General features: G+C 37.1%; 2 protein-coding genes, 1 long non-coding RNA gene, 1 other non-coding gene and 2 pseudogenes across 7 annotated transcripts; 4 read left to right on the top strand and 2 right to left on the bottom strand.

Annotated features, from left to right (window-relative positions):
• Positions 1–49,596: 49,596 nt before the first annotated feature.
• LOC109700799 (ribosomal biogenesis factor-like) lies at positions 49,597–49,914 on the top strand (annotated as a pseudogene).
• Positions 49,915–58,839: 8,925 nt separating this feature from the next.
• Positions 58,840–64,420, top strand: Cxcl13 (C-X-C motif chemokine ligand 13). Its single transcript, XM_074041933.1, has 4 exons — positions 58,840–58,979; positions 60,530–60,662; positions 63,247–63,327; positions 63,609–64,420. Exons 1-4 carry the CDS (start codon positions 58,916–58,918, stop codon positions 63,661–63,663), a joined length of 333 nt encoding a protein of 110 aa, XP_073898034.1. The 5' UTR covers positions 58,840–58,915; the 3' UTR covers positions 63,664–64,420.
• An 89,500-nt stretch (positions 64,421–153,920) lies between these two features.
• Positions 153,921–264,993, bottom strand: Cnot6l (CCR4-NOT transcription complex subunit 6 like). 4 transcript variants are annotated; one of them, XM_074041932.1, is made up of 12 exons: positions 264,898–264,993; positions 218,663–218,784; positions 216,918–217,104; positions 214,911–214,996; positions 196,851–196,940; positions 181,420–181,488; positions 179,079–179,236; positions 176,355–176,509; positions 167,818–167,969; positions 164,651–164,878; positions 161,749–161,951; positions 153,921–156,562 (listed from the first exon to the last, which is right to left on the bottom strand). In XM_074041932.1, the coding sequence occupies exons 2-12, from the start codon at positions 218,772–218,774 to the stop codon at positions 156,350–156,352; spliced, it is 1,653 nt and encodes a 550-aa protein (XP_073898033.1). In that variant the 5' UTR covers positions 218,775–218,784; positions 264,898–264,993; the 3' UTR covers positions 153,921–156,349. The 4 variants fall into 4 exon arrangements, with proteins under 4 accessions (XP_073898033.1, XP_073898030.1, XP_073898031.1 ...); XM_074041929.1 differs by lacking the exon at positions 264,898–264,993 and adding an exon at positions 264,631–264,787; XM_074041930.1 differs by lacking the exon at positions 264,898–264,993 and adding an exon at positions 263,893–264,061.
• Trnaf-aaa (transfer RNA phenylalanine (anticodon AAA)) lies at positions 171,869–171,941 on the top strand. Its single transcript has one exon. It is a non-coding gene; the product is annotated as a tRNA-Phe (tRNA).
• LOC141411089 (U2 spliceosomal RNA) lies at positions 247,817–247,993 on the bottom strand (annotated as a pseudogene).
• A 2,006-nt stretch (positions 264,994–266,999) lies between the features above and the next one.
• On the top strand, positions 267,000–271,130 carry LOC141410758 (uncharacterized). Its single transcript, XR_012435544.1, has 3 exons — positions 267,000–267,398; positions 268,935–269,064; positions 270,209–271,130. It is a non-coding gene; the product is annotated as an uncharacterized lncRNA (long non-coding RNA).
• Positions 271,131–288,358: the final 17,228 nt, after the last annotated feature.

Here is a 288,358-nt window from a genome sequence, read left to right as displayed (position 1 = left end):
CTTGTCACTCCTCCATTTGTAACTTTTGGCTACAGCCTTACCAAACTATTTTCTCCAATGTGCATTTCTTCTGCCTAAAACACTGTCCTTCCTCCAGTTCCTATATTGGAATATTTCACGATACTCTGATAAAAGTTTTATTTTTTTCAGTAAATCAAGCTTTTCTAAGAAGCTCTTCCCCATTGCATCATTCTCAGCTGTAGATGCCCCTTCTTCTTGGATCTGTTCAAGGGATATGCCTACTTCCCTTATTAGTTTCCTGAGCAGAAACTGTCTTGTCGTATCCTCAGTCCCTATCATATGGCCTGGCATTTAGAAGATGCTCTTACTGAATGAGAGAAAACAACTTAATGCTAGCCCAATATTTAAGTTGTTTCACTTATATCAACATAGGTATTAAGCAACAAATTTTAAAAGGACGATTGCAAATAAGTGCATGGCTGTACTCTTCCTCATTATTTCTATCCTCTTTCCTGAAGTGACAAATTCAGGAATTGGTTCCATTGAGTCTTTGGAGTATCCATGCTGTTTCAAATCAACAGCCTTCTCTGCTGGCAATTTAATACCAGCCTTGTTTATGTAAGCAGAGGACTGTGATTTGATATGTTTCTGATGGTGTGTTTGGGTCATAGCATCTTTTTCAAACCTGTGGCTTAAAATCCAAGTTATTTCTAGGACAGAAATACTAAGTTAACTTTACCCACTTATTTACACAATTCAATTTAATCTCTTCAGTAAAAAAACAACCTTCATACAGAGATAGAAGTTTCCTAAAATGTGAGATTTTTTTCCCCAGTGATAAAGCTGGTACCATAAAGGGAAATGTGGTATGACGGGGCACTCCTGTAGAAAATCTTTGGTCATCTAGACCTTCATGGATTGTCAGTCTGCAGAGAGCCACCTGATACAATGTTATGTTCCTTCCTTTGGGACAGCAGTTGGTCAGATAATGTGACATGCAGAGACTGACTCAAGCTGATTTCCCTTGGGGTATTTTGTGGGGAAATAGTATGTTTACTCCCCACAAAGAGTCTCAAATGACCAATGCTAATTCCTTTTTCCTTCAAGATTGGTGTTTGCTCTTCTGGCTGATATAATTACCTCAGGTGATAGATTTGTAATATGTGTAACAGTGAACTCCACCTCATGGTCTTTCAACTGCTGCCACCACTATGTACCCCTTTCTCTTGGTAATTTTAGTTCAAATTCCTAAAGAGAACTTGGCCTGTTACACATCCTGGCACAAAAAGTTGAGCTGAATCAAAATGCCTTCCACTTGATGTTCACTTTTGTCTAGTGAGTAGGTCATGTGACATTAAACATGATCACCTAGAGCTCCCCTTCTTCATGGGAAGGTACTAACTGACATATCCAGAGGCAGTGAGCAAATGTGGAACATAGCTTGAGTTTTTTTCCCTAGTCCTAAGTTTAAAAGGCCAACTTGGAACATGGATGGAATTATTAAAGCATACTTCCATTTGACTATATACTATGGGCAAATTAAAGTAGAAGATGCCTATAAATGAGATGTGCAGGATGTTTTAAGATACACCAAGAATTATTCAAATGATGCAGGTACTATGACCCCTCCCCTGGTATAGTGCCAAAATGACTTAGAAAGGGGAAGGAAAAAAACAACATGTTTTTTGGTTTGAATTCACAGAATTCAAGTTTCATAGAAACTTGGGAGCTCAGACTCCTGCCCTCTAAGCCCCACTTTCTTCTTTTCTCTGCTAGTGCCCTTCACTGGCTCATCTCCACTGGAAGCCACAGGTCCAGGAAATAGCACAATAAACCACAGGACAGGATGGAGAAAAGCCAGAATGGTTCAGGAGGTAAATGCAAGATACCTGGCCTCCCCTGTATCAGAGTCACCCATGGAACTTGTTAAAGAAGCAGATGGTTGAGGATTCCCCTGCCTGCTAACAGAATCCATCTTTACTGCATGGATCATTGTCTCTGCTACCTGCGAAGAGCTTTGCTCCACTCTCATAGTATTAAGTAGCTACTGGGAGCTGCCATACTATCAGGGACTACCTTGTATCTAGAAGGAGTCACATAACAAGTCTTTGCTAATGGAAGTTCCCTGGAAGAAAATATGTCATGTTGGACAATAGTTCTAAGAAATGGGTGTGCATTTCAATTTCTCTCCTTCCCCCTGTCCATCTGAATGGGACAACTCAGAGACCCTACAACACATAATACAATACAGTACAGCCATAAGAGGAAAGGATTGGTGTCCCTTTTAGCACTGTGAGGAGGAAACTGTTCCATCAACCAGAATCCTGCACATAAGCAATAAATAAACATTGAAAAAATCATAAAAACATTCAACATTAACAAAATCAGAATAATTAACCTTATTTGTCCATTGAATTCAACAATTATCAAAGATTTCCTGAATTAGCTTAACTGTCCTCTTGTTACTTTCTTTGCTAAGTATTTCAAAGTAAATACCAGGCATCATGTCATACTTTAGGATGCAGCTCTTAAAGGAAAGTATTACTCAACCACAATGCCAGCTTATACTTAATGAAATTAATCTTTCAACATCTATAAAGTCCTACCATTACATTAGATTGTTGTGTCTCTTATATGTAGTACTGTTCCCTTTCCCAACCTTTCCCTCTGACATTGTCATCTTGCAATAAACAACTCAGTTCTTCAGAATGCTCCCCATTCTAGATTGTGCTTACTTCATTGTGTTGGCATCATTTAACTGGCTCCTCTATCACTGTATTTCCTGTAAAAGTTGCTGTGGAGATTCTACTTAGGTTCATATTTTTCTGTCAAGAATACTTCACAGTATCAATTGTTGGTATTTGATTAAAATGCAGAGTATTAAATTCTCTAGCAAATAGCCCCCAAGTGATTCAAATTGACCTTCAATTAAAAGCAAACCAACCTGGAATGTCCTCTTTCCTCTTTTGTTGAATTCTTCTCTTAGAACTCAACTCAAGTGCTAACTTCATGAACAGCTTTTGCTTATACCTCCCCTTCTGTATGGAGTAGTATTATTTGATATGGAAGCTTTTGTAAGTCTCTATCTTAGCATTCATTTGTCATAACAATGATGTATTTACTCATATTAAAAGATAACACTCTGTTAGTTTTTGCTGAGAACCAAACAGCAACCAGTTTCATCATCCAAAGTGAGATGCCAAACACCTATGCAGAACTTGCAAAGGTGAAACCAGCTTTGTCCCTTATTTCATATCCAGGCCATGTAAGTGAAGGTTAAGGATCAAGTCAATAAATTAAAACCTAAGGGAAAAAAAAAGAATTTCTTGGGCTTGGTGTGTGACTCAGTAGTAAAGCAAGTGCTTAGCATATAGGAAGTCCTGGGTTCAATTTCCAGTACAACCATTTTTTTTTAATTTGGGAGAATTATCAGTATGCTGTGGGCCTTCCCTACCACATGGAGGAGGAGGAGGAGAGTGCTCTTTCTTTTTCCCCAAGTCTAGTGATGAGAAATTTGAACTGTATTTGAATTATTTCCCTATTAGAGAGGAGAGAGAGATGAGAAAGAGAGAGAAAGAGGAGGAGTTTGTTCTAATTCAACCCAAAAGAACTACATGGAAGGGTGGTTACTCTGACAGATGAACCATTCACTTGCCAGTGTTCAAGGAAGAGATGCAAGCATCCACCCAGAAAATGCATCACTCATATCAGAAGAGTTCCCTTTAGATTCTCACTGGGGGGCCTACAAACAATCCATGGGACAGTCAGCCAAACCCTTTCCTACCTCTTAACCCCCAATCCTGACCTTTACCTTGACTCTAGCCTTGGAAGAGTCAGAGGCAACCTAGTGAAGGGGAGATGGAGAAGCTACCTATGTCTCTGGGGCAGGCTGAAGTTAGTGGAAAGGGAGTCCTCTGCTTTAAGTGAAATTTGGAGTTTTGACATATGTAAATGATTGAAACAGCCCTTTTTCCACTCCAGAAGTGACCAAAGGATTTTATTTAGGATTTATCAGAAAAGTCATGAGAACTGCCCTAGCTTTCTTTCAAGGAGCAGGAAGTACTAGTTCTTTCTTGAATAAGAACTTGAAGAGCAAGTCATAACAGGTAGTCAAGGAAATAAGAATGCACATTTTCTGTTCACATCTTTGACACCTCTTGTTCAGCACAGTGTCTCATGTATCTGATTCTTTTTCCAGACTTAGTTCCTCTTAAGGGCAAGGACCATCCTACCCAATTTTTTTTTTGTGGTACTAGGATTTGAACTCAGGGCCTTATGCTTGCTATGCAGGTGCTTTACCACTTAAGCCACTCTGTCAGTCCCCCAATTTTATTTCTTAAAAAGTACTTAGTGCATGGATATATGGTTAAGGTGAGAGAGTATAAGTAATAGAAATAAATTATGGATTAGTAGATATTTAATACTGTCGATCTCAGATCAATTTCCTACCTTATAAATTTCAAAGAACTGTAAAACAGTTCTTATATCCATACATGTTGAAAATAGGAAATAATTTATCAAGAGTAATTATTGAACAATATTTACTAGTAAGATTGAGTTACTTTTTATTTACAGCACAGCTTTCTCCAAGTGTTAATCAATCTTTTTATATTTTCCAGATGTAGTACTGACAGGATTTTTAACTTTTAGCCCAACTTTATAAGATAAGCAATTAATTTTGGAACATCTCTTAAATTTATTTCCCTCTGAGATATTAGACAAGGCCTATCAAGAGAATCCAAAGTTCTGTTTATAGCCTGAGAAATTGTAGGCCTTGGTATGTCTCTGAGGATTCTTTATCTCTAATTCCATACTGAGGTAGACTGCTATAAATATCAAGCAGGCCCATGTGTGCATGCACATTTCTCTGAGCGTTGCAAGGTCCCAGTGGTCTCCCTTGTAAAATGAGAGGATGAGACCAGCTGATGAAGGTCCCAGGTCCAATAGATTTGATCTAGTCATCTCTGACTACTCTTGGCCTGTTACGTTTATTCAAGAAACTGAACAGAGAAAATGTATGAACAAGTTGACTCTGCTAATGAGGTGAGAGGTTGAATACGTCAGCCCCACACACTCTCGACTGCCTGGGTAACTTCCATGGCTGATGTCCATCATTCTTTCTGACATGAGGCAACCCTGATCTGGAATTTGTTTTTAAGTAACTGCTAAGGAATGTGTATGGTTGGCTTATTCTCTGAGTTTCAAATCAAGGTTCAGAGTCGCCAAGCATTGTCACTGGAGCAGTGTGCTGTGGAGTACGCTGAAGATCCACTTTCAGGTAACAGATACAGGTTGTCTTCGTGGCTGATCATACCCTACTCAAAAATCTAAACATTCACATTTTCCTTTGGCCAAGACTTTAAAGCTCAATCAACTTCATCTGTGAATCTGAATTTTCTAAATCCTTCAGAGACAAACAGGGGGATTAATTACCCAACTTGTTCCTCCTTTATTATTTTCTTAGTTTAATCTATAAGCCAATTTATCAATTTATCACTTTAATGCAAAACTTGTAGTTAATTTTATAGAAATTAGAAAATTTGAAAATCAAGAAGTAAGTTTCTGTAATTCTACCATTAACATGTTGGTGTTGTTAAATCTTGCAAGGGCTTCCATAACAAAGTACCACATGATGAGTGGCTTTGGAAAACAAAAAAATTTTCTCACAGTGTTAGAGAATAGAAGTTCTAAGCATCAGCAGGATTGGTTTCTTCTGAGACTTTGCTCTTGGCTTGGAAATTACTATCTTCTCCCTATACCTTCACATGGACTTCTTTCTGAATGTGTCTGTGTCTAACTCTAATCTTGTAAGGACTCCAGTCATATTGGATAGGTCATCCTAGTGACCTCATTTTAACATAGTCACTCCCTTAAAAACTCTGCCTTCAAATATGGTCACATTCTGAGGTACTGGGGATTAAGGATTCATCATAGGAATTTGAGAAGCACATAATTCAGTCTTTCCACTACTTTAGTTTACATTCTTAGTGTACCTCAATCACACACAAAAATTGGATCACACATCAGATAATATACATTAATGTGTTAAATTAGAAATTTTCTACACTAAATATTCATCTAATATGATTAGTAGCAAATGCTAACTCATTGTATAAATAGGCCTTCATACTGTAGAGTGTTTCATACTATAAAATATGATGTGTATCTTAGCTTAAGCCCAGAAGTGGATAATTATGTTAAAGGTGAAATAATAGCAAATACATTAAAAGGAAGAAAGTCTATGATAATTTGAAACCTGGTTTTATGGTTTGGATTTTAAATGTCACCCAAAGGGCCATATACTAAAGGCTTGGTCTCCATCCTACAGTGTTGTTATGAGGTGGTGGAGCCTCTAGGAGCTAGGCCAAGTGGAAGGAAGTTAGGTCACTGTGGGACATGTACTTGAAGGGGATATTGCTGTGCCAGCCATATTGCATGGCCAGATACCATGAGGAGAATAGCCTCCTCTGCCATGTGCTCCTGCCATTAGATACTGCCTCACCACAGGCACAAAGGTACAAAGGCAACAGGGCCAAGGAACCTTAGACTAGAATCTCTGAAACCTGAGCCAAAATAAACCTTTCCTTGTTTTAGTTGTTTACATCAGTTATTTCGTCACAGCAATGGAAAGGTGACAATTAGGTCTGGATAAAGTGACCCTGAAATGTATATGTACATTCACCAACTATGAGGATTAGTTACATAATTGGCTCTAAGCCCAGGTGCCAAGGCTTCAAGTGAGAAAAGACACAAGGTCTTGACCTCATGGAGCTTACACATGGTGGTATCAACAAAGACAGTGACAAGTGAACAGATAAAGTAAAATTGCAGCCTGGGTAAACACGAGTGAAGGGAAAAACCAAAGTCATAAAAGAGACTGAGAGAGACACTTGACTTAGGGAGGACAGGGGAGCCCTTTCTAAAGAAGTGGCCTTTAAGCCCATACCCAAAGTTGAGAAAGTTTGGTTATATGGACAGCTAAGCAGATGGTCTAAAAGCTGTTGTGGTTGTTGCTTAAATAAGAGTTTGACATGCCCCATCACGGGAGGAAGGCCAGTGGGGCTAGAACACAGTGAATAATTGGTTTCCTTTCATGAACACCAGGAACTAGAACTATGGCAAACAAGACCTCCTGGTGTGGGCGGCTACATTTTGCTAGTCTTGAACATTAAAAAAAAAAAAAAAAAAACTCTGATCTTTTACCGGAGAACATATGCAGATGGAAAATAAGCACACAAGAGTCTCAACACCATTAATCATTAGGTAAATGCAAATTAAAACCACAAAAGATAGCATTCTATACCTACTAGAATGGCTAAAATTTTTAAAAAGTGATGATACCAATTAATTGCTGGTAGGGACATGGAGAAACAGAGTCATTCATACAATGCTGGTAGGAATGCAAAAATTCTACAACCACTCTGGAAAAATGCTTGGCAGTTTCTGAAAAAGAAAACATATGACTATTATACAACCTAGCAATTGCACTCCTGCTCATTTATCCCAGACAAGTGAACACTCTGTCCACACAAAAACCTGTGCATGGATGTTTACAGCATCTTTATTTGTAGTGGTACAGAACTGGAAGCAACCCAGATATTTTCCAACAGGCAAATGTACATGGTGTCATAGAATACTACTCAACAGTAAAGAGAACAAATTATTGATACACTCAACAACCTATATACAGTATGATTCCACTTATGTAACATCCTTGAAATGACAAAATCATTGAAATGGAAAAGAAATTAGTGGCTATCAAGAGTGGAGCAGGAAGAAGTGAGTATGACTATAAAAAGCAATCTGAAGGATCCTGGTGGTGACAGGAATGTTCTGTGTCTAGACTGTACCACTGTCCATATCCTAGCTATCATACTGATCTAGGGTTTATGTCATCATTGGTGGCAACTGGGTAAAAGGTACACAAAATCTTTCTGCATTATTTCTTACAACTACATGTGAATCTACAATTAACTGAAAATAAAAAGGGTTTAGTTTAAAAATACACATCTGAGAACAGTAGTGATTTAAGTTGAGACCTATTTTGAACAGGCCACAGATAGTGAAGTCAGACAGTGAAGCCCCAAGGTGCCACTTACCCTCCCATGCTGTCTCCATACCTGTAGAATGATGGAGTTGGACCATAAACAGGTTCCAATATCCTTTTGCTTCTACATTTCCATGAACCAGTGTGCTATACTTATTTGTGGGACCATGTCTTTAACTCTATCATATCGATCAAAGACCCTCTGAAAATCTTTATGAAAGATTTATGAAAGCACTAACTGCCTTTTTGGCATTACACCAGAAGAACCATACCCTGTCTTCTACCTCCCTGAACACTGCTTTGCATATTACAGCAAATTACTGAAATTACAAAAAGGGAAATGCTGAGCCCTTTTTTTCCTGACTAAAAAAATACCGCCACCCATGCTGTCCTCATAATGTCCTGTTCCATAGAGAGAAGCAGGGAGGAAAAAAGTTTTTTGAGGACATACATAGTATGGTGAGAAACACACGTTTTCAAAGGAAGAGCTGAGGCCATTAGGAATTCTGCTCTGCCATCTCATATTCTCTATCTATCTATCTATTTATCTAGCTATCATCTTTTAAACCCTAGAGTTTCCTTGAATAACACACTCCTTTCTTTTTCTTTTAACTTCAAGTAGAGGCTACCAAAAATTCTACTACAGAATTGAGAAAAATGCAAGGATATAATGGAAATATATTTTACAATTATATAATTGCATAAAAACATAAATATTTTCTTAGTCTTTTTTAATCAAAGAAATTCTCTGTATAACTCATGATACAGTTTTTTATTGTACTGTGTGGGGGTACATTGAGGCATTTGCAAACATTCTTACAATGTATTAAATATGTCATACTTGAATTCACCCCCTCCACCATTCTTCTTTATTCCCTCCTCCCTCCATTCCTGGAATAGTTCCAACAGATACCATTTTTCCATTTAAATACATGTGTACACAGTATTTGCATCATAGTTACCCTCCTTTTCCATTTCCCCACCTCCTCACCCCTCCCACCAGTACCAACCCCCCAGGTGGGACCTATTCCACTCTGCTGTTCTCCAATTTTAAGAAAGAAATAACATTTTTGGTTGCTTATGATGGCTACACAGGGAGTTTCCTTGTGGCACTTTCATGTATATATGTATTATAGCCTGATTTGGTTCATCCCCTCTATTTTTCTTCTTTCTACCTTAGTCCCTTCTTACGGTGATTTCAACCGGTTTAAAAATTCTATAATCATTCACCTTATTAACTTCCTTCTTTTACCCTCCCCCTACTCATATGTGACCTCCATTTAGCATGACCTGTTTTGCATAGTATTGCTGTATTTGTATTAGGTCTATATTCCACATATGAGAGAAAACATGTGACTTTTGGCCTTCTGAGTCTGGCTAACTTTGCTTAAAATGAAGTTCTCCAGATCTATCCATTCACCTGCAAAGAACAAAATTTCATTCTTTAACATACTCCTTTCTTGACATTTCCATACATTCTACTATATATTCCTTCCCTTCTTAGGCACATCCTCTATAGCTAAGCTATACTCATATATACAAACTCAATCCTTAAATCTATCTGGTGTCACACTGTAGTATTTTCCAAAACAAATGCACAACCTCTTTCATCCCACATTCTAAATCTTTTTGGCAGTACTATGGTTTGAACTTAAGGCTTCACACTTCTCTACCATTGAGCCATACTTCCAGCACTTTTTGCTTTTGTTATTTTGGAGATGGGGTCTCCAGGTTGGTCTGGACTATGATCATCCTATTTTACACCTTCCACCATTGCTGGAATAACAGGCAGGAAACACCATCCCAGCTATTTTCTATTGAGATCAGGGTTCACAAATTTTTTTTTGCCAGGGCTGACCTCTGAATCCCAGCCTACCAAGTAGCCAGATTGACAAGTGCATGCCACCATGACCAGCCATTGGTTTAGATGGGATCTTATGAGCTTTTTGCCCTAGCTGGCCTCCAACTGCAATCTTCCCAATTTCAGCTTCTTAAGTACCTAGGATTATGGGCTTGAGTCACTAGTGCCCAACACCACTTGATCTTACAATGTTACTTTGATATTCTTCTCATGAAGAGGTGGGGGGTTTATGTTCCCTCCCTTTGAATCTGGGCAAAGACGACAGTCTTTGTATATATAGAACATAATTTTATTCAGTCAAAATGCAAGTAATCCTGTCATTTATGACAACATAGGTAAAGCCACTGGACATTATGCTGAGTGAAACAAAACAGAGAAACACAAATACTATATGATATCAATTATATGTGAATCTAAAACCACAGAGCTCAAAGAAGCAGAGAGTAGAATGGGCAGGAGCAGCTGGGGGTTGGTAGAAATGGGGGAATGTTGGCTTACAGAATAAAAACATTCAGTTTGAAGATGATTATGTTCTGGGGGACTAATGTACAGCATTATGACTTTAATTACCTTTATTGCATTATATACTTGAGATCTCTGAGAGAGAGAACAATCTTAAGTATTATCACCCCACATGTACATGCAAAGGGTAACTGTGAGATGATGAATCTGTTAACTAACTCCATTATGTTAATCGTTGCACAGTGCATACTTGTATCAAATCACCATGATATACACCTTAACTGCATACAATTTATATTTGTAGAAAGAATGCACATGTCATGGTAGAAAAAAACAATAAGAGAGAGCGAGGAAAAAGAAAGACAGAAGACACATTCCAAAAGACTGTAAAATTGTATGTATTAATATGAGGGGAACAATTGAATTTTCTTTATGCTAGGTAATGTTCTAAGCTTTCCATGAATATTAGCTTTTTAAAAAAATTTAAAAAGGAGTCTACATGGTAAGTAATGCATTAGACTATTTTATACATGCCAAATTTTAGTATGTAGTTTTCAAATTTCTAATCTTATTTCAGGTTTATATGTAGAGAGATACTTTGTGCTCTGATAGTATTAAGTCTGAATTCTGTTGAATCCTCATTGATACTTCCATGGAAGTGAAAATTAATAAAGCAGAAAGTAGGTGACATATGCCCACAGAATTCCTGAACCATTAGTGGGTTTTTGTGGGTTTTGTTTTTTTTTTTTTTTTTTTGCAGTACTAGATTTAAACTCAGGGATTTGCTCTTTTATCACTTGAGCCATGCTCCCAGACCTTTTCACTTTAGTTTATTTGTCATATAGAGATTTGTGATTTCAACCAGGTACAGCCTTGGACTACAATTCTCTTAACTCCACCTTCTGTGTAACTGGGATTATAGGTATGTGCCATTGTGCCCAGCCTCCATTCATAAATTTCTGACAAAATTATGACAAAAGCATAATTTTAAAAAGACTTAATATAGAAATCCTCAGAAATGTGCACAGATTGTCCTAGGCCCCCAAACCAATGGAAGGGCAGTCAGAATATGCAGGCTGTCCCAGACCACAAAGTGGTCTGTGAATTTGTTGAAAGATCATTGAAGTGGAAGAGAAATCCTCAGATAAGTGGAAGGAAAATCTTCAGATAATACAGAGCATTGGACTGATAATGCCCTCTCCGAGATCAAGAGAAACCTAGGCTTCCCCAAAATCATTTTCACTAAAAAAGATTTTTCTTTTTTTTTTCTTTTATTATTCATATGTGCATACAAGGCTTGGGTCATTTCTCCCCCCTGCCCCCACCCCCTCCCTTACCACCCACTCCGCCCCCTCCCTCTCCCCCCACCCCCTCAATACCCAGCAGAAACTATTTTGCCCTTATTTCTAATTTTGTTGTAGAGAGAGTATAAGCAATAATAGGAAGGAACAAGGGTTTTTGCTGGTTGAGATAAGGATAGCTATACAGGGAGTTGACTCACATTGATTTCCTGTGCGTGTGTGTTACCTTCTAGGTTAATTCTTTTTGATCTCACCTTTTCTCTAGTTCCTGGTCCCCTTTTCCTATTGGCCTCAGTTGCTTTTAAGGTATCTGCTTTAGTTTCTCTGCATTAAGGGCAACAAATGCTAGCTAATTTCTTAGGAGTCTTACCTATCCTCACCCCTCTCTTGTGGGCTAAAGCTTTTATCATGTGCTCAAAGTCCAATCCCCTTGTTGTGTTTGCCCTTGATCTAATGTCCACATATGAGGGAGAACATACGATTTTTGGTCTTTTGGGCCAGGCTAACCTCACTCAGAATGATATTCTCCAATTCTATCCATTTACCTGCGAATGATAACATTTCGCTCTTCTTCATGGCTGCATAAAATTCCATTGTGTATAGATACCACATTTTCTTAATCCATTCGTCAGTGGTGGGGCATCTTGGCTGTTTCCATAACTTGGCTATTGTGAATAGTGCCGCAATAAACATGGGTGTGCAGGTGTCTCTGGAGTAACCTGTGTCACAGTCTTTTGGGTATATCCCCAAGAGTGGTATTGCTGGATCAAATGGTAGATCAATGTTTAGCTTTTTAAGTAGCCTCCAAATTTTTTTCCAGAGTGGTTGTACTAGTTTACATTCCCACCAACAGTGTAAGAGGGTTCCTTTTTCCTCGTATCCTCGCCAACACCTGTTGGTGGTGGTGTTGCTGATGATGGCTATTCTAACAGGGGTGAGGTGGAATCTTAGTGTGGTTTTCATTTGCATTTCCTTTATTGCTAGAGATTGTGAGCATTTTTTCTGTGTTTTTTGGCCATTTGAATTTCTTCTTTTGAGAAAGTTCTGTTTAGTTCACTTGCCCATTTCTTTATTGGTTCATTAGTTTTGGGAGAATTTAGTTTTTTAAGTTCCCTGTATATTCTGGTTATCAGTCATTTGTCTGATGTATAGCTGACAAATATTTTCTCCCACTCTGTGGGTGTTCTCTTCAGTTTAGAGACCATTTCTTTTGATGAACAGAAGCTTTTTAGTTTTATGAGGTCCCATTTATCTATGCTATCTCTTAGTTGCTGTGCTGCTGGGGTTTCGTTGAGAAAGTTCTTACCTATACCTACTAACTCCAGAGTATTTCCTACTCTTTCCTGTATCAACTTTAGAGTTTGTGGTCTGATATTAAGATCCTTGATCCATTTTGAGTTAATCTTGGTATAGGGTGATATACATGGATCTAGTTTCAGTGTTTTGCAGACTGCTAACCAGTTTTCCCAGCAGTTTTTGTTGAAGAGGCTGCTATTTCTCCATCATATATTTTTAGCTCCTTTGTCAAAGACAAGTTGGTTATAGCTGTGTGGTGAAAAAGAGCTTTCTTGATGTACAGCTACTCTCTCCTTTCTGGCTTTTTTTTTCTTTTGGTAGTACTGGAGTTTGAACCCAGGGCCTCATGCTTGCTAGGCAGGCACTCTCACCTCTTGAACCACTCTGCCAACCCCTCTCCTTCCTTTATCTTCCAGGTTTTATCCTTTGCTTCAGAAAAGTGGTGAGTTATGGCTTAGAAACATGACCTATTTTATTAGAAAAGGTTACATGAGTAATGTGATGAGTCCTCAATTTCCACTTTAACATTGTACTGAGTGAAGAGAGAACATTAGAAAAATTCTACAAAATTATTTCCAAAACTATTGTTTCCTGATGATCCTTTAGAATAGTCATGAAGCATTTTAAATTTGCAGATTCTAAACTGCACTTCCAAGTCAGTTTGAATAAGAAATAAGTGGGAGAAATTGGGTTTTTAAGTGGGCAACTATATTTTATGTCACAGAATTTCCAGAATTACCACCAAACTAGAGTAAGAGTGCAGATTACCTGAAGGAAAGGAAATGTTAATATAAAAATATAATATCATGAATATTTTCTTGTCCACTCAACAAAACCCATTTTTTAAAAACAAGAATGTGAAATTCATTCTTATAAACCAGAAGCTCCCAGAAAGATGCATTACATAATAGACAGAAATGAAACCATTGGGTGGATTAGGAATTCTAGAGGGAAGTCACCCTCACACAGGACACCAGATTTCCACACGTGCCTATACAAATTTAACTGAATAGGGTCCATGCATCCTCACTCCGGAGAGAATTCTATGGCCACAGTTGTGAATGTTAATAGTTCTTCAATATATGATGACTGCTCTGTTGTTTCTTCACGCTCTAGGGCTCTTTTCTTTGTTCCATATAGATGGCAAAACCCAGGAATACAAGGCGTCTATAGTTCTCTAACATTACACCTGCATACAAATTCTACTGTGGAGGGTCTAAGCATTCCTACACCTCTTGAAAAAAATCAATGGCAACATCCCCAAATACCAATGTTTCCATTTTGTGGAGTCCAATGTGTTCCAGTGTCCTCCCTGCCAATCCCCCAACATCTGAGGGAACAGAGGCACAGAACTGCAGCAGACCCCCACAGAGCCTGGAGATGGATCCAGATTTCATGTGTACCGAGAGAAACTCCCAAGAGACTCAACAGTCTTGATGAGTGATGTATGATGGAAGTGACATTACGCAATTTCCAAGGTCAGGACATAAAAATGTCATGCATGTTCACTTGCTTTCTTAGAGATACTTTTATTGTTGGAATCCAGCAGCCATGCTATCAGCTCTCCACACTGAGATGTTTTGGTCAAGCACCCAGCTGAGCTCACAGCCAGTAACTACTACCAGCTGATAGGCATTCAGCTTAAGTAATTCTATTTCCTTGCTGTGATGCCATCTCCAGCCTTTGTGTCTCAGATAAGGTGCTAAACATAAGAGTAGAGAAAAACCATCCCCACTATACTCTGTCTGAATTTCTAACCCACAAAATTTGGTTTAGGAATTGATCATAAAAAAAATTACTTTACACCACTAAATTTGGGATAGTTCACTAAACAACAGAGGATTACAAGGCAGCTTTTTAAACTAAATACCCTAACATCCTTCTCTGTCTTCTGCTGGTTCTCCCCATTGACCAAACTCAACAGGAATCCAGAGAGGAAGGAAGGTGGTTGATGTAACACATATAAGTCAGCTTCCTGGGGAAGGGTGAAAGGTGGGGCTGGAGAAACTGGCAGACACCCAGCAGTTAAGAGTCTCATTCACACTCTGCCTTATTTCAGTAACGATGTAAAATAGATGAGATAAAAGTTGAGATACCTAAATTTAGACCAAGTAGTATAAATTATAAGTAGCAATCATTTAACTGTCATTTATTTTAGATAAATCTGTAAAATGAGGGGCTCAAAGTAGTTAAGTTCCCTTTGAGTTCTGGCATTAATCATGAAGTAATAGAGCTTAACTAAAGAGCATGGGCTCTGGAATCGGTCTGCCTGTGTTTGAATCCTGGCTATGCTGTTAACTTGCTGCCAGGGTAATGGGTGACTCCCTTGGCCTCTCTGTGCTTCAGTTTCCTCGCCTTTTGTTTGTGGTGAAGATTAAACGTGCTAATAATAATAATGAAAGCAAGGCACATAACTGCAGTTGGGTGAGAGTAAACACTCTATAAAATGTTAGCCATTATTACAACAGGTAGGAGGAAGTCACAGGTTCAGTCTGGAAAAGCAGCAAAACATCTTTCCTTATGCCTTTACTTTCTTCCATGAAATAGCAATAGCTGCTGCCATGTCTCTGACACTTAGGTGTCTTTAAAAATAATAACATAACCAGGATAGAAAAAGAGCTATGACTGAGGGAAAGAAGGTGTAAAAACTACTTCATTTAATTTTTATAACCTAGAGGTATGGTCTGTTGAGTTCTCATAAACCAGTGACACTATGAGTGCACCCTGGCTTTGGAGTAGGTGTGCTACATTGGTCATTTCCTAGCTTCCACTACGAAACCCAAAATAAAAACCTAAGGTCAATTGTTCTACAAACAAATACTCTCTAGATAAATGCCATTAGTATCATTAAGATTCCCAGCAGGAAATAAATGGCATACTCGAATTGCATTAAGAGTTCACAAAAGGGAATATCTTTATTTTTTATTTGAACATCCCAGCAAAATAGAATTCCAGCTTATTGTTTTACCAGTACATAAAACAAGTGAAAAATAAGGAAGCAGCAACTTCATAGATTAAAAAGGAGAGGGGGAGCCTTTTTGACCACCTCTTACAAAATAACAACTAGGAATATACACAAAAAATTAACTGGAATGCTCAGGATAAGATGGTTTTGTTGCTGCTTTTTCTCCCCCGTCAAGTTCTTTCTCTCTCTCCTTTGAGATTATAATAAGCACAGCCACTTCACAAGTCAGAGTGGGGTGGAAAACCTTCTCAGACTCATGTGGTCCTCTGAGATTATTAAAAATGACTCATCTCTAACAATATGTACAATATAATTTAAAGCAGCATGTCTCTGTCTCTGTGTCTTTGCCTCTTTCTTTCTCTCTCTCTCTCTCTCTCTCTCTCTGTCTGTCTGTCTTGTACTTTTAAGGGGAAAAAAGGACTTTGGAAATTTTAGTTCTTTTTCCCTTCCTTGTTGCAAATTCAAACTGTGATTGGGTCAGGCCTGTGGTGAACTGATCTCTCTACTGGAAGATGATCATGTCTAGCTTCTAAGATGGGAAGTAAAGGGTGAATAGGTCATGGTTGCTTTTTTTATATAAAATTTTACTTTACTTTTTTTGCTCCCTAGTCATTCTCATCAGTTTTCTGCTCCCTTATCTTCATCATCTTCAGCTTCCTGCCACTGCCTCAGCTGTCTCTTCATCTGCATCAGCTTCCTCACCATTGCTCTTCCTTCTTCACCTTTTCCCTCCTCTGTCCATCTCATCGCCTGCCACCTGTTCTTCATTTTGCACATTAGTGTTCCCATTACCTCCATTCTTGCCCCCACCACCACCGCCTTCTTAAGTCCCTCAGAGCTGATGTCCATAGCCTTGTCTGACAAAGTGGGGCACGCTGGTGATGCTGTGCAATAAATCAGGAATAAAAGTGAGAATTTTAGGGTCCTGGCAATATGGCTTGTTAGGAGTCCATTGTGGTGGAAGTACAATGACTAAAGAGGCTCCAGTGAACATGGAGCTGGACCACAATCAATCAAAGATGGGTTTCAGAGATGTCTAAAAAGAATATTCATAATCACATGAGTAAGGCCTAGGACACCACAAATGATAGGTCATTACCCTGAGACCAATGGAAACTCTGGGAAGACACCTAGATTCTTGTGTCCCATGTGGAAGAATCCAGGCAGGACATATGGATATAGTAAGGGATATAATTAAGTTTATTATAGGTGGGGAGGGGAGGTAGAGGGAGGGGAAGGAGATCACAAGGATCACAAGGGCCTCCTGATGTCTGCCAGGTGTGTGGGGAGAAGAAGGGAGTAGGAAATAAAGAGTGGGCTCTGATTCAAAGTGTTTTTAAGACGGCAATACCCTGTAGATAGAGAAAGATCTGAGTGGTCCCTGATACCCAAGTTGTGAGCAGGGAAGGATCTGGGTGGTCACTGGCAGAGTGATAGATTACTTTGTGCATACACTTAGGCTAATTTTCAGTAACTTAATTTCATGTGGTGGAATTTTCCATAGTTTTTTCTGCCTAGCTCCAGCTGCTAGCAGAGGATTTTCAATTGCAAAGAGCCCTGAGGACTGCTAAAATTTTGCAATTGAAAAGAGGCTCAGAGACAGTGAAATAGTGTCTAAACTGAAATGCCCTAGGTTAAGTTGCATAGGTCTAAGAGTCCCTGTTCTCCAACCTGCCTTGTAAGGAAACTACCCCCACCCCTAGACTTGGAGGTGTAAGAGTAGAGAGTTGTTGGCTGGACCTAGAAAGAAAGTTGTGTGCAGAGGACTGCAGAGAGGAGATGTGTGGCCTTGGACGGGGATATAGCCAACTCACAAAACCCTGCAAAAGGAAGCCAGAGGGAAAAAATATCCCAAGCAAATCTCCTCTGAATTACAAACTAATGACAGTTCTCCCTGTTAGCCAAACCTGGCAGAAGCCAGAGAGCAAAAGAGTGATCCTTGAAATCTCTATAGGTCATCCTCCCAGGATCCAGAGCAAAATGGAGAGCAGGTTTGGATGGGAAACAAAAGGAATAGTCAGGAGCATGCTTTTGGGACCTGTAGGGTTATAGGCATCTGTCCCTAGGTAGCAGAAGATTTTACATAAGTACATGGAAAATAAGTTCTAAAATAAGTCCATGTAAGTAAATATTTTTTACTAATTTCTTATTGTAAATTAATATTTCTTATTAAATATCCATAACATAGAGTTTGGGGTTTGTTTTTTTTATAAAATGTTATTAGACTGTATTTATGATATGGGGGGGTTTCATAGTGACAATTCCAATTAGACTTATATTGTACATTATTTACATTGCCCCCATCATCTCTCCCCCTCAGTGTCTTCCCCACCCCACTTAAAGCAATTGCAAAAGGTTTTCTAGTTCTGTTTCATATAGGTAAATGAAGTCCATCAACCATATACCCTCACCTTAATCTCCTTCCTTCACTCTCCCCCCTCTTAGTATACCCCCCAACCACACACATACTGTGTCCTGGTTTTCATAATTAATATTTGAGTTGACATTCAAAGGGGTGTCTCAATGTATGTTCACTGTGGGTGTACTTAACTTTGGTCTGTTCAATCCCTTCAAATACTCTCCCTTACCCCTTTTACCTCCCACCCGAATCCATTTTTCAACACCTTTCAACACACATTCATATATCCTCTACCTTCACATCTTATGATAGGTGATATTACTGTTGCTCTGTCATTCTCTTTTCCTTTCTCTCTTTTCCCAGGTTCCATAGAGTAGTTCCACTGTTACAAACATGTTCTACATCTGAGTTTGTATATGATCACGCTTGTTTTTGTGTATATGTTTATCTTTGGATCTATCTTCCACCTATGAAAGAGAACATGTGGCTTTTGTGTTTGATTCTGGCTAACTTCACTTAACATGATGCATCCAGTTACCTTCAAACTCCAGGTCATTATTCCTGTGGCTGAGTAAATACTCCATTGTGCATATATACCATAATTTTGTGATCCATTCATCAGTTGTAGGGCATCTGGGTTGATTCCAGAGCTTAGCTATTATGAATACTGCTGCGATGAACATCAGTGTACAGGTATCTCTACTGTATCCTGTTTTATGTTCTTTTGGACAGGTGTCTAGGAATGGTATCACTGGATCCATTCCATTGAATGTCAACTCAAATATTAATTATGAAAACCAGGACACAGTATGTGTGTGGTTGGGGGGTACTACTAAGAGGGGGAAGGGTGAAGGAAGGAGATTAAGGTGAGGGTATATGAATATGGCAGTTTTTTGAGGAATCTCCATACTGCTTTCCATAGTGGTTGTACTAATTTGCATTTCCACCAGCAGTGTATAAGGGTTCCTGTTTTACCACATCCTCACCAGCATGTGTTGTTATTACCCTTGATTCTGGCCGTTCTAACTGGGGTGAGATGAAATCTAAGTGCTGTTTTGATTTGCATCTCTTTTTTAACCAGGGAAGTTGAACACTTCTTCATGTATTTACTGGCCATTTGTACCTCTTCCTTTGAGAATTCCCCGTTTAATGATGTGCCCATTTCTTCACTGGGGTGTTGATTCTTTGGGGGCTGAGTTTTTTGAGTTTCCTGTAAATCCTAGATATTAGACCCTTGTCAGATGAGGAGATGGCAAAGATTTTCTCCCATTTTATAGGCTGTCTCTTGAGTCTGATGACTGTTTCTTTTGCTTTACAGAAGCTCTTTAGTTTGATGAAATCCCATTTGTTCATTGTTTCTCTTAGATGCTGAACCTTTTGAGTTCTATTTAGGATGTCATTCTCTATACCTATCTGTTCTAGTGTATTTCCTACTGCTTCTTGGAGTTGTTTCAAAGTTTCAGACCTTATATTAAGGTCTTTGATACACTTTGAATTGATTTTGGTACAGGGTGAAAGGCAGGGATCTAGTTTGTCTTTTGCATGTGGATATCTAGTTTTCCCAGCAGCATTTGTTGAAGACTGTTTTTCTTCCATCATGTGTTTTGGGATCCTTTGTTGAAAATCAGCTGGCTATAGATGTGTGGGCTTATGACTGGATCCTCTATTCTGATCTGTTCATCTTCCTGTCTATTTTTGTGCCAATACCATGCTGTTTTTATTGTTATAGCTCTGAAGGATAGTTTGAAGTCAGGTATTGTGTTGCCTCCAGCATTGGACTTTTGTTCAGAATTGCTTTGGCTATTTGAGGTCTTTTGTGTTTCCATATGTACTTCACAATTGTTTTTTCTATTTCTGTGCAGAATGTCATTGGAATTTTGATAGGGATTGTGTTGAACATGTAGATTGCTTTTGCTAATATGGCCATTTTCACAATATTGATTCTACTAATCCATGAGCATGGAAGTTCTTTCCATCTTCTGAAGTCATCTTCAATTTCTCTCTTCAGTGGTTTATATTTTTCATTAAAAAGATCTTTGATTTCTTTTGTTAAATTTATTCCAAGGTAGTTTATTGTTTTTGAAGCTGTTGTAAATGGGATTGTTTCCTGATTTCTTTCTCAGTCAACGTTATTGGTATATAGAAAAGCTACTGATTTCTGTATGTTGATTTTGTATCCTGCTACTTTGCTGAAAGATATGATTTCTAGTAGTTTTTTGGTAGACTTTTGGGGTCTCTTAGGTATAGGATCATGTCATCTACGAATAGGGATAGTTTAACTTCTTCCTTCCCTATTTGAATCCCTTTGATTTCTTATTCTTGTCTTATTGCTTTGGCTAGGAATTCCAAAACTATATTGAATAGGAGTGAAGAAAGCAGACATCTCTGTCTCATTCCTGACTTTAAGGGGAACAATTTTGGTTGTTCTCTGTTTAGCATGATGTTGCTCTAGGTTTTATCATATATAGCCTTTATTACGTTGAGGAACATTCTTTCTATTCCTAGTTTCTTCAAAGCCTTTATAGGGTGTTGGTTTTATCAAAGGCTTCTGCTGCATCTCTTGAGAGAATCTTGCAGTTTTTATCCTTGCATCTGTTTATGTACTATATTACATTTATGGATTTACCTAAGTTGAACCATCCTTGCATCCCTGGAATGAAACAACTTGGTCATGGTGTATGATCTTTTTGATGGGTTCTTGAATTCTGTTTGCCGGTATTTTGTTGAGAATCTTTGCATCTATATTCATGAAAGATATCAGTCTATAATTCTCTTTCTGGTTATGTCTTTATTGGGTTTCAGAATGAGTATAATGCTGGCTTCATAGAATGAGTTTGATAGTGTTCTTTCCCTTTCTCTTTCCTGGAAAAGTTTGAGGAGTATTGGTGTTAGTTCTTCTTTAAAGGTTCGGTAAAATTCAGCTGTGAATCCATCAGATCCTGGGCTTTTCTTTGTAGGGAGACTATTACTGTTTAATTTCATTGTATGTAATAGGACTATTTAGGTGGTTAATATTTTCTTGGTTCAATTTTGGTTGGTTGCATGTGCCTAGGAATTTATTGATTTCATCTAGATTTTCCAGTTTACTTGGATATAAGTTTTCAAAATACTCTCTAATTAGTTTATGGATTTCATTGGTATTTGTGGTTATGTCCCCTTTTTCATCTCTGATTTTATTAATTTGGGTCTTCTCCCACCTCTGTTTTGTCATGTTGACTAAAGGTTTGTCAATCTTGTTGATCTTTTCAAAGAACCAACTTTCCATTTCATTATTTCTTTGTAGTTTGTTTGATTTTGATTTCATTAATCTTGGCCCTGATCTTTGTTATTTCTCTCTGTCTGCTGGTTGGGGGTTTGATTTGTTCTTGTTTTTCTAGGAGCTTACAGTATATCATTAGATTGTTTATTTGAGAGGTCTCTGTTTTTTTAATGTAGGCACTTATACCTGTAAACTTTCCCCTTAGCACAGCCTCTGCTGTGTCCCACAGATTCTGGTATGTTTTCTTTTTCATTGGATTCTAGGAATTTTTGAATTCTTCCCTTATGACTTTGGTCATCCACTGTTTTTTCAGCAGTGTGTTGTTCAGTCTCCATATTTTGAATATTTTCTGAGGTTTCTTTTGTTGTTGATATCTAGTTTTATCCCATTGTGGTCTGATATGATGCAGGGGGTTATTCTGATTTTTGTTGAATTTGTTGAGAATTGCTTTGTGTCCTAAAATATCTATTTTGGAGAAAGTTCCATGAGCTGCAGAGAAGAATGTATATTGCCTAGTTGTTGGTTGAGATACTCTGTAGATGTCAACCACTTCTATTTGGTCTAATGTGTGGAGTAGCTCTGAAGTTTCTTGATCTTTTGTCTGGATGACCTATATATGTCTGGATGACAGTGGGGTATTAAGGTCTCCCACTATCACAGTGTTAGTGTCTATCTGTGCTCTTAGGGCCATTAGTTCTTTTTTGTTTTTTAATGTAGATGGGTGCCCTTGTGTTAGGTGCATATATGTTGAGGATTGATATTTCTTCTTGATGAATTGTTCCTTTCATTAATATGAAGTGACCTTCATTGTCTCTTCCAATTGATTTGAGTTTAAAGTCTACTTTGTCAGATATGAGTACAGCTGCTCCTGCTTGTTTATAGAGTCCTTTTGCTTGGAAAACTTTTTTCCACCCTTTGACTCTAAGCCAGTGTTTATTTTTTTCAGTTAGACAAGTCTCTTGTAAGCAATATATGATTGGATCTTGTTTTTCAATCCAATTTGCTATTCTGTGTCTCTTGATAGGGGCATTGAGGCCATTTACATTCAGTGTTAATATTGAAAGGTGCCTGTTGTTTTTGTTTCCTTGTTTAGTTTTACCTATTTCTTGTTTACTGGTCTGCTTGCTCAAAAGGGTTTATTCTTTCTTGAGTCTATCTGTCTCACTCTAATTTCTTCTTCTCTATGTAAAAGACCTTTAAGTATCTTCTTTAGTGCTGTCTTGGTGGTCACAAATTCCTTTAGTTTTTCCTTGTTGTGGAAGGTTTAGTTTCTCCTTCAATTAAGAAGGATAGTTTTGCTGGGTAGACTAGTCTGGGTTGACAGTTTCTTTCTTTCAGGGCCTGGATTACATCTTTCCATGACCTTCTTGTATTTAGAGTTTGAGTTGAGAAAGCTCCTATTACTCTAATGGGCTTTACTTTTATATGTGACTTGTCTTTTCTCTTGCAGCTTTCAGAATTCTTTCTTTGTTCTGTGTGCTGAGTGTTTTGATTATGATATATCTGGGGACGTTTCTCTTTTGGTCCTGTTTGTGTTCTGTGAGCTTCCTGCACCTGGGTGACTCTCTTTTTCTCAAGGTTAGGGAAGTTTTCTGCCATTATTGTATTGAATAGGTTGTCAGTGCCTTTAGTTTACATCTCCTTTCCTTTTACACCCATGATTCATAGGTTTGGTCTTTTCATGGTGCCCCAGATATCTTGCATGTTCCATTCATATTTTCTTAGCATTTTTTCATGGTCTTTTACTATTTGGTCTAATTCCTCTACTCTGTCTTCAGTTCCTGATACTCTATTTTCAGTTCACCAAGCTTTCGATTGTGATATTTATTTGTGATATTGAATTGTTTATTTCTGATTATTTTTCAGGGTATCCACATCTTTATTGATTTCCTCTGTCATATCCTGGATAGTGTTCTTAATTTTATTCATCTGTTTATATTTTCTTTGAGCTCATTTAATTGTTTATTCACATTCTCTTTGAGGTCTAATACTAACTTTTGTGTTTCTTCTTTGTGGTTGTTTATCATTTTTACTATTTTTTTAATTCATTATTTGACAGCTCTTCCTCTACACAGGTGATGGATCATTAGTGGTGGAATTGGCTTTTGATGGAGAACAGTTGTCTTGCTGTTTCATTCTGTATTGAGATTTACACATCTGGACTTGATTTTGGTTATGGTTTTAATCTCTTATGCTCCGGTTGTTGGTTGTTTGAGCTTTTTGTTTTGTTTTTTTTTTTTCCTCCTGGAGCTCCAGCAGTGTTCCTCAGAGAGGAGTATGCTGGATATGTTGCTCCTGACAGGGTTCTTGTTGTGGTGTCAATTGCCTCTTTTCTCCCCTCAGTGAGGGGTCTGGAGTTCCCGCTTTTTGATGGGGGCACAGGGGCTCTCCTGCAGTCTCAGTGGAGAGCACTGGGACTCTGTGCATTGTGGGGCAGGCCTCCTAGAACCACCAGGGTAGCAGAATGCCACTCAGTGGAGGAGCTGGGATTCCAGTTCTAGGACAGAAGAGATGTGACTCTCCTGCAGGGAGGTGCAGTGTGAAGTGCCAGGCTTCTATGTGCCTTGATGGAATAGGGCTTCTAGTGCCACCTGCTCAGGTTTTAGCTTTCCTCAACTCAGTGGGGTATCTGGCATTCTTGCTCCAGGGGAGCAAGGGCTCTCTTGTTGTTAGGGACAGTGGGGAATGCTGCGCCTCCTGGCACCAGCAGATTATCAAGGCCTGGAACTGGGTGTGTGGTGATGGCAGGCTCCTGTCACTGTATAGCAATTTGAGGGCACCCATGGGGCAGCAAGATCGGCAGGCTTGAATTGTCTGGTGCCCACCAGTCAGCAGAGGCCCTGGGGTCTACTTGCATTGGGACAAGGGCTTCCAGGAGCTGCTGCCAGCTTAGGAAAGCAAAGTCTGCAGTCAGTGGGTGTTCCAGAGTCTGATTTCCCACACAGGCCTCGGGGAGCACAGTTCTGTGCAACTGCTGCCCACTCAGGAGTACCAAGCCAGCAGGTGACAGGAGTTTTGGGGACTGACTTCCTGCACAGGCATCTGGAAGCTTAGTCCTGTGGCACTACTGCCGGCTTAGGAAAACAGAGCTTACAGGCAATGGGGGTTCCAGGGCCTGATTTCCCTCATAGGCTTCAGGGAGCTAGGTTCTGTGGCACTGTTGCTGGGGGGGAACAGAGTCTGCTGGCTTGTGCCTTCTGTTACCCATGAAGCAACAGGAGCTGTGTGACCTTATTACACAAGGGCGTTGGTTTCCCTGGAGTTTCAGGGTGAAGGTAGTAGGTTGCATATTGGGGGAGCATGGAGCTCCAAGTTCCTGTGTGTGCCAGCAGCAGGACTTACCACCAAGTAATGGGGCATGGAGCTGTGTGGAGACTTGAGGGGCAGAAGATCAGAAGTGTTGCCCTGAGGGTCATTCTTACCATTCTTCACATGGTTAGTTGTTTCTCTATTTGCAGATTCAGAGAGGGTTTTGCTTCTTGCTGGTTATGGAATCCCATGGGTGCCTTTTGGGGTCCTCTGATCTTCTTTTTTTGGGGTAGTTGGTTGCCAGTAGGCTATAGGAATGTCAACAATCCACCATCTTGCCCCTAGCCACTTAGGGGTGTTTTTCTTTTCCTTTATCTCATGTCCAAACATTCATCCCAGTTTTGTGTGTGTGTATGTGATAATGACACTCTAGTGTTCCTTGGATAATTACCTTGCTTCCTCTTTCTTCCATTTCTCTTTTTTTTTTCCCCAGATACTGTAGATTAAATTTAGGGCCTCATGCTAGCACACTACAACTTGAGCCATTCCCCTAGTCCTTTTATTTTTTAGTTTGTTTTTCAAGATCAAACTCAGATAAGATCTCAGATAAGTTTGCCTGGGCCAGCCTCCAACTGAGGTCCTCCTATCTCTGCCTTCCAAGTAGATGGGATTACAGCATGCCCTATTACATTAGGTCTCTACCCTTCTTCCATTCTTAATCCATGTGGTCCACATGGGCCAGACTCCACACCATGGATTCGAGGTGGCCATGTGATTCAACCAAACAAATCAGAGCATTTTCTGCCCATACATAGGGATAGACTTAACTCAAATTAGCCCATGAATTTCAGTCAGTTCTAAAGTTTTGCTGTAACCATTAGGAAGTGGTCTTTTGCTTTCTGTTGAGTTTGCTAAGCTCATGGAACCTAAGCCCAAAGATGCTGGTGGTCATCTCTGCAGCCAGACAGTGAGAATCTAAGAACTCAGACAACAGAAAAGAAAATGGAGATCAGTGATGATCAGTGATGAAGAAATTGACTTCCAAAGTCCCAGTGGAATTGACCAAACACCTCAACTGCAACATACCTAAAGCCAGAATGCCTCTATGTATTTTCATTATGAGTTGATAAATTCCATACTTCTTGCTAGTTTGCCAATCAGAAGTCTGTTAATGCTATGAGATAGCAAGCAGGAAGGTAGCAGGTCATAGTTTGAAAGGAGTCCTAGAATGGGTCAGGCCATACTGATTGTCAGATATAATGGGGAAAAAAAACAGCCAATTAAATAGAGGCCTAAATGCCTTAAGCTATAATTGGATAGTTTACTTCCTCATTCTGCTTTATATAACCTGGTCCTACAGAGGATGCTAGCTATGCAAAATATTTCTTCACTTTCAGCAAGTGGTTTTTAGCAGCATTCAAAGATTCTATTTTAAGAAAATGATGGGTATTTTTCAGTTTCATCCATGCAACAGTTCTTGTTTCATCTCTTTAAAATAGTTTTGCAAGTAAATGATAATGAAACAGTCTACTATTAAAACAGCCCTAAAATAGTCTCTTATGGTATATCCATTCATAGGGGATGAACATAGTTCCAATGCTGCATGCAGATTCCTGTTCCAAGTTCAAGAGAAGAAAATAAGTTAGTATTTGGAAAAGGGAGAATTTATTTTTCTTTTTCTTTTTTCCCATCACTTCCCTCACTAAGATTAGTTCACAGAAGTTATAATGTAAATAGGAAAGATAGTTGGTCCAAATAAAATTTTTACATCTGCCATTTTCTCAAAGTTTTTAGAATGAGGGTAAAAAGAAAACAATTGAGCTCAGATGCCAATAATATCAGCTAGCAGTATTGAGCTTAACAGTGTCCTCAAACTATATATGCACACTTGTAGTGCATTCCTTTCCACATAGGAGTTAAGCTTTGAATGAAAACTGACAGGCATAAATGGTCATCTTTCCCTGGTTCCTTTTATCTCCTCCTGGTGAGAGAGATCTGAAGGCTGAGTAAGACTTTTTGCAGCTGTTTCCATCCTCTAAGAATGCTGGAGGGTTTTTGTTTGTTTGTTTTTCCATGTTTTCATCTATGTTTAGATTTTAACACATGGGCTCAGTGATGTTGAATAACAATGAGCACAGTTCAGTCCCTCAAGAGGGAAGTAGACAAGGCAGGAAAGTGACTCATTCAGCCTTTTCTTATATGAAAAGGCAAAATCCTCTCTATTCTAGCCCTGTCCTCCTACTTCCTTATCAGCAGCACAGTCATATATGAAGTTGTTGGGAAGGACCCTGTGGTTCAGTGCATGACTGCCATAGGCCACTCTGGAAGTTTTCACAAAAAGGCAGTGCCTCAGGGCTCTGTCCTCTCACTCTTATTAAACATTTCTTACATCAGTGGAGAATGACTCATGGCTTCATCTAATCTGAGAGTGTAATAATGAATTGCTGAGAGATTTGTTTGTTCCCTTGTGCTATTTATTTATTTGCAGCTATGGTCTTTTTCAGGAAGAAAGAAAGAAAATAAATCCCTTTATCCACTCCTGTATTGTTGAAGCCAGAACTGATTAGGTTGGGCTTAACTGAAGAGAAAGGACATTTGGGGCTTTGGCCTTAGAGGTGGAAGATGGTAATCATCTGATTCACTCTGATGCTCACTAGAGATGGTAGAACCACTGATGGAGATGGGTGCCTGAATACTCAAGAAAAGCACTAATCATCTCAGCCTTGAACACCTGTAGAGGACTCGTGTCTGATATCAATACTGGGGGAGGGAATGATCAGGTTTTGCCAAAGCTAGTACCTGTCCATCAGAACATGGACAAGGATCATTGGCAATGGCATCTCAAAGTGACTTAAAGCCAAGAGTCTTTACTATTTTCCTTGACCATCCAGTCAGAAGGGTCATAAAAACAGGAAGATACATTGACATTCTTATCAGCCTTGATGAGAGATGAAACTAATTTGCTACAATTCTTTTTGGAAAAATAGACAACATTGCTTACATTCAATACTATAAATCAATTGTTAGTTCTCTGCTTTGTATCATTAACATGGCAGATAACTAAGTTATCTAAGAACAGAACAATATACAAAACTCTCAATAGAATGAAGGTGTAACTAGATTCAACTACTTGCTGTTTACAAGAAACCTATCATCTTTTTAAAGCAGATAGTTTAAAGTAAAATGATAAAAATTTTATCTTCTTAGCATTACCTTAAGAAAAGTGGTGATATTTCAAGACACAAAATAATACTACAGATAAAGCAAAACATAATATTTGAGTCATTCTATCAAGAAGATATCATAAATGTGCATGTAATTAAATGTGCACCTAATTAAAGAACTACAAAAATATATGGAAGAAAATGAACAGAACTGAGAATAGAAATAAATAAGCTGAAAATATTTGGAAATGTCAACTTTTTTTCTCAGTAATTAGAACAATTGGAGAAAACTTCGTAAAAAAACAGAAGAATGGAACAGCAGTAACAACCAACTTGAGCCAGAATACTAGAATGTCTAGTATACTCAACAATGGAGTGCACATTGAACACTCATCAAAACAGACTATACGAAGGATGACAATCTAAAGAAATTTAAAGTACTGAATGTCTTCTTTGGATACATCAGAGTAAATAAGAAATTACTAACCAAAGAACATTTTAAAATCCACAAATATTTGAAGATTAAAAACATAATTTTAAATAATACATACAGAAAACATCACAAGAAATGTTAAGATATATTTTACCAGGATAATGCAATTTAGACCTTAAATGCTGATATAATGAAAGAATAAAGGTCTTAAATCAATGATGAAAGATTTCAGATTAAGAATCAAGAAGAAGGTAGAGCACATTGGGCCCAAAGTAAGCAGAAACTAGAAAATTAAAAATACAAATGAAGCCAATGAAATTGGTAACAGATAATGTATAGGAGAAGGATCAATGAAACTGCAAGTTGGTTCTTAAATGATCAACTCTTTAATTAGACCAGTCAAGAAAAAGAGATGATACAAATAATCACAATAAGGGATGAAAGAAGACAATCAATTGTACACCTCAGATAAAAGGGACAAATTATTTGAAAGACACAAGTTACCAATATTGACATTAAAATAAATAGGAAGATGAAGCAGTTCTATATCGTCTTGCAGAGAAGACTTCTGCTTTGTCTTCCTTGAGCAAAGGGGGAGGGCCAGCCCTTACTACAGAGGGAAAAACTGCTTCTGCAGGACTCAGTTGAAAAGGGAGATTCAAGATTTGGAGGCATTAGCCACAATTCCCTCATCCCATATTTCAAGGTTTAATTTTTATTTAACCACAGCCTTGACGTTGGCATAGCAGATCTGCCTAGGTTGAGAAGTTAACTTCTTTGGAGTTTGGCTACTCTTACTTTCTGGGCTTGATCTTCAGCTTTCTCAGCCTTCTACTGAGGAGATGAAAGGTGGGGGTTTTGTTGTTGTTTTTATGCTGGACCTCTACATTCCAGCCTTTGCTTATTACTTTTTGAAGATTTACTTGAACTTAGCAAAGCCTCCCAGTTCTGTTTTCTTTACAGCTAGTATTTCCCTTGTATTTCTCTAACAGCAAATACCAACACCAACTGATGCTTTTTCTTCCACCAGTACACCATCCAATACATCACCTGTGATCATCATAACAATTGCATTGCTTTTGGGCCAGGAGATCTATAGGTTCTCTGCCTACCAGCAGCTGTACCTACTGTTGCAGGTTGTATTCTCCAGGAAACAGATTCAAGATGGAGCATATGATGCAGGAGGTTCATTGGGGATGGGGTGTGCCATGGGTTTCACACCTGGGAAAGGGAAGAGGGAGAGGTCAAGATGATATGGGACTAAATGAAACTTCAATCCCATTGAGATTTGGGAAATAGAATGGCCCGTCAGTGCTATTCATAGTTGGGGAGAGAAGAATAAGACTTTACACCCCTTGTCAATAGTCCCTGGATTAGGAATTCCCTGAGAAGGTGGCTCTCTTCCCTTGGCATTCACCATACCTGGGCAATACCTTCTTTATTCCTGGGGGGACTTGGGTGGCACATCACAGCAACCATCCATTCTTTTCTTCTGTGCAAGGACTCAAGTTTGTGGTATGTCCACAAATGGACACACACTGAAAATACAAACTGAATTTCTATGTGCCTCCAGGTATCTTGAAGCTCCAGGGACCCCTTTGCCCCTAGAACTTCTTGGTACTACAATAATAATAGTGTTCATGGTCTCTCTCTCCCCTCCCTCACTCTCTCTCTCCCTCGCTTCCTCTTTACTCCTTTTCTTTCACTGATATATCAATGCTTAGTATTTATCAAACACTTCCAGAATTTTCAGCCCTGTGCTAAGGAATATACATGGGGTTACCATCTATGAAAAATCCCCCATAATTGTCATCTCAGTTCTACTTAACATAAGTGATCTAAGACTTAATTACATTCTACTTAGCATAAGTAAGAAAATAATTACATGGAATAGTGTTTCCAAATCACACAACTACTTCTTATTGAAATCTGTGCATGAACCCAGATCCTACAATAAATTCCATTTAAGTGATGACCCTACTATCAGCCATCTGCTCCTTTACTGCCCCTGCCTCAGCCTCAGGTCAATAAATATATTTCAGGTCACTGTTCCAGTTACCAGCAGGATAAACTTCTGAACATACCTTTTTGAGGTGCATTTTTAAATATACCTTATTGATTTTTAAACATTTTTATTAGTATATATTAGTTATACAATGGGGTTTCACTGTGACATTTCCATATATGCTTACAATGCACCTTAGTTAGGTTCACTCACTCTCATTCTCCCCCCTACTCCCTTCCTAATTTCAATAGGTTTCATTATTTTACCTCAACTATACTCACTCTTTTTCACCCTCCCTGTTCACATACCCCACACACTAGTACCTATCCCTGAACAAGATCTGTTTTACATTCCTGTCCTTCAGTTTTTAAATGTATATTCATTGTTAAAAGGGATTTTACCATTGTATTTCACAAATAAATATAATGTACTTTATTTATTTTTATTTATTTTATTATTCATATGTGCATACAAGGCTTGGTTCATTTCTCCCCCCTGCCCCCACTCCCTCCCTTACCACCCACTCTGCCCCCTCCCTCTCCCCCCCACCCCCTCAATACCCAGCAGAAACTATTTTGCCCCTATTTCTAATTTTGTTGTAGAGAGAGTATAAGCAATAATAGGAAGGGACAAGGGTTTTTGCTGGTTGAGATAAGGATAGCTATACAGGGCATTGACTCACCCCTCTTACACTGTTGGTGGGAATGTAGACTAGTACAACCACTCTGGAAAAAAAATTTGGAGGCTACTTAAAAAGCTAGACATCGATCTACCATTTGATCCAGCAATACCACTCTTGGGGATATACCCAAAAGACTGTGACACAGGTTACTCCAAAGACACCTGCACACCCATGTTTATTGTGGCACTATTCACAATAGCCAAGTTATGGAAACAGCCAAGATGCCCCACCACTGACGAATGGATTAAGAAAATGTGGTATCTATACACAATGGAATTTCATGCAGCAATGAAGAAGAACGAAATGTTATCACTCGCTGGTAAATGGATGGAATTGGAGAACATCATTCTGAGTGAGGTTAGCCTGGCCCAAAAGACCAAAAATCGTATGTTCTCCCTCATATGTGGACATTAGATCAAGGGCAAACACAACAATGGGATTGTACTTTGAGCACATGATAAAAGCAAGAGCACATAAGGGAGGGGTGAGGATAGGTAAGACACCTAAAAAACTAGCTAGCATTTGTTGCCCTTAACACAGAGAAACTAAAGCAGATACCTTAAAAGCAACTGAGGCCAATAGGAAAAGGGGACCAGGAACTAGAGAAAAGGTTAGATCAAAAAGAATTAACCTAGAAGGTAACACCCACGCACAGGAAATCAATATAATGTACTTTAATCAGATCAATCCCCTCTATTACTCTCTCCCTATCCTCCCTATCCCCTGTCCAACAACTGTCAGTACATTTCATTATGTTGAGGCACAGTTTTGACCATTGTGAAATATATGGTTATTCTGATACTAGTTGTGCAACCAATTCATCAGAAATCACAAGATTAATTTTACATTATTTCTAAAGGACTGGGGGTTTTTGATGGTTTCAAATCCAACCCTTCAATTTTGGAGGGTGGAGTCTTCAAATTTGAAGTTAGGGAATGTACTCATGTCTGATTTACCATATATTTATTTCACTTAAAAAGCTCTCTCCAGTCCTTGCTGATGCTTGGAGCCAGTATCAACAAGTCTTCCAGATGCCTGTCACTTAGATTTGTAGTTTAATCCTATCCTTGCAACATTTCTGTATAGATCAAGTCTCTCACTAAATGCCACTGCTGTGACACCCATGTTCCTCTGCAAATGGATCGAGATACCCAACCAACTGAATGAGGAGAGCCTGATTAGCCCCTAAAGAGTCATGATGGGATTAGGGGTGTGGTTCAGTGACAGAGCACTGGCCTAGCATGTATGAGGTCCTGGGTTTGATCCATAGCACAGGGAAGTATGCATGTGTGTGGCAGTGGGGAAGGGGATCATTGCGATTCTTTTGTGGTCAGGAAGCATCTTGGAAACAGGGTTCAACAGGATGGGTTTAGGCATGTTTTACAGAATCATTTTATTAAAGTCACGATCATTATTCTGTAGATATTCCTACTCTTTTCAAACCCAAGACACAGTCATCCTCCCACAGCTCAGCTGGAGTCCCCATTTAACTATATTCCAGACCACAATGACCTCCTTGTTTTACAAAGCTTTCCCACAGGTATGAATTTTTAGTCACATTTTTTTACTGCTTAATATCTTCATGTATCCATCTATTCCCCTCAACAGATTGTAACTATCATGCACCATCGTTTTCATCACTATCCTATATAATGTATTGTGCATAGGAGACATCTCGAAGCATATTACATTAATTTTGTATTAGGGTCATGAATTGCTTAGAGATATGCCTTTGGGCCCTCTTCTATTTCCTCATTCTCTAAAAATGAAGCAATTTTTATCTTTTCTTAGGTTTCCCATGATGCTGACATCCTTATCTATACTATACATTTTTCATTCTGCCCTTCCTCTCTTGTGTAACTCTGCCCTGAGAACCTTAGGCAGTTAACATAAGCTGGTTATGTTCCATATAAGGCTAACAGCTCTCATAGTTATGATCAAACTTTTTTATGCTCTTATTAAACAAACCCAACAGATCTAGGAAAAATATTTATGATTTATTGTATATAGTGGCTAAGGAGAAACTTAGTAATGATTTAAAATCTTGCTGCACAAAGTGTGGTCCATGGGTCAACAATATCTGTGTTACCTGGGAGCCTGTTAGAAATGTAAACCTTTCTCATGCCTCATGTCCTTCCCAGGTATGCCAAATCAGAATCCATAGTCTAGAAAGATCTGCAGGTAATTCATATGGATATTTAAGTCTGAGAAGTACTGGTTTAAAAACCAATTTAATGGCAGTTGAATGTTAAGATGGCTCTCAATTAGTACCTGCCATGAAGCAGGCACTATATTTGATGCTTTATACATTTCTAATCATCCCAATACCATGCAGGTGGTATTTCTATTTTATAGCTGAAAGGCTTTAAGACTTAGATGCTGACTTACCCAAGATCATTCTCACAATCAGTAGTGCTGATCTTGGAATTCAGCACTGCCTGTTTTGAAGATTCAGATTTTTTTTTGCAGATACTTTCTGAATGCCTATGTGTCCCTGACTCCTTGTAATGCTGGAGTGCAAAGGTTAGATTTCTCCTTGCCTCTCCTCAGCAGTTCTGAATCAGTGACTGATGCAAGTTAGTGTCTAGATGTCCTAGCACCTTAATCCTTCAGGAGAGGTAATTCTGTGTGTTGTCTCATTGTCTCACATTGTAGCTCAGACTTTCTTTGCAAGATTAATCTCCAATTGACCCCGGTAGCAGCTCACTTAATAATGAAACGTTTGCTGGCCTGTTCCTTCCCCAACTTACCTGCATCTTTCAATAATCTATAATTAAGTTCTTATTTCAGACTCTGCTTCTAAAGGAGTCAGACTTAGGACAGAAGTAAAGTAAGCTGGGTTCATTTGAGAAATTCCTTATACTACAACAAAAGAAGCACTAAAACGGAACAATTTACCTCCCTCATATATAGTATATAGAACACCATTGGGAAAGGAATACTTTTTATGAGACTGATAACAGTTGAAAGAAGAGTCTATGATTTTTATTAAAATGAAGTGTCATAGGGCAATCCAAGGAAAAAAAAACTTGAGTTAACTCCTTTCCCAGAAGAAAGGTTTTTCTATCTGTCACACATTCGAATTTCTAGTCTTTATGGACCAATAGTCTGAATTTCCTGTCTTTTGTTCAGAACTATTATCTGTGGGAGGAATACACAAGTGTTTTTTGGACACTTTGCATACTTTCTGTCCTTCAAGGTGTCATGGACAATGTAAGAGAAACTTCACTTTGCAAACTGAATATCCATCCTGATTGCAGCACAAATTAAGGCAGTAAATATGCTTTGTACCTGGGGCCACAGAAGGTACCACACATTCTCATTTTGCACTGGGTCCTAGAAATTATGCAGCCAGTTCTGTTTGTACTAATTAAAAGCTGCTTGAAGTATGGATTTTCATGCTACAAACAGAAGTCAAGCTAAAAGAACTATAAGGAATGAAAAATAAAGCATCTTTTGGCAAACTCAACTCAACAAAAGCTGACATTACTTGAAGCTTCTGGGGGTTTTATTGAAGATTGACTGTAGAGAGAACAGAAAAGCCGTGGCACCTGGATGTCCTGCAGTGCATCACAAACTCACATTTGCACAGCAATAGGTACAATTTCTGACATAGTATTGTTGACTTGGAGCCCAAAAGGATTACTCAGGCAACCCAGGAAATTAGGAGCAAAAGGCATAAGCCACTTGAGAAGATAGTTGTTCTGTATCAGGCAGTCAAACAGCCCATGTGCCTAATGATATCTGCCCTTTACCAAACAATTATACTCTACCTGGCTCTGTTATAAGGGACACATGGTCATTATTTCATTCAATCTGACAACTCTATAAAGCAGGTGCTATTATTGTCCCTATACCACTAGTAAGGACATCTGGGACAAAATGAGATTCAGTAATTGCCAAGGTAAGTTGCACCTAGTAAGTGCTGAAACCTAGATTTGAATCCTGGAAGGCAGATTGCAATACATAAACTCTTAATTACAGCATATAGCTTCCCTACCAAGGGACATTACTTTGTTCTTTAAGAGGCCTGATGAGGCATTTACTGGACAGAAAGTGCAGAAGTGAAAGTGGAAAGGCTGTGTCCCCATGATGCAATCCTTTGTGAAGCAAAGTTCTCCTTTCCCCGAGGCATGGGGGTTGGAGTGGGGGCAGCAGAACATAAACATCCACAGACCTTGGGGAGCCCATGAGGGGTTTTCCTGGACACATCTTGCTTTGCAAGCACATTTTCTATGGCTTTTTCACTAGCCTGTGTCAGGTTGTTAAGAGTCTTCAAACTGTTCCACTGTGCCTGTATGGTTCAAGTGTCTTCTAGGATGAGTGGGAACCGACCAAAGGGGCTCAGCTCAGGCTTCTACTGCTCCCAACCTGCACAGCTTCACTTCTGCCTCTCTTCATCTAAATATAGGTAGAAAGGATGAAACTTTTTGCAAAAACAAGATGAGGTTCTGCAGCTAAAACTCCATGTATAAAAACCACTGCTCTTAGCTGTCAATTTACGTGGATCATACTGCTAGTGCAGAGACCTTCCTCCCCTCTCTTCCCTCAAATGCAACTTGCATTCAATCTGGGCCAATGACAATATTGGCATTTTGTATTTGTAAAATCTTGAACAGAAAATATATTTTCTGCACCACTGACTTGTTCACTAATCATGTTAGTGAACAGAGTTAATTGTTTATAGAAGGGGAAAAAAACTTTGGGCTAATTCAGAACCCTTTATAACAAAAGTGGCTTTGAACTTCCTTTCATGCAGCAGCAAGAATTAATTGCTCTTTCCTCTTTCCTAGAGCATTGAACAATTACTTGAATATCTACTAAACATAAAACACAATCGGTCCTGCTCTCCAGGGACACACAATCTAGAAGGTAAAAGTGCCAAAATAATTATCTGTACCTGTCATGGCCATTGTCACTTTCAACTTCTTGTTGCAGGTGTAGCCAGCTGTAGGACAGGGAAAACTTGATGTAAGTGTGGTGGCCAGGCTTGACCTTAACAAAATTGCAGTCCCCTAGGTGGGTATATAACTAGTTTCCAGCAAAAAGCAACTTCTACATAGAGGTACAACTAGCATGAACAAACTGTCCCACAAACTGGGAAAAGACTCCTTTGAGGATAGGAACTTGGTTTTTCAACATTTTCCTAACTCTCCTCTTAACCTCCTCAACATCAGGGCTTATCTCTCAAATGCATTGACTCTCCATTTATTATCCAAATGGACTTCTATATAATTCAGATCAAGTGTGATGATGAAAGCACATCTTCCTATAGGTGTAATTCTAGTAAAAAGATGTGTCCACAATCAGTGTTTATGGAGAGTCAAATGTCTATGGACAATCTAATATTTACTACAAAATATACATTTGAAATTTTTTAAAAACACCCAAGGTTAGAAATGTGTGCCCCTTAGCCAAGTTATGAAAACAGCCAAGATGCCCCACCACTGACGAATGGAGTAAGAAAATGTGGTATCTATACACAATGGAATTTTATGCAGCCATGAAGAAGAACGAAATGTTATCATTCGCTGGTAAATGGATGGAATTGGAGAACATCATTCTGAGTGAGGTTAGCCTGGCCCAACATACCAAAAATCATATGTTCTCCTTCATATGCAGACATTAGATCAAGGGCAAACACAACAAGGGGATTGGACTTTTATCACATGATAAAGTGAGAGCACGCAAGGGAGGTATGGGGATAGGAAAGACACCTAAAACACTAGATAGCATTTGTTGCCCTCAACTCAGAGAAACTAAAGCATATACTTTAAAGCAACTGAGGCCAATAGGAGAAGGGGACCAGGAACTAGAGAAAAGATTAGATAAAGAAGAATTAACCTAGAAGGTAACACACATGCACAGGAAATCAATGTGAGTCAACTCCCTGTATAGCTATCGTTATCTCAACTAGCAAAAAAGCCTTGTTCCTTCCTATTATTGCTTATACTCTCTCTTCAACAAAATTAGAGATAAGGGCAAAATAGTTTCTGCTGGGTACCTAGGGGGTTGTGGGGAGAGGTAGGGGGTGGGGGAAGGGGGGAGAAATGACCCAAACACTGTATGCACATATGAATAAAAAAAAAAGAATTATAACCCAGAAATGGGAACATAGCAAAAAATAAATAAATAAATAAATAAGAAAATAAGTTCTTGGAATGTGAAATGTGAAAAATAAGAAACGTGGGGTTCCTTTTCAATAAGTACCTTTTATTTTTTCCACCAGGTCCTAAAATACCAGGATACTTCAAAGATTCCTGTCCCACAAACTCCTAATTTTAGGATAGGTTTATTTGCTTCCTTTTTTCCTAAATTACTCTCTTGAACAGCAACCAGTAAAACTTACCAACTAATCATCTTTAAGCTCACAAATACAATCTTAAAAATGGTTTTAGCTATTCAACCAGTTGGACCTGTTGAATTAGATTACACACTCAGTTATTTTGGAATTCTAGGCCATGGTCCTGCTATTGTTTGAATATGTCAAACAATATTCAAAAGTTCATGCATTGGAAATTTAAATGGTATTTGGAGATGAGGTTTTGGGAGGTAATCAGGATTAAATGAGGTCATGAGACTGGTGTCCCTATGATGGCATTTAATGAAGAGAAGAGATCCAAGCTAGCTTGCTTGCTCTGTCTCACCATGTGCTACCCTCTGCCATATTATGATGCAATAAGAAGGACCTCACCAGATGCCTGTGCCTTGTCCTCAGACCTCCCAGTATCCAGAACAGTAAGAAATTTATTTTCTTCACAGTCTTGTGCATTTAGTTATATAAAAAAAGAAAAGGACTAAGACAGTCCAAAATCTTGACAGTAAGGATAGTAGCCTCTCTCCCCACGAATAGTTCTTCACATGATTTGTAATCCATTCAGAGACTTCTCAGAGGAAGGAAGATATTTGGTCCTCTGTGTAAGGAAATATGTAACACCTAAAGCAGCATGAAGTGAGACAGTATGAGTGGGCTGTGTCAAAGCAGCACCTCCATTACCATGAGAACTCAAGCAGAGGCAAAATAGCTTGCTGCAAAGGTGTCCAACGGTAGAAGTGTCAGAATTGATACTCCTTTGGCACTTGGCTCAGATGATTAGCACTGGCAAGTGGTTTGATAGTAATAAGCAGAAATTCCTTTCCCTCTATTTTTGTCTCCAGAACTTCCTATCTGAATCTGCCTTCTAGAGTGTGAAGAATCTCTTAGATGAATGTCTTCTGCAGAGTAGAAAAGTATTCCTCACTTGCAGGACCTCTGGCATCCATGATGAAACAGGAGAACACAATGGGTTGGAACTCAGTCCTGAGTTCTATACAGTATAGTCTTGGCAGGTTATACAATTTTAGTAAAGTTACAGCCTTTCTGGGTCTTGTTATTCTCAAATCAAATCAATGGAACAAGATTAGAGACTTCTGCCTGCTCCACTTCTACATGATCATTGTCTCTTTCACTTTCTCACTTCCCTTTCTCTGTTCTTCTTGGTTTTGAGATAACCTGCATTTTCCTTTCACTGAGATTAAAAGCCTTCCAAATTCCTCATATTCTGATCTCTTCACTTAAAAAATATGAAAGACACCAGTTACAAAAAAAACCCCACATACTATGACTCCACTTAAATGTCCAGAATAGGCAAGTCTATCTAAAGTAGATTAGTGGTGCTTAGGTTAGGGGGAGTAGAGGAATAAGGGAAGGAAAACTAAAGGGTCCTAGGATTTTTTTAAGTGATGAAAATGCTTTTAAATTGCCTGTGATCATAGTTAAACATATCTGTGAATTTATTTAAAAAATCAAATTGTACACTTTAAATGAGAGAATTGTACCTGTGAATTACATGTCAATAAAATGTAAGTATCATATCAGCAACTATGATCTAGAGAAATAGGTACTAAAATGCAGGTTACCAAGTGCTTGCCAAATGACTGGACATTAGCTGATTTTTCCTGAATTGACACCTGTTTAAACCAGTTGTCAAATTTTGAAATCAAAAGATCTTCACATAAAAGTCCAGACTCTTGACATCAGACTCTCTAGTATGAATGGCTCCATATTTCTGCCTAGGAATAAGGGCTTGGCAGTTGGTTGCTTGGAACCCCTTGAGATGGTACTTGAGTTCTCCCAGGCACCTCAGCTTGCTGACTTGATTCATTTATTGTATTATTAATCCCAATGGCACTTAAAATCCTCTGAATTAGATCCTTATTAATTCAACAAATATTTATTGAGTATGGATTGGGTGCCATATACCTTGCCTTTTTTCTCCTACTTCAGGACAAAAACCTCACAAATCTCTACAATCTTTTCCTACCACCTTCTTGCATTTCATTCTATGGACCATTTCTGGCCTCTATTATTGTAAAAATTTTCATCCAGCTAAAAACATCTTTTGTTGATTCTGATACCTTCTCAAATCAACCATTTCATCTCTCCTATTCTCCTATTCATTTTCACCCACAACATGTCAAGTGTAATCTGCCTTTGCTGCCATTTCTTTATCTCCTGTTCCTTGAACTGCTTGCAAATTTGAGTTCTATTACTCCACTGAAACACTTCTAAGAAAGGTCACTAAAGAGAGTAGTAAGTCATCCGATCCATTCTTAATTCTCCCTTTCCACAATACTTTGCCATTTTTCTGCTTAGAAAATATAGAAATATTGAAAAAGAAAAAAATCATCACCCAATATACCATTTTTTCAAAATCTGCGGAACATGGTTTTCTTTTTCTTGGACATAACCCTTTGACATTTTGCAGATCTCCCTCAAGGACTCATCCTCCCCCAGTGTATGTTGGAGTTGACCCACTCAATCAATAATCAATAAAAATAGGGTCTATGGACAAAGAAAGGCCCTGGACTCATGGTGTTAATAGTCTGGTGGAGTATTAGGTAGATGTATAATTTCCAGCTGGGAAGAATTTCAAAAGAAAGCATATGGTGCTTAGAGACCACACAACCACAGAGGAGGGTAACCCAGATAAGATGAGTGGTTAGGTGAGGGGAGACATTCCTGGGGAAGTGTTTATTCAATTAGCTTGTACTTATGATTTGCTTCTCCTCTCACAGAAAGTGGGGGAACAAAGAGGGGGAGAGAGAGGAAAGAGAACATTCTACACAGAGAATGACCTAATATATGGGATACATGAGAAAGGGACTGAGGAGTGGGAGACAGTGGCACAAAATGAAGCTACACAGGTTAGGTAGGGTATCCTAGGCCGTGATATAAGAGTTTCATTATTTATCCTAAAAGCAATAGACATTGAAACTTTAAAGCAAGACAAGACAGCATGATCACTATAATACTTAAAAAAAAAAAAAAGCCAGGCACCAGTGGCTCACACCTATAATCCTAGCTACTCTAGAGGCAGAGATCAGGAGGATCATGGTTTGAAGCCAGCTGGGGCAAATAGTTCTCAAGATCCTATCTTCAAAAACCCCATCAAAAAAAATGGCTGGTGGGGTGGCTCAAGTTATAAGCCCTGAGTTTAAGCCCTAATAATGCAAAAAAATAAATAAATAAACTTCCCCTGACCAGGGGAGAATTGGTGCCTGCAGAGAAGAGAAAAGTGTTCCAATTAATGAGCTGTTAGTGTAGGGTAGAAAAGAGTTGATGGTTGTTGACAGATTCCATAATTATACAGTAAAATTAACAGTAAGAAGGTAGATTCTGGGGCTGCCATCCACACATTAGAAAATCTGAAGGCTTTTCCTGTTTCTTCCAAGATTTAGCAGGAAGTACTCTTATCTAGGTCAAGGCCAAGGACACAATTGGTTGTGGTGATATTAAGGTTTTCAGCTTTTGATGTAAGGAACAAAGGCCTAAAATGCTTCCTTCCAGATAAACTCAGTAATTTGACAGTGACAAGATTTTACCTCTCTTCTCTCCCAGGTCATAAGGCCAACCAGAGAGAAATAGGGTAGGGGGAAAAGGGGAATAGGGAAAATGTTCTTGAAGAATATTTTCTTAGACCTGGACTCTAGTAAAACAACTGGCTATGTATGCTTTGCATGCTTCACAATATTTGAGAAGCTGTAATGGACCCCAAAGCAAGTCATGGAAGACCTTTCCACCTCCACAGGGCATGTGGTAGGCAGCTTCATGACAGATGAAATCCACACCTGGTAGCTTTTCTACCACCATGAAGACAATTTATCCCAAGCATTTTTCAGAAGCAGAACCCCCAGTATGTATAGTGTGGAACTGTCAAAACAGAGTCACAAAAATATAGCATATTTAAGTGTTTACATTTAGTAAATTAACATTTATAACACTGTAAACTTAATACAATAAAATTGTGTTGTTCACAAAGTAACTTTTGAATTAATTCAGGCTGTGTAGTTTTATAATGGGACAATCATATAGTTGCACAAAAGAAAGGCTTACTTTTCTTGTCCTGGATCTCTGTGACAATATGTCTAACTTCATTTGAAGATAATATGAGAGTCTAAGTTTGACATATTTCATGAACTCATGGTCTCAGTCAATGCCCTCCTGGATGGGCTATCATGAGTTAGGCCTTGTTCTACCTGCTCTCAAAGGAGCACAATGGAATCACATTAAAAACTTTTAAATAGTAAGTTAATAAAAGTTGGCAAAAGAAGAATTTTCTTAAAACTAAGATGTTGGCAAGGCTATTCTTTACATCTTTGATAGAATTTACTATAACTCAGGTCATGATTTTTTTTTTTTTAGTGTAGCTTACTGTATATGAGCCAGTTGAGCTTGCTATGAATTTAAAAGAATTTAACAAAACAAGCAACTTTTGTCAGTGATTTAGAAATCCCCTGTGCTCACAAAGTAGAACAAGTACCTTGGGTAAGGGCTATGAGCATTAGCTCCATGACATGGTGTGTCAGACTGCACATTCAGGGCAGGCTCTCTGACTTAGGAAATAATGACTTCTGGTGGTTTGTGAGAGTCATATTTTCCTGGCTCATTTTTCCATTTGGAAATAGAGGACAGAGACATCGGTTTTCTGTGAGCTTGGTGTTGGTTAGGGACAAATTGGCGGATTATCTTGCAGTTTAAGAGAAATTTTATGGCAAAAGTTAAAGTCCAGAGAAGAAAATAATCTAGAACACAATTGCAAATTGGGTGAAAATGAAATATAGCCTGACACTCCAGCTCCCACATACAAACTGCACACTCAGCTGCAGGAGATGGTGCTGAAATGTGGGAGGTAGAGGACTCTTCTTCAACAACTGACAGATACTGAGAAACCGCACTGTGTCTTGGCAGGATAGGGCATCGTCTTCTTAGTCACTCCTAACTCAGAAGCCCTGTATTGAAACTCCAACAAGGTTTCCCTGCCTGACTCTCTAAAAGCAAATACATTCAGACTTCCTTTGTTAAGCAAGTCAAATGTGCTTGAATAAAATCCGGTAAGTCTGGTGTCTTACTTCCTGAACCAGTCAAAACAAGAAAAGGGTGCTAAGCTGGAACATTCCTATGGGCTAATGAAGGTCTCTGGTTTCTGTTCTCCCTATCACTGTCTGCTTTGTTCATTCACTTGTCCATTCAATCATCAAAAGGACCATGGCTATGATCAACTCTCACTGAGTACTAGTTACAGTGTTAGGAACAAAGAGCCCTGAGGTTTACTGTTCTCCTACAGGAAGCTCATGGCCTATCTAAGGAAACACATGCATAAAAATGAACAGTTGCAATTCTTAAGGGTGGATGCAATCATCAAGGGGGTACTCGGTATACCAGTTCCTCAAAGGAGGGAAAACACAATCTAATTAATTGGATCCTTCACAAAGGATAGCCAGTATTTATCCAACTCTCACTTGTGTGATAGGCACTTCTGCCAATATTTTACCTATTTAATTTATCTCCTTTAATTTTCCATTGGCTATCATTTTAAAGGTTAGGAAAACAAAGTTCTAAGGAAGCAAATAACATACTTAGGACCATGAAGCTAACAAGAGGCATAGCCAGGGGATAATCCAGTTTGTCTGTCTTTCCAGTTCTCTGATGCTCCACCTGAAGTGATCAATTGCAAGGACAGTGAATGTGAAATTGCCAAGGAGACAATTTCCAAGAGAATAGCAACAGTGTGTGGAATAGCTTCAGTTAGGAACAACTTTAGTTCCTGCTGGTTCAACTCTGACAAGTGTTTGTCATTACCTATCTTTGCCTGCTCTTTTCAAGGGACACTTGTGCCCACCTACTCAACCTTGTCCTCTCTCCTTCAGGATGTTTGGGAAAATGTAAGGCACCAATAACATGGCCAAAATTATTTTTATCTTGATTCCTTTGCATGACCTCAACTTCTTCTCTTTCCTGAACTAACATAGAATAAAAAAAGAAATGTCTTTTCCATTAGACATTGTGACATCGATCTGAATTTTCCAGAAGACCTGTTCCTCCTATTTCTGTTATTTTAGTCTTCAAAGAAAAGGTTCTGGTGAAAAATCAAATGTCATGAATTTGGGCCAAATACTTTATTCTTCTATGTCTTACTCCTACTCCCACCCATGATGTGTAAGACAATCTACAATTGGGAAAAATGGCTCGCTATGATTAGGGTAGGGGAGAAGCAGGTTGAGTCTGGTGCCACACCTGCTGCCCAGCTCTTATAGTTCAGAAGCATTGCTACCTTTGTACTCTAGTCAGCTTAGTTCAGCCTAACATATTATTAACAATGCTAAAACCACCTAAAAGAGTGTGCCAGAATTGTTTTAAATCTATAACCTTCTGCTTTCTGCCTTAGCATGTGTGTATGTCGTCAGTGGAGTTTCTCTCCAAAACCACCTCCGGGACTGGTTCTCTGTCCTATAAAGACTCAGTTCTCTCTAGCTTGTGACATGAGTCTACATTCATCCTCTTGGTGCTCTCTCGTGGATCCTCTTTCTCCTGTTCTTTTCCTGTCTTAATTCCCTACATTCTGCCACCACCAACACCCCCAGCCTTCATGATATAGTTTGGATCTTCACTGTCCCCCAAAGGCCCATATGTTAAAGGTTCCCACGGTGGTACTGTTGAGAGGTGATGGAAACTCTAAGAGATGAGGCCTGGTAGGTCTTTTTGTCGTTGAAGGCATTCCCTTGAGGGGATCATGAGACTCTTGATCCCTCCCCACTCTCTTTGCTCCCTGTCTTGTCACAAGGTTAGTGCTTTTGTCCTACCATAATGCTCCTGCCATAATGTGCTGCCTTGCCACAGGCCCAAAAGCAAAGGTGCCAACTGATCATGGACTGGAGCCTCCAAATCTATGAGTCAAAATAAATCTTTTCTCTTTACAAGTTGACATCTCAGGTATTTGTTATAATAACGAACCAATATCACTCCCTTCTCAAACATAAACAAGAACAAAACTGAATTTTCTGAAAGATATCATTTCTCACTACCATTAAAACCATTAGATGAATTTTTGTAGTAAATCTAACCCAGGAAGACTAGATTGGGAAATTCCCTTTTACAACTACCAGAATTAAAATTAACCTCCATGTTAATGAAATTTTCTCTGAGCTACTTCAATTTTCAATCTGTCTAAGGTTCTATTTTAGGCTGGAATGGCTGGAAAGGCAACAAATATAATTGAGCATATACATTTTGTTATTTACAGAAGTGCTTGTAAAGTTCTGGCTTTGATTATTGGTGAGTGGAGGAAATTGGCCAAAATTATATCAAAGTTCTACTTCTTGACCTCAGGGCTACACACCAACCACTTAGCATAGAGGTGGTATTTGGGAAATGTTTGAAAAGGATTGTGTGCTTCTCTGGAGTCAGAAAGAGACTTTGAAAGATGCTCATCTTTCCAACTGGCACTAGCTGTCTAAGCTTCTTTCCCATCAGTTAGGCATAGGAAGTTACATGTTCCCATTAGAATAGTAGCTCCACTTTTTCCTTTTTCCCACAAACACCTGCATATCACATCTCCCGTGTACTAAAAGTGCATGGTCCATGTAAATAAATGCTGTACAAATATTGGTCAAAGATGAAAGCATATAGAAGACAGTATTCATTAAGTATGACCACAGCCTCTCAGGGTTTGCACAGGAGTTCCAAGATAATCAGAGAATTTTGTATTGAGTAGCTCTAGCAGGAGATAAATACATTTTTAATATGGGAGACCATAACATCCCAAATTTATATAATTGTTAACCAACTATCACACATGTCAGATGTTATTTTAGAGAATGTATCTTCTGTCTTTAGAATCCAACTTCCACAGGAGAGAAAAGCAGCTTACAGTAAAATGATTCTTTCTCTTCCAGCAGAGAGAGGTAGGAGCCAAGGTTGAAAGTGCTTATTCAATTTGCCATCTCACTTCAAAGATGTGGATGGCTGTGGGGAATTCACAGAGGCAATTTATGGTAAGTTTGAACTCTTCAATAATTTCAACCAATGTGAGTATTATTTCTTTTTTACATAAATGATTTAAATAGAATTGCATGGCATAGTAACTCAGCAAAGCAAAAAATATCAAAGTATTGATCATAAGTTTATCTCAAAAAAAAACACAATTAAGTTTTCCACAGATACAATTCATACTGTATTGCTTCCTTTTCTGCTCCTGTATTTACAACTGAACAGCTAAGATAATGTCTGTTAATGTGACCATCACCCATGAATTATCCTCTCTCCTAGAAATTCCACATACTAATTCTATGAGGCAGGATTATGGCAGCAAAATTAATTCAGATGGCCTTGGTACATGTGTAGTTCTTTTCTCTAAGTCTTAGTGCAGGGCAATACTAGCTACCATGAGCAGAAAAGAAATACATTCCAAATTCAGGGTATATAGCCAAAGGAGTTGAAATCAAGAGTTGAAGAGGTGTCTGCACACCCATGTTCACTGCACCATTATTTACAACAGTCAAGTCATGGAATCAACCTAAGTGTCCATCTTGCCCATAAATGGATAAGGAAAATGTTGGTATATGCACACAATGGAATGTCACTCAGCCTTAGATAAACGATAGTCTCTCATTTGCAATAACACAGATGAACCTGGAGGATATTATGCTAAGCAAAATAAGGTAATTGCAGAATGAAAAATATAGTATGCTTTACTTATACTGAAAACACTAGTGAAATGTAAAAGAAATGATCTCATGGAAGCAGAGAGTAGAATGGTAGTTACCAGAAATTATGGAGTAAGAGGATTGGTGATATCTTATCAAAGGGTACAAAGTTTCAGACAGGAAGAATAAATGACATATTTGAAGTGATTGTTATGTCAATTTTATCACTCCACATCATATACATGCATCATAACATCACTGTATATTGACAATTATATATAATTATAATTTGCCAATATGCAATTATAAATAAATAGCTGGAGGATAGTGGAAAGCCATGAGGAGGCTGCAGAACTGGGGGGAAACATGCTAAGGTCATGCCACAGAAGCCGTCAGGGGAAGTCAGACTTTAAGTGACTAAACATTTAGAGTTTGGGGTAAGAACAATAAGTTGGCCATCCTTAGGTCATGTACTTGTGGCCTGGCTGCTAGGGGCTTTTCAACTTCTTTGGTGGAAATGAGGCCTCATTGTTCCTCTAGATCCACACAATGGATTTCTCCAAATCAAGACATTTTGAATGGTGGGCAACTAAATGTCCATTATAGTATTACTAGCTACAACTTAAAGAGGGAGAAATTCCAAGAGCCTATTAACTAACAAACAAGTAGTTATGATTCTCAGACCTTCCTGTTCTCACCCTTGAGGTTCTATGCTTTCAGTATTTCCTTGAGTCTCAGTCACATCAGGCAACTCTTTCCCTCATTCATTCTTCCAAACCAACAGGATAAGAAATTATTACTATTATTATTATTACTACTATTATTAGAAACAGGGTCTTGCTATGGTAGCCCAAGCTAGCCTCAAATTGTTGATGATCCTCCTGCCTCAGTCCCAGGATTACAAATGTGTGCCACCATAACCAAGAATAAGAAATTCTTGACCAGAGAAGATGTATAGAAACTGAAAGCCTGCTCTATTTCCTTGACTGTGGCTGTGATAAATCTCTTGATAATAAAACAAAACTGTATCTAAGCTCAATTTAAACATTTTAAGATCCAAATAAGCTTGAAAAAGTAGAATCAATTTATAGTAAGAAGGAGCAATAATTATTGCCTCACATCATCTATCATATGTACCCTATCATGGGACCATCACAAAGTCTGAAACTTGTCACTGCAGCTGTCATGATGAATAAGTGGGCATCCCCTTGAGACCTAGCCTTCCAGAGCAAAGCTGATTAAGTCTGTGTAGCTGTGGGTAAGTTAATGTCAGGAATAAAAGTTAATGGAAATGCATAAATGAACACTCATGAGACAGAAAACTGCCTTAAGTTTCATGACTGTAATCCAGCTACTTGGAAGGCAAATATCAGGAGGCTTGCAGTTCAAAGCCAAAAAAAAAAAAAAGGTTAATGAGACCCCCATCTCAACCAATGGCAGGCTGTGGTAGAATGCACCTAACATTCCAGTTACAAAGGGAAGCATAAATAGCAAGGTCAAGGTCCAAGTTGGCTCAGGCATAAAGAGAGATGCTATTTCAAAAATAACCAGTAAAAAAGGGCTGGTGGAGTGGTTCAAGTGGTAAAGCCCCAGTCTAGTAAAATACAAGGCCCTTGGTTCAACCCCCAGTACTGCAAACGCAAAAACAAAAACCAACAAAACCTACTTTAGATTTTGAAATCATTTTATATTTCATAAAGCACTTTTGCATACATTACACTTCTTACAGCATCCCTATGTGGACAGGTGTCACTCCCTTTTTATAGATGAGAATATTTGGAACTTTGCATTTAAGAGGAATGATCTCATAAATCTAGGTCTCTTAATTCCTGTGAAAATCTTGGCATATTTAAAGACCAATGTGCTCTTGTGCACATTTAGGAATACATGCTATAGTGGTATCACCAGTCAGACAAAAAGCTCTGTCATCACCAGTAGAGGGGAGAGGGGGCCAGTGCTCTCCCAAACATGGCAGCAGACAGAGAGCTACACACAAGTGAGAGGGCAGTGATCTTTCTGGCCATTTTTAGGAATGGAACACAGAGATTGGACTGTGTTAGATGATAAACCAATGAGGTGCCCCTCTCTGAGTACCAGCACAAGGTCAGCATTGCTGGTGGGTGGGGCAGAATCACATTGAAAGCCATATCACAGCAGGCAAAGCTGTTCTGCCTCCAAAGGCAACACTAATTGCCTGTGAAAATGCTCATGCCTGCAAATCCCAGGACAGTGCAGACAGTACTGGATTTGGACCCAGAAGGGCTGTGTTGGAGTCATGCATATGACCTCTGCAGCCGATCAGAGTTATTCATAAAGAGGAGAAAGGCGAGCTCTTAGACAACTGGCTTCATGTCCACAGAGGCCCAGCTCTGTACTACCAACCTGGGTCTGCATAGCTACTTCAAGTGCTCTGAGTCCAGGACAAGGCTCTGGCAACACCACAAGATCATTGGAACTACTGGTCTCCTCTTCAAACAGGGACAGCAATAAAAATATTGAGACAATGTGTAGGTCAGTGATCCTATGACACTTACAACAAAATAATCCATTTTTATAGCTTTGCTATTACAGATCACGGGCCTCATCCTAGCTCAAAGGCTTCCCTCTGGCCATCCACTTATTGAAAGCAGTCCAGTCCAGCCCAGCTTAGCCTCTGCCCAGATGAATAGCAAGACACAGAACAAAAGCCTTTCTGTCACAAATCCCAGCAGTGCACTGGCACTGGCAAGGGCTGATGGTGACCATCTCTCCCTAGCTCCACATCTGGTGGCCTCACGTGGGCAGTCTGAAGTTGGATGTGATAGGGGTATTCACATCACGGAGAAACGCAAGTGCCATAAATCAGAAGTTTTAATTTTCCAGAAAGCTAGTCGTAAAGTGACTTACTGGCACATCCTTTTATTTTTCTTACAAAACAAAGTCCCTTTGCCTATCATATCAGCAAGGCATCTGGGAGGTTTGTGGACCTGACCCCCTAATTTCTATTCACTTCATGTACCATGAGCAGCTACTCTTTCTGGGTTCTCTTCTTTCATTTTGTAATTAAGAAAACATGCTCTAATTTCTAATTGAAATTAGAAATTTTCAATCCCCTTGAGACATCCTGAGTGGATATAATCCACCAAGTGAAAGTAATCCTATTTTGTGTTTTTAATCTCAGGACCAGGATGTGCTGAATTTAGAAATGTAACCATGTACAATGAAGGTGCTAAATTTTTGCTGACTTTTACAGGCCATGGACCATTATGCATTATACATTGCATAATACCTGACAAGAGAGAGCAACGATCAGAATTTAGTTCATCTGTGGACCCTAAATAGCATTGAACCATGGAGAAAGACTGAATATGTTTTCCTTTGCTCGTGGCTAATTGTCAAATGCAGCATAAAAATATGAACATACATGTAGCCATGTTCCACTTCATAACTTTGACGGTCTCACGTAGCAAAGAGCAAAAGCTTGTGGTACACTTGCAGCAAGACTATTGGAGATTGGAGCTCTAGCCTCCTTATCAAGGGGCATCACTAATTGTGTGGACAGATAGGGTCACCTGGAACTTGAGTAGCTGCACACAAGTATCAAAGACAATGGCCAAGAAAAAATTTAAAAATAAAAACAGAAGTCCAGGAATGTATTCCACATAGCCAGCCCAAAAAAAAAAAAAAAGGTTAAGGCTAAAAACAAGGCAAAACCAGTTACCCCTAATCTTAAGAAGATAAACATTGTGAATAATGAAAAAGTTAACAAAGTGAGTTAACCTTTTTTTAAACAAACAAATGGAACTGGCACACTTCTCATTGACCTGTTTTTTTAAACCTTTGCAGAAAGGGCTCATTCCCCAGCAGCAGCATGGAAATGAATCCATTAATGTTGATGTAGCTACAAGACTAATGGCTTGGTTATAATTGTGATAGTGCATCAGAGTCCCTCCCAAAATTAATAAATGTTTTATATAACTTAAAAAGTCATCACTGTTGTCCTGCTAGGGCTTCTGTGAGGATAAGTGCTGTGTCACCCTGAGTCTTCAGAGTCAGAGCTGTATGTACTATTGTCTGCAGAGAAGTTAGTAGATTGGACTTCTGCCCAGTTTTTCTGTCATATTTCCTATGACAATGTCACCTAGGCTCAAAATACAAAATGGCTATGTGTACAGGTGATAACACACAGATTGTCCTCAATTTCACATTCAAACTCCTCATAGTGGTTCCCAACAGTCTTTCAGCTTAGGAATCAACTACGCTATGCTACCCACTCCGTTGACTTTACCATACTCAGAAGAATGGTGTTTTGGTTTTCGTCAACAAGGCTAAGATCCTTTGCATATCACTAAGTCAGACAGAAGCCAGTGTAACAGAACATGCAGTGGTTTCTTCCTATTGTCCTGCAAAGGTGCTAAGGCCTAAAGCTTATGAACAAAACACCAAGGATATGTGAATATTCCAATGATTCTTAAGTAACCAAAAGTGCCTCTAAAATTGCTTAAACATTAAAGAAATTTTTGTTTCAAATGATAAGACCATATCCATATCTTATCATTTTGATTATCATCAAAAAGACAAAAGATAAGTGTTGGCCAGTGTATGGAGAAAAGAAAACACTTGTATACTGTTTGTGGAAATGTAAATTGGTACAGCAATTATGGAAAATAACAGAGGTCCTTTAAAAATTTTAAAATAGAACTACCATATTATCTAGCAATTGCTCTTCTGGAAAGGAAATAAAATCACCATCTCATAAAAATACCTGCTCTCCCGTATTCGTTAAAGCATTGTTCACAAAGTCCAAGACATGTAAACAACCTAGGAAGTTATCAGCAGATGAGTGAAGAAAGCATGGTATAGATACACAATGGGATATAGTCAGCCTTATGAAAAGGAAATTCTGCCATTGTCAACAACTTGAATGAACCTGAAAGACGTTATGCTATGTGAAGTAAGCCAGGTGGAGAAAGAAAAATGCTATGTGATCTCACTTATATGTGGAGTCTCAAAAAGTTGAACACATAGAAAAAGAGAGCACAACAGTGGTCACAAGGGATGAGGAGGTGAGAAATTGGGAGACTTAAATATGAAATAATGATGGATTATATAAAAGTGTTTGTAAAAATCAATTGAGGCAGAACATTTTATTATTAGGTTAAAGCTTTTCTTACCAATTAATTTCCTAAATCAAATGTATTGATATTTTAAGTTTTTCTATGGGGACAAAGGAAATGCTTATTTTGAAATAGTTTATTTTTCAATCTTTTTTTAGTAAAACAACGTATCAATGAAAAGACTCTTCTGGCAAGGAATTCACCCATGGTTTGGCTTTGCTGGATCGGGATATGACACCTGGAATTGTTTGCAGCCATTTTGTGTCATGGGTGGATTTAGCCTGAGGACAGCATCCAAAAGCAGGAAGAAGCCACCTCTTGTATTTTCTGTTTAAAAGTTAAAATTTTATAAGCTCTCCAGGCCCAAATTCTTTAGAAAAATGGAATTCTTATGATTGACTTCAGATAAGGAAGATTTTCTCCTCAAAAAACCCTCCTTGAGGGTCTTGAAATTACCTTACCTACAGCACATGGTTGTGTGAAACAGGTTGAATATTCAAATTAAATAAGAATCTGTTAGAAAGGTAGAATTGCAGAAATATATGCTGGGTGAGTAACTGCTGGAATCTTCTATCTGACCACATTCTATGTCTAAAGCACCACCAGCAAGCACCAGAGCCAGCCGCCTTCTCATAGGACCACCCAGAGGTGCCTACCCACCGCTACCATCCGAGTCCTCCTAAGGGGAAGACTGGGATTGCTGAGGGAGCTTTGGGAGGTGGCTGGCTAGGTGTGTAAGAAAAGCCCTTCCCTCTTTGTTCTCAACTGTGGCAGCCACTGTGGTGGCAGAATGCTTGATGTCATTGGAGCTTAGGGAAAGGGGAAAGAGAAAAACAAGCTGAGAGAAGTGGCATCATTGAGGCAGCCTGCTTTTCCACTCTCTAGCATGCCAGCAACCCTTCAGTCTTCTGTGGGTGGAGTGAACATTGCAGGAAATCACCAGGCTTGGCTGTCTCACCAGTCTCCGCCTCCAAAGGGGCTGGCATGGGGCAAGGAGCCAGCCACAAGGGACTGCAGAGTTGGGGGAAGAGTTGGCCCTCAGCCAGGCCTGCTACATTAAAGTGCAGGGCCTAAAGTAGGCTCTACAGGGTCTCCCGTGAGAGATCCAGCCCTGCGACATAGCCAGCATCCACAGTGTTAACAGAGGCAGCGGTGTGTGGCAGGGCTGGGGAGGCATTCCATGCCCATCCATCTTCCCTGTCAGTAGCATGTGCCTGAAGAGGGAAGGGGAAAAAATAGAACATCCAGACTATGCTTCTCTCATCTACTCCAAGCCTCTGGAGTTGAACTTTTCACCTACATTGGCTGGAAGAGAGAAGATCTTTGAGTCATGTGGATACTGAAAATCACTCTACAAGCAGAGCTAGGTTTATTTTAATAACAGGAAACATCAAAAAAGATATGGAATCTGGAAGATGCCTCATGGAAGAGAGGAGGGGAGAGAGAATATAGCAGAGTTGGAAGTTACTAGGGGAGGGAGAGTTTTCTTCATTTTACAACAAGTTAAAACTGCATAGTGAACACATTCCATACAGGAAGAAGGTATGGCCCAACTCAAAAGTTCAAAAATATCCTTGTTCTATTTCTGGTCCAGCCTCAACATGCTATTTTTGAGGATAAACAGAAATGAAGTCTTGGAGAGCTAGAGGAAAAAAGAATCTAGGTACTGTGAATAAAGAAGGAAGAATGCATTTGGAACATAAAGTTGGAGTCTTTGTAGAAAACACTCAACCTTTGAACCTCAGATACCTGGTGGAGGACAGGGTGATTACAAAGATTGCTCAAATCCATCTGTACACAACATATATGTTATATATCAACAAATATGGAGTGTAGAGCAAGGGGAAGGCAGGAGATGAAGGTGGAGAGAACACCAAGGATCTACACAGGATTTATACACGAGGACAATGAGAAGCCTTAGAGGCAGATCAATGACATAATCATCTTTGTGTTCTGAAAAGATAGCTCTGGCTGGTGGAAAATAAGATTGGAGGGAATATGGGAGGATAGCAGTTAACAGGCTATTACAGTAGGTCATCAAAAGAGTGTTGTGAATGACTGGGATTTCATCTTTTTTATAGCTGAATAGCATTCCATTGTTTATATTTACCACAAGAAGAACAATCATGTATGCTGATTCCTTATCGTGGCTATTGTGAATAGTACTATAATGATCATGAGGGTGAGATATGTCTTCTTCATATTGCTTTTACTTCCTTTGGATATATGCTCAGAAGTAAGTTTACCAGATCATATGATAGTTCTATTTCTAGGGTTTTTTTTTTTTATTTAAGGAATCTCCATATTGCTTTCCATAATGACTGTATTAACATTCCATGATTATTAATCTTGATTGTGAACTCCACTGGATTGAGACGTGTCTAGGAGATTAGTAAAGCACACCTCTGGGGGTGTCTGTGAGGATGTTTCCAGAGACAATTAGATCATGATGGTTCTAACCTAATCAATAGCTTAATACATTAATGGACTCAAAATGTGAATTTGAGAGGTGGTAAAAATGTTTAAGTGTGTCCTAGTTAGAGGAAATGGTTCACTGGGGGTATGTCTTTGAAGTGTCTATCTTTGAAGACCTGTTCCTGTTAGTCCTTTCTGCTTCCTGGCTGCCATGAGATGAACAGCTTTCCTCCCCCATGCCCCTCCTCCATGAGGCTTCTTCTTTGCTATGGGCCTAGAATCACGGGGACCCTTTTGACCCAAACTAAAATCTCTGAAACTATGAGTCAAAATAAAGCTTTCCTCCTCTAAATTGTTTCTCTTGGGTATTTGTCACAGCAACAAAAAGTCTGACAAATACACATTCCTACCAACAGTGTGTAAGGATTCCTTTGTCTCCACATCCTCACCAGCATTTGTCATCTTTAGTATTTTTATAACAGCCATTCTAATAACTGTGAGATGGTATCCCTTTTGGTGGATTTTGAACATTTCACCACAAAGAAATGATAAATATTTGAAGTGATAGATATTTCAATTACCCTGATCTGACCATTATACAATGTACACATGTAGCAAAAGATCACATTGTACCATGTAAATTTGTACAATTAAGTGTCAATTAAAAATTTTTAAAGGGAAAAAATAGTTGTGGGCTAGAAGAGGAAAGAACAATGAAAGCAGAGAGAAGTGAACAAAGTCAAAATATTTTAAGAAATGTAAGTGTGAGATTTTGGAGACCAAAGAGATTGTGGCTTTAAAAGGAATCAAAAGGTTAAAAGATGACTTCCTGGTTTCTGAGCAACTGGACAAGCAATGACACCTTTTACTAGGATTGGGAATACTAGAGGTTCAGCAGACTTTGAGGAAACAAGGTTCAATTTGGGGATATGATTAGTTGGCGGTATCTAAGAAGCCTCCATGAAGAAATGACCAGTAAATAGGCTATTGGAAAGATACCAGCGTGAGTAGACACACACACACTGAATTTGAAGCTTGCCTAGGCAGAAAGTGCACAGTGAGAGAAGGACCGTAATTGCCTCTTAGATGAAGATGAAAAACTGGTAAAGGAAAGGGAGACAGAAATTACCTGGGGGCACCTGGAGAAGATAAGATTGAGAAGATTAGCAGATTGAAAGGGAATAGAGTGATAGTACAAAAACTTTCTAAATTCCATAGGGGTGCTCCTGCTGGAAAACAAAGCCACTGACTTTCCTTTACTACACCCAGTTCTGTAGTCATTTTTATCATATAAAGATATGCTAAGTGAGAAATGCAGGTGATGGCCTAATGTCTATACAATGCAGTCCCAACAAGAGCAGCAAAGTGACTATTTGCTGATGCTCACTGTGCTCTGCTTTAAAAGCCCAAGCACACTTGCCTGATGATCACTAAGACACTGGTATGTGGTTACCTTGCTGTTCTCAGAAAACTCTAATCACAGAAGGTTCAAAACCAGCCGATGCTGAGGTCTAATGTGATTGCATGCCAAAGAACTGACATGTGATCTGATTTTGCAACCTCAGGGCCAAAGAAATTGGATTCAGCCCAGAATTTGTTGGATTATTTCAGATTTTTAGGGGTTTTTCTCCCCTTTTTGATGAACATGTCAGCCTAATCAAAAACCTCAAACTTCACAATATTTTTTAAGAAGCAATAAACCAAATAAAAGTGCTTTGACTATTGAAATAACATGCACTCAGACCTCTTGTCAGCCCACAGGCAGAGCCTTCTGTACTGACAGAATTTTCTTCCCTGAAAACTGTTTTGTAAGTAATGGTGCCACCTAGTGGTCTCTGGGTGAATCACCACTCTTAATAGCTAAGAGCTTTGGGTAGACACATTTTAGGTTTGTGTGGGATTTAGTGCATTAAGAGGACTTTAAGTGACACTAGAAATAGAGATTTAATTACCTTTTACAAATGATTTTTCCACAAGTAGAGGTCTTGACACCATTGTGTGACAAACAATAGGCTGTTGAAAGCAGCTCAGAGTCAAGTTGAAAATGATGTCCAAAGGTACAGTGTTTGCCTATGTCCAAACTCATCCAATTGCACACATTACCTAGGTGTAGTTCTTTGTATCCATTGTACCTCAATAAAGCTGTTTAAGAATAAATAAAAGTAAGAAAATGATGACAAAAAATAAAGTACTTCCTTTGTAAAGTTTCAGTACATTTGTAACAAATACAAACCTCCATAGGTACTGTCTGGGAAAAGTTAGTAAAAATAGAGTGAGTGATGTGATCTGTCTCAAGGAGGAGCAGCTGTTTGACCAGAGGGCTTCTGAAATTATAAACTCAAGTAACCATGAATGTGTGCGGTGGAAACCTAGGTGACATTTTCATTCACATCAGGAGTTTGACTCATAATCTAAACCAAAGCTGCTGCTTCATGTACTTTAAATGTTTGTGTTTTCACAAAAGTAAAAAGAAATCCATCTATTGAGTATTTGGTATTTGCCCGAAGACTGACTCAAGCACTTTCCAAGCACTGTGATGTAATCTACCAAACTCTCTGAGATGGTGTCACTGATACTTGTCCCACTGTCATTGTCACAAAATGGACAGAAGCCTGGGGACATTAACGAATGTTGAGCCCATACAGGCTGAGTATGGGGCCTTACTCTCAGGTTATAATGCTTTGCTGTAGTGCGGAAAGGTGTGTGGAAGCAAACAGATATCAAAACTTCAGTGGGGAAGACATTTGTTCACAGAATAAAGTCAGTTTGTTTTCTAGCTGAGTTGAGTGGCACGAGAAAAATGTTCTCAATTTTGTCACAGTGACATTTGTCTCCTGTTATGTGAGAAACTACTTTTAAAGTATAAGGAATTTTGTCTTTAATCTGTTCGATGCCTATTGACTACCTAAATTTGCACACACTTTTGCCAGTTAGGCTGCCTCAGTATCTCAGTGACATTTTGTTCTCAATATCTTGAGAGAGCATCCTTCTTGTTACTGCTCTGTATTTCAGTATTAGGGACTACATTCGTCCTGTTCACTTTCACTAAGGTATCTGTGCATCCATTCTGAGGAGACTGCTTGCCCAAACATACATCTGAAGATAATTTGAGCATGCCCATGGATCATACAGGAAAGACATGTCATGCACACCATGCAATTCATGCTTCTTAGACTTGAAGGTACACCCAAGCCACTTGAGCTTCTTGTTAAAAGGCAGAACCTGAAATTCTGCCCTTTAAACCAGCTCTCAGGTGAGGCTGATGATGCCAGTTAATATAGCATGTTTTGAGGTCCAAACTACAAAAGTACCCAGTTTTTAATGAGTCTGGAGAGAAAATCTGGTTTGATTCCAAAGTCAAGGGAAAAATAACCTTCTCATTAATTTACTTACTCTCCCTGAGTTTTTGTGTTAGGTTTGGTATAAATTAAGTTACATGTTTTTTGTTTCTAAACAAAGGAATCTTTAACAGCTATTTTAAAAATAAATTGTTTCCATTTGGTCTTAAACCTATTGATAGAAACATTTTATTTTTCTTTTTGGCAAAGTTTTTGAAATTCATACCTCTCCAGTAGATGATATCATGGAGTGTCTGACTTGAAACTTTAGAGTCATCTGGCTATCCTACCTCATCTTGAGGCAGGAAGGTATTGACTCCTTTCATTAGTATAAATTAAATACAGAACTATAGACATTTAAGAGACTAAAATCAGATTTTAGGATTGGTCTGGAATTAACTTCTAGACCTAGTGGCCCTATTTTAATAAAAACCAATGTAAGAATTTCCTTAATTTCTTCTGAGCTCTCTCTCAGGTCCATTTTCCCTACAATGTCATGGTTCTTGTCAGCATTCTTGCTATAACAAGGGGTAGCAGCATCTGGATCTTTCTGCCCATCATGGGATAGCTGTCTTTACTCTGGAGCTTCCTGCTGTGCTGTCATAGACTTTCTCACATCAGCATTGCTATCCGAGGCTTGCACTGCCTCATTCTGCCTTCCCATCTTTGATCATCTCTGGAGTTATTCTGAGTAAACATCTCAACATCTGTTTCATAGAGAATTTCCCAATACACCCTTATTTCAAATATTTGGAGCACCATAATATGGAAGAACATTTAGAATTGTTTCCTGTAGTGATAACGGGTTGCAGTAGAACCAAATGACTCTAGTAAGAGAAGTGGCTTTCGTGTATACACAAGGTAGAACTTCCAGATAATGGCAGGGCTGCCTCCAGATTAAGTTCCTGTCACTATCGTCATGTAGGCCAACTGGAGAACTCACTTATGAAGGTTGTGTTGCCACACCTTGTACATATAAAGCACCAAGGACACTGAACATCCATAATGCTAACTGGCCAACAAGATCAGAATGCTCAGGAAATCAAACAAGATGAAGTCCCTGCTCTATCAGGGGTTCAATGATCTGCTGTGATAGTTCAATGTTTGTTCACTCCCAAAGCAGCTCAGTGATACTCTAGACAAGACTAGCCATTGTCCACACAATTTTGTAATCAAAGAACCCCTAACAAATGAGTTAAGGCTGTTGACTGATTGTCTCTGTGAACTACTTGATGAATCAAAACCAAACTTTACATATGCTTATGTTAATCTGTAAAACAAGGTTCAACATCTGAGAATTCATATGACTCTTTCCACCAGCACATGGTTCTCAGGTTTGATAACTTGCAAGTATTGCCAGAAAGATGCTCTTCCTTAAAGCTGTTGTCTCTCTTCTTTCATCCTGACACAGGCACACCAAGAAGGGAGATACATACTGCCCCCTTTCAAAATTTTCACAATGCTCAGATTATATAAATAATCATATAGCTCAAATAGTAAAATAAAGAGGTGGGAAAGTTAGGTAGGAAAACCTGTAGCACCATCAGCAAAAGTTGCTCTAAATAAGGAGACATCCATTAGATGTGCAAATATTTACAGAGCACTTCCCACGGGCTCAGTGTTCCTAACGTGATGGAGCTCATATGTAAATGTTATTGAAAGACTTAACCAACCCTTCACTGAGAGAAGCAACCAAGGTCACAATCACCCACAGTGATCCTAAAGGTAGCATCTAGGAGCCTCTAAACTATCATTTTCTTCTTTCCCCACCCTCAAATCTCTGTTGTAGCATCCCTGACATTTTTAGGCTACATTTTCAAGAAATACTTTATTATACGAAAAGTGTTCTGAAGCAAATTCATAAAGTTTGAAGACAATTTTTTTCTTATGAGCTAGCTCAGCAATATTTGGGGGCTTTTAAAACTGATGATACAGCTGACCTACTGGAGACAAAGGCAGTGGGAGGGCCCTCATTTGTATAAATAAATAGAAGTCTCTAGTGCTGTGAACCCACAGCTTGGACTCAGAGCTGAAGTCTGAACTCCACCTCCAGGCAGAATGAGGCTCAGCGTGCCAGCTTCCCTGTTCATACTGCTGGTCTGCAGCCTTCCTCCAGTCCACGGTGAGAACTTTCATTTATGCTTCCACTGCCCTTTGAACAGAAATGATCTGCAGCTATTTTTTAAAATTAAAAATTGTGAGAAAGTCTGACTAAAGAGGGAAAATTGCTCAGTTGCTTCTAGATTTCTAAAAGTAACTCTTAGAAACTGGAAACTTTTAAGATTTTTATTTATAGGAGAGACTAGAAACCCAATGTTCATGTGATTTATGTTTGGTTTATATATTTCTGGCCTTTTTCAGTTCAGCTCCTGCTAAAATAATTCTTTACATGCATTTCTTGTTTGTTCTGCCTCTCAATGCTATCCCCTCTCACCAAACCTTCTCTAAGGTCTAGTTGTTATCAATGTCAACTGGAATCCTGCATCAAACATTCCCAGTACAATTTCATATGGTTAGACCTGATGTTGTAAGTAGACCAGGGATGAGGTACACACATTCTGAAAAGAAGCAGGCTTGCAAGGCTAAGTGGGGCAGCTGTCTTTGTGTAAATAAATACCTGCTTGAAGCGGTAAGTTTCTTGGCAGCTGAAGGAATGGATGCATGTGCAGAAGTAAACAGTGGTTTATGGGGCAAAGTTTTATTCTTTTAAAATGAAGAGTGATTTCCCCCCCACCCACTTTAGTTTTGTTTCGAATGTCATTTTCACTCTTCAAAACCCTCATTTATCTCCTTTTCAATGAAGCTTTCCCATTTACTCCTGGCGAAGTTAGCTGTTGGGAAGTCCTCTGTTCCCAGGATGCAGTAGCGAGCTCAGGAATGCCATCTTCTCAGGCATTTTGGTTTTGCTCATTTGTTCACCCACTAAACTGTGAACACCTTGAGTGTTGGGCCCTTTATTTATAAATACATGCCAAGTATGTTGGTAGATACTGTTGATAAATAGAATTTGATAAAGCTTTTAAAAAATAAAAGTAAGTCTTCATTAAAATTCATAAGATAAGTTACTTATAAGAATATCTAGTACTAGTAACTTTTATGGTTGAGTGAAAATAGTCTTGAAATTTTTTACTGGCTTTTGTTTGGTAATGGTTTGCATCTGAGATGGAGAATAAACATATTAAACAAATACAAAAATGTTTTTTGTGCATTTTTTTCAAAGAGACAGGAAAGGTGGGGAGAATATAAGAGAACTCTCTTACAGCCTGTTTCTGCTTCTGCAACTCCATAATCACATCATTCGTGTCCTCTATTTTTATGTGTTGGGAGTTGATTTTATATCACATCAACTCTAACTGAGTTGCTTGTCCCTAAAGTGGCAGTTCTCAGATTTGATTGTATGAACAATCACCTGAGTACCAATTGAATGCTACCACAAATTTCAGTAAGTGTTGTGTTTTTAAAAAGCTAATTTTATTTTTCAGGCTTTGGTAGAAAATGCTTAAATACTCAAGCCAAGACAAACATAAATACATAACATAAAGGCATCTGTGGATAGAAGCATTGGCTTGACAATTTTAAATCTTCAAATGCACAGTAGGAAAGATTGGTAATTAAGTTCTAGCTATAAATTATGTGCCAAAGGGATTAAAATAGCTGATTCTGTGTTTACAGGTGTTCTGGAGGCCTACAACACAAACTTGAAGTGTAGATGTATCCAAGAGACCTCAGACTTTATCCCTCTATCCCTCATTGAGTGGATTCAAGTTATACGCCCTGGGAATGGTTGTCCAAACAAGGAAATCATGTAAGTTGAAAAAAATATATATATGTATATATATATATATGTATATATGCAATATATATATGCATATGTATATATATATATATATATATATATATATATATATATATATATATATATACTTCTTCCAATGAAAATCAGATCAAATGTTAGTATATAGTATGGAATCAAGAATCTCAAAGAGATTTATTTGAATGTTGCTAAAAATCTTGAAACTAATAACAAGAATTTGTGATATTCAAGTACTTTTCAGTAGCTCTGAACTAATTACTTTGCAAGCACTCACTCATTTCACTCCTTCAACTACCCCATTAAGTAACCATTACTCCTCTATAGATGCAGACAGAGAATGAGGCCTAGAGCAGTTAACTCATGGCCTGAGGCACACCATGAGACAGGAATGGAGCCAGTGCTCCCACCATACCTTCCCTGTTCCAAAGCCTCTTCTTTACAACACCTTGAAGCATGCAGTAGGCATAGCATCTTTTTTTAAGGGCATCCCAGACTCTTTCATTCGTCGTTCTTCCCATGATCTTTTCTCTTTTCTTTTAGTGCTGGGGATGGAACCCAGGGACTCCGACGTACTAGGCAAGCATACTGAGCCACACCCTAGCTCTACATCTTTAGGTTTTACAGTGTTTAAAAGCGGCTACTTTTTCTTCATTCCATCTTGATACCAGTGCTTTGTGCTTTGGAGCAGTTGTATCCAACTTGTAAAACAGAAATATAGGATCTCAAAAGCACATATGGAAATTTCTCATTGACATAAGCATTATACTTTCAGTAATGTCTGCACCAATGAAAGTTCTAACACAACCACAATGGTTGCCCTCAAAGTCAGAGATGTGAAGTCCACACATGGTGTATTTGGGAGCTGCTTCTCCAGCTATCTAGAAAAGTAGGCCTTCTTTCTTTTGACTGTATTTCCTCTGACATGAGTCAAGTCTCTCACCTTTCAACCAAGGGAAATAATGCACCCAATTTTTCTCTGCTTTAATATCAATCATTTTGAAAAATCAAGATATTTAACATCCATCATTTTGAAATAACAAAAGTTTGACTGCATTTATTTTTGTCAAATTCTGCATTTCTGAGTTTTAACTAGATACAGAATAGCTACAAATTATTATGAGAAATTCATACCAGTCAAGGATGAAAATACCAGATTGTACTGGGGGCCAGTGACTCACACCTGTAATCCTAGCTACTCAGGAGGCAGAGATCAGGAGGCTTGCAGTTTGAAGCCAGCCCAGGCAAATAGTTCACAAGAGCCTATCTTGAAAATTGCCCAACACAAAAAAGGGCTGGCAGAGTGACTCAAGTGGTAGATAGAGTACCTGCCTAGCAAGTGTGAGGCCCTGAGTTCAAACCCCAGCACTGTAAAAAAAAAAAAAAAGATTGCTAGAAATTTGTTTTTCCATCATGAATTCAAAAACCAAACTGGAAGAGGCTGCCAGAACCTACCTGTTCTGTGACTTCTGACTTCTCTAAGATTTATCTACAAAGATACAGTTTCAAAATCAGAGGGCTGGAATCTGTTGTTTGTCCACTTATACCTAAGAGAACTGGCACATTAAGAAATTGTGTTTTATTTGGTCACAGCTGTAGAATGTAGAGTCTCCCAGTTTTCTGTCTTCTGAGAGATCTTGATTTTTCCAGTGCAGTTAAAGTCCCTAACATCACATCTGGCACATGGTACCCATTTGATCATGCTGCTGGAATGCAGTGGCTACATGTGTGAGTTCTGGAGTCCAGTGAGCTTCTTTTAATCTTGCCCTGTCATGTACTTGTTCAGTCTTGAACAAGGTATTTGAACCCTCTCAGCCTCAAGTTCATCAGAAGATGAGGAAGTAATAGTTCCTCTCACATAGGATTTTTGTGAGATGAATTGACATAATCCATGTTACCCACTGAGTATGGTGTGTGGCCTGTTAAGAATACAATATGTGATCAACATTAGCCATTAACCATCATTGCTGCTTTTGTGTTTGCTTTATTTCTTAGAGCAGAGAAAACCTTGCTAACTAATGGCTCACCAAAATATCACTCAGATCAATCAGCTTTGCAACCTCTTCCATGTAAAATCTCATTGGCTTTTTTTTTTCAGGTTAAAGGTCCTCAAGAGAGTGTTGTCTATAGTCTATCTTGTTCATCTAAGCTTCAGTGACTAAATCATCTTAAAGATGCTGTGATATAAATTTAGAAGTAACTTAACTTTGGAGTCAGCTTCTCCAACTCAAGTAAAGGTTACCAACAAAACACTAACCTCTGACATGAGAGATTCTGTCAATGCTGGATTGGGCTACAACAGCTCTCACATATCCATCCATCTTATTCTTCATGCCACAAACCACCTATTCCAGCCTTAAAACTGCCGCACTCCAATTTCACTTCATCTAGAAATAATTATTTTTCACACCCAACTCTTTCCTAGGGGGTGGGGCTGGAATTTGAAGCTTTGAGTTTGCATAGCAGGCTTCTACCACTTGAGTCATACCCCCAATCCCCAACTCTTTTCATCATAAAAAATAGTACAGGATTAACTAAAATGTAACACTTTCTTTTTATTTCTGCTTATTTTTCCCAGAATCTGGACAAAGAAGAAGTTCCCTATATGCTTGAATCCTCAAACAAAATGGGTACAAAAAGTAATACAACTTTTACAGAGGTAAGTCAGGCATACTAAGAGTTTTCCAATGTTGAAGGATTCCCTTTCCTAGAGAGTCAAAGTGGGAAGCATTAAAATTTTTAAGAAGCTTCTAAGACAAATGTCTGCATTTTTCTATTACCTCATGAGATAGAGTAGGGCTGACTCATTCCAACAGTTCAGTTAAATAAACTGGAAGCCAGTATGCATAATATTCCTTATTTGATGTCTCCAGTGGAAAGCCGTAGTCTCTTGTGGGTGCTCCTCTAAGCCTGACTTTTGGTTTTGTTTTTATTTCACAGAAGATACATACTTTCAACTCCACCAGCTCCAGTGTATAAGAGAAAGACTTCCTGATGCCAATATTCTTTCTATGAATACCGGCGCCACTACCCCTTATCCCTGCTCTGGATTTTAGTTTTGTTCTTGATTGACTCTTTTCTAAGGAAGATACCTTCCCTATACAAACAAGCTTGAGACCCTATATAAAAATAACCTTGCAGAAGTTGATGGGGCAAACTCAAGCTCCTTCATATAGAACCCTACCTACTTGGAGTGTTCAGTTCAATGAGAAAGAGGGTTTTTGAGGATAGCAACTTAGCCACAAACCACATAGAATTCTCTTGCTAATATACCTGTTGTTTAGTGCTAAACTATCTTAGAAGATGTGGGAAAGAGAACTTAAATCTCAAATCTGAGTATGTAACTTGTGTTAAGAAGAAAATTATGGAGTGTGTCTCAATCTTTGTACACACTAAGTAAAGGAGACTGGAAAAGCTGCCTGGGAAACAGTTGGAGCTCCAGCCTGACAAGATGCAGAAAGCGCCACTTAGATGAAACACTTTCAAAAAGAGTGGAGTCCTTCTTCTACTTTTAAAGAGTCCCTTTTTAAGATTTATTGTTTCAGATTAGAAGCAGTAACATTGAAAAATCTTCAGAATTAAAATTCTAGAATATATGAGAAAAGGATTTGGAGGGTGATGCACAGATGTACTCTTTTTACACAGTGACCTTCATGAACTTTTAAAAATTCACCAACCTTTGGTATCAAATTCTTTAATGCTTCCTATTAATCTAATGTCATTCAATAAACTTGAGCAAACATTCTACTTAATTATGAGCAATTCATTCTTAGCAGAACATTAACTCAAATTGAGACACTCTTCATAACAAAAAGTAAGGTTTTGCCATGTTAGTCGTTTCTTTGCATGTCACAGCCCTTTACAGATGATCTAAATTAATGTCAACAAAGTTATTCAGTGGGAAACACTTGGCTATGAGAGCCTCTTTTCCCTGACATAACAATCGTGATTTCCTCCAGACCTTAAACTCTTACTCAAACCTCTTCTCACTGTCTCATTACATTGATTCTTCCGATGTTTTACTTGTCAAAGTTTTGCATTGAGTTTGACAAGCCAAAGACGATGTTTAATCTTGTTTCCTTCCCACCACTGTGCTGAGCTCATGGCCTTTTGGAGCCTCCCAGACCTCCGCAGCTGCTTTTGGAGCTCAGCAAGCTCAGACTCTAAGCTCTCCCTGGCTTCCTCTTTCGGTTTTCTCCATTTAACTTGTGATTTATTTTGATTAAATAAATCTCTAGGGAAGGAATAAAAAGTAACTATAAATTTTAGACAACTTAATTTAACAATTTAACATTTTTTTATTTCAAATACAAAGAGATAATAAAGTGTCATCAAAATGCCACAATCTAGTCTTTTTCAGACTTCAGTATTTAGAGATCAGGAATCATTGTCATTCTTTAATTTGATTTTGGTTGTCTTGGAGAAGATAGCTAGGCAAATATTGAGGAGCCTCAAATAAGAAATACTTCCATTTCCTATGAGGCCGCTATTGTCATCACCCTCACTTAATTACTGGAGAAGCTCAGACACAGTGTAGTGAACACACACTGGTTCAAGGCCACACAGTGACCAAATGACCAGCTCAAATTAGAAGCCCAGGAATGTGGTACCAGGATCCATGCTTCTTACCACTACACTGTGCTGACTCTATAGGAGGCAGATATCCTCAGTAGAAACTTAGGCAAACAGGCATTTACTTACCCTAATTCATGTAATTCATAAGAGACAAACTAGAATTAGAACCCAGGACCATCCAACTCCTAAGCAAGTGCTTTTCATCATTACACTACACTGCCTGAAGTTTTCTTTCTCTAAAGGTATCTCTTACTGCAGCATCTTTGCCTACCTTCAGAGCCCAAACCAAGGGATATTGCACAGTAGGGTGACTAATAGTTCATGATAATGAACTGTGTGTTTTCTGAAAACTAGAAGAAAGGAGTTTGAATGTTTTCACAAGGAAATGATGATAATGTTTCAGGAGATAGATGTGCTCACCCAGACTTGAATCTTACATAATGTGTACATGCATCAAAACACCATGTGGTCCCCATAAATAGGTGCAACTTTATCTGTCTTTCTCTAAAGGGAAAAGTGCAGACAAGAGAAGGGTGGGAGCCCTGTCTCCACCTTCAAGGGAGGATGGTTAAGACATCTGTTGCGTGTAGGACAGTCCACCGGGATCCGAGCGAGGCTGGAGGTTGTGGGTAAATGTGGAAATGGAAGCAAAACCAGGACACTGAGGGTCTCTAAACTGTTTTCCTCACCATACCAGCACCCATTCCTCAAAAGTCACAGTAGGTTTGAGGGAAGTCAGCTGATTTGGAATGGGGAGCTTAAGCCATGATTAGATGTAGAATAACTTTTTGAACCAGTTAATGGAAGGTCGAGGAAAGGTCTGGAAGGGAAGAACTATGAGAAGAAAGGCAGAATTTAGGTAATCATAACTACCTGATAAACAAATTATCAAATAATTAATGAAAGCTTGAAGCAAATAGAATTGAAGAGAAAATACAAGATAATACTGATCTGCTGACTGAACAGATTGGTTGGCTCTGGGATACTGAAGAAGCCACAAGAGCAAGATGCATAAGGACCTCGTAGGAGCAGAATGCAGGAAATGGAAACAGAGTTGAGCCTCAGTTGTGCTGCTCACAGCCATCCTACAAGCAAGGGCCCCAGTAGGAAAAGATTCTGCTGCCTTACCTTGGAATGACTTGTCCAATTATGTGGGTTCGATCTCTTGCCTTCTTTACTCCATTGCCTTCTTTCAACAGGCTTCCCTCCTACTGACATGTGTGACATCACTGCTCCCAACTCTGGGAGGGCTGGTTGCTCTGGGGTAAAGTCTGGTGGTACTGAGGAACAAAATTACTGTAATACACCATAAAAGGGACTCAGTGGAACTGAAGAGGAGCCCGCAAAGGCAGAAGGGTGGTATTTGAAGGAGAACTCTACCTTTCTGTGACTCGCAAAAGAAAGGTCTCTCCATGTACACTCCTCTTAAGAGAACCACCTGCAGTCCTTGGAAACTGGTGAAAATTTATTCTCAGGACCTTCCCCAGACCAATTGAATCAGAGACTCAGAGATGGAGTTCAGCAATCTGTGTCTAACAAACCACGGTATAATAAAATAAGTATATAAGCCAGTGCAGTGACTCGTTTCTATAATCTGAACTACTGAGGAGGTGGAGATTGGGAGGATTGTAGTTCAAGACCAGCCCAGACAAAGTTAGTGAGGCCTCATCTTAATCAACAAATCGGGTGTGGTGGTGCATATCTGTATCCTAGCTATTTAGGACATATAGGTAGGAGGATCATGATCCAAGGCCAGCCTTAGGCAAAAACTGAAGACCCTACCTGAAAAAAAAAAACTAGAGTAAAAAGGGGATGGAGGCATGGTTCAAGTGTTAGAGCACATGCCTACAAAGTTCAAGGCCCTAAGTTCAAATGCCAGTACCACCAATCAATCAATCATCAATCAATCAATCAATATTTGAGCTTTGTCCTTGGGTCCTGGCCCAGGGCTACTAAAACACTTGGAATTTCCCATGGTAGAAGTGTACTGTTATTCATAACAAGCCTCTTTCTACCATGCCTCAGAGGATATGAATGAGATGATTGGCATGCCCCTCAATAGCTTCAGGATCAGAAGTGGTAGGCAGAAGAACCATCCCTGTTCTTAGAGGGCTAGAACTTTCAGCACCTCCATCCCTGAAACCTCTAGACAAAGGAGCCAGGCTAGAAATGAGTTAGTCACCAATGGCCAATAATTTAATCAATTTGGCCAAAACCAATGTAAAAACCTGAAAGCAATGGAGTTCAGAAAGCCTCAGACCAGTGAAGACACTGGGGTCCTAGGAGGGTGGGGTGCCTAGAAAGGACATGGAAGTTCTGTGCTCCTCTTTTCCTTCTTTGCCCTATGCATCTCTTCAATTCAGTTGTTCCTGGGTTGTTTTCTTTACAATAAACCAACAATAGTAAGTGCAAGGGTTAATTTTGTCAGCTTGATTGGATTGAGAAATGCCTTGGAGATTAGTAAAGCACACTCTGGGTGTATCTGTGAGGGCATTTCCAGAGATCATTATGTCATCTGGCTCTGACCTAATAGATTAATCCCTTGCTGGAGTCATAATGAGATGGCACTGTGAGAGGTGGTAAAAAGTAGGAGGGAGGGCGTAGGGGAGGAAGTAGGGGAGAGGGGACATGTCCTTCAGATATATCTTGCCCTGGTCCTTTTCTGTATTCTCTCCCTCTGCTTCCTGTCTGCCATAAAGTAAATGGCCTCGTCTGCACATACTCCCACAGCAAAGATGTTCTACCCAAGTGCCTGGGGCCAAGCAACCAGTGACTGAACCCACTGAAACCAGGATCTAAAAATCAGTCTATCCTCCTTTAAGTTGTTCTCTCAGGTATTTTGGTAACAGCTGTGCAAGAGCAACTAATAGAGTCAAAGCACTTTTCTGAGTTCTGTGAGTCATTCCAGCAAATTATCAACCCTGAGGTAGTATGGGAACCCCTGAACTGAGAGCTGGGCAGAAATGTGGATAACCTAAGCCACCCCATTTACATCTGACATCAAAACTGTGAACAATCTTGTGAGGCGGAGCATTTTAACCTGTGGAGTCTGTGCTAACTATAGATAGTGTCAGATTTGAACCATTGGATACCCAGGTGATGTCAAAGAACCAGAGGTGGAGAATTGGTTGGTGTGACTGAACACCTAAGAAATATTCTTTCACAAACCATCCAGCTGATCGTGATGGTGATAAAGTTACAAAAGCATTGTTCATCCCGTATAAAACATTAGAGCCATCTGGGGAGGTTGATTCTTTTTTTCCTTATATAAGAGTAATTAAGTTGTAGTTTATGTACAGTAAAAATCACACTCTTTAAGGGTTTGATTTAGTAAGTTGATTGAAACAGTCCAGCCACTGTTCTGTTCCTACAGTTTTGCCTTTTCCAGGATGCCATATAAGTGGAACCATACAATATACAGCCTTTTGTCTTGCTTACTTTTACTTTGTATAATGGTTTTGAGATTCATCATGTTGGTGAATGTGTCCCAGTTTATTCCTTATTACTATTATGCCATTGTATGGATTTACCACTTGCTCCAGTTAATAGATGTTTAGTTGTTTCCAGTTCAGGGATACAATGAATAAAACTAACATTTAATACAAGTTTTTTGCGAACATATGTTTCCATTTCTCTGTGATAAGGGAGAGACACTCTGTGATAAGTACCTACAAGTGGGATTCTTGTGTCATATGGTAGATGTACATTTATAAGAAGCTGTTAAACTGTTTTCCAAGAGATGTGTCATTTTGCATTCCCATCAGTTGCTTCATATCTTTGCCAGCACTTGGTACTGATGGTCTTCTAAATTTTAGATACCTTAATATTTTCATCTTTTATAGTCTTAATTTGCTTCTCCATAATAGTTTCTGTTGTTGAGCACTTTTTTGTATGCATATTTGAGATCTACCTATATACAGAAGAAATCTACCTCATATTAAATTCTTTTTCCATTGAGTTACATCAGCAAAGTTGTCAAAAAGCAATTGACCATATATGAATGGGTCTATTTCTGGACTGTAATTCTAATAACAAATGATTAATGTAAGTTTTAAAATTCTGTATCAGGAATCTTCAGTCTTTCTACTTTTTCAAAAAAATTTTTGGTTCTTCTAAGTCCTTTGCTTTTCCATCTAAATTTTAGAATCATCTTGTCTATTTCTGCCTGCCCCCCCCAAAAAAAGAATTTTCTTGAGGTTGTGCTAAATCTATGGATGGATTTGGACAGAATTGACATCTTAATATTATTGAGTCTCCCAGTTCATGAACATGGTATATTTCTCTATATGAGCCTTCTCTAATTTCTCTTAGCAATGTTTTATATAGGTGTACACACTCAGATCTTGCAGTATCCCCAAACCAAACTACGAAGTGTAGCTTTTGAAGGTTTTGAACTATGAAGGTATATTCATTTATAGGAGCAAGACAAACAACTTGTGGGAGGCAGGAGGGAGAAACTCATATGGACAGAGTCAGTATTACTGGGTCAGAGAATTTATTTCACCTCTAGAGTAACTGAAAGATCGCATGTAAAGGACATGGGTACAGAGAAGGGTGAAGAATTGGATAGTCTAATAAAGAAGCCACAATTGCCAAATATAGTGACCTGTGTTTAGTGCTCGTCTAATGGAACTCAATAGTCTTTTTCAGGAAAGGAAGGCTATCCCACAGTTGAAGTTTCTCCCCTTGGCACTCAATGATACACATCTCCTGGATTTCCTTCTGCCTTTCGGGTCTCCTCACACTTACTTTCAGGCTCTCATCTCTCTCTCTGACCTCTAAATATTAGAGGTCAAGTTTTCTTGATTATTCTTCCAACACTATTTTCTTCTCAAGAAACATCATCCAAGACCATATCTTTCATTATCATATCCCCATACCTTTTTACATTCAGTTAACCTGTGAGCCCCATTCTATTCCATCCAAATGACTGCTATATCTCCACTTTGGATTGTACAAAATTACTTCAAAATCAATGTCAAGGACCAAAATTCATGACCTAATTTCAATCTGGTCCAATTCCAGCATTTCCTATATCAGCGAAAGCTCTGCAACTTATCTAACTATGAAAGATGGAAAACTAAGACTCATTTTCTTCTTTATTCATTTATTCATATGTGCACACATTGTTTGGGCCATTTCTCCCTCCTGTCTCCCACCCCTCCCTCTCATTTTTAAATTTCTTTTCTATCACCACCAGGTCCATATCTAATCCTGGTGATCCTTCCATGGTGTATATTTGATGTTATAGTAAGCTCACATGTTATGTCCTCAGGAAAGCTTTCTGTGATTTTCAGCCTAGATCAGATCTTCTGATGTGCTCTCATGTAACACTTTCTTTGCCTTGAGAGCTTTCATCTCAGTCACTAATAATACAGTTGCTAGTGTGACCATCTACCTACCATCTGTCTCCCCATTAAGCTATTAACTCCATGTGTCTAATTTTGCTCACCCTTATAATCTTAGCATCAATTATGATGGAGTTCAAATATTTATTGAATAGATAAGTGAATAAATTAATGAATACCTTCAACTGTCTCTGTTATTATTTAAAATACTTCTTATTTGTGAACTTTTCATGGGTTTGTCCTATTTTCCTAACTGGATTGCAAACCTATCAGAGATAGTCAGGCTTTTATTTCTTTGCTCCCACACAGAGTCCCAGGTGTTCAGTTAGCAACTCCTGTACAAAATGAAAAAATCTCATACATCATGTAATTTGGTTGAACTATTTAGGAAACAATTTTTTTTACTCTATTACCGAGAACACATGATTAAGAGGCAGCAGGGCCTAACCATCTGTTTATAACCACCATTGTTCAGCTGAGCATGCTGGAAAGTTTGAATTAATAATTGTCATTAAAATGTAATTATATAATATTGAGATCTCCAAGTTAAATTCCCCTAAAATTATGCCCTGATAATAGAACATGAGGCTGTATTACTGGAAAAGGTGAAATGAGTATGAATCAATTCTCATCACAAGATGACTAACACTTATTAAATTCTTAAATTCTAGATCATTTAAGCTTCCAATAGGAAACAGAAAGCATGTTCATCTGGGACTTTGAAGAAAATAAAGTGAAGTAACTATTTCAGAGGCACAGACAGGTTAATGGACCAAGCAAGAATATCGAGGAACCCACTCTCAGGCCTGCAGGAGAAGGGGGAGGGAATGGTGTTATGGAAGGCCTGCAGGAGAAGGGGGAGGGAATGGTGTTATGGAAGGCTGTTTGAAAGCTGGTCTGCCTGACAACCACAGTCACTGAAGGAGCTACCACAACTAGAAGTGACTGTGAACAGAGAATGAAGAAAACCTTTATTTCCTTCCATCTCCCATTTGTTCTCTCTCTCTGCCCCCCATCATTAATTGAATCCATGTAGAAGGTACCAGATGAGGAAAATAAGGCTCAGAGAGGTTAGGGAATTTTCTAAGAGTCACACAGATAATGAATGTCATTTTTGGCATTTGAATCCCAGCAGGCATATCCCAAATACAATAACCTCATTCATCATTTTACATGTCCAATGTACAACTGTTCCAAATACAAATTGTAATCTTTAATAAAAATCAGTGACACCTAAATTTTATCATATTTTTAAACATATCTTCCACTATTTTTTCTATTAGGGAAAAAATCCCTCAAAGATGGATGCTGGAAGGGATGAGGAGCCCATATGATGCCTCTTTAACATGATTCTTTCTGCTTATTTCTTGGTGTTTCCTGCAGGGGCTCCAGCTCTTCCTGACACATCCTTTGGTCTCCAGGCCTTCTGTTCCTCATCAATTCCTGAACAACTGCCTTTCCCACCAACCCAGGAGCCAGCTGCAACCATCCTGCAGGAAGCAGTGTCCAACTTCACAGGGCTTGGCCTAGAAGGAGGTTCTTTAGCACCCTCTGGTGTCTAGATCAGAAAATAGCATATCCAAATTGAAGAAGGAGGCATCTGGGGAGGTGACATTGAGCTGGGTACAGAGTCCCCTCTTCCTTTCCCAGTCTGTCAGACCTCTGAGTGTCTCCCAGGGATTGCAGACAAGTCACTCTCATGACTTCTTCCTGCCAATGCCCAAACTCAGGGCTCAAGTGTCTTGCATCTCAAAGAGCCCCACCAAGAAGCATGTGAGAGGTAGACCTGCACTCCAAGATTCACATGCAGTTGACACTGAGAAACCCTCCCCCCTATATTCCTTTACATTCTCCCATTCTCTTCACTGCAAAGAGACAATACGCAATTCATTCCCAAGGTCAAATCTTAACCCTTCAAGTTAGATCTGCAACCAGTCTTTGGAGAAGGAAAAGATGTGGAAGTCAGAAGGCTGTGGATCAAAACTTGGTCCAGCCATGTATTTAAATTAAAGTCTCTGCATCTCATTTGTCTGTATTTTCAGATGAAAGTAACACCTACCCCTTAGGGAATTAAGAAAACTACTTTTCCAGATCAGCTATTTACATGTAGCCGACATGTATTATGTACATGGACACGACAAGTGGTGTCATTTGCTGAGTCTTGTAAATCCAAGAAAGTTGGTAGTATTCTTTATTTTCTAATGTCATACCACTGGTCTTCTAGAAATGATCAGTTTCAACCCTTTGAGTATAAGTCACAGTACTCTACTGGCATCCAGTGGTGAATGGTATGATGTGAAAATATTCACCAAATGTGCAGTAAACCATAGAAATGACCTAGGAAGATGGAGCCAAAACCCAGCATGTGGCCTCTAAAACAAAGGGAAGAATGAAAGAAATGTGCCTACCCGCCTACTGCCAGCTGATCCCGGCAGAAAAGATTTGTTTCTAACAAGAAGATTTGTACCAGTCCATTTTCAGCTGCAAAGATTAAAAAATAAATAAATAAATAACTGCTTGATGTTCCTTTATGCATCATCTCAAATTAGATGTGAAATAAGTGCCAAGAGTTCAGGTGCACTGAGACCCATTATTCAGTATTAAAATTAACATTTCTAAAGCACTTTATAACAAATGGCAGGTTGATTCACTCAGCTGTCTTGCCGGAGAATCATGGGCCCCAGCTTTGTGTCTTTGCATTAGCTTTATTTGCATGTTCTGCCCTTTCTGCCTCCCACATCCTAAAAAAAAAAGTTAAAAAATGACAGTAAGCAAAGAAAAGCACACCAACTTTCATTTTCAATAACAGAGATATTCCAGGGAGTGGTAACACTCCCCATCAGTCAAGAATAATTGCTGTCTCTGGTAAGTAATCGTGGTATCCACAGGCATTTTTAGTTTTGTTTTACATTTTGCCTAACTTTGGAAATTGTAGCGTGTTTTTATCATTAACTCTAACTTATGGAGTTAATGTGGGAGCAATTTCAAAGAATTCTATTTGTTTAAAAAAAAACTAAAGCACCTTCCCCACATTTGCCACCTACTATAACCTTATACACAGACACACATTTCACTGAAGTTAATAAAAACCTGAAGACCTCAATTGTAATGAGAGTGTAAACAGGTTAACAGGATTCACTTTGCCACAATTAATAACCTAAATTCAAATCAGTGGAGTAATATTTTCCTGCTTATTAAAAGCAAGACAAAATTTTAACTGCTTTATTTATCCAACTACTGCCACAGGATTGATGAAATTTTTTTTTTTTCTAATTATTTCCTAGAGCTCTTGAGTGTGTGACTTGTTAATTCCTTGAGCAGCCCACCTGGCGGTTTGGTAAGGCAGGTCATGTCCATCTCCAGTTGCAGGGGGCTATGTGAAAAGGCAGGAAGCAGAGTTTATACTTTTTATGAAGGTCTGTGACTCCTGGAAACTGTCCAAATCTAAACCCTACAAACTGGTAGGGACCAAATTCTCCTTTTTTCACAATGACAGGAATGAGGAAGATTGTTTTTCTAGCAAAATGTAAAATTCCAAGGAAGATTAAAATTGAGGAAGTCAAACTCTTTCTTGGCCCCTCTATTGTCCGAATGCTCTGTCTTTGCACTCTTAAATTTCTTCAGAACAGAACTGCGACCTCAACATTGGCCTCTGACTAATAAGCTCACCCATACACTTTGAAGAATTTGTGTAATTTTGGGGAAACCTTAGCAAAAATCTGAGGTTGGTGTTTTGGAAATATTAAAGACACCATAAATTCACAACAAAAATATTGCTTTGTATCCTGCCCTAGCGGGACAAACATTTTACTAAACACAAAATGACAACTTGGTTAGGCATACTTTGTACCTGTTTGATTTTTTTTTTTAGTTTATCTTGTATTATTTCAGACTGTGAATTGAAATCTTAGAAATAATTTTTAAACTTATTTTCTGTTTGCTTTTCAGTGTTCCAGTACTAGCTAGACAGGGAAAACAATTTCTAGCAAGATCTTTCTCTACCCTGTCCATTTTTAAGACAAAAATACTAAAAAGAAGTGAATCTAGGAGAAGCATGTGTCACCCTCTAGCAATGTACTGTTGGGAAAGGTTATTTTTTAAAAGTTTCCTAATGAAAAAGAAACCACTCACTTTCTGAGTCTCAGTTCCTTTACCCCAGCTGAGAGGTATGACTTAGAGAACGGCTAAGGTGTCCTGCAGTCCAAACTGCACAGCACTACCTGCTTCATCCCTTCCCCTCTAATACCCTATCCCAGTGAACTTTAGCACGACCATCCATCACATTTTAACTTCAGTGCCATCCCTGACCCCTCTTTAAATAGAAAATAGTATTCACTCAGAACTATTTTCTCCACTTCCTTAATATCTCTGCAATCCATCCACTTTATTTCCACAACCATGTTTTGCCACACATGAGTTCTCCTCATTTGGGGGACAGGACTTTACAAGCCAGGAAAGCTCAGATTTAAGTGTAGAGATGAGGGAATAAAGCAAATTCATGTATTTGTGACATATAAAAGAATCTGGCTTCTCAGGCAAACATAACTTCAGTTTGAAGTACATAGCTAATTTAACTCCAATTTTACACTACAAGTTATTTAATATAAATTCTAAACATATTAGGATTTTGAGGAATATTCAGTATGCAAACTCCATAATTTTATGTATTTAACGAGGTTTCTTAAGCCCTCCCTCATCCCCACAAGTCCTACAGGAACTCAGCAGAGCATGGAAAGTGGTCCTGTTGCTGTTTTTAGCCTTTAAGCTCTCTGTAGGGGCTCAGCTGTTTGTCCTGTCTCTGCTTTAACTGAACATGCAGCCATTTTCAATAAATGAAATAGCAAAGCTAATCTTTACAACCTTTCTTATCCCACCCTTCTTCCAACAGTTCTACAGCCCCAAGAGCAGGTCCTTCTGCTGTGATGTAGCTTTGAGCAGAAATGGAGAAGCAGAACATGCAAGTTGGAAGGTATCCTCATACCTTCATCATTTGTCAAACATCCTCTCTTTAGAGATGAAAATGAGGGTGTGAGTCGTTACCTGTACAATATACCCAAATGTTGCAATCATTTTGATAATTAGTAATTATTACTTTTGCTGTTCTAATACCTGTCTAAAGCCTGCTTAGTCTCCTAGGAAGTGGCTTTAGTTCATCAACCTTGATCCAAGGATGTGAGAGAAAGACTTTATTCTAGAGGTGGTCCAGGCAGCATGGTGAGGATGGGGGAAGTGATACGGTGTGAACAGGGTCGTGCTGGGCCACCAGCTCCACCTTCAAGGATGGAGCTCCACCTTCACTTCTTCCCCAGATGTTACTAGAGGGTCTCTGGAAATTCCCTTCCCAAAGTCATGCCACTTGCTGGGAGCAGCCTGTATCTAGGACTGTTGGATGCAAAGATGTAAATGTTCTACTCCTACCTCACAATTTCAGTCAAATCAGGGCAACTGTCCCAGCTTCAGTGCTCCCAGTGGGGTCACCAAGGCCTTTGCTGTGGCTGCCCTCTCCCTGTCCCTCTTCCTTCCTTCCTTCACCAACATGTACTAATCCTGAAAACACTCCCCAAAACTTTTTGCTTGCCAATCTCCCCATCACTGCACTTACCAGGGATCCAGGCCTGCAAAGGTGGATGCCTGAAGTTGTTCAAGAAGACAAATCAAACAGGGATTCTGAAGATGAATCAACTGTCAGTGAGGACTGGATTGCTGGTCCTATGAGGTATATGCACAGTCTCTGGCACAGGACAACTGTAAATACTTTCACCTGTTAGGAACTGGGATCTATGGTAAACAGGTAAAGGGAAAGGCACTAGCAGGTGCAATGCATCAGGCATTTGAGAAACTGAGGAACAAGTAATTTTAAGAAAAATGGAATTGGATGGCTGCTGCTGGAGATATTAGATGACTTCCAAGAGATGATGGAATGCAAAGGATGATTCATTAGCCATTAAAAATAGGTACACTGTGATTGAATGTTTGTGTACTCACAAAACTCATGTTTGGAAACCTTAATCCCCAAGGTGTTAGGAGGAGGAGACTTTGGGAGGTGATTAGGTCATTAGGGCAGACCCTTGTGTATTGGATTAGGGCCTAACAAGAAACCTCAAAAAATTCATTAGCTCCTTCCACTGTATGAGGTTACAGTGAAAAGATGGTGTCTAAGAGGAAGCCACTCCACACCAGACACCGGATCTGCCAGCGCCTTGATCTTGGACATCAGAGTCTCCAGGACCGTAAGAAATACATTTCTGTTGTTTATAAGACACCTAGGCTATGGTAACTTGCTATTGCACCTTGAACAGACTAAGACATAGGGTGAAATTAGAGACCTTCTTGGAGCATATAAAAAGAATTTCCTCTTCTGTTAGCAAAGAGCAGGGAAATGTGAGGGCAGGTCCAGGATTTAATTATAACCTCAGCAGGATTCCATAGATGTTTGCATTCTTATCCCATCCAGGTCTTTAATCCCAAATCAGGAACCTGATCAGAAAAGAATAGACCGCTGAACATTGGGATGAGGTTTAATTGCATATCTGGGTTTATACACTTGAAAATATTGAATCCTCAAACTTTGCTGGGGCCCCTCACCTGCAGACATGGGTAGCACTGTTGGAGGCTGATCCACAAGCCTTGCAAGAGAGCACGTTCCCTCAGACTCTGCCCATCTCTCCTCTTGGCCACCTCATCACTTAGAAGAGTGGGTTCACCACACAAGTTCTGGGCCTGCCCAGTGAAGAAGGGGACCATGCCCCCAAAGGACCTATAGGACCTAGTTCGCACATGGCAGGGCACATGGGAAAGTGATTTCTAAGAGTGCCAAATCAAGGGGGTGGAGAGATACAAGATGAAAATACAACTTGTTTACCAATATGGGAACTCGTTCTTGGGATATAGGATTTAACAGGAATGGAAAGACACCTTCCTAGGATTTCCTAGGCTCATTGGGCTATCATATTCCCTAAGTTTCTTTTAATTCTATTTTTATTTATAATAATAATTGTATACATTTGTGAGGTACAATATGGTGCTTCAATATATGCATACATTGAGGAATGAACAAATAAAGTTAATTAACATATCCAGTACCTCACATATTTATTTGGGGTGAGAACATTTAAAATCCAGTTTTTTAGCAATTTTGAAATGTTATTAACTTTACTCACTTTGCTGTGAAATAGCACTAGATCTCATTCCTCAGACTGAAACTTTGTAGCCATTGAGCAACATTTCCCTTTTCTCTGTCCACATTCCCACCCCTTCCCTCTGCTGACTACCATTCTACTCCTGCCAGTTTGAGTTTTTAGATTCCACATATAAGTGAGAATGATGTAAAGGTTTTTCTGTGCTTGGCTAATTTCCTTTAGTATAATGTCTTCTAGGTTTATCCATGTTATCACAAATGACAGAATTTCATTCTTCTTTGAAGCAGAATCATATTCCATTGTGTATATATACCATGTTTTAAATTTTCTTTTTAATTGGCATACATTAAAGTACAAGGGGTTTCACTGTGACAATTCCATAGATGCATACATAGTGCCTTTTGAAAAGTTCACCCCTCATATTCTTTTGCCTTCACAACCTCCTCTTCCCTTTTCAAGCAGTGTTCAGTGGTTTCATTGTGCTGTTTGCATATGTATATATGTAACATAGTTTGATCCTTTCACCCCCCAGTATCCTTTCCTTTCATCCCCCTCTCTCCCTGTGGTCCCTCTACTCCCAACAATTCCCCTTTTAATTTTTATTACTTGTACAAAATAATGGGTTCTGGTTTTACATTTTCATACTTACATATTAGGTACTTTGATCATACCCACCCCTATCATCTGCTCTTATTTCCCTTTCTCCTCCCATAGGTCCCTGCTCCCTTCAAATGGACAAACTGACTTCTACTTTCATGTCATTTTTACTGATTTTTATTAGCGAATGTTAATCATGCAATGTGAGGGGTTTCACTGTGATATTTCCATACATGCATAAAATGTACTTTGATCATTTTCACACCCTCTATCTCTTTTATCCCCGCTACCCTCGCCCCCTTTAATCTTTCTTGTATTTAACAAAATCATTATGACCTTTTCATACATACACACAATGTACTTTGATCATATGCTTCCCCACTCTGATCCCTCTTCTGCCTCTCGCTAGTTACCCCTCCCTCATATCTCCCATTTATGTACCTGTCCACTTTTTTATTTGGCTCTAGTTTCTACCTATGAGAGAAAATGTGGTATTTGTCTTCATGAGTCTGGCTTATTTCACTTAATATGATGATCTCCAGTTCCAACAATTTTCTTGTAAATTACATAATTTCATACTTCTTTATGGCTGAATAATATTCCATAATGTATATTACCACATTTTCATTATCCATTCATCTGTTGATAGGCAACTAAGCTGATTTCATAACTTGGCAATTGTGAAAAGCACTGCAGTAAACATGGGTATTCAGGTATTTCTATTGTGTGCTGATTTGCACTTCTTCAAATGTATGCCCAAGAATGATATATAGGATCATATGGTAGTTCTATTTTTAATCTTTTGAGAAACTTCATATTAATTTCCATAGGGGCTTCACTAATTTACATTCCCACCAATACTTGTTGTTATTTCCTTGATGGTAGCCATCCTGATACAGGTGAGGTAGAATCTCAGTGATGTTTTGATTTGCATTTCCTTTATGACTAAGAATGTTGAACGTTTCTTCATGTGTTCGTTGGCCCTTTGTATTTTTATTTTGAGAACTGTCTGCCCAATTCATTTGTTCATTTATTGATGGGATTGTTTGTTCTTCTGGTGTTTAATTTTTTGAGGTCTTTATGTATTCTGGATATGAATCCCTTGCAAAATGAATAGTTTTCAAATTTTTTCTTCCATTCTGTGGGTAGTCTGTTCGTTCTGACAATAATTTCCTTTGATGAAGAAATTTTTTTAATTTCATGCAATCCCATTTGTCAATTCTTTTTTTTTCCCCCATTTGTCAATTCTTGTTCTTATTTTGTGAGCCACTGGGATTGTATTCAGGAAATCATTGCCTATATCTATGTCTTCAAGTTTTTTCCCTGTATTTCCCTCTATAGTTTCAAAGTTTAGGTCTTACATTAAGATATTTTCTCCAAGAAAAAACCCAAATTAGTAGAATCAGGAATGCAAAAGGGGAGATAACAACAAACACCATGGAAGTCCAGGAAATCATCAGAGACTACTTTGAGAACCTATATTCAAATACATTTGAAAATCTTAAAGAAATGGACAGATTTCTAGATACATATGATCATCCAAAACTGAACCAAGAGGAAATTAATCACCTGAATAGATCTATAACACAAAATGAAATTGAAGCAGCAATCAAGAGTCTCCCCAAAAAGAAAAGTCCAGGACCTGATGGATTCTCTGCTGAATTCTATCAGACCTTTAAAGAAGAACTGATACCAACCCTCCTTAAACTGTTACACGAAATAGAAAGGGAAGGAAAACTGCCAAACACATTTTATGAAGCCAGTATTACACTCATCCCAAAACCAGGCAAAGACACCTCCAAAAAGGAGAACTATAGGCCAATCTCCTTAATGAACATTGAGACAAAAATCCTCAACAAAATAATGGCAAACCGAATTCAACAACACATCAAAAAGATTATTCACCACGACCAAGTAGGCTTCATCACAGGGATGCAGGGGTGGTTCAACATACGAAAATCAATAAACGTAATAAACCACATTAACAGAAGCAAAGACAAAAACCACTTGATCATCTCAATAGATGCAGAAAAAGCCTTTGATAAGATCCAACATCATTTCATGATAAAAGCTCTAAGAAAACTAGGAATAGAAGGAAAGTACATCAACATTATAAAAGCTATATATGACAAACCTACAGCCAGCATTATACTTAATGGAGAAAAACTGAAACCATTCCCTCTAAAATCAGGAACCAGACAAGGATTTCCACTGTCTCCACTCCTATTCAACATAGTACTGGAATTCCTAGCCAGAGCAATTAGGCAAGAAGAAGGAATAAAAGGAATACAAATAGGTAAAGAAACTGTCAAAATATCCCTATTTGCACACGACATGATCCTATACCTTAAAGACCCAAAAAACTCTACTCAGAAGCTTCTAGACATCATCAATAGCTATAGCAAGGTAGCAGGATATAAAATCAACAGAGAAAAATTATTAGCATTTCTATACACTAACAATGAGCAAACTGAAAAAGAATGTATGAAAACAATTCCATTTACAATAGCCTCAAAAAAAAATCAAATACCTAGGTGTAAACCTAACAAAAGATGTGAAAGACCTCTACAAGGAAAATTATACACTTCTGAAGAAAGAGATTGAGAAAGACTATAGAAAGTGGAGAGATCTCCCATGCTACCATGTTGATTGGTAGAATCAACATAGTAAAAATGTCGATACTCCCAAAAGTAATCTACATGTTTAATGCAATTCCCATCAAAATTCCAATGACATTCATTAAAGAGATTGAAAAATCTACTGTTAAATTTATATGGAAACACAAGAGGTCACGAATAGCCAAGGCAATACTCAGTCAAAAGAACAATGCAGGAGGTATCACAATACCTGACTTCAAACTATATTACAAAGCAATAACAATAAAAACAGCATGGTGCTGGCACAAAAACAGACATGAAGACCAGTGGAACAGAATAGAGGACCCAGATATGAAGCCACACAACTATAACCAACTTGTCTTTGACAAAGGAGCTAAAAATATACGATGGAGAAATAGCAGCCTCTTCAACAAAAACTGCTGGGAAAACTGGTTAGCAGTCTGCAAAAAACTGAAGCTAGATCCATGTATATCACCCTATACCAAGATTAACTCAAAATGGATCAAGGATCTTAATATCAGACCACAAACTCTAAAGTTGATACAGGAAAGAGTAGGAAATACTCTGGAGTTAGTAGGTATAGGTAAGAACTTTCTCAACGAAACCCCAGCAGCACAGCAACTAAGAGATAGCATAGATAAATGGGACCTCATAAAACTAAAAAGCTTCTGTTCATCAAAAGAAATGGTCTCTAAACTGAAGAGAACACCCACAGAGTGGGAGAAAATATTTGCCAACTATACCTCAGACAAAGGACTGATAACGAGAATATACAGGGAACTTAAAAAACTAAATTCTCCCAAAACTAATGAACCAATAAAGAAATGGGCATGTGAACTAAACAGAACTTTCTCAAAAGAAGAAATTCAAATGGCCAGAAAACACATGAAAAAATGCTCATCATCTCTAGCAATAAAGGAAATGCAAATTAAAACCATGCTAAGATTCCACCTCACCCCTGTTAGAATAGCCATCATCAGCAACACCACCAACAACAGGTGTTGGCGAGGATGCGGGGAAAAAGGAACCCTCTTACACTGTTGGTGGGAATGTAGACTAGTACAACCACTCTGGAAAAAAATTTGGAGGCTACTCAAAAAGCTGGACATCGATCTACCATTAGATCCAGCAATACCACTCTTGGGGATATACCCAAAAGACTGTTACTCCAGAGGCACCTGCACATCCATGTTTATTGCGGCACTATTCACAATAGCCAAGTTATGGAAACAGCCAAGATGCCCAGCACTGACGAATGGATTAAGAAAATGTGGTATCTATACACAATGGAATTTTATGCAGCCATGAAGAAGAATGAAATGTTATCATTCGCTGGTAAATGGATGGAATTGGAGAACATCATTCTGAGTGAGGTTAGCCTGGCTCAAAAGACCAAAAATCGTATGTTCTCCCTCATATGTGGACATTAGATCAAGGGCAAACACAACAAGGGGATTGGACTATGAGCACATGATAAAAGCGAGAGCACACAAGGGAGGGGTGAGGATAGGTAAGACACCTAAAAAATTAGCTAGCATTTGTTGCCCTTAATGCAGAGAAACTAAAGCAGATACCTTAAAGCAACTGAGGCCAATAGGAAAAGGGGACCAGGAACTAGAGAAAAGGTTAGATCAAAAAGAATTAACCTAGAAGGTAACACCCACGCACAGGAAATCAATGTGAGTCAATGCCCTGTATAGCTATCCTTATCTCAACCAGCAAAAACCCTTGTTCCTTCCTATTATTGCTTATACTCTCTCTACAACAAAATTAGAGATAAGGGCAAAATAGTTTCTGCTGGGTATTGAGGGGGGGGAGCGGGAGGGGGTGGAGTGGGTGGTAAGGGAGGGGGTGGGGGCAGGGGGGAGAAATGAACCAAGCCTTGTATGCAGATATGAACAATAAAAGAAAAATGAAAAAAAAAAAGAAAATTAAAAGACAAGCAACATAAAAAAAAAAAAAGAAATGGTCTCTAAACTGAAGAGAACACCCACAGAGTGGGAGAAAATATTTGCCAACTATACCTCAAACAAAGGACTGATAACCAGAATATACAGGGAACTTAAAAAACTAAATTCTCCCAAAACTAATGAACCAATAAAGAAATGGGCATGTGAACTAAATAGAACTTTCTCAAAAGAAGAAATTCAAATGGCCAGAAAACACATGAAAAAATGCTCACCATCTCTAGCAATAAAGGAAATGCAAATTAAAACCACACTAAGATTCCACCTCACCCCTGTTAGAATAGCCATCATCAGCAACACCACCAACAACAGGTGTTGGCGAGGATGCGGGGAAAAAGGAACCCTCTTACACTGTTGGTGGGAATGTAGACTAGTACAACCACTCTGGAAAAAAATTTGGAGGCTACTTAAAAAGCTGGACATCGATCTACCATTTGATCCAGCAATACCACTCTTGGGGATATACCCAAAAGACTGTTACTCCAGAGGCACCTGCACATCCATGTTTATTGTGGCACTATTCACAATAGCCAAGTGATGGAAACAGCCAAGATGCCCCAGCACTGACGAATGGATTAAGAAAATGTGGTATCTATACACAATGGAATTTTATGCAGCCATGAAGAAGAACGAAATGTTATCATTCGCAGGTAAATGGATGGAATTGGAGAACATCATTCTGAGTGAGGTTAGCCTGGCTCAAAAAACCAAAAATCGTATGTTCTCCCTCATATGTGGACATTAGATCAAGGGCAAACACAACAAGGGGATTGGACTATGAGCACATGATAAAAGCGAGAGCACACAAGGGAGGGGTGAGGATAGGTAAGACACCTAAAAAACTAGCTAGCATTTGTTGCCCTTAACGCAGAGAAACTAAAGCAGATACCTTAAAGCAACTGAGGCCAATAGGAAAAGGGGAACAGGTACTAGAGAAAAGGTTAGATCAAAAAGAATTAACCTAGAAGGTAACACACATGCACAGGAAATCAATGTGAGTCAATGCCCTGTATAGCTATCCTTATCTCAACCAGCAAAAACTCTTGTTCCTTCCTATTATTGCTTATACTCTCTCTACAACAAAATTAGAGATAAGGGCAAAATAGTTTCTGCTGGGTATTGAGGGGGGGGAGAGGGAGGGGGTGGAGTGGGTGGTAAGGGAGGGGGTGGGGGCAGTGGGGAGAAATGAACCAATCCTTGTATGCACATATGAATAATAAAAGAAAAATGAAAAAAAAAAGAATAGAACTGGGGAAAGCAGGCATCGCTGTTTCTTCCTGACTTTAGCGGGAATGGTTTCAGTTGTTCTCCACTTAGTATAATATTGGCTATTGGTTTGTCTATTTAACATTTATTATGTTGAGGAAGATTCCTTTTAGTCCTAGTTTATTCAGAGCTCTTGTCGTGAAAGGGTGCTCAATTTTGTCAAAGGCTTTTACTGCATCTGTTGAGAGGATCAGGTGATTATTTTGTCCTTGCTTCTGTTTATATGCTGTATTACATTTAGAGATTTATGTACATAGAACCATCCTTGCATCCCTGGAATGAAACCAACTTGCTCATGGTGTATGATCTTTTTGATGTGCTCTGGAATTCTGTTTGCCATTATTTTGTTGAGAATTTTTGCATCTATATTCATTAACGATATTGGTCTATAATTCTCTTTATTTGGTTGCATCTTTATTGGGTTTCAGAATGAGTGTTATGCTGCTTCATAGAATGAAATGGGTAGTGTTCCTTCCCTTTCTATTGCCTGGAAAAGTTTGAGGAGTATTAGTATTAGTTCTTCTTTAAAGGTCTGGTAAAATTTGGCAGTGACTCCATCAAGTCTGGGGCTCTTCTTTGTGGGGAGGCTCTTTATCACTGCTTCAATTTCACTGTTTGTAATAGGACTTTTAGGTGGTTAATATCTTCCTGATTCAATTTTGGTTAGTTATATGCATCTAGAAATTTACCCATTTTGTCTAGATTTTTCAGTTTACTTCAGTTTTCAAAGTATTCTCTAATGATCCTATGGATTTCATTAGTAGTATTTATGGTTATGTCCACTTTTTATCTTTGATCATATTAATTTGGGTCTTTTCCCTCCATTTTGTCATGTTGGTTAAGTATTTGTCCATCTTGTTAATCTTTTTACAGAACCAACTTTTTGTTTCATTGATTCTTTGTAGTTTTTTGGTCTTGATTTCATTTATCTCAGCCCTGATCTTTATTATTTCTCTCCATCTACTAGTTTGGGGTTTGGTTTGTTCTTGTTTTTCTAGAATCTTAAGGTATATCATTAGAGTTTTTGTATGAGACATCTGTTTTTTTAATGTAGGCACTGAAAGCTATAAACTTTTCCCTTAGCATGGCCTTTGCTTTGTCTCACAGATTCTGGTAGGTTGTATTTTCATTTTCATTAGATTCTAGGAACTTCTTGACTTCTTCACTTATTTCATTGATCATTCAGTAGTATGTTGTTCAGTCTTCATGTGTATGAATATTTTCTATGGCTTCTTTTTTTGCTGAGTTCTAGTTTTATTTCATTGTGATCTGATATGATACAGGGGGTTATTTCAATTTTCTTAAATTTGTTGAGTTGTTTGTGTCCTAAAATATTAACTATTTTGGAGAAAGTTCCATGGAGCTGCAGAAAAAAATGTGTATTGCTTTGAAGCTGGGTGAAATACTCTGTAGATGTCTATTATGTCCATTTGGTCTAATGTGTGGATTCGTTCTGAAATTTCTTTATTTATCTGGATGATCTATCTATTGATCTATCTATTGATGACAGTGGGGTATTCAGGTCTCCCACTATCACTGTGTTGGTGTCTATCTGTGTTTTTAAATACATTAGTGTCTTTTTTTTTTTAATGTACTTAGGTGCCCCTATGTTTGGCATATATATATGTTAAGAATTGATATTTCCTCTTGATGAATTGTTCCTTTAATTAATATGAAATGACCTTCATTGTCTCTTTTGGCTGATTTTAGTCTGAAATCTGCATTGTCAGATATAAGTATAGTTGCTCCCCCCTGCTCATGGGGTCCATTTTCTTGGAAGGTCATTTTCCACACTTTAATTTTAAGCCATTTTTTGTTTCTCTCAGTGAGATGTGTCCTTTGTAAGCAATATACGGTTGAATATTGTTTTTTAACTAATTTGCTGCTCTATGTCTTTTGGTTGGGATATTGAAGCCATTTACATTCAGTGTTAAAATTGAGAGGTATGTAGTATTGCCAGTCATTTTTATTCACTGATGTCTACTGTTCTACTAGTCCTTGTTTTCCAGAAGGGTTTATTCTTTCTTGCATCTTCCTGTCTGATTCTAATTGTTTTTTCTGTGTGTAAGAGTCCTTAAAAAGTGCTGGAGGTGTGGCTCAAGTGGTAGAGTGCCTGCCTAGTAAGCACAAAGCCCTAAGTTCAAACCCCAATTCTGCCCAAAAAAAAGTATTTTCTGCAGTGCTGTTTTGTTACTCATGAATTCCTTTAGTTTTTGCTTGCTATGGAAGACTTTCTTTTCTCCTTCAATTAGGTAGAATAGTTTTACTTGGATATACTAACTAGTCTAGATTGACAGTTGGATTCTTTCAGGGTCTGAAGTATGTCTTTCCATGACCTTGGATTTAGAGTTTGTGTTGAGAAATCTGCTATTATTCTGATGGTTCAACTTTATACATAACCATTTTTTTGTTCTGTATATTAAGCATTTTATTATGATATGTCTGGGAGTGTTTTTATTCTGTCCTGACAGTTTGGTGTTCTGTAAGCCTCCGAAACCTGGATGTCCCTCCCTTTCCCAAGGTTGGGGAAGTTTTCAACTATTATGTTATCAAATAAGTTATCTATGCTGTTAGTTTATATCTCTCTATTTCTTCTATACCAGTGATTCATAGATTTGGTCTTTTGAGTGTGTCCCAGATTTCTTGCATGTTCCATTCATATTTTCTTAGCACTTTTTCATGGTTCTTTACTATTTGATCTAATTCCTCTACTTTGTCTTCTGTTCCTGATACTCTATTTTTGACTTGCTCCACTCTGTTTACCATGCTCTCAATTGAGACTTTTGTAATATTGAACTGTTCATCTCAGATTGGTTATATTTCAGGATTTCTACATCTTTATTGATTTCCTCTTTCATATCCTGCATGGTCTTCTTAATTTAATTCATCTATTTGTTTAAATTCTCTTTGAGCTCTTTTGGTTGTTTATTTATGTCCTCTTTGAGTTCAGATACTAGTTTGTGTGTCTGTTCTTTGAGCTCATTAATCATTCTTACTGTTAGTTTTTGGAATTAAACATGTTATATTTCCTCCCCTTCAATGTCGGTTAGGTCCTTAGCAATTGAGTTGGCTTTTCAGAGAGAGCTGTTGCCTTGCTGCTTCATGTTTCTGTGTTGAGATTTACTCGTCTGGGGTTGTTTTTGGTTCAAGTTTCCAGTACCTTGTGTCCCTTTAGTTGGGATTTTATGGAAGATTGTACAGGACTGGGAGGTGGCTGAGCTCTAGAGGGTTTTCTTGTCTCAAAATGGGGGAGGGAAGTAGTGGCTCAATATTAATCCCTTCAGCTTCTTATTCTCAAGATGTTGAATTCTACCCCCTGTTCCACACAGGGCAAGGAGTTTTAGCTACTAAGGCAGTCACAGTTATTGAACTGCAGCCTTGAAGTTACAGTAATCCCCAATGAAGGTCAGTGATGGCTACTGTTCCAGTATGTTTAGTTTTCTATTAGAACAAAGATGAATCATAGTGCTCCTGGAAGGAGTCTGAAGTTGTGCACAAGCATAGGGTTTTGTCCCAGTGTCATCAGTGGTGGAGGTCCCTGGCAGGGTTGGAGGTACAGCTTGCTGTTGGTAGCCCCTCCACACCATGTCCATTTCCTATGACCTCCATGGGCTGCTGCTGGGTTCCGGTAAGTTTTCTCTCAGGTGGATACCTGTTCCTATCTCACAAGCCTTCATGCTCTCCACCTTTGATCATGCTAGCTCAATTAGGAGTTTCATTGGCAGCAGTGAGAGTTGCGTGGGCTCCAGAATAGAGAGAGTTGCACGACCTCCAGGAAAGTTCTCCGCTAGCCCCAAAGAGGGCTTTTGTTTCCACCTGCAATGTGGTTTGGATCCCAGTCTGCTCACTGGTTCCCCATAGTTTTCCTTAGCACGTTGCCTGCTGGGTGCCTTTGTGTGTTTGGGCACTGACCTTCTTGTGCTGAAGGTTTTGGCTTTCCCAGCCCCTCTGGGGGAGCTGGCACTTGGCTATGGTGCTTGGCTCTGATGCTGTGGGAAGTGCAAACCTGCAAATGTTCCATATATTCTGTTGCTTCACTCAATTTAGGTCCAGACAGAGTTCTGCTTCTCCCTGCCAGTGGGGCCTGGGACCTGTCTTTCCAGGGCTTTCAGTTTCCACATTCTTTCAGGTTTGTGAGAGCTCCGGAGTTTGAAGCTGTCAGCAAACCACCATCTTCTCAATATCTTCCTTTTAAACTCTCATTTTATTTATTTGGATCCTCTCTGTTTTGGTTATTTAGGATTTGTCAATCTGCTTTATCTTTTCAAACCAACACTTTGTTCCATTGATTCTTTGCATTATTCTTTTAGCTAGCATTTCATTAATTTCTGTCTGGATCTTTACTACTTCTCTCCATCTACTCATTTGGAGTTTTGCTTATTTTGTTTTTCTAAGACCTTAAGGTACAACCCTGCAACATTTGGAACTCTCTGATTTTTTTAATATATGGAGTCATAGCTACAAACTTCCTCTTAGAACTGCTTTACTGCACCCTAAAAGTTCTGCTAAGTTGCGTTTTCACTTTCACTTAATTCTAGGAATTTTTTTGTTTCTTCACTGATTTCTTCAATGACCCATTGATCATTCAAAGTGTATTTTGTGATCTCCATGTGTTTGTGTAGCCTCTGTTGCTTCTCTTGCTATTGATCTCTAATTTTATTCCATTATATCTGTTAAGACAGAAGAAAGTACTTAAAATTTTTTTCTATTTGTTTAGATTTGCTTTATGACCTAAAATGTGATCTATTTTGGAGAAGGCTCCATGGGCTGCTGAGAAGAATGCACATTCTGCAGCTGTTGATGGAAGATTCTTAGATGTCTCTTAAGTCCATTTGATATATAGTTCAGTTTAACTCTGAACTTTCTTTGTTGATTTTTGTCTTACACCATCTATTTTTGAGACATAATATTTGTACATCTTTATGGGATGCATTATGGTAGATACATGTATACAATGTGTAATAATCAAATCAGGGGCAAAAGCATATTCATCTCTCAGTAGTCATGTGTTGGAAATTTTGTACTCTTTTAGTCATTTTAAAATAAGTCATAGATTTTAACCAATTATTATTGTGTTATAGAAAATAGGAATTAATTCCTCTTCTGTGTTTTGGTGTGCCTTATCTAACTTCTTTCCATTCCCCTTTTTCCTCCTCTTCCTAGTCTATAGGGAACACTATTTCATCCCACTGACTTTTTAGTTTCCACAAATGAATGAGAAAACATGTGGCATTAGTCTTTCTGTGTCTACCTTGCTTCACTTAACATAACAACCTCCAGTTCGATTCTTATATACCACATTTTTTTTTATTGTTGTGCTGGGTGGGAGTACATTGTAGCATTTACAAAGGTTCTTACAATGTAGCAAATACATCATACTTGAATTCACCCCCTCCACTGCCCTCTCTCATCCCCTCACCCCATCCCCTGACTCCTGGAACAGTTTCAACAGGTATCATTTTTGCATTTACACACACGTATATACATTATTTGCACTATATTCATCCTCCTACCCCTTTCCTCACCACCTCCCACCAACCACCAGTGCTAAATCCCTACCCTCTTCCTGCAGAACCTGTTCTGCCCTCTTGTTCTCTGATTTTGAGGAAGAAAAAAACATAAAAGATGAAAAGAGAAACATGGCATTTTTGCTAGTTTGAGATAAAGATAGCTACACAAGGAGATTCCTTGTGTTGTTTCCATGCATGTGTGTATTACAGTCCCAATTGGTTCATCTCTACCAGTCCTCTTCACTCTTCCCTAGTCCACTTCCCATGGTGGCTCAGGCCAGTTTAAAATTTCTGTATTCATTCCTGTACAATAAGCACATCAATCACATCCAAGTTTTGAGTTTCCTTCCCTTGCCCTATCCCTCCCATGTGTGGCCTCCCCTTAGTGTAACTGATGTCCCATAATATTGCTGCATTTGTAGTGGGTCTATAATCCAATTGCAACCATGTGGCTTTGGCTTTCTGAGCCTAACTTCGCTTAAGATGATGTTCTCCACTTCCTTCCATTTACCTGTGAATGACAAAATTTCGTTCTTATTTGTGGCTGAGTAAAATTCCATTTTATACAAATATCACATTTTCTTAATCATTTGTCTGTAGTGGGGCATCTTGGCTATCTCCATAGCTTAGCTATTGTGAATAGTGCTGCAATAAACATGGACGTGCACGTGCCTTTGTAGTAACCTGACTCATATTCCTTCGGGTGTCCCCAGGAATGGTATTGCTGGATCATATGGCAGATCTATTTTTAGTTTTTTGAGGAGCCTCCATACTGTTTTCCATAGTGGTTATACTAGCTTACATTCCCAGCAGCAGCATATGAGGGTTCATTTTTACCCCCGAATCCTTGCCAACATTTGTTGTTGGTGGTGTTCTAACAGAAGTAAAGGGGAATCTTAGTGTGGTTTTGATTTGCATTTCCTTTATGGCCAGGGATGGTGAGCATTTTTTCATGTGTTTTTTAGCCATTTGGGTTTCTTCCTTTGAAAAACCTCTGTTCGTTTGCCTTTTTCTTCATTGTGTCATTGATTTTGGGGGGAGTTTAGTTTTTTGAGCTTACATTCTGGTTATCAATCCCTTGCCAGATGTTTAGCTGGTAAAGTTTTTCTCCCATTCTGTGGGTGGCCTCTTCAATATAGAGACCATTTCTTTTGTTGTGCAGAAGCATTTTAATTTCATGTAGTCCCATTTGTTGATCCTTTCTCTTAGTTGGGGAGTCATTTGACTGGAAGCCTATTGCTTCCAGTATATTCCCTGTTCTTTCCTGCACTACCTTCAAGGTTTTAGACCTTATATTAAGATCTGCAATCCACTTTAAGTTGAAACTTGTACATGGTGACAAACATGGATCTAGTTTCAGTTTTCTGCAGGCAGCTATCCATTTTTCCCAGCAACATTTGTTGAAGAGGCTGTCTATTTTCCATCGAATGTTTTTGGCACCTTTGTCAAAAATAAGGTGGGCATAGCTGTGTGGATTCATATCCAGGTCCTCTTCTGCTCCACTGGTCTTCATGTCTGTTTTTGTGCAAGTACCATGCTGTTTCTTGAGCTGCTCTACTGGCCTTAATTAGCATCTTTATTACCATTTTTAAAAACCCCTGTTGAGTAAATCATGAACCTCTAATTCATTAAGGTTTCTTTCTGGGGATTTAACTTGCTCTTTTATTTGGAATATGCTTCCTTATTTCTTCATTTTCCCTGAATCTCTGTGTTTGTTTTCATGCATTTAACACACAGTTTTCTCTCCCAGTCTTGTTAGATTGATGTTGTGTAGGAGAAGGATCTCACCAGTCTGGCAAGAGATTTTAAGATGTTTCTCAGATCTTTGTGTTCATCCAAAATGCAGTATCTGCTTTTGGTGGCCCCCAGATTAGAATGTGCCATGTCCTGTCAGCATCCCAAGATAGGTAAGATATAAGCCAAATCCTCTATATGAATCTGGAAAGGTTAGGGTTTTAAATGTGTGTTCTTATTCCTTCTGTCTTTGTGGTAAAACTGAGGGCAGGTGTTTGTCTCCCACTCTCTCTGCACTACAATAGAGTGTATTTATGGAAAGCTACTCTGATCCTGGAGGACAGTCCAAGTCAGCCAATTGTATGTCCACCTTATTGTTTTCTATGGAGTCTCAGAACTGCAGATCTCAAACTGACTCCCAGAGCTTGATAAGTATGCAAGCAGTCTCATGATGTAGCTATGGAAGCTGTAGTACTTAGCATATGGACAAACTCCTTCCAGGAAGAATGAGTAGAACTGAATTTATCACTGAAGCAACCGGGGGGAAGTTTCAGAAAGAACTCAGCTCCTACTCAGGCTGACAGCACTCCACTGTTTGTCCCTGTAACTCATCTATGCTACTTAGAAGTCAGGGTATCAGGTAGCCACAGGAAAAATATGCAAGGATGTCATTTTTTTTCTTTTTTTCTTCTACAAAATCAGAGAACAGGAGGCTGGAACAGGTCCTGCCCAGGGGAGGATTGGTGCCAGTGGGAGGGGAAGAGATGGCAAGGAAATGGTATAGAAAAGTAAACATGGTACAAAAAATGTGTTCACATTTATGTAAATGCTAAAATGGTATCTATTCCAGTGATGGGGAGATAAAGGAGAGTGGTGGAGGGGGGTGAATTCAAGTAAGATATATTTGATACATTGTAAGAACTTTTGTAAATGCCACAATGTACCCCCACTCAGCACAAAAGTAAATTAAAAAAAAGGAAAAAAAATCAGGAAACCTTTCCAAAGAGATTGGCTCTTTTAAACCCATTCTCTACACTGCTCACAGGAGGTCTAGCTCCTAGAAGTAGTTCTGTACCTATTTAAACTTACCCCTTTGTTCTATACTGTATGAAGACTCATGTACACACATTCTCCTCTGATTCTAGAGCTAGGAGGTTTAGAATTCAGTTCCTTGCATGGGGACTGTAAAATTTGGGTGTTCTGTAGTAAATAAACTCCTTTCAGGAAGAGTTGGTAGATAGGGAGTTATCACTATGGAGAGGTGAAATCTCACTCAGGCTGCCAGAAATCTACTGTTTGCTGGCCCAATTATTTCCCTGGTGCAGGCTGGGTAAAAGCTGGACTGTCAAGAGCAGCAGAGGGTCCTGGCAAATCCTTTCCATGGGAAAATGGGACTTTGAACTTTAGCCCCTTCTCTGTTCTATTTCCAGGAGCTGAAGTTTTTGGAAGTGCTTGTATCCTGATATAAAACCACTGTTTTTTCCTGTGATAGGAAGACTTGTGCATGCCTAATCCTTTCCAATCCCATAATTGGCGAATTAAAAAGCAAAACATGGAGAACATTAGAATTAGGTGCAGTGTAGTCCAAAACCTGTCCTCTCAGGAATAACCTGAGTACTGGGGATTCCTTCCTGTGTGCTGCAATGTCTGGGGTGGGGTCTATGCCTGAGTGCACCTCTGCTTTCCCTACCCATGCAATGTGAACATTTTGTCAGTTACCTGGTACATAGTCTCTCAACTTATTTCTGATTTTCTCTCAGAGGGAGTTTGTCCAGAATTGATGTTTATTTGGTACATTAGTTAGAGAGAGAATTAGGAGCCTCCTTTTCTAGTATGTTATTGCCATCACCCTCCAAGCCTTAAAATGAGGTAGAAATTCTAGATCTGCTGTGGAACACAATGTAAGAAGGTATAAAAATAGTTCACCAAATCAAGCAAACTAGAGTGGAAATAAAAGAGTGCAAGAAAATTTGTCACACAGTTATGTTCAGTGAGAAAGTCTAGAGATTTTCGATTTGCCAAAACAGTAGGGAATGCTGCTGAGAAGGCCTCTTGAATCACTGAGATGCTCTCCTCTAGCTGATAGAGAAGGAAAAAATTGTAGTTAGTTCAGAGATGTGCCAACTCAATATGCTCTGCAGTGCATATGATAGGCGAGGTCATTACAGAACTTGGCCCCTAGTTAAAAAATGAATAAAATATTCTTCTAGAAATAAAAGAAATGAGGCAACAGAATTAGCCACCATAAGCAAGGAGAACATAGTTATAATGAGCAGCAAGGACAGCAAAGTACCCAGGGGAAATAGCTGAATTGTAAGAGCTAGGGAAATGGATAGCAAAGCATATCACTGATCAGGGGAGATAGATGGACTACCACCAGAAGTATTGCTCAACCTATTCAACAAAAACATCAAGAACTGAAAGAGTCAGCCATCCAATAAAAAGTTATGATCCCCTGCCCACATTTTAGACCCAAGGCCAATTTTGGTCCCATAAACCACTGACAAAACAGCCAGTTCCAATAATCTACAAAGTCAAAGGAAGTACATTTGAAACTAACTCACACAGAACCTACTCCAATTATATCTAAGGCCATTTACTAAGGAAATTCTATGCCAAGGAAGGAAGAATACCCACATCTTTTGAGAACTGTTGGATGTAGGGACTGAACTAGCACTGATTCCCAGGGATGTGAAACAACATCATAGCCAAGATCAGCTCACAGTGAGTCACTGAGTTCAGTGGTTATTTTCCCAATCACTGAATGTATAATTGAAATGGATGTACCTAAAATTTGGCAAAATCCTCACATTGGTTCTTTGGCCTGTGGGAGAACAACTATGATAGCATAAAAGACCAAGTAGACTTCTCTGAATCTCCTTCCCTTCCCCAAGCCAATAAATCAGAGTCCTACATTGTGGAGGAAATGACACATAACTGTACCATCTTTAAAGACCTGAAGTATGTAGTAGTGTTGGTCCCCATCATATCTCCATTTAATTTGTCCATCTAGCCTATTACCAAATCCAGATGGATCCTGAAAATACCCTACTACAACCAACTATCTGCTCTAATTTCATCTGTTAGGCCAAATGCAGTGTCTTTAATAGAACAGATTAACAAATTCCCACTTACATGATATAAGGCAATTAATTTAACAAGTACATTCTTTTTTCATTTCTATCAAAAAAAGAATATAGGAAACAGTTTGATTTACTTGAAACTGCCTGCAATTTATTATAAATATATTCATAGTGTTGTCCCAGAACTAAGTTTACTTTGTTGGCTTCTGTATTCCACATTGTTGTTTTTTTTTTTAAGATTCCAACATATCTTTTTGGGGGGAAGACACAATTTTATCCATAACACATGATTATTGGCAGAAGACTTACTGGTAGAAAGCCTCAGTTGCTTTCCATGTGTGTCCTGCCATAGGATTGCTTGAATGTTTTCATTTTTTATTATTTATTCATTTATGCATATGTGCATACATTGTTTGGGCCATCTCTCCCCCCTGCCCCCTGCCCCCTCCATATCCCCCATCCCCCTCACTTCCAGGCAGAACCTGTTCTGCCCTCATCTCCAATTTTGTTGAAGAGAAAACATAAATGATAATAAGAAAGACATAGCATTTTTGCTAGCTTGAGATAAAGACAGCTATACAGAGATTCCTAGCATTGCTTCCCTGCACAAGTGTATTACGACCCACATAGGTTCATCTCTACCAGACCTCTTCACTACTTCCTGGTCACCTTCCCATCGTGGCCTGTCAGTTTAAGATAACTTTATTTGCTCCTCTGCAGTGAGTACATCAAACACTTTCAAGTTTTGGTTTTCCTAGCTTTTCCTATTCCTCCTGTACGCACTCTCCCCTTAGTGTGTGACCCATGTCCAATAATATTACTGCATTTGTTTTAGGTCTACAATCCACATATGAGGCAGAACATATGATTTTTGGCCTTCTGAGCCTGGCTAACTTCGCTTAAGATGATGTTCTCCAGTTCCATCCACTTACTTGTGAATGACAAAATTTTATTCTTCTTTGTGGCTGAGTAAAATTCCATTGTGTGTAAATTCCACATTTTCTTAATCCATTCATGGGTAGTGGGGCATCTTGGCTGTTTCCATAGCTTGACTATTGTGAAAGTGCTGCAATAAACATGGGTGTGCAGGTACCTTTGGAATAACCTGAGTCGCATTCCTTTGGGTATATCCCTAGGAGTAGTATTGCTGGATCATATGGCAGATCTATGTTTAGATTTTTAAGAAGCCTCCATATTGTTTTCCAAAGTGATTATACTAGCTTACATTCCCACCAGCAATGTATGAGGTGGTGGTGTTTTTGATGATAGCTATTCTAACAGGAGTGAGGTGGAATCTTAGTGTGGTTTTGATTTGCACTTCCTTTATGGACAGAGATTGTGAGCATTTTTCATGTGTTTTTTGGCTATTTGGACTTCTTCCTTTGAAAAAGTCCTGTTTAGTTCAGTTGCCCACTTCTTTATTGGCTCATTAATTTTGGAAGAGTTTAGTTTTTTAAGTTCCCTGTATATTCTGGTTATCAGTCCTTTGTCTGATGTATAGCCAGCAAATATTTTCTCCCACTTTGTGAGTGGTCTCTTCAGTTTAGAGACCATTTCTTTTTTTTTTTTTTTTTTGGCCTGGGAATTTTTTTTTATTTTATTCATATGTGCATACAATGTTTGGGTCATTTCTCCCCCCTTCCCCCCACCCCCTCCCTTCCCTCCCGTAACCCCTCGCTACCAGGCAGAAACTATTTTGCCCTTATCTCTAGTTTTGTTGAAGAGAGAGTATAAACAATAATAGGAAGGACCAAGGATTTTTGCTAGTTGAGATAAGGATAGCTATACAGGGAGTTGACTCGCATTGCTTTCCTATACATGTGTGTTACCTTCTAAGTTAATTCTTCTCAAACTAACCTTTTCTCTAGTTCCAGGTCCCCTTCTCCTACTGGCCTCTGTTGCTTTAAAGTATCTGCATTAGTTTCTCTGCATTGAGGGCAACAAATGCTATCTAGTTTTTTGGGTGTCTTACCTATCCTCACCCCTCCCTTGTGTGCTCTCACTTTATCTTGTGATCAAAGTCCAATCCCCTTGTGTTTGCCCTTGATCTAATGTCCACATATGAGGGAGAACTTACGATTTTTGGTAGAGACCATTTCTTTTGTTGTGTAGAAGCTTTTTAATTTCATGTAGTCCCATTTGTCCATCCTTTCTCTTAGTTGCTGGGCTGCTGGAGTTCAACTGAGGAAGTCCTTGCCTATACCTATTGCTTCCAGAGTATTCCCTGCTCTTTCTTATACTAACTTCAGAGTTTCAGGTCTGATATTAAGGTCTTTAATCCACTTTGAGTCAATACTAGTAGAGGGTGATAGACATAGATCTAGTTTCAGTTTTCTGCAGGCAGATAACCACTTTTCCCAACAACATTTGTTGAAGAGGCTTTCTATTCTCCATTGTAGGTTTTTGCCACCTTTGTCAAAAATAAGGTGGGCATAGCTGTGTGGATTCATAACCAGGTCCTCTGTTCTGTTCTACTGGTCTTCATATCTGTTTTTGTGCTAGTACCATGCTGTTTTTTTTGCTATGGCTCTGTAATATAGTTTAAAGTCAGGTATTGTGATACCTCCAGCATTGCTCTTTTTGCTGAGTATTGCCTTGGCTATTCATGGTCTCTTGTGTTTCCAAATGAACTTTAGGGTAGATTTTTCAATCTCTGTGATGAATGTCATTGGGATTTTGATAGGAATTGTGTTGAACATGTGTATTGCTTTTGGTAGTATAGCCATTTTTACTATGTTGATTCTACCACTCCATGAGCATGGGAGATCTTTCCATCTTCTATAGTCTCCCCCATTTTCTTTCATTAGAGATTTGTAGTTCTCCTTGTAGAGGTCATTCACATCCTTTTTAAGTTTGCTCCTAAATATTTGATTTTTTTGAGGCTATTATAAATGGAATTGTTTTCATATATTCTTTCTCAGTTTGTTCGTTGTTGGTATATAGAAAAGCTAATGATTTTTGTAAGTTGATTTTGTATCCTGCCACATTGCTGAAGCTGTTTATGGTGTCTAGGAGTTTTAGGGTAGAGGTTTTTGAGTCATTGAGGTATAGGATCGTATCATCTATAAATAGGGATATTTTGACAGTTTCTTTACCTATTTGTATTCCTTCTTCTTGCCTTATTGCTCTGGGTAGGAATTCCAGGACTATGTTGAATAGGAGTGGGGAGAGTGGGCACCCTTGTCTCATTCCTGATTTTATGGGAAATGGTTTCAGTTTTTCTCCATTAAGTATGATGATGCCTATAGGTTTGTCATATATAGCCTTTACAATGTTGAGGTACATTCCTTCTATTCCTAGTTTTCTTAGAGCTTTTATTATGAAGTGGTATTGAATCTTGTCAAAGGCTTTTTTTGTATCTATTGAGATGATCAAGTGGTTTTTGCCTTTGCTTCTATTAATGTGCTGTATTACATTTATAGATTGCATATGTTGAACCACCCCTGTATCCCTGGAATGAAACTGACTTGGTCATGGTGAATGACCAACATATTTTTCTGATATGTTGTTGGATTCAGTTTGCCATTATTTCGTTGAGGATTTTTGCACTGATGTTCGTTAAGGAGATTGGCCTATAGTTCTCCTTTTTGGAGGTGTCTTTGTCTGGTTTTAGGATGAGTGTACTACTGGCTTCATAGAATGAGTTAGGCAGTGTTCCTTCCCTTTCTATTTCATGGAAAAGTTTAAGGAGAGTTGGTTCCACATTCCTTTAGAATGTCATTCTGGTCTACTATATTGATGGTGTCATGCTAATCTGACTATACAAGCAACAAGTAACTAGTATGTTCAAGATATTAGGGAGACACATGTGCTCTGCAGATAGCAAAATAAAATTATAGTCAGCCTATCAATGAAAATTTTTAGAGTGTTTGGATCTGTGAGAAGGGCACAAAGTGTGAATATCTCTGTTGTATGTTAATACCTTGAAGAGCATTTACTATAGAAGAGGCACTAAACATCCAAGTAAGTAGAATAATTTAGTCAGATGATATCCTGCTTCTGTCATTGGCCACCCAAGTGCTGGCACAATGAGTACCTGAATGGAATGGTGATGTCAGTAGGGAAGGATACTATTTGTGAGACTAAAGGCACAGCTTTTCACTTAACAATGCTGATCTAGATATTGCTGCTGGCAAACAACCATCCTGCCAGAGCTCCTGATATAGCACCATCCCTTGAAAAGACCAACCAGCCATGAGGTGTGAAAATTACCATGTTTGACCCCTTCAACATTAAAGGGGGGAAACTCATTTTGATGGGAATCAACCCATAGTTCTGAAAAGGATTTCATGTTTTACTTCCAGGGCCTCAGCCAGGTCTTATGCAGTATCTCATCCATATAACATTGCACTTCTCTCTTTGCAGAAAAAAAAGTATTGCAGCAAATACATGACTCTTAGATACTGTTAATGTCTCACATACCACACTACCCAGATGATGACAGTCTAATACAGTGATGGAGGGTTGTTTTAGGAACCACAACTAAGATGCTAGCTCATAGAAAAATAGAGAATGAGGTACATTCTCAAGGATTTAGCATATAGCATGAATCAATGAACACTGTATTGTGTTATGTCTCCAATAGGTAAAATACATGATTACAGAAACCCAGAAGTAGTAGTAAATGGGGTGCTATTTTACCATCACTCCCATTGATCTTCTTGGGGATTTTTTGCTTCTCAAGAGTCACTGGAACTAATGGTAAGTAGAAGCAACTTCTTGTATTTGTAGGCTCTGTGGTTTAAGTAACCTAGCTCCCAGAATGAAAATGTTCCTACTTGGGTATATAGCCAAAGTCCCAGTAAGTTTTAATTTATGGCAACTCCCTGAGAACTTCAGACTACTCATTCCAAAGGACAAACAATCAAGAAAAGTCACTATCTTAGTATATCATCAAATGGAATTCAGATTGCCTTTACACAGGCGAAACAGTATATAGGAGTTTGTTTGGCACCCAAGTTATTCATTTAGGCATACCTTGGAAATTCCTTGCTCAGTTTTGCTTGTGAATGGACAAGTATAGCAGCCATAGCTTGAGGAAGGGATGATGACCAGGCTAAGATCCCTCAAGAATAAGTTAAGTCACAAAGACCAAAAGTGTTAGCTGAGTATCCATATGGTTTGGATATGACAAGAAAAGAAAACCTAAAACTTGAATGTGGTTGATGTGCTCACTGTATAGGAATGAATATATTAATCTTAAACTGACAGGGTCCACTATGGGAAGGGGACTAGGGAGTAGTGAAGAGGTCTGGTAGAGATGAACCAATGTGGGTTGTAATATAAATATGCATGGAAACAACACAAAGAATCTCCATGTATAGCTATCTTCATCTCAAAGTAGCAAAAATGTCATGTTTTTCTTTTCTTTTATGTTTTTTCTTCTACAAAATCAGAGAACAAGAACTTGTTCTGCCCTGAGACGGAGGAAGAGAGGGAGGAGGTGGCCCAAATAATGTATACACTTGTAAGAAAATGCAAACGTGATTTAAAAAATAAAATAAAGTGTGTGGGAGGATGTGCAAAATGTTATATACAAATTCTTTGCCATTTTATATTGAGCATTCACAGATTTTGGAATCTGAGGGGAGTCCTAGAACCAATCCCCCAAAGGACACGTCTTTTGGGGATCATAAGTGTGTGTGTGTAATCTGAGGATTGGACTTTGTCCTCTCAAATTCAGAATATGAAGGCACCTTCCATGACCATCAGAGTCAAATGATAACTACATCAGTCAAGTAAGAATTGTTGTGTACCATCCAGTGTGTTTCCAAAACAGCAGCAACAATGGATGTGAATACAACAGCAGCATTGGCAGGATACACTTTGAAGTATAAAAGTGGAGTGGAGTGAGCTTCTGAGCCTGGGGTCCTGTAGTTGATGACTGCCATCTGCAAGAACCACATTGTGGATGGTTGCATAGAATGTCGAGGTAACCAGAAACCTTCTGGGGAGCACTGTTGCATGGAAGTCTACAGCTTTGCCTTCCACTGCCACTGCACCTCTCCCTGACTCAAAACACAGCAGGTGTGTCTGTTGGATAAACGAGGGAAAATTTCAAATGTATGAACACTCCGGAAAGAGAATTCTTGCATCAAGAATACATGGTTTTTTTACACATTTAATGACTTACCTTCCAGTTACTTGATTACAAATCAGCTAGAACTGTGTCTTGTCTCCACTGTCTTTTTCAGTTATCTGTTTCTACAGCCATGTTGTGTGCTGTGTCAAAGTCCAGATGGATTCTGAAAAATGTTATTTTTTTTGTGTACCAATCCTGGAGGAAGCAGAGAAAGACTGTTAGTAAGGGGAACGTCTCAGAAGAGAAATATGGTAACAGCTATTCCTGCCCCTTCCTCACTGCAGATTTCCCAACTTATGTCAGGCCTGGGCTAAGTATAAGTTTGGATTACAGACAAAATATCAGTCTAGTCACATACAAAAATTTCAATCACCTAAACAAATTCTTTAATAATAAAGAATTTTATGATAATCACCAGAAAAACTATATATTTGCCCAAGATTTTGTCCCAGTCCTGAGAATGTACAAATGGTAACAAAGAATGAGTTAGTTGCCTTCTGTTCACCTCTAAAAAGTTGTATTCATCCCATAAAGGAGGCACAAAGGCCAATGGTGATATAAGTGGGGTGGGTGTGGTGGCAGAGCCAGATAGACTGGATTGAAGAATGAGAAGGAATGAGAAAATGGAAAACTTGTAAAAATTCTTCTCATTTGCTTTGCTTTTGAGGAGTTTGGTTGCTAAAGTAAGAGGAGAGATTGGGGATCAGCTGGAGAAGGTTGTGAGGCCAAAGGAGAAAGGGGTTTTTTGTGAGGAGATTAAAATGGAAAGAAGTTTAAATATTATCAAAACGATCTCATAGAAAGGCAAAGGTTAAAGACAGATGATAACAGAGACAAGATATGATATAAAGTTCCAAAAAAGAAGGATGGCAGTGGTCCCCAACACAGGGGACAAGGTTGGCTTTGGATGGGAAGGGATGCTCCATTTCAAGAAAATTAGGAAGAAGGAGAAAACAAGTATGAATCTGGCAGAGGAGGAAATGGATCTGAAAATGAGAAAGTTAGCTGGTATTTCTAGAATAACTTGATTTTTATGAAATTAGAAGTAATATAGTACAAAACCTATCATCTCATTGATTCTGTGTTTTACACTACTAGTTGCCAACAAATATTTGAGAACCCAATAGATAAATGAACTCTTGCATTCTCTGCATTTATTGTAGTTGATAATGTTTTAGTAAAAATGCTGAAAACGTTTTAAAATTTCCAAATGATCACTTCCAGATAGCTTTTTGGGCCACCTATAAATAAATCATTTCATAGTTGCTAAAGTGGAGGTTGGAAGTCCCCTACTCAAATGTAAACAGAGCATTCCAATTTACTTTTTTTTTTTTAACCTCAGCCAGCTGGACCCAAAACTTCCTTCATCCTTAGTGCGAAAATTAGAAGGATGCAGTGACTTCGCGTAGTCTCCATGAATGGACACTCTCTTACATTTATGGTCTCTGATTTTGACTGAGCCTATACCACTCATCTCCCTTTTTTGTCTTTTGAAGAAAACAATGTTAATGCATGAGACACAGAGTAAAAAAATAAATTCCTTTGTACCTACCACCAGAACTGACAGATATTACCATTTAGTAATGTTTACTCCAAATCTTTTTTTTTTTTCACCAAAAGGCATAAAACATAACCAGCAAGTTGAAGTTTCCCTGGGCATGAAATAAGCAATAAAAAGAGCAAGAAGATACGGCACAGTGAGGTGATAATCCATTGACCAAGATCCCTAAAATTGATTGGTGGCTCATGGCAGTTTTGAGGGAAAAAAAGGTGAGAACAGGGGGAAAAATTAGACTAGGATCCCAGAATGGTGGTGCTTATAATAACAGTTACTTGAGAAGTGACGATCAAAAGAACTATGGATTAAGGCCAAACAGGGCAAAAAATCACATGGTAGCTTGCTTGCCAAACAAGCCCAAGGCCCTGAGTTCAAGTCCCAATACTACCAGAAAAAAAAAGAAAGAAAAATTAACCTAGGAAAAATAGGAGGCCTCCTCCTTGCTTCAGCAGGAGGGAAGAAGGAAGATTCAGCATTGGCTGCAGAGTTTTTGTCTTACTGCTTCTGTTTTTCTCTGTGAGATATAAACCCATATAAGCCCATCCACTTATTGAGCCTCATAAGGAAATTGGTGTGCTCAGGAGGTTGGAGAAAATGGGGAATAGCTGAAAGAACCCTGGTGCAATAGCCCAAAATGAACTTAATATTGTTGTAGCCTAGTAAACTCCTTCATCTAGGACTTTAGTTAAATCTGAATTTCTTCTGCCTTGGTATCTTCCAGAAAAATGAAGGAATCACAGTCAGTGGTCTCTAAGGTCTTTTCGGGATGCGAATCATAAGGCCTATCCTCATGTTGACCCAAACCACTTGAAAAGGTTCTGATGACTTCCCACAATTCTCATCTCAAGAAGCCTCAACACAGGGTCAGCCATTATAATGCGATTCTATTTCATGGGCTGGGAAGCTTGGCTAGTTGAAAATTTTCAGTGTGGTTTTCCTCCTTGTGAGTTGTGACATAGCCCCTAAGTGTTAAAAATGCATTTTAGCAACATTAACTTCATTGTTCATGGCAGCTTTGAAGAGAAAATGGTGACAGTCAATCATTCAAAAATTGTGAATGTCTTATACCGTGCCAAAATGTCATAAAAGTATCAAATATCATCACTAAAAATGACTGTAGCCATCGTTTCATTCAAATATTCACCCACAACTAGAGGTCACATGGAACACTGCATGAATTACTTTGATCATTTTTTTCATCCTCTGATTTTGTGGCACAGTATTATTTTCTTGTTCTCTACCAAAATGACTATCCCTGTCTCTGTCAGAGTGACAATAGACAGACAGTGTGTACTTGATAGATGCAGCTCAGAACAGTACTTCATTCTCGCGAACTTCCTGTAGCAGCAGTGACGATTACCTGAAATTTGCCCTCCAGTAGGTTTCTCAAGAAGGGCCCTTGGGAATATTAATTCATGAGTTCTTGCATGTCTGACTTGTCCTTTTCCCTTATCCTTAAATGGCATTTTGGCTAGATCCTCCCCAGCGCAGATGACCAGTCATGGGTTCCCTGTCATTTCCTTACTGCATCCTTTCTCACTTTGAAGAACAGTGTCATAGGCAATTTTTCATGAGGATAGTTAACAGTATCACTTGAAGGGCTGCCACTTTAAAATTAACATTAAGTGCTATTACAATTTTACACCATTTCCTTTGAGGAAAGTGGAGTCTGTTCTGAGAACTGGTTATTAAAACAAGAACGAAATGATCTTGGATGAGACTTAACTGGAAATTACATTTCTAACTCATTTGTTTGGGGAATAAAACAAAATAAGCTATCCTGCAAATATTAAAATTTGACCATTACATATTTGGTTAGTGTTCAGCATTAATTATGAAAACTTCTATTTGCCAGTGAGTATTGATTCTAGGTCACCAAAGAGAATAAAAGGAACCTCACAAGTCCCCTCTTTGCCATGAAGGAATCAGCAATACAGTATTATTCTCTATTATTGAGACTACAGTAACTTAGCTCTCTAATTGGCCAGAAGGGAATTTTTCCTTCTGCTAAGGAACTAAGTGAGCTGTTAACTTGTTGGTTCAAGCTAAGATCTTTCTTACTGGAACCCTTGTATAAGGGAGAACAATGAAAGTCAAGAGCACTCAATGTGCTCAGAAATGTATGACATCAAACAAGCTATTGTCTTAGGTCTTGGGAAATGTTTCCTTCCACTTACTAACTTTTTCTATAGAAATCAAAACATGTCTATCTAATCTTAAGTGTTATGAAGAAAACAAGAGGGGATCATGAACTCTAAGAGTTGGAACAGACAGAAGTTATTTAACCAAATTCCCTAACTTACCAGATGAGGAAAAAGTAATCCACCTAGTAGGTATAGTAGTAGCTCCAGGGCCCAAAATGGCTTGTGCTTCCTCATACAGGGTTGTTTTTGTCACCTGATCCTAATCTTAGCATATAAAACAAAGGGGAAGATATACAACTCCAGATCTAGAGCCTTTAACAGGATGATTTTTCAAAGCAAAATGAATTAAAAACAAAACTACATACTAATGAAACAGTTCCCTAAGCAAAGAGATCCTTGGCTCCCTGTAGCCTATTTAAGTGTCACAGTGTACCTGCAGTATAACAATAACATGATTTCAAAAAAAGAAAAAATAAATTAACTTACCTTAAAAAATAAATACAATTAAATCTGCCCCTGATTCTTCACACCATTCCAAAAGGTTGGTGACTGATGATGTCAAGATTTCAAATCTAAAACACAAAATGACAAATCTATTCTAATTTTTCATAGTTAAGAAATTAACGAAGTCTGTGATTTCATATAGCGAAATAATTTCTAAGATGCCCATCATGAAATAAAGGGAGCTTTAAAATCAAGTCTTTATGGCGTCTCTATCATTTTTTTTTGCCACTGAGACTCTTAACTCATTACAAAAGTGTCATCAACACAGAAGTTCAATGTAACTCCCCTGTACAACCATAATTATATGCTACTAGGATATTAAATTAAACTTAAAAATAGAAGTTCTAAGCCAGGCTCCAGTAGCTCACACCTGTAATCCTAGCTACTCAGGAGGCAGAGATCAGGAGGATTGTTGTTCGATGCCAGCCCAGGCAAATCATTCCTAGAGACCTTATCTCAAAAAACCCTTCACAAAAGTAGGGCTGGCAGAGTGGTTCAAGGTGAAGGCCCTGAGTTCAAGCCCCAGTGTCGAAGAAAAAAAATAGAAGTTCTAGAAAGCACAGTTCAAAAAGCAAACATTAGAGACAATACAGAGTAAATTACATACTGCAAACACCACAGGGAATATACCCACTGCTGGGGAAATTGCAGGAAGCCATGTAATTTTGTAGCACCCCATTTCACAGATGAGTATTGACACCTAAAAAAAAGCTAAACCTACAGAATAACTTTGGTACAGTCAAAAGGAAAACTCCAGCACCATGACTCCTTTCAGTTATGCCACTTTAGGCAAGTCCCTTGACCTCTCTGTACCTCAGCTTCCCAGTCTATAAAATGGATGTGATAATAGCACTACCTCAAAGACTAAAAGAGTAAAGATATATCTGTATATCTAGGTAAGTGTTCACAATGTATGGGTTATGTATATTCACCGTAGTGAGTGGTACATAGTGTGACTAAATAGGTGTTTGCTGTTCTTTTTAATGTATCTGAAAGGGTCTCATCCCATTCGTTCACTTGGTGAATGGAAAGCATGAAGGGGAAGTCTGAATACTTATCAGACAGAATCAGGAAAAAAAAATCTCCCCTATGGTACAGAATCACTCAATTGAGTGAATCTGAGAGTAGGAGTTAAAGGGTGTGTTAGTCAGACTTTTTGTCACTGTGGCAAATACCTGCAAGAAACAGCTTAAAGGTGAAAGGATTTATTGTTGGCTCATGGTTTCAGACATTCCAGTCCATGGTCAGCTGGCTCTGTTGTTTTTTGGCCATGGTGAGGCCCATCATGGTGGTGGAGCGTGTGGCAGAGGCTGCTCACCGTATGGCAGCCAGAAAGCAGAGAGAAGGGAAGGGGCAGGAGACAAGGGATATCTTTCCAGGGCATGCCCCCATTGACCTACTTCTGCCAACGAGGCCCTACCGCCTGCTTTTCACTACCTCCCAATAATGTCATATTTTGAATCCATCAAGGGATTAATCCACTGATACCACTGATTACACCAGAGTCTTCAGGATCTGATCACTTCCCAAAAAAACCAATCTGCCAATTCATGTGCCTGTGAGGGACATTTCATACTCAAACCATAACAAGAGAGAAAGACCAGTGTGCAACTGTAGAGAGGTGTGAAGGCACAAACTTTGTCTGCTGGGATGAAACACCTCTGTAACTAATATTACAAGTGACCCTAGCACCATGTGCACAATGCTAGTCAAGATTTAGCTGGAATTCTTGGGGTGCCAGCCTCCTATGGTTAAATGAGTATGTGGAAGAAGTCTGAGAGCTCCTTTTAATGTTATTCTGTGACTTAAACAGAATTGCCTGAAGCCACACAGCTGATTAGTGACAGAACTGGGACTGAAACTGTTTCCTGAGTCTGACTCCATTTTCAAAGCTTCTCCATTCTTGCTTCCATTGTACAATTGTTTTTTGTTTCTTTGTTTATTTCTAATGAGTGACTCTTTGCTGTTTCTAAAGTTAAATTGGGTAATTGCTTTATACCAAACCAAGAAAACACCATGCTTTCAAATGCAGTCATTTATCTCACCAGTATTTAACAGGCATCAGACTGTGTGGAAAAAAACACTAAGTTAAGAATTGCACCTACTTCAAAGTCTAATTCTGTCATTTAAGAACCAGGTGACCTTGGGCCATCTAAGGCCTATCTTTGTAGATTCTTAGTTTCTTTATCTAGAAAATGGCATGACTAATTTCCATTCTGGGAGTTAGCTGAGGACTAAGATGATATTTTTTAGTGGACTTGACTTTCTGCATCTCTTCCTCTGTGCTAGTCAGTACTCTTAGTCATAAGTAATAGTACTTTTAGCCAAATGGTAAAAGGGAATTTCTGAAAGGTGGAAAGCATGAGGTGCTTGGTGAAAATGGAAACAAGTCAGTGTCAGGTGGCTCCCATGTGAGGTCAATACGAGGCCAAGCAGAAGAAGAACCAGAGGCAAGTGAGGTTAAGAGGATCCGAAGTAGTGCTTAAGAGGTGTGTGATCCAGGTGGTTCTCAAGGAGAGATGCTGTGTAAACAACCTGTGTTTGCTCTTCCTCTTCTGTAAACAGGCATTGTGAGTACTGGGCTGACCACCACCACAGGTAGAGTGTTGTTAATGCTTGATTTAATAGCCAAGTTACTCCAGTTTACTAAAGTAGTATGTATTTCCAGTATTCTGCACTTGCTGACTGTTTCCATCCTAAATTTCTACTTGATTAACCATAAACTGTTTCACTCTTCCCATTTCCAACTGTTTTATCCTTTTTCAACATTTTCTGTTTCCTCATTGGTATCACTTTGGTGATATAACCTAACTTATCTTACCTCCAAAGTTCAGTGAACCAGAAAAAAGTAATTTTTTAGAGTTTTCACACCCACTTTAGCTATACTCACACATGAATGTTAAGTAAATAAATGCTCAAAAACACATCTAATCATTTGAATATAGCACATGAGACTAGTTATAAAAATGGTGGTCCTGAGCATTTATTTACTTCAAATTCAGAGTAGGAGACTCATGTTGAATTTTGCCTATGCCAAATATTCTAAGTATAAACTTCTAAAGAGTAAATAAACGGTGGGGTCTGCATAGTGGTCAAACCTTGGGCAGTATACTTGAGTCTTACTCCATCCTCACTCTTGGTCATATGCCTTCAAATATTTGAAGAAACAGAGATGCTGAGTGTTGAAAGAAGTAAGGAAGGAGTAACTAAGGCTGCCTAGACTAACCTATGCAAAACTATAAAAAAAATCCAGCCCCATCATTTGACTCTTTCTAAAAACCATACATCCCTATTACATCAGGTGGCATCTACCCACCCGTGCTGCCATTTTTCCCCATTAAAGTATAGGTAGCAAATCTGACTGATGTAGTTGAGGCAATTGTCCATGGGAGATTGAAAGAAAGAGCAAATCACAGTCCCAGTTATACTCATAGTTTCATCTGAAATTAATGAACTTGGAGATCCTGTCCAAGCATTACGGAGCTCCTACTTAAAGAGTTGTAGGGGAAAACTAAATAATAAAACACGGTCCCTACTCATAAGTTGTTCATCTTCTCACTGGGAAATAACTATAATGCTAGGCAAAATCTAACAAGAGCTGTGACAAACAGGACCAAGAGAGGAGGCTTTGACTCTTATTGGATTGACAAGGAAAGCCCTGCCGGGCTTTGGAGATTAGTATTTATACCTGTAAATATCAGAGGAAATGACATTTCACATAATGAGCTTGAGCAAAAGCATGGAGAAACCATGCTGCATAGAAGTGGATCCAGAGAGTAGAAATGCTTGGAACAGGATTGCATCTCTCAGAGGTAAGAAGTGTGTTGTAGAGACCTGGACTGTGTTCAGTTCCTTCACGACACCTTTCACAATTGTAATTGAACAGCTGTTAATTTGCTCATTATCTATTTCTTTGTAGGTCTATGGATTTCTAATATAACTATGTTCTTATGGAAATGCATATATATATATATGTAATCTGCCACTCACATTGCTTTTTATGTTTACTAAGGCTTCTTATGTTAGAGAAGGAAACAAATCTTTTCATTGTCACTTGTAAATTTTCATTTTCACTTGTATATTACTGTTTCCAATTTTTCCATTTTAATTTTTGAAGCTATACTGTTGAGAATGTCTTTGTTCCTGGTGAGTTGATTCCATCTGGCTCCCATTGAAACATCTTAACTCTTTCAGGGCTTTATAGCCAGTGAGCAGATTCTCTTTCCACTGATTTTTTAAATTATTGTTGTACTGGGGGCACACTGTGGTAATTTACAGAATTTCTTACAATATATTATAGTTGGACTCATCCTCTCCATCATTCTCCTTTATCCCCAACCTCCCCATTCCTGGAATAATTTCAACAGGTCTCATTTTTCCATTTTCATACATAAGTACATAATATTTCCACTGCATTCAAGCATCCCTCACACTTTCCTTATATCTTCCCTGCTCCCACAGTACCAAAGCCCAGACAGGACCTGTTTTACCTACTTATTCTCCACTTTTAGGGGAGAAAAAGACATTTTTGTTTGTTTGAAATAGTTCTACAGGGAGTTTCCTTGTGACATTTCCATGTATATATGTATTATAACTCAAACTGGTTCATGCCCTCTATATTTCTCCTTTCTACCTTAGTCCCCTTCTTATATGATTTCAACAGGTTTAAAAATTCTATGTTCATTCTTATATAGAAAGTACATCACCTATATTCACCTTCTTAATGTCCTTCTCATCCTTCTTCTCCTGTTAGTGACCTCCCTTTAGCATGACCTGTTCTTCATAATATTGCTTATATTTAGTTGCATTATGTCTATCTCCCACAATAAGAGAAAACATGTGGCCCTTGACTTTCTGAGCCTGCCTGATTTCACTTAATGTGATGTCCTTCAGTTGCATCCATTTACCTTTAAACCACGTGGTTTCCACGCAAGGCCAGTATTGAGTCCCTACCTACCTTTGCTCATAAGGGTCAAAAGGAAAGATGTTTTTGCTATACATTCCTTAGAAGTGGCAGCAGCAGTAATAGCTCAATGTGTGAGTGCCTCAAGGAACTTACAACTTCAGTTGAAAAGAAAAATATTTTCAAGTTCTTCTTTTTTAAAAATTCAAGAGAATTTTTTGGCTACCCTCAGAGATTGTATGATTCTGATTTAGTGACTCTACAATACCATTGCATTTGAGCTACTCAACCTTGGCTTAAACCTCCAAAATTGGAGTATTTTACAGATGTAAAATGGGGTCTATAATGCTGAGCTCATGGAAGGATGGTTTAATGACCCGAGTGAAAGAGTGACACAGATAAAGAATTTTTTACTCTCTCACTGAATTGGAGAAATATACTCATTTTAGTAAAATGTTGAATTACCTCTGAAAGAAAAGGTAGAATTATCTCATAAGATACTCAGTACCCACTTTTTTCTGATTCTAATCTGAACTTTTTGGCATTTGAAATCAAACTGTATCTTTACTGAATAACATATGTATATTGGACAAATATGTGATTATGTAACATATTTTAAACCATTTTTTATTATTTGTAAGTATTTCATTAGAAACAAAGTCCTTTAAAGAAACTATTTATTATACCTACATCTATGTAACATTTTGAAGTTGAGTATGGGTATGCAAGACCTGAAAATGCTCACTTTTTTTAAAAAAGAGAGCGAATGAACAAATATATTGTCTTCTAGGAAATGTTTCTACAATGTTAAATGAGAAAGGGGATAGTCATACAGTACAAAGAGAATGTGGTACTCCCTGATTTGAGCAGTAGGAAGCATAGACAACCTGAAAGGAATGAGGATGGAGATGCCAAAGTAGGAGATACCATTAAGCCAAGAAGATGAGAAGACTAAGAGGAAGCTCAAGCAGCGAGGCAAGTCAAGAGAGAAAGCTGAGGCCAGACTTGGGCATCCAGGCTCAGACTCATTATTCCTGTTAAAAGTTGATCCCAGATCTCAGGGTCACACTTACCTCCCACAGTCAATCAGTCATCAGGTCTTACAGAATCTGCCTCCTCAACCACTCATAACTATACCTGTTCTTCCAATTCTACCGAAACCACTTGTATCACTTCTCACCAGGCTAACAAAAAATGCTACCTGTTTGAGATTTATAAATTCCTCTTCCAGATCACAACTAATGATACCAGTAAGGTTGGCTTGGATCTCTGAGTAGAGATTATATTTTAAAATAAATAAAAATAAACCCATTTTAAGTAAGAACACCAAAAACTGGCACCTTTCCACCAAAATGAGAATATAAACTCTGAGAAGAGACAAAATCAATTCCAATGTTGATACTTCCCATAGGACTAGCCCACCAATCCAACCTCTGAACAATCTCCTTCAGGAGACATAGGTATCCCCATCTTAAGTGAATCACCTTTCTCAGAATCTGATCTACAAAGAGCATGTAGACCATTTTGCTTTCACTGATTCTTGATGACTCAAACAGCCATAACCATGTCACTGTCCTGTGTAAGGTCTTTTGGCAGCTCCTTCATCCCTTTCAAGATAAAATCCAAAGTGCTTAACTCTATGGCCCTACATGATGATCTCCTGACTGTCATCTCTTATAAGTCTCCCTGGTATAATCTCCATATAATCCTCCATTCTCTGGAGGGATTAGAATATTTTATGCAAATATCTTCCTTCTGATTGGGATTATCACTAAATAGCTTCTTTTTTCAAAATTAAAAATATAGATGTTTTAGAAAGATGAAATAGTTCTTTAAGATTTAAATACAAAAGAAAGTTTCCTGTCCCATCCTTATCTCTTTCACTTCCCAGGAATAACCAAAATTTTGGTTATTTTTATCGTGTCTTCTTTTATTTAGCTCCATATTTTTAATAACATACTTGAATTGTTATTTCTTAACTTGGGGGGGTGACATTATTTGACTTCCCACTATGTAGGATAAAGATTTAGCTTTCTTACACACACACACACACTCCTCCAGTATCCTGATCCTCCTAATTGGGTGTAACATTGGGTTAGCTCGCTATTTTATTCTGATTGTAAATATCTGTCACTGAAAGTCCATGTAGTTACTTTGATTATAATCCCTGTCTTAGAGTTAATAATTGTGTCCTTTAAAGTTTCCTTTCCTTGTTTTCTAATACTTATTGCCCCCAAACTCTCTTTAAAAAGTGTCACTCAATAATTCCAAACACATCTGATAACCAGTTTCACCTTTTTTCCTGAATATATCTCTCCTGATCCCTCCATCACCATGCTCCAATTTAGATTGGTTCTGTACAGTTCTTCTAGAACACTCCTTTCACTTCTTCCAGTATTGAACCCACTAGCTGCTCCCTCCTTTTGTTAGAGCCTACCTCCCAACAGATTCCTGAAACTGAAGGGACATTGTCCGAGACTTTGATATATGAAATTGACTTAGTTATACTTTTGGTTGATTGTATGGACATCAAATATAGCTTGGAGTTTTCTTTGTTAAAAACATTACTTTTTATCTAGTGTTGGTATGAACAAATGTCATCTGTAATTACTGATAATTTGTTTATGACTCATTGCTTTCTCTCTGGAAAATTTAAAGATCTCCTCTTTGATTCAGAATTCTGATATGTCCTGATGCTATTTTTTTTCATTTTCACATCTATTTTGTGAGGGTGTAAGAAATGAATTACCCTCTTCAGGGTTCCATTCAGTTTCAAAGAGGATTCCGCTTTCTTTGGTCCACTAAGCCAGTGACCCATAGTCCTTTATTAGCTAGCTTCCTTTCCCTTTTGCCTTTGCTTTTTGAGTTTTTTCTGTTTTAAAACATCTTTAATTTCATTTCATGGGATTTGAAGATGGATATTTGATTAAACTATTTATGCTCAGTCTATCATCGATAACTGGAAGTCTTCTGTTTAGAGTACCCCTCACCCACCTATTAGGTTGAACCATATTACATTACTAATAATGAACCATTTTTGAACTACAAAATGGCAATTTCATACAACTCAACCTATACAACGTCTATCTGCCTATAAAGACTTAGCTCAAGTATCCCCTCATCAGGATTCCTTCTCTGGCTTCCTTGATTTAGATACTAAACTTCCTTTCCCATTTTATACTGGGCATATCACTATGTAGTACTTACTTCACTATGACACTATTTTGGGTTTACCTCTCTGTCTTTCCCACCAGACTTAAGGTAAGGAGCAATGTCTTATTTAAGTATGAATATCTTTCATGTAACGTGGTGACTGGTAAACAGTGGGCACTCAACAAGTGCTTAAGGAAATAAAGATATAAAAGAGAACAGCTAGGTAGGCAGTGAGTATAGGTGCCAAAATCCACAATACTTTCTCCTAAATAAGGTCCAGGTATGGATGAGGTTTGGGCGGATTTCTTTAAATACAGTACCATGGGTCCAGTTCCTCTCCATTACTACAGCTGTGAAATTGAAGAGACAGTTACCTGCCCCACATGCATTCAACTTACTATGATGGTATAGGGAGAGGATGATTGCTATAGATATTCATTATCAAAAAGGGGGCAAACGAGATATACAGAGGAGCCACTACTTATTAAAACTATGAAATAAAACAGTATTGCTGGAATGTTGGAAGTTTCTTGATTCGGTTCAAGGCCTAGGAAGAAGTTACTCTAAGCCCTTGGTTCCAAACTCTCTGAGTCATCCTTCCTTTTTCATGAAAGGTAGGACCTATTTGCAGCTGAATAATTTTCTCAGTCTTCTCCTTGCCGGTAAACTTTTGGTAGACGAATGGCCTCTTTTTATTTTGTTCTGTCTCTGTCCCTTTTAAATCAAGCTGGCAGTGTTTGTTGAGATCGTTTTCTCAAAAAACTTTGTGAAGCTCACTGGAGTTTACACCATTAGATAAATCCACACTCATATACCTCTTCTAGAGAAGCTCTTTGCGAGGCTTCTGCTCACAAGGCCCAGAGAACATTCTAAGCTTTCCAGAAGCCTTCACGTTTGGCAAGATATCTGAGATGCCTCCTTAAATCTCTTAAAAGGGCCTTTTCTGGACCCAATGATAACCTAATCCTTTGGTTTTTCTCAGGTCTTAACAAAAGGTTATACAGTCACTTGGCTTCCTCCTTGATCACATATCCCGCACAGTACTCAGAGGCCATTTCTTAATTGTAGCAATTTTTGTTATCTGAAGAACACGAGGATTTTCAAAATCACCAAGTCATGACTCTTTTTTGTTTAAGTTCTTTCCTCAATTTATCTCTTTCCTCTTGAAGTTCTACAAGCAGCTAGAAAAAAACAAGTAGCACCTTCAAAACACTTCCTAGAAATTTCTTTAGCTAGATCATTAAGATCACTAGGCAAGTTCTCTGCTTTCCCTGTAAGTTCAGATAACAACAGTCTGCCAAATATCTAACAAGAATGCTTCTTCTTCCCACTCCCAATAACATAGTTTTCACTTTCCTTTGCAGAAAATTGTGGTAAAATACACATAACATAAAATGTACCATCTTAGCCACTTTCAGTGTGTAATGAGTGGTAATACATTCACAATGTTGTACAATCACCATCTTCATAATACTCTTCATCTTGTAAAACTGAAATTATGTACCCCTTAAACAATAGCTCCTCTTTTACCACTCTATACAGTCCATAGCATCCAGCACCCTCCATTCAGTCTCTATTATTTTGAGTAGTCTAAGTACCTTACATAAGTGCAATCATGTAGTATCTGTCATTTTATGACTGGCATGATACCCTCAAGTTTAATTCATGTTATAGCATATGTCATAATTTCCTTTTTTAGGTTAATATTCCATTGTATGTATATCCCAGATTTTGCCTCTCCATTCAATTGTTGATGCTTCCATGTTTAAGCTATTATGAACATGGGTGTACAAATATCTCTTCATAACTCTTTTGCATATGCATCCTGTCTCACTTTTGAGTTCTCAAAAGCAACATCCTCGAGTTCCATATTTCTACTAATAGTGTGTTCAAGGCAATTTAGGTTTTCTTTACCAGGCTCTCCAAATTTTTTCTATCCTTGTCCGATATCCCAAAGCAGCTCCAACATTTTTAGGTATTTGTTATAACAGCACCCCAATTCTAGTACCAAAATATGTATTTGTTGTGTATTATTGCATAACAATTATTTAAAATGTAGTGGATTAAAATAACAAGCATCCTGTTATGGTTTCTGTGGACCAGGAACCTATGTGCAACTTAGCTAGGCCCTCTGGCTCAGAGTCTTTTGCAGGCTCCCATCAAGATAAAGAGGGGCTGTGATCATCTCAGGCTTGAATGGGGAAGAGTCCTCTTCCAAGCTCACTTACATGGTTTTAGAAGAATTGGGTTTCTTGCAGGCTGTTGGTCTCTGGGAGTCTCAGTTCTTCACTGGCTATTGGCAAAGGGAACTCACAATTTTTGAGTGTATGGCCTTCTCAATGGCAGGTTGTTTTATCAGAATCAAAAAGAGTTCAAGCAAGACAGATGTCACCATTGAGACTCTATTACCTTTTTCATAAGCTATTAATTATAAGCAAGCTTCTTCATCCAACTCACACTAAAGGGACTGGGATTGCACAAAGTATAAATACAAAGAGGCCAGGATCATTGGACTCACTTTGGAAGCTGTTTACCACTGCTGGTAGTCACTAGAATTTCACAAAAATCACAAAAATGCCTACTTGTGCATTTATTATTTTTAAGTTAATTTTCAAAGCTTATTAACTTGCCAGTCACTCTTTTAAATTCTTTGTATACATTAACTCATTTGATTCTCAAAACAGCTCTATGTAGAAAGCACTATTATCACTGCTGTTTTCCATGTGAATAATCTCAGAATTTAAACCTTAAGTAATTAAAAAGTTTAAATAATTTGCTGAGAACTTGCAGCAAGTGAACAATTAAACTAGTATTTAAACCCAGGCAGTCCTACTCTAGAGCCTAAACTCTTAGTCACTACAATACTTACTTTCTTATAAAAAAGATGGGACCCTGGGGAGAATAGATTTGTAGTTGGATCTGGACATCATGAAGTACTCTTTAAGTAAAATACTTTAGAGCAGTTTTCTTCCTTCTGAACTTTTCATGGTGATATAAAAGAGACAGAATGATAAATATCCCTCTACTAACTTTAAATTTTCATAAACATGCTTTTCCTGGGAAAAGTTATGACTATTGAGATTTGAGTGACATGCCTCAAATCACTAGACTGTTGGCTGCTTCTTATGTATTATAAATGTCTCATATAATTAATCACTCTCAAAAACACAATTAATGTCTGGTCTTCTTGAGCTTTAATTCAGTACTTATATGTCATTGCTTCATTGACTCTGATTCTCTAAAGGCAGATTTTTATTTTATTTTGTTGAGAACAGAAGGCCACACAGTCCCTATCCCTGCTATTTTTCCCTCAGTGGGGATTGAAACCAAATAGAGCCCTTTCTGAGTGCTTAAAACATCTGGATTGAATCATTTAAAGTTACAGTTTATTGCCATGTAGAATTAGAAATTCTGGAGGAAAAATAATGTTTTAAAGCACCTTGATAGGGTCAGGCATGGTAATGCATACCTGTAATCCCAGCTATTCAGGAGACAAATGTAGGAGGATCATGGTCCAAGGCCATCCCTGGCAAAAATGCACAACCCTATCTGAAAAAACACTAAAAGCAAAAGGCCTGGCAATGTAGCTCAAGTGGTTGAGTACTTGCCCAGCAAGTGTGAAGTCCTGAGTTCAAGCCTCAGTACTGATAATAATAATAATGATAATACAATAAAGCATCCTGATAGGACACAATAGAGAGTAGCAGGCAATCTGGTGGCTGGCTAAACACTCTTCTCTCCCACTCTCTTTGAAATCCCTGTGGAACTGGATGATCTATTATAAAATAGGGGGTCATACTAGTAATTCTAGAACCACTATCCATATATAAGAATCTTTGAGGAATTTCTATAAGATATAATAGGATTAAATGGATTTTATAGCATCGATTTCCTTTTCTAAATGCTTACATAACATCATTAAAGTTTTGGGAGAAAAAACAAGTGGCTTAACAACACTACCAACAAAATCTGTTGTCTGTAGTGTGTGCTGAAGGCTGCTCACCTCATGGCAGCCAGGAAGCAGAAAGACAGAGACAGGAAGAGGCCAAGGAGAAGACATACCCTTCAAAGCATACCCCCAGTAATGTACTCTCTCCAATCACCCCCCTCCTTCTATAGTTACCACCACCTCTAAGTAGTCCACACAATTAGAAATCCATCAATGGATTAATCCATTGGTTAGGTCAGAGCCCACATGACCCAACCATATCCCAAAAGTCTGTGGACATTGCACTGGAGACCAAGCCTTCAACTCATTAGCATTTGGGGGACATTTCATATGTGTGTTCAAACCACAATACACTTTCTTTCTCTACTTCTCTATGGAGCCCCAACTTTCACTGGATCACCTAACCACTTATCTACAGTTCTGAGATGGCGAGGAAGAAGTTGGAAGGAACCTGAGTCTGTGATGACCACTAAGCTGCTATGTTAGCCTGCACCTACCTCTAGACATCTAAAAAAGTAATTTAATAGTGATTATATGTAGGCTTATCATGCAGTTTATTTATCTTTAAAATAATTTTTAACTATAATATTATGCTGTATTGTATTATATTTATGTTGCTTTACTATACATCTACCATCCACCAGTCCTCCAATTAGACTTCTACTTAACTTTATGCATACTGAAGGGTACTGATCGTTTAAAAATATTTTGGAATCTCTCAAAAAAAGAATAAGACCCTTCCAAAAAAGATGCTCAATGGTCAATTGTAATGTAAAAATTGCTTAATATGATTTGACATGAGACAAAGTTAAACTCTCATTGGGATACCACTGTACCCTTACTAGAACAGCAGAAACGAAGAAGACTGAAAAAGCCAAGTGCTGGTGAGGATTTAGAGCAACTGGAACTTTCAAACACTGCTGGTGGAAATGTAAGTGGTACAACTACTTTGGAAAAACAGTTTGTCAGTTTCCCACCAAGCTAAAATGCACTTGCCATATGACCTAGAAATTCCACTCTTAGGTTTCTGTTTAACCAGAGGTAATGAATGGAAGTTCTTCATAAAACTAAAAACAAATCTAATATATAATTCAAGTATCCCACTTCTGGGTATATATCCAAAGGAAATGAAATCACCATAGCAAAGAAATACCTGTATACCTGTATTTATTGTGGCACTATTCACAACAGGTAAAGTATGGATTCAACTTAGGTGCTCATCAACAGATGAATGGACAAAGAAAATGTGGTATATATACACAGTAAAGTATTGCTCATCCTTAAATAAGAATGAAATCCTATCATTTGCAACAAAATAAATGAAACTAGAGTACATGAAGTTAAGTGAAGTAAGTTAGACACATAAAGATATGTACCTCAGTATATGAGCCTTTGGAGAGGACACTTTATATATGAACCACAACCAATAATTATCAACATTTCGTCACATTTTTCTCATCTATTTTTTACTTTGTGGAAATATTTTCAACCAAATTCCAGCCATGAATTCATTGCGCCTCTCCCCTGCCCCACTCCGATTTCACTCTAAACTTCTGAATGGTGGGGATATCTAACATGACTCCAGTGCTACTATAACTCAATGAGATGAATGATTTCTTGGTATGACAAAACACCTAAGAGGGGCTAGGGTCATGCCTCACCCCAAGAATAAAGCAATGGATTCAGCCAATGTTAGGCTGAAACCATGAGTCAAAATAAATCTTTGTTCCTTTAAGTTGTTTGTCTCGGGTATTTTGAAATTTTTTGGCATAGATTTATAGTTTAGGGCTTTTTTATTGTTGACTGCTATTTAGTTGAACACATAAACCACAATTTGCTTACCTAATTACATGTGTATATCCATGTGTATATCCACGTGTTTCTGTTTCTTGGCTATTAGGAAGACCTCTACATGGTATACAGTGCAACATCTCACAATAAAGATCTGTATTATTCCTCAAGGCACCTGGAGTTCTATTTATGTCTCATTTCCTATGGCTCTGTGCAGAAGCTCAGCCCCCAGGGCCTTGGCTTCTATTCAGAATATTGGTAATAAACACTTTGTGCAGGTGCAAATTAGTTTTACTCTTTGTTTTTCTAAGTCATCAAATCTTTTGTCAAAGTAGGTTTAGGAGTTATAACAAAAGGGGGTTCTATATTTAAGTAAGCTTAGGGTATGCAGGGCTGTACAGTTTCCACATGAGCCCTTTGCTGCAGGGTCTCTTGGAACTTTTAATATGCAAATGTGGACTATGATTCCCCAAGAAGGAGACACGATAAAGCCACATTATTCAAATGTGACCACAGAACCCTTTTTCTCCCGGTATCTCAGATACTACTCTAGAAAGTAGTCTTATGGATTGTCTCACCTTGATTGTCTCAGTTACAACTGGGACTTAATAAACATGGTCAAGGGCAATTTTTTGCAATTGTTACCAAACAGCATCTTGCAAGGTACATTCTTCATTATTTTATGATCTAGAAGCATTGATTGAACCATAAAAGTGTTACCTGTCATATCTATCAATATGCATTATCATATTCAATGAAGTAATTTATTCCAAACCTCTTACATTGTTCACTCTCTGTGACACTTTGTATGGTTAGTCTTGTTTTCCTAAGATCATGTATGTTCCACAAGGGTAGAAATCATGCTGTTCCTTCACTGAATCATACATAGCACTTATGTACAGTGTTAGTTGCAAAATCAAGACACAAAAGTACACCTTAGGGCTGGTGGAGTGGCTCAAGTGGTTAGAGAACCTGCCTAGCAGGAGTGAGACCTGAGTTCAATCCCAAGTACCCCTAAAACAAAACAAAGCAAATATAAAGCTTATTGGGAAAATGCAGCAGAAGCAGAGTTTTATAAACTACCCTTTCTATTTGTATGTGTTTGATACTTGTGTATTTTTTTGTACTTTATCACCCCACCACCACTCATGCACACACCTTTTCCTCTCGCCTTTTTTAGCACTAAATTTTCCCTGAAAGGAAAATGGGGACAACAAATCTAAGCAAAGCAGCCCAGAAGTCTTTTTCTTATTTATGCCAATTTAAAGGACATAGCAGCAGCTAACAACTTAAAGCTGATCTTAACAATTAGTCTTTTTCTTAATTCCTACTTAGGTTATTCATTAACTGACCAAGAATTGTACTCCTACTTTTTCATGACTATATTTTCCTAAATGTAAAATACAGTATCTTTCAGGCTTCTTTGCTCTTACAAGTCAGGAAAAATGTCCCTGCCATCTCACTCTAAAAGTACTTGGAAGGTAAACTTTATAATCATATCCTCGTATATGAAGACCCTTAGCTTAGTCTAATGGCATTGTGCCAAGTAAACAATTTATAGTCTATTATTTCCAGTGGAAAGTCCCTTTTTCAAATTGAAGAATTTCTCAATAAAAATTTTACTGATCATAGAAATCCCAAGTTCTTTCTACATGGTATTTGGGATTTGCAACTTAATAATGGGGTTGTTATTCAGATGATAAGGTCGATGATACCAATACATCAAATTTACAATGCAAATTTTTAGGAAAAAACAATTCTGTCAACAGCTCCACTGTTCCCAGTTCCATGTCTGCCTGCCCCTCTCCTCATCTCCATCATTTCTAAAATCACTGGCCTCTCTGTAGATTTATATAGACTCTGTCATCCCTCCTATCTCCTCAGCTTTATCCATGTCCTTGAACTGGTAGCTTCTCTTTGCTTCTTCTCATCAGTACCCCTTGCTGACTTCTTTTGTTGCTTTTTTCAAACTCCATTAACTGTCCACATACTTCTTTCCTCTCAAGTATCTCAATTAGTGAACTTCCCTTCTCTTACGCCAATTCAAAGCCAAGCCAAGAGATGTGGTTGGCATACGTCTCCCTGAAGCCTCCAGATGATAACTCTGCTCACACAGTGTTCTTCCAACATTCCTATGGTTGCTGTCTATCAGCCTGCAGGGCCACCTCATCTTCCTAGCAGTCAAGTGCATTGTTCTCATTCCTATCACATTCCCTATCACCCTTTTGATTAGAGCATAGTATCAAACTCAACTATGTAGCCAACATCCTGGCTTCCCAACTTCTCAAAACTTTCCTCCTTTGCAACTTCCTAATTTTCTTCCCTTTGGTTCCTCCCTACCACACACACACACACACACACACATCATGTTTATATTATGTGGTGACTAGTCTAAGATCTTGTAATGGCCAGTAAAATGACATTATGAACTGGCTTAGTGCTTATTTTCACACAACTGCCTCTGACTCCATTGAGCTAGTTCAGTCGTCTCTGTCGCTGAATGAAATTTCTATGAAATTCTATGAAAATTCTATGGTTTTTCTATTTACTGCCAGGTGCTAATGAATAGCATTTTGTAAATCATTTTTGACTTATAAAATAATTCAATTAAATCTAAATAAAAGCTTCATTATTTCAATCCATTCAACTTTTTCCTTCCCCCTACTTTGGGCTACTTTTCTCCCTCCTTCTCCAGTTATTGGCTAATTAACCACTCACTCTGGCTCCTAGGGAAGGTTAGGGAATAAAGGAATAATTTAAGAAAAAGTACAAGTCTCATGACACAATCTCTGCATTGTCTGCCCAAACTGTGGCTCTTTTTCTCTTTAGTGCTTTGGTGGGTTTTTAGGAGACCCACCAACATTCCTGTATCAACTGATGTTGCCTCCTGATGACCACACATGACACAACTCTCAGTCCCAGGCTTTTGCTGGTCTCTCACCCTTCCCAGCAGTCAGATACGGAAAAGACTGTTTAAGGCAGATCAAGAACAATTACTATAACATGATAATATAAAGATAAACCAATTACAAATGAACAAAAGAATTTGAACAACTTTCTCCAAAAAAGATGTTCAACACTGATATCAAAGGGTAATGCAAAACAATGAAAATAGCACAATAAATCCCACCAAAATCTGTAAAAAGAGGGGGGAATGGAAGGAGGATGGTTAAGGAAGAATAATATAGATGGGGTGAATTTGATCAAAATATATTATATGCACATTGTAAATATCACAATGAGGTCCATTCATTCAATTAATTTATGCTAGTGAAAATTTAAAAAAATAAAATGTGAAAAAAGCAAACTACAACCAAATACTACTTTATGCTTACTAAGATAGCCATAATAAAAAAGATGGACAGTAAGTGTTGGCAAAGACATAGAGAAATGGGAACTCTCATGTAGTGAGTTCCCATGGCTGGTGGACATGTACAATGGCACAACTCTGGAAATAGTCTGGGAGTTACTCAAAAGGATGGGCATAGAGTTACATATGACATTGTTACACTGACCCCCAGCAATTTTGCTCCCAGGGAGATATGGAAAAGAACCAAAAACAGAAGTCCAAACTAAAACTTGTCAAACAAATGTTCATAGCAGCATTACTTATAATATCCAAAAAGTAGACTCAAAATTTTGGTAAAACATTCGAGGAAACAAAATGTGTTATATCCATACAATGGTACCACCAATATAATGGAATATTATTCAACCATAAAAAGTAATGAAGCACTGACTCATGCTAGAACATGAGTGAATTTTGAAAACATTATGCTAGCGTGGTGTGGTAGCACATTACTGAAATCCCATCTACTTGAGAGGCAGAGGCACGAGGATCACAAGTTGGAGGACAGCCAGGCAAAGTTAACATGATCTTGTCTCAAGGAAAAGAAAAAAAGGGGATAGCGAGACAGGGGTATAGCTCAAATAATAGAGTACTTGCCTGGCATGTACAAAGCCCTGGATTCGGTCCCCAGTACAACCTAAATAAATAAATAAATAGAAATAAAAATTATGGTAAGTAATAAAAGCCAAACCATAAGAAAGGCAATATATTATATGATCCCATTTATGTCAAATGCTCAAAATAGGCAAATGCATAGAGGCAAAAAGTAGATTAGTAGACACTTAGGGCTGGGAGTAAGGAGAAATGGGGGTAACTAATGGACACATGGCCTCTTTTGGGGAAAGTTAAATTGTCGACAATTGTGATAGTTGTACAACTGTGAATATACAAAATCCACTGAAGTGTACACTTTCAAATGGTGAATTTTATGGCATATGAGCTACATCTCAATAACACTGTGAAAAATGAGAAGAAACAAAGGTAAGAAGGAGAACGGTTATGGTATTGGGCCTACAGCATAGATACGGTGGGCCTTTCTCCTTGGTCTAAGTAGTTCCCCTCTAGTAAGACTTTTTACCACCAGGAAGAAGTCACTGTAGTGTCATCCAGATTTCAGGAAGCATGCGTTAAGTTCTAACAGGGATTCAAGTCTCCCTCACCTGGCTTCAGTTTGGGAGCCAGGACGAGGACACATCCACGTTCTTCTCCCATGGAGGTATAGCACACTAATTCTCCAAAGAAATCCTTACTGTGACCGAGAAATCATGGATTCTCAGCCCCCTCTCAAAATGCTGATGGTGGACTAATGGCAGGAGAGTTGGACTGGAGATACTTTATAGATGGTGTAGTGCTTGACTAATCCAAGGATCAACAAACATTTTGTGTAAAGAGGCAAATGGAAAAGATTTCAGCCTCATGGCCTATATGTTCTCTGTGGCAACTACTCTGCCATTGCAGTGTGAGAGCTGTCAAATGTAAAACATAAGTGACTAAGCATGACTGTGTTCCAACCTTAATTACAAAAATAAGTAGTGACTGGATTTGGCCCATGGGCTCTGAGTTGCTTGGAAGAGTTTAGATGATAAAGGGAGCTACTTGGCATTGTCTGTCTCAACTGGAAGAGCCCATTTTAGTGCCCTGATAGAGTATCAGATGATAAAAACCCTCTCTAGAGAACAACTCCTGGGAGCACTCCCAAAGCTCTCCCTAGCCCTGGCATCATTACATCCTTCTATCTTCCCCCTCCCTGCTTACCTGATTGGTTAGATAACTGCCTCATTTCACATCCTGGACCACAATCTTAGCTTTGTCATCTCTTCATCCCAGGTTCACTGACCCTTAGACCTTCTCCGGGTTCCCTGATATCAGAAGATTCAGTGATGTGGGATATTTTTCCTGCTCCTGGAGTTCCAAGAGATGCCAGGGCAATCTCATAGCCACAAGGACAAGTTGTTTCACATACAGTGAACCCTCTGGCTTCATCAGGGCCCTGCCATGAACCAGCAGGCTTTTTCCTTCAGCATTGACTCCTAGTCTACCTTCATCAGTTGAAATCTTTTTTTAGCTATACAAGCCTCTGGTTATTTTCCTCTAACTCTCACCCAGTACTCTTGACCTCTGTTTTGTAGTGATGACATGGACCATCTTTTTGAACTCTACAATGTAAAAGTGCTCTGATCTTAATCTATACATGTTGCACTGATCAATATAGTGTCCACAAGCTACTCATGGTTAATGGAGGACTTGAAAGATGTCTAGTATTGCCCAAGAACTAAATTTTAAAATTGAAATTAACTCTATTTCATTTAAGTGAAAAAGCTGAATTCACATAAAATACTTTCTGCTAAACATGGTTTTGTTTTAGCTTGATGGCTTTGCTTAACCATTGAAAATTTAGCCTCTAAATTAAGATGTGCTATAAAAGTAAAATACACGCTGAATTTCTAAGACTTAGGGAAAAAGCATACAAACGATTTCAATTTTGATTGCCTGTTGCAAGTATATTTTAGACATGTTAACTTAGATGTTATTAAAAATTAGTTTCACCTGTTTCCTTTTTCCCTATTTTTATTTTTGTCAATACTGGGTTTTGAATTCAGGGCTTTGCATTTGCTAGGCAGGTATTCTACTACTTGAGCAATGCCCCCAGCCTTTTTTGATTTTGTTACTTTTGAGATCAGGTCTCGCACTTAAGTCCAAATTGGCCTAGACTTTGATCCTTCTGTTAATACTGGGAAGAGATGACAGGTGTGTATCATCATGCCTAGCTTTTTTTCCATTGAGATGGGGGGGTCTCATTAACTTTTTGCACTAGCTGGCCTCGAACTTTGATCCTCCACAAATAGCTAGAATTACAAGCTTGAGCCACTACACCTGGCCTTTTGCTCTATTTTTAATGTGGCTACTAGAAAATTTCAAATATCATAAATGGCTTATATATTTCACTGGACAGTGCTGCTTTATATCCCTCAATTTTTCTTGTATCAATAGATTTGCATTAGCTCTGTTGTTAATTATATCTAGCTAACTAATAAGGGGCTTGCTCTGAAATTTAATATGGACCAAATTCCTAAAAACAGACTAAGATAGTCTGCTTGATTGGAATTTGGGAATAGGGCTTTGAAATGACATCCCTACCTCCATTTCAGGGAAGAACTGTAACAATGTTTATGGTAGATTTTACTGCTACTTATTGTTTTTAATAGTATTTTTGATTCTGCATATGCTAACAATAAAAGGAAAGAAGACATGATAACTGTGTGTAATTCTTTAAGGAGGTAGGGTGAAAGGAAATTAAGTTTCTTTGTTTCCAGGATTCACTGGGAGCTAAACCCAGCTTCCAAATAGAGGCCAGCAGGTCAAATCCCTGGCTTATGTAGGAGAAAACAACTGCTAACCGTTTCAGGGCCCAGGCTGGGCTTGTGGTGACTGCAGATCTCTTTATTCTTCAATGGAGAATAAGAGCAAAGGACCCATGTTTTACCACCACTTATCTCCATTCTGTCAAAACAAGCACTAAACATGTTTCATCTCCGAGCATTGAGTTTCATCTTAGAATGTATGTAAAAGGGAGGGGATTCGATTTTAATCTGTAGTCCCTGGTTAGCTTCTAATATAGGGAGAAGATCTTATTGGTGACTTAGGTTGTGAATTTGAGACTCTTCTGTGTAGACATTCCTGGATTTCTCTGTGTAGGGATAAGAGGGAGAGAATTTGTATGTGAACATTTATGAATGTATGCATACCTATGGTACAGAAAGTAATGCTGTAATAAAATTAAAATGAAACAGGTATTTCAGAGCAATTCGAGTTGCTCTCAATGTAGGTATCTCTGGCTGACTTCCAAATGTGTAGTATGGGAAGAGAGAAAAAGGGTAACTTTACAGTGGAGAATCCTGACCAATACACCCAAGCAAGTAGTAACGGTCAGCATGAACAATGATAATTCACGTTTCTAGTGTTATAGTTTAGGGTATCTGTAGTCCCCTCCTCCAAACCCATAAACACCATCTAGCTATGTTTATACATTCTGCAAAATACCTAACCAGTACTCCTCAAAGCTGTCAGGGAAATCAAAAACAATGGAAATATGAAAACTGTGATAATATAACATGGTATCTTGAATGAGATCCTGGAACATAAAAAGAGCATTAAGTAAACAAAATAAATAAGAAAATCTGAATATATTACGTACTTAAGATAATAATGCATTAATTTAAAAATGCTCATACTAATGTTAGCAGTTAATAATACAGAATCTAGGTATGGGGTATATGAGAACTTTCTGTCCTTAAATTGGCCTAAAAATTGTTCCACAATTAAAAGTTTATTAAAAATAGAAAGATTGTTTGCTCTAGTGAAGCCTTTAGCATATTATTAAAGAAAATGCATATAAACGACTTATAACAATGTCCTTGAGTTTGTGTCATGGAGCTACTTTCTCAGTAAGCTCATTTTAGGGTAAGTTTCTTTTGATATCTTAGTAATTAAGTGTCACACAAAGTATCCATCCCCTACCCCAAAGCAAAGTGGGTGAATCTATGGGTCACATTGAACTTGAGCTGATAATAACTTTTAATTACTCACTTAATTGCCCATTCTAGTACTTGCCTAAAGCCACTGTGTAGGGTTTTGTTTTGTTTTTTTGCGACAAAACAAATATATATATAGCCCAGGCTGTCCTCAAACTCACGATTTTCGTGCCTCAGACTTCTAAGTGCTGAGATTACATGTATGTACTATCACATCTGGCCTCACTATTATTTAATGGCATTAATATTTAATGGGAAAAAAACTTTCTCCATACAATAAAAATACTACAAGATTCAAACTCTGACACTTAATTATGAGAAACTGTCCCTAGTTACAATGAGAACTAGTTTGAAAAGAACCTTGTGGACATAAAAAAAGAAATGTTCATTTAATACACTGACCACATTTTTTCCTGTTCATTTTCTCTCAATTTAGATAAGTTAAAGCTATAAATTGACTAAGACTAGCTTCCAATAAGAAAATAGGGTCTTTGTAACTTTTGCTTCAGTTATTTCCTTTATTCTAGAACGGAAAGATAGATTCTTCAAAAAAAGTTACAAATTCAATAATATGCCATTATACTTTTACAGATGATTGCCTTCAGAGAGAGTTTAATCAACATTAGGCGTGTGTACAATTTTTTAGTTAGAGTATAAAACTGTAGTGACAAGAAAAGCAGATCAGTCATGCTATTCATACAACAAATATTGAGCCAGTATCTGTGATGTCCCAGGCCCTATGCTGAGCACTCAGAACATAGTGGGGGGCACAACAGATGTGAGCTCCATTCTCTCAGTGCAGAATAACATTAATCAAGTGCATTTGTGTCAGATTATGTAACCAATTTGACTACGCAGTCTCAACAACTTGGGTATAAACATGGAACGGTTTTATTTTTCCAGTAAATGTGTTTAAATGTGCTCTGTTAATCCTCTGTTTTAGTGGGTAGCAGAGCCCCTAATATGTTCTCAGTCCTAGATCACAATTTGCTGTCCTTTTCAGTTATTAAAACACAATGCTTAAAAAAATGAAAAAAACCACAATGCTTCTGCTTATTTTAAAATTTCAATCATTTACTTAATCAAGGCTCCATTTTCCTCCCATGTAACTGACTTACAGCTTAGGGGAATATGGATAGAATGTTGGTGCTTTTACATTATACCTCCTTCTCCGCAGAATTACTCCTCTTTCAACCAACCCAGAACAGTAAGAGACACAGAAGTCTGGTTATGGGGCAGCCCACAAAATGCCAATATTTCCCTTCTCTTGGGAACCCTCCCTTATGAAGCCATGGAGGGTACTAGATATGCAGTGGGGAGCCAGTGCCCCACATGCACTGAAGAGTTTATTCTAAATAAGAAGCATCCCAGCTTTGGTGGTCTCTTGAAAGACTCAGCCACACATCTTCCAGCTGGCAGTCCTTTGCCATGTTCCTCTGATATGCAAACCCCTTTACCCCACACTAAAATAACAAACCTGCAGTCCTCCATCTTGACCATGCTCCATGGTCCTAAGTCTGAAGTACATGGGCAAAGAGCCAGATCTGTCTTCTGTACGCACTTAGAAACACACATCTCCTACCTCGCCTGACATTACACATACTATCTCTTCTGAGACTTCTTTCCTAATCTTTCCCCTTCTCTGGTAGAAGCAAGTCAACAAGCCCAGTGGCAGAAAGTACATCCTACTAGGAAAGAAGATATGAGTCTCCAGCCACATCCATATTTTCCAACAACTGTTTTGCTTACTTCTTGGACTTCAGGAAAAGCTAATCAAGCCTACCACACCCCTCCACTTGGTGTATCAGCTAATTAGGCAGTGGCCAATCTCCTTGTCTGCAAGATGCTTGAAGCTGGCAGGACTCCAGATATGAAAAGTGGGAAAATAAGGGTAAAATGTTTATGAAATACAGGAAGGGTAATTGAGCCTGAGCAGACTAGATGCAGAGTATTTGTTTTACAAAATCTATTAAAGCTAAACATTCAACTACCCTATGGCCCAGCAATTCTATCTTAGGCACATGTGCAACAAAAATGAGTGTCATATACATATACCCCCAAAATGTGTAATAGTGTTTATAATGGTATTTTCATAATATCCCCAAACTGGAAAGAAATAGTACCAATGCAGCAAGTGGCTAAATAAATTGTGGCATTCACGCAAATGAATGTTTAGCAGCCAAGAAAAAAAACCTCCTACTTTTATGTAACATGGATTAATTTCACAAATATTAGAGGAAAGGGACCAAAAGCAAGAAAAAACACATAATATATGATATCATTTTCATGAAACTGATAAGTAGGCAATGCTAAATGATGGTGCCTAGTATCAAGACAATGGTTACTCTTGGGGAGAAGGTGTGTATAATGTTGGGAGAATGAAATGCAAACAATATTCAAATTTTTGGTCTAAGTATTCATTATTCATTACAATCTACACCATTTCCTAAACAGCAGGTAAATTATACTTTATTAGGGTGCTTATTTTAAAAAGACAATGTACTGCCTTCTTTAAAAAAGTTAGTAGTTATTACATAGAGACTGGACCCAAAGAAGGCAATTTAACATGTGTAGCTTCCATAGTCAGTGCTAACATATTCCCCAGTGAAGCATAATTTATGGAGAGCAAACTTCTAAATTATTTTGCCGATTTTCACCTCCAAGTATTATTTGCATGTACAAAACTGAAGTGAGAACTTTTGATGTGTCAGCTCCATTAGCAGAAAAACTTCTCAAAATGTTAAATGATATCAGTTTTATATCAAAGTCTTCAGATGCTTCAAAGAGAAAGTCAGTTAGGTTCAGTCTATTAATAGCTCATTGTTTTCATCTGCAGGGAGTCAAGGTGAGAAGTTCACTTTGATGAAAGTAAAACAGCTCTCATTATTGTGAATGCTATTGTAAATTCAGTTTAAAATGTCAACACTGGAGATAAATTTGCTTGGATTTATTAATGTACATAAGTGCATACTATTTTATTATAGCTTTTTAAGACCTGTTTTATAGGTCTGCCAAAAAAAATCAATGTTATATACTTAACAAATGAAGTTTTAAAAAAATTTTTTAAGGATTTTTAACCCCCTCCTTTCAAAAGTGTCCCAGTTAAGTCATATGTTAAATATGGCAACGTATGTTAAGTTATCTGGTCTCCTCACCTATGACAAAGAGCTGAATTATCCAGCTAACCTTTCTGAAGCAATCCATCTCCAGCTCTGTTCACCTCTACTCTAGAGCAAGGAACCACTCAAAGCTATATTTGTGATACAGTAAGCCTGTCTTCTTCATAGGTTTAGTACATGCAATTTTGACCATAGTTAAAATTGAATTTAAAAATCAAAAGAAATGCCAGAAAAATTTAAATTCCTGCACATGCATTATGCAGCTCACTGATGGAGAGAAGTTCTCCGTCAGTCCCACATTATTGTCACTTGTATTTAAATCATCATGTGATCTGCCTTAATTTTGTGAAAATACTAGAAAACAAGTGGTGCCCAAAAAGCGAGGTAAAAGTGATGGTAATCCTCCCAACCCAAAAAAGGATATGCAATATGCTTCATTTAAATAATAAAGTGAATTTTAGAAAGGCAGCATGTTTTTAGTGAAACTTAATCAGCATTATGGGAAAAATGAATCACACATCTGCAGTACTTGAGATAAAGAGCATGAAATAAGATCTAGCTTTCGGTGAGCAGTATTAATGTGTACAACAGTAATTTTGTGACAGTAAGTTAGTTCACTCCATGTGGTTTCAAGTTGTGGATGCTCAGATCTGCTGTACATATGGTATAGGGAAACTGGAGTGATTGTAGACTACTGACCTCTAGGCATCCTGAGCATTAGTGGCTTTTCTTCAACAGTGGTATCCTTGGAACCATATACCCAAGATACTAAGGGTCTTCAATATATCTGCCGGAGATGAGAGTGGGGATGAACATTCAACCCACCACGGTTTTGCTCAGGGTTTTTCCTAGGGAAAAAAAAACTTTTTCCCTAGGAAAAATTAGGAAAGTACTTGTCCTATTTGGGGAACTACTCCATCTTGGGTAGCTGGTTAATGAAGAGTAGAGGGACCCAAAGGAGGTGAGGGTAGAAAGCTCTATGGCAAAATCTTTCAAAATCTACCTAAACCCAAAAGCTGGAAGTTCATTCTCTAGTCAGTGGAAAATCCCTAAAAAGTTTCCATAGTCAGGAGTAACAAGAACTCATTTATGCTTTTCAGAAATAATTATGACAAATGCTAAACACAGATTGCACTACAAGCAAGGAGTTAGCTTCACTCAGCAGGTGTCATCTGTATTTCTGCAAAAACTTAAGGAAGAGATGAATTTAAGAGATGTTTCTGAGGATGAATTAAGAGGATTTGGTGACTAGGATTAATAATAAAAGTAATAGGTAATAGGATTAATTGAAAAGTAAATGTAATTCACCTACCTTAGGGTTTAACACATAGTAGACCTCCAATAAATATTCTTAAAAGTACATACACTTGGCAAGTAGTGTGTTCTTCTTATGACTTCATTGCTGGAATAACTATGGTTTTTCTGTTCATTTTAATTAAATCATATATTTTATCTGTGAAAAAATTAAGTACAATGGAAATTGAAGCAATCACTTTAGAAAACATTTGGTAATATTTGGCAAAATTTGACAATGTTGAGTAAAGATGAATGTGCTCTTATCCTAAGGCCCTGCAAGTCCATTTGTGGTTATAACCCCTAATAAAGATTGAGACCCAGTAAATAATACTAATTAATAAATAAGAGAAAAGGCTGTAAATGCGAGGTGGTGCACAGGAGGTCTAAGCTATATTTACACCATTTAATTTCTTTGAAAAAAGAATTTAAGCAAGTATGGAATAATGTTAGGATTTGCTAGAAGTACATATATTAGTGTTTATTCCAGTATCATTCTTATAAATTTGAAAAATTTTGCAACAAAAATGCAGTAGAAGAGTCAAATGTCTATTCTAAGCTTCAGAATAATATTGTACTCAGTATTTGCTAAAAGCTGCAGGACAGAGACTAGGTCACATCTTCAACCTTGAATGATCTCCACAGAAGCAGCAACCACCCTGGTGTACAAGATAGGGAGTTCTGAGAAATGGGTTCTTGTTTTAACTTTAAACTTGGGCCTTTAACTCAAAAGTTGTTTTTGTGACCTTGGGCAATTCATTTTATTCTGGGCCTCAATTTCTTTACGTGTACAGAACCCAGTCAATACAGCTAATAGGACAGCCTGAATCTTACAGCAAATCTGAAAAATAATAACAAGGTAGATTTCATCTCACTCCAGTTTAGAATGGCCATATTCAAAGGCAGTACTAAAGACAAATGCTGGCAAGGATGTGGTCAAACAGGAACCCTCATCCACTGTTGGTAGGAATGAAAATTAGCACAACTACTAAGGAAAGCAGTATGGAGGTTCCTCAAAAAGCTAAAGATAAAACTGCCATATGATCCAATGATACTGTTCCTCAGCATCTACCCAAAAATGTAAGTTGGGATACAATAAAGAAATCTATACACCAACGTTCACTGCAGCACTATTCGCAATAGCCAAACTATGGAAACAACCCAGATGCCCTACAACTAATGAATGGATCAAGAAAGTGTGGTATATATACATAATGGAGTTTTACTCAGCCATAAGGAACAATGACATGTGGTTTGAAGGTAAATGGATGCAACTGGAGGACATCATGTTAAGTGAAGCAAGCCAGGCTCAGAGAGATAAAGGCCACAGTTTTCTCTCATCCATGGAAGACAGATCCAAAAGACAAACATATACACAAAAACAAGCATGATCATATACAAACTTAGATGTAGAATATGTTTGTAATAGTGGAACTACTCTATGGAACTCAGGGAAAGAAAGAAAGGAAAAGAGAATGATAAAGCATCGGTAATATCATAAAACATAACATCTGTGAAGGTAGAGGATGTAAGGATGTGTATTGAAAGCTGTTGAAAAATGGGAGGTGGGAGGTAAAGGGATAAGGGAGAGTAATTTACAGAGTTGAATGGACCAAAGTATGGTATACCCACAGCAGGGATACATTGAGAAATGCCTTTGAGCACCAACTTAAATATTAATAATGAAAAACAGGACTATAAAATAGATATAGTGTTGTGGGGGGTACTTGTGGGGGAGTGAATGAAGGAGATTAAGTGAGAGTATATGGTTGATGGACTTCATGTACTTACATGAACTAGAACAAAGAAACCTCTTGCAATTGCTTTAAGTGGGGCAGGGAGGAGACTGAAGGGGAGAGATGACAGGGGTGATGCAACTAATGTACAAAATAAGAAAATCAGAATTGTCACCATGAATCCTCCTTGTATAACAAATATATCCTAATAAAAAATTATTTTAAAAAAACTATAGCAAAACGCAAAAAAATATATATTAACAAGGACTGCAATTACATATCATTACATAAGCACTCTAGTAAGACTAGAGACTCTAGTAAGCACTTTAATTTGGAAGATTAAATGGGACAATGCTTTCAGGTCTTGTTACTATCCCTAGTCTAAACATCAGGAAACTGAGGAGTAAGGAGGTTAAATAGCTTGCCAGTGACATGAAGACAGAGCAGGGATTTTAACCCATATAATCTGTCACTTTCTGACCATGCGTGGTCTTAACCAAACCCAAGGACTTGCCAGGTCAGATTGTTTTTTAACCTTTGGTAAAATGTTTCATTTCATTAATCAACAACATGGGGTCAGAAAAACCCAATGGTAGGGAATGAAGACATAACTAGAACAAGCCCCAAGTAACTTTATATGTCTCTGCTCCATCTCTGCTCCTGGGGATCTCTCAATTGCTCAAGACCTGGGATGCTGATAGGTTGGCAGCTTGGAGATGCTCACCAGTGCCACCCTGTCAACAAAAAGAAGGGGAAGCATGTACCTTGATCCTTTTTTATCAGGATGCCAGTCCCCAGATCCTCTTGTAGAAGGAAACTTCTGAGCCCAGTAGGAACTAGATTTGGGGAGGGAAAAGGAAAGCCAAGACATGGGTCTTGGGGGGCATGCCAAGGAGGATCAAGTCTGGTCACTCCCTCAGAGCATCCATCCTGATATTCTAAGTAGGGTGGCCCCATAACTTATCCTGCATACCTAGACAGTTTGAGAATAAAATAGAGAACTATTAAAAATTATTCCAAATATATATTGGGGGGAACATGCATTACACTCTGCAAAAAAAAAAAAAAATTATTCCAGGACCACAGGCATAAACCAGGACTGTCTCAGACAAACATGAGTCACCTAAGTTCTGATTCTCTAGCAAACACATTCCAGCAGTGTTTTCAGAGATACACAAGGACAGTTTTCTAGTAGTAAACAAGCAGATTCATTTAGATTCCCAATCTAAAAGTCTATGTTTTATCAGCACCAGAAGTCCTCCTAACCCAGCTGCTAGAAATAATAGATGGCTAAAATGGTGCCTTTCAACAGCGTCTTCACACACAGCTGCTCCCTAAGGAACACAGCAGCTGCTCCTAACTCCTTCCAGGGTTTATTCCTTATTGCCCTATTCACCTCTGGAACAGTTTGCTTTTCCTCTCTTGACGAACCTTTCTTGTTTTGTTTAAAACCTTGTCTGCTGTGAACAGGATTCACTCCTGGCAGCTTTTGATAGAAGAACAGGATCATATTGCCCTCTGGTGTTACAAAGGAGGCAGTGAGTAGCTGCACAGACTTGATCAGGACAAGGGTGAAGACAAAAATCAGAGCAATGTATGTCCAATGTATTTAGCACATCTTCCTATTTAGTCCTTACAGAAATTGTGCAAAGTCCATTCCTATATTCCTTGTTTTTATAGATAAGAAAATTTCTTAGAGAAATTGAGTAGTTTTATTCAGGGTCACATACCAAGGTAATGGATTACAATTTTAACCCAAATCTATCTGTCATTAAAAGCTCATGGTCTTTCCTTGTATCATTTTATAGGCCTTGTAGAAATTGGTCATCAATATTCAAAATATATTTGTTGAAAATTCATTTTTGACATAGATTGAACATGAGGATAGCTTGACATTCCATAGAGACCTCAAATGAAGTATTATACCCATGTGGGGGGGGGGGTTGAAGGATAGGGGAAGACCGTCCCTTAGTGTGTTTATGTGATTTCTTTCACTAGTAATGACCTTCATCTTTGATAATATTATACTACACCCTTCATAACAATCCATTGTCTTCACTGATTATCTCTCTCTTGCTTTGGATCTTCCTACCCTATCACTTTGTCTGTACAAGATTTCTTAGTTACCTTGTATTACAATCATGGGTTTATCTAATTCTTCTGTTCACCGTCCCTGTATAATAAATTACCTGAGTGCTGTGATTGTCTGACTTTTTAAAAATGTCAAGCTTGTACAACACTTCTCACAGTGCCCCACTAAGAATAGACCTTTAAGTATCTGCAAAATTTGGGCTGCCATAGATTTCAGCTACTGTCCTTGCTGAGATTTTAATTCCAAGAGGTTCACGATTTCTTCCAACTTGATAATATTCCATTGTATCCTTTTATAGTGTGAACTAGCCATGTGAAACATCTGATAGTCTGGCAGGATCAGAGCTCTTCAACACACATCCACATACTGCTCAAATCATAAAACACCAAACCGTGCAGCTGAGAAGTGGGCTAGAGGTATGGTCTCTGTCCATGGTTAGGAGTGGAGTAGAGGCAATGTTCTGCCATGTTTATTTCTGACTTCTTTCATTTCCCCCATCCCCCTTCTCCATATTTGGAAGTTATTCTGTTCTCCTCTAGCACCACCTACCCTCTTACTCAATTGCTCCCTTAAATAGAACCTTTATGCCTTTTCCTTTCCCTAAATGGCTTTCACAGATCCTGACTCTGGCGTGTCCTCTGTTTTCAGGGAGATGTGGCTAACCTTCTCACCTCTAACTCTGCTACAGCCCAGCTGTCTTCCCACAGGCTATATATTAACCCTGTTTAAGCAACTCTTTAAATTCCTGGCATGTTCAGTCAGCAGCATCATTAGCAGCCCAACCATCTGCTAAGAGTTTAACCCCTGGCTCCCTGGGTTTTATGGGTGGATACGGATTAGAGATGAAAATTTTCACATGCAGCTAGCATAAGTTACTTACCATCTGAATGCTCATTCAAAGCATTTGAAGGCCAAAATTCTAGCATACTTATGATAGTTTTGGTATACAACAGAGAAATATTAAAAGCAGTTTAAATACTCAAATATACAAAATTTAGTCATCTGATAACACTACCAAAACACTTTTAGTGGCATCAGAGTATTGTGTGGCTTTGAAATATACTTATTGCCTGGAAAATACTTACATTAAGCAGGAAAAAAGCAGAGCATAAAAATGAATTTAAAAGTAGTAAATATGTTTTTATCCATTTATTCTACACATATTTTTTAAACATAAAAATCTGCTATTGGTATTAAAAGCATATTTGTATATTCCTAATAGCAATAAATCAATGTCAATATTATAATTGCTATAGGTACAGCTTGTTAACATAAACCCACAGTTAGCAAGAGGGATAAACCATTATATTATTTCCACCACTTCCTAGAACTTTTTCTTCTATTACCAATTCTTTAATAGCATCACCATTTAAAAAAAAAATCAACCTTTTCATTTCTCTCATTTCTGTCCTCTCCTTCTTCCCAAAGTCATCCCAGACTCTCTCCTTGGCACCTCTCTGAGTCACAAGTAAGAAGAGTACGAAAGTAGAAATTTCTCCCCTTTCCTCTCTTCACCAAGATTCTCTTCCTCATGAGCCTGAAAAGAGACATAGGTCATTATCACTAGGCAAAACTGACAGCCCACAAATATATGATTCCATTGGAAGATGATAATCCTATCACTGTGGTTTCAGAACTCTGCTGTAGTTGCCTAATGCTGAAAAAATGGGGAAGATATTATATTTGCTTTAAAAAACCATAATGTAAGGCACTCACCATCCTTTGGCACATATGCTGAAAGGATTTCTTAGTTCTTTCTCTGGCATTTGTTTTCAGGATGTGGTGAGAGTCACTGTGAACCCACATAACAGGTGTCCCTCCAGACAGCTGAGTATTTCCATGGATAGACAATGGCATCCACTTGGAAGAGCTTCTCTAATGTGCATTTAGACAGCAGGTGTTCAAAACACAGTTCAGTCCTATCAGACAAAGAGCCATTTCCAGTCATTACATTCTGAATATAATCAGATCAAAGAACACCCCTAGATAACTAGAGAACATGGTCTAGTGATCATAGACCATGCTAAACACATCACTATGCTTTGGAATTTGAGGAGGAGGTATACAGAGAAGTATAGATTCAATTAATTCCTTGACAAGTTTTCTAATTTTTTGAGTTCCTGTACTTGATTATAAGTTATTTCCCTTATTCTATTATAGTAAACATACATACATACAACCTCCCAACTCTGAATTTAAGTTCCTGAATATTCATAGAGGACGTTGAATTTGAGAAACTTAAAAGCCTAAAGCATAAGCACAGTTGATAGACTGGGTTTAATACCAAACTTATAGAAGTTTCTTATAAATAAATAAATTAACAGTACAGTAAATAGTCTACTAATGACCCTTTGCACAACTTAATTAGCAATAATGGTTCTGTACTTAGAAGAATGGAAAGATAAGCATTATCAAGTCCTACTGGTCAGCCATCCTAATATATCTGACCTCTTTCTTTTCACAGCTTTTTCGAAACTTAGATTAGTGTTAACTGGAATCTTTTACTCACTGTAGCCAAGAAACACTAGAGAAGCAACAAAGCCAATGATGGAAAAATTTATTTGATTTTGAACAGTGTAATTAGGTTTGCCCAGGAATTTCCAAAGAATCAATTAGACACAGAGAACTGAAGACAAAGAGATAAGGGTGGAGACATAGGAACGATGGGTGGAATAGTAAAAAGGAAAGGAAGCAAGTAGGGCTGATGCTTAGAATAATTAAAGAGTAGTGGAGAAAGAAAGAAAAGGAACAGACAAGTAAAGAAGAAAAAATTTTGCCAAATAATTTTCCACTCTTCTGAAGTGTCACTGAAACCATGAGAATGAATATTTTTCAAAAGAAATGAGTGCTTATCAGTTAGATTCTGCAGAATGGTAGAGGAAATCAGGGCAACATCATCAATTTGATGTTTAGGAGTTAACAGACCATCTTTGGTTTCTGGACTCACTTCTCCACTAGCATGCTTCCTTCCAGGTCCAGAAGATTTAAAGAATGTAAAAAAGAAACAAACAAACAACAACAAAAAAAACAAGAGGAGACTCCTCCCTTTCCTTCACTATCAAATTTGCTATCCATTTTCTTTCAAGATGAGAGGGTGATGAAATTTCTACAGAATGAAAGAGGTTTAGTTATGTTAAGAGTTAAGTTTGATTATGTCAAATACATAAATTAGCCATTACATTTCTCCCAGTTACAGTTTATAAATATATACATATGTATTTTATATAATATATACATATATATTTTATATACATATTTGATAAACTTTTGTTACTCCCATATTGTGTCCACCTGTCCGTGTCTATCAACTCATACTTGCGCTGCGCTGGTTTTCCACCATACAGACATACCTTAACCAATAACAAAACCCTGGAGATAGGCCTGTCTCCAAATTCCCCCGACTATATTTTCATTCTTTGTATACTTTGAAAACATTTTTATTAAAATGAACATAAATGTCAATGAAAATGAAAAGATTCTATCATTCTAAATGGCAAAGTTAGAGGCCAATTAGTGTTCATCGAGCCTGATCATTTACAGAAATCACATTTTATCCAATAGTGTATCCAGAAGTAATAGCAAGGAGGTCTTCATGTGGTCAACTTTTAAGCAATTCCATTAATTTAAGACCTCTGCTGTTTGTTCTGTATGACCTTAGAGGAGGAGGAAAACTAAAGGTTACTATTACAGAGGATAATTGATTTCTCTCCCATTTCAAATATTTAAAAGGCTGTCATATTTCTTATTCTTCTTTAATAAATTCATTTGATAAATATTTATTGAGGACACTGTGCAAAGATGAGAAAAAAAACTGCTCCACCCTCCGAAATATGAGTTATAACAAGTATCTAAAATTCAGTATCCATTTACCTCCTTAATTTTTGTTATGCTTTTCCTAATGGCTTTAAGACTCCCCGACTTTTCCCCTAAATCAAATGCTGGGGGCTGGCCTCCACCAGGAAAATAGAAGAAACATTCATCATTTGCCTCCTTCACACTGAATCTACCATTCAATTTCACATAGTTTGTAAGAAGTGAGTCAGATGTTTGAGGTGATTAACCAAAGTATTCCCTTAGTTCTGATGGAAAGAAAGCATTACTGTGTAATGCATATGGATAGCATTCAAGACTCTTGAGAAACAACTGCTTGGCAGTGTTGGGGAGAAACCCAATCTTCGGGGTTAAGAGAAGCAGCACATTCAGGTCAATGCCTGAATCAAACTTCCTGAACTGACCAGAGAATTCACATATTCAGAGCATAAAGTCCTTTTTCTTTTTGTTAAAAAGCTTGATATAGAATACAAAGTATCTAAATCTCAAACTTTCTGAATTTATCTGATTTTTCATTGGTAAATTATTTTGCAAATGATTAAAAGCATAAGCAAAAATTTGGCAAGAGTGTTTTTTGCTTAAAGACTCTAAAAAGGAGATTCCCTTTACACAGACACACATGCACCTCGTAGAATATTTACAAATGAAAGATTAAGATTTTAGCAGATATAATTATCTCAAAGCAGGATTTGTTACACTTGTTCTTCCCCATATGTTTATTACCTCATTTTCACACATTGTTTGTGATCTACTAAATGTAGACAAATCACCTTGACTCTAGAGTTGTACAGTACGAAAGAAAACCAAGCTTGGACTGGAGGTGTGGCTCAAGGGGTAGAGCGCCTGCTTTATAAGTGCCAATCCCTGACTTCAAAGCTTAAAGTAGGGGAAAAACACTAGTTTGGGTATCATAATAGGGAAAGTACTTAGGTAGAGTTTTATTTAAAAGCTTGCTATTGTAAGTAATTTCATGCCTCTTACAAGATATTATCCATAATGATTTCTTCTATGTACAAAAAAATAGGTAGCTTATCAGAAATAATGGTAGGATTACACAAAATCCAATATTCATGCTATTGTGATTAATGACATAAGTACATTTTATAAAAATATATACAACATAGCTGTGGATTTGCAAGCTTCTCTGAAGCAACACCTAAACCATACCTCTGTATGAACGCATCTACAGTATCCAGTGTATACGTAATTACAAGAACTGAATACACTTCCTGTGCTAGTCATTTGCTGGTTTGTTCTCAGAATTATTCCCATCCTTCCCTAGTTCAGCCTATGTTAGGGTCTATGTTTCCTCAACTCCCTTGGCAAGTGACTTCTGAGTGAGTTTGGCAAATGCGCAGCCTTGCTGGATTACATGGGGGTGGGAAAAGAGAACAAAGTATTTCTTTCTTGTTCTGCTTTGATGACCTCTCTGGCAGTGGTCTTGGTTCTTCTGTAACATCAGCTCTCACAGGACAATCCTATGATTTTCCAGTTCTCACACAATAGCTGCTGAGAGGCTTTGACTCCTACTAAATGGCTATTTCTGTGTTCTGGTAACACTATGTCTTCCTCTCTACCCTAGCAACCCAAATGAGGGTAGAAGTTTCCTATTTTTCCTAATATCAGAACTGCCTCAAACTTCTTATTTGGCTTCTCAGCTCTTCCATTATCTACATAATCAATCCTCTGCACTAAATGTCTTTTGTCTGCTCTATCCAGAGTAATTTGTTTTGAATGGTTCCTTACTGATGCAGCTCTCAGTACAAGGAACGGTCCCAGGAAACTGATGGAACCTTTAAGATTCTGTTTCATCTCTTTGAATGCAGAAATGTCCTCACAGACAAGAAATGGGACAGTAATTTGTGGCATGCAACAGTATCAAATTATTTCAACTATAAGCTGTGCCTTCTTAAGACCTAGTACAAGTTGAAGGCAAGCCTTTGGTTAAGTAACTGCTATACTTGACTATTTTGAGAACAGTCATGTTCAACAAGGATTAATGATTATATAAGGAGAATACTTCTGACCAAATAGTGCACCCAAAGAAAATGCTATCAAGCCATATAGCAACATTCTATAGCTCTGTAGCCACAAGGTTGGCATTCAGGCCCAAGGCATGATAACAGAGGTTGCCAAGCTGGAACTTCATGTAAGTGTATAGTCCTATTGGGTATTTTATGCTAATGTAAACACCCTGGTTAAAAAGGGGTTTTACACTGAGAATTTGAACAGTAACATTAGGGGAAAAGAAGAGGGCGCTGTTTCTCGCGCACCCTCTCTTGCTAGAGCGAGGTTTTCTCTTTTACTCCTTGGTTATTACTGGACCTAACCGGGCTTAACTGGGGGCAAAGTGGAGATTTTAGAAAGGACACAGGATAGACAGACAGACAGAAAGTTGGGGTCAGGTGTGTTGGGCATTTGGGTGGAGATGCCCAAACCTAATTGCTTCTTTCCTCTATCTTGATTCTTTAAGGCCTTACCCCTTGCAGTTATTTAAAACCTTGCCTCTAAAGCCTTCTTTAAAACCTTGCTTCAAACCTCTTTCCTTAGACTCACACTGTCCCATGTTTGCTCTCAGCTTAGCTTTAGCTTAATTGCTCTTTAAGTCTTTTGCCTCCAGGCTTGTACTGTCCCATCTCTCTTTATCTCTCTCAAAGCCTCCATGCTCAAACTTGCAAACAGCCACGCCTACAACCTGCACATGCATAACTGTTAAGGTCTTGGTCCTTAGACTTGCACTGTGCACTGTCCCATGTTTTCTTTGGCTTTTTTTTAGCTTTAGCTTCCTAAGACCTATATATGAAGTTCTTTTCAGCTTTGCTTTCTGAAGCCTATATTAAAGTTCTTGGTGCAGACTTTCTATCAACCCCTCTTTAACAATTCTTTTCCTTTCAGCAATTTTTCCCTTTTCCCTTTAGCATTTTCCCTTCAACAATTCTTTTCCCTTCAATAATTCTTTTCCCTTCCAAAAGCTTCCCACACCAAAAGGCCCAAAGTAAAAAGTTTCTTCCCAATATTCAAAGGCAAAAAGCAAAAAGCCAAGCAAAAAGTCCAAAAGCCCAAAGTAAAGCCCCAAAAGGCAAAAAGCCCCTCTTCCTCCTTCAGGGGTCTTTTATAGTAGCAAACAGGGTGGAGCCACGGGGAGGGGTGTGACATTGTAACTGTAGAAACCTGCGTTCCAGATTCTCTGAACACAACTTGGGAGACACAGCTGTTCTGCCTTTCCCTGTTTCGTGGCCGGACGCTGTGCCTATCTCGGCCTACAGGTAAAAGCATTAACTGCATCTCTCCTTGCTTGTGTCCAGTTCTCATAGGCTTTAATATGCTCCCCACAGAGAAATAGTGACGAGACTCTGAACTCCCCAACTCCTTGAATGTTCCTGACCCAAGCAACTTTCCTTTTGCCAATTTAACACCCCACCTAAGGTAACTCACCTTCACATGCATAAAACTCCTTTGTATGATTTCACTGGTGGTGGCTGCTTTAGAAGAGGATGTTGCTTCTCCCAGAATCCATTTAAAACACTCATTATTTTCTCTAGTCTCCTAACTCAAGTTTGATCCCACAGAGCCCAAGTGGAAAGGTTCATGACCTGCTCCAGTAAGAGACAGCAAACACACCAAAGGCGTTGCAGAATTTTGTCAATTTGTATTGGAAGAAATCTGGGGAATGTGCTCTAAGACTACTGACTTCTCAAAGATTGGACTGTGATGGATTTATTGACATAGGGAGCACCAGGTGTAGTACTCATCAGCTGTTTGGTTAAACAAAGTCAAAATGGTCTGAAATACAGAGGGTAGAACTTGCTTGGCACACTGTATTGTCAGGTAGAAAAATGTAAGTCACATATGTAATTTCAGATTTTCTAGTACCCACATTTTAACACAATGCACTTTTATTGAGATACATTAGTACATTTTTATGGGGTGCATTATGGTAATTTGATACATATGTAGAATAATCAAATATGGGAAATAAACATTTCTGTGTCTTCAAACATTAATCACTTAATGTTGGAAATTTCATACTCTTCTAGTCCTTTTAGAATATGTTGTAGATTATTTTAGCCAATAGTTACCATACCATGCTATAGAAAAATCAACGAATTCCTCCTGTTGGTGTTTTGCTACACCTTTCTCTTTATGTCTATAAGTCTCCCCTCCCAGTCTCAGTAATCACTACTCCATTCCATTCTTTTACAAGATTGACTTATTGGTTTCCACAAATGAGAACATGTAATATTTATCTTTCTGTCTCTGCCTTATTTTACTTGACATAATGATCTCCAGTTCCATCCATGTTGCTGCAAATGACAGGATTTTGGTCATATTTATGGCTGAACATTCCTTTGTGCAAATATAACACATTTTCCCATTCATCTACTGACGGGTAATAAGGTTGATCACATATTTTAGATTTTGTGAATAGTACTGTAATAAATATGGAAGTGCAAGTATCTTTTTGGCATAATGATTTCATCTCCCTTTAGATATATAGCCAAGTAGTGGGACTGCAGGATCATTTGGTGGTTTTTGGCTTTTTAAGGAATCTCTATACTGTTTTCTATAATTGTTGTATTAATTTACACTCCCAGCAATGGTGTATAAATATTCCCCTTTCTTGGCATCCTCACTAGCATTTCCTGTTTTGTTTGTTTGGGCTGCACTGGGGTTTGAACTCAGGTCCTCATGATTGCTAGGCAGGTGCTCTTACCGCTTGAGCCACTCCACCAGCCCATTTATTGCCTTTTTGATGATAGCCATTCTAACTGAGGCAAGCTCCCTCATAGTTTTGATTTGTATTTCTGTAATAGTAACTTTCCCTAATGGATTTACTGTGAGACTGCACATTTATTCATATACTGTTGTTTAGCCATGTCTTCTTTTGACAACTGTCTTGTTCTTTAGTTCATTTTAAAAATGTTTTTGGTGTTCAGTTGAGTTCCTTATGTATTCTGGATATTAATCCTTTGTCAGATAGTTTGCAAACATTTTCTACCATTCTATGGTTTGTCACTTAATTCTGTTGATTATTTTCATTGCTGTGCAGAAGCTTCTTAGTTTGATATAATCCCACTTGTCTATTTTTACTTTTGTTGCCTATGCCTTTGGGGCCCTATCTAAAAAACTCATTGCCCGCTTCAATGTCTTGATGTCTTTCCCCTATATAAAAATTATCTCAAGTACACGATAGCCACATGAGCTAATGATTACTGTATCTGGTAGTGCAGCACAAGCAAAGGAACCTGGAGAATCCTGGGTGTGGGAATTTGTAATGGGTTTACTGCAGTAGTACAACAATAACAGTATGTGCTGATCATTTGCTTGCTCCTTCATTCTGAATGAATCAAGGAAGCAACATTTTCCAGGCTTCTTTACCAATACTTCTGGTTAGGTTTAGCCATTGGAGGGAAGAGGGGAGGGAAAACTAGGGAATTTTTCTTCCTCTTATTAATTCAGGTGTCAGTTCCAGTAGACTCTGAGTCTTCTCTGTGATCACAGTCCTATAGACAGTTCCTCTGTCTGTACCGCCACCTATGTGAAACCACTGCCATGCCTCTAGCTCCTGGTAGGGTTGCAAGATCCAAGAAACTGAGTTTACCTATCTCTTTCCAGTGTTCAGTTTGTTGCCTTAAAATGGCTACAATGGCTTTTGTATGTTACTAATCACTTGTTTGCCATACCATTTACTATTTGACTTCATTTTTCCCTCACCCACTTAACTGATTCCCTCATTATATTTATCTTGATTGAAAAAGAGTGGGTTGTTTTTCCAAATAACCCTGGCTAATGCAACTCCCCTCCCCCCTTTTTTTAAAGACACTTCTAATCCACATGAAGAGACCACAAATTCCCATTAACTGGTCTGCATTGACCTTTCATCAGATAGGGCCTATGTGTTTTTTCCTGCTATATTTTGCATATTAGGAATAGCCCAATGCAAATGGCCTGTTGTACTATAGCTGGATAGGCTTCACAGCCTTTTTCTCCTTCTTGCATCAACTTGTGTCCAAGATCACACAGTTATTGAATTGCCAAACTTTCTGGGCCACAGTTTCATCTGGAAAATTGAGAGAATTATAGAAAATATTTTATTGAGTACTTGTTGAGTATTAAATAAGTTAATGTATAAGAAGCATACAGTGTTTGGCACAAAATGAGCACTTTAGCAGTAAATTCTATTTATATATTTGCCATGATCTACAAATGAGGGATACAAATATATATAATATGCTTAGAAAATGCTCGACTATGCTTAAGAACTATGTGTGTACACACAAACATGCACGCAGTATATTATATGCCAAGCATTATAATTTTCTAGCAAGACTTTACATAACCCAGAAGCACTAGTATCATTACCTGCCATATGAAAACTCTTCCTCCTTGCCATAGGATGGATGCCTCAGAAAACATTTTGAGATGGAGATTGGCATTTAGGAAGTTTTCATTACAGTGCTCAGTATTAAATATGTGAAGGAATCAATGCAGTCACAAGAAAGGCCTTATCTATTTCTGCAGGGAGTTGTGGAACTGGCAAGTCCCTTTAGAATTACTCATTGATGTAAGGAACCTAAGTCTTAACCCCACCATAACCACTTATTGGCTGCAGGTCCTCCAAACACACTTCAGATTTTGAGCAAGACAGCTCTTCCTTCTCCGAGCAAGTTATTAGCAAAGAGACCTCAGCTTCCTACATTCCCAGCAGGTAAGAGAATGAGTGAAGAGGCAAATTAAGACACCACACAACAGTATCACTTTGGGCTATTCGGTCACTTAATTTGTGTATCGTCCAGTGCCAAATATAACAGCACCCACTGTATTAAAGCATTGTATAATAGCAGCCAATCCTGAACGCCATAGGTGTGCAAGGTTCCAGGGCCCAAAGGGAATGGTCTCTTGCATTATAGCCTGAACAGTCTTCACGATCCTTTCCTGCATCAATTTGTGTCTAAGAACACACAGCTATTGAATTGCCAACTTTTCTGGGCCACTTTCATGTGGAAAATTAAGAGAATTACAGTAGATATTTTACTGACTTGTTGAGATTAAACAAGTTGATGTATAGGAAGCATACAGTGCCTGACACATACTAAGTACCTTAACAGTAAATTTTGTTTATATTTTCTATGATCTATAAATGAGGGATAGAGGTGTATATATAATATGCTTGGAAAACACAGGGCTATGCCTAACTTTATTTCAATAAGAAACTTATCATTTCCTGTTGTAATTAAGTATATTTCCTTAATTTGCTTCAACAGAAATTCACAATCCCTCTTTGTCAAATTTGAAAAGTTAAACCAAATTTTTGAGAGTTAACACCCAGGTAAGTGACCTTTGACCAATGAGATACAAGGGCTATTCTCCTCTACCCTGGACATGACGTCTCAAAAGGTTCCTGGTAGGATCAAGCCTCAGTTGCCTAGGTGATTAGTTCAATAACTCACCAATGAATTGGCTTTTCTTCCTAAGCTATTTGACTCTTCCCAGTCCCCACTCTTGTTTCTTAAGCTAACAACCCAAAATACATTCAGAAGGGAAGTTCTCTCAGGTTCTGTCTTTTGTGGAAAATTAGCCCAATTCAATACCAGAAATAGGCCAAGAAAGTAAAGGCTCAAGATGGCAGCCTGACCTGAATCATTCTCTAGTCATCCCAGTGCTGACTGATAACCCCTGGTATGCTTTCATACCAGGATTGGAAGTGGAAGCAAAACGGAAACACTGACTTGTTTGGGAAGCAGTAGCATTCAAACGGTACAGGGGAATGGTAAATATAAGGATTATGGGGACATGTGATTTTCAAAACTGGCTTCAGACACTTTGAAAAAATAAAATGACAGGCTCAGATTCACCAACCATAACTCAAGGCATACTGTGAAAGTCACAATGCATCTAATACAGTGTTTAAAGACTATTATCTCAGGGCAAACAACATTAAAGAACAGGCTCAGTATTCATGTTAGAGCTACAGAAAATACAGGTATGGTCTTCAGGGTTGTCTATGAACCCTAAATTCTGGGAGGGTTATGAAAGTTGAGAAGCTTGAATCTCCAAATATCCATAGCCCTCAATGCCTTCTCCATTGCTATAGAAACCATTGCTGGGATAACCTACAGTTCTCACTTATAGCAGACACCTCACAAAATGCTTGCCATCCTTTAGATCCACCCCATTTCTTCTCACTGCCTGGAGACCAACTATAACTGCCTCACAGCACAGCCCGAGCAAAGGAATACAGTGCCTCTCTTAGAAGAAAATGGCTGATTCACCCGAAAAATTCTAAGACCTGGGATAACAGAACTAGAAAGTTGAGGAACATGTAGAGGTAGATCTACCAAGTGTGGACTGGGGAGACCTAAATAAGCCTGCATTAATTGATGTGATGGCACTCTCTGATGACTTACAAGGTTTAGCAAGGAGTCTGGAAGTAGGAACCATTGTTGGCATGGCTCTTTAAAGCTCAGTGTTGCAGGTTGTATCCTGTGAATGCTCTTATAATCAAACCCTACAGACAGGAAGTAGAACTGGACAATAGATTTGAGGGAGAAAAGCAGTGTCTAGCAACAGGCACCACAGGAACTCAGTAGGGTGGCCCAGAGTTTCTAGAGTGGGCTAAGATTGACCTTCATAACCATATACACTGGATACAGGCTGCCCCCAAGAAGGGGTCATTTGGACTTTTAATACTGGTATACAGTAAAAAACTTATCCTATTTATATGAAAAGGCAGGATTGCTACTCCCAATGGAAGGTAGAAAGGAGAATGTCTGGAACCCAGAGGACTCACTGGACATCTGTTGGTTCTTTCATGCTCATGAATGCAACTGTACTCAATAAGTGGAACATTATCTTGGGATGAAAGCCTGGCATCCAACATCAAGGAAGCAATCTAAAGCCACTGATGCTGGTACAAAGCTGAGTAAATTCTAGGATGTCTGATTGAAGAGGAAAAATGACATCAGACTCAAAACCAGTTGTAGCAGTAGACTGCACTGGCTATCTTTAAAATGAGATTAGAGCATGCCACTGCCTACAAGATGATGAAATGGACTTCAGAGTGGGCCCCAAAAGATTTCAGCAGTGAAAGAAGGATATTATCAGGTATCTTATGCTTAGCCCCACACCCTCTCAGCTCTCATCCTTTAATCTCACCATTACCTCAGCAACTAGAAACACACAGGTGTAACTTCTTTGCCTCAGCCATACTGTTTCTTGCTTCCAGCACCTCCAACCCCATTTCATTATCACTATAGGGAACACATGCACAAAAAATGGATGGGAAAAGAATTCATACCCATGGAGTAACATTTGCTTCATGAGATGGTAGTCTACAAATACGTTCCCATTCCTCATGAGCACAACAGTAAGCAGCACAGAGTCCTTGGCAGGTTTATTCCCTGTTGCCCAGAGATGATTTGCTTACTGATGTACCTTTGGCTTTGCTTTCCCCTTTTTCCTAGTCCTCCATTCTTTCTTGGATCACTTCCCCAAATAAACTACCTCTGTGCAAGCCCTTGTCTTGGTCTCTGCTCTTTAAAAGAACTAGTTTCATGAGATTTAGCTTATTAAATCCACTTTACCAATCTTTTACCTAGGGTCACATGGTGGAATGCAAGAACACATGGTGAATGTCTTCAATGTCCTATCTCAGGAGCATCTTAAGAAGGCAGTTTTCTTGAAACTTAGACTTCAAAATCTAAGCAAGTGATTCTATTTACTGAAGACTTCTTAAAGCTGCTGTGAAAACAAGGCCCTCAAGCTGACTGAATCCTTAATTAAAAGACCAAGTCAGTAGGCATCTAGATTTTAGCAGAGATTTCCATCAATGTTGCCAATCTGGTCAAAATAATCTGCATGTCTTCTCAAGCATTTATGCAGATCAGCTCAGTTTTTTGTTTCACTCTTTGTAAGAATGTTCTGAGTCATACATTTTTAAATCATCTTTCATCTGAACATCCCCAAACAGTTCACAGGATTTCTAATTATTGTGAGTGTGGTGGTACCCATTTGTAATCCCAGTACTTAAGAAGCAAAGGCAGAAGAATCACAAATTCGAAGCCAGTGTGAGTTACATATTGAGACTCTGTCTCAAGAAAAACTTTTCTTATTTCAGTGTGTCCACTCCCTCCACCTTTTGAAGATCCTAAGATTTCAGATTATCTTTATTCTAAAGCACTTATCTTCTTGTCTCTTAAATAGAAGAGTGTTAGGAATGTGATTTTTTGGAGGACAGGAAGCCTGTCTTTCATCTTTATATCACCTAGAGGATCTGGTTCATAGAAGTTACCTGAATGTTTGTTCAATGAATTTACTCTAGGTCTTGGCAGATCCACTGTTTGGTCACTGTAGTTAACTCATCTGATGTGTGTGATGGTTATCTATGACTCAGGACATGTTAAATTTATGTCCTATAACAAACCTTTATTATATTAAAGACACTAAGATTCTCTAGTTTTCTTATTCATATTATGTGTCCAAAGGTCAGCAGAGGCCTTCTGTCCACCAAAGTCACTTAAGGATCCAGAATGAGAGGTTCCATCTCAATATATGCTTCCATGATCACCAAGGAAAGAACAGATTCTATAGAAAATGGCAAATTACATATCTGATTCTGTAAATTCTACTCAGAAGTGACACAGGTCCCTTTGTCTGGATTTCTCCAGGTAAAACAAGTCACATAACTTCAAAATCTATTCTAAACAAAGTACTTAAGTCATGTAATTTTCACCAGAAAAAAGTACTATGAATTTGTAATCATTTTTCTTATATAATTTTAGTTTACGGGTTATAACTTTAGTTTGTAAAAGTACTAACCTAAAAGCAGAAACTTGCACTCAAAAATAATCAAAAACCAAGACAAAAATATGCAGTTGCAAAATGGCCATTTATTGCCTACAGGGGAAGGAAAGGGAGGGAGAGAAGGGGAAGTACATAGGTGCAAGGAAACAAGCATATATTTAGCCCTATACATCATGTGTGAGCAGTACCCAATCTCCAAAATGGAAAAAAGTATTTTGTCATCTGACATAGTAGTTAAGGTTCTTAAGCACCTCCCTCCTGAGCTGCCATGAGATTTTAAAGGCAGGACTGCTTTGTTTAGTCAATGTTCACATTCATGAAAAAATACTACCACCCAACTGTGTCCTTCTGCACGCACATTTTGTACAGTGTCTATTGTGAAAAACATCTCAGCTGAGCAGTCTGGTCAAGATTCAGACTTTATCTACTGTTTAATAAATAGAAAAATAAAGCAGCTGGTGATTTTGTCAGAGAATGTGTTTGGTAAGAGTAGAAACACTTTCTCCAGGGATGACAGAGTGGTAAATGTTTAGAACATCACAGAGCCAGTTTATTAAAACATTCAACAATAGCAAGCTACAATTACATGGCACTTCATTATATCTAATTTAAAAAATCTTAGATTTTAAACTAATTGGAACACAATTAATAAACTGATTTAGTGCTAAAATCAAAGTAAATATAGAACCTAAACAGAATTTGTTTTGGAATACTATTACTAGAAATTACCAAGTAGCCAGGGTAAAGTATTATCAAATCACCTTGCTCAGATTTATGTGCTTTGCTTTTAGACAATTTTAATTAGTTACAAAACACTTATAGGCCACAGAATGACTCAAATGTATGCAATGAATTATTCAACCTAATGCCAGGTAATGAAAATAAATGAAACTTTCCCTACTCAAATGGTAAATTGAGTGGAAGAGTAGATAGTCCCATGGACAAATAGTTGGCACTTATATGCTTAGAAGAAATCACAACAGATGATATAAATTAATCCATGGTGAATTTGACCAAACAGCTTGCCCTTTCAAAGAAAAGAGGTACATACACATTCTTTCTCTTAAAAAAAAGAAAGAAAGAAAGAAAACCTCTATGCTACTCCACTTGAGAGACAACAAAGTTGAAACATTCATCTTCCTTGAAATACTCCCAAGTACTCTTACTGAACTCTAAAACTCAGCTTCTCCTAGATAAAAGAATTGTTTTCATTTGGACAACTGTACGAATGCCCATAGTGCACTTCCCAGTGCTGCTGGTGTTTTAAGAAATTTGCCACTCACAACACTGAACAATTCCAGATCCAGTGTGCAGTAACACAGCCATCCATATCCTTCCCCCCAAAAGTTGGCAGAGCACCGCTCAGGAATTTCACAGGTAGGGGAATATATTTTTAGAGTTAAGCACAGAGAAAGCACAGTACAGTTTCTGAATAATATAAACCCAGATACTGCATCACTTACTGCATCAAGACTGAAACACATAGCAGGATACTAAATCTGTTCAGTAAGAAGCAAAGCCATTGTTTTGACACATTAATGCTGAACCAATTTTGTGAGCTCAGGTAACTACAGGCAAATTAACAAATGGGTCACACAGAACAATTGATGGCTAAGAAAATACATCAGTGATTTGAAATTAGCACAAACCTGAAAGGACCACTTTTGAGAGTGCTACCATGATTCTTATGCTTTAGAGTTAGAAGTGACAGAGAAACTACGTAAATTCGGGGAGATTATTATGATAAAAACAACTAGTAACTGATGCCAAATTAGGCCTTCTGAAAGCTAAATATACCACACTAAAGTCTTATCACTTGGCATTTGCATACCCTTATCATAATGTGATTTATTTCCAATGACATACTTCTAATTTCAGTTCAATACTACTCAGTTTGTAGGATATGTCATAAAAAAATTAACATTTAATAAACATATCCTTAATTCATATGCACTGAAACTAAAAGCTATTTACTTAAAAAATACTCATTACTTCCATGTCAGGTTTGTTGAATGAAAACCTGAGCATGCTTATTTTCCTTTGGTTCCAAGAATAACTCAAGTCTAACCAAATTTGTATGAAAAGAAATTACTAAGTTAATAAAGCCTGCTTTTCCTGGCATCTCTCTATTTTTCCTACAGGACTTTCACAGAGAAGTTTACATAAAGCATTTGGTTAAAACAAGAAATATGCATGCTCTTATTTTATCACCTTCAGTGGGGAGGGGATTGTATCCCATCTCCCTTTCTTTCTGTAGTTGTTCAGAAGATCCTACAGTATACAGGTAAGGTAAAGGTTTTCTTTACTTTTCTTTTTTTTAACCCTTAAGTTTTTAGGTGACAATATCATGCTCTGGGGACCCTGTTCTTAAACAGATTACAACTCTTAAAAGCGTATATTTGAATTTGATGATCACGATGCTATTACAAAATTAAAATCACTTAGAGCAACCATAAGCATAAAAGTTCCCATCTGTCTACAAATTCAAAACTTTAGTTGATTCCTGGCTTAGAAAAATAATTCTAACCTCTCCAGTTTGTCTAATTCTAATTCACAAAGTTCTACAAACATGATACAATTCAAAGGGGAAAGGGGTAAACAAAATCTTCAATGTATTAGAAGGTGACTTTTTTCTTAAAAAGGGGGGAAGAGGAAAGAGGGAAGAGAAAAATCTTACAAATGTCAGAATTCACATTTCTGTCAAAACTTAAGTATGTATGAATGTTATTTTGAAAACGTGCTGTAAAGCCTTTGCTTGCTATAAAACCATTACTGTAGTAAAAACTGATGTTTTCTGTGACTGAAGCTACAGTCATCATATGTTACCAAGCTATTAAAATATCTCAAACTCAAAATATAAAAGCTTAAGAGTCAAATCAATAATTATTGGGACACAGTCAATTTTTAACTCTAGAAAATCTAGTCTTATATTAGGAATGACAAACCACAGGCTCTAATTCCTTCAAAGAATGTATGTATTTTAACCTATTTTTTCTTGTGCTTTCTATACTCTTTGCTATTTTCTATTGAGAGTATAGATGACATTAATGATTTTTTAGAAATTCCTGGAAATGCAATAGACTTAAAATTTCACTCACTTAACCATATACTCAAAAGATACAATTTTTAAATGGAACACAATATATTTGTCCATTTTCCAGTTTTATGTGCCACATCCTCAATTCTAACATAATCTACAATAAAATCAAGTGATATGCGTCTTGGTTATCTTTCAACTTTCTCCTTTGCGTCTCTGTAATTTAATATAAAACTTTAAGACACAGAAAATAAAAGGGGGGCAAATAAGAAATGGAGCTTTATATTTCTGCAAACTACAACACTAAAACACAAGTGGTTTTTTAAAAATACATTCACACAGGATGCTTATTAGTAAAATTAAATATCTGCCTATGAATATCAGAGAAGTAATTTGAAAAGAAAAGGCTTGGAACAAGGCAAATGGGAGGGGAAAAAGCTGGTCTCAGAACCCATTGTGCCATACCTGACTTTAACATGTGATATTCAAATGAATGTTCACATGCCTTACATCAAAGAAATGAAACAAAAAATATTCAGCTATGTTGTACAAAATTTTTTTTTACATAAAACATCATAAATCTTGAACAGATTTACTATATCTGAATTCTAAAAAGTTGCCTATAGGATGGTGCTGGGATTCTGTTCTCTGCTTGCTTTTAGGCAGTGCTGTTGCTTAAAAGTTGACACCAGGCACAATATTTTAAAACAAAGTCAACAAGCAAGGAGCAGTAAGTGGATTTGAGCCTTTTCCAAATGTCAGTCCTGAGGATGCTGCAATATTCCCCATCAAACATGTAAAGCTATGAGGCGATACTGATGCCTGAGAGTGGGTGACTTGACATGCACTTGTTATAATGGCAAACAGTGCAGTTTTCCCTTCCTCAAACAACACTGTTTTAATAAATTTAAAGAACACTCCAGTTCTTAGATAAATATCAGAATCATATAGAACAGTTTAAAATAAACCACATCACAATCTAAAAATGCCCAAATTTTCTTTTATCTTCAGATAAAATATGCAACAGTGCAATGGCATAAAGCTTATTAACTTATTCTGAGAACTAGAAAGTATATGAGCATATATATATATTTTACTTTCATTGAACATTATGTCATTCACCTCTTCCTTTTTGGCTTCTTAATGCCAAAGTTCCAAATGGCATGCATTTTAACAAGACAATGCTGAGGAGAGCAGCATTTCTGATCATCTGAATTGGCAGCTCAAAGCAGGTACCACTCCTTTTACAAAGGGAACAAAGGGTGAAGGGTGAAGGGTGTGTGAAATTTGGGCAGTGGGCTAAATAAAGAGAAACCGTGCACATGAATTTGGGTTACCATGCCCCAAGTGTGTGTGCCACCCAAAACATAACACAATTACCTACTTCAACAGAGCTACTACCAACATTTACTAAAACCACATTTAAAATACACAGGATGATGAATAGTTTGAAGGAGTGCATTGGGAAGCAGAGAGAACCCAATTACACATCCTTCTGCAACAGAGTGCCTCAATCATACACAAAATAAACTTAAGCTGTTTACAATGTTTCCCAATTTTTTTTTATTTTTTTCCCTCTACATTTAACTATTAAAAAGTTTTTTATTAATAAATGGGCTCCTCTGTGGTTCATATACAATCATAAGTGAACTTTAAATTCCATTTTATACAAACATCTCAAAAAATATCGGGAGTGAAGTATGGTATGAAATATTGCTCACATTGCTAATTAACATGCGTATATGAAAGGAGGAAAATGTTTTGTTAGTGCATATACCTCCAGAGCAGAAAACCCACCCAAAACAAAAGATCTAAAATAAAACATACAGTAGCTGATTACAAAAAAAGGTAATGTCCACAAAATTAAGTTTTTCATGCTATTCTACTTTCCAGTACTATGCTTCAGGTAATCAATTTGCATGGCTAGATGTTGGATGCTTGAGGTATATAAGAAGGGATACCTGCATGTTGAGGAAAATCTGTCATCTTAAGGGTTGTTTCTTTTTGTTTATATGTTCATTCTGGTACTTAAACATTTTTAAAAGAATATTTTATTTACATCAAACTTCACTGAACTACAATGACATTCCAATTTTAATAGATGACAAACAATGCCTCTATCACTAGGCACTTTAAAAAGAGAGTTTAGGCTTTACAGAACCCTTCTGATGCAATCCTATGTGATAATACATCATCCCACCACCCTCATCCCACTACACTTACCCTTCAGGGGAAATATTTTATATAGCCTGATTAATTTACCATGGAAAAATTAGTATAAAATGACCAAAGGAAATGCATCATTTAAGACTAATAAAACAGCCTAAGATGTCAGGTTTGAAAGAGGAGACAAATTGGTTATATTTAAAACTAATTAAATAATTTAAATTTGACTTGTACTTTATATATTAGTGAGACACAAATATAGGCTATTTTCTTTTAAAATTTCATTCACATATGGAAAATTTCTTGTTTATTAAAAATATCACATTTTGAGACTAGAAACAGTAAAGTGCATGAAAAGTTTAAAATATAAATTTCAGAAAACTCTTATAGCAGCAAAAAAGCAGAATAAAGAAAAACTTAAAAACACAGACACAACCTTTTCCTGTTACTGTGCCATAATTAACATCAAGTAGCCAACGAATTTCCCCCCCCCACAAAATGGTACGCTCACTGCCTCTTGAATCACAGATTTTCAAATGGCTCCTCCTGGGCAAAAAATTCCAAAAAAAAAAAAAAAATCCAGGATTCCAACATATCTAAAGGCATCAACAGTTGGGAATAAACCAGTAGCTTCTTAATTCAACCCTAACAGACAATGGAAACAAAGATTAAAAGCATACGATGGCCATTTGGCAGCTAGAGTCAGGACAAATGATAAAGGTTTTAAACTGGTACATCAAACCTGTCCTCTCTCCTCCTTTCCATTGTTACCTGAAAAAAACAAAACCAAAAGACAACCTACAGACACATAAAATACTTGTATGGCTTTCCCTTTCTGAAACTTTAATCAGGGCCTTTTCATTCAACATTTTTTTTTTAAACTTTGACTATAGTGGTAAAAACGAAACAGAGCAGATCCTTTTTCTGGTACAACCAGTCAGAAAAGAAGGCTAGACAGGAATAATGAGACATACCAGCCATTAATTCTGTGGGCATCCTACACATACCAAATCCTATTTTCAAGATGTATGGCAGTTTACATCTGCTATTTCCCTACAAATAAACTGGAGAGTCAGGCTTACAACACTTTGAAAAAGATTATAACTAATGGGATGGTGTGAGGGGGAGAGAATGATTCCTCAAACAAAATAACATTCGCCAACAAACTATCATGTGCTATTAAATACTTGGTCTTGAAAGCCTATTGTGCAATCATTTTAATTTCTCAAATTTTATTATGGCCAGTGGCTATATCTTATCTATGTACAGATCAAGCAAATTTAAGTGCTTTGTTAATGTGCAAATAAATTGGGGGGGGGGCCAAAATCAGTTTTTTATAAAGGAAAACAAATTCAAGAAAGTTTTCTCTGCAAGCATGCCGTCATTCAATTTAAAACCTTATATTTATAGTTTTTAAAAAATTGCTTTTTACAAAACTGACTGGCTCAATTTGAAACCATTCAGAAGAATATATTTGTTTCCTAAAAACAAATACACTGTTGTTGTGGCTCAAACTAGTGATTTACCAATTATGAATGCTGGCTCCTAATATAATATGAAGAAAGTCCAATTTAAAAACATGTTAAATTAAAATTTTGGGTAGACAGTAATACTTTGGTTCCAGCCCTAGTGCCAAATGATATCAATATGCACAAAAACGTACAAAGTCTTATGGCAAACACATAATGAAAGGAACCTGAAGAAGCAGCTTAAACACAGCCATACTTCACTCCTACATACTTTGATTTACAACTGTACAGGTCCATAGCAACAGATCCCTGCCTTTGCAGGGCAGTACTCCACTACCTCCGATTAGGTAAGTGAACACCATTGACAAGAGGCAGGAGTGCAGGGTGGAGTTCAAGTTGTGTTAACAGTGAGAAGTGGTCTGAAGGGATGTGAGGGTGTGGACACCCAGTGATGTTGTTCTCAACCAGCCATTGAGGATCTAAAGGCCCCAGGACACCAAGCACGTTCATATGAGTCTTGGAATAGAAAATGTAGTCAATCACACCCTGGAGATTGGGGGGAAAAAAGAGAAAAATATGTACTTAGAAAAAAAAGCTATATAAACAACACTCCATAATTTGTAAAAAGCCAAGTAAGTTACCTGTACTTCTGGAACCTGTTAGATTGACTATAGGTTAAATAAGCTCAAATCTTCAATGGGTATTGTATGAAATAAAGGTAGCTCAGTAGGGAAAACATGGCATCCCACTGACACCTTGCATTTGTGCATAAGTCATAAACTGAGAAGCTGAACATCAAATTATGTCTAGGCATCTTTAGGATAGGCCTGCTTGGTTTAGTTAAATCTAACATATGGGTATAAATACTTTGGAAATCATCCTATCAGTTACAATAAGTAGAAGGATATTTATATAAACATATAGTTAAAGAACAGATATGACTCAAAATTTTTAATGAGAACCAGGATTTTTAATTATTCGTACAAGATATTCAAACATACTTGAACAAAGCCATCATAAAGCATGTCTTCAGATTTGCTTATCCTAGCTGTTTTTCCACATTTCCTTTATGTATGTAAGCTACTACACATGATTTAACTGTCCTAACTTGTTCTTTAGTTTAAAATACTCATTTTCACAAATTCTGTTATACTGTAAATTCTGGATTTCCTTGTCACTTAATTAAGGACACTAAGTAGGGACCCAAACAGATCAGTTGTATCTCTCAGAGCTAGATGATCTGTCTGATCAGTAAATCTCAAAACCAGTGCTCCTTGATTGTCCCAGGCTATGTATATATACAAGATAGAAAAGTCAAGTATCTTCCTATGTAGTTCTTGTCTAAGTCAAGAGAACATAAATCCAAGGAGCGAGAACTATTTCTACACGTGGAAGTACTTTCTTTTTTTTTTAAATTAAGACAGGGTTTTACTATGTAGCCCATGCTGGCCTCAAACTCACAATCCTTTGCCTCCTAAGTGCTAGAATAACAGATGAGCATAATCACATGTGGCTGGAAGTACCTACTTACAAATACTATGCAAAATGAATTTATCCGTACTTTAATTGGAATCATGATGAAATGGGCTACTAAGAAAAAAATTAATAAAAATTCTTTTATGTTCTGAAATTTTGGAAAGCATATTTCAGTTTGCCAATTTTCATATGGCCAAGGCCAAAGTACCAAAATCAAGGAACTTACTTGAGTCCAGGGAAGGACTTCTGTCACTAATACTCCAAGTTCAAATAGTTAAGAAATTATATGACTGAAAGGTATTATTCCTTTATTTTGTTTAATGTCTAGTTTTTCAAGGGTATTTAAGGAAAAGAATTTACAAAGGTGAGATGGTTTGACCTCCCCTTTGAGAGTTCCTTTTATATCACCCAAACACAAAAGAAATACTCTCAAAAAAGTAAACAAAGCCAGGCATGGTGGTTCAAGCCTATAATCAAAGCCACATGAGAGGCAAAGGTATGAGGATCTTGAGTTTGAGGCCAGCTCAAGCACAAAGGCAGCAAGACTCTACCTCAACAACAAGTTGTCTTATCTCAGCTACACGGGAGGCAGAGGTAGGAGGATTCTGTTCTGAGGCAGGAGGATTGTGGTCTGAGGCCTGCACTAGGTAAAAAGCATAAGACTCTATCTGAAAAATAAACCAAAACAAAAAAGGCTGGGGGCATGGCTTGAGCGGTAAAATATTCGCCTAACATGCTTGAGGCCCCAGGTTCAATCTCTAGTACTGCCAAAATAAGAAATGGAAAAAATAAATAAATAAATGAAATAATCTCAATTGTGGATATTGAATAAAGCCTCCTATATCACTTTGAGCGCCATCATGCAATCAGCTGCTAGTAATAGAAATCTTTACAAATGTGGGTCCCAAGATAGATGTTAAACACTCCAGAAAGATGTATTTAATTGGAGGCATCACTGGTACTTCTTTTCTTGATTAGAAACATCCAGCATAAAAGTTCTTATCAAAATTCTTGACAAGGCAATGTCTTTGAATTTACCCAACTATTTGTACATATGCCTATGTGGGGAGGATTCTTAGCTTTGATCATATTCACAAAGCATGTCATAGGTTAATGATTCTTAGCCAACTTTTTGTTCAAAGTTTCTTTCTTAAAAGACTGTATTTTCCCACATTATAGTCTGTATGTCTGTATGTTAGTTAAGACTGCACTGTATAAGTCTATAGAACTCGAGGAAAAAGTGAAAATAGTTTATGAGCTAGAATTATGCCAAACTTTGTAATATAGATTGCACAGGAGAAAAACTTTACTTGACATAGTAGGAAAGATGTCCTTCCTTTCTTCATGAAATGATTTAAACCTTTAAACTAAAGGTGGAAGAGGGTGAGGGGCAGAAGCAGATTTGAATTAAGCTGTTTATGCTGAAAACAAACAACACAGGATGGGGGAAAGGGCAAGGAGGTGTAGTGAAGAGGGGTTACATTGACTTAAATGCAATGCATGTACACATATAATACCAAGGCAAAAATCCCACTGAACAACAGACACCAAAAACATGAAGGACAGGAATGAAAAACAGGTCATGCGAAGGGCAGGGCACTAACAGAAAGGGAGAGAGTCAAAAAGGAAGTAAAGAAGGTGAATATAGATGATGTGCTTTCTAAACAAGAATGAACATAGAATTTTTAAACCTGTTGAAATCACCTTAAGAAAGGGCACAAAGGTAGAAAAGAGAAAAACGGAAGAGATGAATCAATTGGGGATATAATACATCTATACATGGAAATGTCGTAATGAAATTCCTTGTATAGCTATCTTAAACAAACAAAACTGTATCTTCTTGAAAAACAGAGGAAGGTAAAACAGGTCCTGTCTAGGGACTGGTACACCAGTGGAAGAGGGAGGGTAAAAGGAAAGGGGTAGAAAGATGAGTGTAGTGGAAATATTATCTACTCCACGTACTCATGCATGAAGATGGAAAAACGAGACCTGCTGAAACTACTCTAAGAATGGGAGAGTGAGGATAAAGGAGAATGACAGAGGAGGTAAGTTTAACTAAGATATATTGTAAGCACTTTTGTAAAAATCAAAATGTACCCCTAGTGCAACAATATAATTTAAAAAATGAATTAAGCTGCTTATTAAATTCACCTGTCTGCAAGTAATGTTGAGAAAGTAGTAATTCTGTTTATCTTTCAATTCACTCCAAACCAGTGCTAGATTAAATAACTCTGAATTGTAAAAATCACTTATCCAATGACCAAGAAAGTAAACAAATGCTAACCCAAGTAAACAAAACTAACAGTATCCCACTGATAAAATGTCAGGATACTGTGTTGAGATCTGTATTTGATGCTGATCACATTGTTACTTTATAGCTGATGTTACCTATCCTTTTTTACGGACTGCCTTCAAATTATTATATAAAATACTGTGTATAAACCTGAAAAGTTTGCTGTTAATTGGTTTAAATGCTCAATCCTCTCTAGTTAGTTCATTCTCTAGTCATCTTTATTGCCCCATTCCATCCAGTCAGCCCATTTATCTTCCCATATATGTTTCTCAATCCACCGATTTCTAACACTGTCCATCTGATCTCATTCAATATATCCAAGCATAGAACACTCCCTGAGCCAGGTATTTCTGGTTAACTGTACTTCTTTGGATAATGTAAATAATCCACTAAGATATTTTACTCAATTATTAACACAAGTAAGATATTCGGAAGAAACATCAACAAAGAACTTTAGACCAATTCAGATGATGAAGGAAGACAGCTTGAGATTAAAGTGCCAAATTTTGTTTTTCTGCTATACCTTGTGTCAAATTAAAGTGCCAAATTTTGTCCATAAGGGACAAGGAAAAAGTAACCTTTTAAAAAGCAAGAAATAATGTCTATTTTCTTTTACCTACTAACATACCAAAATAACAATGGTTGTAGAATTACTGAATACTTATTTAGGGCAACTTTTATTACAGGTTTTCTGAGTTATGTTGCAGGTGTATTACATATCACTATAGTTCAAGGATAGGATTTAGTCCATAGTAATCTGCATACAATTAAGCATAGAGGTGGGTGTTTAAGCTTACACAAAACAATGGTATGCTACAGGCAGACAGTACTAATTTTCAGAGCACCCCTTTCCAACACTGTGCTCAAACTTGTCATGCTGGGAGACTGGAAAAGTACTTAAACCACAAAAGTCAGCAACACTACAAGAGCTTCTTTTTTCCCAGAAAGCTAGTTGTTAAATATGTACCAGCACATCACTGCATACAAGTGATGAACAAAATGAATGGGATAAAATTATCTACTTTAATAGAAAAAATACTAAATTAATTTCAACTTCTAAGTAATTCTGCTTCCCATTTCTGGATGACAAAAGCTGATTGATAGCATCAATACTTGGATCGCCTTTCTTCCTCCTCTTACTTCTTTCTTACAAAGGAACAAACAAACGCTCAAACTGTAAAAAGGTTATCGCAGATGTAAAAGGGCCTATATTTCATAATTTTTCCTTCTCTAGGTGTCTTATACCAGCTTTCTAACATCTGTATTACTTCAGAATAGAATAAGATATTAGTGTAAATGCTTGAAATGAAAGTCAAATAGAGGTAAAATAGAAGAGCTACAGGTAGACAGAGTGATTAAAAAAAAAGGCAATGGGAAAGAAATTTAAAACTGGAATATGGGAAAATTAGAACGATTAAATGAATACACGATAGATATTAAGTACAACCACCTTTTCCCTAAAAGAAAACCAGAAATATCAATGGAAAGGTACTAAGAAAAAATTCACAATAAAAATTCATTCAAGGTGAGTTTATCTACAGTAAGTGCTCGTTACTTGGGATCTTGCCAAAAATTAGGATGAAATGGATTGGCTAGGATACATACCCAAGTGCTTTAAACAATACCTGACACAGAGTAAGCATTTTAGAAGTATTTGTTTTTATCTGTGTTATTTGAAACTTGAACAAATGAAGGCTTAAAAACAATTCTCAAGAAACCAATAAAAATCACAAAATATAACAAAATTCTAATGTTTAGGTATATGGTTAGACTAGATATTTTGAGAATCTCATTTTTTTTTATTGTTGTGCTGGGTGGGGGTACACTGTGACATTTACAAACGTTCTTACAATGTAATTCTTAAAGATTATATAATTAATCATGAGTAAAGAATTTATACTCTTCTTTGTCACATGCTTACATTTGAAATAATTTCTGTGCCAGCCCAGAAACTGTTACTCACTTTGAAATCAAAGGTGTAATTGGTATAAGGCATCAAGTTATTTTCATAGGCGCTCTTAAGTTGGAAGCCATGTGTGATTCTCCCTTCTGAGCTTCCATTCTTTCCATTGCAGCTGAAGTTCATAAGACACTCATTGTACCTTAGTTCCTTGAAGTCTTTATGGTTGTCAGCTACTCCTCCATTGCTTAAATATTCCACAACACCTAGTAGAATAAAGAAAGGAACACTCACATTTAATATTTAATCTAGGTTAAATGGTAGGTTTGACAGCTAACACTCCTCCTGTGACACAGATGCACCAGATTCAGAGTGGTTTTATTAGGTTGAGTCTCATGAAATTGCTTTTTTGTTGTTTAAAAAATCTGCAATATCATATGATTCAACCAAATTGAATGTTATTTGCCTATTTCAGAACAAAGTATCAGGATCACCTAAGAATATCTTCAGTTTCTTGGTGATTCTTTAGGCTTGGATGACTTTAGGACTTAAGAGGTTGCATTCACCAGGAAGGCCTTGACCTTAAGCCTTTTTGGAGTATTATTCTAAACCACTTCCTCTTTAGTATTTACCATTCTATATGATCAGTCAACAACTTTGGGACTATGTAAATATAGCATACAAAATAAAAAATCATTTACAACAAAAAGAGATTTTGGATCTTTAACATTTCAATATCAAATGTCAGACAGTATGTCTTCATTTTGAACTAACAAGAGTTTTCAAAGTTTGACACTACAGAGAACATTATATGCCAAAGGTATACCATTTAGCCAAAAATATTAGAAGTGTCTAGAAAGTTGAAGGGAACAGCAACATTAAAAAAAACAAAAAGTGTAGTTTTGCCGGTGGAGTGACTCAAGTGGTAGAGGCCCTGAGTTCATAAGTTTCCACTAAACTGGGAAACATGAAAAATTATAACAAGCTTTCTTATGATGATATGTGAACACTAATATTAAAGTCATCTCTTTCTGTTTGTGATCTGGAATGGTAACAAGATGTAATGAACACAGTATCAGTAATGTGAGTATCTCAAAAGGAACTATCATTTACAATAAGCAAGGCACTAAGTGCTTTATACATTTATACCTCACAAACAACTCAATGAGGTTATGATGGTGTGATGATTAATTCTGATTGTAACTTGGTTAGAATGAAATGGCTAGAAAATTAGAAAAGCACACCTGCAGGTGTCTGTGATGGCATTTCCAGAGATGATTAGATCATGCGGTCTCTGACCTAATAAATGGATTCATCCCTTGATGGATTTATATGATGACATTACTAGGAGGTGGTGAAAGGTAGGATGTGGTCCTACCTGGAGGAAGTGGGTCATGCCTTGGGCACTATATTTGCTCTGACCTTCCGGATTGCCATCTCTTTGCTCTGCTTCCTGGCATGTATGAACTGTTCTGCTCATGGAAACTTCTGAAACTATGAACCAAAGTAAATCCTTCCTCCCTTAATTTGCTTATCTAGGGTATCTAGGGTAAAAGCAATGCAAAAACCTGACTAATACCCATGGATAAAATGATTATCCTCTTATTAAAAATGAAGAAATTGTTCAAAGACTGCATTGCTGGTAAGAAGCAGAAACAGGATCCAACCCTTTAAGTACAGTTTTAGTGTCAGCTCACTGTGCTGTGCTAACAAGTGACAGCTAATTGGCTTAAAGAACTCAAATGAAATAGAAGAAAAACTTGCAGTTATAGAGTATTCAATTTTAAAAAAAAGGATTACAATGGAGGATGTGGTCAAGGTGCCAGCTGGTCTAGGGGTTAGAAAACAAATTTGCAAACAAGGATTACAGTATTTGTTAAGGAAAGAAAGATGTTTTTAGTTTGGTAACTTTTATGAGTATTCCATGTATAGGCATTTGGCTTATTTTATAACTAATGCTGAGTGATTATTTTAAACAGCCTAATGGAGGCCTGAGCTGCAGTTCAATGACAAGAGTGCTTGCCTTGAATGCACAAGGCCCTGGGTTTGATTCCTAACACTGAATAAAAATAATGATAATATAAAAAATTTAGAATGTGTTTTGATAAAAGCAAAAGAGCAATACTTTCATATTTTAGATTTGAAATTTAGAATCTAAAATGGAGATCTGAGTTAACAGATCTAAATAACAAAGATCTAAATAACAAAAACCTAAATATAACAAAAGATCTAAAACAACAGAAGTTTGGACATAAAGTAGTTTAGTGGAGGTCAAAAGTAAGATGAACTCCTAGGAGAATTTTGGTCATTCTTCTATACCTAATAAGGGTATTCAAATACCATTTAATGAATTCACTGAAAATTTGTCAAAGTTATTAAACTAGATAACTACCTGTGATGAATAACTTCTGGCTTCCCCTTTTCTTCTGTGTTCTGTACCTCAGGAGGCTGATCTTTATTGCAGTAACTACAGAGCCTCCCTCCCCCCAACTTCTAGTTGGATTTGGTCAGTGAGCAGAACTGATAGGAGATCAAAAGACAGGAACAGAGTGAGGAAGGGGTATATTACCCCCTGATTTTGTTCTTGTTAGTTTGGCCAGCACCAATCTTTTCAATCAATTCAAAGCCACCATTGCTTTACTGGGTATCACCTATAACTATAACTACTTTTTCCAAGTTCTGAAGACAGTTCCCACGATTTTTTAAATTCTGTGGTAAAGCAGCCCAACTCCCCTAGTGGCACTATACTGCAGCATTGTTTTGTTTACCTTAAGCCTGACCACACCTTTGAAAATAGTTTCTTTATTAAACTTTCCTCATTTACCCAATGTCCCATTCCTGGAATTCTCATTGATACATTCCCTAATTTAAAAGAGAAATTCTCCATTCAATAGAGTGGAACTAGCTGGCCTTTCATCTGAGACTAAAAGCAAAATCAAAAGCAAGGAGGAAATGTTATAAATACCTGAATCTGGCAATGAGTTAAGATCTGCACATAGCACCAGCGGGATGGAATTAGGATCTGCAGTTGGGCTGCCAGGCCTACTTGAGGCTTTCTCCAGAATGTTTTTAACCTCTGAGACAAACATCATGGTCTGGATAAGTTTCACATCAGAATACTCTGGATCCCAATGCATGTGGGCATTTGCCACTATAAGCAGCTGTTTGTCTGCAGCATGAATAGGCTTCATACCTGAATTTAAACATTATAAAAAAGATATAGAAAGTTATGCTTTTAGTTTCAAGAAAGGTGATATCATGAAAGTTTTCTCAAAGAGATCCACGGCCATTATTTTTTCTTTTCCATTAATATATACCTTTCATTTTAATCTCAAGTAGTCTTAGAAGCCAAAGGGGCCAAGATTCTAGCAATAATAATATGGGGATTACTCTTCTAGAACAAGCTGACAAATGGCAGGCTATGGGCTAAACCTGGGTCACCACATTTCTGTATAGCCTGCATGAGCAAGGCATAGTTTTACATTTTTAAGTGTTCTACAAAATAGGCTGTGGTTAAGGCTGTATGTCTTAAAATATTTACTATCTAGAATAGTATACCTACCTAGCATAAAATGTTTACTATCTGTCTAGACCTTTACAGAAGAACTTTGCAGATCCCTACTCTATATGCCTGTTAGGAATTATATTACTGATGTAATCACTGTTTGGTTTTAGTACCATAAATCTGAAAGCACTTGTAAATACCTCTGCCATTTAAATAACACAGTAACCTAGTGAGACAGGTTTTCAGTTATTTGAAAATCTTAATTTAAATTCTTAATTAAAACCTTAAATTCTTCTCAATGTCAAGTTCTTAATCCTCTTATATTTCATGATCTTAACAGTGACAAGTTAATAATAAAAGTCAGTATCATCATATTAACCCACACAAAATAAAATAAATTTGCTAGTCAAACAAATTGTCACACATCCAAAGAAAGTAAGTGAGAACTGGAAATTAGTGTGTGTTATCAAGGGTCTTTTAGACCTGACTTTATTATTATTTTATTGTAGTCCTGAGCCTATCAGTAACTTACTGTTTTAGTATTAAGATTCATTTGGAAGATGAGATATGTAACTACAAAATCTCTAAGATTATTTTCTTTTAAAAATTCTATTGAAAACAGATATTAACAGTATTTTCCAATTGTTGGACAATATAGCACATTAACACTTTTAAAAATTAAACTTAAGATGTGCTGACAGAAAGATGTCCCTAAAATATTCAAGGTGTAAAGTTCAATATGCATGGTGACCTCACTTAAAACTATATGCATATATTCTATATGTTTGGATCTGTATAGAGAAATAAGCAAGAGTTATCTTACAGAATATGATTTGGATGAGAGGATTCTTTTTATATTTATATGCTTTTGGATTGTTGGAATGTAAGTGAACAAATTTAATTTTTCTGTTAATTTTCTAGAAATGTCTCTTAAATTTTTTCTATTGAAATATAAACTCTAGAAAAAAAGACCTGTTTTTCCCAAGTATGCTATTTTGGTAAAGCTAAGTTTCTTCTAATTTGCCAAACTATAATTATCTTCATGTAGAGAAACAAGTAACTGAAGTAATCTGTCATATGTGACAGGAGTCAAAAGGCCCTTTGATAATAAGGTATTTGCAGCCAAAATCGTCTCAGCTATCTTCTTTTGAATACAAGTTTCATAGTCATTTCTTCTGGTTATAGATCATAAATTCACTATATTATATATAAAAAATTTGCTCCATCATAGGAGTCTTTAGCACTTTCTGTATTACTAAATTTCCCTTCTAGGAGGACAAGAGATACTTATCTTAGAAAGTGGAAATATCCACTGTATAATTTAGAATTATTCTTCTGCAAATTAAAAGGAGAGTAAAATGGTAAGAGAAAAAAATTTTATTATACCAAAAAGAAGAATGGGATTGGGTATGACATAAAATTTAAATGGAGAGGCTAAAAAAGAAGACTATCCAAAGTTTCATATCAAGGATTGACTTTGTGATGTGACAGATACACTGAAGAATGGGGGAAATGGGAAGTATTAAAATATGCATAGCCTGAATAATTCAACCACTAATCAAGGCAAGAATATTTTCTTCTGCAAAAAATTCAAGGGGAAACAGAGCCCCGATGTGGCCTCACCTTCTTCTTGTTTATGCTAAAAATAAACTAATATACAATGAAATGCTCAAGGCAAGCAGAAAGGGTAACAAAAGATCTGGATAGTACAAAGTACATAATGAGTTTCTGACTCTGAAGGAAGTTATAAATAATCTAAAACACAGAAGACAAGTACCACAGAGATAAAAGATCCTGTTCTTACCTTGATAATGACTGAGATATAACAAAGAAATTAAAGAAAACAAGCCATGTATTTAAGCTCAAAGACAAAGGATTTGCATTCAAGAAGCTAAAAATATGGCCAAAGAGGACCAAGTCATTATAATTTCTAAATTTGACTTAACCAAATATTCCCTATTTTAAAGAACATTTAAAAATTAATGGCATATTAAAAAGACTACAGAGATTACCTATTAAGTAAAAGAAGACTGATAGAGACTGTAGAAAATCTCAAGAAATTCCAAAAAGAAAAAGAAAAAAAAATAAAATAAACAGGAAATGCCAAGAAATATCTGATGTGTGTGTGCTTTTGTTTTGTTTTGTTTGGTACTACTAGGATTTGAACTCAGGGCCTCACACTTGTTAGGAAGGTACTCCACCTCTTAAGCCATGCCCCCAGCCCTTTTTTGCTTTAGTTATTTTTCATATAGGGTCTCACATTTTTGCCTGGGCTGACCTGTCCTGTGATCCTCCTATCTATGCCTCATGCATAGCTGGGCTCATAAATGTGCAGCACCATGCCCAGCTTGTTGGTTGAGATAGGGGTCTAACTTTTTACCTCTAACAGTGATCTTCCTGATCTCCACTTCAAAACAGCTGGGGCTAAACTGCATACTGCCTTGTCTAGTCCTTTATGATACTTTATACAATTAGTACTATTTTCCTGTCCACCTCCCTTAAAGTTCCTCAAAAGACAAGAAAATAACTTTGCAATAAACAATAGTAAGATCCTCTTCACGTGCTTTGAGGTAAGAAAACTTGGGATGATGTCTACTTTTAGTAAGAATATTTTAAATTGCACTCACCTGCTCCAAATAGTTCTTTGTGGACCTCTAATACCACAGCAACTCCAATGTTATCTTTTGTCATCACTCTGTTCAACATAGCTTCAGATCCATCTGAATTAGCCATTGCTACTTGATTAAATTCCACTGTATGCTTTTGCACCAACGTAAATCTAAAAGGTACAATATGTTACTTAACAACGATTTAGGTGCTTAGACTGTCATGCTAAAAGACATTTAACATTTAGGGGACATGAAATACAGACACAGCTTGATCATCTGTTATTTTCTAGCTCTAAGTGGCCACATGGCACAGTTCTGATGAATGAGACATAAGAAATTTGTTTCTATAAAAATTTTCTTGGTAGTTTTACCTAGCAAATATGACATACATCTTTGCCACTTCTAGCTAGTGCCTGGAAGAATAACAACCACCTTGTGACCATGCAGTAGAAAGCAAGAAGGGGAAAGAACCACCTAAGGATGGAGAAGCTGCTAAACCAGTTCTGGACTGCCTATTTCTACACTTCTTCATTATACTCCCTTCATTTGCTTAAACTAATGTTTGAATTGTCAGCTATTTGAAGGTACACACAATCTTAACTAAGTCATCAACCTAATCAGTAAGAACAGAATAAAATCTATGCTGTTTACAGTTTTATTCCCATCACATCAAGAAATTTGTCAAGAAAATGAAGGAATGCAACCTTTATCTCAGCTAAGGGGTATCAGATTTTTTCCAACTAGCCTTTACTAGAAAACTACAATTTTGTGTTCATAGAAACACACTGTTAAATGAACAAATGGCTCTGACTGTAATTATAGTTTCTGCACTAATAATACTTCCTTTGGTTAGTGCCAAATTATTAGGGGTTACAGAACTGTAAGATTTAACAGAATTAGTCTAGAGCCAACATGTAATCGCAGTGTGAACTTGGTCAAGCAATTTAGCATCTTTTAGACAATTTTATTAATGTTGTGAAATATTTATAAATGATCAAGATCTATGAAGCACACTAACTTTCACTGGTTATTAAGAGAAGACATCTTTGATCTTATAACAGCCCCTCTCCCCATTTTTCTCCTAGTTTTGCAAATAGAACCACGCACATATCCCTACAAAAATATTAAAAGCTTATTATGGCACAGGATACTAAACTAGATGAAATACTTCACTTCCTGCTCCAATGCTGAATGTCTCAGATGTGCTTTGAAGTGTAAAGGGTCTGGTCATGTGACTACTTCTAAAGAGTCCTTAAAAGGGATAGTTTTAAAGCTCTACTGTCAAGAGGTGGTCTTTAAGCTGAAATAGGAAGAGCAGAGTAATCAAGGCAAAGAATGCAATTAAGAGTATTTCAGGTAGAAGGGAGAAGTGAAAGGTCCTGAAATAGCAAACAGTTTTGTAAGTTCAGGGGTTAGAAAAGAAAGGAAAGAGGTATGAAACAATGTTGAAGATGAGAGGAAGGGGAACAACTAAAAATTCTGAACAAAAACATGGTATTATTTGATTTAGATTTTCTAAAATCACATTAGCTGCTTCGTGGAGAATAGATTACAGGGGCCCAGTGGAAATTAAGAGGCCAATTACAAAGTTTCTGAGCTTCTTTGAATGATAATGACGGCTTGGATGAGCACAGGAGAAAAAAAGATGAGTGGGCAGACTAACAATACATTCCACAAAGAGGAGTGACCATTCTCCACTTCAGAATTCAAATCTCTAGTGATTCCCTATTTTTATAAACACATCAAAGCATTACTATATTAGAAGAAGTCACTTAAAGCAACCTGTTTTATGAATGTAAAAATGTGACAACAGAAGGTATAGATGATAAATCATAATCAGTCTCAGTATCCAACTGATTTCTGTATTTTGTTTTGGTTACAAAGTATTAATAAAAATCCTTATTCATACAGATACACAGATGTAAGTAGTAAATTACTTGTCTTATACACAGAAAAGCCAAATAGGCAAGCAGAAATATGAATCAGAAATTTGCACCAAAGCAAGCTAACTAAGCAGCACACTAGGAACACGTCAGTGATTTCATTACAGTTCAATTATTTGTATTTAAGTTTTGAGATCTCTTCTAAATATTCACAGTATTTCTAAGGTTTATTTATAGGAACCTAGAGTTCTACAAGAGTGTTTAAAAAGTCCTGTTTAATAAAATTATTGTTATTACTGGAATAATTGTACTTCTACAGTGTCAGGTCACTATTTTGGGAGAGGAAGGACTAGAACAAAACTCCAATGATTAGGAATGTCTTCACTAATTAAAATTTGCTTTCCTATATCTTTCTTCTATTTTCACCTTTGAAACCTAGACTTCAATCTTTTCCTTAAAGGAATATGGAATAAATCTAATTTTCTTCCATGTGTCATCGCTTTATATGACAATAGGTGTCAAATACTCTTCTATCCCCAAGTCTTCAAAAACTAAATGGTCAATTCTTTGTATGATATACAATGTTAAAGTAGTGACTGATTTGAGCAGAAGTTTACTTAAAGGTGCATACTCAGTCTGGACGTGATTTGTCCCCAAAGGATTCATGTGCCAGACGCTTTGTTCATGATGATACAAGAGATACTGGAACTTTAAGAGGGGGAGCCTACTGAAGGCTCACTGAATGCACTGTCTCCTCAAGAGGATAAGGTAGGTCAGTTCTTTTGGGACCCTGGTTAGTTTTCACAAAAGGGCTGTCACAGAAGAGCAAACCTGGCCTCTCCCCAAGCCTCTCTTTGACTTCCTATTTCACCATGTGATCTTTTTCTCTTATAGGCTAACATTGATGCTATACACCCTGAGGCCTTCACCAGAGTGCTATACCCCTAAACCTCCAAAACTGCGAGGTAAATAAATATCTTTTCTTTATGAAGTACCCAGCCTCAAGTATTTTGTTATAGTAATGGAAAACAAACTAATACAGTACAATACTTAGAAATAGGCATAAATAAATTACTGTCATTCTGTCTTACTATTTTTGTTAAAGACTAAAGTTGATCTTTGGAAACAGTCATATTAATTATAAGGCACACAGGAACTAATGTATACCTAAAACTTTTTAGGTCTTTTCTCTCTTAAACCAGATCTTCTCAGTCCTCCATTTATAGGTGCATAAAAACAAAAGTGGGAAAAAATGTTTTATTAAGTACAGTAGAGATTTGCAAACAAGGAAAAATATAAAGAAAATTAAAAGTATAGCCAATACATCCATTAATTAATTAATGAACTGATGTATTTCCCCAGTTTCTTTTCTACACCTATGTACACAAATATTTCCATGTAATTAATACTGTTTTGCTTCACTAATGAACATTCTGTCAGAGATATTTCCCTATAACACTATTCTCCAAAATCAATTTTTATGATCATATTATGGTCTACTATATAAATTCACACTAAATTAAGCCAGGTGCAATGCTGCATGCCTGTTGTCCCAGCTACTTAGTGGGCTAAGGCAGGATGACTGCTTGGGTCTAGAAGTTTGAGGGCAGCCTGAAATCATAATAAGACCCCCTCTCTTAAAAAAAAAAAAAAAACTGTGAAAGAGTCACCATAATTTAAGCATTTAATTATGTTACTATTCTGATGGGCGTTTAAGTTACTTCTGCTATCAGCTAATGATGTACTTACACTTAAGAAATTTTGTATTACAAGTTGATTTTCAATCCCAACATATTTTTCTTATTTCTACTCATAATCCAAGAACAGCAGGCTTTACTTCTGTTAAGTATCATTTTAGCTTAGGTTTATTAGTTTACCCATTCAGATATTAACAGCACTTTGAAACATTTTTTCTGACATGTTGAATATCCTTGCCAGCTTTAATTAAATGTAATTTAATTGCATTCTGTATTTTTTCAGTAATAATAAAAGTTATCCATTATTCTGTATTAAATTTATTCTGTATTAGGATCTGTGAGAGACTCCTCAAGTATATTAGGTCTTAATTTGCACATGGAGATGGACAACCCCTTCAGGAAATGTGTCTGCTCTTTGTTTACCCAATGTCACATACTCTGTGAGCACATGCATCCAACTGCAGATCAAAAGCAAAAGATAAAGAAGTTGGAGGTGTGGCTCAAGTGGTAGAGTACCTGCCTAAAAAGCATGAAGCCCTGAGTTCAAACCTCAGTACCACCAAAAGTAATAAAAAACAACAACAAAAAAAGACTGCGGATTTGACCCCACAATGACTTAAACTTAAGTGGTAGAGCACGTACCTAGCAAGCTCAAGGCCCTGATCAATGCCCAAACCACCAGAAACACACACCAAAAACAAAACAACAACAACAACAACAAAAAACCAATTATTTTAAACTGAATCCAAAATGTAATTATTGAGTTTATGAGTGTCTCCAACTTTCTTCACTAGTGTAATTTATGACTATGCTGCTTACTTCTAACTTTTAATCTTCTTAGTGTCTTTGGCTTCAAAAAGTATAGAAAAATAAACTAGTTTTCCTCAACAGGGTACATATTTCATTTTAACTAACACTGCCTTCCTCGACACTTAGAAACCCAAAAGAATTGGTTTATAGTTATTTTTTAGTTGTTAATCCAAGGCACCATGTCTCAGTATTTAAATCTTAAAACTTGTCTTTCTTCCAATACTTAGAATTCATTTAGTATTGTTCTCTATGGCTGGTACACTATGCTATAAGCATTACTCCTGATATTTTATTCTAAGAATTCTCTGTATAATAACCTTTTTGAAAAATCAAATACAAGAAAGGACATATAGTATAGATTGACATGACCAAAACCAAACAAATAAAAAAAAAAACCCTTTACATGATTAAGAAAGATTCTGAGGTTGAATGTTTTAGTACAAAAACATGTCCAAAACTAGCCTTCCAACAAAGAAACAACCAGTCATCTAAAAGTAATTTGATGGGCTGTCATGTGACTACACTAATGCCAGAGAATAGTAAATGCCAACTGTGAGCAACTACAACAATCTATGGGACTTAAGTAATACTTCCTCCCCAAAATTATTTATAAGTGAAAAGGAACAACATAGCACACTGTCAAGGAGATGGTACGACTGCCCAAAAGTTAACTCAGACCTCCCGTTTCTGGATCACATCTCTGCAATCTTAAAACCAAACCGAACAGTTCTTATTGTATAACTAGTATAAAATTTTATAGAATATATCCTTGAGTCCCTTTAATCACAAGGGTGACAGAAGATAACTAGAAAAGACAGATTAGGAAAAATAGGGAAGAAAAGTATATAAGCACTGTCGTATATTGATATAGATCTTTTAACCAATGAAAGTACTTCCACAATCTTTATTGTTTTAGTCCCAGATGAAACTTCTGAAGTTAGATGAAACTGTATTATAATCTGTATTTAAAAGGTAAAGGAACTATGGCGCAAAGCCAGTTTTACAGTCCGTCTTGAAGTAATGGGCAGTCAACATTAGAAGCCAGAAATCAAAACCTAATTTTTAAAAGGATCACACAGACCAATTCTAAATGTAACTACTATCTGTGATGAGAAAATTCATAACTCAGACCAATGAGATGGGAATATAACAACAGTATTTTTGAAAAGATACTATTAACATTGTGGAATGATACTATAACCTTTGAATGCTCTTTTGCCCAACAAAAAACTACCTGTATCAATGTAAGAAGAAAAAACAAGGACTTGGCCTTATCTGGCATCTGAGACTGGAAGCAAGATAGATAGGAAGCAAGGACTAAGTGTCATAACAATTGAAGTTCCCAGTCCTATAATGAAAGGCTGCTTCTTCAAACTGTTATAAATTACTGTTCTCATTTTTCCTCTTCTCCTTGATTTAAAATAAAGCATTATCAGACAATCAGTACCTCATAAACAATAGGTAATTCTAATATCTAGGCATAGTTTCACCTCCACTTTTCCCTATTTTGGATATGTTCAAGTTGCGTATCTGGCTCTGAGACTCCATTTAAACTAAGTTAAGTTCTATAGAACAAATCATGGCAAAAAGGATTTAAATCCAGAGTTGGAAAAAAAAAAGTCTGCCTATAACTCAGTTTTTATACACATAATGTATATAAAAATACATGTATGTAATTTATAAAATGCTTTATACAGCAGATAATACTTGAGATCAAGGACAAAGCAAAAGTTGATTGCTAACATCTTATCAATAACAATTTTCTTTTCTGGTGTCTGTATGCATATAATTATCAAAAAATGATGTTTATAAGGATGTTCAAAAGCTACAGCCAAATTGTAAGTTACCTTCTGAGTTCTTTGAAATTAAACTCGATGAGCGAGAATATAACTCTGTGGTAGAGCATGTGCTCTTCAGAAGGCCCTCAGTCTGATCTTCAGTGCCCCCCCAAAGTAAACTAAAATATTTTATTGTGTTCTACTTCTCTGAATATGGTAGTCTGTGTCCTAGCCTTCACTAAGCAATATTTCCTCTAGCCTTTAATCATGGTGGGTATTTTGCTACAAATAGCAGTTATTATACTTTTTATTTATCATTGCTTACTCTGTAACCAGTTTTTCATGAAGGATGAAACAGTCATCAGTGAGGATTAGAAATTATTAGATACACTTTGTTTAGAGAGCAATGAGACTTTGAGAATGCCTACAAAGAATCAAAGTACTCTTCTATATTTATCTTTTGACTTTGTTCATTTTGTAAACAAAACAAAAAATTATTGTAAAAAGGTAAGAACAGACAAAGAATAGATCCAGAAAGAGTGATTCATTCAAGATAATACAGCTAAGTAAATAGGAGAAACATTGGGATTCATGGTTTTTTTCTCTGTGCTGTTATCTCTCCCATCTGGAGAATTAAGGCAGGATAGTGTGCTTAGTGTTAAATTCCAAATAGTTGGGCATGGGATAGTTAGCTAATGTGACAAGGATAAGTATTTGGTATTGGAACAAGAGAGTAGTTTTATTCTATTACAGGAGTATAGTCCTGCCATTCCAGGAAAGAAGTGCAGAAGATGTGTAATGAAATAATTTATCACATTCAAGTCTTCATCTGCTGGAGAATTCATGTTACTATTTAGGAAAACCTGAGTTAAAGAAAGGAAGAAAAACAGATGGTGCATCTAAATATTTCCTATGTAATCATTTCTTAAATAGTTCACAGCATTTTTAATAATTCAAGAATCATTTTACAAATACCCAGTGTTTAAAGTTTCCTAGATTACAGTTGCTAAAGTTATGGTGTTTCAGAGAAATTTGTATATGAAGATAGGTAACAAATATCAAATTCAAGACAATTTTTCCAAATGAGGTAACCTTACAAGAGGTACAAGTAATACTGGAAGCTCAAACAAAAAGCCTAAATATTGCATTTTTTTATAATGGTTAAGAGCACAGACTATTTAGACAGACTTCTGTGCACACAGAAGCAAGTGACTCAAGAAGTTTGTGCCTTGGTTTCACCTATTTAAAAAACAAAACGAAGAAATAGTTGTATACCTACTTCTTAGGGTTGCTTTTAAAAATAAATAAGGGCCTGATATGTAATATACACTACAGATATAGTAGCAATTCTTATTCTAAAACCCATAAAAAATTACAGGATTTGTTTAGTCTGACCTCAAAACCTATAGGGTTTTACACCAAATATTAATCAAAATTAGATTATCTCTATTAAAAATTCATGGAAAAGAAATTAGGCACAGAAAAATGAGAAGTGGGCCAAATATCTTTCAAAATCACTGAATCTGTTTACTGGTAAGACTGTATCAGAATAATATTCCCTGGCTTCATTATACTGGGGAGTTAAGTAAGGAATACTGGAAAACAGTCATATGATGTAAATACTTACCTATAAGTAGCTGATTTCTTATCAAATGTATCGAGTACAAATTACTAGCCATAGGATTCAATCTCTACCAGACTTTTCACATTTATTTTCCATCTCCCAGTCTTAATCTTTTAACTCCCACTTCCAGAAATTCTGTGCCTCTCTTCTATTTATACATTCTCTCTTATGTATACCATATTATATTGTGCTTGTCCTATATGCCTATCTTTTCCTAATGGACTTGAGTTTTCAGTGAAACCAGGAACTATGCCTTATCTACCATGCCTAGCACAGGACTTGTCACAACACAAATGCTCAGTAAACACACAGTGGATAAATGATTAAATAAATGCATGAAATGTTAATGGAAAATGATGAAAAGGTTGATGAAATGAATGATTCTGAAAAAGGCCAACTACCAAAAAAAAAAAAAAATCACAAATAAACTCCTACTATTTATTATTACAAATGTTAAAAGGTGCCACTTTCACTTCATAGAAAAACTAATATTTTACTTTGTGAAAATATATTTTAGAAAATTAGAAGACCATATACAAGTCTATAGCTCTTAAAATTTGCTAGTATGACAATAAAAAACAATCTACTAAGCATCACTGTTTCTAATACGCAGCCTAATAAATAAACAATTAACAACAGTTTTAGCTTCCATAACACTTGTTTTCTAGCTTTTCATTAATTTTAGGCTCAAACCAAAGACTACTTTTAAATGTGTGATAATTAAAAGAAGTTTACATGATTGTACTTTGTTTCCTTAACTCACTTTTCTGTTTTGAAGAATATTGCACAACCGTCCACATGCTTTCTCTCCTGCTCAGACATAATTTTGGCACGTGACTTTGGAGAAAAAAATCCATCATATCCACGCTCCTTCAATGCTGGCAGAAAGAGAGTGAAGTATTGCTCTGTTTCTACTTCCTGAGATGAAAGAAAACTGGTTATCTATATTGATTAAGGCATAAATAAACTAAGCATTATGAGTACGGTGTGATTAAGTTGAAGCAATTCATGTAACTGATATTATCTACCTTACCTTATTGCTAGCAACTACATTGGACAATGGTAGCATTTAAACATGAAGGAAACAGAAAGGTGACATGATTTTCTCATGTTCATGTAACTAGTTAATAACAGGAGTAGGATTACATCTCCAGTCTCTTGACTCCCAGAATTCATTCCAATTTATTTCACTTCCTCAAGACTAGTAATTAAAGTATGTACAGCATATGATAGGTTAGGTGGTAGGGAATAGTAAACTTTACATAATAGGAAATTTTTTAAATTACTTATTCTTCTGAATCATAGTGGAAAGTAATGATACCCCAGAATGAGAAGCATATAATCTATAAATAAAACAATCTACTTTAACAAAGGTTCAGGTACCTGAATACAGATCATCCAATGGTCTCTGTTACTTTCATAATTAAGTTAGATTGGTTTTTTTTTTGACCAATAACATTTCCAACAAATTTTTCCAAATGAAATAATCGAATATAGAAAAAATGATTTATGTATGAAGATGCTCTAACACCATGATTTTATAATAGCAAAAACCTATAAACAACTAAAGGTCTAACAGCTAAATCAATTACTATATATTCATATCAGTAATTGTTTTTGAAAAATTTTAGTGACATAAGAAAGCATTAAGTGCAATAAAGTATTCTAATAGTATAGCACAACTTTATTTTGAAAATATATTTGTAAGTGAATAAAAATATATATAAAACATATAAATACATAAAAGAAAGTACGCCAGAAATTTTAACAAAAGCAACTATCTTTGTGATATGGGAGTATTTTCCTCCATTTTTTCCAAAATTTTCAACTTTTCTAGAATTAACACTTTAACAGGAAAATGTATCCTTAAATTATGCTTCATCTTTCAAACTATACTTAGGAGGGTGTAAGGCTATTGCTAGACAGATGAAACCAAAAGGCAGACAATTACAACAGCCTAATATACTTCTTCCTCTTTCCAATTCTGTATCAATCCCAATGTTTACAAAATTTAATGTCTGAATATTTTTATTTTTTGTTTTGTCCCAGGCAACAAAAAAATAAATTGCTGCAAAAATATTTTAGTAGATTGGTGCGATGCTCACAGCTATAATTCCAGCTACTTGGGAGACAGACATCAGAATGATCACAATTTGAGGTCAGCTTAGGCAAAAAGTCAGCAAGACCTCAACTTAACAAACAAATAAGGCATTGTGATACGTATTGTAATCCCAGCTATGAGGGAGGCATAAAAAGGAGGATTACAGGCCAGCATAGGCAAAAGCACAAAACTGTATCCAAAAAAATAAGTAAGTAACTTAAGCAAAAAGGTCTGGGGATGTGGTTCAAGTGGTACATGCTTGCCTAGCAAACACAGGACCTGAGTTCAAACCCCAACAGTGCCAAAACAATTTTTTAAGTCATTATTTTCCTTCTTAGAATATGCTGCAAAGAAAATGTGTGTAATGACACATAAAAATTTTAAAGCATCTTTAAGAAATCATAAACATTTGAGGAGATGGATATGTTAGTAAGCCTGATTTAACTAATTTCCACAGAATTTATACATCTATTAAAATATCACTCTGTATCCCATAAATATAATTGTCAAGTGAAAATTTCAAAAACATTTTAAGCATTTAATTTGCTTTGAAAGTTGGTAAGAAAAAATTAATAAAAACTACTCATATTTTTTTGCCTAGTCACTAGCTAAATGTTGTAAAGACGTGATAAAACATATTTCATAGGAACACATTTTTTTTTGGTTAAATACTTTAGCTAAATGAAGCATTATTAAACAGAAGACTCTAAGAGCCCCCTCTCCAATTCAAGGCTATATAACTTCCACTCCTGGGCCCTTTAAGCTGCCTTTTATCAGTAGTTCACCCCCTGGGAGACTTAAGCCCTTAAGAGGTTTTAAAGGAAGACAAGAGGGATTTTTAAGAATTATTCTCATTATTTCAAAAACCTCAAAAGACATTATACATTTCTCAAAATAAAACTGTATGAATTAAATACAGAAAGAAAGGAAAAAGAAGAGTCCAAATTTCAGAGGTGGCTTATAAAACAATGTAAAATGTATGATTTATAGGGCAATATTTAAAAATGTTTATCTTTAATCACTTCTTTTTCCAGACTCTAAGTTAAATTTATATTTCTAAACGACTGGCAATATTTTGCAGTTTCCTCTTTCAACACCACTGATTTAACATGAGGTTAACTGTTAACATGAATAATGAGTAAGATTATTTTAGCTTTAAAATAATAAATGAATGTCAATAAATGGCTGATATACTCAGACAGCAAAAATAGTTCACTGTAGAAGTCTTTTAAATACTTATTAAAATCATCCTCTTTTCTTAAGAGGAGAGAAAATAATTCCTTCTGAGGTTCTCTTTGATAACAGGATCTCATATAAAGGGAAGGATCTTTGATTATTTTTAACTTCACCATTAAGTTAAAGACAATTTAATTTCCATAGTGTTACCTGAAGACTAATGATGTCTGCATCCCAGTTAACAATTTCTTCCATAATTCCCTTTTTTCTGTATTCCCAGTTTAATGCCCAGGATGGGCAATAGCCATATAGCTGCCGGGTAGCGTATTTATCACATAAAACATTATAACACATAACCGTGAATGATGCTAAGAAGTGGGAGAAAAAAATAGACAAAGGGGAGAGAGTTAGGCAACTTTTTCTAGAACAGAATCATGCGTACATCTGCACAAGCACACACATTTACTCCAAATACCATCATTGAAAAAACACCTAGAAAAGGACTAAGGTTTTGCTAAACTATAATCTTTTGAGTTTTGCTCTGAACACAGGCTCTCTCCTAGGATCTTCTATTATTTTTAAGTTCACCTTTAACTTCAAGGCAATTTCATCTCTATAGTGTTATTTAATGACTTTTTAATAGTCTAGGATCCATCATAATGATGTTTAATAGTCTAGAATTTAACTTCATATGTGAATAAATTCAAATTTTAAATCAGAATGCTAATTATTTGCTGATAAAAGCTTCTTTGTATAAGAGAAACAAGTTCAATTTTGGTTTCATTCTTATTAGAGGGCTCTAATTTTGTTACTTATTATCAAAATATTCATACCTAATTCTTTTTTGGGCCTCTTAGTGCTCTTGCTCTTATTACTTAGTCAGACAAGTAGAACAAAATTTAGATTTCTTTGACAATCAAATTTTATTTCTGATGAAAATTTCTCATTTTAAAAGTCTCTGAACTATAAAAGAACTGTAACTAATAGTCTGGAGAAGATGGTTTGCATTCTTGGTACTCAGAAATGTGCTCTAAGGCCCAGTAGTATCACTTGGAAACCTAGAAATGCCAAATCTCTGGATACCCACTGAATAGAAGCTGCAGTTTAAAAACATTCCAGGGGATTTAAATGCACATCTATGCTAATGTCTGAAAAGCTCTAATTTTTACTAGTTAATTCTCCATCTTGCATGCTCACTAGAATCACTTTGTAGAGCTTTGAGAAAAACAGCTGATGACAAGGATGGACTCCATACTAAAGTCAGAATATTAGACTCTGGGCATTTATATTCTTAAAAGGTGTACCAATTGATTACAGTAAGTAGACATGGCTGAGAATCACCTATTTAAAGAAAATGTGAGGAATCCAAGGTGAAGTTAACACCTAATTGAAGGTGGTGCCATTTGACATGAAGAGCTAGAAAATGGTATTTTTAGATCAGAAAGGGAATATTTACACACTAAGAAAAGCTAAGTATAAAATAAATTCACCTAATTCAAGTCTTTGTTGAAAATATTAGCTGTTCTTTTTAACTAGACCATCATTGTATATCTTGATAACAGAAGTATTCACAGTAGCACTGACATATTGACTCCTGTAAAACTGATACTATGGTTCTATGGTTCTACCTCCTCTAGAATACAAAAAAACTGTAGTGTATACTTCTCAGTATTATTAAAATGCAAACAGATAGGTTACACATCCTGCATTTCCTAATACTAAAACAAACATTATATTCTGAATCTAACTTTAAAAAAGAGCCAAAACCTCATAAGCAGAAGGGTATTACCTTGGCCAAAACATACACAATACGTTCTAACTGTAATTTACCCTTTAAAAGTTAATAAACTAGGAATATTCGGTTACTCGTCTAACCTACACTGAAATAATTTGAAGAAAATTTAAAAAAATAAATACCAAGATCCGAAAAACACTTAATGAAATTAAATATAATGAAAATTATTACTTATATGAAAAAGTTATTTAAATAAACAATTTATAACTTATTTTAAGTAAAATTCTGAAAGCTAAAATTTCTAATATGTAGTAAGAAGTCTTATAAATGTCAAACTGGTTTTGGTCCCCATAAAGAAATAAAGGTTAATATTTTCTACATCACTACTGTTCTAGATATACCTGATTAGATCCTTAGATTGCTCAAATACCATTTCTACAATCCTGTTGACAGCTCCATTAAGTTAACTTATCACTAATGTTAAAAGTCTGGGTCTCAAAAAAAAAAAGTACCTTAATAGTTTAGTTTTGTCAGAAGAAAACTCATTACTAATCATTTTTCTTAAATCACCCAAGACATAATGAAAAACTGTATTATAATACTTTTAGCCCAGAGAGGTATATAAATATGAAAGATAAAAGTTACTTGTACATAGGCCTATTTTAATGTAAATCTTATTAAGTTTATCCACAGGCATTTTTATAAATCACTTAACCATGAAGGGTAAAATGAAGGCCTATTAATTATAGACCATGAAGTCCAAATGGTATTTCAAGCATGTCTGAAAAAAACTCAAGGAAGGATGAGAAAAATTACCTGATGGCAGAATTTGGTCTCGTTCTTTTAATGCAATCCATGGCCTCGGAGGAAGCTGCTCTGGATGAACTGAAATACATATGTAAACATATCATAACTTCATGTGTTTCTAAAATCAGTATAACCTATTTACTTATGATGTCAAATCAACCTGCTTCCTATCTAGCTCAGTGGTCGAAAAGTTGACTTAAAAATTCAATGCTGAAATTTAATGACGATTATGAACTTAAAAGGAAATTTAAGAAGATCTATGCAGAACATAAAATCAGTACCAGAAAAAGGACACTAGGGAACTCATTAATGGTATTTCCACTTGTATGCTATTTATGAAAAGTACCTATTAAAACCTTAAGTAAAATCTACAAGTAAATTGTGGTGATTCAGCCTTGTTCCCTGCTGGGAGATTAAAGCTATGTTAAATTCCCACAAAATCATTAAAACACTCAAACATTTAAAATACATATATATATGTATAAAAATGACTGAATTTTTAATGGGGTTTTCATTTTCTGTTCTTACTTTCTGTTTCATACTATCAATGCAACTCAAGAGATCAGAACTACGTTACACAAGAAAAAATGACTTGTTAAATATTAATTATGGTTATCAATACCATGGAACTAAATGCTGCCCAATTATCAGATACAAGAAAACTCACTAAGCTAAGATTTAACTACCTCCTTTTCTCCTTCTTTTTAAAAAATCTTTGTAATTACAGAACAATGTGACTGAAATGTGCAGATTTGCCAATGGTATTAGTGGCTAAGAAATGTATTCCTTTAAAACAAAAACTAGCCCCAAATAGAATCAAGTAAGGAATCAAAATGAAGACAACAGGAAAACTTTAAAATACTTGTAAATTAAATAACACACTTCTAAATAATTAGGTCAAAGACAAAGTCTCAAAGGAAATAAAATTCATTGAAATGAATGAAAATGAAAATTATACTCCAAATTTTGTAGGGTGCAACAAAGGTATCTGTCAGGAAAATTTGTGTTGCATTCTTATATCAAGTAAGAGGAAAGATTTTAAATCAACAATCAAAGTTTCTACCTTAAATAGGCAGAACAAAATAAACTGAAAGCATAAAGAGGAAGAAAACAATTAGATACAGATATAGAAAGGTTAAAAAACAAAGAAAAGACAACAATGCAAAATCAAAGCATAAATAGAACTTGTGGTTATTTTTTTCATGTACTTACAACAGTATCAAAATAAGTTTTAAAAGAGAACAGCACAATGACAAAAAGTTTAAATAACCAGGAATATGAAACAAATGAAAATATACCCATTGTATATGTAATTTAAAAAGCTGAAGAATAGAAACAAACCTATAGTCAAAATGGGAGATTTTATTATACCTCTACCAGTAATGAAACCAAAGCAATTATTAGATATATATAGAACATATTCAAGCAATATAATTAACAAACTTAACTGGTATGTATAGAATTCTGCACCAAACAACTACAGAAGGCATATTCAAATGTACACTTAATATCTATAAAAATTAAGAATGTACTGGGTAATAAACAACATTTAAAATTTTTTAAATTAATCACAGTATGTTCTCTCACCACAATGGAATTAACCTGGAACTCTTTGATGAAACTAGAACTTTCTTGAAAGCAAAGAAACTAATGACAGGTATTAGAAAAGATGCTGAACTAAATGAAGCAATACAAAATAAAACTTGCTGGATACAGCTAATACATGACTATATTAGAGAAAAAAAAACTAGAAAGGTTAAAGATTTTGGTTTTGTGGTACATTAGAAAAAGAGCAAATGAAACCCAAAGAAACCAGAAGGAAGAAATAAAGAGAAATTAATGTATTTAAAACAAACATATAAGAGAACTGCAAATGAAGCCAAAAAGTTAGTTGTTTTCTTTTTCAAAGAAAAATATTCATCTATACCTAAGGAAAAGACTTTCTATGAAGTAAAGAGAACACAAACTAATATCTCCAGTAGAAGAGTCATCACTATACAACCTATGGACATTAGATCATAGGAAGATATTCTCAATCATTTTGTGCCAATAAACATGAAGTACAAATTTCCAGAAGATGCAACTTTCAGAAACTGACAGAATAATGGAAATCATAATAGTACTAGAGTTACTGAAGAAATTAAATCAGAAATGTAAAACTTCAAAAAAATAAAAAAAGAAATGTAAAACTTCTTGTAAAGAAATATCAGGCCCAGATGTACTTACCAAATATTAGGAAAGAAAAAACACTAACCTTAAATAATTCCAAATAACAGCAATCTAAAATTCTAGACAGCCAGTATATAACACTGATATCAAAACTTGACAACAATGAAGAAAGAAAATTACTGGCCAACCTGACACATAAACACTTCTAAGCAAAGCATTAGCAAAGTGAACTTAAAGATATGTAAAAAGGATAACCATATATTACAACCTACTTGAGTTTATTCCAGAAACACAAATGTGACGAAACATACAAAAGTCATCCAACATAATTGTAATAATAGCTTCAGAATAAAGGATAAAAAAAAATCTAGTCATTTTAATAGACAATGAGGATTTGGATAAAATTCACTGTCTACTCAATACCTCTAACAAACCAGAAATAGAAGAAAACTTCCTTAACTGGATAGTTTAACAATATTAAAATAATGAACATCATGTTTAATAAAAGTTAGCAAAATATGAAACTTGACAAGGATGCTCATTGTCAACTTTCAATTGGAATTTTACTATTGGTCCTAGCAAATGCAGGTGCTGTGCAATAAGAAAGAAAAAGAAATAAATTATATAAGGATTTATACAAAGTTATAAAATTGCCATTACTGGCAAATATTATGATTATACAAATTGGGATAAAAATGCATTAGAATTGAAAACAGTATAGCAATGTGGCTGAAAATATATTCTGTCAAGGCATTTAGCAAGTGTTTAGTAGTGTGGCTCAATACCAATAAATATGTAAAACTCAATTCCATAAATCAGTACCAAGATAGTTAAAAAAAAATTTAAAGACCATCCAAAAAGTCAAAGTTAGAATATAAAATGTGCAAAACCACTAAACAGAGACCTAAAACTCCATACTAAGAGAAGTGATATTAGACATAATAAATGCAAACATGTCAATTCCTCCAAAGTCATCTCTGAATTCAATATAACCCCAAATAACATACCTACATTTTGAAGAGGAGAGAGATTTAAAAATCTGATTTTAGGGAGTTCCAAGATAGTGAATGGCTGGATAAACCCTAGAACACTGAGCTCCCACAAGCCTGAAACATAACTTTAGGGTTCCTTGGCAGCAAAGGTAGGTGGTCTGGCTAGTTTACTAAATAAGAGGTTGCCAATACATAGGCAGACCATATCTACAATAACCAACTTCTAAATAAGCCTTTTAAAGTCTAGACCTGCCTTTGGTGCAGGTGCCGCCAGCAGTGCTGCCATGCTGCTGGTGGGAGAGGGTTTTTGTTTTTTTCCTGGACCAGAGAAGCTTCCAGTCACAAAAGACCATCCATCCAAAGTGCTAGAAATCAACATGCAGCACTGTGAGCCCTGCAAGAGCCTGGGGACTCCTGGACTGCTGAGAAAGGGAACAATCACTGCCCATACCAGAGAGAGGTGCTAACTACAAGCCATTCAGGTGAGCTTGTTGCTTACCACATACTCCAGCTCAGTTGGCAAGCATGTGATTGCACACCCTGCCTGATAGGGGAGTGGCACCATGGTGACTGGCTCAACCAGTGCACTTCTCTATACAAAGGCAGTACAGAAGCTGGGTAGCCAAACCTGACCCCAGTCTATGGGAAATAATAACCTCCAAGAAGCCTAGTAGGCAGCTCAAACTAACTGCCTTCCCAAAGAACTTTTGAGCAAACAGCCTGAGCTAAAGGTCCCAGACTTGCCCAGCAGGAAAAAGCGGCCACTACTCTCTGCTCAGCCCACATGCAAAAACCTCAGAGAGAAGTTACTACAAGAAGGAGCAGGAAACACTCTGGAACTAATAGGCATAGGCAAAGACTTCCTCAATAGAACCCCAGCAGCTCAGCAACTATGAGAAAAGATGGACAAATGGGACTTCATAAAATTAAAAGGCTTCTGCACAACAGAAGAAATGCTCTCTAAACTGACGAGACCACCCACAGAGTGGGAGAAAAATATTTACCAGCAATACATCAGACAAAGGACTGATAACCAGAATATACAGGGAACTTAAAAAACTAAACTCTCCCCAAATCAATGAACCAATTAAGAAATGGACAACTGAACTAAACAGAACTTTCTCAAAAGAAGAAATTCAAATGGCCAAAAAACACATGAAAAAATGCTCACCATCTCCAGCCATAAAGGAAATGCAAATCAAAACCACACTAAGATTCCACCTCACCCCTGTTAGAATAGCCATCATCAAAAACACCACCAACATGTGTTGGTGAGGATGTAGGGGAAAAGGAACCCTAGTCTACTGCTGGCGGGAATGCAAGCTGGTGCAACCACTCTAGAAAAAAATTTGGAGGCTTCTTACAAATCTAAACATAGACCTGCCATATGATCCAGCAATCCCACTCCTGGGGATATACCCAAAGGAATGCAACACAGGTTACTCCAGAGGCACCTGCACACCCATGTTTATTGCAGTTCTATTCACAATAGCCAAGTTATGGAAACAACCAAGATGCCCCACTACTGACAAATGGATCAAGAAAATGTGTTATTTATACAGAATGGAACTTTACTAATCCATGAAGAAGAATGAAATCTTATCATTTGTAGGTAAATAGATGGAACTGGAAGAACATCATTCTGATCAAGGTCAGTCAGTCTCAGAAAACCAAAAATCGTATGTTCTTCCTTATATGCTTTAGATCTTTACAGATTTTAGGTCTAGGGCAAATGCAGCAATGTGGTTGGACTTAGATCACATGACAAGGGGAGAGCACATACAGGAGATATAGGAATAGGCAGAAAACTCAAAACATGAAAGTGTTTGATGTCCCCACTCCAGAGGAACTAATACAGAAACCTTAAAGCAACAGAGGTTATCATGAGAAGGGGATCAGGAACCAGTGTAAAGATCAGTTAGAGATGAATCAACATGGGTCGTAACACATGGGTACAAGAAACCAATGTTAGGAATCTCTCAGTATAGTTATCCTTAACTCAACTAGCAAAAACGCTTTGTCTTCCTTGTTATGTTTGTGTCTTTTCTTCAACAAAATCAGTGATATGGGCAGAACGGGACCTGCCTGGAACTGAGGGGGAGGAGGGGCAGGGTGGAGAAATGACCCAAACAATGTATGCACATGTGAATAAGTGAATTAAAAAAAAACCTCAGAGAACCTGCCTAGCCAAGCAAACTGAACCTAACTGCTCCCCACCACAAAGGAGCCTGTGGCTAAATAGCCTGAACAGAGTCCCCCAAATCAGCCTGGTGGGAAGGGGCACTACTGCCTATCTATCTTAAGGAAGGCCAGGGACCCCACTTTCCCTATCTCTTCCTGACAAATCACTCAAGAAGTATTTATTCTACCACCATCTTACTATTATGCCACTGCATTCTATCCTTATGTAGTCCTGACAATAGCACTCTCCTCCACAATGACTTAACTACACCTCTACACACATTAGGGTCTTATTATTCTGTAGTCCCCACATCTCTCATCTCTTCTTCCTATTCCTCTTTTTCCTCATCTCCTCTTCCATTCCCATCATTTTTACTTCCTGAGTTTCAATCTCTATGCAAACAACTTTTATTTCCCCAACACTGCTCTGTTTATTGATAATACTGCCATGGGTTTTATATTTCATGTAACTAACTGGTATAGCATGAATTCATGAATTTGTTATCACTAAGTTATAACCTTAGGTCAGTGAACAGAAATGATACCACAACCTAGCCAACAACCAATCCAACCAGAAAATAAAAATTAAGTCATGGGAAAGCTTTAGATGACAAAAACTCCCAAAGAACCAATAGCAAATCTCAAAATAAAAGCAGGGAAATGACTGCTCAACAGGTCAACAATCACACAATATTCCGATGCATAGTGAAGGAGATGAAGCCTCAGTTTCGGAGTTCAAAAGAATAACGATAAGAATGTTTAAGGAGTTTAAAGAAGACATACAAAAACAAATCAAATTCCAAGAGAATATGGATGAATATGGAAATTAATGTGAGTCAACTCCCTGTATAGCTATCCTTATCTCAACCAGCAAAATCCCTTGTTCCTTCCTATTATTGCTTATACTCTCTCTACAACAAAATTAGAAATAAGGGCAAAATAGTTTCTGCTGGGTATTGGGAGGGGAGAGGGAGGGAGCAGAGTGGGTGGTAAGGGAGGGGGTGGGGGCAGGGGGGAGAAATGAACCAAGCCTTGTATGTACATATGAATAATAAAAGAAAAAGGAAAAAAAAAAAAAGAACAGCATCAACAACAAATGTGGGAGAGAATGCAGGGGTGGGGGGCAGGAAGGAACCCTCATACACTGCTGGTGGGAATGCAAGCTAGTACAACTACTTTGGAAAACACTATGGAGGCTTCTTAAAAAATGAAACGTAGATCTGCCGTATGATCCAGCAATACCACTCCTAGGGATATACCTGAAGGAATGTGACTTAGGTTATTACAAAGGCACCTGCACACCCATGTTTATTGCAGCACTATTCACAATAGCCAAGTTATGGAAACAGCCAGGATGCCCCACTACTGACGAATGGATTAAGAAAATGTGGTATTTATACACAATGGAATCTTTTTTTTTTCATATATGCATACAATGTTTGGGTCATTTCTCTCCCCTTCCTCCACCCCCTCCCTTTACCCCACCCCTGACCCCTCCTTTTCCCCCCCCACCCCCTCGATACCCAGCAGAAACTATTTTGCCCTTATCTCTAATTTTGTTGAAGAAAGAGTATAAGCAATAATAGGAAGGAACAAGGGTTTTTGCTAGTTGAGATAAGGATACAGGGAGTTGACTCCCATTGACTTCCTGTGCATGTGTGTTACCTTCTAGGTTAATTCTTCTTGATCTAACCTTTTCTCTAGTTCCTGGTCCCCTTCTCCTATTGGCCTCAGTTGCTTTAAGGTATCTGCTTTAGTTTCTCTGCGTTGAGGGCAACAAATGCTATCTAGTTTTTTAGGTGTCTTACCTAAAAAAACCTCCCTTGTGTGCTCTCGCTTTATCATTACACAATGGAATCTTATTCAGCCAGAAAGAAGAATGAAATTTTGTCATTCACAGGTAAATGGATAGATCTGGAGAAAATCATCTTAAGCAAAGTTAGCCAGGCTCAGAAGGCCAAAAATTGCATGTTCTCCCTCATATGCAGATTATAGACCTAAAACAAATGCAGTAATATTATTGGACATGGGTCACACACTAAGGAAAAAACATGCACAGAGGAGTAGGAAAAGGGAAGGAAACCTAAAACTTGAAAGTGTTTGATGTGCCCACTGTAGAGGAGCTAATATGGTAATCTTAAACTGGCAGAGGCCACTATGGGAAGGTGACCAGAAAGTAGTGAAGAGTTCTGGCAGAGATGAACCAATATGGGTTGTAATACACTTGTGCATGGAAGCAACACTAGGAATCTCTCTGTATACCCATCTTTATCTCAAGCTAACAAAAACGCTATGTCTTTCTATTATCACTCATGTCTTCTCTTCAGCAAAATCGGAGAAGAGGGCAGAACAGGTTCTGCTTGGAAGCCAGTGGGGGGAGGGGGAACCCAAATAATGTATACACATGTAAGTAATGTAAAAATGATAAAAATAAAAAATATATATATCCAAAAAAAAACCAAAAACAAATCAAATTTCAAGAGAATATGGATAAAAAGCCTGAGGAGGCACAGAAACAACTAAATGAACTCAAAGGGGATACAAATGTTGGAATAAAATCAAGAAAGATAAATAAAAGATAAATGAAATAAAGAAGACAACACAAGATGCAAATAAAGGAGAAACTTAATAAAATCTTAAGGAAAAAAATAAAGGAAGCCCAGGATATACAAACTCTAAGTCAAATAAAAAACTACAGTTGAAAGGCACTCCAGCAGACTGAAACAAGTGGAAGACAGAATTTCAGGACCTGAAGACAAAATAAATATAAATGGAAAGTACAGATGAATACATAAATAAAAGAATGAGGAATTGTAAAAGGAATATGCAAGAACTCTGACTCCATTAAAAGACCAAGTCTATGAATCATGGGCATTGAAGAGGGAGAAGAAAAAAAAAGTCAAAGGCATAAGAAACATATACTACAAAATAGCAAAAAACTACCCAAATCTTGAGAATGAGACACCCATTCAGGTACGGGAGGCCTCTACAACACCAAACACACTACCAAAATAGGACCTTTCCACAGCATATTATAGTAAAAACAGTAAGCACAGAGCACAAGGAAAGAATATTTGAAGGCTATATGGGAGAAACATCAAATAACCTATAAAGGTAAGCCATCAAAATAATAGATTTCTAAACAGAAACCTTATAAAAGCAAGGGCATGGAATGAGGTATTTCAAGCACTGAAAGAAAACAGGCAGGAGTAGGTTTATTTATATCAGATAAAGTGGACTTCAAACCTAAATTAGTCAGAACAGACAAGATCACTTCATATTAATAAAAGGAATGATAAATCAAGAGGAAATAATAATTGTTAACTCATCCAATTTCATTAAACAAACACTACTGGACATAAAAGCACAGATAGATCCCAACATAGTGGCAGTGGGATACTTCAAAACTCCACAGTCACTACAGATAGGTCATCTAGACCAAAAAGAAAGAAAGAAAAGAAAGGGAGGGAGGGAGGGAGGCAGGGAGGGAGGAAGGAAGGAAGTTAGTTCAGAATTAAATGATATCATAAACCATATGAACTTAAGAGACATCTATGGAGTATTTCATCTAACAGAAGCACAATATACATTCTTCTCAGCACCCCATGGAACATTCTCCAAAACAGATACTTAAGGAGACAAAGCAAGTCTTAACAAATATAACAAAAATTGAAATAATCTCCAGTAGCCTATCTAATCACTATGGAAAAAAAAAACAACTAGAACTCAACAACAAAAGAAACAGCATAAAATATTCAAACACCTGCAGACTAAACAACATACTGAGTATGGTCAGTGGGTCATTGAAGAAATAAGGGAGAAAACCCCAAGAAGTTCCTGGAATCTAATGAAAATGAAAAGACAATCTAACCAGAACCTATGGGATACACAAAGGCAGTGGTATGGGGAAAGTTTATAGGTATGAGTGCCTACCCTATATTAAAAATACAAGGAGATCTCAAATAAATGACCTAATGCTGCCTCAAACACCTAGAAAAACAAGAACAAGCTAAACCCAAAACCAGAAGGAGCAAGATAACAAAAAAAAGTGCTAAAATCAAGAAACAGAGACACACACACACACAAAAAAAAACGACAAAGAATCAACAAAACAAAAAGTTGGTTCTTTGAAAAGATAAGACTGATAAACAGAGAACCTGAGTAAAATGAGGAGGGAAAAGACCCAAATTAATAAAATTAGAACAGAAAAAGAGAATATCACAACAAACATCAATGAAGTCCAGAGGATTGTTATAGAATACTTCAAAAACCTATATTTAAATAAACTGGAAAACCTAGAAAAAAATGGACAAATTTCTAGATAATATCAACCAAAATTGAACCAAGAGAATATAAATCACCTAAATAGATCTGTAACAAGGAAATTGAAGCAGCAATAAAGAATCTCCCAAAAAAGAAAAGCCCAGGACCGGACAGATTCATTGCTGAATTCTACCAGACCTTTAAAGAAAAACTAATACCAACATTCCTCAAACTTTTCCATGAAACAGAAAGGGAAGGAACACTGCCACACTCATTACATGAAGTCAGAATTCCACCCATCCCAAAACCAGACAAGGATAGAACAACAACAACAACAAAAGAATTATAGGCCAATCTCAACATAGATACAAACATTTTCAATAAAATACTGGCAAATCAAATTCAACAACATATCCAGAACACCATATAGCGTGATTGGTTTCATTCCAGGGATGCAGGAATGGTAAACATATACAAATTAATAAATGCAATATAGCATATAAACAGAAACAAGGAGAAAACCCACATGACAATCTCAATGAAGAAGAAAAGCTTTTGAAAAAACCTACAACATCCTTTCATTCTTTCCTTCAGGATATACAATACATATATACATGGAAATGTCATAATGAAACTCCCTGTGTAGACAACTTAAAATAAAAACAAAAATGTCTTTTTTCAAAAATAGAGCAAGAAGGTAAAACGGCTCCTATCTGGGGGCTGGTAGTAGTGGGAGTAGGGAGAATACAAGGAAAGAGTGTAGGAGGGTGAATATGGTAGAAATATTATGTACTAATGTATGACAATGGAAAAGTAAGACCTGTTGAAACTATTCTAAGAACGGCTGGAGAGGAGATAAACAATGATGGAGAGGGTGAATTTAACTAAGATATATTGTAAGCACTGTTGTAAATGTCACAATGTACCCCCAATACAACAATAATATAATAAAAAAACAGGTAACTAAAAAAATACAATATCCTTTCCTGATAAAAACGCTGATGAAATTAGGAATAGAAGGAATGCACCTCAACATAATACAGGTTACATATAACAAACCTAAAGCCAACATCATACTAAATGGGGGAAAACTGAAACCATTTCCACTAAAATCAGGACTGAGACAAGGGGGGTCCACTCTCTCCACTCGTATTCAACATAGTTTTGGAATTCCTGGCCAAAGCAATAAGATAAGAAGAAAGAAAGAATTCAAGTAGGAAAGGAAGAAGTCAAATTATCCCTATTTGCAGATGGCATGATCTTATACTTAAAAGACCCCAAAAAACTCCACCAAAAAATTCGTAGGCATCATTAACACCTTCAGCAAAGTAGCAAGATACAAAATCAATATATAAAAACCAGTAGCATTTCTATATACCAATAATGACTAAGACAGAATTTAAGACAAGTTTATTTACAATAGCCTCAAAAACATACATAGGAATATAAACTTAACAAAGGAAATGAAAGACTCCTACAATGAAAACTATAAAATATTAAAGAAACTGAAGAAGACATCAGAAGATACAAAGATCTCCTATGCTCATGGATTGGCATTATTAATATGGTAAAAATGGCTGTATTACCAAAAGTAATCTGTATGTTCAGTGCAATCCATCAAAATTCCAATGATATTCCTCACAGAGACTAAAAAATCAACCAGGACATTCATATAGAAGCATGTAAGACTACAAACAGCCAAGGCAATACTGAGCAAAAAGGGCAATACTGGAGGTATAACAATACCCAGCTTCAAACTATACTAGAGCCATAGCAATAAAAACAGCATAGTACAGGCACAAAAATAAACGTGAAGACAAATGGAATAGAACAGAAGACTCAGACATGAATCCACACCACTACAACCACCTGAGTTTTGACAAAGGCCATTGAGAAAAGACAGCCTCTTCAACAAAAGTTGCTGGGAAAACTGGAGCATGTAGAAGACTAAAAGTAGATCCATGTTTTCACCCTGTATAAATACCAATTCAAAGTGGATCAAATAGCTGGTGGAGTGGCTCAAGTGTAAAACACCTTCCTAGAAAGAGTGAGGCCCCGACTTCAAGCCGCAGCACAGGGGGGAAAAAAAAAGTGGATCAAAGATCTTAACATAAGGCCTGAAACCTTGAAACTAAGGCAAGAAAGAGTAGGGAATACAGTGCAACATAAAGGCCTAGGCAATACTTCCTAAACAGAACTCCAGTGGCTCAGCAACTAAGAGAAAGAATTGACAAATGGGACATGAAACCAAAAAGCTTCTGCACAGAAAGGAAACCATTATCAGACTGAAGGAATAGCCTACAAAACTGGAGAAAACCTTTGCTAGCTATACTTCTAACAAGGGATTAATAACCAGAATTTGCAGGGAGTTCAAAAAACCATAGTCCCAAGAATCAACGAACTAATGAAGAAATGGGCAAATGAACTAAACTTTTTCAAAGGAAAAAGACCAAGTGACCAAAAACCACATGAAGAAATGCTTAAAAGAAATGTGAATCAAAATCACATTAAGATTTCACCTCACTCCTGTTTAGAATGGCTATCATCAAGAACACCACCAGCAACAAATGTTGGCAAGGATACAGGAAAAAGGAACCCTCATACACTGCTGGTGGGAATGTAAGCTAGTACAACCACTATGGAAAACAGTATGAAAGCTCCTCAAAAAAAACTAAAAATAGAACTGCCAGCAGTGATCTGCCAGCAGATCCAGCAATACCACTCCTAGGGATACAACTAAAAGAATGTAAGTCAGTATACAATAAAGATACTTGCACACCCATGTTTATTTCAGTCTTCTTCACAATAACCAGCCTCTGGAAATAAGATAAGATGCCCCACAACTTATGAATGGATTAAGAAAGCATGATATTTATATACAATGGAATTTTATTCAACAGTAAAGAAGAATGAAATTTTGTTGTGTGCAAGTAAGTGGAAGGAACTGGAAAGCATCACCTTAAGTGAAGTTACCTAGGTTCAGAAAGACAATGTTCCATGTTTTCTCTTGTATGTGGAGGATAGATCCAATACAAATACAAGTATTACCATATATACATATAATATATACAGATCATGTTTCTAAAAGTGGGACTGTTAGGAAACTAAGGGAGGAGGAAAGAAAAGACTGAAAGTGAGTAATAATGAAATACATCACATCTATGTAGGATTAAGGCACAACAAAATGCACTGAAAACTGTTGAACACAGAGCAGGAGAAGAGGGAAGAATAACAATAATGAACAATGAACAGACACCTAAACAATGAAGGATAGGAATGTAAAATAGGTCATGTTAAGAAGAGTGTACTAGGGGGAGGGGGAGTGTAAAGGAAGAGAGTAAAACAGGGAGAATATGTTTGCTGTACTTTCTATACATATATGAATATGGAACACTGAGACCTGTTGAAGTTACTTTAAGAAGGGGAATGGGGTGGAGGGAGAATAATGGAAGGGATGAACTAAACCAGGACATAATACACATATATATGGAATTGTCACAACAAAACCCTCTGTGCAACTATAATATACTAATAAAATGTTTTTAAAAAACAAAGTGATTCTAGGATTAGGGATGTAGCTCAAGTGGTAGAGGAAAAGGGAGAAGAGGAAGGGAGGGGAGGGTGAAAAGGAGGGAGGGAGGGAGGAAGGAGAAGAAAAGTAAGAATTTATATATAATAACAAATACATTTATGATTTGTAATAGGAAAAAAAAACTTTTTTTCAGTTGTTGTGGTGATGGTACTGGGAATTGAACCCACAGCATCACACTAGCAAACACACTACCACCTGAGCTATACCCACAGCCCTTTTGCTTTCTTTTGTTCTTTGTTTTTTAAAGAGGGTCTCACTACCTTTTTGTCCAGGATTGCCTGGAACTATCTTCCTGATTGCACATCCGGATTAGTGGGATTACAGGTATGCACCAACACACTCAGATGGGAAAAATTCTTTAGAGAACACAGAAAAATTAAAAATACCAGAAAAAAAAATAATCACAGTATGTAAAAAGTTCTTATATTCATCAAAAGACAAATTAAACACAGCACAGGAAAAAACATATATACCATCAAACAGCTTGTATCTAAAAGACATGAACTCCTTAAAAATTACACACACACACACACACATCCATGGCTGAGCAAAATGGCCACATCTACAGAGACAAGTGAGATAAAAATTTAACTTCAAAGTAAGTTTGAAAAACCCCTGAGTTATAGATACACTTCAAACGTTCACATATTGATAATTCCTACTAAAAAGAACTCTATAATTTACTAATTTCTCATCAGTCAAATTTAAGTTTTTTTAGCCAAAAATATTTTAGATAACATTAATTGGATTTTCCTTATTTTAAGCCTTACCTTTTTTCTGGGTTATAGGAGGGAAGATATTTTTTATGATGAAGCGAATTTTAAAACAGTATAGTCAAAATATTGTGGTAATTGCCTCGATGAAGAAACTTACAATTTCTCAGGCTCTGTTTCAGAACTGTGTGGTTTAGAAAGACATTGTTCCCAGAAAAATACCTAAATTTGGTAGTATCTACATACTACCCATATTTTGAATGTTTAAAACAAATAACAACAAAAATTCTAAGTAAAATACATAATAGCTTTATGAAGGAAACCTGCATTAGTATACACTCATCTTATAGTCCCATTCCTCTGGTCTTCTTAATTTGAAAGCCTGCTTGCAGAATTTCTACAAATGTACAGTGATTCAAACTACAGTGCTTCTGGATTTACAAAGGGGCTCTATACAAATTAAGCGTGTCAAGCTGAAAATATCCTAAATCAATAAAGTGCTTAACACGCTTAACCTAGTGTAGCCCAGTCTACCTTAAAACATGCTTAGAACACTTCGGTAGCCTACAGTTGGGCAAAATATCACAAAGCCTATTTTATAATAAAATGTTAAAGAGTTCGTACAATTTACAAAATACTGTACTGAAAGTGAAAACCAGAATGACTATAAAGGTATGCATTCACAAATAAAGTTGAAAAATATGAAGTTGAATAATTCTAAACCTGGGGATCATTTATAGTCAAATTATTCATAAAAATATGCAAAAATTGTGAGTTCTATGTTCGGGTTACTACCCTAATTTGTGCCAAATTCAAACAACTAATAACTATGGATCTCTGTGATTAAGAGCAAGACAATCTTGGCAAGTTCATAACCCAGTTATTAAGTTTGTACATGACTGTTCTCAATCTCAAAATTTACATCTGTAAAATGTAAGTAAAAGCTCTGACAATATAGGCTCTTAGAAAGATTAAACAAGATAATGTAACTAAAACTCCTAACATATTGAACAGAAAGCACTCGGTATATGAAAAAAAAAAAGAATAGTTCTACTATTATGGGATATACAAAAGGCAGAAACACCAAACCTGTAAGTAGTTATAAAACAACCTGTGGTGGGGAGTGGTGGTGCACACCTGTAACCCAGTTACTTAGGAGGCAGACAGAGAAGGATCAGGATTCAAAGCCAGCACAGAAAAAAAGTTAGCAGGACTCCCATCTCAATAAGCAAGCCATGAAGGGTTGAGCACTTTCATAATCCGCTATGTGAGAAAACTTAGGTAGGTAGATCATGGCCCTAGGCCAGTCCTGGGCAAAAAGTATGAGACCTTATCTGAAAAATAACTAAGATGAAACAAAACAAATTGGGAACGTGGCTCAAGTTGTATAGCACTTGCCTAGCAAGCGCAAAGCACAGCTCAAACCCTGGTACTATGCGTGCACACACGCACAACACACACACAGCAACCTTGTTATATATTAGCTAACAATGACTTCTTTAGAGTTCATGCTTTGTCACTGATAGTTACCTGCAAGATTGTCAAGCATGAAGTTCAGCAGCTTTCGGGTTCCATCTGGGTCCTGGTATAAGTTGGCAATATCCTGTGATAAAGGATTGCCTAAAGGAAACAACACAAATAAAACCTGTAAGATTGACAATGTTGAAACAAGGCAGAAAAGAACAGTGTGAAGCCAAAGACTAATTTTCTAAAATGAATTCTCTTCAGATTTAGTTTGTTACAGATGTTTATATGAACGTAAATACTCTTTTTAAAGATAGTTATAAAGATAACTTCAAGAGTTATTTCCTGAGCTAGGGGCATGGATCAAGTGGCAAAGCACCTGCCTAGCAAATGCAAGGCCCTGAGTTCAAACTGCAGTACCACCAAAAAAATTTTTTTTCTTTCAACTATTTATGTACATGAACATACTAATCATGGATGATCAATGCTGAAGTAGGTTCTACATTTATCTTTGAAGACAGATTTCTGACACAAAGACAAACAGCCCTGCATGAGAAAGAATGAGTGGCTTCATAAACAGGAAGAGGTTTTCTTAGGATATCTGTATTTGATATAGGGAAAAGGAAAATATTTCAAGTGAGAAGAAAATCTGTTACCAAGATGAGTTAGTGAAATGTGGGAGGAAAATAAGAATTCTGTTATGACAGTGATTGGAACTGAATATTAAGAAAACACATTTATCAAATATCAAAACCAAGCTAACATTAACAGACTACAAATTCCCTTAAGAAATAAAGAAGGTATTCAAAAGACAAGAATTCAACAATAGTAGTTCATGCAAATTTGACAAAAAAACAAAAACCATGGAACTTCTAGAAATGAAGTTTCCAACTGCTAACCAAACCAAATGTCCAATATTTCACACATCACCAAAATGAAAATTAAAAACAAATGACCAAATCAGAAAGAATGTGGAATACATGAAACTCTCAAAAATTATTAATAAACTGTAAAATGTCTAACTATATTGTAAGTTTGGTTGGCAGTTTTCAGTTAACTTGAAAATGGAAAAAGAAAACACCTGAAGTGATAGAAATCCTCTACATCTTCTCTCAGATATACAGTCAGTAAAGCTGGATATTTAAATACCTGGGTACTTTACAGTATGTAATTGTAACCTATGTATGGGGAGACCCTTCATAAATGATAGGCATTAGTTTAGACACAGCTGAAAAAAATCAGTGAACAGAAAAAAGTATAGTCAAAGAAATTATCAAAAATGCATCCCTGAGAGTCAGAAAGATGAAAAACATGAAACTGAAAAAGATATGGAATTTAAAATCAGAAAGTTTAAGGTACATGAAATTGTGAGAGTTTTAGAACAGAACTTCAGTTTCTATTCCAACATGGAAAGAACCAGAAAGTTATTACTCTTGTCCTCATAGTATCAGTCACAGAACAAACTAGTACCACAAACCACTGCAAAGTAATGCTCTCCTTAACAAGACCTGCCTTCAAGGGAAACTACATTACCAGAGTCATAGCTTTATCAAACCCAAACAGATACGGCAGAAGAAAAACATCCCACCTAGCCCCTGCAACTCAGGCTCACTAAAACCCTGAAACCTATTTATAGAACTCTCTTTCCCTCCACATGTGCCTGTTACAGTAACAGAGAATTACTGCCAGAAGAACTGCAAGCCTTGGACTTAAGGACTGTTTAGGAAAGCCCAAAGGCAACAGAGGAGATAAAGTAACGACACTGGAGGAAATTTTAGCCTATGGCACAAGTACTGCAAACAGTAAACACACCTGGCTCCTAGTCAGAAAGAATAGAGACAGGACAGAGGAAGAGGCAAAATAAGAGGAAAAAAACTATACATTTTCAAAAGTGCATTCATTTTTTGGTGGTACTGGTATTCAAACTCAAGGCCTCATTCTTGCTAGGCAAGCACTCTGCTACTTGAGCCACACTTCCAAGCCCTCTTTTGCTTTATTTTTTTGGATGGGAATCTCTCAATTTTGCCCAGGAGCTGGTCTTGGACTGTGATTCTCCTTATTATAACTTGAACGTACTTGGGGTTACAAACATGGGCTATCATGTCCAGATTATTTGTTGAGATAGGGGTCTTGATCTTGCTCACTTTTTGCCAGGGCTGGCCTCAAATCACAATCCTCCCAACTCTGCCTCTTGAGTAGCTGGGATTACAGGCATGTACTACTATGCTTAGCCTCGAAACCTAATTTTAAAAAAATGAGTATGTTGATACAAGAAGCACAAAACATATACAAAGAATTTTGTATAATAAAATACCCTGTTGTGTAAACTAGAGAATGGTAATGACAAAACAGAAGACTTTAAAACACATGGGAAAGAAAAAGCATGTGCAAGGCCCTGACTCAATCCACAGCACCACCAAAAACAAATTTAAAACAATAAACAGAGGGAAAAGGGCCACATATCTCAAAAGAGTAAACAAGATGAGAACAGCTTCAAGAGCAATCACAAAAGCTAGAATACAATGAAATAGTATCTCCCAACAGTTGGAGGAGTTTGTATTTGAAATTTAAAACCCTCAATTATTGACAAGAGTGGGCAAAAAAAATTAGTAAATATGCAAAAGACCAGAGCAATTCTGTCAATCAACTTTACTGAAGTAATATTTAGTAACACTGTTCAAAAACAGAAAATCTAAGCTAGGTGATGTAGCTCAGTGGGAGAATGCTTGCCTAGCATGTGTAAGGCCCTTGGAGGGGGAGAGAGGTAGAGGAGAGAGAAGTGGGGGGAGAAGGGGTAGAGGATGGGAAGGGGAGAGGACAGATGGAGGGAGAGGAAAGAAAGGAGGGAAGGAAGGGAGGGAAGGAGAGAGGGAAGAAAGGGACGGAGGAAAAGAAGAGAGGGAGGAAAGGAGGGAGGAAAAATGTATGTTCTTTTCAGGTACACATGAATACTTACCATGAAAGACCATATTCTGGGACAGAAAACAAACCAAAAGATTTATACGTAATGAAATCAAAATAAAACTGAAAATCAACAAGAAATATCCACACAACTTTCAAATATTCTGAAATTATACATCTTAGTTCTAAATAATCCAAGGGTCACAGGAGAATTTTAAGTATCTAAATTAAAATGAAAATACACCAAATTTGGCAGATAGATATAAATGTTTGGTGTGGAATTTATAGCATTCAATGTTACTATTAGAATAAAAATGATCTAAAATCAATTACATAACTTTCACATTAAGAATTTTTAAAAAGAGAGGCAGGTATTGTAACATACAGCTATGATCCCAGCTACTTGAGAGGCAAAGGCAGGTGGATTACAAGTTTGAAGTCAGCCCAGGGAAAGGCAGCTATATAAATAACAACACTAAAACAAAAAGACTAAAGCTAGAACCAGAAAGCAAGCCAGGCAATCCTGGTGACAACAGACTACCAGTCCTAGCCACAGTTCTCCTAAGCCTTAAATCTACTGGGGGAATTTGGTCTGACAGTGAGTGCAGGCTAGCACCAGAAGAGAAATCCATTTTGTCACTTCCTAGTATGTTGGGAGTGCTAGAGCCATGTGCCATCTTGAAATGGAGGCTGAGCTACTCTGGAGACCTCAAAGCAACTAGCAATTGCATGTCAGGGAGACTGCCACAGTGTGTGGGTGGGAGATGGTCATGAGAAGCAGTAGTGGAAAGACAGAAGAATTATTTAAGCAGCAGAGAGCTTGGTATCCAAAAGGCAGTAGTACTGAGCCTGCCCTCTGTAGCCAGGAGTGAGGCCCATCACATGAGGATTCCTGCAGAGACTTGACAGCTCCAAGCCTAAGCCTGTGGCCAGCATGTAGAGGCAGCCTCAACAGTAGCAGAGCTGCCTTTCTGCTGCATGTAGTTTGCTGCCAGTTGGATTGAAAGCTCTGAACCTAGATCACTCTCTTTCCCCAGCCCTCTTCATCCTACAGGGTGGTTTACTACCGGCAGGTTCCAAAAGCACTGAGACCTACAGGCACACTTCTAGGTTCCCTCAGTTCTCCTCCTCCAGTGCAGATCTCAGTGCTCTGTTTGCTTACTCCACTCTCCACTCAGAGAGACACCACTGGGCTTGAACATTTGCTGCCCTTGGGTGCACAAACTGCGGGACTCTGGAGCAAGCAGGAATGTATACAGGCTGTTGAGTCCAAAAGCAGCTCAGTGAAATGCAAAGAAGGGAAATGCAGCCCTGAAGCAGAAAAACTGCCCCTTGACTGATCTGGTTCTCAGTCAGTATATAACGGCAGCCTGAATAGTAGGAACTACAATATACTCCAGCTATGACTCACCACTCCACATGCCTGGCAGATTTCAGAAAGAAGCTTCCCCAATTCTTCATATCTTTTTAAGTTTCAATATTTTGTTTGTACTTTTTAACTATATTTTTATATTCTTCTTACTTCATTTTTAAAAATCTTTATTTCCATTCTTCTTCTTACCTTTCTTTTATAATCAAATTTTTTCTCTTGTTCTTTTCTTTCCCTCTTCCTTATTCTTTTTTAATCTGTTTTCTTTTATTTACCCCTTCGTCCTTTTTTCCCTTCTCTGACCTCTTTTATTTTATCCATTTATTATTATCACTTTTAAGTTATTTGATTTTAACTTCAAATTTAGTCTACATTACTTTTGGATTTTCTTTCTGGTGTTATTGCTGGTATAGTATAGTTGGCTTTAATTGATTTTAATTACATTTCTGTATCTGGTTTGTTTTGGTATTCTCCCTGTGATAGCAAGTTTGTTGGTTTATTTTTCCTCCTCCTCTGAGTGGTACTAGGGATTGAAACTTCAAGGAATACTTAGACGACCCTCAAATAAAACCGTAAGAGATATCCATCCCAAGGGATGAGCAAATTGCAATTTAGAAACACAAGAAATATGAAAAAGCAAGGCAACATAAGTCCTCCAAAAGTTCATGACTCTAAAAACTGAATCCAAAGACACAGAAATGGCTGAAATGCCAAAGAATTCAAAAGCATAGTTTTAAAAATGATCAATAAGTTCAGATGATTGAAAGAAACAGATGAATGAGAAAATATCAATTCAAGAACTAGAAGAGAAATTCAACATCTTGGATGGGAAATTTACCGAAGAAATAGACTGGGTGTGTAGAGGGGGACTGAAATCTTCTAAATGAAAAGTTCAGTAAATCAAAAATCTCAAAGCATCACCAATGACTAGACCAAGCAGAAGAAAGAATATCACAGATTAAAGACAACGTTGAAGAATTACTACATTCACAGAGGAATCCTTGAAACAAAATAACTGCCAACCAAGACTACTATATTCAGCAAAGTTAGTCTTTAAAATCAAAGAACAATTAAAGAACTTCAAGGATAGGCATAAACTAAAGCAAGTCATGATCCTTAAAGCAGAACTGCAGAGGGTAATGTATAGGAATACTACACACAGAAGAGGAAGAAAGATACCATAAGCACAGAACTCAAGGATAAAATGAATCTCATCAGAAGTATGAATAAGAAAATGAAAAGTAGGAAAGAATCAAACATCTAAGATGAAGAAAAGAGAAGATAGTACATACCTCTCAATATATCTTAAATGTAAAGGATGCACACTGGATGTATAAATTAAAAACAAGATCCAAATGTTTGTTGTCTACAGAAACTTACCCTTGGCAGAGACACACATACTGAAAGTGAAAGGATGGAAAACTATAATCCGAGTAAACAGAATCCAAAGCAAGCAGGAGTAACTGGATGCAAATCTCACAAAGCAGACTTCAAGTTAAAATTAGTCCAAAGTGATAAAGGTCACTATGAATATATTAATAAAAGGAATACATCAAGAAGAGATAACATTTATAAATAGTCACTGAGTACACACCCAATTTCATAAAAGGAACATTACTGAGGCTGTAAGCATGGTTCGAGGGGTAACAGGCCTGCCTAGCAAGCACAAGACCCTAGGCTTAAACATTATATATGTGTACATATGTATATAATGTATTTAAAGATACACATACGTAAAATATAACAAACACTACTGAACATAAAGAGACCAACTGGTCCAGATACCTATTGCCTTTAATTCCCACATCAATATATCATCATTCAGCATACACACCCCCCAAAAAAGAGCCTTCAGAATTAAACTGCACAATAGATCAAATGAACTTACAGACATCCGCAGGATATCCTATCCAACAGATGCAGAATACACATTCTTTTGAGCAATACATTCAACTTTCTCCAAAACAGATATTTCAGGACAGAAACCAGGTTTTAACAAATATAAAAATACTGAAACGATTTCTTTTATCTTCTCAAATAGTGGAATAAAATTAGAAATTAATAGCATAACAACATACAGAAACTATACAAAAACAGAGATTTGGACAATGCACTTCTGAATCACCAGTAGGTCACTGAAGAAATCAGGGAGGAAAATTTTAAATTCCTAGAATCAAATGAAAATGACAATACAATTTATCAGAATCTTTGAAATACAGCAAAGGCAGTTCTAATAGGGAAGATTACAGCTATAAGTGTCTAAATTAAAATTTCAGAATAATCTCATATAAATAACCTAATGATACATCTAAAGGTCATAGAAAAACAAGCCAAACACTAAATAAGTAGATGAAAAGAAACGATAAAGATCAGAGAGGAAATTAGTGAAAGGGAGTCTATAAATAAGACTGACCAAACCATTAGCCAAATTAACCAAAAGAGTGAGAAAGAAAACCCAAATTAATAAAACTAGAGGCACTGCCTAGCAAGCATGAGGCCCTAAGTTACACCAGCACTGCAATTAAGCAAACAAAGAGGAAAATGACACAACAACAGATACCACTGGAATGCAGAGGATCATTAGGGAGTATTTTAAAAACTCACATTCAATAAATTGAAAAATATAGAAGAAATTGGTAAATTTCTGGACAAATATGACCTGCCAAAACTGAACCAAGTTTGGTTTTTTTTTTTTTTTTTGCCTTTTGGTGGGACTGGGGTTTGAACTCAAAAACTGAACCAAGAGGATATAAAACAGTAATAGTCTGCCAACAAAGAACCCTATTTCTCACCATGAACAAAAATAAATTCAAAATGGATCAAACACCTTAATGTAAGACCTGAAACTGAAACTACAGAAAAAAATATAGGAAAACGACTTTAAGATATCGGCACAGGGAACAACTTTTTAGTAAGACTCCAATAGCTCAGAAAATAAAAGCAAAAACTGACAAATGGATTGCATCAAATTAAAAAGCATCTGAACTTCAAAGGAAATCATTACAACAGTGAAGAGAAAGCCTATGGAATAGAAAAAAACCTTTGCCAGCTATTCATCAGACATGGGATTAATATATTAGCAGAATATATAATGAACTAAAAAAAATAAACACCAAAAGAACAATCCAATCAACAAATGGGCAAATGCATCAGACAGTTCTCAAAAGAAGAAGCACAACTGACCAATAAATACATGTTAAATTAAATAAGCCAGACTCAGAAAGAAAAATGTTGCATGTTTCTGCTCATAGGTAGACCTAAAAATTCAGAAATCACACACAATGTATCACAATATATTACAATATGAACTTAATGTGAGACTAGGGGAAGACAAGCAGGAAGGAGGGAATGAAAGAGTGATGCAGAGGTGAATTTAATTGAAGTACATTGTATCTATGCTTGAAAATATCATATTGAAACCAACTAAAGACTGTAAAAAAAAATGGGGATAAGAAAAACAGTACTATATTTGTGTGTGTTTACGTGTGTGTGTGTGTGTGTGTGTGTGTGTACGGAAATAGTACAATGAAACCTTTTGTACAATACATGCAAGTTAAAAAATAGTTAACCTATACTCCAGAGGCACCTGCACACCCATGTTTACTGCAGCACTATTCACAATAGCCAAGTTATGAAAACAGCCAAGATGCCCCACTACTGACGAATGGATCAAGAAAATGTGGTATCTATACACAATGGAATTTTATGCAGCCATGAAGAACGAAATGTTATCATTCTCTGGTAAATGGATGGAATTGGAGAACATCATTCTGAGTGAGGTTAGCCTGGCCCAAAAGACCAAAAATCATATGTTCTCCCTCATATGTGGACATTAGATCAAGGGCAAACAGCACATGATAAAAGCGAGAGCACACAAGGGAGGTGTGAGGATAGGTAAGACACCTAAAAAATTAGCTAGCATTTGTTGCCCTCAACGCAGAGAAACTAAAGCAGATACCTTAAAAGCAACTGAGACCAATAGGAAAAGGGGACCAGGAACTAGAGAAAAGGTGAGAGCAAAAAGAATTAACCTAGAAGGTAACACACACGCACAGGAAATTAATGTGAGTCAACTCCCTGTACAGTTATCCTTATCTCAACTAGCAAAAACCCTTGTTCCGTCCTATTGTTGCTTATATTCTCTCTTCAACAAAAATTAGAGATAAGGGCAAAATAGTTTCTGCTGGGTATTGAGGGGGTGGGGGGGAGAGGGAGGGGGCGGAGTGGGTGGTAAGGGAGGGGATGGAGGCAGGGGGGAGAAATGACCCAAGCGTTGTATGCACATATGAGTAATAAAACAATAAAAAAAACATATTCTAAGAATGGGGGTAGGGGAAGAATTCAGCTATAATACATTGTAAGAACTTTTGTAAATGATACAATGTACCCCCAGCACAATAATAAAAAAATTCAAAAGGAAATAAAATAGAAAATAAATAATAGAGAAAAAGTTGAAAAAAATAAGAAAGCTTTCAAGTACATCTGTGAGTATCAACAGCAACAGACAAAATTCACTTGGTAGCATTTCTCATCTGAGTACAGAGACTACATGAGGAAATAATAAAATGAAGTTGCAGTTTTTTCAAAAAAAAAAAAAAAAAAAGTTAACCTAAAAAAAGGAAATATAAAAGAGAAACCTGGCTTTAATTTTAAAATGCACTGAAAGCCTAAGAAAATAGTTTTTAAATGATTTAGTTCATTAACTTTAGACTTGCTCTGATACAAAAAGAAATATTATAATGTCTGGCCCTTGAGCAGTTGAGAGGACATGTACCTGACCCCAAAAACTGAAAAAAATACACAGAACATAAAGTTGGCTTGGATTCCATTCTAAAGCAATAATTAAAATTTCATAAAGGATTTATGCCACTTTCTTATCTTCTTGGAAATGGTAAATCCTGCAAATATTAAGTATACCTATTAAGTGCAGGGAATTCTGGTGGGTACTAAGGAAACAACTGTAAGCAGGATACCTATAAAAACCAGCTCACTATCGGTGTCTTGGAGACTATGGAATTGTGGGGAATTCTTTTAGCATATCTCTATTTCTAAATATTTATGTAATTAGCCTGTACTTGTTTGGAAATAAGAAATTAAAAAATAGTAAGCTGTATAAAATCAGAAAGAAAGCAAACAAGAAATGCTGGTAAGGAGGTGGGGAAAATGAACCCTTATACCCTGCTGGTGGGAATGTAAATTAATGTAGTCACTATCGAAATCAGTATGGAGGTTCAAAAAAGAACCTAAAACTAGTACAACCATATGATCCTGCTATACCAGTCCTGGTTATATACTCCAAAGAATCTAGTTCAGCATACAATAGAGACACTTGCACACAGGTGGACTAAGCTGCAAATCATGTTAAGCCAAATAAACCAGAATAAGAAAGACAAGTATTTGTTTTCTCTTATATGATAGGGAAAAAAAGTCATGAAAGTAGAATGGGGATTATTTGGGAAGAAGGAGACCCGCAGGAGAGGAAGGGGGAATAAGAGTGGGTAATAAGGGAGTGCATATGATCAAAGTATACATGTATGAAAATGTTACAATGAAACCCATTATTTTGTAGAATATATGCAAATTGAGAAACAAAAAAGAAAGAAAATGTATTAAAAACATCAGCAAGAATGATACAGTAAGAACATCAAAATCATTTGCTACACCAAAAAAAAAAAAAACTGGTTAAAATTGTCAAAACCATCCTAGTCATAGTCAGCATTTTAACAACAGATCACATATATAATGGTGTTCCCATGAGATTACAGTCACCTAGTAACATTACTGCCTTCATAACACAGTAGAGCTCAATGCCATGTTCATGTGTCTGTGGTGATGCTGCTGTAAGCTGCTGAAAACTGCATTGAAGTATGGCACACATAGTAAGGGATAGTACAACATTTGAGAAATATAATAAACAACTGTATGGTTCATGTATTTACTGTCTTAACCTTTTATTCTATTAGAACAAGGTACTTCCACTTAAAAAAAAAAAAAGTTTACAGTTGGAAGCCTGGCTCAGGTAGCCTAGCAACTGCAAGGCGCCGAGTTCAAACCCCAGCAAGTTTATTATAAAAATGGCATTCCTTGTTACATCATAGAAGCTTCACACATCCTATGTTTTCCATGTCTCTTGACTGCATCAAGAGGTTAAATCCTGTGAGTGGTCTATACCATGTAAGTACATTCTATGATGTTCACAGGATGATGGAAGTTATCTAACACATTTCTCAGAATGTATCCCCATCTTTAAGCAATGTGTTACTATATTTGAGCTCTGAAAAGTAGCCAAATGACTGCAGCAACCTAAGGAGAATTCATTTAAGAAAAAGTGAAGAATTTAATTAAAAATTACCATTTGTGGAATGCTTTTCCTAACCCAAACTGCCAGGACAGCCGGGCATCCACTGGACTAACCAAAACTAAGCTGGAGCTCTTTCAAAGCCTCATCCAACTATGTGGTGGTCATCTAACTGTGTGGTGGTCCTCTGACTGTTGTCCAATGCTGAAAGACCTCTCCCTGGATTAGGAGGGTAATGGAGTTTTTAAGGGAAAACATTATAGGCAAATGTTTTAACTTTGTGGCTATGTCAGTGATAGTAACTGTTGAGACAAATGGACTAACCAAAAAACTTACAATATAAGTTTGGAAATAAGATGTCCATAGGGGTTCTGAAAAGCTCTGACGTATTTCTGATAATTCAAAAGGGCATACATATGCAGAGGACTATGTGCCTGCTCAGGAAAGACCTATAAATACCCTAAGCTTTCACCTGTATCTGATGTTGGGGCTATGCTCAAGCAGCAAATGAAGGCTAAGGGACAGCTGTAGTGTTTCTGGTTGAGCACTGTCCCACAAACGAATAGCCACTTGACAAAGAATGGGAGATTTATTAGTTCCAGGTATTTAAAAGAAATTTCTGTCTCATTAGAGACTTAAATGACCACAGAAAACAAAGAAAAGAATTAGTCCAGAAACGCTGCTGAAGTAATAAAAACTACAATCAACAACAAACAACCAAGAATGAGATGAAATTCTGATTTCAGAACTGTCACATTTACTTAGCATGTCCAGTTCCAAACAAAAAATTATGAAACACACAAGCACAGGCCATACAGAGGGAAGTGAAAGCAATTCTGAAAAGAGATGTTGAACCTGCCACAAAAGACTATAAATTAGCTATTTAAGATACAAAAACAGTCCTGATTTTGGGTGCTTCAACTTACAATTTTTCAACTTTATGGTGATTCAAAATCAATATACATTCAGTAGAAACCATACTTCAAAGTTTGATCTTTTCTGCTTGCTTTTTGGCAGTAGAGGTTTCAACTCAAAGATTAGCACGTGCTCTACCACTTAAGACACACATTCAGTCCTTTTTGCTTTAGTTAGTTTTCAGATGTGATATCATGCTTTTGTGTGGAGCTAGTCTGGACTGCAAACTTCCACCTCTGCCCCAAGTCACTGGTATTACAGAAATGAGCTACCGTGCCAAGCTTGCTTGTTGAGATGGTGTCTTGTTAACTTTTTTTGCTCTGGTTGGCCTCAAACTGCAATCCAATCTCTGTCTCTCAAGCTGCAGGGATAACAGGCATGCAATACCAGTCCCAAATTTTGACATTTAGCTAAGAGTGGTGACATAAACCTGTAATCCCAGCTACTTGGGAGGCAGGGGCAGGAGGATCATGGTTTGAGGCCATTCTGAGTTAAGAAAATAGCAAGACCGTGTCTCAAACAAACAAAAAAAAAAAAAGCTGAGCACAGGTGGCTCACACCTATAATCCTAACTACTTAGGAGGCACAGATCAGGAGGACTGCGGTTAAAAGCTAGCCCAGGCAAACAGTTCAAGAGACTATACCTTGAAAATATCCAACACAAAAAAAGGCTGGCAGATTGGCTCAAGTGGTAGAGCACCTGCCAAGCAAACAGCAGTATAATCAGTAAATTAGAAAATAAAAAGTATGAGAATAGTTTTCTCAGCACAGGAAGACTATCAAAAAAGAAATTAAAACTACAAAAAAGGAACCAAGTAGAAATTACAAAGTACAAAACTATGACAGGTAGCAATAACTCAAAAATTTCAGTGCTGGTGGAATGGCTCAAGTGGTCAAGTATCTGCCTCACAAATGTGAGGTACTGAGTTCAAATCCCAGTACTGCCAAATACACACACACACACACACACGCGCGCGCGCACACACACACACGTATAGTAACAACAGACCAGAACAAAAACAAAAACAAAAGTGTAGCTATATATTACTCATAAGAGTTAAAACTAAGCATAAGTACAGGAAAGGTTGAAAGTAAACAAATGAGAAAAGATATAGCTAAACAGTAAGTAAAGAAAACTGGGGCAGCTGTATAGACAAAACCTAATAAGATAGAGAGACACTCACTACCTAGCATCAAGCTCCATGCAGCAAAAGTTGTAACAATATTAAGCTGGTACTACCAGATTAAAATAATATCAATATATATAAAAGCAAAAACTGACAGAATTACAGAAAAATAAACAAATGCACCATTTTAATAGAAATTTTAATATAATTATTTTCATTGTCGAAAAAACAAAAATTTCTAAAGATACAGAAAAGCTAAGCAACACTTTACAAATTTGATCTAACAGACCTGTGCCTAACATTATAGACATAACATTCTTTTTAGATGCACACAAAGCACTTACAAAAATTGACCACATACTAAGCCATAAAGAATCAATAAACATCAAAAAACTGGTTCACACTCAATGCCTCATCTGTCAGAAATACAGTTAAGTTTAAAGTTAATAATAAAAAAGCTACTTTTAAAGTCACACATGTATGGAAATTTTAGGTAATATTTTAACTATGTAATGAATCAATGAAGATATAATAACCTATACTAAAAATACAGACCAAAACAGTAATGAAAATACTTCATATCAGATTGGGTGTGGTGGTGCTTCACTGTAGTCATAGCTACCTGTAGGCTGAGGCAAGAGGATCACTTGAGCATAGGTATGTTTGAGGCTAGCCTCGGCAGCATAGAGAGATACTATCTCATAAAAATAAAAAGAAAATACTTTATATCAAATAAAAGTAATAAAACACATCAATTTACAACCGTAAATGCTTAAATTTGAAATTAATTAAATCTAAATGTGTATAATCGCATATTTAACCTAAAGAAGGAAAATACAACAAAAAGGATGAATAATATGAACAAATAGAATAGTTCAAAAGTATGTCAAGAGAATATTATGCTTTTGTAAATTAAACAAGTAAAGCTAAACAATATCAATGGTACAGATATGGCCCAACAAAAGTTACTCATTAACCATCAGAATTTCTTTGTAATTATTGTAACTACAAATACATCAAGATAGTAAATACTTTCCACAAAGAACACACCAGGCAATGATAATTTTACTGAATTGTTCTATCAAAATTTCAAAGAACAAATTCACTCAGTAATATACTAACTCTTTCAGAATCTGGATTACTCAGTTGCCACAAAAACTCATTGTGCACACAGCATGCATTTGGGCCCATTTTGTGCCTTAAATAATGTTCTTTGTTTCGGACCCTTGAGTCTCCTGTCTTCTTTGTCATTATCCATAAAAAAAGTGACTAACTTAATAGCTTATAAGTAGAGTCAAATCTCAGTCTTCACAGTTCTTGACAGACATTATCAAATTAAATCCAGCAGTTTATAAAAGCATTTAACAACATGACCAAGTTGGTTGTGTCATTAGAATGAAATGTTAAATTAGAAAAAAAATGTATACATATACATTTGTTTCTGAAATGAGAAAAAAGTAATTACTGCAACAGGGCATTCAATAAACTATCTGAACAAGGGTCAGCAAAGTAGGAATGAAAGGAAACTTCTAGAATCTAAACTTTTTTATTTTTAAAGCAATCCCGAATGAACTATGAAGGAGCAAAACTTTTTAACTTTCTAAGATAGAACAGGAAATGTATTTCTAACCATGGATAGGGAAGAATTTCCTTAGCAAGACATAAAACACCGCTAATAAAAGATTTTAAAATTCAACTACTAATTTAAAATAGCATATTTGCTCATTAAAAGATACCACAAAGAGGAAAAAAAGCCACAGAGTAAAAAAAAATGTTTCTAACACAAAACAGATAAGAACTACTACAAAAACATTAACAATTTAATCAAAAACAAACAGAACATCAACTTCAAAGAAAAAATATTAGTAGCCAATAAATACATGAAAAGATGCTCAATCTTATTAACAATTAGGAAAACGCAATTTAAGAGTACAATTAGAACCTATTTCATATTCAATAATTAGCAAAACTTAAAAATTATTGACAATACCAAGTAGAGGAAAAAAAGACAAAAACTGGAAGCCATTATTATTTTGGAAGTGTAGTTAAATACAACTACTTTTTAAACATTATGACACCTAATAGAGCTAACAATGCATAGACTTCTACAACCCAACAATTCAATTCCATTCTATGTATGCATTAGGCTACATACACTAGAATTGTGATGGTTGCACTGATTACAGTAACCCCCATCCACACGCAAAAGGAAGCAATCTAAGTATCTATAGCAGAATGAATAAATTACAGCACATTCATCTATTGGAATATAATACAGCAAACATGAAATGCAGTTACATGTATGCATGAACATGGCTGAATCATAAAAACCATGCTGAATGAAATCAAGTCATTGCAAATTATACTGTGGGATTCCATTTACGAAACAGTTAAGACCCCTTTACCAAATACATACATAATCCCAACTTCTAAATTCAGAACAATAGTAACCTCTGGAGAAGGAAGGAAGATATAATCAGGAAAGAGCAGGGAAGAAACTTATGTACAGAGGATCTACATCAATAAGACAGGAACATGCCTATTTTCCTATAATCTCACCACAAAACTTATCAAATTTTTGCAACTCTTCCAATCTGATAAGTGAAAAATGGTAAATGAGTGTAGTTAATACTTTGTATTGTTATTATTGTACCTAAGGCTAATCAATACTCCATATTTTACAATTATTTGTATCATCTTATATGAACTACTTATATTCTTAACTAGAATGTTCACTTACTGATTTCCATCAGCTCATGCATAACACACAAGTCTCTGCTTCCTGAATGAATGATAATTACATTTTCAAGTGCCTTTTTTTAAAAGGTATTGACAGTTGGATAATGACATGACACTATTTATTTAATTATTTTCTTTTTTTGAGTTCTCCAGGGAAGAATCTGCCATGGACATTTTCAAGTGCGGGACTCAAACTTTCCCACCATCTTTATGACTCTGTTTAGAATAATCACACTGATGAAATCGTAATTTATGGTTGAGTTTCAGAAAAAAATATTCAGTGTACATTAACCATTTAGAAGTCATTTAAATAACAAAATATTTAATTATTTTCTTTAAAATGTATGATGCTACTCTGTTACATTTTAAGAATAAAGCAAATTTTGTAGTAAGGGAGACAAACTAGAAATTTTTCTAATTACACATTTTTATGACTTGGGACATCAATGTGTTAAAAGCCTAAGGGCATCTCAGGGGCTCCTGAGACAGAGAAAGTATACTTCATACCTCAGAACATGAATTCTCAATTATCTTTAAATGGCTGGAAATTGTTTTTACTTATGCCTTTTGTTTCATATAATTAATACATTTGGAATTAAGAGCCTTAAGAGAACACTTTTCAACCTGCGAAAATTTAAAATAGGCTTCTTCATCTAAAATTCTTAAAATAACCTACCCTCTAAACACAGTTCTCAGATCTCAAAAGTGAATGGGTAAAAATTATTTTGTTGGGCCAGGATGATACAAATCATTAAATATTCAGTATCTATAATTCTAAAGAAGAAAAGGAAATGAAGAAGAGATACCTTCTTCCAGTTTCAAGACAAAACGGATCTGAGGAAGTTCTTTCTCATTGTCTTTTAACAATATCACAATGCTATCTTAAGTTCCATTCACATTTTTCTTTTTTTCAACATAAAGCACATAATGCAATTATTTAGACTGATTAAGAGATTATTTCGAATTTTATCTTCCTAAGTAGGAAGGGACATTTTATTTATTCAAAAGGGACAATTTATTCCTTCAATTGCTTGATAAAGCCCTTCCTATTTTTTATCATCTTAAACATTTTTAAAAGGCAGGAAGAGCTCTGGTTTTCTTTTCCTTCTAAAAATTACTTGCTCTTTTGTACTGGATCACCTGACTAGAAAATAGTATTGAATGAAAACTAAGCAAATTGTTAAGTACAGGATGAAAATTAGAAATAAAAAACACAGCCAGGTGTGGTGGTGCAACAACTTGTACGTCTAACACTTGGAAGGCTGAAGCAGGAGTATTATGAGTTCTAGCCACCAGTCTGGGCTACACAGACAGACCCTATCTCAAAAAGAAAAAATCAGAAATGGTCCAAAAGCCAAAACTTTCTGAGCACTGATATGATGTTTCACATGGAAAATTCCACTCCTGACCCATGTGACCCATGTCACAGTCAAAATATAAGCACACTAAAAATAGCATATAAAACTACCTTTAAGATATGTGCATAAGGTGTACATAAAACAAATTAATTTTGTGTTCACACTTGGGTCTCATCCCCAAGATACTTCATTATGTATGTACAATTACTCCAAAACCTCAAAAACATCCAAAATTTGAAATACTACTCAATCTAAATTTATCATAGCACAAATAAAAGTCTGACAAAAAAGGATTTGTCCACAGGCACAGTTGTGAAGTAGAGCTGGTACCTAACCTGACAAAGTAGACATCTAAGAATAAAGATTTTAATGAATGTGTGTTGTAAAGAAAAGGCCACTACAATGGACCAGCCAAAAACAGTAGGGTTTTTTGTTTTGTTTTGTTTTGTTTGGTGGGACTGGGGTTTGAACTCAGGGCTTCTCACTTGCAAAGCAGACACTCTAATGCTTAAGCCATGCCTCTAGTTCATTTTGTTCTTTTTATTTGTGTAGATGGAGGTCTCAGGAACTATTCATCCAAGTTGGCTTAGAACCTTGATCCTCCTGATCTCAGTCTCCCAAGTAGCTAGGATTACAGGCATAAGTCACTGGTGCCCAGCCAAAATGAGTAGTTTTAAGACTAATATTTTCTGTAATAAAAGACTGCAGAGATAATGGATATTCATAATAATGCATTCAATTGATTCTTATTGTAAATCTTCTGAGAACATGCCTTGTTCTCAGAACATGTGAGATAACATGGTATAGAGTCATGAAAAAGTAGGAAATATTATCATTTGCCTTTTCAGGAATGTTACTTGGTGCAAAGGGTTCAACTGTAAATTATGAATACATCATTGATATGCTCCTTATTAATATCAGAAGGATGAAAACAGCTATCCTGATTAATCACAATGGGCTGGCAGAGTAGCTCAAGTGGTAGAACTCCTGCCTAGCAAGGGTGAGGCCTTGAGTTCAAACCCCTTAACAGCCAAAACCAAAACAAATCTGATTAATGTTAAAAGAAATAAGGATCATTCTTACTAAAGAGAAAGAATTATAATGTATTATCACCTGTAGGAAAGTATGATGTTCACAGTTCATGAATATTAGATTATTAAAAAATGACAACCATTCCATCATTTTTTAATAAAGAGGAACAGGCTTGCCCTCCTGTATCACTAGCTGGATGAGTATTTCAACTATTTAAGACTGAGCATATAGAAAATAAGAATTGCCCCACTAATTACATTTCAAATGCCTTGGGTCAATCCTTCTCATGTTCTCAAAATCATAGTGTAACCAAAATGGTTTTTAAAGGGTCCTTAACACCTCAATACTGAGTGTCGACACTATCATTTTTGCTAAAAAGTCACTCACCCGTCAAACCTAGAGTTTGTAGCTGGAAGAGCCGACCAAGTTCATAAGGCAAAACCCGTAACTGATTGTGATTTAAAAGCAATTCCCTGTTCAAAAAAAGAAAAGATGGTTTTACTTTAATATACCAACCTTTCCTTCTTTATAATAAACCATGAGTGATGTTCACATTTAAAGCATTTCTCCATACTGATTCCAAAATATTGTGCGATACTTATTTCTTTTGGTGGGACTGCGGTTTAAACTCAGGGGTCCGCACTTGCAAAGCAAGCGCTCTACTGCTTGAGCCACCCCTCTAGTCCATTTTGCAGATGAGGTCTCATAAACTATTTGCCCAGGCTGGCCTCGAACCACGAAGTAGTTAGTATTACAGGCATGAGTCACCAGGGCACAGTTATATTGTACAATACTAAAATGCTATAAACTATAACTGCCACAACTATTGACAGTGTTTCTATAGGATTTACTCATTCTCTAGTACAGACTAAAGTCAGAAGTATAAGAATTACACATCATTCTCAAGCTAAATCCACATATTTTTCTCTCATCCAAAATGCTTATAGATGCAAAACAGGATCTATAAGCAGATATCTTTAGTATCCAAAAACAAGACAACAGATGACCTTGAACCTAGTTTAATACATAGAAAAAAATAAATGTTTAAACTTTAGGATGAAACTACAATTAGTATTCAATTGCCTGCATCATCTTTTATAACTGTTAATAACTTTATGTCAAAATACTATGAAAACATAATATAATGGAATAGAAAATGTGAAAAGAGAAAAGTACTGTGATGTACAATCAGTGACAAGATAAACATTAAAATAAACATAGGCTGGCACAGATAAGAATAGGACAGTGTAAAAGAGGTAAGTTTAGAACTGAAATTTTGAGTAGAGAATAAAAAAATAGATGACCAAAAGTTAAAAAAATGTTCAAATAACCAGGTAGGGGACGAGGAAGAACAACTATTAAGTTTAATTTTAACACATGGAGCAACAATTTAAGTCATTACTCAGTAAGTAAGTTAGAAAACCAATTCTTATTTTTATTGGGAATATTCATATAAGGTCTTAAAGATTATTGCAAATTTTCCTCTTGTAAGAAATCCTTTAAAAAATCTTGAAAAACTAAAAATAAGCTGAGTGCCAGTGAGTCATGCCTATAATCCTAGCTCCTAGGGAGGCTGACATCAGGAGAATTGCAGCTTGAGGCCACCTTGGTCAGAAACTTCAGGAGCTCCTATCCCAACCAACAGCTGGGAAGGGTAATCCATCATCCCAAGGTACATGGGATGCTGAGATTAAGAGGAGCACAGTTCTAGGCCAACCTGGGCAAAAAAATTTATGGCACCCCATCTGAACAGAAAAAAACTGGGCTTGGTTGTGATTGCCTGTCATCCTAGCAATAGCAGGAAGCAAAAAATAGGAAGATCATGGTCCAGGCCAGCCTGAGCAAAAAGTGAGACCACATCTCCAAAATAACCACAGCAAAAAGGGCTGGAGGCTTGGCTCAAGTGGCAGAGCACTTGACTTGCAAACATGAAGTTCTGAGTGCAAACACCAGTGTCACAAAAAAAAAAAAAGAAAGAAAGAAAGAAATTATAAATCCATTTAAGATTTCCTTAAGGAGTTGTGATAAATATAAATATATATCATCTTATATAATAGAAATATGTTTATAAAAGCTTTGCTTATAAGCAAATCATACTTTTCCAAGTATTTCTCTTTAGTATTATCAGACTTGAATCTACAATGAGACTCACAATTTTAAACTCACTTCAGTTCAAGTCTGTCAAAAGAAACTGGAAACTAGAACTCCAAATATAAAGGAAGGTAAAGAAATATTCAGTGGAGGCCAAATCAGGCACTGTGCTTAGATAGTTTATAATATTTGATCTTCACAACCACATAGAAATCCACTGTAAAATGGGTACTATCCCTTAATGTTCTTATTTGGTAAACTTAAAATTTTATATAGTGAATCATGTCTTTAATATTTTCTCACCTGAGAGACACCATGTTTCCTAGTTCTGCTGGTAAACTTCTGAGTTTATTGGATGACAAATCCAGGTAAACCAGATTATGAAGCTTGGCAATATCAGGTGGAATGCGAGTAAGGTTATTGTCATTTAGGTGCAGCGCTGTCAAGTGTGTCAATGACCAAAGTGATGTACTTAAGCTCCGCACTTTACCTAAAAGGCAAAATATTGAAGCATAAAATTTTAGGCTTAAGACAAAAGTTGAACTGCAAGCACTAAAAAGTGGTAGACCAGGCTGCAAGTATACACCGATACTGTATACACTGCAAAATGTATTGACATTTTAATTTTGTATTTAAGGCCATATGATTGCTTCCAAACACACTTGGCCCTATTTAATTTCATACGACAACCATCTAACTACTAGTCTTTTCCAGGAAACGTCCTATATTAAATGAGATGTAGCAAAATACAGAGATCCTCGGAATCAGATCTTAAGGATAAAGTATGAGGCTACATTGAGCTTTTATGGTAGAAAAGTGTTGAATTTTTTTTTTTTATAACATCATCTTAACAAAAGTATTTCTCACCTATTTCATGAAAATTATTGCTGCAAGGTTTATCCATATCCAGTGCCTGGATTAGTTGACAAAGTTAATAGTCAAGAATAAATTACTATGATTTAGAATCAACCTTAGATTAGCCATCAGGAAAATCACTGTATTCCCAAAGCAGACATCTTCCCCTGCTTTCTGATGTTAAAATTAGAGATTAACAACTCTGGTTTAAGGTTTTGCATTTAGTGCAACAAACCAACACAACACAGTGCGACATGACACATCAAGCTCTGGAACCAAGTCAGCAACTGGATAGAATATGTACTATTAGACCTGGCTCAGAGTCCTGATTTTTGCCATTTGTTAATTTGCCAGACTAAGTCTGGACAAATCATCCAGCCTCATCTTCCATAAAACGGGACATTATCTTACCTATAATAAGTGTTAATTATAGAAAATAATTTATATGAAGATCATTTTATGAACTTTACAAAAATAAAGTGGTATTTTAACTATGCATTATTTTCAAAACAGATTTTGATAAGAGGCACAGTGAAAGGTAGAGGGCACAAAAATCTCAAATGCTACTTTTCATATAAGTATTGTGTGGTAGATTCATGATCTTAATTCTGAGGTTTACTAGTTGGGTATTTAGTTAAATGTTCTACAGTTTGTGTTTAATGTTTTTCTCACTATTAGACTGGGGTTACATGTTTTTAGGACTCATATTCTACTTTAACAAATCCTAAACACATACTGTAATAGTTATCACGTATTTTGTTAGGATAGCCAAGAATAAGATGACAGAAGGATGGCAAAGATTTTTAATTTGCAAAAACTACCCTGAGATAGTCAAAACCAAAGCTATTATATCACAAGAACCTAATTTTACTTAGAAAATGAGCTCCCAATAGTCTCAACTTCAGATAGTAACTCTTATTCAAGGCCATTAATCTCAAAAGAAGGGGAGAGGGGACAAAGATACTTAGTAACAGATAAATTAAACACTATTGCCTCGGCATTCATGTATGTTCTCAATCCATTTAATTAAAAATGTACAACAAATGGGCTGGTGGAGTGGCTCAAGTGGTAAGAGTGTCTGCCTAGCAAGCATAAGGCCTTGAGTTCAAACCCCAGGGCCACCAAAAAAAAGTACAACAAAGAAATGTAGCTTTACTACTATTATACCCCAGATAAAATCAGATTTTACTCACCCGAGATTTCTAATTCTGCCCAGTGAGATTTTTTCCCATTGGCTACCTCCTCTGCTGACATGATGGTATAAATTCTGCGAGGATCTGGAGGATCATATTTTTCCTTTGGCATCCCTATTAGTCTGTGGGGAAAAAAAAAAAAACATCAATAATTATTACAGCCTTATTGTAAAAAGAGAGAGAAAATGACATGGATGGTAAGTTTTCTTTTCCTCTCCCATTGCCAAACTGGTAAGTCATTTTATACTACAAATTGTCACTTGAAGGAAAACACTTCATCTGCAGTATTCAGTGAAGTTCTCGCAGAAACTCATTAACAGATCCCTAAGGAAAAATGCAAACAAGCAACCATACAAAACTTGGTAGTGAATACTGAGGTTTCTCTCCCTTCATTAAGCTGCATTCTCCTTGCCCCAGTAGGATTCAGATACCCCATGCCTAAAACAATCAGCACATGACATTTCCCCTTGACAGAGATTAGTTTAGAAGCATAATCACAGCACCTCAATACTCATTTTATGTTTATGTTAATGACAGATGTAAGTTTCTCTCTCCTGCTGATCATAAACAAAGAGTATAGTCTAGATCACTGCAAGCAGTCATGCAACAAATGTAAGAGTAGCAAGGCATAGAAGACAGTCTAGAAAAAAGAAAAACAAAAGCCAGAGTCTTCACTGAATCACACCTGTAGCACTTGCAAACAAGCTAGTATGTTTCCCTTACTAAGTTAATTGAGATGTTTTTTGTTACTTGCCATCAAAAGCATCCTACTTAGGGGACTGTATATCTTTGTTAGCCTGGATCAGTCTTTATTTATAGCTGTTGTTCCAATTATTAATTTCATTCCTTTTTACTCTTCTACCTGTCCAACTGGGTAAGTTACATGGCTACCTAAACAAAACTAGTTATTACGCATTCTTCTTCATAATAATAACACAATCAGTGATGATCGACTTAGACATAAAGCTACTCAAATGCTACTACGTATGAAGTAAATAATAAATGACCCTAAAAATAACCTATTCAAGGATTTATACAAGAATTATGGCTTTGGTAGTAGGCAGAAAATAAAATCCACTTCAGATCTTATAAGGATAAGCGAGTGATACAGTCATGAGCCAAACTAAACTCCTCCATATTATCCATAAATTACTATCCAATATTTACATTTCTTTTGTGTTTTTTTGACTCATGTGTACCAACAAAGTGCTCAACCACCGCACCACATCCTTAAACTTGCAGTTGGTACACATACACACACACCCCCAAAACCAAGTGTCTGAATTCTGGGACTATTTCTAAGTAAAGTACAGAAATAACATTCCAAATGGAAGAGTTACCACCTTCTGGTGGCCTGAAATTTGCTACAATAAAGAAAATTAGTACTCCATGATGAACCAAGAAATCAAAGCTAGTTTACAAGGGTATAACCAAAATTGCCTAAATCATAATTTTCTCCCATGTTGCTTAGAGTCATTCCTTTCTGTCTCTTTAAAGGGGCAAAGAAGGTTTTCCAGATTTGCTCATTTATTAACAGTAATTAGTTCTCAAGTCTCTAGGTAAAACTCTTCGACTCTATTTTTATCATACAATTTGTGTGATACTAAGCCACAGTTTTCTTTTCCATAAATATTGTATAAATCCATACAACTTAACAAATACGATAATTCAGAGGGAAAAACTAAATTTCTACAACATCTGGCCTAGGTAAAATACTTTTTTTAAATGTTTTAAATAACAAAGTTCTTAGAATTACTACTGTACACCAACAGCCCTTTTATTGTTGCATTTTGTTTCTGATATGGGGTTCTTACTAACTTTGCCCAGGCTGGAATGAAGCTTGTGATTCTCTTGTTTCTGATTCCCAAGAAGCTGGGATTATGTGTGCACTACCATGCCCAGCTCCCTGGGCACTTCTGCACACTAAGATTATACCAAAAATAAAGGGCAAGCAAAGCAAACAAACCCAGATTCATGCTACATAATTCTTACCTACAGAGGATGGATGAAACCAAAACTATTAAACTCACAAAAGCATAGGTGTCATTAATTTGGATCATTTTTATAAAACAGAGGGCATAAGATTAGAAGTCAATTTTAGTATGACTATTTTAATCATGGCTCCCACTAAGTCGTATATTCTTTAAGGGGCTACAAGTTATTTCTGTGTGGAGGAATATCTTTTTATACCTCAATTCATGTCATATAGTAAACAATACATATTTGGGATAATCATGTATTTCATAATACTAAAATCTACCATTTTTCTCCTACTGTTCCCATCTCGGCTAATTAATAGCCAATGCTTTTTCTAATATTATCAATCTGCAGAAATGCTAATTAATCCACATTTCAACTTTCCCAAGTACTTAAAAATAAATCTAGATAGTAATAATAGTCACTATCTTTTCTGGCACTACTTTAATCTCTAAAACAGCTACTACATAGAACTCTATTTCTATTTTTTAAATTACTCATGTTTCCATTCTTATAAATCCATTAAAATTTACATAACCTTTTCTGTGAAAAACAGTCCATAAAATGTTTACCAATATCTGTAACACATAAAAATAAAGCAATATTAATACTGCCATACTGAGTCAGAAGTTAGTAGGGTCTGTAATTCTGGTGATCACTGCTGCCTTAAACATTATGTTTTCAATTGTGCTGTTAAAAACATAGAGAATTCAAACTCAAGAAATTAACATTATTTAATCATTCATCTTTATTTTCCCCTCTTAGGTCTTCAGCATCAACATCTCACCTTGGAGGCATATTACAAAACCCTTGTCAAAAGAACTTAAAATTATAAAATAATTGTTCAAATGTAACTTAAATCTCTAAAGGACACCAACAATGTGTTCTCTCATAATATCATATACAGGCCAGTCCAAAGTTTAAATACTGAGCGATGAACACTTTTCATACAAGAAACAAAAGCTTTATTTTGGAAAATCTAACAGCTAATTCTGTTTCTTATCTTCTTTTCCACCTGATGATGAGGAAAAGGATTTTTTTTTTTGAGGGGGGAAGTTGTTGCTTTTTGGTGGGGCTAGGGTTTGAACTCAGGGCTTCAGGATTGCAAAAACAGGCACTCTATCACTTGAACCATGCCTCTAGTCCATTGTGCTCTGGTTATTTTGGAGATGGGGGTCTCTTGAACTATTTTCCTGGGCTGGCCTCAAACCACAATCCTACTAATCTCAGCCTCCCAAGTAGCTAGGATTACAGGTCTGAGCCACTGGTGACTGCTTCGTTTTGTTGTTGTTTTTAAGACAGGGTCTTGCCTTGTAAAGCAGGCTAGCCTAAGGCTGGCTTCAAATTCATGATCTTACTGCTTCAGCCTTTCCAGTGCTGGGATTATAAATCATGTGCCACCATACTTGCATGCAAGTTTTGTTTTGTTTTTAACAGTTCTGGGGTTTGAACTGAGAGACTATGCTTGCTAGGGAGGCACTCTATCACTTGAGCCCCACCCCATCCCATTTTTTTGCTTCAGTTATTTTTCAGATGGGGCTCATGTTTTCATCCAGGGCCAACCTCATACCACAATCCTCTTATCTACGTCTCCTCTGTAGCTGGGATAAAAGACACATGTCACCACACTGTTTGTTGTTGAGATAGTCTTGTTGACTTTGGACCATGTGGTGGCCTTGAAACATGATCATCCCAATCTCTACCTCCCAATTAGCTGGGATTATAGGTACAAGGTGCCGCTCCTTCTCCAAATGCAAGGGGTTTTTTTGTATGTGTGTTTTGTCTTTGCAGTGCTGGGGATCAAACCCAGGGCTTCATGCATGCCAAGCAAGTACTCTAACACACACCCCCAGACACTGAGGAAAAGTTTTAGCTTTTCCAAGAGTTTTCAATTTCCATAATACCTGACATCAATTTCCAAAGGATTCTCCCATCACATCAACCTGATTTATGCTGGAGATCCTGATTATGTAAATGAAGCAAACTAAAACACTTCAGCAACAACATCTTTTAACTTCTGAGTCTTGAAATCCATTTCAATACTATGAAATTCCTACAGCTATCCTCAATTGCTAACTACACAAGCTGCTTTTAACCTGTCACCCAACTCTGATCCTTAACATCACCAATGCAGCCCCTGGACAATCTACTGTAAAATTTTTAAGACCAAGCATCAATCCTGGACAAGGCACTTGATTATCTACTACTTAGTTCTTAGATAAACTATGCTAAAAGTAAGTAAATTTAATCTCCATTACTAAAAACTAATTAAACACTACCACATAGTAAAGACTATGATAAATTTGTCATGTGGTCTCGGTTCCACTAAACAAAAATTTCAGGCAAACCTGAAAATATTAACTTCTGAGGAAATGCATTTCAATTTTTTTTTTTTGTAAATCACAAGCAATATTGTATGTAAACCAGGGCTACTCTGCATAGAAAACTCTAAGATGGAGTTTCCAAAACTGGAAGCAAAATAAAAGATACCTATATAAAACTACTATTTCAATGAACAACACATATGACAACTCAGCAACAGTTTGTAAAAGAAACCTTAGGCAGAGATGCAGATGCTAGCAGAGTTCCTAAAATGCAAAACTAAGTCTACATTAGATATTTCTGCTTATATTTTAGAGAAAATCTCAATGACTTACTACATTTTATACATTCTCAGATAAATCTGTCTTATATTGGAATTTACTCCCAAAGGTTATAGAAGGGAAAAAACAATGTCATTTACTGAATACTTACCTTGCCTAACACCCATCCTTTCCATTTGGTCTTAACCACTATGAACTTCCTTTCTGAAAAAAAATGTGCCTCAGCTTACCTTTTTAAATTATGCAAAATAACACTTGCAGGGCAAGGTTTCTATTTCCTCATCCATATCTATATTTAACTATGCATAACTATTCATTATTATAACTCACACAAAATGTGTAGCTAATGTGAAAAGGTACCTTTAGCATTGGCTCACCAGGTGATGTAACAAAAAACAGTAGCTAGCAAATACATTGCTATAGAAAATCATATAATAGAATCATACTGACAAAATTAAAAGACTGATAATCATAAGAGCTTAGAAGACAACCTGAGATAAAAGATAATTAGCAATTCTATTCTACTTCCCTACCAAGGGCCTCTGAATGGCTTTGTTCTTGGTTTTGTTTTTGTTTTTGTAGTACTGGGATTTGAACTCAGAACCTATATCTTGAGCCACTCCACCAGCCCTTTTTTGCAAAGGTTTTTTTTTCCTGAGATAAGGTCTTACAAACTATTTGCCCAGGCTGGTTTCAAACTACAATCCTACTGATCTCTACCTCCTGAGTAGCTAGGATTACAGGCATGAGCCACTGGCACCTGGAGGCTTTGTTCTTCAATTACATATTCAACTAAACTCCATATGTGAAAAAATGATGCAAACATTAAAAAATAAGTTCATTCTATGTTTTCCTGACACCTCCAGCTCTGTGGCCACTCTAAACAAAAGAAATCTGTTTTATGATGATAAAGAAACTCATTATGAAGATTATTAAAGTCTCAAGTTTCTGATCATTTTTAACATTTATTCAAGAAATACTTAGTCAATGGGCATGCTAACACACACCTGTTAATCCCAGAACTCAGGAGGCTAAGACAAGAGGACAGTGAGTTCAAAGTCAGTGTGTGCTACATAGAGAAACCCTGACTTGCCCCTACACACAAAAAAAAGTCTAATTTGCCTACTACTGTTATTTATTGAAGTGTTTCCCACAATGTACTACTTTTAAAAAGGTAGTTATACAATTTTTTGGGGGGGGGCAGGACTGGCATTTGCATTCTTAACTTCACACTTGGAAAGCAGGCATTCTATCACTTGAGTCACATCTCCTGTCCATTTTGCTCTAGTTATTTTGAAGATGGAGGCTTTGGAAACTATTTCCCTGGGCTGACCTCAAACCTTGAATCCCCAAAATCTCAGCTTCCCAAGTAGCTAAGGTTATAGGCGTGACCCACCACACCTGGCAGAATATTTTACTTTTAAATAATTCTTTAAGCAGTTTGACTTTTTTTTTTTTTTGGTAGCAGTGAGGTTTGAACTCAGGGCCTCACACCTGCTAGGCAGGAACTCTACCATTTGAGCCACTCCACCAGCTGACATTTCTTCTTATTGCTACACTTCCCTTTCATCAAATAGTTGCACGGCTCTCTGCTGTTATTACATTGAAGTGAGAACATTCATACTACTACAGTGAGTGAGGATGATGAATAGTAGATAAACTGTACGATGGTCAAGGACATGAATGACAAGTTTTAAATAGCCTATATTGGGAAATGGGAATAAGATTATCAGTTCAGACATATACCAGTATATTTAACCTAAGTGAGAGCAACTGGTTTCCTAATCTAATCATATTTTTGTGCAATCTTTGTTAGTAAACCTAATAATTAAGAGTCTCATGCTGTACTGACTAAAGCAGTCAGGCAAACCTACTAATTAGATAATAGCAGTAACAAGGATTGTTTACTCTTTGGTAATAATTGGACTTGATATTTCTAGTCTGTTTATTCTTAGTGATCTACTTCATATTCCAACTCAAACAAATGCATAGGAACATGTAGCAACAAAGCCTTAAACAAAGATGAGAAAAGTTACCAGTTATGGCTTTCCAAAAGAAATCAAAACACCAGATCAATGCGATAATTCTACCAATCGCTTTGAATTGTTACAAAAAAGATGTTACTATTAGACAAAGTTTCATTTCATTAGTTTTTTCCTAACAATCACTATGCTTTAATGCCTCCTATTTTTTCCTAAGACTAAAATGGGAAGTATTAAAACTTAACACCAGCTCTTCCAGAACTCTCATTTCTTATCATGGCACCTCCCTATCTGTGATGGTTAATCTTGATTGTTACACTGATTGGATTAAGAAATGCCCAGAAGATTTTACCAGGTGTATCTGTGAGGTGTCAGATCATGAAGGCTCTGACCTAATGAACCGTTTAGTACACTGATGAATTCAAATCTGAATAAACTACTGGGAGGTGGTTGAAGGTAGGACTGATTGAAGGAAGTAAGGTTCTGGAGGCCTGTCCTTGGGGACTATATATTACCCTTACCCCTTCCTGTTGTTGCTCCACTCTGATTCCTATTCACCATGGGGTGAAGAACCTCCTCTGACACACACTCCCACTCCCATGATCTTATGCCCTAGAACACGGAACCAAGAAATCATGGACTGAACTCTCTGAAGCAGGGAGTTAAAATCTTTTCTCACAAATTGTTTATATCAAGTATTTTGTCACAGTTAACAAAAAAAGTAATACACTATTTTTCTAGCATTTTAAATTCATACATGTTTTCCATTTCTTCTGATATATACATTCTCATTTCTTTTACATGAAGAGCAAATAAGCACGTGAAAAGCTGTTCGACTAAAAGCATCAAGGAGATGCAACTTAAAACCACAATGACCTATTATTGTACACCTAGAACAATTAAATTTAAAAACCAAAATATACTAAAAATAAATTTTAAGAAACCATTATCTAGTATTGATAAAAGACTTGACGTGGGTACACACACACAGACCTGAGTTTTACTTTTTTTTTCTTTTATTGTTCATATGTGCATACAAGGCTTGGTTCATTTCTCCCCGCTGCCCCCACCCCCTCCCTTACCACCCACTCTGCCCCCTCCCGCCCCCCCCCCAATACCCAGCAGAAACTATTTTGCCCTTATCTCTAATTTTGTTGTAGAGAGAGTATAAGGAATAATAGGAAGGAACAAGGGGTTTTGCTGGTTGAGATAAGGATAGCTATACAGGGAGTTGACTCACATTGATTTCCTTGTGCGTGGGTGTTACCTTCTAGTTGATTCTTTTTGATCTCACCTTTTCTCTAGTACCTGGTCCCCTTTTCCTATTGGCCTCAGTTGCTTTAAGGTATCTGCTTTACTTTCTCTGCGTTAAGGGCAACAAATGCTAGCTAATTTTTTAGGTGTCTTACGTATTCTCACCCCTTCCTTGGGTGCTCTCGCTTTTATCATGTGCTCATAGTCCAATCCCATTGTTGTGTTTGCCCTTGATCTAATGTCCACATATGAGGGAGAACATACGATTTTTGGTCTTTTGGGCCAGGCTAACCTCACTCAGAATGATGTTCTCCAATTCCATCCATTTACCAGCGAATGATAACATTTCGTTCTTCTTCATGGCTGCATACAATTCCATTGTGTATAGATACCACATTTTCTTAATCCATTCGTCAGTGCTGGGACATCTTGGCTGTTTCCATAACTTGGCTATTGTGAATAGTGCCGCAATAAACATGGATGTGCAAGTGCCTCTGGAGTAACAGTCTTTTGGGTATATCCCCAAGAGTGGTATTGCTGGATCAAATGGTAGATCGATGTCCAGCTTTTTAAGTAGCCTCCAAATTTTTTTCCAGAGTAGTTGTACTAGTTTACATTCCCACCAACAGTGTAAGAAGGTTCCTTTTTCCCCGCATCCTCTATTCTAACAGGGGTGGGGTGGAATCTTAGCGTGGTTTTAATTTGCATTTCCTTTATTGCTAGAGATGGTGAGCATTTTTTCATGTGTTTTCAGGCCATTTGAATTTCTTCTTTTGAGAAAGTTCTGTTTAGTTCACGTGCCCATTTCTTTATTGGTTCATTAGTCTTGGGAGAATTTAGTTTTTTAAGTTCCCTATATATTCTGGTTATCAGTCCTTTGTCTGATGTATAGTTGGCAAATATTTTCTCCCACTCTGTGGGTGTTCTCTTCAGTTTAGAGACCATTTCTTTTGATTAACAGAAGCGTTTTAGTTTTATGAGGTCCCATTTATCTATGCTATCTCTTAGTTGCTGTGCTGCTGGGGTTTCGTTGAGAAAGTTCTTACCTACACCTACTAACTCCAGAGTATTTCCTACACTTTCTTGTATCAACTTAAGAGTTTGGGGTCTGATATTAAGATCCTTGATCCATTTTGAGTTAACCTTGGTATAGGGTGATATACATGGATCTAGTTTCAGTTTTTTGCAGACTGCTAACCAGTTTTCCCAGCAGTTTTTGTTGAAGAGGCTGCTATTTCTCCATCGTATATTTTTAGCTCCTTTGTCAAAGACAAGTTGGTTATAGTTGTGTGGCTTCATGTCTGGGTCCTCTATTCTGTTCCACTGGTCTTCATGTCTGTTTTTGTGCCAGTACCATGCTGTTTTTATTGTTATTGCTTTGTAATATAGTTTGAAGTCAGGTATTATGATACCTCCTGCATTGTTCTTTTGACTGAGTATTGCCTTGGCTATTCGTGGCCTCTTGTGTTTCCATATAAATTTAACTGTAGATTTTTCAATCTCTTTAATGAATGTCATTGGAATTTTGATGGGAATTGCATTAAACATGTAGATTACTTTTGGGAGTATCGACATTTTTACAATGTTGATTCTACCAATCCATGAGCATGGGAGATCTCTCCACTTTCTATAGTCTTCCTCAATCTCTTTCTTCAGAAATGTATAGTTTTCCTTATAGAGGTCTTTCACATCTTTTGTTAGGTTTACACCTAGGTATTTGATTTTTTTTTTTGAGGCTATTGTAAATGGAATTGTTTTCATACATTCTTTTTCAGTTTGCTCATTGTTAGTGTATAGAAATGCTAATGATTTTTCTATGTTGATTTTATATCCTGCTACCTTGCTATAGCTATTGATGATGTCTAGAAGCTTCTGAGTAGTTTTTTGGGTCTTTAAGGTATAGTATCATGTCCAGACCTGAGTTTTAAAGAATAGAAAGGAGTCAGTAGTTCCCTTAGGAAAACTGTTGTGAGTACAGAGGGAACAAAGCAATAGCAAAGAAAGCTAGACAAGATACAATATGAGGAAAGGGGCAAGTGCAGTATTTACGAGCAGTTCGACTTTGCTGAAAACTACCATTTGAACCATAGACAGTGTTGTATAGGTGAGCAAAAATATAGAAAGTTTCAAAAATCTGTCTGTCTTCCTGATTCTTTCCTATAATTTTATTAACCCAAAGAAGTATCATTCATGACAGTCTTAACAGAAACTTGATACTACTGCTCCTAGTTGCCCCCTTCCTTTGTCCCCTTTTTACTGCTCAATAGTGCTTTTAGTCAAACTTCCAAGTGGGTCTAATTTTCTTCAGATTTAGCTGTCACATTCTTAAGGAATTTTAAAATGCCTTAAAAGCCCTATACTTATAAAACCAAAGTATAGCTTGGCATTTGACTATTATCACACAACCCCAGTTTTTAGCATGCACAATTATGATCACTACTGTATTGGAGAGACTCAGGTAACACAGAGCCAGTTCTAAACTGTGTACTCAAACTCTTGTTTAAAAGTCAGTCAGTTTGCTGATCTGGAGGCAGCAAATGGTGATGACAATAATCCTTACCACAACAACTACCATCTCCTACAGACATGTTATTTAACTTTCTCTCACTTGATACATTTCTCACAATAATCATGTAACTAAGTATTGCTACATTGTTATAATATTTTAGCTCCAATACTATTACAGAAATCTATATTCCACAGTGGCAAAAAGTTGGAAAATGTTAAACTATATTACATTCTAAGATTTTATGAATATACTTTATATTTAATTTTTTTAAAAATTATTTTAAGCTAAAAGGTAAGCGAACGGTTTAAAAAAACAAAAACAAAAACGGAGTAGAAGTTTTTCAGGCAAGACCCCAAAGGCAAAAACATAAAAGATTTATGTATCCATAAACCTAAAAAGGCAAAACTGTTATATATTAAATAAGGCATAAATTCAAAAAAAGTGAAAAATATTTATGATGTACATGATCGGGCGAAGTTTCAAATATCCTGAGACCTCATTTTTAAATGACAAAGAGCATACTATAATAACAGGTTCATGAAAGAAATGCAAATGGCTAAACACAAACAAAAACTACCTCACTCTAAATGGAAAAAAAAAAAGGCAATAAATAAAATGTCACTTTCAGGAACTTTATTCTATTCTAAGTGTAAGGATAAAACTATCTTCAGCAATAAGAAGTCCATAAAACAAAACACAAAGGTAGCCATATGATGGTACTACAAGCTTCTCTTGCCTTTGTATGATCAACTGATGTAACAACTCCCCTTCCAGGTGTCACCAACACGTCAAAACAACAAACATTATCCGAATTTTACACAGCTGATAGGTATAAATGAATACGATGGATTTTAGCCCCAAAAAAGTATTCAACACAGAACAATTCAACCCAGAGCTGCCTCCCAAACTGTTAATTTAGCTAGCTCCTAGTCAAACCCAGAGATGCTAAGCCCTTTAATTGCTTCTTATGTGGAAAAAAAGGTTAAGTTGCCCAAAAAACCAACTATTACAAGTACATACACCCTTCCTAAGTAGCAACTGCTTAGTCAACTCAATTTTCTCATTAACAAGGTATTCAGGCTGGGCGCAGTGGCTCAAGCCAGTAATCCTAGCTGCTTAAGAGACAGGGATCAGAAGGATTACAGTTCAAGGTCAGTCCAGGCAAATAGTTCATGAAACCCCCATCTCAACCAATGGCAAGGCACAGTAGCATATGTATGTCATCCCAGCTACATGAGGAAGTACAAATAGGAGGATCACACTCCAGGTCAGTCCACGCATAAGGCAAGATCCTATCTCAAAAATAACCAATGCAAAAAGGGCTGGCGAAGTAGCTCAAGCAGATCGACTGCATAGAAAGCACAAGGCCCTGAGCTCAATGCCTAGTAGCACCAAAAAAAAAAAAGAAAAAACAAAACCCCCCACAAAGTATTTGGCTATGATACAGAGGACATTCAGCCAAAAAAATAAATAAATAAACATACATATATATGCTTTGCTTATATAGTTTGAGTGTTCAGAACTACTGGTCATCACAACACTAACCTATGGGAAAGAAATGTAAGAATACAGTAGACTCTTGGTATCACAAATATATGGTTCCGAGGAGACCATCACTGAAGAAAAAAGTACAAATACTCAGAATGCAAAGAGCTGAGTATTCTAAAATTTCTCAAATTTCCTTATACCATACATTCAGCAGGTCTAAGCATCCATAATTTGAAAGTGCGCTAAGTGGACAACATTACTGTTACATAATTTACTGCTGTATACACTGATACTTCTCAACAGAAAGATATTTCATGTTCTTTATCTCAAATACTACAGATGCTGGATTCATTTTTCCTATAATGCCACCCAACTTTTCCTAAAGACATGCTACCTTTCCACATATCTAAAATTTTCACTTTATCATTTAAGTACAGCACATTACATGCACTTTTTGACATGGAAAGATTACCATAATGTTTACCTTGCTTTTGGAGGGCCATTTGCTCTTTGGGAGGCATAACTTCACAAAATTAAGGGCAGGGAACACTCAGATCACATGGTGATTTAAACACAACTGACAATAATGTGGAACCAAGAGCCTTTCCACATCAATGAGCTGCATAATGTGTGGGAATTTACAATTTGTTTATAAAATTTAAATTTTTTAATTTATTTTTTGAATATACTTGGTCAAAACTATGGACAATAAATCTGCAAATAAGGAAGGCTTACTATACACTAAATGGATGACAATTTTTGGTTAAAATGAAAATTAAAATAAACATAATGGGATAGGGTATTGCCTTCTGATTATTTACAGATGAAAAGTATCATTCCCATAGGCTAAACGCAGCATACAAATTTTTAAGCACAAAGTATGCCCTAAAAATCCTCTTTGTTCTATCTGTTCATCCCTCCCTCCCCCAATACTTGGCAACCATTACCTGGACTCCATAGTTTTCTTTTCCAGCGTGTCATTTAATTGGAATCATACAATAGGTAGTTTCTTTTTCTTCCTTTCTCCTCTCTCCTTTTCTTTCCTTTCTTTCTTCCTCCCTCCCTCCCTACCTCTCTTTCCCTCCCCTCCCCCCCTTTTTTGTAGTACTGGGGATTGAACCAGGACCTCAGGCTTGAGGCACACCCCTTGTCCTTTTATTTTTAGTTCATTTTTCAGATCAGGTCTTGCACTAACTTTCCCCAGGCTGGTCTCAAACCTCAATCCTTCTACCTCCCAAGAGGCTGGAATGACAGACATGTACTATCACACCTAGCCTTAGCAATATGGATTTGAAGTTATTCTCCATGTCTTTTATTACTTGATAGCTCATTTCTTTTTCACACTAAATAACACTCTGTTGTTTAACTGTACCACAATTTATTTATCTACTCATCTACTAAGGGTCAGCTCAATTGCTTCTAAGTTTTGGCAATCATAAGGCAGGCTGCTATAAACATGTGTGCAGGTTTTGTATGGACCTAAGTTTTCAATTCATTCACCAAAGAGCATGACTGTCGGTTCATTAGGTGCCACAGTTTGGGTATGGTTGAAGTGTGGCCCCCAAAGTTTCATGTGTTGGAAGCTTGGTCCCACAGTGGTGGGGTTAAGAGACTAGAATCTTTAAGAACTGAATACTAATGGGAAGTAATGAGGTCTCTGGGGCAGCACCCATGAAAGGATTGCAAAAAGTTCTTGTGGAATCACAGTTCTCAAGAAAGCACACTATTACCCCCCTCCCAAAAAAAAGTGAGCTTGGAAGGGCTGAGGGCATAACTTAAATGATAGAGTACTTGAGTTCAAACCCCAGTACTGCCCTCCTCCCCCAGCCTGCAAAAAAAAAAAAAAAAAAAAAGAGTATGCCTGGCTCCTGAATCAATCCTTCCATCTTACCATGTGACCCCTTCTATACACAGTCAGGTCCTTTTTTTCTTCACCATGCTGTGATGTGGCCATGGGGACCTTGCCAGGATGCCAGTGCCATACTGTCTGGACCATCCAGTCACCAGAATCATGAGTCAAATAAACCTCTTTACTTTATAAAGGACCCAACCTTTGGTATTTTGCTATAGTAACAGTAATGAGTGAGAGTCCCCACTAACAGTTCCCAAAGAATGAGAGTTTCCACATCCTCATCAGCATTTGGTTTTGTCAGTGTTTTGAATTTAGCCATTCTAAAATACATGGAGTGGTATCTTACTGTTGCTTTACAATGGGCTTTTTAAAATTAAAAAACAAGAAGGCACTTGATTATATGTAAAGATAAGGGTAAAACTTTCATGCTTTTAAAAATAATCTTTGTAATAATGCTGATGATAATCTAGGCAAGTCATCAATACTGAGATAGCTACAAATTACTGAAAGAGATCTGCAAAAATAGAAAAATAATCATCTTGTACTGTAAAAAAAAAAAGAATAAAGTAAAGAAAAAACACTGCCAATAAGGGAGGTAGTTTAAGAATACTTAATAGATTCACAATATTAATAAGTATATAAAAAGATAACTGCATACTTTAATATGTAATTTTAAGTAAAAGCAGAGCATTTAAGACATAAAAATTTTTGTTATTATAAGCCTAAAACCATAGAAGTATAATATGGTATTCACCAATTTATTCATCTGTTATAGTACCCATAATATTTTTCTATAGATTTTACAATTTATTCATCTGTTATAGTACCCATAATATTTTTCTATAGATTTTTTTTTATACATGTGTGGTCTGATTGAGAAAAATTAACTTGACTTTGCATGCGTGCTATATAAACAATAAATATAAGGTATTTTTCTACCATAAATCACTTATCTTACACATAGGATATTTTTAAAAATCATTTGACACTATGAAAAACATTCCAATAAGGAAGACTTTGTGCCTAAAAGAAAACACTAGGCTTTTTAAACTTACAGATTATATTTTTTCTAAGATATATATGTACAAACATATAAATGAAGACCAAAGATTATATTCAAAAGCATGTTTAAAAACTACTAATACCACTTAGCACTGTAATTGTTTAACAATTTTTAACTGAAATGAAATACAAGGATAACTTTTTCATTTTTTCTTCCTTCTTTTTTTTTCTTTGAAGAGCCATAAAAGTTGTTTATGAATGCCCAAGGATAAAGATTACTCAAGTAATAATTTCCTTTTCTAGCATTAGAAATATTTGTTTTCCCAAGATTCTCTGAGCAAAAATAAGAAATCATTGATGTTGTGACTTTTCTTTTGAAACCAAACTACAATGACATACAAAGTTTAGATCTGAGTGTTAGCCACTGAAAACTTGTCTATACATCTAAATTTACTGCATCTACAAAGTAAATAAAGAATCTGTTTTGGGCTGTGCACCGGAGGCTGTAATCTTATCTACTAAGGAGGCAGAGATCAGGAGAATCACTGTTCAAAGCCAGCCCAGGCAAGCAGTTTGTAAAACCCTATCTCACAAAAAAAAACCAAACACAAAAGAGAGCTGACAAGTGGCTCAAATGGGAGCACTTGTTTAGCAAGCTTGAGGCCCTGAGTTCAACCCCTACTCCTGCCAAAAAGAGAAAAGAGAAAAGAAAAAAGAATTTGTACTTGCACCATATTTACCCTCTTACATCCTTTCTCTTAGTTGCTGAGCCATTTGAGTTCTACTGAGGAAATCCTTGCCTATGCCTATTGCTTCCAGTGTACTCCCTGTTCTTTCCTGCACTAGCTTCAAGGTTTCAGATCTTGTATTAATGTCCTTAACCCACTTTGAGTTGATACTTTTACAGGATGACAGACATGGATTTAATTTCAGTTCTCTGCATGCAAATATCCAGTTTTCCCAGAAGCATTTGTTAAAGAGGCTGTCTTTTCTCCAGCATATGTTTTTGGCACCTTTGTCAAAAATCAAGTGGGCATAGCCACATGAATTCATGTCTGGGTCCTCTGTTCCACTGGTCTTCATGTCTGTTTTTGTGCCTGTACCATGCTGTTTTTAGTGTTATGGCTCTGTAGTATAGTTTGAAGTCGAGTATGGTGATACCTCCAGCATTGCTCTTTTTGCTCAGTATTGCCTTGGCTATTTGCAGTCTTTTGTGCTTCCAAAGGTTGATTTTCCAGTCTCTGTGATGAATGTCACTGGAATTTTGATGAGGATTGCACTGAACATTCAGATTGCTTTTCGTAATATAGCCATTTTCACTATGTTGATTCTACCAATCCATGAGCTTGGGAGATCTTTCCATCTTTTGTAGTCTTCTTTGCTTTCTTTCTTCAATAATTTATAGTTTTCCTTGTAGAGGTCTTTCACATCCTTTGTTAAGTTTATTCCTAGGTATTTTACCTTTTAAGCCATAAATTTGGGCAATCACCAAAAAGAAAGAGATACTCTTACAATACAATTCTAGTAACAACAAAATCAAGTATGTATCATAAACTGAAAATATGACAAAGATATATTGAGTAAAACTAATGAAAATCTAAAACAAGCACTGAATACAATTGTCATAGCCATCTCAAATACTAAAAGTCATTCTCATACCACAATAAAGTCCCCTCTTTAAAAGAAAAAAGCAATTTTCAAAAATATCTGGAGACACTTTTGGTCACAACTTAGGTGGGAGAGTAGGTAGGGGTGCGACTGGCATCAGGTAGGCAGAAGCCAGCATCTACAATGCTCACCTCAAATGCCAATAGGGCTAAGGTTGAGAATCTGCAGAAATACAACTTAAACATTAGTTTAGAATACAGTATATATATTTTAAAAGCATTTAGAAAATCAAGTACTACCACAAAGAAGTTATTATGCCAAAAGGAAATGGAAAAGTCAAAAGCTATGATTTCTATTTATTCGTAAGCAATTTATCAAAGAAGACATCTGGGCCAATTAAAATTGTCTCCAACTCTGGTTTCTCTTCAGATGGTACAAATCTTTCACCTTTTAAAACCGTCCCCAAAATAGACCAAAAGGAAATAATTAACAAACTGTATGCACCCAATGTCAATGCACCCAATTTCATCAAACATACCCTGAAAGACCTAAAAGCATATATAAACGCCAACACAGTGATTGTGGGAGACTTTAACACACCATTATCATCAATAGATAGGTCATCCAAACAAAAAATCAATAAAGAAATCCAAGATCTAAAATATGCAATAGATCAAATGGACCTAGTTGATGTCTACAGAACATTTCATCCAACTTCTACACAATATACATTCTTCTCAGCAGCCCATGGAACCTTCTCCAAAATAGATCATATCCTAGGGCACAAAGCAAGTCTCAGCAAATATAAGAAAACAGAAATTATACCGTGCATACTATCTGATCACAATGCAGTAAAAGCAGAACTCAACAACAAAAGTAAAGACAAAAAACATGCAAACAGCTGGAAACTAAATAACTCATTACTTAATGAAGAATGGATCACTGATGAAGTAAAAGAGGAAATTAAAAAGTTCCTGGAAGTCAATGAAAATGAAAACACAACCTACCGGAACCTATGGGACACAGCTAAGGCAGTCCTGAGAGGAAAGTTTATGGCCATGACTGCATATATTAAAAAGACTGAAAGATCTCAAATCAATGACCTAATGATACATCTCAAACTCCTAGAAAAACAAGAACAAGCAAATCCCAAAACAAATAGAAGGAGAGAAATAATAAAAATAAGAGCTGAAATCAACAAAATAGAAACCAAAAAAACCATACAAACAATTAATGAAAGAAAAAGTTGGTTCTTTGAAAAAATGAAAAAGATCAATAGACCCCTGGCAAACCTGACTAAAATGAGAGAAAAAACCCAAATTAGTAGAATCAGGAATGCAAAAGGGGAGATAACAACAAATACCATGGAAGTCCAGGAAATCATCAGAGACTACTTTGAGAACCTATATTCAAATACATTTGAAAATCTTAAAGAAATGGACAGATTTCTAGATACATATGACCATCCAAAACTGAACCAAGAGGAAATTAATCACCTGAATAGATCTATAACACAAAATGAAATTGAAGCAGCAATCAAGAGTCTCCCCAAAAAGAAAAGTCCAGGACCTGATGGATTCTCTGCTGAATTCTATCTAGAAGACCTTTAAAGAAGAATTGATACCAACAATCCTTAAACTGTTCCACAAAATAGAAAGGGAAGGAAAACTGCCAAACACATTCTATGAAGCCAGTATTACACTCATCCCAAAACCAGGAAAAGACACCTCCAGAAAGGAGAACAATAGGCCAATCTCCTCAATGAACATTGAGGCAAAAATCCTCAACAAAATAATGGCAAAACGAATTCAACAACACATCAAAAAGATCATTCACCACGACCAAGTAGGCTTCATCCCAGGGATGCAGGGGTGGTTCAACATATGAAAATCAATAAACGTAATAAACCACATTAACAGAAGCAAAGACAAAAACCACTTGATCATCTCAATAGATGCAGAAAAAGCCTTTGATAAGATCCAACACCATTTCATGATAAAAGCTCTAAGTAAACTAGGAATAGAAGGAAAGTACCTCAACTTTATAAAAGCTATATATGACAAACCTACAGCCAGCATTATACTTAACGGAGAAAAATTAAAACCATTCCCTCTAAAATCAGGAACCAGACAAGGATGCCCACTATCTCCACTCCTATTCAACATAGTACTGGAATTCCTAGCCAGAGCAATTAGGCAAGAAGAAGGAATAAAAGGAATACAAATAGATAAAGAAACTGTCAAAATATCCCTATTTGCAGATGACATGATCCTATACCTTAAAGACCCAAAAAACTCTATTCAGAAGCTTCTAGACACCATCAATAGCTATAGCAAGGTAGCAGGATATAAAATCAACATAGAAAAATTATTAGCATTTCTATACACTAACAATGAGCAAACGGAAAAAGAATATATGAAAACAATTCCATTTACAATAGCCTCAAAAAAAATCAAATACCTAGGTGCAAACCTAACAAAAGATGTGAAAGACCTCTACAAGGAAAATTATACACTTCTGAAGAAAGAGATTGAGGAAGACTATAGAAAGTGAAGAGATCTCCCATGCTCATGGATTCGTAGAATCAACATAGTAAAAATATCGATACTCCCAAAAGTAATCTACATGTTTAATGCAATTCCTATCAAAATTCCAATGACATTCATTAAAGAGATCGAAAAATCTACCGTGAAATTTATATGGAAACAAAGGAAGCCACGAATAGCCAAGGCAATACTCAGTCAAAAGAACAATGCAGGAGGTATCACAATACCTGACTTCAAACTATATTACAAAGCAATAACAATAAAAACAGCATGGTACTGGCACAAAAACAGACATGAAGACCAGTGGAACAGAATAGAGGACCCAGATATGAAGCCACACAACTATAACCAACTTGTCTTTGACAAAGGAGCTAAAAATATACGATGGAGAAATAGCAGCCTCTTCAACAAAAACTGCTGGGAAAACTGGTTAGCAGTTGCAAAAAACTGAAACTAGATCCATGTATATCACCCTATACCAAGATTAAATCAAAATGGATCAAGGATCTTAATATCAGACCACAAACTCTAAAGTTGATACAGGAAAGAGTAGGAAATACTCTGGAGTTAGTAGGTATAGGTAAGAACTTTCTCAACGAAACCCCAGCAGCACAGCAACTAAGAGATAGCATAGATAAATGGGACCTCATAAAAAAAGCTTCTGTTAATCAAAAGAAATGGTCTCTAAACTGAAGAGAACACCCACAGAGTGGGAGAAAATATTTGCCAGCTATACATCAGACAAAGGACTGATAACCAGAATATATAGGGAACTTAAAAAAACAAATTCTCCCAAAACTAATGAACCAATAAAGAAATGGGCATGTGAACTAAACAGAACTTTCTCAAAAGAAGAAATTCAAATGGCCTGAAAACACATGAAAAAATGCTCACCATCTCTAGCAATAAAGGAAATGCAAATAAAAACCACACTAAGATTCCACCTCACCCCTGTTAGAATAGCCATCATTAGCAACACCACCAACAACAGGTGTTGGCGAGGATGCGGGGAAAAAGGAACCCTCTTACACTGTTGGTGGGAATGTAAACTAGTACAACCACTCTGGAAAAAAATTTGGAGGCTACTTAAAAAGCTAGACATGATCTACCATTTGATCCAGCAATACCCCTCTTGGGGATATACCCAAAAGACTGTGACACAGGTTACTCCAGAGGCACCTACACATCCATGTTTATTGCGGCACTATTCACAATAGCCAAGTTATGGAAACAGCCAAGATGTCCCACCACCGACGAATGGATTAAGAAAATGTGGTATCTATACACAATGGAATTTTATGCAGCCATGAAGAAGAACGAAATGTTATCATTCGCTGGTAAATGGATGGAATTGGAGAACATCATTCTGAGTGAGGTTAGCCTGGCCCAAAAGACCAAAAATCGTATGTTCTCCCTCATATGTGGACATTAGATCAAGGGCAAACACAACAAGGGGATTGGACTTTGAGCACATGATAAAAGTAGAGCACATAAGGGAGGGGTGAGGATAGGTAAGACACCTAAAAAATTAGCTAGCATGTGTTGCCCTTAACGCAGAGAAACTAAAGCAGATACCTTAAAAGCAACTGAGGCCAATAGGAAAAGGGGACCAGGTACTAGAGAAAAGGTTAGATCAAAAAGAATTAACCTAGAAGGTAACACCCACGCACAGGAAATCAATGTGAGTCAATGCCCTGTATAGCTATCCTTATCTCAACCAGCAAAAACCCTTGTTCCTTCCTATTATTGCTTATACTCTCTCTACAACAAAATTAGAAATAAGGGCAAAGTAGTTTCTGCTGGGTATTGAGGGGGTGGGGAGGAGAGGGATGGGGCAGAGTGGGTGGTAAGGGAGGGGCGGGGCAGGGGGAGAAATGACCCAAGCCTTGTATGCATATATGAATAAAAATAAAAAAATAAAAAAACTGTCCCCAAAGCTGAGCTCACAACTGTAATCCCAGCACTCAAAAGGCTGATGCAGGAGACTCCGAGGTCAGTTTGGGCTCTACAGTGAGTTTGATACCACTTTGGACTACATACTGGGACCCTGTTTCAGCACTCCACCCATCCCCTAGAAAAGGGCTCCAGGTTCTAAGAGAAGCAGACAGCTATTCCACCAAAGGCTGAGTATCCTAGCAATTTCACAGTGGAGACAAGTAACAGGATATAACTATCATTCTCTGAACACCAACCATGTAAGGAACATTGCCCATAGTGTTTTACTTGTGTTAATTAACTCAGTAACCACAACTCTGTTTGGAGGTGTTTTAATTATCTACATTTTAGAGAAAAACAGAGACACTCTGAGATACTTTTGGTTACATGATAGCAGGTGAAGAGTGAGATTTATCCCAGACAGTTTGGATGTACAGTCTTACTCGCTACATCACATTGCTTCATATGCTGGACCTGGAAAAATTCAGAGGGTAGAATGGAAAAACAAAAAAACTACAAAACTGTAGTGCTTTGTTCCCCAAGTACTAAGCAGCAGCCACATGGGCTAGGAACACTGTTCAGTGATAAACATGCTACACATGTATATGGCCTTGTGTTCAATCCCTAGTACCAAAAAAAAGGAAAGTAATAACAATTGATGGCAGAGTGTTAGACAGGGAAGCTGGGAAAGACACAGCCAACATAACTGAAGGCAGGAACTGTTCAGGATCAAAAGACAGTGATGATTGATTTTACTACATAAATTATGTGTTCTGCACTACTTTAAAATATATAATACTTATTATTACAAAATACATAGACACTTGACACTCAGAGAATGTCTTACTTGATGTATTGCTAAATTAATGTCTATAGAAAATCTATGGGTGACAAGTGAGCATGGCTCCAATAAGAACACTGGTTGATAATTTCATTTACATTAAAAAGACAAAATTGAAGTAACAAAGATGTCAGAACTTCGCTTTTTCATCAATGGCATGCATGAGCAATCTGTAATTAAAAAAGTATTTCCTCAACTTTTTTGTGCTAGTCACAATAGACTCAGAGCACATTAAAAACTGACTTTGAAGGACCGGTGGAGTGCCTCAAGTGTTAGAACATCTGCTTGGCTAACATGACACCCCAAGTTAAAACCCAAGTCCCAACAAAAAAAAAAAAAAAAACAAAATGAAAACATGACTTGGATTACATTAGACCCTTGATACCCATGAGTATATGATTCCAAGGAGACTGCCACTGAGGAAAAACCGTGTATGCTCAGGATGCGAAGAGTTCAGTGCTATGCTGCAAATGCTTGATGTGCTTTTCCCATAACACTGCCCAACTTCTAAAGACATGCCTCCTATCAGAAAATCTCAAGTTTTCACTTTATCACTTAAATTAAGCATATTCGTTTTTACCCTGCTTTTGAGGCACCATTTGCTTTTCTGGAGGCAGATTTTCACAAAATTAAGGGCATGGAACCATTCAACAGATCACACAATAAATGATACACAGGACACAGGACTGACTGAATGCTTCTCTGCACCAGGTGAGCTGTGTGGTGCCCGTGTGGAAGTTTTAAATTTTTGCTTTTGAAATTCATTTTGATTTTTTTAATTTGATTTTAATTTGGTCAAAACTATGTGTAACAAATCCAAGAAAAAGCCAGGATTATTTTATTAACATTTCCTTCATTATTTTCTTAAGTCTGAACAACCAACATATATTAAGCTCTATTTGAAACATTTACCTATTTATGGTACAAACACTCCCAACATGCATTTGTGATTTAAAATGTCTCACACAGGCTAGGGGTATAGCTCATCAATAATAATCCTGAGTTGGATTCCAGCACCATTAAAGAAAAAAAGATAGTAATAATCCAAACGTCTAACACAAACTGCAGATTTACCAAGGAAATGTCAATGAGTGAGAAGCTAGGAAGAGATGCTCAGTAATATAACATTTTACAGTTTGGAATTTTCTTTATTTTCTTTTTTTTTTTTTGGTGGTACTGGGTTTTAAATTCAGAACCTCATGCTTCCTAGGCAAGTGCTCTACCACTTACCTCACTAGCAAAGATAATATATAAACTAATTGATAAACAATGAACCTTTACTTCTAATATGATTTGATTTGATATTTATATAATTAGTAGATTGTGTTTAATAACTGGCTTGCAAAATTCCTGAAAAATTAACAGTTAGTTCTCTTGAACCAGCACACACCAACTCAAACACAGCACTGTAAATGCATGAAATCTTGCCTCTCTTCCTGTATAGATCTTCAGTCCATCAAGTCAATTCTGCCTCACTGAAAAAATCAAATAAAACATTTTCCCTTGCTATACCTAGCAAAACTTACTTACTTCTCCTACTCCACTTCCAAAGTGGCTCACTTCATACATATTAAAAGTCCTAAAAGTAGTTATTTGTTTGTAAGAACGTACATACCCTAATATGAGAATATTAAAACTTTACAAATAGAAAGACAGATCACATGTAGTGCAATAATTCTTAACCTTAGTATTAGCCTTTAAGGAAGAACAAATACCAATTCTACACAAACTGTTCCATAAAGCTGAGGTGAACTTTACCCTAATACTAAAACCAGACACAGTATCAGAAAACTATGTATCTCATAAGCACAGATGCAAAAAAATGTTTTTAAGAGTTTTAGAAAATCAAACCCAGCAATATATAAAGAGATACATCTTATGAACTGATAATTCTCCCAGGAATGCAAGGTTTGACTAACATTCCAAAAAATCAAAATAATTTACCAGACTTTTAAAAACACATATGATCACCTCAATAGATGCATGAAAAGTATTTGACAAATGGCCATTCCTACTTAAAAAGAGAAACTTGTTGGGACACCATACCACCTACCTATTATCCCAGGTACTCAGAACACTGGTGCAGGAGGACTGCAAGTTTGAGAACAGCCTAAGCAACTTAGTCAGACCTTGTCTCAAACTAAGAGGGAGTATCTATAGAGTTCTTACTAGCAGGAAACAAAACTAGAAGACTTACACTATTGAATTTCAAGAGGTATTTAAAGTTACAATAATCGCCGCAATGAGATACTGACACCAAGATAGACATGAAGGTCAAGAGAATAAACAGTCTTGCAGTCCTACACAGAGTCCATTCATTTTCAAAGGAGAAGTCAAAACAACTCAATGAAAAAAGGACAATCTTTAATAAGTAGTGCTAGAGCAATTAGATTTCCATATTCAAACAAATGAACCTCAATCTTTACCTTATACCAGCAATCATGAGTTTGGCAAAGTTTTCTTAAACATTAAAGCAAACACAAAATCCATATAACAAAATATCAATAACTTGGACTTCATCAAAATCAGAAACTTTTGCTTTTTAAAAGCCATTACTGAGAAAATGAAAAAAAAAAACCCACAAACTAAAAAGACAATTTACAAATGATTTATATGATAAAGAATACATATCCAAAGCTGGGCACTGGTGACTCACTACTATAGTCCTAGCTACGTGGAAGGTTCAGATTGGGAAAACTGCAGTTCAAAACCATCACAGGCACAAAGTTTGAGAAACCCCCATCTCAACCAACAGCTGGAAAAAACAGCATGGTATCTGTGGTCCAAGCTACATGGGAACCTGAGAGTAGGAGAATCATGGTTTCAGGCAAGCCTGGCCAAAAAGTTTGCAAGACAGCATCTCAAGAAGAAAAAAGGTGGGTGTGGTAGTATGCACCTGTCATCTCAGAAAAGGTGGGAAGAGTAAAGTAGGAGGACTACAATTCAGGCCAACTTGAGCAAAAAGTGAAACCCTAATAGTCTTCAACGTCCAGAACTGGAGGCATGGCACAATCAGTACAGTACCTGCCTTGCAAGCATGAAGCCCTGAGCTCAAACCCAAGTACTGCATTCCCCCTTAAAAAAAAAAATACATATCCAACATAAAGAACTCAAGTCAAACTCAATAAACTTTGAATCCGCATAATATATTAGCAGACACCTCACCAAAGACGGTATATGGATGGCAAATAGTGCAAGATTAAGATGCTCAATGTAATTAGGTAAACAAAAATTCAACCAATAAGAGACACCTATTAGAATGCTTAAAATTTTACGATCTGATCAAATGAGAATATGGAGCAAGTAGAACTCTCATACGCTGTGAGAATGTAAGATAGTAATCCTAGAAAACAAGTTGGCAGTTTCTTAAAAGGTAAGTATAGAACTACTGTATAAGACCTAGGTACTACACTTCTAGTTTATCCACCCCTGCCAAAAAAAAAAAAAGTGTTCAATGTTCACACAAAGATTCAGTTGGACTTAAATGTTCTTAAATGTCAGACAAAAACTGGAAACAACCCAAATATCTAACAGGCTAATACATAAATAAATTATGGTTAAGTCCACACAATAAATTCAGAAACAAAAATGAGAATCCTATTCATCCACATGACAATATGGATAAATTTCAAAACAATTTTGCTAAGTGAAAGAAAACAAACACTTTTGGAAATTTCAACAAACCAATTTTTAAAAATCTGATCTAGAAGCAAGGAAGTTGGAGCAGGAGGCCCTAAAGAGGCCTTGATTTTTAAACAATCCAGCATAAGCCCTATACAGGAAATTGGAAATTCCATTCTCATATATTTCTTCACATCTACAACTAAGAAACCCCAGAGATAGGGAGAACCATAGCTAGCAGGTTCGATAACATGGCCAGTAGTATCTAAGTCCTATTACTCTCATACCCCAAACACCCTAAATCCAAGTAACCTGAAGCACAGTGATTCAAAGAGTTCATCATTTTAACATGAACAACAAACATTATATACCCATTACAGCACAGCTTAGTATTCAACAAACTGAGTGGCAACACAAAAAACCCTTGTTCCCATTTCCCTAATGAATTCTAATACTAGCAGTTCCTCTCTTTCATGTCTTTGTTCAGTCACTAACACAGATGCTGAAAAATATAAATAAGAGATTTCACTTGTATTCCTGTCCTCCAAATTCTCTTGTCAGTCTAACCCCAGTGGAATTCACATACCTCCTAGGCACCTATTAATATATTCCCCACTTAGTGGGGAAAAGCTATAGAAAGAGAACAAAGTTCTCAATATGTTACTGTATAGTCAAGACAGACATACCAATACAAATAACATAAACTTCAAAGTCATTTGTTCTCCAGCATTCTCAGTATACTGATATTAAAATGTCACTTTTCTGACTACTGCAAATTCTCCTTTTAATTCATCTTTCCACTATAGTTGACCTACTAAAATGAAAGGGAAGTGGAAAAAAAAGAAGCAGCAGCAAGAGTATTCTACACAAGGTTGTCTACACTTTAAGAACAGAAAAGTTATAGCAAGTTCTCTCCTAAAACTGTGTATCAATAACAAGTACCACCTAAAGAAAAGCATTCCCCTAAAGCAGCTGGCTGTACAACCTGAAAGATGACTAAACAACAGAGTAGTTAATCAAATCCAACAGAAAGCATTTTTGCTACAATGAACAAAGTAAAAAAAAAAATTATGTTCAGACCCAAAGTTAAACAAGCAGCAAGGTCTCCTATAAAAGGATAGCACGCCAGCTAGATAAGTCACATTATAAAAAATAAGCATAGGAGAGCTCGTTCACTCAAAGTAACAAAACCACTAGAAAAATTAAATTCAATCCAACATGTTTAAATGGGAAAAACTGACATAACATTCTAACACTTCAAACAAAATCCTTTATCTTTTTCCTTTTTCCATCTCCCAATTTTAGGCACTGCCTTTTTAATGATGCATAAAATCAATAAGTTGTGTAATAGTTTACAAATATAATTACATTTGTATAAATAAATAATCATTTGCATATAAAGTTAAGAATGTTGTACTGCATCCAAAAAATTAAACACTAATTCTAAATACTGTTTGGTTTAAATTACTTGAAAACTAACCTTAATAGTATCAAAAACTAAAGGTTTAACTAATGAATTTTTTCATAATGAATGACTTCTTAAATTACTTTAGTTTTCTTTCAGAACGTATTAAGCTAAATCCTGAATACAAAAATTCTGAGCAATATGAAAGTCTGAGAATAATCATAATAACAGCCCCATACTCTTAACTTGAACTGTTACATAATGTTCCACTGTTAGCTGAATATGGAAAAATATATGAAGGTGTATTAACAAGTATTACTATTCTGAGAACCAAGACTTAGAATGGGGAAAAGTTGTATCTACAGCTACAAGTCTCCATTAAAAACAACGAAGTAAAACAGAAAAAACTGTGTAACCAAACTGGGATATAACTGCACAAGGACAAAGAAAAGTCCCATCCAGGAAAGGGTTTCAGGGTGCCAACATCTTAATTATGAAGGAATTCAAAAGAAAGGTAGGTCCAGTGCTGACTCACATCAATCCAAAACAGATAGCCTTAAACAAATAACTAACCCTTAATTTTTTGGCATGAATAAATGCCTAAGAAAATTATCCACTTTACTCATACAAATGACTGCCAAAAAGGTGGTGCTTTGTACTGAGTGGAAAAGGCTTGAAGGGAAGGGGTGTCAACTTTAAAATAGTTCCTAAAATAGTCACTCAAAAGGATAAAGAACATGAGAACTCACAAAGGCTTTGAGTCAAACCTAGTTCCAGAAAAAGGATACTTTGGCCCTATGTGGAAGCAAAAACCAGTCATTGAAAAATACAGATACCCAGATTTTGTCATCAGAAGGAAGAATATTTATTATTCATCATCTCTCACAAAGGTAGGAGAGCCTGTAATTTGGATTTCTGTTTTCTAGGAAAGCAGTTACTCTGCAAAAGCAACAAAGCACAGTAAATATAATGCCAATGTCACAAACTCAACAAAGGTCACACTGAAGCAAATGTCCAATTTTGTTACTTAAAACTCATTACCTTCTCCTGAGCTAATGTAGCATTTCCTTCATGTGTTTTGAAGGTGACAAAATGATAACAGTATATATACAACATACTAGGAATAACAGGCAATTACCCACAGTCAAGGAACAGAATTTGTACTTGATTTTTTTGAAACCTAATTACACATAATCCATGTCCATTATTACCTCAATTAAGAAAAGGCTAAAAAAAATTAACAATTTTTTTAAATCTTTATTTTGGCCAGGCACTGGGGGCTCACGCTTATAATCAGGAGGCAGAGATCAGGAGGATATTAGTTCAAAGCCAGCCCAGGCAAGATGAGGGGTCTTATCTTTGCAGGGGGGAACAAACAAACAAAAAAAATCAAAAACAGACCCTATCTTGAAAAAAAATTTTTTTAAAACATCACAAAAAAGGACTGGCAAAGGGGCTCAGCAGAGCACCTGCCTAGGAAGCATGAGGCCCTAAGTTCAAACCCCCATACTGCCCTCCGCCAAAAAAAATAATTAAAATCTTTATTTTGGAGTTATTTTACCAAAATACAAAAAAGAGGAAAAAATGTAATGCTTTATAAACATTTATCCAAAACCTATTATAGAACTATTTCCCCTGCACTAGAAACCCTCTAGTCTAAAAAGATGACAAAAGTAAACATTTCTCATCTCTTTTCAAAATGCTTCTTATTTTCCACAAAGGAAATACAACACTATTTAGAATCACTGTAATTTAATGAAGAATGTATGTACATTCCATAAAAGAGCCCTAAGAACAAAATAGATATGGAGTAGTTCTTAGCCGACTTGGTAATTAATTGTGAGGTTTGCTACAAATTCTAACTATAATCTGTGACTAATAGTAAAAATTACCTATATTCATGTACAATTTATACACTCAATATATCATTGTTAGTACTGCTATTCCTATTCTCTTATTAGCATTGTAACAACAACAATAACAATAATAATAATAAAAGCTACAACTATTTCTTCCAGATATAATAGTGATAGATACATGTAATACATGCACATATCCTTTATGGAGATTATGTGGCTTAACAGTCCTTATCCTATCAAAAACATGGCTGTGTCTCTTTTTGCACTACTGAAAAATGGTCTTATTAAACATAAAAGATTTCCTAATTACTAATTGAAATTTCAGTCTCCTTTTCAGTCAAGTACTCATCCCAAATGGCTTGTTTGGCTTTTGAAAACTGAACATCATACTTCATTTATCCTGAAACCTTCTCATCTTCTGGGTCAGATTTTAAGTAGGATGAAAGAAGACAGTTTATGAGTGGGAGACTGAAAAAAGCAAGCACTGAATGCCCAGAATGTGTCCAGTGTGCTAAATGATGTGCACGTATTATGTTTAATTTCACTAAAATTATGAACTACATATTAACTCTCATTTTACAGACAAGGAAACTGAGGTACAGGAGTCGTGAAACACGTAGCACCTCACAGATAATAAATGGCTAGGTTAGAATTTTTTTTTAAGTCTTCCCAAGGAAGTACACCATTCTTGAGGGTACTGTAATACCAGGTCTATGCGTGGAGTGAATCAAGTGCTCCTAATCTTCCTGCTGAAAAATCCAATTAATATATTGACCTTGTTTAGACAATGTGTCAGATATTAAACTGATAAGAATAGATCTGACCATAGCTAAAAGAACAAGAGGCAATTAGACTGGAATTGGAATACAGTTTAAGGGATGAGCTCAGTGGTAGAATGCTTGTTTAGCATATGTAAGGTCCTGAGCATCATAAAAACAACAGGGTTAAGGAAAAAAAAAAAACCTTACAACTCTGAGCACAGATAATTCCAACTACCAAATTGGAGCTCCTACTAAGTCATGCCAAGTTTAATTTTAGACATTCTTACAATAAAATGCAGAAAAATACCTTTACAGTCATATTGTACAGAAAACTCTTCTAAGCAAGGCAAAGAGCATAACAGAAAAAAATGACAAGGGCTGGTGGAGTGGCTCAAGTGATGGAGCACCTGCCTAGCAAGTGTGAGGTTCTGAGTTCAAACCCCAGTACCACAAAAAAGAATGACATATTAAAAGATATAAAAAATTTACCACTATAAGGAAAAGTCATAATAAAGCCAAAATATAACCAGGAAACTAGAACAAAAAGCTTCTGCAATATTCATCAGACAATAACATAATTTTTTTAAATATAAACAGTACTCACAAATCAGTAATAATTGCAAATACTCCAACAGAAAAATTTTGAGTAAAATGATCAGGCAAATAAATACAGTAGTCCCTAAAAATGTGGAGGAGAAAAATCCTCATTAGTAAAATACTGCATATTTTAAAATATATATATGGCCGTTGTCAGAATGACAATGTTAATAATAATAATTAGAATCTAGAGAAATAGGCATCCCTTACACAACTGGTCAAAGTATAAGGTTTTTTTTTTAAGGGGTGTCAGGGATTAAACTCAGGACCTCACATATGCTAAGCAAGCACTTTACTACTGAGCTATACACTCCCAGCACCCATGACAATATAATTTTATACATCGTTTATACAGGGTAACCTGATGAGATGTGTCAAGATTTTAATGTGATTATTTTGATCTAAAAAGTCCACTTCTAGAAATTTATCCTTTAAAAAGTGCTCATAGGTGAGGATAGGTAAGACACCTAAAAAACTAGCTAGCATTTGTTGCCCTTAATGCAGAGAAACTAAAGCAGATACCTTAAAGCAACTGAAGCCAATAGGAAAAGGAGACCAGGAACTAGAGAAAAGGTTAGATTAAAAAGAATTAACCTAGAAGGTAACACCCACGCACAGGAAATCAATGTGAGTCAATGCCCTGTATAGCTATCCTTATCTCAACCAGCAAAACCCCTTGTTCCTTCCTATTATTGCTTATACTCTCTCTACAACAAAATTAGAGATAAGGGCAAAATAGTTTCTGCTGGGTATTGAGGGGGGGAGCGGGAGGGGGTGGAGTGGGTGGTAAGGGAGGGGGTGGGGGCAGGGGGGAGAAATAAACCAAGCCTTGTATGCACATATGAATAATAAAAGAAAAATGAAAAAAAAAAAAAATAATAAGTGTATACTAATAGTTCAAGGGGGGTTTGCCTTGGTGATTCAACCTTGTATATATCAAGCTTTAATAAAGATTAAGTCTCCCCATTAAAAAAATAAATAAATAAAATAAAAAGTGCTCATAGATGCCTGGCCCAGTGTGTTGTGCCTATAATCCCACTTGGGAAGTAGAAAGAGCTACGGAGAATTATGGTTCAAGGACAGTCCAGGCAAACTGTTTGTGACAACCCATCTCAACCAATAAAGCCAGACATGGTGGCTTGTACCTATATCCCAGGTACAAGGAAGGTAAAAACAGGAAGATCGTGGCTTCAGGGTGGCCCAAGGATAAAAATGAGATGTATTTGAAAAACAACTAAGACGACCTGGCAGAGTGACTCAAGTGGTAGAGCACCTGCACAGCATGCAAAAGGCCCTGAGTTCAAATCCCAGTACTACCCCCCCAAAAAAAAGCATGCAAAGGTATATATATATACTAGTTTTCCACTTCATTAGTGTTGACAATCATCAAAAATGTAGCAATTAGCAATCATGAAGAGACTTAATGATAGCATATCACTAAAATGGATTATAATAAAGCCATAAGCATGGAAATGTAAAATGGTGCAGCTACTATGGAAAATTATGTCAAATTCTCAAAAAGGTAATCTGTATTACTCTATGACCCAGCAATTCCCACTCCTAGGTATATACCCAAGAAAAATGAAAACATGTCTACACAAACTTGTACCTGAGTATTCACAGAAAAATTATAATAGCCAAAAATGTCCACATGCATACAAGGATGCTTCATTTTTGTTGTTGTTTTGTTGGTGATACTGGGGTTTGAACTCAGGGCCTTGTGCTTGATAGGCACGGCTCTACCACTTGAGCTACACCTCCGGCAATATACCAGGGCATTTTATTCATCTATAAAAAGGAATGAAGCACTGTTACATGGTACAACATGAAATAATTTTGAAAATACTATGCAAATGAAAGAAGCAGACACAAAAGGTCACATGTTGCATCATTCCACTTATATTAAATGCCTAGAATCCGCAAACACATAAAAATAGAAAGTAATTAGTAGTTTCCAGCAGACAGAGGAACTAGAACTGATATTTGAGATAAAGTTTCTTTTGGGAATGATGGAAATGTTCTGGAATTAGCTAATATATTCTCTACACAGCGAATATAACTAAAATCACTGAAGTATACACTTTAAAATAACAAACTTTGTATTTGTAATATATATAACTTTTTAATATATAACTTTTTAATGTTATAAAAATTTTAAAGCATGAGGTATAACTACTGATGGAAAAAATATCCTATGTTTTAAGTCACAATATATCCCCAAAACAACAATAATAAAAAATAAAATAAAAATTTTAAGCAGTGTGAGAGAGGATGAACCTACTCAAAGTACTCTGTACACATGTATGGAATTATCACAATAAAACCCCCTCATACTATTAATGTATGGTAAAAAGTTAAAATAGAATAACACATACAGTATGATTGTATTTATATTTATGTGGTTATATAAGTACCTACTGCTCAAACAGGTAAGAGTACTATGTATTATACTACCAACAATATTAATCACCACGATGTATAATACCCAGAAAATTAGGCTCTTCAGTATCACTTGAATTCTTTTTTTAACAAAGAGCACACATTACTTCCAAAAATAGACATGAAGCAATAAAAATACTACCATCTATAAAGAAAAAGTACGTTATTAAGACAAACATACACAAAACAGAGTGAAGCCAGGATACAATACCAGTAGAGATTATTAACGTGGAGTCCATAACTATCAGAGAACCTATGAATTTCAATAGGAAGAAAATTACATCACTGCTTCCACATCAAAGCACCTCTTCCACATAGATCTAGACAACCTACCATAGTAATATTAGCCACACCTGTGATTTTTGTCACAACAGAATTACATTTCATTTCACATTATAATTGTTACAGAAATCTCAAAACATTTTCTATATGCATCATTATTTCAAGATTATGGTAATTATTATACAGACAGATCTTGATATTTAAATGCACTGATAAAGAAGCACATATATATTACTATACAAATATGTTTTTATATATTTTGCATTACAAATATGTTTTTATATATTTTGGTGTTTCAATATAAAGGTTCTTTCTTATCCAACTTACTTCTTTCACTCAAATTACTAATCCTAAAAAGAACCACAGCCTCCTCCAGATTGCCAAGGGTGTTCACAGACCCCAAAAAAGGTTAAGAACTCAGATTAGAGGCAGGAAGGAAGCTAATGAAGATACTCTAATTAGTTATAAAGTAAGCAGGATCTAAATTCAGGCAACAATAGAAATCACTCCAATTCATTTGTCTAACACAAAATTCCTAATTTCCTTCCCTGAGCTCTGTTTTCTCACTTGTCTCTGACTTCTCCTTCATACTCAGTATTCAATGTTATCTGAAAGCTTTCTTTTGTATCACATCCAACACATTTCTTGAGTTAACACTTTATTTTTTAACGCTTTAAAAAAAAAAAAGCCTTCTTCCTCCCATTTTCATCTCATCTGATTGATTCTTATCTTTATATCTACCAGACTAATCTTTTTTAAAAAATAAATTTTAGGAGCTTGGCACATAGCTCAGTGGAAGAGCACTTGTCTGGCATGCACAAGGCCCCAGATTTTTTTCCCCAGCACGGCAAAAAATAAATTTCAAACTGTCACCAATGGCTCCCAATATCTTTAACAGTATTGATAATCATTGAGATTCAGAGCCATAGTTGCAGTATCTACTCATAAAAATATAGGTGATTAATGAATGTCTCAAAGTACTTAATGCAACATTACAATGTAAAATTTGGGTATTAAGAGAACCCAGTTTATGGATTTTAAAAAACACCTGCAGCTCTAAAGTTGAAAGCTCCACATCAATAACATGAGAACAAAATTAAAACTCCTAATCCAGATTCAAAGTCGTCCATAATTATGGCCATTAGCCTTACTTGCCTTATTATCCTCATGTTCTCACCCAAGTCCTGGAAGTTAACCAGAAATTAGCTTAAATTCCCGCATACCTTAAATTTGGACTCATCTTTCTGAACCTACGTATCTTTTGATGTAATTTCCAGTTTGCAATGCCATTTGATTATGCATTTAAGAGACTATGTCCCTACTATATGCCCAACACTGTATTAAATCACTATTGTGCATCAAACACTTTAAGTAAAAAGGTAAAGTATACATCTATGCCCTTAAAAAATGTCACAACTTGATGAAAAAGTCAAGACATAAACTAGACAAATATAAGACAATGTGGCAAATGTCATTTTAAAAAAAAAGGAATGTACAGGATGCTAAAGGAACATAACAGAGATCATAAGGCAAAGACAGAAGTGTTAGGTAAGGTTCCCCACAGTAGGGAGCCCTGCAGGTGAATCATCAGAGCCATCAATGAGATCATAAACTACAAGGTGTTATAGGCACATACAAGGCAAACGCCTGGCTTTAAGTCACAGGCTATGGCTAAGTCAGGGAATATGTGAGAGGGAAGAGTAACAAATAAAACTGGAGGTAAGCAAAGACAACATCATGATAAGCCTTACTTCTAAGGCTATGAAACATGCAAATTGTTCTAAAAGTGAAAGGAAATAGGATATTCTGGAAAGTACACAGCTTTAGAATTCTAATGACCTAATTCTGAATCTTCACTTACTATGGGACCTTAGTCAAATTTGCTAAACTTCATTATTCTCAAATGTAAAATAGGGGTAATATCAATACTGTCAGGATTGAAACAAGAAGGAATTATTTTATGCAAATCTAGCACAGGAACCAAGAAACTGCTTATAATCTGATGTGGCACCAAAGAACGATTTTTATAAATGACTGCTTTTAAAAATTACAACAAAAAGAGTGCAAAGACCTTACAGTGACTCAGGAAGCCAAAATATTTATATCTTTTTATTTACAGAAAAAACTGACTTTTGACCTTGCACATAATAACCAAAAAATAATAACTAGTCTTACTACTGAAATATTTTAAGTACAGAATTTAAGAATTGTGCAATAAGTTTTATAAGGATTTCTCTGGTGACAATGTGCATAAAGGAACACAAGTCGAAGGAGCAATAATGGAAGTTGGTACAGTAGGAAGGAAAATGTTGCAGTAACCTATTTTCTTTCCTCTCTTCCATATCATAAAATTGCAAGAAAAACTTCTACTCTCATTCATCCCCACAGATTAAAACACATGTATTATACTCTGTCATTTAGTGTATTCTCCTTCACTTACTTGCTATAACCAGACTTAACTGCCCTGTAAGTGTAAAAGTGTTTTTGGTGTCCAACAAATCCCATTTTAATTCTGGGCATGTTAATTAACTTATATGTTTCCTAATAGTAAGAAACAGTTAAAAGCTAACATACTGAGGCTTTTGTTGCTATTAATAGATATGCCAGATACTATTTAAACACTTTATAAGTATCACATTATTTAATCTTTGCACAATCCTTTATGGCAGTACTCGGGGCCTTGTGCTTGCTAGGCAGGTGCTCTACCACTTGAGCCACACTTCTACCCCTCAATACACTTTTCTGTGAGATAAGGGCTATTATCATCTCCCTATTACAGATGAGGAGGCTGAAGCGTCAAGAAGTTAAATGAGTTTCCTAAGGATCCAAGGTTTACATTCTAACCTACTACAGACTAAATCATACTATCTAATGTAGATTACACACATAAAGGGAATGAGAGCAGCTTTTCACAGCTTTACTATACACAGTAGTCCAGTATTAGGTACATTCCCTAAGAAACTAACAATACCTTAGAGACTGGGAATGTAGCTCAGTGGTAGGACATGTGCATAGTATGCTCAAGGCCCTAGGTTCTATCCTCAGAATCACACACACATACACCACACAAGACTATATCCAAACTTTGTTTTTATTTCTCAGATTCCTGAATGTAATAATAGTTTATGGTCAGAAGCAGCTTACGAAATACATACTAATAGGTTCAATATACTTTTTTTTTTTTGAGACAGGATCTTTCTATGCAGCACAGGTTGGCTGTGAACTCACAATGTAGTCCAGTCTGGTCTTGGACTCAAAATATGCCTGCCTCAGCCTTCTGGGTGCTGGAATTACAGGTGTGCACCAACACATCCAACTAGATCTCAGTGACTCAAATTCATCTATTGTTCAAGGTTACTGTTACAGTTTCAATCTGAAATGTCCCCCAAAGGCTCATGTGTTATAAAGGCTTGGTTGCCAGGTGTTGGACTTCTAGAAAGTGCCTTGAATGTGAGGGTTTTTAATCAGTGAGTTAGCCCTTTGGCAGATTCATAATTTAATGTCATTAATGGGAAACTAGGAGGTAGGACCCAGTCAGAAGAAGTTGGTCACTGAGGACATGCCCTGGAAGGTCCTATCTTGTCTCCAGACCACTCTCTCTCTGCTTCCAGGCAGCCATTAAGGCAAGCAACTTTCCTCTGCCGTGATGTTTCTCCCTTGACAGTCCTAAAAGCAATGGAGCCAGCTGACCACAGACTGAAACCTCACAACCTGTGAGCCAAAATAAGCTTTTCCCCCTTTAAGTTGCTCCTATCAGGTACTTCGTCATAGCAATGAAAAGTCACTAACGTAGTTACCATTCTGTATATAATTAACATATTAGTTCATAGATTTATATGAATACCTACAAGATGTTGCCAAAGGTTGAACAAAATATCAATCTATATTAGAACATACCCTGTAGGCAGTTTGGAGGTTCTGTTTGCTTAAATATAATAAACATTATGATTAGAAAGCAATAGGTATATATGTACAGATCCCAAGTCTTTGAATAGAACATTAAGTTTGGCATAACCTAAATTTAGTTTTATTCTCTTAACAATATTTATAACTATTTAACTCTGATCTATGTTACCCATTTTGGAAATCTAAGTAATATATAAAAAGAGAAATTAAAAATTTAAACTATAAATTACACAGGGATGTTTCTTTGCAAAAGATGAGTATAAGAAAAAGTATTTTAACCTCTATTTGTGTCACCAATTTCATTAATAAATTAAAACAGTATCTGAAAGCCTAAAATCAGGCATCTATTCAATATGAATGATGAGTCACATTTTTTAAAATAGATTTTATCTATAAAAAAATTTAAAGATTTTAAAAGTAGAAAGTAATCCTACGAAAAAGAATATAAAACAAAAATTCTATAATCACTTTCCAATTATACCTTATGAGCACAAAGATACAAACTCAAAGTTACTTTACTACTGACATTTATAGATGAAGGATAAAATTTTTAGAAAATATTTAATCAGAACAGAGCTGTATGGAAACAAAATTAAAATTTCAAAAATTAAAGGGTAATTACAACCAGAGCAAATGAAACAGCACTGTCTTACAGAGAATTTTCCTAAGAAATCGATTTAGATTTTTAAAAACTTACAAAAACAAAATCATTGATGCCGAAATGTTTTTGGAGAGAAAAGCCAGAATGCCTTTCATTCTAACTACATTAGACTAAACAGAATTCTTCAGTAACCACACCCCCAATATGGCAAAAGTTTAGTCGATTCTTTTTAATTTTATAGTTAGCACTTCTTTTGCAATTTAGAATTCTCTCTGCTTCCTGTGATCCCCTTCCATCCTAGCTATAAAACTAATTAGGAAGAAGTTCACCCTGTTTTTACTGAACTTTTGTTTAAAAAAAAAAAAAATTTTCTCTACTGCTCAAGAAATTTGAATTGCGCCAGGCACTGGTGGCTCACCCCTGTAATCCCAGCTACTCAGGGAGCAAAGATCAGGAAGATCTCAGTTGAAGCCAGCCTGGGCAAATAGTTCTCAAGACCCTTTCTCGAAAAAAATCCATCAAATAAACAAGAAATCTGAATTGCTCAAATCTTCAATAAATAATTAAAGGGCCTAGCTGGATGCTGGTGGCTCACACCTGTAAACCTAGTTACTTGGGAGGCAGGGATCAGGAGAAGAGTGGTTCTAAGCCAGCCCAGGCAAATAATTCACACCAGAGCCTATCTCAAATATACCCAACACAAAAAAAGGCTGGCAGAGTACCTGCCTAGCAAGCATGAGGCCCTGAGTTCAAGCTCCAGTATCACCAAAAAAAAAAAAAAAAAAAAAAAAAAAAGCTCAGGGCCTCCCAAATGTCCAAATGTGCGTATGTGCATATGAGAGACCATGAAAAGAGCAGGAAGGAAGGAAAAGAAAAGGGGGGGAAAAGTCTAGTCCCACATCCACAAAAGACATTATTTGCCTTCATTTCTGAATACAGAATCTTCATTTTCTAATCCATGTTTCACATTTCCCTCAAAACTCAACCTTGACACCTTCTCAAGAAGAAAGCACAGAACTATGAACAGAAGTGAACTTCCTTAACCTGGCAAAAGCCATCTAAGAAAAATCCACAGCTAACTTCATACTTAATGGTAAAAGGCTTAATGTATTCCCCCTAAGATCAGAAACAAGACAAGATTTGCTACAAGTCAAGTTTCTGTTCTTGACACTTCTTTCCAGCTGTGAACTGGAGGTTCCAGCCAGGGTAATTAAGCAAGAAAATGAAATAAAATGCATTTATGTGGGGTAGGATAACATTATTTGTAGGTGACATATTCCTTGTTTACATGAAAAAAATTATATAGGATCCATTAAAAACTGTTAGGTTAAGTTCAGTAAGGTTACAGAATCAAGATCAATGCACAAAAATCATTGTTTTTATACAATGAACAACTCAAAAATGAAATGAAAACAATTCAATTTGTTATTGCATCTAGAAGAACAAAATATTGGGGATAAATGCAACAAAAGAAATGCAAAATGTCTCTGAGAAATATCAAACACTGTTGAAAGTAATTAAAGATCTAAACAAATGGAAAGACATCCCCTGTTCATGGGAAGGAATACAATATTGTTGAGATGGCAACACTCCTCAAATTGATCTTGATTTATCACACTCCCCATCAAAATTCTAGCTGGCTTCTTAGAACAAGCTAACAACCTGATCCTAGAATTGATATGGAAATAAAATATAGAGATCCAAATAGCTAAATAATCTTGAAAAATAAAAAAAAGTTGGAGGACTTCACTTCTCATTTAGATACATAGCAAATTAGGTTGTCATAAGGATAAACATAATAGGTGGAATAGCACAGGAAGTAGAAACTTCAACCCTCACATTTGCCATTGATTTTTGACAAAGGTGACAAGTCAACTAGATAGGTAAAGAACAATCTTTTTAACAAATAGTACTGAAACATATGCATATCCACATGCAAAGAAATCTCAGACCCCTACATCGGACCACAAACTCAAAAGAGATCAAGAAACGTAAAAGTCACAACTATAATACTTTTAGAACAAAACATAAAGGCAATGATCTTTGTGACTCTAGATCATGCAAATTTCTTAGCTATTACACAGAAAGCACAAGCAACACAACTAAATAAACTTGACCTCAGAAAGACTTGAGAATGTAGTGAATAGTAGAGTTATTTCTTGGCATGCATGAAGACTCTAGATTCACTCCCCAGCACAAAAAGAAAAAGGAAAATTAACTCATCAAGCTAAAAACCATTGTCCTTCAGAGGATATCATCAGCAAAACAGAGACAACTCAAAATGAGGGAAATATTTACAAAATCATCTATTTTGTAAGGGACATTATCTATAGTATGTTAAGGAGTCTTACAACTCAATAAGAAAATAAGGAACAAATATAAAATGGGCAAAGAATTTGCATCTCTTCACACAATCTCTCCAAAACACATATAGGAATGGCCTTTAAACATAAAAAGATGATCAGCACCATCACCCAAGGGGAAATGCACATCAAACCAAGAGCCATCACTTCACACCCACTAGGAAAGATTTAAAAAAACAAAAAAAGAGTGGAGAATATAGTGCTCTCATACACTGCTGGTATAAACGTAAAATAGTGAAGGTATTTGTTTCTGAAAATAGTCTAAAAGCTTCTCACAAGTTTACACATAAAGTATCTACAATATGATACAATTCCACTGGTATGTATATACACAAAAGAACTGCAACATGACAGGAGTGTGGCTTATGCCTGTAATCCCAGGTACTTCAGAGAGGGAGAGAAGAGCACAGACTGTGGCCAGCCCAAAGTTAGTGAGACCACCATGTCCATCAATAAGCTGGAGGTGGTGGCTCATGTCTATAATCCCAGTTACACGGGAAGCACAGGTAGAAGGACTGCAGTCCCAGGCTGACCTGGGCAAAAACATAAGCTCCTATATGGAAAATAACCTAAAGCAAAAAGGACTGGAGCCACGGCTGAAGTGGTAGAGAGCTTGCCAGGAAAGGCCCTGAATTCAACCCAAGTACCACCAAAAAACAACAGCAGCAGCAAAAAAAACACAAGTGTGTGGCTATAAATAAAAAAACTTGGAAATCAATGCTTACAGCATGATTTATTATGAGAACAATACAAGCATCCATCAACTGATTAATGGATCAACAAAATGTGGTTCATCCGTGAAATGGTATATATTTCAGCCATCCAAAAAAATGAAGCACTAGTACATGTGATGACATGGCTAAACCTTGAAAACATGGTAAGTGAAAAAAGTTATCCTAAAAAACCATATATTCCATTTTTATCAAATATGCAGAATACAGCCAGGCATGGTGGTACACACTGACTGGTACATGCCTCTAATCTCAACATTCAGAAGGTTGAAACAAAAGGATAGTAAGTCTGAGGCTTGCTTGGGCTACAGAGCAAGTTCAAAGTCAATCTAAACTACATGGCAAGACTCTGGGAAAAAAAAAGTTTCTATCAGTGACAGTGGTAAAAGTATGGGCAGCAGGAGAAAGAAGGGTGACTCAGGAGATGAAAATTGACTTGTAACAGTTGCAGAAGCATGATTATACTAAAAACCACTGAGATGTATACCATAAATGAGTTAGTTCTAAAGTATGTGAATTATATATCAAAAAAGTCGTTTTAAAAACCAACCTTTTCATTAAGTATTCTCTGACCCACAAACCATGCCCTATCGTTACTCCTACTCCTCTCAGTATGTCTGCATAGTTTATATGGTGTTGGCTTGTACTTGGCTCATTTGTTTTGAAATAACTAATTTACATGCTTAATCTCTTTTATTCAAACTATAAGCTTTTCAAGAGTCTCTTCTACATTCTTACTTCTTTTTAGAACTGGGCAGAGTAATGGGTGTAAGTTTGTCCTCAAATAAAGTTTTTAATTTTTAAGATGCAAAATGTCAGAAATATTTACAATGGAAATGTTAATCAGACTACTCAAAAATCTTCATTCTGGTGAAGATGGAGGGAGGGAGGGATGTAGAGAGGAAGGGAAGAAAAAAAACAAGGTCTTGTAGAAAAAAATAAGCAAAGGTGATATAGAGCTGAGGTTTCACATTATCAGAATCCTAGGCAATGAAAATTCAAGTTGTCCAGAGATAAAATCCATTTAGCTCAATAAAGAGGTCTAGTATTAGTGCAGTTAGTAAAAGAAAGTTGTAGTATTTTCATCATGAAGCCCAAGTTAATAATAAGTCTTTGTTCTTCATTTGATGGTTTTGGTGATACTTCTGGATTAAGGTTCACATATATTAATTTTAATGACTTTAGAATTACAAAGACAGCAGTAGCAAACAGCAGAACATGGTAAGATTCACCTAAGTAATATTTCTTTAAAGTATAAAGTAAAATTAACAGAGTGCCATCCCACCAACAGAAAAAAAAAAACCTCAAAAAACCCAAAAATATATTTCCTATGAAACTATATCCCAGAAAGAGAAATCCAAGTTTTGGTCTACTAATCTCAACTGACTTCAAAGTACATAGAGAAGTAACTCAAACAGCTAGAACACAGAAAAACACAATGACAATCAATAACTGGATAGTAATGACTAGAAGAGGCCTACCAAATGTTATATATACAACTAAAATTTTCCAAAAAACTATCCACCTTTTAAATAGCTGAAGTTCACTTGTCATTCAAGCCTCTCCTCCTTGTCCTCTTGTGGCTCCTGTCCCTTCCTGCCTGTCCTCTCTCCCTTTCTTCCCTCCACACACAATTTCACTCTGAAGATAGAAAGCAATTCTTAAATATTATAATTTGCCTTTTAGATAGAATTGCATAAATACATGCTACCATCTAAAACAACATCATGAAATGTTCTTTGTAGCACAGACTGCCAAGCTAACCACTATCCAGGGATTGCATTTCCCATCTTCACTATATTCAAAAAGACTCTGTGACAAATTCTTGCCAATGAAATTTGGGGAGATGTTTGTCACTTTCAGTATAACGGTTCTGAAAAAAATGGTCCATGTGCAATGACAGGATTCCAAAACTCTAGATATTGTGGAGTCATAAAGTAGTCTGGATCTCAAAATTACCACATGGAAGAAAGCCACAAGCCTGCAAACCAAGAGCACCAGCTCTAAACTGTCATGTCAGCAAAAAATAAACTGTGTTAAATCACCGAAATTTTGGAGTGTATTACTCTACGTAGCATTATCCAAAGTAAAACATGCAGGAATTTCTAAGTATTCCAATTCCCTCTAAAAATGTTTATAATGAATATTTTTTGAAAGATTGTCTTTGGTTTGGAGGGAGGGGTGTATTTGTGTTTGGTTTTGGTTCTTTGAGCAGGCTCTTACTATTTAGTCCAGGCTGCCTCCACTTTCTGAGTGCTGTGACTTCAGGCCTGTGCCATGATGCCAGGGTGGAAAGACAGTTTAATGGTCCCTGAAAGTAACATCAAATTTTCAAACCTCAAAAATTTCCATCTTCACTTTTTTTTGTTGTTTGTTTGTTTTTGAGACAAAGTAATATTGCATAGCCCAAAGGGGACTGAAATGTCAATCTTCAAGCCTCTCTGCCTCCCAAACACTGGTATTACAGGCTTGCACCACCAGGCCTGAATTCCACCTTGATTTTTTGTAACATAATTCCACCTTGATTTTTTGTAACATAATTCCTGTAACCTATACAATGAGTAGTTTCACTATTAACAATAAACTTCACTGTTTAAATACTTTGTTTTGTTTTGGGGTTTTGTTTTTGGTTTTTTTTTGTTTTTTTTTTTTTTTTAAACAAATAGGGTCTCAAAACAATGCAGCCCAGACTAGTCTGGAACTCTCAATACTCCCACCTCTACCTCCCCAGTGCCAGTATTACAGGCATGCACCATCATGCCCAGGACTCAAAAATCTTAACAGTTCAATATCATCCTGCTTTCATGATTAGAGAGAAATGTCTTCCCTAATTCTCCTAAATTAAAATACCATAATTCATAATATCTAATGAAAATTACCAAATACTAAGATAAAATTTACTATTTTATTTTTTAAAGTATTAAAAATTATTTGTATTTAAGGCAAGAATTCTTCCTTTAAATATGACAGATAACTCTGTTCATTGTAAATGTACCCATAGCCACAACACACTAAGTTTAATATTTTGCATTCTAATAAAATTGCCCCTACTGTCCTTCACAGAAATTTTTATGTATAAAAAGTTGCACTGCCCAAACAATGTATACACATGTGAGAAACTGTAAAAATGATAAAATAAAAAAAATTAAAGTTAAATAAAATAAAATCCTATTGCTACTGGAAAGTTACACTGGATGCTTTGACATTTTAGTTTTAGAAAAATCTAGTGCTTTTTTTACAGTTTATCATTACTAATACAAACAATGATCTAAGACCTAAATGGGAAAACTGGCATTTGTAAACAGAGATATAAACCTAAACCAATGAAACTTCCCACATTCTCTTTGCCCTGCCCTCACCATAAAAAAAGGGAGAAAGCATCTTTGAATTAGCCTTTCCATTAGCTTTACCTTATACTCCATACTATTTTTTTCTGCCCACATGATGCAGTTAAAATTTAGTGAGCAATACATTTACTACTCCTCACAAAACAATTAAAATGGAAAATTAGGGGAAGTTACTTCAGGATTTCTGCTCCCACTCAGAAAAATATTCCAAGAGGCTTTGTTTCCCAGAATCAGTCATTAGGAACTAAAAGGACAATTATATAGCATTTTTTTGACACTTATGTTTGTAGATACTCTGGGCCCTTGACCTTTTTTAACACTTGATTAGAATATGTACAGAATTTAAAACAAAAATTTCTAGGGCTACACAGCACACACTCATAAAAGGAAATGAAACAGATGGGCTATTCAAAAATATGGGAAAAAATGAAGTATGACTTCTCTATAAACTAATATACAATACTGTATTAAAAAGTATTTCTAGAAAAAGAACTTCTTATATACACTAAAAGATATTTACATGTGCTTTATGTATATTAAATAACTAAAATATTCCATTTTCCCCCCAGTACTGGACACAGAATTCACAACCTCACACATGCTAGACAAAAGCTCTACCACTGAGCTATGTCCCCAGCTCCATTATCTCGATTAATAACTCACAGTTACACAGTATTGCTCCAGGTAATTAATGAGTATTTGTACTAGTAAGTGCTTTCCCTAACTCATAATCAGGGTTACAGGAGGCATCTACTATGTGCAAAACATGTTTTGCCATCCTATTCTCACAACTTTACTGAAAAGGTATCATCTCCCCACTAAGATAGAGATATATAAAAACCAGATACTTTGCCTAAAGCCAAACAGCTAAGAAACATGGCATAAGAAGGGTCCTAGCCCAGTTCTGTAAAACGAGTCCTTTTTCTACTGAGCTACATGTGTTAAACTGTTTTTCAAGCAGTGGTAACAGAAAAGAGCTTTTCACCCTTCCAGTCTCCACCCCCCCCCCATTCCCAGTGAACAGCACAGCTATTTCTTTATGGGACGAGCACTCCCTGGCCATTACACAGACCACGGCCTAAAAGCATCAAGCGCGTATTACGACTTCATTCATAGTAGGGTTCTGCCTAGGTGAGCTAAATACAAATGTAAAGAGAGTGAAGCAAATCAGTGAACACCCGAATGCCATTTATATTTGGTTCTGAAATGCGCTGTTCGCCTACTGGCAGTAAATTGATCTTTATAACCACTTTTTGCTTCAACTACTCTCAAAATAGTTTCTAAGAATACACACTGAGTAGAGGACAGGAAAACTTGTTTGTTGTGCATGACTACCTTGACTGACAATTAAGATAAGGAGCAGCAACAAGGCAGTGTCTTCTCAAATGTGGCAACGTGCTTCCGATGTGTACCAACAGCTCGGCTCCACTGCCTGGGCATGATCCTCAACAGCCTAAACCCAGCTCGCTGGCGAGTTAAGGAAGATGACAGCTTCCTCTTCCCCGCCAACCTCCCGGGCAGGCGCGTACGCGCCTTTCCCCCTAGGAGGCAGGATAAAACAATTTCAAATGCACGAAATCTGTCCAATCCCACCGACACCACAGGCCAGGGAAGCCAGTTTCCCTTTCTTTTCCCGCCCCTCCAAGGAGATTTTTCTTAGGGGGGAAAAAATACATCTGAGCAACGAGAAAGTATCTGGAAGAAAAACCAAAAATATTTACTTAGGCGCCCCCACACAGCCTTGAGAGAAGGGTGACAGAAGGGCTCTGAACAGCGCGAATCCCAAAACTGGCGACTCTAATCCACTTTCCCTCGGGTCCCACGGCCGGCGGGGAAGGCTTGCAGTTGAACGTCAGAGTAAGCCATGGCCTCTCCCTGGAGACGCGGAGGCGGCGGGGCAACCGCACAGGGCGCGTCCTGCCCGCGCCCTCACCTGCCCAGGCCCGAAGCAGCGCCCAGGGCCGGCGCGAGCCGGGCGTCCCGGGGGCGTCCGGGCGGGCGAAGAGGCGGTTAGGCCGCGCTGCAGGCCGGCGCGCTTCCTGCCGCGGTCCCAGTCCCGGGAACCGTGGCGCGGCGCCGGCCTGCACCCTTGCAGCCCGGCGGCCGTGGGTCCCACGCCACTCGGCCTTCTCGGCCCGGTCCCCGCCGAGCAGCTCTCACAAAGGGGGAGGGACTCGCCACTCGGGGGCCCCGGACACACGCAAGCCGACCCCAGAGGCTTGGACCCCTCCCGACACACACGCCGGAACCCTCGCCCGCTCGGAGACGCGGCCGGCCCGCCGCCCCCTCCAGCGCCCGACACACACCCACTCGCCGCGGGTCCTCGGGCCGTCGCCCGCCCGCCGCCGTCCCAACTCGCACACCCACCCACACACATTCGTCCCCCTCCACCCCACTCCCCCGGGACGCGCTCCTCAACCCGGCACTCCCGGTCCCACCCCGCCGCATGAAAACACTACCTCATTCTCCTCTCCTGGCCCAGAAGGAGCGAGAGCAGCCATTTCCCCGCGGCAGGGGAAACACACACAAACACGCGGGCGCGCACTAGGCCCGCACAGATGCTTCCCCTCCGGAGCGGAGCAGAGCGGAGCGGCTCGGCGGCCGCAGACGCAAACACGAACACCCACGCCCGCCCCGAGGGGAAGCCGTGCGCCGGCAGGGCCAAGGCCGGGCTCGCGGGCGGGCGCGCCGGCCCGGGTCGCCGGGGGCCCGCGCCCCCTCCTCACCTGCATTCAGCGCGCCAGGGTCCCGGCGGCGACGGCGGCGGCGGCGGCGGGGCGGCTGCTGCTGGGGCTGCGGCGGCGGGGGAGGCGGCGGCGGCGGTGGCGGCGGGGCTGAGGGCAGCAAAGACATGCAGGCAGCCCGCCGGGGGGAGAGGCACCGGCCGGAGGGGACGCGGGGCGGGCGGGCCGGGCCGGGCCGCCGGATGAACTGCAGAGGAGACGAAGGACGGCTGAAGGGAGCGAGGAGGAGACGGATCGGGGAGGGGGACGAGGGCTGTGTCGCCGGACTTCGAGGACGGTGACCCTGGGCGCGCAGGAAAGGCTCCGCGGCCGCGAACGCGAAGGCCTCAGCCGGAGGAAGCGGCGCCCCCGCAGCCGCGGCTAGTGCTCCGAGCGCTTCACAGAGCCTGGCCTTGGCCTTGGCCTCCTGGCAGTGGGGCTGCCGCCGCTGCGGGGGTTGCTGCTGCGCTGGGTGCTGCCAGGGCCGAGGCCAAGCCGAGACGCCAGTTTTCGGTGCCTTCGCTCTCACACACGTTCACACCCCCGCGAGCCGGGGGACAGGCGTCCGGGCGATATCGGTATCGAGATTAATAACAAGGTGCACAGTGCGAGGAGGAGAGTTGATTGACGTGGAGGGGCTGGCGGGAGTCAGTCACTCCCCGGCGAAGAGGGGAGGGTGAGGGGGGAGGCGGAGCGGCGGCGGGGCGGAGCTCTAGCGCCGCGCTTTGGCCCCGCCCCCCGAGCGCAGCGCTTCCTCGAGGTGCGCGTGCGCTTGTCGGAGCCAAGTGGTCTTGCTCATTTTCCCTTTTGCCCTTGCTCTTTTCTTTTCTTCCTTTTTTTTTTTTCCCCCTTTCCTGAGATAGGGTACCGCTATGTAGTCCAGACTGGCCTCCAGCTCGGGATCCTTCTGCCTCTACCTCCCGAGTGCTGGGATTACTGGCGAGTCACCATGCCAGGCACCCTTGCTGTTTTCGAATTATTTGCTTCAGCGAATAGCAGAGCTGAGAAGACTTGAAGGTTATTAAAAACCCACGTCCATACGGCTATCAGGGAAAAGACCGGTGACACCGCCTCACCCGTGTTCTTAGGCACACTGGGCGCTCGCCCCGGGCGATCTGACAGCCAAGCTGAGGGCAGGTGTGGGTGGTTAGTGGGACGTCAGGTGAGGTGAAGGGACCAACGAGATGTTTCCACACATCTTCAGTGGGTTTTTAACGGTTAGCATCTGTAAATTGCATGGTGAAGGGTAAATAAAAGAACCTGTGACGCTCTCCGATAATCTCGTCCTACTTTCTAATCATCCCTTCTCGCGATACATGTGGTTGACGGTTTATTTGTGCCAGCTACAGAATGAAAACATTTCAATGTAAACCTGAATTACCAGGTTTGAATGTGTGGATGTGGCCTGGATATTTTAAGTTTGTTTTTGTGGGCCAGCTTCAGCTTTTACCACCAACAATCCATAAAGCAAATTACACGGGCTCTAGAGGCAGAGTGCTGTTACTGCAGTTTTGCACAAAAATCTGTCAGTGCACGCACCAGGCTGGTGTATTTACCAGGGCTCGTCTAGGGTATATTAGTACTGTTCAGTATGTTTACCCCCCACAGGAGCGGGGGTTTTTTTTAGCACATTAATCATGCTGTGTTGGTTGCAATCCATCAACTATTATTGAATGCGAAGTGCCTATCTCTCCTGAGGGAAAAAAAAAAGCAGTAAAAATGCAAACCTTTTAGACAGAACTGAACAGCATTTAAAGTCCACCACTGCAGAAAAACAACTGCACGACTCTCATCTGATCACCAGGAAATGTGAGTGAGTGAGTAAAGAAGCAGAGAGGGCAGGCTGCCCAGGTTAGGTTTCCATTTCCCTTCCTAGCAGCACCTCCCCCTCACCACTCTTTGTAAAAGGTGTCCAAATGGCCTTAATTCTGGAAGAAGTCTCCTTCATTCCCTACTTAGGGTTTAGGTGAACTTATAATGAATAATTATCTTTGACTTTGTAAGCAATAAAGCCAAACAAGTCACTTCAGAAGCCCAGAACAGAGACTGCCTCCATGACATCTTCCTTACCCAGCATTTCTCCTTGACATACACTTTCTCAAAGGAAAAATACTACCAAATGTTGAAAGAAAGAGGGAAATAAATGCCTGAAAAATGTAAGTCAGTCAATGTGATATCCTTGTAGACCTAAGTTTCTTCAAATACCTGTAGACTAGCTTTTCACTGATACACAATAAACAAATGTATACAGAGGGCATATTATGTTTTAGAGACTACTGTGCATTGGAGATACACAGTCAATTAGCCCTGATGCTTATGTAGTTCATAGTCCTTATAGGAGGAAGCTGAAACATAAACAGGAAGTTCTTACAGAACAAACCAGAAATGAAAGTATGAAAGGTGACACAAAACAGTCACAATAATGACTAGAAGGACAGACTGATAGCACTGGCATTTTTACTTAAGCCATCTGATAACTGCCCACTGTCACAGGCTGCCTAAAAGTAAGTCCGGTGTGGGGAAAAGGGAGAGGATCATAGTGAATGTTAAAGAAGCACTAATAAATGTTGGGGCTACTGGTTCTGAAGCTCAGATTTTATATATTGAATGTTCATTGTAGGCATCTAATTTTTAAACAGTAAATGCATCACAATCCATTGGGGGTGATTGTAACGTTTAGAATTAGGAATAGTGGATGTCATTTGAAAAGTCAATTGAATTCAGATTAAATTTAAGTAATCTGTACTCCCAAAGATGTTTCTATACTGTATCAAATGGATTGACTAAAAACAAAAAAAAAAAAAAAAGGAAAGCAATACTTTTGCCTTCCACACACATCCCCTCCATGCTAGGGATCAAACCCAGGGCCTCCAGCATACTAGGCAAGGCTTTTCCACTGGGCTACATCCCCAGCCCTCAACATTTATATATTAACTAACATAACTATGTCATCCAAAAAATAGATTGTCTCAAAGGCCCAATCAGATTGGCATTGGAGAAATGATCATTTTCAAATAATTGGCTGAACAAATGCATAATAATTAAATCCTAAGTGATATTTTAAAGATTCCAATTCAAAAGACATTCCAAAAACACTTAGCATCTTTTTTTTTTTTTGGTGGTGGTGGTGGCAGGGGGTGTACTAGGAACTGAAGTGCCAGACAGGCTCTACCCCTGAGCTACATCCCTAGCCCTAACCATTTGTTTTGTTTTGTTTAGGGGTTTTGTTTGAGAGAGGGTCTCACTATGTAACCCAGGCTGACCTCAAACTCACTATTCTGACTCAGTCTCCCAAGTGCTGGGATTACAGTTGTGTATTGCCATACTTCCCTAGCATTTTTGTTTGTTTGGCAGTACTTAAGGTTGAATTCAGGGCCTCGTGCTTGCTAGGCAGGCACTCTACCACTTAACCCACTCTGCCAGTCCTTTTGCACTTGTTATTTTCGAAATAGGGCCTAGATCACAATTCTATTTACACTTCCACATAACTACTGAGGTGAAAGGCACATACTACCACACCCACTTTTTATTGATTGAGGTAGGGATCTCTTGAACTTTTTGCCTGGGCTGGCCTCAAACCACAACCCTCCCAATCTCTGCCTCCCAAGTAGCTAGGATGACAGGCATGAACTCCTTGACCATTTTTTTAAAAAGCAGTTTTACAACAGAATAGCTTGCAACAGAATAGTAGCCTGCTTTTGATATCTCATTTCTTGGGATTTTTCATGTTTGTCTGATACTGTGATTTTTTTAAGTTATAATTAGAATACAATAGAAAATATCTTGGCTATTGTGAACAGTGCTGTAATAAACATGAGAATGCGGGTCTTTCTTTGGCATAGTGATTTCATTTCCTATAGATAAGTACTCAGTAGTGGTGTTGGTAGATAATAAACTTCTATTTTTAATTTCTTTTCAGGAACTCCTTACTGTTTTCCATTATTACAATACTAATTTACATTGCCACCAACAATGTGTAATGGTTCTCTTTTCTCCACATCCACACCAACACTTGTTATCTTTTGTCTTTTTGATCATAGCCACTCTGAATGAAGTAATATCTCATGTGGTTTTCCTTTGCATCTCCCTGATGTCTAATGATGTTTGAGGTGATGTATCCAGAACTAATCATTATACAATGTATACGAATATTGAAGTATCTTGTATTTTGTAAGTATGTACATTCATGTATCAATTAAAACTAAAATTTTTTAAAAAGTGATTTGCCCATTTGACGCTTCTGCCTTAAGTTTGGCTTTTTTGACCCAATGGGTTTCATAGCAGCAGTATGTAGTACAATTTGTTCTGAAATACTTTTATTTAGCTATATTATTGGAGAATTGGTTCATTCTGTCTCAGTTTTTAAAAGTATTTGATGTTTAGAGAGTACCCATGAATTTTCCAAATTACCAATTAATATCTGATCTGAATAAATCTTCCTGTCTCTCCATGTTTTTGGAGAGCAAGTAGCTGGCTCTGTAAGATTCTTTATAACTATGACCCTCTGTCTGTTTTCTTGCTGGTGAAACGGCTCAAGCAGTAGAATGCTTGCTTAGTAAAGCATGTGTTTAATTTTTTAAAATCTCTTTATAAATAATCTACAGTCAACTATAACCTGAAAAATTGAGGAAATATGCAGATCTATTTGTACTGGATTAAGAGGCAAGAGTAATGTGTTCCACTTCTGATTTTATCATTAAAATGATAGTTTTACTACCTTTGGCAACTTACCAGGATTTTCAGTTCTCAACTTTCTCATCTATCAAAAATAGAGAAATAAAAACAGAATATTGTACATCCTAAACAACATGAAAGTAAATATTAAAAAGTGAGGATATTATGAGAAAGAATAAATAAAATTTCTACATATCATTATAAGGCTTATAATTTTATTATTATTATAAGACAGGGTGGGTATGTAGTTCAGGGGTAGAAGTACTTGCCTAGCATGCATGAGACCCTGGGTTTGATCTCTAGCACCACATACAAAACAGTTTCTTTTTGTCTCTCTCCTTGCAACGGATTTCTTCATTATCAGTTTTAGTGCCTTGTTTTATGATAGCACACTGTAGTCAGTTCCCTAGAAATCAACCTACCCTCTTACTTTCTGCTTTTACCACTATCTAACCAATTAAGTTTATATTTTCACCAATTACGTGTATATTTAATTCTTTTGGTGGATAGAAGATTATATGTTAATGCATGAATTGACCCACATAACTGCCTTAACAAAAATCCCAGTGTCACTGTGCTCTCATGCCAAAAGCATCAAAGATAAATGTGCTCTTCTGTTTTTCTTATTCTTGTTTTTCAGAACAACATGAAAATCCATGTAGCAAGAATAATCCAGAGCTTGGAATCATAGAAACACTGTATGACATCAACCCAAGGCCTCACACTGACATGTGAATCTGTTAAGAAAATTATAATCAGTGCTATAATAATATCATAATTTTCCAAAAGTATTGCTAGGAATGGATATTTCATGTGTTCTAAATTTTCTATTTGAAGCATTTTTATTTCTTTCAAAAAGCACATACATTTTCCTGTGAATTTTTTTGTCAACAAAAAGACACTTGGTATAGGCTTTAAAAGTATTTCCCATAATGTGTTAAAGAGAATGCTGAACTAGCTGCACCATGGGGTGAGGCCAAAGTGGGGAGCCCTCCCCATGTAAGCAAAAAGAGCTGGGTTGGCTGACTTGTCCTGTCACATGTGAGAAGCTGGAACAGCAAGAGATTTGTGGACAGGCTGATACAAGTGGAAAGAGAGAGAATGGCAGGCTTTGTCTCCATGGTGGAAGGTGCTGAGGCTCTGTGCAGATGTGCTAACATACTTGAGCTAAAAACACAGTCCACTATATCTGAAGTGCAAAAGAAAATGCAGAGTTGTATTTTAGGACCAAGCAACCCTAACCAACAGAATGTGCTCTAGTGAATGTCAAATTCTAGCCCATAAGGCTTGCTACTTCTCTTCTTGGGAAAACCCAGCAGAGAAAGGGTTCCATCTTACATTTCCTAGCGTGAGGAGAGGAGTTGAAGTTCTTTTCCCTGGGTCTTTAGAAGACAAGAAGAGTTGATTCTTAACAATTTTAAAAGATTCCTAGAAATACCTGCTCTTATAAAAGTGCAACCTGAAAAGTTAGAAGAAAACATTCATTTCTTTGAGTGGTATGTTTGTTCTTTTGTTGTAATTAATTACCCTTTATTACTGAATTTGTTTTGCAGAAAATTAGAAAATACAGACAAGTAAAACAAAAATTAGTGAGCAGTGTGGTTCATGCCTATAGTCCCAGGTACTCAGGAGGCTATGGTGGGAGTATCAGTTGAGTCCTAAAGTTCAAGACCAACTTGAGCAAATAGTGAGATTCTATCTCAAAAAAATTACATTTCTACTATACTTAACACTTTAGTGGAATATATCTTTTCAGTTGTTTCTGTATTTTTAACTCAAAATTCATATCACATATCCTGATTTATGACCATTTGTCAGTAAATGAGGTTTACTAAAATTTTAATAAATTTTTCTTTATCTAATATTCTCTCTCCATACACACACACACACACACACACACACACACACACACACACACACACACACACACGTATACAGTTAATGACACAAAAAAGTCCTTTAGAGCTGCTTTGCCCAAACCAGTCTCCAACCCAGGGAGAAATAATGCATCCAATTAATATGGCTGCTAAATTTCTCTTCATCTTGCACGGTCCCCTTTTTTTCTTTTATATAACCCTGACTTATTAAAAGAAACAAGATAATCAATCTGAAAAATGTCAAACCTCTGGTTTGTCTATTACTCAGATACTATCCCCTGTTTTCTGTAAGCTAGATGTAAAAGCTAAAGATTTAATGGATTCAAATTAAACACTTTTGACTAGAATACATTATAGGTATGATCTGTATTTCATGTTGCATCCCATTAAAAGACATATAACATCTGGTTGACCCACAATACATGAATTTGAATTCTACATTGAGTGCTGATGGTATATATATGTGTGTATATATACACACACACAGAGCCCCTGTACACATAGGAACTTAACACTTTGATGAAATATAGAATTCAATATTGATTTTTCCCTGAGTGACTTTATATGTTATGAAAGCTGCCTTGGCCTGAGGGTGTGGTAGAATGGGTACTTAGCATGTACAAGGTCCTGGGATCAATCCCCAGTACCAGTTAGGAAAGATGGAAGGAAGGAAGGTTTGCTTAATGTGGTTTTAGAGTTCATTATATGACTATTTGGTTTTGTTTATATTTTGATGGCAGATTTGCCCCTATGATTTAAGTTTTCCTTGGTTCTTAAAATTAGTTTTAATACACCATTTGTGCTAGAAACTGTGGCCAGAATTATATTCTATGGTAGAGCAAAGAAACTAGATGTTAAAAATTTTAAATGGACACAGGTGTTCTACCCATTAAATAATTTCTATTTTGAAATTTGAGACATATAATCTGGAATAACTCTTTAAACGTCAAGAATTAAGTTTTGGATTTTTTTTAAATAACACCAAATGCTGATACACCTACACAAAACAAATTCAGTGAAGCTCCATCAGCTGACCTTCAAAATAATCATTAGTTAAAAGAATTAGCTCTTTTCTACAACAGGGATAATTTTGCTACTTGTATTCTTCCCAGAATTATATTCTATTTCTTTATTTAGCTATTTTGTCCATTCTTTTCTATTCTTCAAAAATTGTCAGAAAAGAGCAACATTTCTAATATTTCAAATCTTCTAACTTCTTCCTGCTTATTTTCCATCTATAATAGTACTCTTTTATATCTAAATTTGGATTTTTTTCTACGAACAACTTTTAAATTTAACTACTTTAACTGAATAGGCCAACCAAACCTGTCATTTTTCCACAGATTTATGAAGTGTAGCAAATCTTCTGGTATGAACATAGAGTCTCTATTTCACTCTTTGGTTCTAAAACGAGTCGTAATCATCACAAATTTTAATTTGTGTTCTTCAGCTAACCTTTTCAGGTTAGCTTCCTGAAAAGTTTTCCTTCTTTTTGTCAAACTGAACTTATAAGTTAGGATTCCATCATGTGATGTGATTGAAGAGAGTCACTAAACATGTTATAATCCCTGAAAATTCACCAGGGAGATTCAGTCCTTTGAAAATAAAGACATCGAAAATACCCTATATCGTCTTAAATTTGTAAGTACAACACCTGCTATGCAAAACATTATTTTCCATGAAAGTCTCAGGGAATAGAGGGGAGATCCTGTGTTCAAATAAAAACAGGAAATGCTACACACTACATCTTTTTTTATCTTGAAAACGTATAACACTCTTAAGTTGAACAAGAAAATTAAGACATTTTACTGAAATAACATGTTTAACTTCATTTAATCCAGGGTTTTCTCAAATATATTGAATATAGAAAGTTATTAATATTCATAAATGTTCCATTATACCACTGTTCTTTGGAGCTTACTTTGGGAAACACTACCTAAACCTATACTCAACAAAGCTTTGTTTTAGTGTCATAGGCCATAAGGCAAAGAATCATAGTGATTATACTATCCAATCGACATACTGAATATAATGACATATCTTATTGATAATATAGCTTAAGTCTGTTTTTTTCACATTAAGAAAATAAGCCTGTGAAAGTTAAATGACTTGGGTTAAATAATAAGGCAGGATTAGAACCTACACTTTGCTTTGCATCTGATTGTTGGGAACCCAAATTTACACTGCCATATTTCTACAATTAAAATGAAGTATATGAATTATTTCATTAAAATGTTACCGAACTGTAATGCACATAAGAAACCTCTTCAGCTGAGTTACTAGCTCTCTCTCTCTCTCTTATTTTTGTGATCCTGTAAGATTAATGTTACAGAGGAAAGTGTATGAGTTCTTGAGTGTGTGATGTGTGTGTGTATTTGTAAAAATGAAATCAACCCACAAATAATACTTTTTCCACCAATCCTATATTATTAATATATTTTCTTGCCATTAAATATAATCCTAGAGCATGGTTCTCATCCCCATCCAACTCATTGTTCCCTTTTCATAGCAAATATTTTGTGATATCTTCTTTGTTCTCCTGACTTGGCATGCATAAATAATATATCTTAAGTACATAAGCAATTTATTTAAAAAGTAATATGATACCTTAGCTATGATAAGTAGGATAATTAAAAGCAAAGTAATTTATTATGAAATAATATAATGAAATTCTCAGGCATGAAATTAGAAGGCAAAGTAAACAAGTTAGATTCTTGTATCTACATGTAGCTTTAGTATGAATTCCATGGTTATAAAGCAAACCAATATATACATGTGTTATAGATGTGACATGATACTTCTAAAATGGTGAAGTGCTCTTGGTAAAATTCCAAGTAAAACAAAAGACAGTCTTTCCTGAATTTACATTTCTACATAAGCTACATTTCTAGAAAACATATTAAAACTATGATCACCCCCCCCCCCAGGCCCAAGTCCTTTAAAGTAAAACAGAGTTGGCTAAAAAAAGGTTTTTCCTGTTTGTCCAGAGAACATTTAATCTTTGTTGTTTTTTTTAGTGCTAGGAATCTAATCCAGGGCCTTCCATGTGATACAAGTCAAGTACTCTACCATTGAGCTACAACCCAGCCCTCAGAGGGTCATTTGAAAATCATGTAAGATGCATATTGCTATGTGCAGGACTTTCCTGAGAACGTGATATCCCAAATATCACTTCCCTATTCCTCCCCTCTTCCAAGATTCTGAAAACCTACCCTATCAATTCTCAAAATCACTTATTTCTAAGTGGGGACAGACCAGTTATGAATTGCTACTGTAGAAAGTATTTCAAAGATTGCCTAGAGGCTACTTAAAAAGCTGGACATCGATCTACCATTTGATCCAGCAATACCACTCTTGGGGATATACCCAAAAGACTGTTACTCCAGAGGCACCTGCACATCCATGTTTATTGCGGCACTATTCACAATAGCCAAGTTATGGAAACAGCCAAGATGCCCCAGCACTGATGAATGGATTAAGAAAATGTGGTATCTATACACAATGGAATTTTATGCAGCCATGAAGAAGAACGAAATGTTATCATTCGCTGGTAAATGGATGGAATTGGAGAACATCATTCTGAGTGAGGTTAGCCTGGCTCAAAAAACCAAAATTCGTATGTTCTCCCTCATATGTGGACATTAGATCAAGGGCAAACACAACAAGGGGATTGGACTATGAGCACATGATAAAAGCTTTAGCCCACAAGGGAGGGGTGAGGATAGGTAAGACACCTAAAAAACTAGCTAGCATTTGTTGCCCTTAACGCAGAGAAACTAAAGCAGATACCTTAAAGCAACTGAGGCCAATAGGAAAAGGGGAACAGGTACTAGAGAAAAGGTTAGATCAAAAAGAATTAACCTAGAAGGTAACACCCACGCACAGGAAATCAATGTGAGTCAATGCCCTGTATAGCTATCCTTATCTCAACCAGCAAAAACCCTTGTTCCTTCCTATTACTGCTTATACTCTCTCTACAACAAAATTAGAAATAAGGGCAAAATAGTTTCTGCTGGGTATTGGGGGGGGAGAGGGAGGGGGCGGAGTGGGTGGTAAGGGAGGGGGTGGGGGCAGGGGGGGAGAAATGAACCAAGCCTTGTATGCACATATGAATAATAAAAGAAAAATGAAAAAAAAAAAAGATTGCCTAACATTCCTTTGATTTAATATGGCACTAGATTATCAACTATTCATTAAATTCAAGAACACAATCTCCTAACCACAACACTATTATCTCACAGTTTCCCACATATTTTATATGTATTTTCCTATGTAATTTTTACAATCACCCTATAAGGTAAGTATTATTATTTTCTCCCATTGTATAGATGAGAAACCTGAGCCTCAAAGATGTTACCTTTCTTCAGGGAAGTCAGGATCCAAACAAGGTTTTCTTTTGTGGTACTGAGATTTGAACTCAGGGCCTACACCTTGAGCCACTCCACCAGTCCTTTTGTGTGTGTGTGTGATGGGTTTTTTCGAGATAGAGTCTTGCAAACTATTTGCCCAGGCTGGCTTCAAACCACTATTCTCCTGATCTCTGCCTCCTAAGTAGCAAGGATTGCAGGCATGAGCCACCTATGCCCACTCAAACTGGGTCTTTTTGATGTTTAAATCATGTGCTTAGCCACTATAATAGATTGCCAAATACAGTTTTATTATTTCTTAGAGTAGCCAGTCTCTTTCTGTTCATACTTTTCCTCCCTTCTGATGTAGCTCCCCTTTGTAAACACCTTTCCTTTTTGATCTTAGTAGAACAATTCTGAAAAAATATCATGCTGTTCCCTACCACCTCCTCTCTTTTAAAAGAGAGATCTGTGCTACATTTGGATCTGCTACAATTGGTTTTAATTAATGTCCCTCCCTAAGGCTGTCTCTGAATGAATGACTCAATATAACTAAGCAAATTCAATTTTTAAAGGAGCTTGAGAATTTTCAACCTGAACCAACATGCCTAGGGAGTATCCTGTTCATATTCATTGCCTCTTTTTCCTCACCAGTTATTCATTTTTTCATACTAGATGGTTGCATCCACCCTTACTATTGTCATCTGAAAATATTATTCCCATGGTTATGAATGACCTGGTCATTTTAGAGTGCTTTTTTTCTCTCTCTCCGTTATTAATGCATACCTAATTTGCGGACAGTCAATGTATATCTCTTTGTTTCTTCTGTGATATGTTGCAATGTTTGTACATAGTAAATTCATAGTAACTACCAGTTGAGTGATTTATATGAAAGTGAGTTCAATCTAACTTAGCACAAAAGTTCTAAGCATGTTTAGATGAACAGTGTTATCATTTGGATCTTAAATGCCCTGCAATGGCTTGTGTACTAAAGGCTTGGTCCCCAGCTTGGTACTATCAGGAGGTAGTGGAAACTTTAAGAGGTGGGGCCTCGTGGGAGATCTTCAGGTCATTAGAGGCTCGCTGTCCTAGAGGACTAAGAGGAACTGGGAGTGCCACTCGGTGCTAGAGCACATGCTGAGCATGTGTTAGGCCCTGGGTTCAACGTTCCCCAACACATTAAAAAAAACCAAGAAGGGATTTTAGGGGCCCCATGCTCTTTCTCTTTCAAATCCCTTTTACTTGCCAGCTATAAAGTGAGCATTTTTGCTCTGCCATGTGATCCCACTGTGATACACTACCACAGGCTCAAGACAATGGGGCCAACTAGTCTTAGACTGAAACCTCTAAAACTATGAGCCAAAATAAACTTTTTTTCCTTGTAAATTTATTGTCTCAGTTATTGGTTATAGTAATGGAAAGCTGACTAACACAGACATCTTTACTTGGATCCTTTGTGTTTTCTTTTCCATATATGTAAAATGAACATAATAACTCATTTATGGAGTTTCAAGATTGAACGAGATAGATGAGATTTGTGAGCATTGCTAGAACTACACCAGTACATAAGAGATATTTAAAAAGCTAGAGTATCTTCTCTTCCACTATTCTTTCCTTGAAACCTCCTTTCCTTTATGAGCGGACCTTTGGTTTAAATATTGTTTGCCTCCTCCCAACTTATGTAGGAGCTTAATCCCCAAAGTTTTATGTTAATGATTTTAAGAAGGTAGAAACTTGATCTAACCATGGTGTCTTTGGGAAGTAATTAAATTAAGTCATTAGGGTGGAGCCACCCATGATTCAATCCTGTTGACTTTATAAAGAGAAGGAAAGAGAACACCCAGACACACAGATATACATGGTTCCTGCAATGATGTGATGCATTAAGAGGATACTTGCCAGAGCCTGTGTAATGCTTTTTGGACTTCTAGCCTTTCAAACTGTGATCTAAACAAAACTTTTTTCTTTATAAAGCTGGCCTGTCTCAAGTATTTTGCTACTGCAGTAAATCTAACAAATACAAGTACTTTGACCCAGAGTGTGGAGATTCAGTTTTGAACTTATGTACATATAATTTTTTTTGTCTATCTGAATTAAATTATATGCATATGGAATTTGGTGGAATAGCTAGACATAGTAAACACCTCCTAGTCTTATAACTATTATTTTAAAAATATATACAGAGTCCATTTCTTTAATTAGGAAACTAGAGAATAGTGTTTCATGGTAGGGAACTAACTTCCCCATTCATACTATTACTGTATGTGTGTCTCTTGTAGTACTGTTGTGATTATTTTGTTAGGATGCAATTATTTTCAAGAGTCCATGAGCATAAAGCCTCCAACCTACAAGTGGAGTCTTGTCTGAAGGACTAGGTCTTTATTGAAAATCGCCAAAGAAAGAGAGTAGTCCTCAGACAGGAGAATTTTACTTGAGTGAGGCCAAAATTGATGTGACATGACAGTTGATGTCCAAAGATCAAGGAATAAGAATGTTTGGAAGTACAGTCTTAAGTAATTGCTGTTAAATGTGACTCCCCTCATCTGCCATAAGGAAGAAAATAGGAAGTAAAAAAATAAGAACACAGATAATATTTGTTTGTTTTTTAATTTTGCCCCCCTCCCAGGGAAGTACATGAACTTTGGAGAATTATATAACATTAGTCAAAATTATGCAAAGTTATGGTATTATTTAAGTTTATTGACTTTTTTTTTTTTGAGTCAAGATCTCACTACATTGCCCAGGCTGGCCTCAAACTCTCCAACTCCTGGTCTTAAGCAACCCTTTTGCCTCAGCCTCCTGAGTAGCTGGAATAATAGGTGCTTAGCTATTTCTTTTTCTCCCTCCTCACCCTTGCTAAGCAGGTGCTCTACCCCTTGAACCATGACCCAGCCCTATTTCCTTTTTTTTTTTTTTTTTTCTTTGCTGTGCTGGGGATAGAACCCAAGGCCTCGTGCCTCACAGACAATAAGCAAGTGCTCCACCACTGAGTTTTGCCCCAAGTCCTCACCCTCTTTAACATGTTTTAATTTTATTTTCTTACTTACCTACCTAGTATTTGAGATAGGTTTTTGCTATGTTGCCCAAGCTAGTCTTGAACTCCTGAGCTCAAATGATCCTCTTGCCTCTGTTTCACAAGTGCTAGGATTATGGACAAGTACCACTCCACTTGGCTCCCCTCCCCCTATTTTAACTGCAGTGCAGGAAGTCAGAAGGTCATTTGTCCATGCTTGCTCCAGAATGACAAAAGGATCTGCAACCTCTCAAACTGCCACTCCCCCCCCCCCCCCCCCCCCCGGGTATATTTGTCTCAGTGGCAATCATTTAAAGACCTCAATGGCAAGGCAAAGGTGAGAGAAATATCAAGTCCAATTGTCTACTGATTATCTGGAAAGTCTCCTTCTAGTGCTAACCTTGGAAGATCTGGGTTACATTTTTGTAAAGAAAAACAGAATCCTAACACATATGATTCAATTCTGTCATCAGAGCCTTCCTAGCACATGGTGCTCACTAAGAATTTGTACAATGAATAAATGAGCCAGTATGTATTTATAAAGTTTTTTCTTTTTCCCTTCCACTGTATTTCATAGCCAGCATGCAAGCTACAGTACAAGTAACTTTTATTTTTGTTCAACCCAACACCCACTGAGCAACTTCTATGAGCTAGGTACTCTATGATCTAGCTGCTCTAGAGGATGCCAAAATGAATAAGATATAGTACCTTGCTTTGAGAAGGTAAAAATTTCCTGGCAGAGAGACACGGACATAATTCTCTTTAACATGTAACCTCAGGGATAGATGAAGTTTCTTAGCTTATTACCTTTCTCTCTTTTTATAAGCATTTTTCAATTTCCTTACCCTTTAAGAACACTTGAGTTTTGTGTCTTATCTTCCTTGTCTGATTCACTCCCTCGACACTATTCTTATAGTCTTTCATATCAACTATTCTTATTACTCTAGTAGCTCTTTCCTGTCTCTTTTAAATAAGCTTTCAGTATATCCTTCTTGACTAGAGAAAAGACTTCCCTGGAGGCTTTTCTTTATTTTTTTTAATTTTCTTTCAAGTTTTTCTGTATTTCAAGTTGACTGTTCACAGCTTTGGTAAAATAACCCTAATTTAATTTTCCTCCACAAGATATTTATGCTGTGCACTGTGTGTGTTTGTGTGTTGCTGAGGATTGAACCCAGGACCTCATACATGGACTTTACTACTGAACTACATGTCTAGCTCTCCCACTAGAAGTTATTTAGTAAATGCTTTATAAGTAAAGTTGAAAATTTGTGCCTAATGTGTTGGATTTCTTCTCTTTAACACATATTACAGAAGCTGGTTAAAAGTTCTTTTTTTGGGAAGGGCAGTACTGCAGTGTGAAGTCAGGATCTTGCACTTGCTAGGCAGGCGCTCTACTACTTGAGTCAAGTCCCAGCAAAGCTGGTTAAAATTCTTAAGAATGTTAGTCTGGTGGAATGGCTCAAGTGGTAGAACACCTGCCTCGAAAATATGAGACCCTGATTTCAAACTCGGTACTGAAAAGAAAAATTCTATAAGTCAGTATATGCACACTGACTTATAGAAAATACATTTAGTAAATTCTTATTAAAACCAAATGACTAAACAGGTACCTGAAATCTGATTTGTATAAGAAAGACCCAATGAAATGAATTAAGGCAAAAAGTATGAAGCCATTCTGAACCTCTCCAGATATGATGGAATAAAAATGAATGTAATACTACTTCGTGTTTTTTACTAAAATTTTATTACTTTGTTTCTGATTTTGTACAATATTTCATAAAACTTTTTATGTATGATCATCTTATTTATATAATCAGCTCTTCATAACAATATTACTATAAAACATCAGAGTCTTAACCATCATTTTTAGAAGATAACTTAGAGTGGCTGGGAGTGGAGCTCAGAGGTACAGCATGTACTTAACAGGTGTGAGACCCTGGGCTCAATCCACAGCCCCAAAAGAAAAAAATAGAGATACTAACTGAGTTCTCCAGATTGATAAGATCTGTTTGCAGGTGGCAGATGTAGGCCTCAAATCTAAGCATTTTTACCTTCAGGATATGAGCCTTCTGCTTCTGCTATGCTACCTCACAGGTCATTTATATTTACATTTAAATATGGTTTTACTTATTTAAAATCTCTGAACCACAATTTCATTGTAGAATTACTTTTCAGTAACCTTTGTATATAAAATTAGTATAGTTTGTTTGTATCGTTAACCACTAGGACTAAACTTTTTACCATGCAGAATCCAAACTTTAGCAACTACTATTGCAGATGGTGCTGCTTAATGCACAGGACCTGGGGTAACCTCAAAAGTGGTGTCTAGATCCAAACAATTGTGTTGGATCCAAAGACAGTTCTCTAATGAGCTCTATTTCAAAGACTGAATTAGTGAGCTTTACCAAATTGTCTATGTCAATGATTTGACACCAAATATAAAAATCTCTCTCTCTCTCAGACTACATCCCTAGCCCTTTTACGTTAAACTTTTTAGGCAAGGTTTCACAAAGTTGCCTAGGCTAGCCCTGAATGTGGGATCCTGCTGCCTCAACCTCCCAAGTAGTTGGGGTAACAGGCATGTAGTAGTACCACCCTGGCAGACTGGCTCTTCATGCACATCATTCCTTCTCTCCTTTTTCTTTCTTCTTTCCCTCTCTCCTCTCTTCTCATTTTTCCCTTCCTCCCTCATTTCCTCCCTTCCTTCCTCTCTTGCTTTCTTTCCCAGTTCAAAAGTTTAATGTTGAGATACTTGTCTAACAGTCAATTTTTATATCATGGGTGTTTGTGAATTGGGTATTTCTCATTCAAGGAATATGACAATGTCAAAATCAGGTTTAAAAAATTTAGTAAGGTTACTTAGGATGTGGATTAAAATATCTAAGGGTTCATATTTCTATCATACTTTATTTCTAAGACGTTACGTTTGCAGAGTAAGATTTTGCATAAAGCAAAGAGCATTTGAACAAAGACATATCAGCATCCTTTCACAGACTAGAGTCTAATTCAACAAGCTTAATAATTGCAACAAGTACTCCTAGAGTTTTGTATTGGGTTTTGTCAGCTGTTGGAAAGTCTTGATCTTAAACTTCTTATTCTCTTATGTGAATATAGTATTGTTAACCTTGCCTTTGATGTTTTGGTACATTGCTCTATTTTTCTGTTCTCAGGAGTAATTTCTTAGAAGCCACAAAGGATCATTAAGCACCTAATCAGTTGGACATGGCGACTCATGCCTGTAATCCCAGCATTCAGGAGGTTAAATTAGGAAGATCAAGAGCTTGAGGCCATCCTGGGCTGCATAGTGAGTCTCTGCATCAATAATACAAAAAAAAGTCAAATTATATTTTATATATTCATCTTAAATGTCTTTTCTTTTTTCAAATATTATTGTATTTTCATGGGAAAATTACACTTCTTCTTAGAAATTTTTTCCCCTGCTGTAGTGTCCTAACTTGGACACAGACCCAGGTCCTAAGTTGACCCTGCTTAACCAACCAGCTGTGTAATTTTAAGAGTCTCTTTACCTCCTAATGCAATGCATTTTTTTAAAGTTTCTGAAGCAGTAAATAAGTGGGTCATTTGTTCTAGTCAATGATTGGCAGGAAAAGATGAAAGTCAGATAAGAAATGACTGTTTACTGTAGGTATGGATTAGTATCTCAGTTTATAACCAGTTTATAGTAAATGTTATGATTACTATGAATAAGGCTTCACAATCTTTAAATTCTCCAATGCCAAAAGATAATTTTCCCCCACTCTTTGCCCAGAAAGAGAGAGATAGAGAGGAGAAAAGAAGATTGAGAGATTGAAAGAGAAAGAAAATAAAGTTTAAATGTACCTGAAATGCTCCTTAACTATATTTTATTGAATTTCACATTTTAAAATTTATATAGTTTGAAGAAATAAAGGGAAAAATAAAGCTTTTAGCAATTGGTCAACGATTACTAAATTTATTCTCCTTATTACATCTCTCTATATAGGTTTTTGGTTTTGTTTATTTGTTTTAGAATTAAGCTTGTTGCTATGGGGAGGGGGAACTTGTTTATATGTTGAAATGTGTTCCCCACACACATTGCCTTTGATGTTGACATAAATTTTTATTACTAAATTTCTTTGGCTTAGGATATTTACCTCTCTTGTGCTCTGAACAGCATTTTCCTTTCCACTTATTGTTTATATGAATCTGGTGTTTACATCTGCATTTACAAACTGCTCTGAAAAATACAATTTCTTTCTTTTGTGGCAGGTAATTCTTAGAACACACTCTACCCTTAGTAGATGCCAGTTATGCCTGATACCTCTCCCAATCTAAGCTTCCAGGTGCTTGACTGACATCAATGTTAAATTACAGCTTTTGACTGATAGGCACAAAAATCACTCTTCTTTCATTGCTGTATTTAGAACATGAATGTTCTTTAAATAATTTTTGTATTTTTTTTATATTCTAAACTCTAATTATTAACTTTATCCGTCTCTATGTATTGAAGTACTTACCAGTACTATGTCTCAATATAATCACTGATAAATATTTTTCTGACTTTAATTCCAGACTAAAGCTTAAAATATATTTGAGGTATTATTACTATCCATTGACAATGTTCTTTTGATTCATAATATGAACAAATTATTCTGGATAATGTACAAATCAATCATTTTATTTACTGAAAGTAAATGTAAGTAATGAAAATTCCTACACCTTGGGCTTATGCATTCTTTTAAAATGTTAAAATCTGCTTAAAAAAATCAATTACATTCCTTTTTTCAGATAGTTAATACAAGAAATAAAGCAAAAAAGAATTTAAATGCTTTTGTTTAAATACTGTGGCAGCATTAAATAAATTTGTTTTGAATTTCTAATGTAAAATGCCTAATAGAAGTCCCTTTGCAGACCACTTCCAGGAAAAGATCAATTAGAAATAGTTATTTTGAGTTCTGTTGCACTGTTAAGTTATAGTTTTCTCATTTTGCAAGAATGCAGAAGATATCATTAACTTTTATGGGAGTCAAAGGAACATTGTGGTGAAATCATTGCTGTTTCTCTCTTTACTTAATTAAGATCCTTCAGTCTCCAAAGACTGCAGTGATATGTCAAAATCCTTGTCCTTGCAAGGAAAAGGGTTCTTTTCCTGCTGGGACTCCCTCAAATCTTCTTTAATTTCACTCTAAACTACTTGCTTTCCCTGATCTCTCTCTCTCTCCTTGGCTTTCCATTTCAAACTCAGCTGTGAAGGCCTCCTTCCCAGCTAGCTTGTGACTCCTCCAGGGTTGTTTTTCTCTAAGTGTGATCCTCTATAGTCAGCACCTTCATCACCTGGGAACTTGTTAGAACTAGAAATTCTCTGGTCACATCTGAAACCTACTGAATTAGAAAGTCTGGTGTGGGCCCTATTAATGTATGTTCAACAAGCTTTTTGGGTGATTCTGACCCTCAGCTCTATGATAAAGATAAAAAAAATCCACCTCACTAGCCTTAGACTCTCACATGCATCATAGTGATCAAGAAGGCTTTCATCAGAAATCAATCCTCCAGAACAAACAAAACCAAAAACATTTGCCTAAAATTGGTTAACTAAAATATATTAGTTTGAAGTCATTTTTTCCAAAGCTTACTGACTTAATGATCACTGATGTGATTGACCAATTTACCTAAAATTCAGTTTCTTTTCAGTATTTTATATATCCATATCAGTTTCCATGCCTACACATTCTTCAAGCCACTAATGGAATCCCAATTCTCATTAGAAACCTGGAATTCTCTCTACTTGAGTTAAGTCCTTACTTCCTATGTCAATGATGAATTAGCTACAGATTTTTCTCATAACATTGAGTTTCTTGTGAACAAACTCTTATTTTTCTTGCTGTGTCTTATACTGCCTCTAAATAGTAGATATTTGACAAATGTTTGTTCACTTCCATGGCAACATAGTAAAATAGCTGAAACTATAACCTACAGCCAAACCTTGCATTTAAGTGGCACCTGCTTTACTTACTAGCTGTGTGGCTTTGAGCAACTTTTTAAGCCCTCTTTCTCTTTATCTGTAAGATAGGCATAGTATTATAGTACTCACCTCATAGTGTTATATAGCATTAAATCCATATACATGTGAAGTACCCAGAATCCTTCCAGGCAGATAGTAAGTACTATACATATAACAGTTATTATTTTCTTTATTTTACAAATTGCACTTTTTTGTCAACTATATGTTTATGTAGCTTCATTTCCTTTTCAATGTTCTTTTTTACTTTACCTTCTGTCTCACTGGGATTTAATTGAATAATTTTATCATAAAATAAAATATCATTTTTAAAAAGTTAAAATCCCTTAAAATAGTTTTTATTCTTTGGCCTAGGAATGTTCCTTCCAGGATTCTAACTTCTTTCTTTTTTTTTAGCGGTTCTGGGATTTGAACTCAAGGTTTTACACTTATTAGGCAGGTGCTCTATCACTTGAGCCATGCCTGCAGATAACTTATTTTTTAATGATCAAAAACTTATCAAATATTTAAGTACAAATATATTCATTTTACCATTATTAGAAGCAATGATGTTTGTTTGTTTTAACATATTCTGGGCACAGTCTTTTATTAGCTAGATGGCTCGCAAGTATTTTCTCCTAAGAGGTAACTTGTATTCTCTTTCTCTTAACAGAGAATGTTTGCTCTATCCTTTTTCCTTCCTTTCTCTCTTTTCTTCTTCCCTCTGTTTTTTCTGCTCCCCCCCCCCTTTTTTCTTGCGGTACTGGGACTTGAACTCAGGGTCTACACCTCAAGCCACTTCACCAGCCCTTTTTCGGGATAAGATTTTTCAAGATAGGATCTTGCGAACTATTTGCCATGCTGGCTTTGAACCATGATCCTCCTGATCTCTGCCCCCATGAGTAGCTAGGATTACAGACATGAACCACTGGCACCCGGCTTGTTCTTTCTTTTGGTTCAGGGTCTCACTATGTTGCCCAGACTGGCTTTGCACTCTTGGGCTCAAGTAATCCTCCTGCCTCAGCCTCTAGAGTACTGAGACCACAGTACAAGATTGGGACTATCATGCAAATTAATAATTCATTCAATTAAAAAGCACTAATTGAGTGAACTCAGACTAATTTACTGAAAGCTACTTTGCCTAAAGCAATTTGACTAACAGATTCTCATGTATTCAAAGTACATAAAATAGAAGAAGACACCATCAGGATACCAAACATAACACCACCACCCCCAGTTACAAAATGAAGCAAATTGTATAAATAATTATTAATCATAAAAGTTTAAGATTGAAAACCCCAGAGATAAATTGCTTAAAATATGAAAGACAGGTGAACCTTGTCTGAGAATTTAGTCAGACCCTTACAAGTAATAATTTCAAAGCTTTAATTGGTGTTTGTGGCTAATGGAACAAACATTACAAGGTTTCTTCTTTAGCAATAGGCCTACATTTTATTATGACAGATTCCATTGAATTTTAAAAGGAGTTGGGCAAGAGGTTTCAAACTCAAGAGTCTACAGGGTTTTTGCAAATACTGTGAATGAGTGAAATATATACAGAGGATACACAGTGCAGTGTAATATGGTCTGTGGTATATGAGGAGTTGGTGTGTCATCTGAAGAGTGCAATGTCCACACACCTCCAATGGGTCATGACCATGAACAGATGTGAGCCCAGTATGGCTTAGTCTTCTGATTATTTTCAAAACAACACAGGTATCTAGATCTCTAAGTTAATTACCTGTCAGATTTATTAAAAATATTTGTGGGAAAATACTGTATTGACAAAATATGTTTTCTCTGATAATTCATATTTCTTTTCAGGAGATGTGTGTGTGTGTGTATGTGTTCTAATGGTTATCTGCTAGACAACTGAAATAACAAGGATGCATTTTTGCAACTCTTGCTACAGGGAAAAATTAAGAGGAATGAACTGTGTGCTTATAGCCTCTGGGATTATTTTATGGGTCTTGTGATACTGTGTCTGCTGCCACTCAAAAGCCAACACTCAGGAGATGAGAGTTTCCAGAGATGATTAATTAGATCATGAAGGCTTGCACCTATTGAATGGTTTTATCCACTGACAGATTCAAAATTTGAATAGATTATTGGTAGATGGTAGAACTGTGGAAGATGGAACCCAGTTGGAGGAAGTAGGTCATTTGGAGTGTCTCTTCATAGGGCACTGCTTGCCCTGGTTCCTTCCTGTCTTTGCTCTGCTTTCTGGCCACCATGTGTTGAACCATTCTGCTCCACCATGCCCTCCCCACCATGAGGGACTGAAACCAAGAGCAAAATAAACCCTTCCTCCCTTAAGTTGTTTTCCTCAGGTATTTGATGACAGCAACATAAAGCTAACTAATATACTCACACAAGGTATATGTATTTTTCTTTAGAATTTAGAATGCTGGGTTAAAGGAAGGGAAGTAAAAGTAATTCTGCCAATGACATCTCACAAAGGGGCAATCATTGCTGCTGCTATACTTGGAGAGTGATAATGGAGATAAAAAACTGTCTTGTTAGGAGTTCCCAGAACATTATTCTTGACTGAACAATTTCAATACTGAATATGGATTGTGTTGGAAGGATGTAAATCAAGGAACAAGACCATTATTTCTATCTATGGAAAAAGTTTCAGCAAAGACTGGTATAGCATTGCACATTGCAAGATGAATGTGATATTCATACTTTAAGTCATAGAAACCTCATAAAAACCTCAGCACAGATTTAAGAACTAAAGTCAATTTTAAAAGGAATTACTAAAAATTATTTGATTTCTTGCCTGCTTTTCCTTTGGACTATGGAAATTCTCATAATTAGCATAGTGTTAAATTATTTGGCAACATAAATAATTCTCTTTGTTTATTCCATCCTTTTGGTTAGTTTGATTAGGTAATATATTGATTAGGTGTCTTTATTACCCAGAGAACCAGAAGAAAATAGATAGCAAATTCAAAGAATTTAACTCAGGAGAAATTAAAAGGGGATAATGTTTACAGAAATGTGGGCAGGATTAAGAAATAAATGTAGACTAGTAAATTTGGGAGCTACAAATTCAGGACAAGAACAAAGGAGAACATCATGGTATTGTAACTAAGTGAGTGTTAAAGTCATGGAAGAGGGGTTTCCTAACAGAAACAGTGGGCATTGAGGAATGCAGCCACATCCAGAACTGCAGCCAGGTAGAGGGAGCTGAACAACAACTTAACTTCTCTTTCTTCCTGCACTGTATCTCTTGTTGGTACTTCAAATGGCCAAACACAGTGAGAAGCCAGAGGGCAAGGGAGCCTAGATAGTATAGCTTAAAAGAGTCAGTCTCCATGTGTACTAAGCAGGATGGAGAGGGTTAAAAATTAGATGTGATTGGAATACAATCAGTACAGTGTGGTCTTCTTTGTGTGTGTGTGTGTGTGTGTGTGTGTGTGTGTGTGTGTGTGTGTGTGCTGGGGATTAAACACAGGCCCTTGCACAAGTTAAGCATGTGCTCTACCCCTGAGCTACATCTCAGCCCTACAGTGTCTTTCAAAATTGGAAATTATCAATAACTTTATAGAATATAGAAAGGAAGAAAAATCTG

The sequence above is a fragment of the Castor canadensis genome, chromosome 9 (assembly GCF_047511655.1).
Source record: "Castor canadensis chromosome 9, mCasCan1.hap1v2, whole genome shotgun sequence".
Taxonomy (NCBI): Eukaryota; Metazoa; Chordata; class Mammalia; order Rodentia; family Castoridae; genus Castor; species Castor canadensis.
This window is presented reverse-complemented; position numbering and strand designations above follow the sequence as displayed.

Coding starts and splice junctions, on each gene's coding strand:
- Cxcl13 (XM_074041933.1), top strand. CDS start 58,916: ATGAGGCTCAGCGTGCCAGCTTCCCTGTTCATACTGCTGGTCTGCAGC. Junction 60,663..63,246: donor TGTCCAAACAAGGAAATCAT/GTAAGTTGAAAA, acceptor TATTTTTCCCAG/AATCTGGACAAAGAAGAAGT. Junction 63,328..63,608: donor GTAATACAACTTTTACAGAG/GTAAGTCAGGCA, acceptor TTTATTTCACAG/AAGATACATACTTTCAACTC.
- Cnot6l (XM_074041929.1), bottom strand. Junction 196,941..214,910: donor ACAAACTCTAGGTTTGACGG/GTGAGTGACTTT, acceptor TGTTTCCTTTAG/GCAATCCTTTATCACAGGAT. Junction 181,489..196,850: donor CATGCTTGACAATCTTGCAG/GTAACTATCAGT, acceptor TATGTATTTCAG/TTCATCCAGAGCAGCTTCCT.